A 210,190-nucleotide genomic window follows, 5' to 3' on the forward strand; every position below is an offset into this window, starting at 1 on the left:
ATGTATTTACTTTAATACCTTTACAGCGTTGATGACCAAATTTTATAATGCATTGAGGGCGAAGATAAAATAAGTTCCGCATTTGGGAGCCAAGAAAGATGCAATGTAAGAACATTCTAGAACTAATCAAAACATAAAAACAAAAATGATAAATAAACAATAGAACAACAAACATTGATTTTGGTAATAATTACGCATAGATATTTTTTTTTCAAGACAAGTCATACATTTTTAATTTTGACCACCATTTGCCCATCACTGCCGTAGATACAATAAGGATCATTGATCTGGAACGATGCACACCAATGGGGAAGGAGCTCTTCGGAAAATTTGGGTGTTAAAAGATACAGCATTATAAATATCCATGTAGATCTTTTGTCTGAGATACCTTTCCCAGATGAAAAACTCTGAAGTATGAGAAGTAGTCTTAAGACTTTAAAAGTCAATTTCGGCAACCTTACGCAGTCTGAAGTACATTATTAAAATTCGTGAGTTTTAATCACGCACTCTTTAGAAATGTTCTACAGAGAATATGATTTTTTTTTTTTTACATGTAAGCGTAGTTTGATCTTATCAAATTCCTCCGAAAGTGTTGGATTTGATTGTCATTCAGTATTGTATTTACTATTGAAGAACGGAGTTCGATTCGTGGCGGAAGCACATGTGGATCAGATCCCACTTTAAGCTGTAGGTCTAAGTTGCATGAAGCATCAGTGCTGAAAGGGACGTTAAAACCAAATCGAGTTAGACAAAAACATTATTTAAAACTCATCCCGCGGCAGCATCACTACTATAATCGGTAAGGCTGCCATGCAATATAGCTTTTGTCTTTATTAAAGACTAGGAGTAAAAGTATACCTGTTATCGTGAATGGAAGTCTTGGAAGATAGAGGCCTAAGAATTAATAGAAAACGGAATATCTTGAGTTTAGCGGAGAAGGAAATGGGGACGTAAGCCTACAAGTAGGAGGATTGAATGAAGAGAAAAAGTTAAATATTTAGGATCATCTGTTGCCAAGCGTAGTGAAATGGAGGTAGAAATAACACACAATGTAAGAGGATGGCGAAATTGATAGTGTGTAGCGTGCTGTTTGGCCACAGAATCACGGTAAAGAGTAAAAGGATGATTTACAAAATAGTGGTTAAGCCAGAAATAATTTACAGAGAAGGAACATGATCAGTGACGAAAGCACGGAAATAAGATTGAAAGTTTCCGAAGCGAAAACGCCACACTATATGTGGGACGGTAAGAAAAGACAGAGTGAGGAATAAGAGAGTAAGGGGTACAATCACGGTTGTAGATACCAAAGAAAGAAGACCGGTGGTCGTACGGTCATCTAATGAGAAGCAGCTACTATGTAGTCAGAACTGATTACAATGGAAATGGATAGGAAGAGAGAGAAAACAAACGAACGAAATGGATGGAGTTTGTTAAGAATGACCATCAGAAACGTCGACCACGTAAGTGAGGGAAGACGGAGAAAGATCGTGAATGGAAGGCCTTCAAAAGAAGTTGAGTAAACCGAGATGCTATTCAACTTTTTTCTATATAATGGTTGAATAATCCCTAACTAAAATCAGTGGCGGCCGGTGGATTGTGGTGTCGGGTATTGCAGTACGAACGATCGGAGACAGAAGATATAAACTGGACTCACTGATTGATCAGCATAACTTTAGATACAAATGCTATGTGACATGTGAAATTAAATAAAAATTATATTTAAAAAAATAATAATGCAGAACATTTTATCCGATTAGTCACCTTATTTAAATAGTAAGTCCATTTTCCTCTCTTTGGAGCAAATCTGCCTAATACATGCTGGTTGAACTCTGGTATTCTTATTGTCAGGTCTTTTTCGTTGGAAAGCATAACCAATGGTGGTAACCTTCTTCGGACATTAAAATCTTTGAAAGTGTCAATTCTTTTCGATGTGGAAAAACGCCTTTTTCCTTTTGCTGACGTCATAGATACAGTTAATATTAATTTCAGAAACTTTGTAGATTTACTAAATAATTTTCCTAGATTATTGAAAATAATTCATTCTAGCAAACCTAGTCCCTGACAGTGATCCAAATTCCACTGGAGAGTAGACTGAAGATAGTTTGTGTCAGAGATTAGAGTTATATATATATATATATATATATATATATATATATATAAAATTATATAAAGATAAATTGAACACGCTTTATTCATAATTTATCTAGGAAAGTTTAAAATAAAATATGAAAATATATCTGCCTTTGGTACTGATTAGAAAAATTAAGAAAAGAAATTTGAAATCGGTTAACATCCGTTCGCGCATCGCAGTTAAAGTTTACCAAAAGTGACGAAAATGTTGTGATTTTTAATTTCTTTTGTCTTATAAATAAATAATAGTTAATCGATTCCATTATTTATTTTCTGTAATATAAATTGTATTAAACTGTAAAAAAAATAGTTATTGTATTTTTTAAATTCACAACATAACTGAAAATTATTTTCCAAAAAATAACATTTTTCATTTGTATAATATAGTTTGGATTATTTCAGTTAAGTGACTGATTTAAAAAGAAAATGAACATTGTAAAACCGTTCATGCAACTTCTTTATTTTTTTAAACTGTATTTAAATTTTAAATTATTTCATCTGCAGCTCTTCGCCCATTCGTAAACAGGAATGACCCAGAACTCACCACGAGGAGGTGGCTGCAATTCGAGTTTCACCCACACCCTTCCCAACCAACCATCCAATGCAGGTGTGTTTTACATATTTTCAATTAATCCTTGATTTTTGTGGATTTTTTCACTTGTTTTAGCAATGAGGATTCACTTTGAAATGAGATTTTTGGCTGAAGTGTGCATAATAGCTCTGGATTGCAGAGTTGCCCTGATATATTCATCTCTTGACTGAGCACCACATAGTTTGCCAGCTGCTTCTGTTACCAGTTTTACATGTCTCTCGACAGCTTGTGTGTGGCAAGGGAATCCTCTTACAACTTCCCAATCGGGTACCATGGCACTCTGTATAAGCAGTCTGATTTCATCATCATTGATTCGACGCAACAATGGAGGAGAAGATACTTTGGAGGTCGACCAGTCAATCATTTCAGTATAATCTTTAGCACCAAAATTGAGGTTGGGTGGTATGAAGTTCCTGATTGTCTTCCCTTTAGTTTTTGCCTGTCTTTCCTTTATTATTCGTCTAAGAGCAAGTTCTCTAATATATTTCCTTTCGTCCGTTATCATAGCCAAGAGCAAGTTTTCTGGATGGGCAAAAATGCGTTTCTCTCAATTACAGGCTCTACCACTTGCCGAAGAGTTTCAGGAGGTATCTTCTAGTAGCAATTGCTTCAAAAAATTGTTTTGAACCATCTGAAAAAGAATGGCTTGTTTCGATTTTAAACCACAAAGGCACGTACGAACGCAATATAAAAAGTACCAATTGTTAAGACCTTCTGAGGTATTTTCAGTACTGATGTACAACCTAAGAATTCTGTTTGCGGTTGTCAGCCATCTTGAGTGCGACATAGGGCCAGGGTATCGATAGGACAAATCTTTTGGACATTCCCCTGCATTTACTGATCTTGAAATATCCAAAAGGTACTGCTGGTCTTTGCTGAGAATTTGACGGTCTACTTCAGGGATTATGCAGTCAACTCTTTCAAAGTCAACTACAGGTAATCTTTCACAGCCATAAGCAGTTGACCGATCGGCCCACTAAAGGTTTTAGGACCTTTTGTTTCCCCATCAACGTGTTGAAATAAGTGGCGGAGAGGCAACTCATTAAAATGGAGAAGACATACAACCCACTGCAACGGTCTACCTATATGAAGTTAAATTTGCCGAATTACACCATTCCTCCATCCTGTATTGGTAACAGTACCATCACAGCCAACATCTAATTCGTCCAAAGAAATGTCAACTTCAGTAAAGTAGGAAATTATGCTGGAAGCGATATCAGTAGAAGATCCCGATGATGGAGAAACGTGGCCAATATATGTCGATCCAGGTTCTTGAATGATAGTGTAGTGCTCCTCTTTTTGAAGTCTACGAAATAACTTAGAATCACGTTCTTCAACTACCAAGGTATCATTTTTGCGCCCATCAAAGCATACACCACGAAGCAAAGTATCAGGTTTACACTGCAAAGATCTCCTGATATGACTTTTCTCTCTCTGTATTTTATTTTTATCGACCACGTGAGAATAGTCCGTGTCTGTCACCATTCCAATATCTTGTGGAACGCTGGTAGCAATTTTAGCAGTAGCAGGTCAGATACACCAAACCTATCACTATGTAGTGAAGTTTTCTTCAGTTTTATTCTCATTTGCCATTCTGACGGAGTTTTGTTGGGGATATCTGGGACGAACTCATCATTTTCACTTTCACAGAACTCGGAAGAGCTCGAACAGTCTTGTTGAAGTCTTGAACTGAAAGAATCTGTAGGGTCGTTTTCAAAAATGGTTGATGAACTCGAAGGCGTATCATTAAAAACACGTTTATGTTTGTAGTTCCTTCTGCTCAGTCTTGAAGTTAGCCTTTTCGTTTCTTGAAGATCTATTGATCCAATTTCGCCCAAACCACACTTCCTTTGAAAATAGATGAATCGCAACTCAAGGGTAGGTATCTTCTTACTTTTCACACTTGCACTTGATAGAAATTAAACATTCACACAAATCTGTCTTATCACACGTACAGTTCAAAATGATAGGACATTTGCATGCTGCCACATCAAATAACGACAATGATCTTTGCTTGAAGTCTGCAATCTTCTTTGCAGATGTTGGCTTGTTCAAATCACGACCGTACGACTTTCTCAGTTTATAGTAACTGTCATGATACGCCACAACAAGCTGCACGATCCTGTACTCAGTAACGGTAGGGTTGAGTTGATTTTAGTTTAGCGTCCCGTTCAGCAGCGAGGCTATATGAGACGTGGACCTACTGATTAACGTGGAATCCGAACCACATGAGCTCCCGCCGGGAATCGAACCCGGATCTCCCACGCCAAAGACGCGTACGCTAACCGCTTAGCCACGAAGGAGCTCTCAGTAACGGTAGGAATGGACGCTCTATCATAAATGCTTTTTATTTTTCTTGCTACTATCCCAGCAACTTTTGAAAAGCTCACTTTTGCATTGTTTGTTTGTGGGTACAATTGTAGTCTTTCGTGAAAACAATACCGAAGTACATCTTCATATGTAGGGGCAAGGCAGTTTAGTTAGTGGCAAATCTCTGGGATGACCAAAAAGAGGACACTCAAACTTTTGCCTCGTAATCTTCTTCGAAGCTGCCATTGTAGCGCTACGAAAGATCACCGCACGGAATGCAATAAAAATACTAAGCACTATAATTCAAGATTATAATGAACAACTAATACAAATGTAATAACACAGCTATCACTGAAGAGGACTTCTGCACAACGCCACTCTTAATCACTAAGTGAGGAAATGACGAAGACGTGACGGACACGGAATAAGTGTCAAAACTTGCAGCGTTCAGCATTCAGCAACAATGCTCGAACACTCTCAAATTCAAGCTATCTTACAGAAGGAGAGGGGAAGTGGGATTAAATCCAGTGAATTGTCGGACTGCGGTGAAATATTTCCCTTTCAATCTGCTTGTTTTTTAAACCAATCATTTAACTCATATTTGCAAAATTACGCCAGACATAAAGTATGATAAAGTCTTTTTTGTAAAAAAAAAAAAAAAAAAAAAAAAAAAGTTTTCAGTAAAGTTGTGCAATTGGAAAACATAAAACAAAACAACACACTGTAACTATTTTTATACTTTATTACAATTTATATTAACGAAAATAAATAATGGAATCGATTAAATATTATTTATTTATAAGACAAAAGAAATTAAAATCACAAGATTTTCGTCATTTTTGCTAATCTTTAACTGCGATGCGCCAACGGAAGATTTCATTTTTTTTCTTAATTTTTCTAATCAGTACCAAAGGCAACTTTTCCGCGCTATAGCGACTTAAAAAAATAAAGTTTTTTTTCCGGCCCACCCTACTACACAAGGCAGTAATTGGGGCTTTTGGTTCTAGGTTCTTGAACACAGTAAACTATGTTTGGGTGGAAACATTAGATGTTTAGGTTGAAGCAGATCTCCGGGATGTTGTGACTGCAGATACAAATGTAACGATGAGCGTATTGGAATACTCTCTGATAACGTTTTACATCAATAGTAGACACATTTTCTACTACCATGAACTGTCGATTCCTTTTTTAAGCTGAACAGTTCCTAGACCAAGCAGAATGATCACTCTTACAATTAATCAATAAGGGGCTTGGTCGCTACATAGGGCGCCATGACTTTCCTGGCCACAATTCGTACCAGTGGCAGAAGTCGCACTGCACGACATTCTGGTATTCCCGAAATGCTGAATTTAAAGCAACGAAGAAAACTGGATATATATATATATTCCAAATTTGGTACAATTCTTTCTTTTATTTTACAATCACTTATGGAAAAAGAAGTTTGGAAAATGAGTTCTAAAAGAAGATAACATAATTGATCAATAAATTTATAGTTTAATCTTTTACACATCCGCGATCAGTTAGTTATTCATGTATGTCACTGATAAAGGAAAGAAGTGGGTTCAAAATTACCAACGTAACCATGCTCTTGGAGTGGGAGTGGAAGTGTGTACACTACTAAGGGTTGAAGAGAGCACGAACCACGTGGCCTCCCGTGATTTTGTGCAGACAAACACAAAGCCATAAATACTGTCACAAACTTTTGGCTTTGACTGTAGAACCTGTTGTGCAGGGGGCAAGGTGCAATTTAGCTCAAGGTCAGCCCTGGCCAGTGTGCGTCGAACAGGGAAAGAGAACGGGTGGATCTGTTTCGCTTAAGCATGGAGTGGTGCTATACAGCTGAAACTTATACTAGCTATACTGCTATTACTTTTACTATTAAAATAACTACTTCCAAACTAAGGTACTCTTTATTTACGGACACGGGTACATGCACACAAACTTCAAAAGTACTTTACTAATTTTTATCCCCATGCTACTAAATAATATTCTTCACAGTACTTCTAACAAGCCCACTTGCATACTCCAACTTCATTCTTGCTCCCACGAACTCTTTGACTCACGCCAAAGCCGGCCATCCTCATGCTCATCACAGAGTATTGACAGTAGTGTCACTCTTCACAGACTATTTGCTATACCACATTCTCCACAGACTACTCACTATTTAACTCTTCCACATTCTTCACAGATTATTTCCTATTACACTCTTCCACATTCTTCACAGACTACTATTCACTATTACACTCTTTCACATTCTTCACAGATTATTCACTATTACACTCTTCCCCCGTTTTTTTTTTTTTTTTTTTTTTTTTTTTTTTTTTTTTTTTTTTTACAATGACAATCTATTAGGTGGTCTCCTGATCCTTCCGGATCTTCTTGGTAGCTGCCAATCTTGCTGCTCTGCTGATGTTCTGCCATCTTCTGGGTGTTGTCTTGGTAGGTGTTGATCTTGCTCTCTGACTGATGTTCTGTCACTTTCTGAATTTATGTTTGGACTTCTAGGCAGTTGTACGTGTTGTATATCTTCCACTGCTGCGTTTGTGAGCGGGTTTTTCCGGCAAAGAAACCATATATCCTCCTGACATTTTCTTGGCATGTTATCTTCCTCCTGACATTTTCTTGGCATGTTATCTTCTTGGTTTCCCTTTGCTTGCGGAAAAATTATTTGATGACGATGGCACTTCCGTATTTTTCCTTGTATTCTTACCAAAAACACGACTGGGCTCATCTGCCTGACCAGTTCACCTTTGATAAACTTAGGAAAACGATCGCGATAGTTCTTCACCCAGACCACTTCATTCTTTGCTTGTTGCTCCACTTCTTTCCTGTCTTTCTTGCCGCGTTCAAACACTCCCTTCTGTACAACATTAAACATTGTGCGTGGTTGGAAATTTAACATCAATTCCGCTGGTGGTTTCCCTGTTGCCTTACTCGGTGTGAATCGAAGCATGTATAATATTTCTTTCAGCTTATGCTCTCCTAATCTACGGTTCCATGTATATTTATTCTCTAAAAACTGTTTTCTTAAAAGCTGCTTTACTGTCTGCACGGCTTTTTCAGCGATTCCATTGCTTTCTGGGTTGTATGGTGGGGTTAGCACTGCCTTGATATCTCTTTCCTTTAGGTATGTCGTGAACTCAAATGATGTGAAAGGAGGTCCGTTATCTGATACTAAAGTCTTTGGATACCCGAAAATTTGAAAAAACTCGTCTAACTTTTGTTTAGTTTCAGATGCTGTCGTTGAATTTACATTCCACACTTGGATCCATTTTGAATAACTGTCCACTAACAGCAAAAATTTAGATCCCACACAATCAAAGTGATCTACATGCACTGTTCCCATCGGTTGTGCTTCTGCTTTCCAACTACTATATTGATTTTTCGAGTTATTCCTATGCATGCTATTACACGTTTCACAAAATTCGCTCATTTTTTTGATATCACGGTCTAAACCTGGCCACCAAACTGCTTCCTTAGCTACAGCCAGCATTCTCCAAGCACCTAGGTGATTCCTGTGTAACTGTTCCAGATATTTCTTTCTTAGCTTATGTGGGAGTACAATTTTGCCTTCCATAATCACACATTTGTTCACAACTGAAAGTCTTTGCTTGTTGTTAAAGAATGTTCTTAACTCTGTAGTATTATGTTCTTCCTTCAACTTCCTGGGCCAGCCTTTTATTATCCATTCTCTCACCTGACATAATAGTCGGTCTTCTTCCGATGCCTCCATGACTTCTTGGAGCGTTAATGGTGCCAACATTATTTGGCTTATGAACTCTTTTTCGTCTATTTTTACATCCACTGGTGCCTCATTAATCGGTAGTCTGGATAGGAAATCTGCTACTTCCACTTGCTTACTATAAAGGATTTTGAAGTCGTACGAAGACAAGAACAGCATCCATCGTTGGAGTCTTGGTGAAGCTGCGTCTGGAATAGCCTTTTCTCCGAATATGATCTTGACTGGCATAGAATCTGTAATAATTGTAAAACGTCTACCGAACAAATATTTATGAAATTTCTTTACTCCGTGTATTATCGCTAATGCTTCTCTTTCGAACTGGGCATAGTTACGTTCTGCATTGCTCAATGTTGCTGACGTACACGCTACCGTCTTCAACTTGTTATTCTCTTTGTTACACAGCATAGCACCGATTCCATCCTGTGATGCATCCGTAACGAGTACCACCTCTTCCTTCTCATCAAATGGGTGTAGTATTTCCGCCTTCTTCAGCAGTTCTTTCGCTTGTGTAAATTCTTGTGCATGTCGTTTATCCCAACACCATATGGCTCCTTTTCTTAGTAATGCATACAACGACGGAATTTTTGACGCTAAGCCAGGTAGTTGTCTATGGTAAAATGAAAGCATGCCTAGGAAGGCCTTCAGTTGCGTTACATTCGTCGGTTCGGGACATTTCATGATCGCTTCCACCTTATCTTCCATTGGTTTAATTCCTTCTGGACTAATATGATGTCCCAAATACTGTATTTCCTGTTTGAAGAAAACACACTTGTCTCCCCGCAGTCTGATATTCAGATCCTTGAACTTTTGTAGGAGTATCCGTGTCTTTTCGTAACAATCATACGTATCTTTTCCCCATATTATCACATCATCCAAGAAACATGCAGCCCACGGTAAATCTTGCAACACTGACTCCATAAACTTTTGAAAAATTTGTGCTGCACAGCTCAACCCAAATGCTAGTCTTTTGTGTTGGTACAAGCCCCAAGGTGTGTTCAGCGTCATGTATTTTAATGAATTTTCATGGATCAACAATTGTTGGTACGCCTGCTTTAAATCACACAATACGAAACAATTGGCACCCTTCAACTTGTTCATTAAGTCTTCAATGCGTGGTAGTGGGTACGATACTTTTTCCAGAACTTTGTTTACCGTCACGCGAAAGTCCCAGCATAACCTGATGCTTCCATCTTTTTTTCTCGCTAATACCAGTGGTGTCGCCCAATCAGAATAATCCACTTGCGTCAAAATTCCTTGTTGCACTAACTTGTCTAACTCATCTTTCACTTGTGGTTTCAAACTTACCGGTATTTCGTATGCCTTCTTGAAAATTGGTACCGCTTCTTCTTTCACTGGTAATACCACTTTGTACCCTTTAACTGGTGTGTTTAAGTCTCCCTCAAACACTTCTTTGAACTCATCTTTGATTTTACTTGCTAAGTTATCAGCTACAGTTGCGTCATCTGTTCCTATCGAAGCAATATTACTACTAAACTGTTCTTTCCAACAAGGCCAAAGTATATTGATCCATGAACGTCCCACAATTGGTTGGTTTAGTTTAGCATCCAGTACATATAATGGTAACTGCCACTTACTACTTTTCCACTGCACTTCCACCATTATTTTACCTTTAGTGTCTAACGGTCGACCATCGGCATTGCATAATTTAATGGTATCCGATACTACTTGTTTGTTGGGGAAATGTTCGTTGCATGCATCTCTACTGATTACTGACACTGCGGCACCGGTATCTAGTTCAAAAAACACTGTCTTACCGTCACATTTTAGCGGTATGTTACATAAGTCCTTGCGTTTACCGTCTGGTACGTCCATTGCCAATAATTCAACGATCTTATCTAAGTTTTCTTCCTGCATTACTGACGTTTCTGGGGATGTCACTTTAATTTCTTTCACTTTTTCTGTTACTTCTTCTGCGTCAATAGTCCCTTGTACTTCATGTCTTTTGAAACACATTTTCTGAAAATGGCCTTGTACACCACAAAAATTACACTTCACATATTTCGCAGGACAGGAGTATTTGTTATGTTGTTTCCCGCACTTACCACACACAAATTTACCCTTGTACCGTTCAGCTTTATTACTATTTCCACTGTTACAGCTGTACCTTACCTGTGTTTGATTTTGCTTATTTGGCTTACCTTGAAAATGACTCAACACATTCACCTGACCGACCTCTTCGAATTCTTTCTTTCTCATGATTGCCATGTCGTTACCAATAGTTTCCGCTTGCACTGCCATTTGAACAGCTACTGTGAAGGTCATATTGTCTTCTGCTAACAATCTCTTACGCACATTATCGTCGTTGATACCATATATAAACTGATCCCGTAATGCTTCTTCTAAAAATGTGCCGAATTTACACAATGCTGCTTGCTGTCTCAACGTGGCTACAAATTCGGTAACGGACTGACCTTGTGACTGTTGAATAAATCTGAATTTGTACCGTTCTGAAATTGTGTTGAGTTTTGGTCGGAAGTGTAACACTAACTTGTCTTTGATTTTTGCGTAGGTCAGATCTTGTATCTTTTCCGGTTCACAAATGTCTCTCAATAGTTTGTATGTTTTTGCACCGATAGACGCGATCAATGTAGGCACTTTCTTTGCGGCCGGTAACTCCATGGCTATGCAGAATTGATCAAACCTGTCCAAATAATCACTTATTTCCTGGTCTTCCACCTCAAATGCTTCAAAAAGTTTGGAACCTGCCATATTGTAAATCCTTTTTCCTCGTCGCCACTGCTATACAGCTGAAACTTATACTAGCTATACTGCTATTACTTTTACTATTAAAATAACTACTTCCAAACTAAGGTACTCTTTATTTACGGACACGGGTACATGCACACAAACTTCAAAAGTACTTTACTAATTTTTATCCCCATGCTACTAAATAATATTCTTCACAGTACTTCTAACAAGCCCACTTGCATACTCCAACTTCATTCTTGCTCCCACGAACTCTTTGACTCACGCCAAAGCCGGCCATCCTCATGCTCATCACAGAGTATTGACAGTAGTGTCACTCTTCACAGACTATTTGCTATACCACAAGTGGGATGAGTACGAAAATAGAGTTGCAGTGATTGCCTTGCATAAGGGTGGAAATTCACCAAGTGAGATTTTCAAACTGCTGAAACATCTGAAAATCAGCAAAGGATTTGTTTACCGGACAATCCAGCGGTTTACTGTGGCCGGCCAAGGGATGGTCATCCTCGCAGTGTGAGAACAGTGGCAGCTGTTAAAGCAGTGGCTGCTCGTGTGCGGCGAAATCCACTCCGGAAGCAGAAGATCATGGCAAGGGAGCTCAACATGGCCCCAAGATCAATGTCCAGGTTACTTTCTGAAGACCTGAAGATCAGAGCTTATCGTCGGAGCACGAGGCATTTCTTGACACCACAGCTGAAGCAGCAGAGGAAACTGAAAGCAAGACAGCTCCTACAGCGGTATGCCAACAATGGACATCGGCAAATCATCTTTACCGACGACAAAATCTTTACCATTGAAGAGAGCTTTAACCGCCAAAATGATAGGATATATGCGGCAAGCTCTCGCGAAGCTCGTGGGACAGTTCCTAAGGTTCAGAGAGGTCACCACCCCTCCTCAGTCATGGTTTGGTGGGGTGAGCTATGAAGGCCACACCAGACTTCGCTTTTGTAAGCAAGGTGAAAAAACAAGTGCCAGGGTATATGTGGAAACTGTTCTGGAGCCTATTGTGAAGGACTTGAGTGACACGATGTTTAACAATGATCACTGGACCTTCCAGCAGGATTCTGCGCCAGCTCATAAAGCAAGGATGACACAACAGTGGTTGGAGGCCAATGTACCAGATTTCATCTCCAGTGCTGAGTGCCTTCTGGTAGCCCCGATTTAAACCCTCTGGACTACAAACTGTGGGCAGTGTTAGAAGACATGGTCTGCAAGAAAAAACACCCTTCACTTGAAAGTTTGAAGCGTTCCCTGGTGGCAGCAGTGGCGGATTTTCCGATTGATACTCTCAGTACTGCAATAGATGACTGGCCCAAGAGACTCAATGCCTGTGTGCGTGCCAATGGTGGACATTTTGAAGTTTGATAGGTGCCAATTGTAAAGAATGTATGTGATTATAACATATTAAAAGAAAATTGAAAAATCTCAATCCGTATTTCATATATTCACAAAAAGTGTGTGACAGAATTTATGGCTAGACTAGGTATTTAAAAATGTTACGAAGTTTGGGGAATCCGGGTCCGGTGGACCCCTGTGGGTGCTCCTCTATGTAGAAGTAGCTTGTCGTAGAAATGCACTTAAAATACCTTGACCGAGCGTGCCTTCTTCCTTCTTGGCTGTCTGGAATGATAACATGTTAGGCCATTGGTTTGACATCGCTTGCCGACCGCTGTCTTTACAATAAATTTATTTATATATATATATATTTGTAGGCATTACCGACATATATGGCCTTAAGCCATATGGGATGACATCCCTCGGCAAGCACATTATCCGAGGAAGGGAGAAGCGACCAGGACCTGTATGTTACGTACAATCCCGGCATTTGCGTGATATGAATGAGGAAAAACATCACTCAAGATAGCGGACCCAAAAAAGCTGTACATCTTTTCAATCGAGTGTCTCCGCCGGGAATCGAACCAAAGGCGAGTGGGTTAGCTACTATGTTGCTCTGTACAATAAAGAATGCAACCCGCTTCTTTTAACCTACAACAGTATGAGTTCGTTCTACTGCCGTATTTTTTAAATCATGTTTTTTTTTTTTTTTTTTTTTTTTTTTTTTACGACAATACGTGTAACAGTAAAGTAGTTGTGTAACAGTAAGGTACTTGGTTCAAATATGAATCCTTACCAATGCTGAACATCCTATATTTTAGTTAGGGATTAGGCCCTATGCAATCATTTAGTAATCGAACGGATTAAGAAGTATGTATATTATATAGGAAAAAATATTGAGTAGCATCTCAGTATGTGGATTTCTTTTGAAGATTTTCCATTCACGATCTTCTTCTCTCACTCTTTTCTCACTTACGTGGTTGACGTTTCTGATGAAGCCATTCTTAACTATCTCCATTCATTTCCTTCTTGGTATCCACTTCCATTGTAATCACTTTTCTGACCACACAGTAGTTTGTTCTTCTCATTAGATGACCATACCACTACAGTCTTTCTTGTGTATCTACAACCGTGGTTGTTTCCCTTACTCTCATTTCTCACTCTCTCCTTATCATCTGACCCATCCAGCGTACCATTTTCGTTTCGGTTACTTTCAAACTTCTTTCATGTGCTTTCTTTATTGGTCATGTTTCTGCTCCATAAATTATTGCTGGTTTAACCACTGTTTTGTAAATCATTCCTTTATTCTTTACCGAGATTCTGTGTTCACACAGCACGCTACACACTTTTTATCAATTTCGCCATTCTTCTTACATTCTGTGATATGTGCAGATCCAAATCACAACACTTGATAACAGATGAGCCTGAATATTTATTTTCTTCATTCAATCCCCCCTACTCGTAACCCTACTTCCCCAATTCCTTTTTCGCTGTACTCAAGATATTCTGTTTTCTATTAATTTGGCAGTGATGAGCAAATGGTGCAACGATCAAAAATGTGTGACTCGTTTCATTAAAAAAAAAAAAAACTTTATGCGTAATTGTTTTTAGCAAAATCAATGCTTGTTCTACTGTCCATGTATTTTTTTTTAATGTTTTGAGTGCTAATAGAACGTTCTTACATTGCATATTTTTGGATCCCCAAATATGGTATCTCTTATATAAATTTGGCCATTGCTGCTATAAGGCATTAACATGAACATTAAAGTAAATAAATACGTACTCGCGCTCACTTGGACTCGGTCTCACATCCTTCAACGAAGCTCTCGCTTAATCGGACTCGTACTCATTGTTTAATGATGCTCGTTTTTATTAACCTCCTTGGAGGGTGAGCCCATTAATTTATTTCGGACACGCACGTAATTAGGCTCGGCCGATCTGCATTCAGTGGAGCTCGGACTCACTAATCGCTATTGGACGCGTGCTCACTCGCGCTAGGTTTCGCTGTCTCAACTTAGTTCGTACTCATAACTATCAAGGAGCTTGAGCCCACTGATGTCAGTAAGGTTTGCACTAATTTAAGTTTGGGTTCATTATCTTCAGTGGGGCTCGCCCTAATCTTATTAAAGCGGGCTCATACCCTTCAATAAAGCTTAGTTCGCGCTCACTGATCGCTCAGGCACGTGCTCACTTGGACTCAGGCTTATTGCCCCTCAGCAGGGGCGGATCCAGGACCGACTTCTGGGGGGGCGGTGGGTTGTCATAATGCTACTTTTAAGGGCTCCAAACTCTGGGATGGATTTAATTTATATATAAAAAATAAAAATGTTTCCTCTTCTGGGGGGGGGCGATCGGGGCGATCGCCCCCCCCCTGGATCCGCCCCTGCCCCTCAGTGGGGTTCGCATTCACTAAACTACTGCATTTGCTCACGGGCTCGCTATATTAAGTGTGACTCAGGATCGCACTCACTAATTCATTTTACAATCAGGCCCGGTAACCCCAAATGGATTTGAGCTTTGGCTCACTTTCCTCAACTGGTCGGTCTCACTACTACAGATTAGCTCGCATGCAATAATTTCGTTCGAGCTTGAAGTCATTACCTTCAACGGATCTCGGACTCATTACTTTCAGTGGAACTCGCACTTGCTTTGGCTCGGGCTCACTGTATTTCCTTTGCGACAAGGCTCACTTCCGATTGTTAGCTTAATTTTCAACAAACAGTACATCAGATATTGCAATTTTTAACTTTTACCTATGGAACATTGATTATAAATTGAACCAACAGAGATGGCGGAGTAGGCGTGGCGGAAGCTATGACATATGTCTTCATTATTTGCAGTACGTGCAGATCCTCTATTTTATAACGTCCTTGTTTATAGAAGCATTCAGTACTTTATTAATTTACACATTATGTAAAGCTAGCAAGTTTTTATACAATGTGGGCCATTGACACTAAAATTACCATTGCACAGGAAATTAAAAAAAAAAAAGGCATATATCCAGGGACGTATTTAACACTTGCTGCTCTAGACAATTACACAACTGCCGTTCTCCCCATCCCCGAAATCAAGAAATACCAATGTAAAACCTTTGAGACACTGACTGATCATGGTACTAAACTGATAAGATCTGTGAAGCACATGATAAAACAAGTTACAACAAGTTACAACAGAAGTCACAAATTACTTGCGTTGATGGTTGCGTGATAAGCTTTGAAAACTGTAGTTAATTACGGAAGTTAATCAACAATGGAAAGATTTTGAAATTACAATCAAAGAATACGGTGTCAACAGTAGCGTAGCTAGGATGTATGTTTGGGGGGGGGGGGCAAGTGCTGTTATAGGTACATATAGAAAAATTACAAACAAAAAAATATAAACATAAAAATATATAAAAATTTACAAACATCAAAGTACCAAAGTACATTGTCGGACCTCTTTGGGGGGGGGACTCTGGGCCCCTCTTCCCTACGCCTTTGGGTGTCAACAATGGAAATAGAGAAATAATGATTGATTGATTGATTTTTGAGTTTTACGTCCCGTTCAGCAGCGAGGCTATATGAGACGTGGACCTACTGATTAACGTGGAATCCGAACCACATGAGCTCCCTCCGGGAATTGAACCCGGGTCTTCCGCTAGAGAAATAATGAATATTACTTCATAACTAAGATGATAATCACCTCTTTCTAACCAAACAGGTTCTCGTTAATTGGAGATTTCCACATGTTAAAATTCCGTGCATATTCACTTCTGAAATTTCCTGAACAGGACTATGAAAAACAGGTCCGGAAAAATTTGACCACTCCCGAAACTTGATGTCCCGGGAAATGATCAAAGTTGGCCAATGTGCAAATACGCCCATGTATATATCTTATAATAAACAAAACATAGATCACAAAGAAACTACAATAAAATCGGTAATAAAGCAAAATGACCCATTAAAATTGTTATTTCTACTCCATTAAATATTTGATTCAATTTAAATTTTTGGAATCTCAAATCAAATCTTCAACATTGACAAGATCATTCATTCATTCTTTATTTCGTCTTTTTAGTCATACGTATTGCACGATTACGTGCGTATGAAAAAACTCGTCAAAGGTACAAAGATATAAAATACGTTGTAATGACAAATACTTACCGATTGAATTAAACTACTACGCTATATCTACGATACAAAAGCAGTACAAAACAATATATATTTCCGAAACCGTCAATAGACAAATTCATTCAAATATCTAAAAATTCATTTACAGAATAAAAGCAGTGCTGCAACAGATATGTTTTCATTAACCTCTTGAATTCTCCCTTTTGTTCCGCCCATCGAATATGTTGAGGAAGTTTATTATACAATATGGTACCCATAAACACTGGATTCATTTCATATAACTTTGCGCAGTGCTGTTTGCTGGGGATTTTATCCTTACACCTGATATCGTATTTATGTTTTGATGATGTATTAAATAAGTCAATGTTGTTTTTAACAAAGAGCAGCATTCGAAATATGTAAAGTGAGGGTAAAGGCAAAATTTTAAATTCCTTAAATATTAGCCTACATGTGTCGTCTATTTTGGGCCCTGGTATAGTTCTAAAAACCCATATTTTTAATCACGAACAACATATTACTTTTTCGAGAATTTTCCCAGAAGTTTATGCCATATGTAAGTAAACACTGAAAGAGCCCGAAATATAAGTTACGAATCGTGTCTAGTTGTAAAACATGTTTGATTGATTTTAATGCATAGGGCATTTTATTGAGCTTTTGGGCCAGTGAAAACATGTGAGTTTCCCAAGAGCCAGAGTCCCAAGAACTTGGTTGAGTTTGAGTACATTATTTTGATTATTTAACATTATATCAATTTCTACGCACTGCTTATTTTGAATGTGACAGAAATTTAGAGCTGTAGATTTATCTGGGTTTAGTTTTAGTTTGTTTTGGGCAAACCAGTTTTCTAAACTACGAGTTGCTCGTCAATTTTATCGCAGACAATGTCATAGCTTGTACCCAGTGGTCGAAGTGAGACGGTATGCAGTTGTATGCCATACCGTCTCTGATTTATCAGTGATGAAGGCATACCACCTCTGGTGTTTCAGTGATCAAGATATACCACCTCTGGTTTTTCAGTAATCAAGACATACCGTTACTGGAGAACAGATGCTAAAATACCTTTAATAAATCCATTTTTATACAAAGTAATTCACAAATAGCTTTGCTCGTAAAAAGATTTTATTTCTTACGTAGAAGTAATTTCTAAGTTGACAACACAAACATTTTTGTTATCTTTTGCCTACCTTTTGCTTTTAAAATGAGGTGTCTTCAAAGAAGTTCATCTAGTTTTACATTTTGACTGGGCCACGTTTGCCCCAGATCCCCGCATTTGCTCGGCCGACTGCCTCGTACCTCCTAAGCCCACAATTCTTCGGAATTTCAAGTTTCTTTTCCTATTTCAACTATCTAAAGATTTTGTATCCCAAGAAAATGACCATTTAAATAACATGAAAACTTCTTCATATACCCTTTAGACCCCTTAAAAACTAAAATATTTACTTTTGGCAATTTTTCTGTGGGTTTGTCCCGGAAGGCTATGATCATGCCAAATTTCATAATTCTAATCCTGCCGGAAGTGCCTAATCATTTTGGGATGTAGAGGATGTCCCATAACACAGGAAGGATTTTTTTGGTTCCCATAAAACCGCAGTACAGCTGGAAATTTTTATTTTTGGTAATTTACTTGAGTAACTCTAAAAAAAAACGTACAAGTATAACGAATTTCAAGTGTTTATTCCAATTCCAAGTATTATATATATATATATATATATATATATATATATATATATATATATATATATATATATATATATATATATATATATATATATATATAGATATATATATATATATATACAGAAAAGATCCATTTAAATAACATGGAGAATTTCTTCATCCCACCCCTTTAGAACCCCTAAAAATTAAAAATATTCACACTTTGGCAATTTTTATGTGGATTATTTCCGAGAAGTAGAATCATACCAAATTTAATCATTGTAGCCGTACTGGAAGTGTCCAATAATTTTGGAGTGTTGATGTTCCATGCAAATAACATGGGAAAGAATGGGGTAAATTGTCCATAAAACCACTCCAAAGTTGGAAATTTTTTATTATATTTTTATTATTAGTGATTTACTTAGGTAATGATAACGAAAACGTAGAAGCATAAGTAGTAATGGCCTGACTTGATCGCACTTTTGATTATCCAATTTGAGGCCCCCATGGACCATAGCGAATGAATCAGGGATACTTTGGCCCGGGATTGCGTCAATTATTGAATTTTGCTTATGCTTATTCAGGGGCCATGCACACTGGTGCGAATGAGTCAGAGATACCTTGGCCCTGCTATGACGTCATTGAATTGAGAGTTTTGGATTAGAGGTTATGATGATTCTTTAAAATTACTAAAAATATGATCTTGATGATTCATTACGTTATGAAATAGTACAGGTTTATGAATGCTTTTTATTTTTCGTTCCCTTTTATGGCATAAAATTTGAAGATTGTTATCCCTTTGATGAGATGGACTAACACTGATGCAAATGAAATCTTTAGTCTTACGTCCCACGGTTATGCCGGTTAGGCTAAAGGAGACGATGACGATGAGAAATGAATGAAAGTATGGGCGAAAATTGGAGTATCCCGAGCATAATGTTGCCCACCACAAAACTACTTTCGCGGGGTTTGAACCAGGGACCCCATACAGCAGAGGTGAACGTTCTACCACTGAGCCACCGCACCCCTACTGGTATGATGAAGTAGAGGTATTTGATTCGAACTAATATGTTCGTTTGACTTCACTGAACTGGGATTTTTAGCTTGGAGCTTATGATGGCTTTTTTGTTCCCTTTTATGGGTATAAAATTACTAAAACAAGGTTTGATCTCTTTCTTGATGATCTATTACATTATGAATTAGTAGACCCCAATAATAGTATAAATTAGTATTAGTATTAATTTGAAACTCGAAAACTACGGAGTTCCTCCGTGGCTAACCGGTTAGCGTATGCGCCTTTAACGTGGGAGACCAGGGTTCGATTCCTGGAAGGAGCTCATGCGGTTTGGATTTCACGTTAATTAGCAGGTTCTATCCTCGCTGCTGAACGAGATGTTAAACTCAAATTCAACTTAACTTGAAAACTTTGGGAGGAATACTTGATTTTGGTTAAGGTTTAGTTTTCATTCATGGGACTTATGGGACACGAACTACGATATTCAATTGTCAAAAAGTGTGTGTGTCCAGGAAAGCATACATTTATTTGAGAAGCATAAAAGAGGTGGAGGGGTGATCTCGGACTTGGTTAACAATAATAATTTATATTGTATTCGTTTGTGGATTAAATAAAACTGTTGGAAAGATTTAAAAAGCTTCTTTCTGCATTGACTTATAATCATATGTTGAAAAGGAAACGTCAGCTATATCGTGTTACATATGCTTACGTATTCGTTGTCACAGTATCGTTGGCATTGTTTGTTCGAACAAGTACGGTATTTAATTGTCAAAATAGTGTGTAATGGTTTACTTTGAAAAAATATATTCATTTTTTGAGAAGGAGAAAAGGGATGAGATGAGGTTATTTTGGACTACCTCATATTTGGGACTAAGTTTTTGAGACGATGAACCGTTTGGTAAGCCATAGCCGAATCGAGACATTGATATTGCTTGAAATGAAGTTTAATCAAGCTTTATCTCATCAGACAGCCCTAACTTACGAACCATTTTAGTGCATTTTTGTTTCAGATCAACGTCGACGTGATGGCCAGCCATAATCGGACTTTTTTTTCGTATCATCTTGAAAGCACGCAGAGCTTCTTAGAACGGTTATAGGCGTTACGCTACGTAAAAACCCGAATCCCTACCACAGAACAAACATAAACCGTTTATTTGTTAATCGAATAGTTAAAACCGTTTATGTGCTAATCGAATAGTTAAAACCGTTTATGCGCTAATCGAATAGTTAAAACCGGATAAGGTTTGACGGTTAACCGTGAAACAATTCCCTCTTTGCACTCACTGAGAATTTTTGGCTAAAATATTTTGAGATGATTTTAACTAAACCGTCAATGTTATTTAAGATATAAATTACACGAACTAACACCAAGACCAAGAAGGTAACCTTAAAGTATCGTGGTTCTATCTTATCAAAAAGATTAAGAGGAGTGAATTAAGGTACGCATATCCTCATTATATATAAATAAAGTGACAGTAAACTCTACTTTAAAGAGCTCACACAACGTCTATGTAGAGCATAAACCCAAAACAGCACAAAAATTTGTTAATATCAGTCATACAAGCCATCATCGAGAATCAAACTCATGACCTTCGGAAACAAAATCTAGCCTGTGCATGCCTATAACGTAATAAAGAGAACACATGAGGTTAGAAACCTTTCCAAATTATATCTTTAGCAATTTTAGGTGCTCAAATACTAAAATTAGTTCTGGAGACCATGACTTTGGTTCTGCCAAATTAACCGCACCAATCATGAAATTTCATGTTCGTTCATGTACCCATGCCCTATAAAATCCTATACTCATGACGTCATTATTATTTATCCACGAACGGAAACGAAAGGTAGTAACTAGGTTCCTCTTATCACTTCCCTCTTTTACCTTCTCTAGGAATGAATGTATTCTTTCAAAGTAAACCATTACACATAAATGTTCTTCTTTGTCATAAGAAATAACTCCTCAATGTTATCTCGTTACAGAAGTATGATTAATCGTTATTACAATGAACCAATCAGTTTTAAGCAGAAAGTAAATGTGGCGTCACAGACGAAAACAAGAGGTACTAACTAGGTCCAAAATAACCTCATCTCATCCCTTTTCTCCTTCTCAAAAAATGGATATATTTTTTCAAAGTAAACCATTACACACTATTTGACAATTAAACACCGTACTTGTTCGAACAAACAATGCCAACGATACTGTGACAACGAAAACGTAAGCATATGTAACACGATATAGTTGACGTTTCCTTTTCAACATATGATTATAAGTCAATGCAGAAAGAAGCTTTCTAAATCTTTCCAACAGTTTTATTTAATCCACAAACGAATACAATATAAATTATTATTGTTAACCAAGTCCGAGATCGCCCCTCCCCCTCTTTTATGCGTCTCAAATAAATGTATGCTTTCCTGGACACACACACTTTTTGACAATTGAATATCGTAGTTCGTGTCCCATAAGTCCCATGAATGAAAACTAAACCTTAACCAAAATCAAGTATTCCTCCCAAAGTTTTCAAGTTAAGTTGATTTTGAGTTTAACATCTCGTTCAGCAGCGAGGATAGAACCTGCTAATTAACGTGAAATCCAAACCGCATGAGCTCCTTCCAGGAATCGAACCCTGGTCTCCCACGTTAAAGGCGCATACGCTAACCGGTTAGCCACGGAGGAACTCCGAAGTTTTCGAGTTTCAAATTAATACTAATACTAATTTATACTATTATTGGGGTCTACTAATTCATAATGTAATAGATCATCAAGAAAGAGATCAAACCTTGTTTTAGTAATTTTATACCCATAAAAGGGAACGAAAAAGCCATCATAAGCTCTAAGCTAAAAATCCCAGTTCAGTGAAGTCAAACGAACATATTAGTTCGAATCAAATACCTCTACTTCATCATACCAGTAGGGGTGCGGTGGCTCAGTGGTAGAACGTTCACCTCTGCTGTATGGGGTCCCTGGTTCAAACCCCGCGAAAGTAGTTTTGTGGTGGGCAACATTATGCTCGGGATACTCCAATTTTCGCCCATACTTTCATTCATTTCTCATCATCACCGTCTCCTTTAGCCCAACCGGCATAACCGTGGGACGTAAAACTAAAGATTTCATTTGCATCAGTGTTATTCCATCTCATCAAAGGGATAACAATCTTCAAATTTTATGCCATAAAAGGGAACGAAAAATAAAAAGCATTCATAAACCTGTACTATTTCATAACGTAATGAATCGTCAAGATCATATTTTTAGTAATTTTAAAGAATCATCATAACCTCTAATCCAAAACTCTCAATTCAATGACGTCATAGCAGGGCCAAGGTATCTCTGACTCATTCGCACCAGTGTGCATGGCCCCTGAATAAGCATACGCAAAATTTCAATAAGTGACGCAATCCCAATTTAGGGGTTGACTGCTGTGGGGGTAGATATTCCAGGTGTTTGGAATATCTCTCAGTCAAGTGGAAGGTCCAGGAGTTTTCCCCACAGGAAATTGTTAATATAAAAACTCGATTCTTGAGCATTTTCGTGTATAATTCTCTATAATACGCCATAAAGGGATATTTGTTTTTCAGAAAGTTGTTAACAGAGGATCAAAGTCTTTCCATGCCCCCCCTGTAACTACAGAGAAGCTGTTCAATGGTTTTCAGTCATTGTGTAAATAGAAATGCACTCTTTTAGGCAACATACCCTCACAGTATTTCATAATTTAGATAGCTGGTATGTCGATTCAAAATGGTAATAAAACATACCACCTCTGCCTGTTTTTCTCTTCGAACACTGCTTGTACCTGTTATTGTAGGCTTGTGTCATCTGCGTACATAGTTGTATTTACTGATGATACGTCATGTGGTAAATTATTTACGTATAACAAAAATAATATGGTTCCTAGTATCGAACCCTGTGGGACGCTGGTAGAGATGCTTCTAAAATGAGGTTTATAAGTTGCTAATTCAGCTGTGCCTGATGAAAAAGATATTTCAACAGCTTGGGTGCGATTTTGTAAATAAGATTTAATCCATGAGTTAACAACTCCTCTCAGACCGTAACAGTTAAGTTTATGGAAAAGAATGTTATTAGGGACAGAATCAAAATCTTTGGATAAATCTAGAAACATTTCCACGTTTTTTTTTTTTTTTTTTTTTTTTTTTGCCTTTGTCCAGGGCATCCGTAACCTAAATGATATAATTATAGATAGCAATTTCAGTTGATTTTTATTTTTGAAACCCGAACTGTGAAGGTGAAATTACATTATGCTTAGACAGGAATGGTATAATTTGGTTGAGAAAGGTTTTTTTACTGTAATTTTTGAAATAAGAGAACAACAAGGAAATTGGTCTATAATTTTCGAGTTTTGTATTGTCCCCCTTCTTATACCATATTAACTTTGGCGCATTTTAATTTCTCAGGAAAAATATCTGTCTGAAACGACATATTGATCAGGAAGAATAATGGTTCCGAGATGTGAATGCTGCATTTTTTCATTATGGCAATTGGTATTTCATCCAAACCAGAAGACCATTTGACTTAAATGACATTATTATATTATATACCTCTCCTGCTTAGGTGGGGCGTAAGAACATGGTACCAGGCCCGCAAGTAGAGGAAGGCTAGGGGCATTCCCCCCTAAAGTTTTCATGGCCCCCTTAGACTTCAATACAAAATGCCATCATTAATACAAAAAACACCATTTAGATATTTGTAAGAAAATTTTAATAACTTAGCCCCTCCTAACTTATTCATGGCACCCAAACCTCCGTGGCTGGTTGCAGGCCTTCATGGTACAGATAGTTATATTTATCTTGCAAATGTTTAGGTGCGATTTATCATTAGGAATGTTCTTGTTATGTAAACCTGTGTAATAATTGTTGAACACGTTTACAATGTGGTCTGAGCAGTGGCGGCCGGTGGATTGTGGTTTCGGGTGTTGCAGTACGAACGATCGGAGACAGAAGATATAAACTGGACTCATTGACTAATCAGCATTACTTTAGATGCAAATTGTTTGACGTATGAAATTAAACAAAATTCTGTTTTTTAAAAAAATAAAGAAATAATGCAAATAATTTTATCCGATTAGTCACCTTATTTAATTAGTGAGTCCATTCTCTTCTCTTTGGTTGGAGCAAATCTGTCTATTACATGCTGGTTGAACTTGGGTATTCTTATTATCAGGTCTTTTCGATGAAAAGCAAAACGAATGGTTGTAACCTTTCTTGGAACATTCAATTCCTTGAAAATCTTAATTCTTTTCGATGTGGAAAAACGCCTTTCTCCTTTTGCTGACGTCATAGGTACAGTTAATATTAATTTCAGAATCTTTGTAGATTATTGTGATTATTGTAGATTATTGTGAACAACTTATTCTAGCAAACCCAACATGATGAGGCGTAAAATAAAATATTCAGTCTACATCAATCATTTCTCTGTTAAACAAGTATAGTTCGTTAAGAAAGTTTATAAATGTTTGTCGAGTTTCGAAATTTTTGGGAGGTCCGAACCCTTAGGACCCCCCTCGTGGGTGCGCCCCTGAGCATTGCTAACTAGTCCCAAATTCAATGTGGTGATTCCCATCAGACACTTTTATGTGGAAAGTTGTCAAGAGTATAAAATACATTTATTTTATAAAAGAAATATGTACATACTAAAATACTATCCACGGAGGGGGGATTATATATATTGATTTATTAATATTTGGTTAACAAATTACTATACAAAAGAACCTTTCATTATCTAGTATACAAGCTAAGAATTAACTTGTAAATGAGTGTTTATTTTCATGTTTTCTACCCTATTACATATTTTCTTTCTTATTTTATAATTTTGCTATCACTTTTTTAAAATTTTCATTATATAGATTTGTTTGAGTATAGTCCCCTAATTTAAAAATATGAATGCATAAAAATAAATTCCATTTGTAATGGGTAGTGAAATAAAATTCAGAAATCTCGTTCACTGGTAACCGTGCCGCGTTGTTGCAGTAGCACTGGAACGACCAGGGCCTTTAACTTCTGAGATAGGGGAAAGGAGACTTAACATTCGCTCCAATTGCCGCGCTGAAGAAATCTGGTCGTTGAATGCTCGCTGCAACGCAATATAAATTAGAGACTCAATAACGGGTTGTGTTTCGCTTTTTAAAACGGATTAAAGGATTTTACAGTTACAGAAATAAAAAAAAATATGTTATTTAAAGCTCATACATACATAAAGCTGATACATACGCTCATTCAAGTCTCCCTTTGTCAGTATTGAATGCTGGAGCTGTTGCTAATCGAAGAGAAGCTGAAAATACAACAACCTTCTCGAAAAGTTTGTTTTCACTCCAATCGCTATTAAAACAAGTGGTGCCTGGGGTGCAAGAAGTCTTGAATTCATTAGGGAGGTAGGAAGACGCATTTCTTGTGTTTTCGGCGAAGTTCGCTCCACATCTTATCTAATACAGCGCATGTCCGTTTCTATCCAACGTGGTAACGTCTCGTCGGTCCTGGGCACTTTACCACCTGGCAAGGAACTGGATGAAGTGTTTATACTCTGAGGGACTATAGTTTTTCTTTTGACGTTATAATTATTTCTGATTTAATATTTCTTGTTTCCGACCATGAATCGACATTAATATGTTCTTTAACTTTCAAATACTATCGTAACAGTGTAATTTGTTTTTAATTTAACTTCTGATATCCAAATAAAATGTTATTTAAAATATATATTAGTAAATAAATAGTATTAGAAAGTATTTTTCTACTCTTTACTACTAATTACTGTTAATAATATTTTTTCTTGAAACACTTTGGTCATTGCGCAACGCTATCATTAGCCACCACTTGGTCGGAGTATGTAAATTTGCTCCCATTAACACCCAATTCATTAATTTCATCTTCGTAACATTTTCTATATATCAACGCAACTCTAAAAATAAGAAAAGACATTATAACTGCTCTGTTTATTTCGCAAAATAAATACCAAATTTTGGTTTTCGTCGACGCAAACCGTTTCCTATCAAAAGTAGCAAACAAACAATGCCTCGATTCTATAAAGTGTAGTAGACGAGGGGACGAAGCGAGACTGTAGATTTAGAAAATACTTCAATGTTAATCTACCAGTATCTCCAGTATTGCCAATTATAGCAACAAGTCGCTAAAACTAGCGGATTCGGCTAGGCAGATACCGACAAACGATATTTTAAAACCACTTCGGAATGGAGTAACTGATGGAGCTGAATTTAGTGACATTTTTCTAATCGGTATTGGCAACGAGAAGTATATCAGCTGTCGGACCTGTCGGTGATCTTTGTTTGCAGTAGAAGCAAAAATGTGATGAATATGAAATTTGAAATGAATGACAATATAGAATGAAAGTATTGAAGTTGATTGTTCATCAGAAAAATTTTAGTGGTACGTATTAAAAAATATAACTACTATTTTGGAGTTGGTGAATGAATGAAAAAAAGAAAATTGATAAATATAATGATACTAATCATAACAAGGACTTGCAAGTACAAGATTTGATGCAGGTCGAGTTTAGACACAACATATTTTGCAATATTAAAGTTCAGTACTCAAACATGTTTGTAAGGAACAAATTTCTACAGGCGACGGAATTAAATAGTTGGTAATACAGTTATATTTTATGTTTACAAGAGCAGGGTTACTTCATAAAATAATTACAATTGCTGTAAGATCGTTAAGATAAGGGGCTTTTTGCCGCAAAGGAGGTTCATCATGTTAACGCACTAAAAATTGTTAAAATTTCGCCATTTATGAAAAAATCACTGTTATTACTTTAGAAATTATGGGTGCACTTTTACTGTACGGGTCGACAAATTGTAAACTACGGAAAAAATTGGGGAATCTTTAATTTGCCCATTTTATGTCGAGAACAACTCAACAAGCCCCTGCGGGGCTTCTAAACCCGTTCCTACTACTGCTGCTACTACTACTCCTACGTGTACTCTTACCACTTATACCATAGATCCATATATTAAAACTGCATGAAAGTATATGGCACTTATTCCGAAGTTGGGCATCCGCCTACTTTTTTGGCTAAATACGTAATAATTTGTTCCTTTATGTACCAAAATTTAAGTCACAGTATTGCCGAGCGAGCGTGAGCGAGTGAATGCGGGTTAGAGCTCCGCAGGACACTTTTTTTTTTTTTTTTTTGTCAATACAGCTAAATGGGAAGGGGGACCTGTGTTCTAGAACCAGGGCTTACCCAAGTGGGTCCATCTGAAGAAACCCGCCTGGGTTTTTGAGCTTTTTGTTATTATATTATTGGTACACCTAAGGTAATCACATTGAAAGCGATTTTTACCAGATTTTCTCTTTCTTTGGACGAATTAGATGCTTTCACCTTAAGATGTACAATAATATTGAACATATAATGATTGAGTCTTTTCTAAGACCTTTATGAAGTTCTGAGTGCATTAACCTTAGCTTGAGATAATTATAGAACAAATTAATGTATGGGGATGGCAGTTAATAACTCCCCCAACTCGTTTCATGGCTCCAGAAGCGAATACCTTGTTTTTGTCTAAATTGTGATAAAGGTAGAAAAAAAAAAAAACGGGCCTGCAGGGCTTCTAAAATCCTTCGCTCGTTGTCGCTCGCTCAAGTGTATTTTGTGATGTAACACTGGAGATATTATATGTGCAAGATTGGGGGATATACTAAATATCAGACATGTATGGATTACGCTTATAGCCTATTTGAAGTAAAATATGCAATTTTATATTTAGAAAATACTATAAACCAAATTCCAATAATACATTTTGAGAACATAGTTACCTACAATGTACAAATTAGTAAGAAATATGGCTTGGTATTCCGTTCTACACAAATGTCATTAAAAATTAAAAAAAAAAAAAAAAAAACATTGAGAAATTAAAACTTAAAAGATATTTTCTAATTTAGTTTGAAATTATTTTGTAGTCTAGAGTCACTAAGTTCAATGTTCCAGAATGTGAAAGGATCACCACTCCGTAGAGTCTCCCTCACTTCCCTGATAGTAAATGATTTTCCAAAGTAATTAATTTTAGTGTTCGACGATATGAGAGAATTACTACTCCGTGTGTCCCTTACTTCCTGACCTTAAAAAACTATATACCTTAACCAATTTCACAGCTTTTTCTGCCCCAAGCCTGTTTCTAATCTTATTGCACATCAATCCGAAAGTCGAAAATATTCTTTCAATTGATGCTGATGTTGCAGGAGCAGAATGAAGATGAGAAGAGAAGTCACAAAATTCCTTAGGTAATTTAGAACCTTTCTCTGCTTTCGCCTCCATTATTTTCCACCATTTTGCAGTAGAAAACTGTTTGATAATTGTCTCCTGCATCACTGATGGGGCAAAGTATTCTCTGTCTTTTATTTTAAAGGCTAGCACTCCCGGAAGATATTCAGGATAGTTTTCTAACAGCCAATTTTCTGCTTCGCTCTCCTGCTCACTAGTAAGACGACAATCCATATATTTAGGATCCATTAAATTCGCCAGCAGATGAAACGGTTGTATGGCTTGATTAAATCTTTCTTTAAAAATGCTGTAATACGGCTTGCAAGATGTCATCATCAAGTAGATCCAACCACACTTCCACTGCACGAGATAATGACGTTGATTCCGGCTGCAAAATATCCACGGCGGAGGAAACTACCGACAACTGCCTTTCAAGATTTTGTGCTTCCGTATAAATGAGAACACTGTCCAATAGTTTACCAATTGACTTTGTCAATTTCGTTTTTATGCTCCAATGTTGTCTCTCTGTACTTGTGATAATTAGCCAAGAAAGTTTTGACGCAATCGAAATAGGAATTCTAACGTGTATCATTTGTAAGCTGAGGCATCTAACCATTTTTCTCCTTTAGCCATCCGTGTACCTGATGAATGTTGTGAAAATACTTCTGTTCTTCAACAATATGTTTCAATACCGTTTTAGGCGAAACTTCTTTCTCAACCAAGTTCTATAAATGCATAGAAGAGCAACCATGCATAATTACTTTCGGATACTTCTCCTTCAGAAGACGCCACATTTTTGACATTTTATTTTCATTGTCTGTTACAATAGCGAACACTTTAACACCAAACTTTTCTTCACATTCTTGATTTGCAGAATCAACTACACCAGCACATTTTTTAGCTGTTTTCTTCTCAGAACCGCAATTCATAGCATGCAGAAGGAAACTTGCAGACCCCGTGTGGATACTCACAGCCTGAATAGGATCATTTTTCACATTAGACCATCCATCTATTGTCAAAGTAACACTGTTCGATGCCAACTTTTTTTTCGCAACTCAGCGTCAGTCTCTTCTGCTGCAATATCTAAGAGTTTACCACTTATTTTTGAAGATGGAGGAGAATAACCGGGTCCTAACATTTTAATCATTCCCTTAAAGTGTTCGAGCTCAGCAACATTGAAAGGAATGTTTGCTGCAAAGAAGAATTGCGCTATAGCCTTATCAAGTAATTGTTTTTGGCGCTCAGTTGTTTTTATCGCGAAATCACTTATAGACGGTTGAAGATTAAAGGGTTTGAAATTGAACTTGCGCTGGGCACATGAGGCATCGACACTGGAACTAGCACTTGAAGAAGGTGATACTAACGTTGAACATTCCTCTCGATCATTATTTATTTGTAACGGCTTTTCTTCAGACTTCCTACTCCGAGCTTGACATTTTTTCAAATGGGCTCTTATTCTTTCTATTTTGCAACTGATTTCGCTGTTACAGTGTTTACATTTACATTTTGAGTCTCCGTCTATTTTTAGTACTTCACTCTTATCTTTATTAATTAGTTACCTACAGGGTCCCATGGCTGCGAGAAGTGATCGAATTGGATTGGATTGGAGTTCGGCGCCTCGTTCATCAGTAAGGTTGTATGAGACATGGACCTACGGGGTTAACTTGGGATCTGAACCCCATAAGATCCCACCAGGAACCGAACTTGGGTCTCCCACGCCACGCCACAGGCTCGTACACTATCCACATAACCACGAAGGAATTCACTCCGTTTTAAATATTGTACAAACTCCACACGGTTCGCCCGTCACCAGACTTAATAGTCAGAAGGACCTCGGAGTTACTTTTGACACAAATCTACCTTTTACAGAACTATAACTAAGCAGTCGATCCTCATTCTAGGACTTTTGTACACATTAACCAAAATAAGGAACCTCTCTTCTTTTACAGCGTTTTACAAGGCAATATTATCTTCTAAAATGGAATCTTGTCCATCTGTCTGGCAGCTCCTACAAACCTGTCCCGGCTAAACTTAATACTAAACTTCTTCCCTGCAATAGTACATTTGAGAGTACCTCGTACGCATACGATGACAAACACTAACAGTTACGAACATTATATACTCAACTATCTAGCATTTGTCATAAAATCAGTGATCTCAGATATTTTCATAAACTCACAGATGGCCAACTCAGGTCCGGAATGCCACTCTCAGAATTATATTTGAAAGTTCCATTCAGACAAACACGTAACATAAATCTTTTTCATGTAGTATGACCTAGAGTTTCAATAGTCCAACGATCATTGATCTAGAAGCTTCCTAAGTTACATAACAAAATGTCGTGCACACCTGTTGAGTTATTTCTGAAGCTGCATGTAATTCTGCACTACGACGTCGTTTTAGTGGATAAATTCTAGTCCCTTATTGTCTACGTTTCTTTTATTATTTTAAATATTGTTACTTGTTATTCTTATTGTGTTATGTTGTTATCCCATAAGTTTGTTAGATATTTCAGTGTAAACTGGCGTTCAACTGTATGTGGAATTATATTCGTAAATAAATTAAAAATATGTTGTTGTAAAATTGTAAATCAAAATGGAACTGTCATCTTTCAATACGGGGAACTAATAGCAGGGGTGGATCCAGGGGTTGTATATTATGGCTAATATTAATAATAATGTATATTGTTTTTGTTTAGGTGAAGACTTAATTATCAATCCAAAGGATTTTCCTTCTGTAAGGAAAGGTGATATTGTTGAAATATACCATCTTGAAGATGAATTCAGTAGATTACTTCTTCAGGTTACTTCATTCAAAGAGGACTTGCAAGGGAAAGGTAAGTTAAAATTTATCTCTCTCTCTCTTTTTTTATTCTATCTTTTTGTTTGATGTCCCACATTATTCTCCGAGGCTAAGGGTGAAGGAGATGATGATAATGACAATGAATGAACCGATGCAATACTGAAAGTGGGAGGAAACGGGACAACTCCGAGGAAACCCACGTGCATAGTGTTTATTCATCACAAAGTCCACTTGGCGCGAACTGGAATTGAACCAGGGACGCTGTAGATCAGAAGTGAGCTCTCTGCCAGTAGGGTTGCCTAATTACGTTGTTCTTATTTTTTTCTGGCACGTTATACGGTTTTATTTTTCTTGTAAAGCGATTTCTTCCGTTTATTTAGTAAATAAACAAGTGATAGACACTATTACAATGCTTTTGTAAGTTATTGCAAAAAGTTTCTTTTTATTTATTTCGAGAACTGATTTTTCACACATCGTTAATAACGAACCCAAAGACGTAACTTAGTATTCAGAGAGAAAGTACAAAATGCGTTTTTATCCCTTATTGAACCGGCATCTCAACCTTAAATTTAAGAATAGTTCGGCTTTAGCATATTAGCTTTCGTCTGTCAGTACCGTCTCGATTATATCGGTGTTTCGATCGATGTCAGGAATAGAAGTTACTGTGAACTACTAAAAGCAGAAATCCAAATGGTTATGAATTTCAGTATGTCAAAGCCTTCAAAAAGCCAAATGTACACATAAGAAGTTTGGGAGGATATTAGGTATACAGTTAGAATTTCAAAGCAGCCGTGGTAGACAAGAGAACTTGTTGAAACTGTGTAGATAATTCAAAATCAAGGCGGCAGCCAGAAGTAAGTTTTTCTATATGCGCAAGAGAGGCTTTTGCACTTAAACTACTCTTAAATATCAGTTAGCAAAGTGTAATAAAGCCTCCATAATGGTTTCTTTCATGACATAACATTAAAGTGAAGATGACAAAAGAAGAGCTTGTATAACGTAGAGTTGTTAGGTCAAATGATAATATCTCGAATCCATTAGACCAGCGTTTCTCAGACTGGAGCTCGAGGTTTGCCCTTGTGATTTTCTTAAATAGGGCACAAAATAGATAGAAAAAGTAAAATTCAAATGAATTGTGTATCTTATACTGTAAATTTCTGCTTGATTTAATAAGATGCGCATTCAGTATTTATTAAAAAAAAAAAGTTACTCCGAAAATACTCACAACGTTAGTTTTCTGAAAGAATTTGTGCTGCAGAAGACCATACATTTTTGTCGAAGCGCATACAATTGGATATTCTGGACACATTAGGGGTGAGTAATTTTTGTTAATATTACCAGGCTGTCCCAAAAGTTCTGCACCATACAAGGAGGAAAATGGAACACAAATATCAGAAAGAAAGACAAATCTTTATTCAACAAAGTACAGGCCATCATGTTGAATGACCTTCACCCTTTTTTGAGATAGCAGTTCAATCTGATGGCGGTACCAGATGGCAGGTTTAGAATTGAAAAAACTCGCGACAGGCAGCATGCACCTCATCATATGAATTGAATTGCCGACCACATAAGAAATGTGAGAGAGAGCGAAACAAACCATAATCTGAGGGTGCAACATCTGGACTATAGGCTGGATGAGTTAACAACTCAAACCCGTCAAGTTCAACCAGAGTGTCGTTCACACTTCTAGACCGATGACTCGGGGCAATGTCAATTTGCAGCAATAACCTCTTCCTCCTCGTTAATGTCAGATATTTCTTGTTCAGAATGGCATACACTCGGCAGAATTATTCAGAATACAGTTCATCTGTTACAGCACGACCCTCTGGAACAAACTCAAAATGAATTATCTCTTCAATATTCCACCAAACACACGGCTAGGGCTTCTTGTCCTTTTTTCACCCACATCCTTTATTATGTATGTCAGGGTTTTTCAAAAACACCCACTTCTCATCTCCTGCAACAATTCTCCTCCAGAAACGAAGATCATGCTTTTTTTTTTTTTTTTTTAAACAAAGTCGCAAATTGCCACTCTGCGCTGGGCCTGCTCGTCTGTCAGCTCATGGGGACTTTGTCGAGGCTGTTTATTCGCGTAATCCTTGGCGTGCAATCGACGGTTTACTGTCAATTTGGATGACCCAACCACTCTTGCTAACACACTCACATAATCTTTCAGAGGGCCATTAATGCCCATCAGAGGTCTCTCCTTGCGGGGCTTGTCCGCGAGGCTTAAATCATCCGAAGTAAATTTTTTGAACCAACGATAAGCTGTCGATCGATCCAGTACCGCTTTGTCCTCTACACAACAAATTTCTCCCGCTGCAGCTTTTGCAGTTTGTCCTTTTTTGTTCCATAAAAATCGTATCACAGCTCGAATTGCAATTTGGTCCTCACTCATGTTGTCCTTTTTAATTTCATGGGAACACTCACTACACACGTAGTACTTACTTTTACTTGATCCCACGAACTTGTTCTCTATGCTGCCAACAGTTTTCACTGGTGGTGCCATCTATCCTCCTAAATTTTTACCTCATGCATGTCAATGTGCTGATGGCGCAGGACTTCTGGAACAATCTGATAATATCACACAGTGTAGTCTCAAACAGGTATAGATTATACAATTTAATAAAATAAAGTGTATAAATTCTAATAGTTTATATAGATATATTATTAAGGCTTCAGTTATTTAAAGGAAGCGAATATGTATTTTCTTCTGTTAATTACAACATAATATTAAGGGGATATTTATATATAAGTAGTTTAAAAATATAAATATACTCGTACTAACTTGTTAAACATTGCGTGCTTTCGAAGAGGACAAGAAAAGGGTGGTGGGTTTTGACTAATAAAAGTGGTCCCCATTTGATAAAAGTTTGAGAAACGCTGCATTCGAGTATGATGGAAGTAGAAGATAGACGATATAATTTTACTCATAAGAACAATCATGTTAATAGCATCTCTGTATATTGTATATTTGTATGAAAGACTCGTGTTATTTATTTTTTCAGAAACTATTAGTGTGGAACAGAGTATTGCAAATACATTTCAGTTAAGAACTTACGCCGATGTTCATGTAAATATTGTAAGCCCTGAAGATGTTGCTTTGGATTCAGTCGAATTGACGTTTAAGGACCAGTATATGGGGCGTAGTGATATGTGGAGACTAAAGAATTCTTTGGTACGTATAGCCTGTTCGTGGTGAATGTAAAGAAATAGGATTAATATAAGTTCTGTCTGTATTTCTTGAATTAAATTGGGATTTTGATATTGAAAATTATTTGTACATACGGCGGCAGCGTCCGCTAATTTAAAAATCTTGTATAGCCAAACCTTCATCAGAATCCTCATATACCTGTTCACTTTTTTTTCTTTTTTGTTTTGCCTTATCATACATTCGTTTAACCCATTTTCTCAACTTAAACTTTCAGTTAACCCCTAGTAGAAGACTCATCTGCTGTTCGCAAATACTAACTAACTAACTCTATGGCCTATGGAACCCGGAGGTTCAATACCGCGTTCACAAAAGCTCTCCACTGACTTCTATCCTTAGCTAACTGCATCCAGTTTCTATTTGTATTCCAATCTCTGCGAGATCTATCTTAATATTGTCCTCCCATCTGCACCTAGGTCTTCCTTATGATCGTTTTCCGATTGGTCTTCCAGTCAAGACTTTGAAAGCGTTTTCACTTTCTTCCATTCTAACTACATGACCTGCCCACCTAAGCCTCCAAGACTTGACGACCCTAACAATGTTGGGTAAACCGTATAAATTATGTAGTTCCTCGTTATGAAATTTCCGCCATTCCCCATTCCCGTTCATCTTGGGTCCGAATATTCGTCTCAGGATCTTGTTCTCAAATACTTTCAGTCTATGTTCTTCTCTCAGAGAAGCGACCATGTTTCGCAACCATACAGAACAACAGGCATGATTATAGTTTTGTATATTTTAAGCTTCAAATTCCTCAACAGAATTCGCGATGACAAGAGATTTTGAACCGAATAGTAACACGAATTCCCTGCTTTTAGTCGACATTTAATTTCTTCGTGAATATGATTTTTCTCTGTTAATATTGATCCTAGATATTTGAAACTATCCACTTTACCAAAAGTATTATTTAATATTTTAACGCATCCATAGTTTGCTGTATTACGGCCCCGACGCACTTCCATGAATTTAGTTTTCTCTGCATTTACTTCTAAACCCATGTCCCTGCAAGCGTTTAATAAGATCTCTGCATTTCTTTCTATTGTTTTCCTATCATCCCCTATTAAATTTACATCATCAGCATATGCCATAACCTGGTGAATACCGTTCAACTCTAGGCCCTGGTTGCTATCTTTGATTTTCCTTATAGCGTATTCGAGAACAGAGTTAAATAATAATGGCGACAACGCATCTCCTTGTTTCAGGCCATTTTCGACGTGAAAGCTCGTGGACAAAAATTTTCCTACCCGGACTTTACTTTGGGATTCATTTAAATATATCTTAATTAATCTAATTAGCTTTCTCAGTATTCCAAGTTCTGTAAGAACGTTGTATAATTTTTCTCTCCTAACCGAGTCGTACGCATTTCTAAAATCAATAAATAGTTGATGTACCGGGGTATTGTATTTCCACTTCTTTTCGAGTATTTGGCGAATGGTAAATATTTGGTCGATAGTTGATCGATTTCGTCTAAATCCGCACTTATAATCTCCAATAATTTCATCTGCGTATGGGGTCAATCTTGCTAATATAATATTTGAAAGGATTTTATAGGATGTTGGCAGAAGAGAAATGCGTCGATAATTATTACAGTCAGTTTTGTCGCCTTTCTTGTGAATTGGAACAATGATTGATTCTTTCCACTCTTGTGGCAATTCTTCCTTGTTCCAGATAAGGAGAATGAGTTTGTGTATCTTATTCGACACTTTTTCGCCTCCAGCTAAAATTAACTCAGCCGGAATTTCAGCTACACCCGGAGATTTGTGTTTCTTTAATTTCTTTATAGCGGTTTCTACTTCTATTCGGTTCGGTTCTGGAATATACGGTTCTGCGATGTTCACGTATACTAGTTTTTTGTTGCGTGTTAAGCAAATCGTCAAAGAAATCTTTCCATCTATTTAAGATGCTATCTGTATCAGTGAGAACTGTACCGTCGGATTTCTTTAATATATACGCACGAGGTTGATAGCCTTTCTTAAATTCGCTAATCTCCTTATACATGTCCCGGATGTTTTTATTTTTACTATTATCTTCAAGTTCCTTAATTTTAGCTTTCAAAAAATAGCGTTTATTTGTTCTAAAAGATTTGGAAGTTTCCCGCCTGGTATCTGCGAAATTTTGTGTAGTTATTTCATTCGGATTTTGTAGCCAGCGTAATTTTGCCTGTTTTCTCTTCTCTGCTAGTTTAATGTATTCCTGGTCGAACCATGGTTTGTTCCTACGTATTTCCGCGTGTCCCAATTTTTCTTTTGCTGAAATTTTAATGCTATCTCTAATTTCAATCAGGTATCCTCAACACTAGTGCACTCCGAATCTTCTAAAGCCGTGAATCTGTTCGAAACTTCAATCTGGTATTCCTCTCTTACCTGGCTCTCTTCGAATTTCTTTAAATTGAATCTCTCCGTTTTCGGACAATGAATATTACATTTATTCAACGATAATGTCTCACTGTTGAGAACAGCGAGCGAGAGAGTATTTCCTGAAACTAACATTTTCCCTTATTTCACCTATCGTCATAGTGTAGGAGAGAAAAGAGAAAGGAATATGCCATAGCTAATTAGCATGTTGAAAGTACATATACAAAGTCTGATTCATTTATATTGAGCCGAAGTCAATGTACAACTGTAACGCGCATACGGAACCCATCGCTGTGATTTTGCCACGAGACAGGCAATAGTATCGCGTTAGTCACGCTGTAGAGCAAGGTAGTCGCGTGTACTCTGATGTCGCCGAAACTAGACAGATTCTGAGAAGGGTTCATTGTGGCTCCTTCCGACGCTAAGTTCACGGCATCGCGCATCGTAGAAACATGCGCCCGCGCATCGTAATGTACCTAATTTTATTGTAGAGCGTGCCAATGTGAATCGTATTATACGGAAATACGGAGCACAAGAGTCTTGGGTCCACCACACCGATGAGAGCAACTAAAAACCTGCCTCCTGTAAAAAGAACCCCGCTGCTATTGTGTTAGGTTCAGCGTGTGGCGATCTCCGAATTTCGCTGCACACAGCGTGCGATGACCAGCAAATGCCGCACATCGCAGGCGAGAATCAACCGTGTCATTCACAGGGATTTACGCCTCACGAAAAAACAACTACAGGAAGCTGTATGAACATCGTCTCGTATGTGATTGGTGGAAGTTTGTTGTTACTTTTGATGAAGCTTGGATTTACCTCAACAGTCTATAGTAAAGTTCGTGCCTATTGACGCCAAGGGCCGAAGCACGTTCTTTCGATACTGGGCAATGAGTTTGCCAAAAGAGTTCATGATTTTGACCATTTATCGTACAGGAGCAAACTGCGTTTCCGAAAAGTGGCGCGAAACGTCAAAATCAATACTGCGTATTACTAAACTCATGTCCTGTACGAACAATTCGTGAACCAGGGTGAACTGCACCAAGACAAGACATCCAGCCACACAGCTAAAACACTGCTGGAACTCTATTGCCGTATGGAACAGGAAACGAAATTGTAGCAATTCCCTTCTCTGATATCCCTCTCAAGTGTCTCAATGGGCTATTGTACTTTCGGAGTCCTCAAGCGGCGTCTGCCCCATCGTCGAATCGGCACCGTCTCCAGTCTTTGTAAAGCCTTTAGAGAGGAGTGCGATGTAATATCCTGGAATGGAAATTCCGATGCTTGGCAATATTTGGTAGAGGTGACCTGCAGAACGAACACAATCAGTGGTGGATACACGGCATTTCCTAGGTAAGTGACACATTTAAATTCGGCTCAATATAAATGAATCAACCTCTGTAAAACATAGTGTGCAAATGATAAACATGGGTAGATGCTTATTTCATAGGATATTTTTATCTTGCAGAAGTAAATTTTAACATATACTGTGCATAAAATACCAACCAGTACATGAGCAATAATTAGTAGCTACATTAGAAGTACTTATTACGATCTTAATAGTTTCGGTTTCAAAAATCATTTATTTTCTGTAAGTTGGCCACCTTTCTAAGTTAACACTTTACAGTGGAACCGATGGTGGTCAACATAAACATGTTTTACTTTCAATGTCGATGGATGTTTTCACACTTTAGCACAGTATCTTATTTTATTGTTTTCCGATGTGAAGTTACTCAGATTTTCGGCTGTAGCTTGAGAAACGTGAATACTATATAAGGTCAGATAAGGAAAGGAAGACGTGGGGGGAAAGAAAAAAAAATAATAACAAGAAACAGAAAATAACTATTAGCATCCAATTCGGTGGAGTCGTGATATACATTTCGGAATTTTTTTCACGTTACTAGAAGATGCAAGGAAAATTAATAATCAAACTTAAACATGATAGTACCTTATTGTAATAACTTCTTAACAGGCCATTAGACAGTATATTTAAGAGAGCAATTTATTCCCATCCACAAAACAGAAGGCAAAGTGGATGGAAAACAATACTACAGAACACTACTTAACAAATCAAAAAGTCTGGCTCAAGAAAGACAATTCTAAGTAAATCTAGTAAGAGGAATTTTTACTCTGCTGTAGATTTTGTCTTATTTGATTTGCGTAACAGGTTATTTAAAGACAACTATCTAAACCTACTAGGTAGAGTTACCTAAAATTGAAATTTAACACCAATTTGTTGGTTCTGTCTTAATTCAAGTATTCAATCCTATGTAAAAAAGAAAGTGATATTATGTAGAATAGCATCACGAGAAGACGGCTGAACCGTATGAAATAAATTTTTGGCGTATCCTAACTAAGGAGGGATTTACATTTTTGCGAAAAATTTAGTTTCTTAAGAGCACGCTAGCTTAAGAAGATGAACTAAGTATATAAACTCCTCACTAAAAATTAGCTGACAGATGTCCCAGCGTTTTTGAAACTTCCCGTTTTAAGGAGGAACAGAGCATTTTCAATATTTTTTTTCTTCACATTGAAAGCAAAGTTGCTCTGGTGTTTGTAATCGCATTACCCACAAACGGCTAAACAGCTTTAATTGTTTTGCAACATAATACCTACCTCAAGCTAGGTTTCTAGATTACTTTGATTAAAGCAGGGAATAGAGAGGTTTCTAAATTATGTAAAATACAGTATCTCACGAGTCCGTCAAATTAGAAAGATGAAATCCAGTATATAAACTCATTACAAATAAGTTTCCTGGGTTTTCGAAAATTCCACTTGTAAAGGAGGGAAAGTGGCAACTTCCGTAATTATTTTCACCACATTGAAATCGACGTTGTCTGTTGTTTGTGATTGAATCACAGGAAACTGACTGAACCGTTTGAAATGCACTTTGGAACATAGTATCTACGTCAATTGGGTTTCTACCCTGGCACTTTGATTAAAGGCCGCATCTCAAGGGAATAGAGGACTTAAAAATTTCTCCCAAAAGTAGAATATCTTATGGGTTTTTATCATTGCACTTTCATTGAAATGCGCGTTGAAGGAGAGGAAGAGATTTCAAATATTTTACATTAACCTTGTTTTTCCCTTGGGAAAAAATGATATTTTAGCTAGTAATAATAAAAACTAAAATATGCACTAGTATAGTAATCTTTCTTTAGTTCGGTGATATTTTTAATGTTCACTGTGGCATATTCTATAGCGAGTTTAAAATAACCGAAAGGTAATGAATGAGATGTATGTATATATAAAGAAAATATCAATATCTCTTACTGTTTTTGCACTATGGAATTCAGTATTGAAGCCTGAAGTAGTAGTAGATTTTAACAACTTCAGCTTTTGGTAGAGCGTTGTAGAATCTACTCATAGAAAGCTGTATCGATTGCAAAAACTACATCTCGATATCTCTTGTCATTTTTGCTCTACAGAAATTAGTATTCAAACCGAAAGTAGTTGTAAATTTGAACCATTTTTGGCTTTGATAGTGTTGCAGTTTGTGTTAGTTTGTTTTCTTGAGAACCTGAATCGTTTCCAGAAAACCACTGTCGTTATATAACACTATTTTTGTTCTATAGTGACAAGTGTCGGTTTAGATAGGGGGTGAATAGATAACTTAAAACCTATTCTTAAGACGTTGAAACAATTAAAAAAAATCCCGATATCTCTTACAGTTTTTGCTCTGTGGAAATCAGTATTGAAACCGGAAGTAATATTAAAGTTTAACCACTTCCGGTTTTGATAGTGTTGCATGTTGTGACGATATGCTCTTTTAAAACTCTTAATCGATTGCAGAAAACCACTTGCCGTTATCTGTTACCATTTTTGTTCCATTGCGAAGTATTTAAACCGGAAATGGCTAATTTAAACCACTTGCGGTTTAAATAGGTTGTTAATGGGACCTATTATTGGGACGTCCGACACTTGTGCATAGCATAGTTTGGAAGTCATATATATAGATATATATAAAATTTGCTCTATCTTTACTATCTTTACTGTTACTATTGCTCTCAAATGTGTAAGTGCCTTTCACAGGTATCCTGTATTTATATATTATAATATTACATATTCTTTGTGGCTGACAGAAACAAATGATTCTACTTTTATTTCTAATATTCTTGCCTGTGTACTTTTTTGTTTGTTTGTTTCTGGCATTTTTTAAATAACTTACTCTTTACTTCTTTCTATCTATTGATGGTCAGTGTCAGAAGGTAGTGCTTACATTGTGTTGTTTCAGTGTGTTTTCTTCATAACTAAAATATTAGTACACGTAAATTTTTGTATAAATATTATTGTGTATTTTAAATATTTATATTTTTCCCCTAGATAAACACGTGTGTATATCTCAACAAGAAAATCGAATTTTGTACAGGCAGCATTAGATGTCAAGTATATGAAATGTGGTCCCAAGGTGAAAGAGTTGCATGTGGAGTAATTACAGAAGATACAAAGGTAACTTTTTAGTCCTGGTGTAGAGTATTTTTGTACATACAAGTGCATTTGGGAATGAGCAGAAAAATATATTGGGTTTACCTGGTTAACAGGGTGAAATATTACAGCTGATTCTTCATATAAAAACAAGTGAGTTTCGTTTCACAGTTGAAACCACTATAGACTTATAAACTATCGGAACCAACACTCAAACTTGAAGTAGTACATCTATAACTACTGGTTGAAATAGATAAATAGGATCAAAGATAGAACCTGTTTCTCGATGCTGAATCCATAACAAAAAGCCATTACATGCTATGACTTACTGTTTTTGTTCTATGGAAATAAATATTGAAACCTTAAATCTTTAATTTGAACCACTTCTGGATTGAATAGATGGTTAAGGGAAGAGATAAAACCTACTATTGGGAAGCTGAATCGATTGCGAAAAAACTGCACCTCCATATCACTTACCGTCTTTGCTCTACAGAAACCCGAATTGAAATCGAAAGTAACAGTAAATCTCAACCACTTGTGGCTTGAGTAAAATGTTGCGGGTTGTGATAGTATGTACTCCTAAGACTGAATCGATTGCAAAAGATCGCTTCTCACTGCCTGTTACTCTTTTCGTTCTTTGGTGATAAATGTTTAAACCGAAAATGGTCAATTTGAACCGCATCCAGTTTGAATAAAGAGTTAACTGAAGAGATTGAAAGAAACTGCATCTCGATATCTTTTTTCAGTTTTGGCTCTGATACCTGTCGACAGACGAACATAGCCGTTCTGACTTCCGTCACTTGTGCGTAGCATAGTTTGGAAGAAAAAGAAAATCAACGTGAGCTCTCGAAACCTTTGTTTCCTAGGTAGGCTTATTTGAAAATTGGGTCGTATGATTTTAAGATCTGCCCATTAAAAATCTGAATTGTGTTTGACTTAACATAAGTAGTGGAGGAACATAGTATGTCGGAAAACAAAACCACGTCAATTGGCAGCGTTCCCTGTCATACACTCCCACTACACATGGAACTGATCTTGAGTTGAGTTGATTTTGAGTTTAACGCCCCTTTCAACAGCGAGGCTATATGAGACGGGACCTGCTGATTAACGTGGAATCCGAAACACATGACCTCCCACCGGGAATCGAACCCGAGTCTCCCACGTCAACTGATCTATCAAGCGAGGAGGAGTCAAATAACATCGAAAGCAGTACAGTTGAGAAACATGGTATGGAAATTTTATGAAGAAAACACCAACCATTGTAAATTATTTACTGTGGAACATTTTATGTGTCTGAAAATGCCTAAAACAGTTATCTACAGCATTGTTTAGTGGCTCCGCGTAGCGTAGTCGCTAATGCTCTCGCCTTTTGTGCGAGTAGTCCTGGATTCGATCCTCGGTGGGAACACTTGGTCGAAAAAAATGTAAAAGCTTTTTCTGCGTGAGGTTCTCGTGTGTTTTCTTGATTCACATCAGATAAATGTCAGAATGGTACTTAGCATAATGGTCCTTCCTACCTCCCTAATTCCCAGGTTAGTGCGGTCACCGAGGATCGTCATTCTCATAAGCGATGGACTATCACGGTCATAGCTGCCGAAAGCCCAGAAATATAATACCTACCCTTACAACATTCTGTAAAGTTTGAGAATAATGTGTCAGCAGAACGAAGAAAAGCGGTCAAATTAAACCAGGGGCGTTTGAATAGGTTAAAAGGACAATTTGAGAACAATGCTTCAGTTTCCATACGGCCAAGAAGTATGGTATATCCAAACGTTATGTTACATAAGACGATTCATGGGAAGACAAATATCAAATTTTGGGTGAAAGAAAAAAATCCAAAACGTACAAAATAGCATATGGCGGCTGCAAAAATATATATGTAGACCCTATCTATTTTATATCACTCGGAAAATACCGGAAACATACTTCGGCCTCACCCCCGCCATCCTCTGACGGATAAAAACCTCCCTTTGCTTAGGAAAAGGAAGTAAATGCCCTCAGCTGGGTTACCAATTTGTCATTCAGTCAAGGCTAACAAGACAGAGCACAGTGAATTCCGTAAAATAATTCATTGTGACAACGCTTCCACATACAACAATTGAAAGATCTCGGGCGCAGCAAGTTGTCCCTCCTTTTTCGAGAGAGGCACGGGAAAACACACATCGACAGCATCACCAGAAGGGGCACACTTGAAATAGGAAGGCCCTATCCATCTTTACAGGAAATTCTCCAAATATGTGTTTATACTGGAGGACGAACCTTATTTCACTGTCAGCAACTCGAAAACAGGGCATCGTTGGTTTTTATTCCAGTGATCCTAGCACAATTCTAAGCACTAAAAAGATTCATATCAAAGTGAAGTTTGAAGCAAAGATATTGATTTGGATTGCTATTATTTCAAAAGGAATATCCAGTGCACTGATTCGTGACTCTTGCTTTGCCATTGTTGCCCATACGTACTTAAAGAACTGCATTGAGGCTAGATTTATTCCTTATGTACAAAATATTTTGGCCGAATTTTGTTACCTCATATAATGCGGAGGAAACAAGGGAGTATCATGATGGCAGTAGAAAATAAGAATGGGAAGGTAGTCAGCGAGAGAAATGAGGTCATGGGAAGGTGGAAAGAATACGTTGAAGACTTATATGAGAGTAGGGATAGACCGTGTAGCCTAAATGTTGAAGTGGAAAATGAAGTAGGCGAGGATGATAAAGGATTTAGTATTCTTCGGGATGAGTTTGAAAAGGCTATATCTGAGATTAGGAATGGAAAGGCAACAGGAATAGATAACATACCAATTGAATTCATTAAAAATATAGGAGACAAGGGAAAGAAAGAATTGTGGCGACTATGCAATGAAATATATGAAACAGGAGAATGGCCAAGAGACTTTCTGAAAACGATCATGATACCGATGGCTAAGAAATCGAACCCAAAGAGATGTGAGGATTATAGAACTATTAGTCTCATATCTCATGCAGCTAAAATTCTGCTCCGAATACTGAACAGAAGGTTATATGGAAGAACAAATAAAGATGTTGAGGAAGAGCAGTTCGGGTTCAGAAGAGGCAAGGGCATAAGAGATGCTATTGGATTATTAAGGGTGATCGGTGAAAGATTTATAGAAAAAGGGAAAGAGGTGTATGTTGTATTTATTGATCTAGAAAAGGCTTTTGACCGCGTGAATTGAGAATTGTTGTTGAGAGTTCTAACAAAGATAGGGTTGGAATGGAAAGATAGAAGACTCATAAGAAACTTATACGTGAACCAACAAGTAAGTGTTAGGATAGGAGAAGAACTGACGGAAGAGAGTGCAATTGGAAGGGGAGTTCGACAAGGATGCTGCCTCTCGCCAACACTATTTAATGTCTATCTAGAAGAGATAGTGAAAAAGAGCCTACATGATGATGATGGCATTTCGGTAGGAGGTAGAATGATTAGATGCATAAGATTTGCAGATGACATGGCCCTTGTTGCAGAATCTGAAAAGAAAATCAATAAAATGTTAGAAAAAATGAGAAGGGGCTTTGAAGAATATGGGATGAAAATAAATGTTAGAAAGACAAAAGCCATGGTGATTGGAACGAAGGGGTCTGTGTCAAATATAAAAGTAGGAGGGGAGAAAATAGAACAAGTGAATAGTTTTCGATACCTGGGTAGTGTTCTTAGTAATGACATGAAATGCGAACGTGAAATAAAAGCAAGGATAGGAATGGCGAAAGAAGCCTTTAAAAAGAAAGAAAAGTCTGTTTTGTGGGACCTTGAACAAAGAGTTGAGAAAAAGACTCATAAAATGCTTCGTGTGGAGTGTTGTGCTGTATGGGGCGGAAACGTGGACATTGCGTAATGGGGCGTTTACACTTAGTCGACTTGCGTTCGATTCAGTTGAATTGTCGTCACTTTCAACTTAATCGACCGTGTAAACAGGACTTCAACTTAATCGCTTGTTGATCGAAAGCGACTAATCGACTAGCAACTGAATTGAAAGACGTTCTATTTTCTGTGGTCGATTCTATTTTCTTCTGCTATAACACCGCAAATTGTACCAATTACTTTTTGCTTGGACATCTTTAAAATTGCCAGTCGATTTCGAATCGACCAGAGGAGAGTGAGTCGACAAGCAGCATTCAATTTCGGTTGAAACAATTGAACACATCCATCGATCTGATTCGGCCTAGTTGCTTCGATTTAGTCGCAAACGCAGCGAGTCGATTTAGCCGTGCGACTAAATCGACCAAGTGTAAACGCCCCATAAGGGTGACGAAAATCGACTGGAAGCCTTCGAAATGTGGGCGTGGAGAAGAATGGAAAGAGTTAGTTGGGTCGAGCGGAAAACGAATGAGAGAGTGTTAGAAATGGTGGGTGAGAAAAGAACACTTTTAGATATTATTAGCAAGAGGAAGAGAAACTGGTTGGGACATTGCCTAAGAAGAGATTGTATCATGAGGGACGTCCTAGAGGGTATGGTGGCGGGAAAGAGAGGGAGGGGGCGAAAGAGACTACAATTAATGGATGATATTAAAACAGAAAGATCATACGCGAAGACGAAAAGGTTAGCGGAGGATCGTGGAGCATGGAAGCTTCTCAGCTGCGGCAAGTGACCTGCCAATAAAGGCAGAATACCTATGATGATGATGATGATATAATGCAAAGATTGTTAATGAACATTTGCGACATCAAAAAGATCAACTTCACCGTGCCATCCGCTCTGAAGTCAGGATGTTACCTTATACATGGTATAATGTAACATGGCCCGGAAGTTTTGGGCAACCAGTATATATATGAATTTTATATTTATTGAACTTTTATAAAATATATAATTAGTCGTTTACTCAATTTTAGGTAGATCGCAAAATTTGCGTTAAGTTCCTTGAAATGATTATTTTAGTATATTTAGAGGGAAATATATGGTAATATATCTGTATTGGACAATATTCGTATATTTAGCCAAAATCTAATGTTATTTTAGGAAATAAGGTCATATCTGGTAGTTTTGAATCCTTTCCAGTCTGTTTTCATGAATATTTTTGGCTTAGGGGATCCTCAAAAGAAATCAAAATTTTTTATTTCAAAAATCTTCTCTAAAATTTCACATTTGTAAGTCAGCCATACTAGCTTCTTGAAGCATCTCTTTGTTTAATCTAAATTATCTGTGATTGGATCTTCCGCAATCACAGTTGTGGTTGAGATTTTCGGCTTTCTTTGATCTCGAGAGATAAACCTATCATCATATAGTTACGTCACAATGACCCTCCAATTAGGGATCTTCTTCCCATTGTCATTGTCTTTCATCGGAAGCAACGTGAAGAGGTGGACGTAAAGTTATCTTCTCGCCATAAAAAACGTGGAAAAATAGAAATTTAAAGTAACTACACCCAATGATTTTTAGGCTTTCTATCTGTGAAACAGTGAAATTGTGCAGTGAAAAGTTGCTGTGCTCAATGGACATAGGATTTTCTGCAGTGAGAGCAAATCTTTCACGTCAGGACGAGAGTGGTTTGGGGTAAGCCATCTTCCCGGTTTAAAAGGTGTATGGCTGTTAAGTCCAGGAACTCTTTCTTTATATATATATATATATATACCGATGGAGGCTCTCAATCCTCGAGAGCTGGTGTAAAATAATTATTTTGTTCCTAACAACCACCGGATAGAAAAGGGAGGTATCTATTTTCCATGGAAGAGTCTATCAAGTAAGTGATACAAGGTAAAAATCCAAATTATTGTTGTTTTGGCCACGTTTGAACCTGCTGAATTTTAACCCTTTTCGGATTGAATATGTTTCATTCTGGTGTTGTGATGTTTAAACTAATGTGCTAACTTCGCGTCGTTTTCCCTAAGTTGCATGATATATTGACTCAAGAGGTGACAGGAACCGCTCGTTCAATAGGGAAATATATTCTTTCTTTGAGTTTCAGTGTGGACGATTGTCATAAACAGTCCAAGAAATGTGTTCACACATTCTTCCCAATATTTATATTTATTTCGGAAAAGTAAACCTCAAAATTTTTTCTCGTACTGCTAAATAAGCAAAGTAAATTCATTCACTGGTTTTGGCTCACCTTTACTTCAGATTGGGTACGATGAGACAAATGTTTACAAAAATTTCGGCTCACATTGATGATAAGGGTGCTACGTACGACTATTGATAATGGGAGATGTTCATCAACAGTGAAATATTCGCTCTGTATTTTGAATTCCCTTCACTAGTGAAACAAAAGCTCAGATTTTAAAACACATTCAGATTTTTTTTTTTTTTTTTTTTACTTTAAAAGAATTTGAAGCTGAATGATAAGTGTTCTGTACGTCCTTGGTAGCCGGCTGTGCATACTATACTACGAATATGTCTAGTAAAAGTGAATTTTATATGTGTTAGGTTAAGTTAGTTTAGATAGTTAGGTTAGGGATTTAGGATAAGTATATTTTTATTATTGAATATTTCCTCATGTGTATTTTCTCTGTGTCAAAAATTTGTTTTGGTTGTGAAAGGTAAATGTGGATAGGCCTGAGCTTATATAAAGAGGTCACCTTAGTGTGACCGGGGTTGGAATCACAGACCTGACAGGAAAATTCACTTTGTCAATAAAATCAACAAAATTCATTTTTGGCATTCAGTTTTACAAAATCCAATTCCGTTGCGCGATTCAGAATTCAGTTTGAGATTTTTTTTTATCTGGGTTAGTAAATACAAACATTCAGATTTTCGAAGCACTCATTGTCAGTTTCACTCTTGGGTCAGTGTCCTGTTTCTGTTAGATTGTGGTTTGCAGCCTTTCTCGTGATGGGATGCAGACGATGAACTGCAGATCGGGATACTGGACTGCGAGTGAGAATGAAGGAGGCTTAGAAATCTTCACAGTTTGGGTCAATTTGAGTTCTATTTTCCGGAGATGGATGGTTTGGTGGATGGGTCAGTGAGTGCTGACAGCTTACCCGTCTGGGCCCGGTGGGTTCGCGGTCACCAGTCAGTGACACATTCACGCAACCATAGTATTAAGGAAAGTGAACATCATACAAAACACATCAGTATCACTATCATCATCATATTATTTATTTTATTTATGTATTTTATTTTATTTGATATATTTTTATTTTGACTTTTTTTTTTTTTTTGTAAAAAGGACTATCGAAGATTTTTTGATTATGTTAAAACAAAGAGTCTACGCATACAACTGGAAAGCACATAACAAAGACCAACTTATCACATGTATCAAGTACTGCCTCAAGGGAGTTGAACCTAATGATGTGTAGCGCTTAACAGCAAAAACTATACAGAGACTACATCGTATTCGTCACCAGAGGTTATTGAGCCTATATAATATGTTATAAGTTCCTTATATATTAGGTGCTTTGTTCCTGATTTTTATTTTCGAATAAAGACTAATTAAGTAAACTAATTTTTGGTCAAATTTATAATGTAATGTCAATTTTTAGCGGGCACGCCTTAAGACTAGTATATGTCTGAAATGATTGCACATATTTTCTTTGGTACACGAGATCCCAGGTTTGTTTGTCGGAGGGGGGAGCGTTGAAGGTATTCCGGTGGTTCGGATTCCATCTTAAACTGTAGTAGGTCCGGTCGGTGTTGCAGCGGAACACAACAACGATTAACATATTAATATCAAACAAACGAGAAATAAGTCAAATCATATACAGTAAATTAATTGGAAGAAAAATCGCAGTTTGAAAACCACATCATGAAGAATGTGCTAGTTTGAATATAAACGTTCGGTGTAAAGTTCTAAAGCAGATTTTGTGTATAATTCTTATGGAGAATACTCTTATAAAAATTCGTCAATGATTTCCTTAGCTATTTGTTTGACATAGATACATCAATAGTATAAGATATACTAGTTTTAAAGTTAGGCGTCTTTCTTTTCAAATGGCCCTAGCTCATAAACAAACCACTTCCACATACATATTTATAGGCAATTTTTAGTGTATTTGTTTACATGTAAGACCATGTGAGACAATCATTTTGGCCCTATTAATCAGATTTCCTGCATAATCACTGTACAAAGCAACCGAATTAGTATATAAGAGTATCCTTTCTTTCAACTGAAGTTCCATTGTGCAATTATATCATAACTTAAAATAATAACTAATAGTAAGCAACAAGTTCAGTTTCGGGCGTTTGTGATAATTTGTGTATTCAATTGACTGCAGACAAGACTGCAGATAATTTCTTGATTGTATTGCAACATTAGAGAAATAATATGGAAATGTTGCAGATTCTAGGCGTTCTATTTACTAATGGACGTCATAGGATACGTATCACATAAATAAATGGTTAACTTACGTCTGTATCCTGTGAATATATTTTTAGTTATTTAGTTTCTGTTCACTCTGGAAATGTGTAAAACAGCTCAAGGCTTGACATTCATTTATTAAGAATAGAAGAAGAAATTAGTTACGGCGATTTCTACTGACATTAATCTTGGATTTCCTAATGAAGAGAAATACGAGTATTACCTACTCCATTATGCATGGTCCACTGTGCATGTGTCTATGTAGAATATTGCTTAAAGTTTGCATGTTACTTACCAAATAGAATTATTTTAATCTCAGAAATAAATTCTTGAAAAAATAAGGGGACACTATGTCGTGCCGATGTCAAAACAGGAAAGGGATAAGAAGAAGTTTGGCGTAAAAAGTTACAGTTTATGGCGTGGGTAATTTGGACAAAATATAACGTTTTTCTTAAAGTTGTTTCTTTACTGTTAATCCGAAATTCCAAAGAAACGGTAATGAATGTCTTACAATTACTTAAGCTATTTTTAACATATGCTTAATCGTATCAATAAAATCTCTATACAGTACTTTTATATTTTTTTTCTCTCATAATTGTTAACCTTGATTTCAGGTTGTCTTTAGGTCATCTACAAGCATGGTGTATCTGTTCTTACAAATGAGTTCTGAAATGTGGGACTTCGATATTCATGGTGACCTATATTTTGAGAAGGCTGTAAATGGGTTTTTGGCGGATCTTTTCCATAAGTGGAAGGTCAGTTTGTGTTTTTGGATTGAAACTAATGTTGGTTAAAAGTGTATATTGAATTGTTTCAAATGTTCTTTAACCATCAAAGGGCTTGCAGGTTGTAAAGATGTTCATATTAAGTACGTGCAAAAGTTTCGCCTGTTTATGACAAATTACTATTTAGTGGAGTACTGAATCCACATTATGGGCGAAGAGCTCTTAGAGGGCATAATACCGTTTGGGTGAAATGAAGACTCATATAGAACATATCAGATGACATTTATTTTTTGAATTCAATAAAGGGCAGTACTCAAGCTTCTTCCTGACGCGTGTTTTGTCACTGGTTTTGGAAATTTAGGAAGTAGATAGAAACTATCACGATCAACCAAAACCTGGACTCCAGCATTGTTTTCGAAGAGGATCTTGACTAAGCCATAAGAAACAACCCAAGGCTAACGCTAACGGAATTAGCGTACAATAACTTCCAGACAATCGAAATATAGATCAAAGCGCTGGGTTTCTGCACTAAGTTCGACCATTGGGTTTCACATCATCTGAGTACAAATCAACGAGAGGGGCTAATCACGACCTGCATTTCCTTGCTTTCATGCAACAAAAAGACCAGTTCTTGCCATGTATTGTCGCGGGCGATTAGAAGTAGGTTATGTACCGAAACGTAAAGCGTCGCAGGATGTGTGTCGTGTTTCTGAACAATTGCCTTCCAGGAGGATGTTGTTAAGTGTGTAGTGGGATGTTAAAGAAATAATTTACTAGTAGGTCTTGAATCCTAAACTTAATGCCATCTTCTTCTGTGAGAAGTTGGACAGATTGCAAGTAACATTGTGAACGAAGCGACCAGGCTTTGTCGATCGCCAAGAATGATCATCCACCATAATAACGCCAGGCCATATGCTGCTGTCGTCACACGTCAAAAGTTCGTACGTTGCAGAACTCTTCTGCTCGGAAAATCTTTGATACTGTGGAAGCTGTGAAAACTGACGAATAGTTCTTCGCTGTATAATTTCTTCGACTTCAAAACTCAGGACTTTTAACGGCGTCGGAATCATCTCCTATTAGAAAGATAGCAAAAGATCATCGAATCCGGTGGCAGTTACTCCAAATCCTAGGTGAGTTACAGTCTATGTGATCTCGCGTTTATCTGCATACCAAAATTGCACGTACCGAATATAGTTATATCATTAATAAATAAAAAACTTTATTACTTGCTTTTGCCTGAGAAAATATTTGTAGACAACTAGAAATAGTATATAAAATGAGTGTAAAAATGGTTACTCAAGAAATACTTGGTTACAACAAAGCACTACAAAATTTAGAAAGAACAATAACGATATATGCAACATTGTTAGAAAAGGTTCCTGGCAGCAGTGAACAACTGAGTAACAAAATGAGTAGTGTATTCCCATAAATTAAAATGTAAATTAGGTACATAAGGAAAAGAAGAGGTAATTTAGGCCAAAATTAAATATATTTGACAAGTCAATAATGATGCAGAAACAAGGCAACAAAGCATTGTTTTATTTTTTTAGTACAATTTGGTTAAAATTAAATCTATTATATTTATATCACACCTGACTGTTTGATGTGGTCTGATCGAAACCAATTTTCCCTATTTCGTAAAACGGATCGTAAAATTGACTTTTCATAGAGAATCTGGATCGGACCGAACAGAGCAGCTTTCAAGTGTAACATCAGCTAATTCTTAATATAGAATTTCAGTACTTACTTTGCTTTTATTCATGAGTATGACTGCCTCATGATACATATTAGACAAAAAGATACGAAGATAATCTAGTAATAAATTATTTCGGTGTAGTGATATCAACTGGCTATGATCAGCTCACTTGCAGTTACTTCATTAAATAGACACTTCAAGGAAACAAAACTTTAAATAACATGTCGTATATTTTGAGCATTTACTTGGTAATGAACAAGAAAAGATGGCAGGAAATGTCCGAAGGTACGAGAGTTATTTTTCGTAAAATAGTAACATATTATTGTTGTTATTTAAAAAAAAAAAAATTATAATCCTTGACTTATATACACGAGGAGTGTTCTGAAAGTTCGTGGACTAGCAACACTGGGCCAATTCTGTGCAAGCTCGTCTGTGTTTGTCGCACATGAAGATAGCTTGTGGCGTGCTTTGTTATTGCTAAGTAAAACCAAGCGCAGTTGTGGTTAATTTGCTCACTGTAAAAGTCAGACCCCAGTGTGTATTACAATGGTAGCTTGTGGCGTGCTTTGTTAGTGTTAAGTAAAACCATCGCGCAGTTGTTGTTTGTTTGCTCACTATAAAAGTCAGACCCCCAGTATGTATTACAATGATGGATGACAATGATACACCGTTAATTACCACACAAGGTATTGCCAAGTTGGCAAACGTGGCAGGAAACGTTTGAGATGATCAAACAAGCGTACAGTGAAGAAACAATGGGCAGATCAGCTATATTCAAGTGGTGGAAGCATTTACCACGTTTTAGTGGAGAAAAAGGGACGATATTTAGAAAAATTTATTTTTTTTTTATTTAAAAAAAATTTTAAAAGGGAAGCATTAAAAATTTTAGTGAACAATAGAAAAAATACAAAGCAATAACTGTTTTTAACATAAAAGAAAATTTTTTGCAAAACTATTAACAGCCACTGCACAAAAAATTTAACAGTTTTTAAGTGACGTTATAGTTAAAAAAAACAGAAAAAATAGGTTTTTTAACGGAAATATAACTAAGTGTTTTTATTATAAGATTGATGGAAAGCGGTGACTGAGTTTAGAAATATTAAAAATAATATTGTGGTTAAAGTGGAATAAGATACAGGGCTATGACGTAGTTGGGTTAAAGTTATGGTTTGTAATGTGAAAGAGAATTGAGATGCTTTATAATAATTTGTTTTAATTTATTTGGGGATTAGTACGATTTAGACCCATATGTGAGCTGGATTTTTTTGCACAGTTTATTGCGCTTTATAATTTGCGAAGACCCCAGCCACTGCACAAAAAATCTAACAGTTTTTAAGTGACGTCACAGTCAAAAAAAAAACAGAAAAAATAGGTTCTTCAACGGAAATATAACTAAGTGTCCTCATTACAAGATTGATGGAAAGCGGTGACCGAGTTTAGAAATATCAAAAATAATATTGTGGCCAAAGTGGAATAAGATACAGGGCTATGACGTAGTTGGGTCAAAGTTACGGTTTGTAATGTGAAAGAGAATTGAGATGCTTTATAACAACTTGTTTCAATTCATTCGGGGATCAGTACGATTCAGACCCATATGTGAGCTGGATCTCTCCGCACAGTATCGCGCTTCATAACCCGCGAAGACCCATCCGTGGTCTGTAGGGCAAGTAAATAATCAGCTCCGAGACTTATATCACCTAGCTGACTTAACTTTCGGCCAAAGTGTACTTGTGTTAAAGTCACTTTGTGTAATCGCAAATTTTACTCGTCGTTACATTTTATTTTATAGTGTAGAAATAGTTGTAATTATATAAGTACAATAAGTCATATATTACAAGTATGCATAACTAATTAATTAAAATATTGCAAGATAGAGTTAACTAGGTCTCATTATGACGTTGGCCAGGTGTATTCTGGAGTAGAGAAGGGAGCTTAATATCGCTTTCTCTCAAAATTCGTCTTCAAGGCGAATGACTCTTTGTATACACTTATAATTAAATTGTGTAATGTATATTATATATATTAATGCTGTCAATCTAGGTTAAAATGCTTTATGTTTTAGACAGCTCAATTCTAAAACCCAGGATCTTTGATACTCTGTACTACCGTTGTTATAATCCTTTATAATTATCTCTAAAAAAAACTATAATTCTCTACAATAAAAAATATCGAAAGTTCCAAGTTGATTTGCTTTCATTTAATGGCTAATTAGTAACTAAATACCTAGGTTATATCTTAACTATGTTCTAAATATACATAAATAAAATGACAGAAAGCAAATCTAAACATTTTTAAAAATAGTTAAAATATATAGAACATTTTAAGGAAGGAAAAAGTAATGTGCAGGATAAGGTGAGAAGTGAGCGCCTATCTATCAGCGTCAGTGAACGATGAGAATAGTGTGAAAGCAGGGACGTTGTTTATTGGTTTGTGAATTGACAGCTAAACTAAATGTTGATGAAGCAAGGTGTCACGAAATATTAAACACCTGAAAATGTCTCGTATTTATGCAAAGTACGTACCTCGTTCGCTGAGTGAAGAATGGAAACTCCGTCGTGTTCAATGTTCGGAGACATTCCTTCGATGAGTGGAACAATATCCTCAATTCTTGAACAGACTAATCACCACTGATGAGTCCTGGACTAAACATTATGATCACAAATCAAAACAGCAGTCTAATGTTTTTAAACAGCGACTCACTGCTCTCCAAAAATTTCGGGTTTCAGGTTCATCAAAAAAATTAATGCTTATTTATCAGTAACGTATACTGGTTTGACGGCATGGGCTACCACTAACCTTGTATATTATTATTAGTAATAATAATAATGATATACAAAATATGCTTAATGAACAAAAAGAGGTTCGTGTGTTTTGTTTCAACTTTTGCTTTCCCACCGCAAATGAAATTCTATCATACATTTTCACAGTTATCTTCTGTGGATTGCATTCGTAAAATGTTAATTTTTACCAATGTCACTTCCTTCAAGAATCTGTTACTGATGTTGGTTGTCATTCCGTACCAGTCTTTGCAAAATTTCTGAGTATAACAACGTAACGCAAAAATGCAGACAGCCATTATAATTATTATGTCGATTATCGCTACCCAAATCGCAATTTTTTTCCGTTGTGTTAACGCAAACGGTTACGGAAGTGCCCGGTTATCCCATACAATATTTTTCGTTTTTCAATTTGCATCACGAAATATGTGTAGTGCTTTTGCTATTGAGTCTTAAATCCATTATTGTATTGATTTTAGCCTTACAAAAAAATCGTTCTATAATGAATTTACTTTGTAACAAAAATAAAAACATAATTTTCTAGGAAGCATTTCATTTTCCCGCTAGACATTATTCACAATGCTCGCCAAGTTAACACATTCTCCAATCTACAATAGTGTCTGCGGGCCTCATTTCATAATGGTTGGCGCAAAATCAGTGGATTCATCTCAATGCAAATAACGCAATAAGTAATTATAACTACAATAATAAGAATCGCAAAGTGAAACACAAATTTTGCATTGCGTTGACGCAAAGCGCTATGAAATGATGCCCCGAAATTCTCAGATAGACCCAAAATGGCTTCTATGTCATTGTTCTTAACTTCGATTTACTCACTCTGCCTACGGAAACCGATCCACAGAGAGGGAAACCTGCTTGGCTGCCAGGCCGCCGCTAGTACACTGTTACGGAGGAACCTACGTGAGCGCGAAAACAGTTATATGTTTCTCTGCTTGCAGTAGACAGTGGTAACTCAGGCGTTGCCAAATCATCAGTTTCTACAAAAGCGAGAGGGATTGCATTCTAAGCTTTAACGGCTGCCTTAGTTCGTATTCACGTTTGAGAAAATGTAGAGAAACTAGTGCTATGAAAAGAAGATAATAAACTGTAAACGTATTATTTTAAATTAATTTATACGTGTTATTTTAACTTCCTTTATTAATGTTGAAGGGCTACCACCGGTAGGCTCGGTTGCCCATAAAATACGCCACTGTTATTTATTGTTTATATATATATATATATATATATATATATATATATGGGACATTCTATGTCAAATTAACAAGTCATCAGACTTGACCATCTCAGATTTTTGTAAAAATTGGTAGCACAGCTTTATTACAGTGGGAGATGAAAAAATCCCAAGTATTACCCCTCTCCTCTTGAAAGTGTCCCCATACAGGGTGTTCAAAAATTTCAAAAAGGGCATTTTTTTTTCAGTTACAGTGATTATTAAAAATTGTCATAAAATGGTTAATATGTGCACTAGAGACAGAACAAACACCATTGGAAAGCTTAAAGATTGCTCTACAAGTTATAGTATATTGAAAAAACCTGTACAACAAAAAATAACACTTCAAAAATTCAAATTCAAATTTGAATTTTGAACTTCGCACAGAAATGTCCCTCTGAATTTGTTCAAAACTGTCCACATTGTAGTTTCATATGTGTACTAAAATACTACGAAGTTGCATTTTTGACACTCGGGATCCGATTCAAAATTCAACATAAACCAAACTGCAAGATAATTGGCCATATAAATATCTATATAGCCAATTCGATCTATATGGGTTCAGATCGATAACCATTTGCCCGTAGCTATTTGCCTGCAGCATCAAATGAATTTATATTCAACTTCATTTGTTTCTTGATGTATTTATTTGAATTTACACAATTATCCACCTTTCGAGTTATTTAGAGAGGTATTACGTTTCCTAATATTACTCAATAGAGGTCATTATTCTTGTTAGTCAATATGGATGTTTCTAAATTTATATTGGCTACATTGATACGTGCTATTTTCATTCCGTTGTTTCAGGATTGCTGTTACAGACAAAGTGCATCATTGAAATAGGAAAAAGAATTTATTAACTAATTCTTTGTGCTGAAAGTGTGTGAAGTGATTGTGAACAGTGCCCCTGTGTTTCACAACACATTTGATACAAATATTGTCAAAGGGAAGGAAATATATCCCTTCCTTTCATATTAAGTTCTGTTACAGCAATCCTGAAACAGTATGTGAAAGACGGTATTTCGGAAAGGAAATTAACACCAACTCTCTTATTGACTCAAACTCCGAATATGATCTGTTCATGTACATATATATATATATATATATATATATATATATATATATATATATATAGAGAGAGAGAGAGAGAGAGAGAGAGAGAGAGAGAGAGAGAGAGAGAGAGAGTTAAATGTATCTTTATATATTCATAGGATATCATGCTACATTTATTGTGAACTTAACTAATACTGTACTGTTTTCATAAACAGAAAAATGGCAGCAATCACGAAGTGACGATTGTCCTCTTTTCTCGCACGTTTTACAAAGCTAGTAGCTTAGAAGAATTTCCTGGATATATGCGTGAATGTTTGCAGCAAGACTACAAAGGACGATTTTATGAAGACTTTTACAGGTGATTTTGTTTCCAGTTGTTTCTCTTAGTAATATCTAGCTTTATGATTTAAGGCCCATCGTCGCAGCAACATAAGCACGTCATTATTGGATCTTATTCTATACTAATGCAATCAAATTGAGATTATTTTATTACTTATCTCTAAGATTTTGCTCTCATCGTCATCTTGGCCTAATGAAATTTCTCTTTCTGAAAGGCCTCCAATTTAGAATTACGGTTAAACTCAGTTTGTGTTCTAAGTAAACTTTGTGGTGGACAAACACCGTGTGCGTGGGTTTTCTCGGGGTTCTCCCGTTTCCTCCCACTTTTTTCATTCCACCATTTCATTCATTTCTCATAATCACCATCTCCTTTAGCCTAGCCGGCATAAACGTGGGACGTAAAACTCAAAGATTTCATTTCATTTTTCGGTTTGTGTTCTTTGCGAATGCACATATTACTTCGCACATGAGATTTAATGAATTACTATGTACTAGTAATTGATTCTAAACCTTCACCAGATACCTTGGCTTTATTATAGTAGGTTACATATCACACATCCCTCAGTAATGATTTTGAGCGTGTTATCCAACACATATTCGGAAAAATACGATACATCCTTAATTAAAATGCAGTGCATCATTATTTGAAGAATGGAGTGTCGACCGCATGTAACCACATACCTAAGAACTAAAAGAAAATACTAGCCAGCACACCCTTTTTGGAAGTTGATTAATTCCAGAATTATATATTTACAATTGCATGTGTCAAACAAAACAATAGATCATCTGTTTAAATATGTCGGGAATTTGTACTTATTTTAGATAATGCATGGAAGAGAAAATTGTATTGGATTTAGTGAATGAAGCCATTGTCTGAGAGCTATCGAACTGTGCGTAAAACACACATCGTTTAGCTATTTTATGACATCATTCTTTATTATTGCAATCCAAGTGGAACTCAAAATTTACGTGAGTTGAAATAACTAAAATTGAACTTATTACTAAAAGTACTTACCGATTTCACGTGTAAGAATTGAACCAAAAATTAATTTCTACCCTTAGTTTAATTTTGCTCTCAAAAATTAATTTCTAAACTTAGTTTAATTTTGCTCATTTCAACTTTCTCGTACAATCTAATTATGTCTTAAAATAAAGTTAAAAAGAAACCATTTATATTTGAGAGTTTAACTTATCACAATTTTCTTAAATATATTACAGATGTTGCTAAATTTGTTTATAGGTTTTTCATGCTTCCGATTCAGTGATTTTATTAAACATTTCATTTATTTTCTTGAGCAGGGTGGCTGTACAAAATGAAAGATATGATGACTGGACCAACACTTTAGTGCAGTTAAGACGACTTTTCACTGACTACCAAACACAAGTTTTGGAACATCACAAGAGGCCTGGTGTGAAAATACCAAAAGCTGTTAATTCGACAGCAGCACAGGGCAACTTTCTTGAAATACTCAATATGTCACTGAATGGTAAGAATTGTTTCATTGTTTTGTTATCACTGTTCTAAAGTAATATTTTTACAATTGTCTGGGTGCGAATTTCTACAATTCCTTTTACTTAACATCATAAGAATTGTTCGGTTGAATCATATAGCAGATGTTTTCACATTCACTCTACAGTTTACGAAGAAATGTTGCTCAATGGGAAACTGAGCAAGAAACCACATACACGTAGATCATATGACATCTTTCTCAATGTATATATGTATTTACGTGTACACCTGTTCGTTTAATAAATCTAGTAATGTGCCTAAAAAGGAAAAAGAATCTTTTACGGGATGAGTAATTTCTATGTTCGTTGTATTATCTGCTTTTTTCCTACCTCAATCGTTAAAGGTTTTTAGGGCGTTCCAGCTCTGTTGCAAACGCGGCTTCTAACCGAGAGTTTACAATTAACGTGAAGTGTTTCACATAATGTAAAGTTTTCCGAAGCAGGGATTGAATTCTAGCTTTATATTTCTGAAGACGTCAACATTAAGATTTTCCTTTGTAATCAATCTTAGCTTTGCGAGTAGTCAAGAAACTAATAGGATAGGAGTCACCGTGACTTAATTTTACAGCCTTTATCTGTAGTACAAAAGGATTGTAGGTTCGATCTTTGGCCATGCGAACTTGGTGTAGGTAACATCGTATCTGTCAGTTTCTTTCGGTTTGTTATCTTGCTTTATATTCATTCTAACAATTCTTCTTGTTCTCAATGGTTGATGGGCAACATGGAAAGTTTAAAACTTTTCTCTCCCTTGGGAGAGCTGATTTATACTTTGATAAGATCTGTTCTTCGTAATTGCTTTTAAATATTCTATCCTTGATCTTTCTCTTCCTGGTTTTCCTTCTGTCTTTCCCTCTATCAGCACGGTGATCCAATTAGAGTAGCGAATAAGATGGCCGAAAGATGATGTTTCGTCTTTTTCCTATTATCTTCATGATCTGTCGTCCTTCATTAGCTTCCTTTAGTACGTCTTCATTCCTTTCCCTTTCGGTCCATGATATGCGCAGCACTCTGCGCAACACCACTTTCAAATGCTTCTAGCTTGGATATTTCAGCTTCTCTCAATGTCCACGTCTCTGATCCGTAAAGCGCCACTCTCCATACCAGGGTCTTAATAAATCGTTTACGAACGTCCAACGACACATTTCTTGATTTTATCAGTCCCGTTTTCCTATTGAATGCTTGTTTAGCCTGCGCTACTCTGGAACTTACGTCTTTTTCACTTCCTCCGTCCGAGGATATTAGACTTCCTAAATAGGGGAACTTGAAGATAACAGTAAAAATAAAAACATCCGGGACATGTATAAGGGAATCAACGAATTTAAGAAAGGCTATCAACCTCGTGCTTATATATTAAAGAAATCTGACGGTACAGTTCTCACTGACACGGATAGCATCTTAAATAGATGGAAAGATTTCTTTGACGATTTGCTTAACACGCAACAAAAAACTAGTGTTCGTGGAAAAAAGGAGATACACACCGCAGAACCGTATATTCCAGAACCCAACCGAATAGAAGTAGAAACCGCTATAAAGAAATTAAAGAAACACAAATCTCCGGGTGTAGATGAAGTTCCGGCTGAGTTAATTTTAGCTGGAGGCGAAAAATTGTGGTACAAGATACACAAACTCATTCTCCTTATCTGGAACAAGGAAGAATTGCCACAAGAGTGGAAAGAATCAATCATTGTTTCAATCCACAAGAAAGGCGACAAAACTGACTGTAATAATTATCGAGGCATTTCTCTTCTGTCAACATCCTATAAAATCCTTTCAAATATTCTGTTAGCAAGACTGACCCCATACGCAGATGAAATTATTGGAAATTATCAGTGCAGATTTAGACGAAATCGATCAACTATCGACCAAATATTTACCATTCGGCAAATACTCGAAAAAAAGTGGGAATACAATACCCCGGTACATCAACTATTTATTGATTTTAGAAAGGCGTACGACTCGGTTAGGAGAGGAACATTATACAACGTTCTTGCAGAACTTGGAATACCGAGAAAGCTAATTAGATTAATCAAGATATGTTTAAATGAATCCCAAAGTAAAGTCCGGGTAGGAAAATTTTTGTCCACGAGCTTTCACGTCGAAAATGGCCTGAAACAAGAAGATGCGTTGTCGCCATTATTATTTAACTTCGTTTTGGAATACACTATAAGGAAAATCAAAGATAGCAACCAGGGCTTACAGTTGAACGGTATTCACCATGTTATGGCATATGCTGATGATGTAAATTTAATAGGAGATGATAGGAGAACAATAGAAAGAAATGCAGAGATCTTATTAAACGCTTGCAGGGACATGGGTTTAGAAGTAAATGCAGAGAAAACTAAATACATGGAAGTGCGTCGGGACCGTAATACGGCAAATTATGGGTGCGTTAAAATACTAAACAATACTTTTGATAAAGTAGATACTTTCAAATATCTAGGATCAGTATTAACAGAGGAAAATCATATTCACAGAGAAATTAAATATCGACTAAAAGCAGGGAATTCGTGTTACTATTCGGTTCAAAATCTCTTGTCGTCGCGAATTCTGTCGAAAAATTTGAAGCTTAAAATATATAAAACGATAATCATGCCTGTAGTTCTGTATGGCTGCGAAACATAGTCACTTACTCTGAGGGAAGAACATAGACTGAAAGTATTTGAGAACAAGATCCTGAGACAAATATTCGGACCCAAGAGGAACGGGAATGGGGAATGACGGAAATTTCATAACGAGGAACTACATAATTTATATGGTTTACCCAACATTGTTAGGGTCGTCAAGTCTAGGAGGCTTAGATGGGCGGGTCATGTAGCTAGAATGGAAGAAAGTAGAGACGCTGTCAAAGTCTTGACTGGAAGACCAATCGGAAAACGACCATTAGGAAGACCTAGGCGCAGATGGCAGGACAATATTAAGATGGATCTCGCAGAGATTGGAATACAGAGTAGAAACTGGATACAGTTAGCTAAGGATAGAAGTCAGTGGAGAGCTTTTGTGAACGCGGCATTGAACCTCCGGGTTCCATAGGCCATAGAGTTAGTTAGTTAGTTAGTTAGTTAAATAGGGGAACGTCTTAACGTCTTCGATTTTCTCTCCATCTAGCCATACATTTGCCCCTTCCTGTCCTGTTCTTGTTCACTTTATCACTTTGGTTTTCTTCTTATTTATCTTTATTTTGCATGTTTATTTCAGGTGGTCGTTCAAGTTTGAAAGTGCTTCCTGCAAGTCCTTTTCGTTCTTCGCTATCAGTGCTATGTCGTCAGCAAACCTTATTGTGCTGAAAACCTGGCCATTTCTCGTTTTTACGCCTTTCTCGTTTTTATCAAAAAAATTTTTCATAGCCTCTTCTATATAAACGTTGAATAGGAGAGGTGAAAGTCCACACCCTTGCCTTACTCCTTTACTTATTCTTGCTTCTTTCTGATCTCTTTCCTATAACAGCTGTCTGGTTCCTGTAAAGTTGGTATATTTTTCTTCTGTCTGCAATCCACTTTCAGATTGTAACAATTACTGAGGTAATTTATTAGGAACTTGTACATGAAATGAATAACAATGCATCAGAAGATATATACAGCTGCGTGTCTGCTCTGTTGGTTTTTGTGTTTAAATATTCATATCACAACCTCGAAACCTTACTCTTCTTGACATGGTACTATTGTTTGTGGAAGTTATTCAGATTTGTCTCCTTCAAAATAGTCTCTCCACTATTAATACTACGTTCGCAGTGAATCTTTCACTGCTGGATCATATACTGGAGCGCACTTTGTGGAATAGCCTGGAGGTCTCATAGTGATTTATTTATTTATTGTTATTATCTCTTCTATGAATTGGAAATGAAACGACAATCTTTCAGAATGGATTTGAACTTGGGAATAGAAAGAAGTCTGCAGTTGTCAAATCTGGCGAGTAGAATGGTTGAGGTGCAACAGTTTTATTGTTCTTTGCCAAAAACTTCCTAATGAAGATCACCAAATTGCTAGGAGCATTTTTGTAATATTCATGTATCATTTTTCCAAGCTTCCCTTTTTTTATTTTTATTTTATTTTATTTTATTTTATTTTTTTATTTTTTTTAATTCTGTACACCCTTCCTTAAACGCCTCAGAAGTCCTAAATAATACTCTTTGTTGACGGTTTGATGGTATTTATAATAAACAACACCACAAAATTCAAAGAAAATAATAAGCATCACTTTAACTCTTAATCGAATTTGATATGCTTCTGTAGTCTCGGCAAGGAGTTTCCCATCCATTAGGATGACGGTGCTTTTGTTTCACTGTCATAAACATAGACTCAAATCTCGTTACCTGATATAATATTTTTCAAGAAGCTATCGTCTTCGTGTGCATTATTCAGAAGATCTCAGATTCCCGTATTTGTTTCTTTTTGTTTGTTGTTAGCAACCATGGAACGAATTTTGCAGCAACATGATGTATATTCAGTTTTTCAACTAAAAACACATGACAGAACGATTTACTGACTTCTTCTTCCTCGGCCGTTTCACAGACAGTCAAACGATGATTTTTCCGTACAACATCGCTCACTTTCTGAACTTGAACGTAATCGCATGATGATAGGCGTGAGGTTTTGCCTTGCCCTGGATGCATTTTCTTCCTGCTTTGAAACTCTGCAAGCACTCATAACACTGGGTTCGTCTTTTGCTGCTTTTCCAAAATCTTCAATTGAGGAGTTTGATGTAATAAGGGCGTAAGCGAGTGTACGACCTTTTTGCATCAAACGCATTTGTGGCTTTTGTCATGCTTGTTTAGCCTCCTGGTAACATTTCAATTCAATATCGGAATAAAATTAAATATAAACTAATTATTTGCTGAGCAAAACTATATATTTTCATTAAAATTAAAACACGTGTTGAATTTTAATGAAAATATATAGCTTTGCTCAGCAAATAATTAGTTTATATTTAATTATAACAAAGCAAAGCTTCTACTTATCGGAATAAAATGCTGCATATTACAATGTTTTATGTAAGAAAAAAACACTACTTAAATTTTCAACATCGTTTTTCTCCAACTGCATATTTCAGACTTACGCCCTTGTTGCATCAAACTCCTCAATGGGAGTACCACAAAATTGCCACAAATATGGTAACACAACTTCATTCCAACATTCGTAGTGTCACAATAAGGATGATGTACTTACCGTTAAAATGCTTGCAAAGAATCTCACTACACAGTGCTGGCAAGCAGAAAGTCAAGGACAGTTTTGTTGATTGTATTTTTTTAAAAGTTTAGTTTTTTGATAGACAGACCTCGTAAATAGTAGAGAGATATTGTGTTAAACTTGGTTCATAATAAGCATAATTTTTTTTTTAATTAGTTGTTTTTTAATTTGTCTTTTGTTTTCTTTGTGACAGTATTTGAAAAGCACTACCTAGATAGAAGTTTTGATAGAACGGGACAATTATCTGTTGTGATCACACCTGGAGTTGGAGTGTTTGAAGTAGATAGGGAGTTGACAAACGTTACCAAACAGAGGATAATTGATAACGGTGTGGGCAGTGATTTGGTATGCGTTGGAGAGCAACCACTTCATGCTGTACCTTTGCTCAAGGTAATGTAGATATTTCTCTTCTTTATAAATTGTGTGAAAATTAGTATATTGGCATAGAAGTATAATATAGTAATCCAATAGTCGAACTAAATTATAATCCGTCTCCTTACTTCTTAAAAGCTTCCATAATTGCTTTTGTATCGGCCAGCTAATTGTTGCGTCAGCGTTTCTTATCCGAAGGAACTGCTACATAAGTATTCTTATATTTTCGAATTACTTTGTATACTGGACAGCCTGTTTCTTGTATGCAAGAACAACTTGATTTTATCCTGGAGTTTCTTTTGAGTATTTAATAAAGTTGGTATGTGCAGAAAGAATGAATATTTATTTTGCTATTTAGCCTTAAGTTATTACATACATACGCAGCACACGTATTAATCTACAGCATTTTATGTTAATTGAGTAACGTAAAGTGAGCTAGCATTCATTATAAATAATAGATGTCTTCCTCAAACTAAGCGAATTAACGGACTAGTTAGAATGACCACATTGATCGTGAATCTACAGAAAATAATACTATATTTTCTATTTATCTGTGTATCCTTATCCGTTTCTACAAATTGAAAATGTTTAATGGTTATACTTTGTTTCTACAGTTCGTAAATTATAAGCGATTGAAATTGTTTCATGATACACTATAGAAGATATGAATTGTGTAGATAAATACGTTTTTAAAGAAAAGTGTCGTTTCAAAATATTTCGGCGTTGGGGCCGCGTTTGCGATTCTAAGCAATGACTTCCTCATCCACTGCAAGCCGGGTACAAGTACGAGGACAGTCACAGTGTGCTTCTTGTTGAGAGTGTGTGAAAGTGTTGAAGACTACCGAACTACCCGCCGACTGATCCTTTGAGGTGAGGTCCGTGATTCAATTCTTGAATGCAGCAAATGTCACATCAGCAAGCATTCATTGACAGCTGTGTGATATGTATAGGGCAAACATGATAAGTGTAGGAATGATAAGGAAATGGGTCAAGAAGTTCAATGATTTCGTGATAATATGCATGACTGAGCCACAGAGTGGCCGACTATCTGTGATCACAGATGATTGGGTGCGTGCAGTCGACGAAGAAAATTACCGAGGACAGACGGTTATCAATAACATTGTTTTCTCTCAATGTTCATGGTCAGGCCTTTACAAAGTTTGGTTTCGGAAATTATGCGCACGATGGGTGCCAAGAAGTCTATTTGCTGAACACAGCGATAAACGATTCGTCAGTGGCTTTGATTTCACACACGATATGCTGAAGAAGGTGAAAAGTTAATAGCACATATCGTTACAAATGACAAGACATATCACTTCTGAGTGAAAGCAGCAGTCTATAGAATAGAGGCGCTCAACACTCCCAATAATAATAATAATAATGAATAATCAGACAATATCCACTAACAAGGCCATGTGCATGATTTTCTGGAATAGACAAGAGATATTGTTCGTCTTGCCTAGAAAAGAAATAAAGGACACGTGCCGTGCGATGCTACACAAACTGTGTCGTGCGATACAGAACAAAAGGCAGGTGATGAAGTAATTTATTTGCAAACTAGGCAGTTCCATATTCCTTATGAGTGAGATATATCCATTAGAAATTGCAGCCTCATTGAATATAAGGAAATAGATTACTTTTATCATTTCTAGAGGATACACTGTACTTGAGTGCAGCTTCTGTAATTTTAACCAGAGAATTTTAGTTAGAAAGACTGAAATACATGCTGACATATAGAATGGACACACAAAAAGCAACTGATAATCTAATTTATTTATTAATAAATACTACTCACTAAATACTACGCAGTTTTAAAGTTCTAACTTTTGAGAATAGCATGATCGACGTCTCCTAAAAAGTCCTGGAAAAGTGAAGGAATTTTAAGTACGGATTTTTACTTAGGAAGATGAGGGGAGGCGTTTATGGGATGTAACCCTAGATTCCGTGCTGTCTCTCGTATTTCACGACGGATTGATGTCCTCAGCTCCTATTTTTTTTTCAATCATGTGCAGATAATAGGCAAAAATTATTTTCTTCAAATATCCTAAAGTAAGTGTTAAACCCGTAGATGGGATGGGTAAGTAAAATCACCGAAGTAGGAAATCACCGAATGCAAAACAATTCTTATTGCAAATCTAAACTTGTGCGTCTGTGTGTATCTTCCTCGTGGAATCAAATGGTATCCACTAAATTGTCGTGCCTGAAATTCTGGTACGAAGAAATTCTGTACTACTTTGGGAAGATTGAAGGCGATAGTCTTTGTTATCGTTTTCATATAAATGAATTGAAAATACCAATCCGTTGCGAAAAACACGTTATTTCACACGACATGATACTGTGCGGCAAAATGAACCTTTTCGCTCATCACCTTTCAATAGTACGTCCACGCTGACGGATGGCATCTTGTGGGCATTTTGTTTTTAATAAGCGGTGAAAGTTAACTATTGTATACTTTAGTAAATGCGAATATGAAAGCTTTCATTTTATCGTTCAATAACTTTTTCTTAAAGTTCGTAGATATGCGCGCCACCATGTATTTGAAACGTTACTTGTATAAATTATCAGTTGATTTTAAATACGGATGTTGGTTATTCAGACCAAAACTGGATGAATGTGAGATTGATTCACACAACGAAATTTCTGCCATTAAGTTTTAAGAGTAGTTTGGGAATTATCAAGGCCTTCCTTGACATACATGGCAAGAAGGAAAACTACTTTTTAAAACAACTTCCATAGGTGTGCTTATTTATAAACTTTGTTTTTCATGTTTGTGTCGTTCCTTATGTTTTCTTAATTACTATTAATTTTTTAGTCTTCCTCACTAGTCCAGAGGCTAGCGCGTGCGCATTTGGTGTACATGGTCTCGGGTTCGATTCTCAGCGAGAGAGCTCAAAAAATTTAATTTCACAGTTATTTACTTCCATTAACTCTTTTAAGTTCTGGCTTTTTTAGATAAATTACAAACTTTCAGTCAAGCAGCTACAGCATCATCCCTATTTATCGTAGGATCATGGTTTATACCTTTTTTTTTTTCTCACACAATAGAGCAACCTTTCAAATGGTACCAGGAATTTTCAGAGAAATCGGGATTTTTCTCTGATTTTTTTTTTTAAATTAATTTTGAGCCCCCTGGACCCTCTGTGTTAACACAGAGACCTTAAAATCAACTGAAAAATACAAAGGGATGTACTAAATATGTGTACCAAATTTGAAGCTTCTATCTTGAATAGTATCAATAATCCCCACAATGCCCGATTACCGCAAAAGACCTTGATCTCAGGTTAAAAAATTTCCCGAGATATCCATATTCACCCTAGGATCATGGTTCGCCAATCATTCTCTTCAGAATAGAACTGCACTTCAAATCGTACCATTCACATGTCTCCATCATGTATCTGATGCGGAAAAATCGCGAAGAAAGTTTTTTTTTTTTTTTTTGTTAAAATATCCATTTTTAAAACTTTTTGCACTTCTGGACCCCCCCCCTATCTAACGCAGAGGTCTGAAAAAAAAAATCTGATAAATACTACTCTGTACTGAATATTTGTGCAAAATTTCAATATTCTAGGTGCAAAAGTAAGCCCGCCAAAAAATAAAATACCCACAATACGCCAGATTACCGTATAAAACAGGATCTTGGGTAGAAATTTCCTGAGACATCCATATTTATCCTAGGATCATGGTTCGTACATCATTCTCTTCAGAATACTGTCTTTTAAACGGTACCATTCACGTGTCTCCATCATGTATCTAAGGCGGGAAAATCGCGAAAAAAGGGAATTTTTGGTAAATATTTTTTTGCCTTTTTGCCCCTCTGGACCCCCCTGTGCTAACGCAGAGATCTGAAAAAATCTGATAAATATTACTCGGAGGACTAAATGTTTGTGCAAAATTTCAATCTTCTAGGTGCAAAAGTAAGCCCGCCCAAAAAATAATGAAAATAGGCGTAACAAAACATATTTTTTTAAAGTTATGACGTCATCACGTCCTATGTCTCGACGTAGGAAGCCGTGAAATCATACGTAACATGTTCTACAATGCCTCTAGACATGAAAAAACAAAAAACAAATAATAATAATAATAATAATAATAATAATAATAATAATAAGGAAGTAAAAAGCTTTATTGGTTCCTTTTTAATCGAATAATTAAGACGCTACTTTAGTACCTTAAAAATAGGTACTAGAACTCCAAAGTGTTAATCATTCGACTTCCTTGGCCTAAAGGGCATAATCATGGAACGATAAACTTTTTTTTCAATTTTTTAAACTTTTTATTTCCAAAAATGTGCATCTGGTTTGAATATCAATGAGGTGTTTTTGTTTATATTGTATATTGATTCTCTATGCAACACGTGATTAATTTTTCTTTCCTTCTTTGTAGTTTCACAACAAGGATACGTCTGTGAGTGCTGTCGATGATTATAGTATGCCTCACTGGATAAATTTAAGGTAATTATAGTGTCTTCATTTGAGTTTTGATGTTGTTGGAGTATTGTAATGCAGCAGAAATTTCTCATGAATAATTAGAGATGAATATGAATTTTATGGACTTCGTGTTATTTTGTATTATGAGAATGTGTTGAGTGTGTTAATGTTAAACATATGTAGAATGTGGTAATATTTTTATTTTTTCTTTTAGAAGTAATGTCAGTTCAGAAGGAAATAAGCCCTAAGTAAATCGGGAAATAGTCCTTCCTCTTTCGCTTTATTTACGGGGAAAGTGAAATGTTCAAAATAAACTTTGAAAACATGAACTTGTGCCGGCAATGCGTCAGTAAAATGAAGACTGACGAGATCCTTTTAGGATCTCGCCAAATGTGCTTGCTTCCAACTTATGCTGTCTGTAGCTGCAGTCGAAAGCGTAAGAGCAAACTTTATAAGAGTTTACTTAGTGAATTATGCAGTCTTTTCATGTTATTTAGTCGGTGAAGTGAGGTTTGTACTTTAAAACCATTAAGAAACTCTCACATCTTTAAAGTTAGCATTATCTTTTTGCTAATTAGAATCTCTTCGTTGACTGTCTTGCTGAGGTGAAGTTCAAAAGCCGAAATGAGGAACGTGTTGTCATCCATTTTTTTTTTTCAGACCAACACGTAAAATTTTAACTGTTTTATTTATTATCTTCTGTTGTAAATCTTAAATATGCTTTATGATTATTGAAATCATCTTATATGAACTAAGTACCAGTAAGTGCAGAATAGCAAAGGAATGTCAAAAAAATCTGGCCAGTGGATTGGCTGGAGTTTATTAAAATCTTTAGAACTTAACTCTTTATACATGCAAAATTATTCTTATCGCCAATTGTTGGGGCCCTGAGTTTGATTCCGTAGTACCGACATCGACATTCAGATTTCAATCTCAAATCTTTAAAAGGTTCAAACAACAAAAGTGCAGGCTGGATATTCCCAAACAGTACTTCAGTGTCAATGAGGACTTTATCTATATTTGCATTTGACTATTTTACAACACGTGAGTGTAAAATTAAAATACAAAACGTATTGGGGATATGTTTCGAAGGAAATAAGATCTAATCAGAAAATAAGCCTGAACTTTTTTTTTTCAGATTGGTCGTATTTCAAGAATAGGCCGTACACCAAGAATAAGCTCTACCACCAAAATATGCCACAGTAATTGCAGGACTCGAAACGGGGTATATTACATATAATGAATATATGCAAATATTTGTATCTGTATAAATAAATAAACCCTAAAGTATCTTTTCGGAGAAAAATAAAATAAACTAGATAATTAAGACTCGGTTTATCTTCGGGGAAACACAGTATATCCAATAAAATGGCACATGATTTCATGAAGTATTTCATATCACATCCACATTTTATTTTGGTTTAAAGAAGAAAATTGCACCTTATATATTATATCGTTGGTATTGAAAATATGTAAAAGTGAAGGTTCGTTTTATTTTATTTTATTTCTTTCAAAGAGGGAACAATTGTTCTTCTGCTTCTGTCTATATTGGTTGGGTATTTCATTGAGTTGTCACTCCGTCACTGCATAGCCGATGGAGTAGCTACGTTGCTTAGTCTGCATTCTTGCCTCTTGTAATATATAACGTAAAATTCTAATGATATGATGACATAGTTCTCCATATAAAGTAATGTTTATGTTCATTGGCTGTTGCACGGTACATGGTAATTTTTCTATTTATGGTAATTACCTGTGATAATTCAGCCACATATAGAATTGATGTAATGATATCACTATGCAACTAGGTATTGTTAATCACTTTAATATTAAATATATGTACAGGCTTACTTCCAATAAACGTACTCAAAGAACAATTTCGTCAGTCAGATTTTGAGTCCCGCTATTTGGTCCCGCTTGAGACCAGATATTTTATGTTACTCTGTTATAATTATAATATTTTAAAAGGTAAGACGAAGTAAATTTGTAATTCTGTGATGTTAAGTAAATATCTTTTTTTTCTGTAGCTTTTATTCTACAAATAAGAAAGTAGGATATTCTACATTTATTCCACGAATAAAATTGCCTCCGAAAAGAACGAAACCGAACAAAAATACAGGTGGAGACATAATTGAACGCACTAAAGCTAAATTGATTAAAGAAGAAGAGAGACTACCAAATTCGCTCTTCGATTACGACGCTTATGACGATCAGGTGTTTCAGCTGCCCCCAGCGCATGCTGTGTGGTAAGTTTTAAATATGTACTATTAAAAAATGGTAGCTAGATTGAATATGAATTCGCGAAGCATTGTAACTACGTAGATAAATAAGGAAATAGGTATTAAGTTTGTAGTAGTAATTTTTTGAAGAATGGCGAAAATAAGTGTTATAGTTAATCTGCTGAAAGAGTGTAGCATGAAATGTATATAAATCAATTTTGTGAAAAACAATTGGTAAGAATAAAATAATGGTAATCTATGTGCCAATTTAACCAACCAGTAGATATTTGAATTACATAATTTTTATAGTACAAAAAATGAAATGAAATCTTTTAAGTCCGACGGTTATGCCGGTTAGGCTAAAGGAGACAGTGATGATGAGAAATGAATGAAATGGTGGAATGAAGAAAGTGGGAAGAAACGAGAGAACCCCGAGAAAACCCACGCACATGGTGTTTGTCCACCACAAAGTTCACTTGGCGCGAGCTGGAATCCAACCAAGGACTCCAGGCACCAGAGGTGAACGCTCTACCACTGTTTTATAGTACTGTTTTAAAATCTTTGTCCGCTTCTCTCCTCAAAACCTTTAAACCATCCTCATCTTATTTTTGTGATCAACGTTGACAATTTTCAGTCGAATCATCAATAAAATAAAAATTGCTTGTTATTGTTATTTTGAGCTATCTCATATTCCATGTGCCGAATTATTTTCTTTCTGTCTTTTGTTTTAAGTCTTTGGTAAGCTAGGCACTTTTTAACGAAAATTCGTGAACCAGAAACCGTTTCTGCATGTAAAAATTGGATGACGTACGCGCTTATCACCATAATTATAGGATTTGATTGCTTTATAGTAATTGTTATCAAATCTTACTATTTTCAGTTTGTCACATGCAATGCAACAACCGACATATCAAAAACGTAGCATTTCGTCGGACATATATCCTCAGAAACAAATGAAGAGAAAATTGTCTGATCCAGATATTCGTCACTTATCTAATGACTGTGGACGAAATTTAAGTTCATCAGCTAAGTCTTCTGCAATTGCTATTCCAAATAGAACAACTGATGAGTTACCACAATTATCATGCATAAAAGCATTAAATGGTGACGGTAAGATAGATTAATATATATGTAATATACCCGTAAACTAAAATACATAGATAGTTTTAAAAAAGAAAAAAGAGCAGAGGTCGGTAGAAGTAAGTGTCTTATTTTTATAACATAGAAGCAATACAGTTAACAGAAAATTCACTGCTTAAAAATATTGTAAAAATAGCTCGCGATTTCATTGCACAAATTAATCTCATATTGCAGAAGTAGATATGATCTATAGTATGGACATACATTGTTGTCAAGTATGAAAATCTATAGAAAGAAACTTTTAATAATTACGACTACTACATAAATTCAATTGATAAAGGATATATTGTCCTTATCTCATTATAAATAGAAAGACATTAATCATTTCCTGGAAGAGTTGGAAGATATGAATGTTCACCAAGTGCACTTGATTGAACGATAGCGCAAATACATAACATCTGGTGTATGTATAGTTCTATAATTCATTGATTGAGGAAGTAGTTTTTAAGTCTCAGTTGGAAACTGTAAATGAATGGGTGACACTTGAAAGAAATTATAAAAGTGAAGAAATTAATTTGAGAAGCCATATTGGAAATTCTGTATATCCTTTCATAAATAAAAATGACAAAACATACAAGGGAGAATCAAATGAAAACCACAATTAAATTCTTTTTCCACTGTTTTATTACAGGGAGAATGTTCGCTTTGATATTTTTTCTACATAGTTTCCTCCCAGTTCAGTGCACTTACGCCATCGGATAGGAAGTGCTTAGATACCGCATAAGAAAAATTCTTTTGGTTGACGCTATAGCCACTTCTGCACCTCCGATTGGACATCTTTATCAAACTTGAAATTCTGCCCTCCAAGGTGTTCCTTTAATGGATCAAAGATGTGGAAATCTGATGGTGCCAAATATGGCGAGTATAGTGGGTGTGGGATGCACTTGAAACGTAGGTCGTCGATGGTTTTCATGGTTCTACGAGCAGAATGAGGACGGGCGTTATGTGTTGAAGCAAAACACCTGTACTCAGCAATCCCTTCTCTGTACTCTAGAAGATCGGTATAGGTGACACTCATCAACGTGGTACGTCGGAACATGTAGTGTTCCAGAATTGGATTATTCTTATCCCAGAATAAAGTCAACATGAACTTCCCTGCAGAGGGCTTCTTTGGTTTCGGCAAAGAAAAATGTCGCTATTCTTTGCTTGCATGTTTCGTCTCCGGTTGAAAATGGTGGACCTAACGTTCGTCCCTGGTTAAAATGTAAGCTAGAAAATCCTCACCCTCCTCTTCATAACACCTCACAGCTCTTGACATGTGTCAACCAGACGATCTTTCAGTTCCCGCATCAACTGTCGAGGAACTCAGCTGGCAGACACGTTTCTGAAGTGGAGTTCGTCATGCACTATGCGTTGTACTGAACCGAAGCTCATATCCACAAGGAAGCCATTTCAGTCAGGATGACGCGCCTGTTTTCACGAATAAGCCGATCTGATGTTGCTATGGACTTCTCTGTCACAACTCGACGAGCCTATCCAGACAGGGAGCATCAGTCAACAAAGTCGTATCTTCTATGAATTTCTTGCACCATTCGTAGACTTGCCGTTGTGTCAGACAGGCGTCTCCATGCTTCGTCTTCATTCTCTGATGAGTATCAACAGGTTTCACACCTTCATTCCATAAAAATCGAATAAGTCCATGCTGTTCCTCCTTGGTACAACTGCTTAGTGGTGTCGCCATATTGAATCAACTGTTACTCAGCTCCAACCCCATCTACCGGTACTGCTTCGTGTCACCAGCTTGGAAAGACGTCAAGGACTGTATCTGCAAATTTCCAGACACCTAGAAAAAAGGGAGATTTTTAATGGGAGTTGTAGGTTTTCATTTAATTCTCTTCGTATATGTTTCTCAAAAATAAATGTGACATGAATGGATCTGTTTTACTGGAATAAGACGTTAGGTTTTAATGAAAATTTGAAGTGTGACAAATGGTAATCGAACCCTGGTCGTCTGGCTAACCCTGTCGATGTGCTATACTAAGCAGCTATACATCGTTTACTTTTCAGATCAGTACTCAGACATTCAAACCACATGAACTGTACAATTTCTGGTGTTTAGATAACTCAGCGCTGCATTATTAAGCATCTATGATGGTAGGATTCGATATTAAGGATTGTCCTAGCTCAATAGTGGTGGTACAGCTAATGTGATTTGTATGTCTGAGCACTAACTTCAAGAGCAAGGAGTGTGTGTTGTTGTTCAGGAATCAGACTAAGAAGCGTAAAGGTTAGTTCAGTTGCATGGTAAACTGAAGACCTGTTTGTTGTGCTATCCCAGATTCTGGCTCAGTCGTCCTTTTTCACTTTTAATTAACATTTAATTCCCACCTATAGAGGATATAGTTTAAGGTAAAATAGATGAGTTCCTCCTATTTCTTATATATTGTAAGGATTTATTTCATAAAATTAGTGTACTAGTTTTTCGGAATTTATAACTAATCAAATTTTGAAGTCAAATTACAAAATTAATGATCTGGAGATTGTGGTTGCTGGAGTCTGTTTTAATTAATAGTTATATTCATTGATAGTTTTTCTTAATTTATAGTTATTACATTAACGCAAGGATTTTACAGGAATTAAGGTTAAGAGCAGCTAGTAGAATGATTGCAGGAGTCTGTTACGGAAAGATTAAGTGACGTATAATTTAATCGAATGAGCAATTTAGCAAATAGTTTCTCAATCAAATATGAAAGAAAAGTTTTCTGTAATCTGACTAATGCAGTTATTGAAGTGACAAGTGTCGAGTGATGTTACCGCTCTTGAACAAGTTGTAGGTTTTTTGCTTAGTAAGCAGAGGTTGCTTATTCCTATTAGCATTTTTTATTATACTTATGTATTTTAAATCATTATATCCCATTTATTACTGAATAATTCCTTATTTTTAAATAGTCTGGACTGTTAAAGAAAATAATGTAATATGCGGGATGCTTAAACAAAAATGGAAGATAGTGTTAATAAAATACATAAAATACAAACACAAGATTTTCGTGACTTATATTTACCAAATAGGTGATCCGTAGTTACTCTACTTTGTTACTAGAGTAGCAGTATTATTTCAATTACTCGATTAAATAAATGGTTTAGCGTTATTAATTTTTGTCGTGATTTAACCACAGTTACCGAGGTTTCAGGAAAGAGCCGAGAGCTAGATAGTTCTAGAACTTTATAGGAATTAACTTTTAAAACACGTGGTATGATTAATAATATTCCTGCACGTTCCTTCGTATCAGTGCACTATTTTTAGTAGGATACTTGACATCAATAATACTTGTTGGTGTAAGTACAAGGAAAGATATAAGATTGAAATTAAAAATATAATCATGAAGAAACAAGTTCCTATCAGATTTTCAGAAATTTAGCTAATTTTAAATAAAAGTAGCACATACTTCGAAACTACTGCTTATATTATTCAAACAGCAATTTATATACGTAACTCAAAATTGTATAAATGGTTATTAATAGAAATTTGGGATAATTTACTTTCAACTGGGAGGTAAACTCTTATTATACTTTGTTTTGCTTACGTTGTTGTTATGACAAAGTGGCTTATATGTTTGTTATTACTATCTATAGCCAAGCAAAAGGCATTCCTTTCAAAAAATGAATCTATTGATTTGGAGAGATCACCGCCTCAGCGTTCAGTGGTTGGAAGCGCAGGATCCACATGTGATCCATCACAGATTCAACAAATGACAATGCGGCCAGGTCGCGCTCTCATCAATCCATTTGACCCTTCACATGTAACCATAAAACTGACATCCAACAGAAGAAGATGGACACATATTTTCCCAAAAGGTATGTGTATTGCATTCCATTTAGTCAAGTTAACAATAGTCTTTTTAGTATCGAAAAATGTATAACTATTTCCAAAAGTCATTTCCAGTTTCTATAGGAGTCAATTTTGCAAAGAATCAATTCAAATAAGATACTGTACTTAGACAAAATCAATAACGATTGAAATCTAAAAATGCTGCAGAAGATATAATTTGGAATTTAGCTATATTCCAAAGTAGAATAGAAATTATTTAAAAATTCGTCTGAGATCTTAAAATCTCGAGAACTGTTCACATTTCTGTCAGGACTGTAGTAGTAGCAATTAGCTGAAATTGCTGGCGATATGATTAAAATTAACTTCAACCCAGAAGTTTGTGTAGTTTAAATTATCGATTATTATATGAAATATAGAAACCACCCGACACGTTTTTCTTAACTAAATGATTAACCTAGAGCAACAATATGTTTATCCCAACGAAATAATAATAATAATAATAATAATAATAATAATAATAATAATAATAATAATAATAATAATAATAATAATAATAAAAATAATAATAATAATAATAATAATAATAATGAATAGGGTGGAGACTTGTTTGTTGGCCAGCGTATCATGATTTACATTTATTTAACGTGTACCCATAAATATGTTAGTTTAGTGTATTTTTGTATTTGAAGCTACTGAGAAATAGAGCAGCAATGGCTCTGAAAACTATTTCACTGGGGTTATAACATTGACACTGTAAGGTTAGTAATATACATTATATATATATCTAGAGACTGTTGAAAATCTGAAAAACTTATCTAGAGCCTTGAAATTCGTGAATAGTATTTCATATTTAAGATTGAGATTTGTTTTTATTTTCATTCAAACCAATATACTGTTTGAAGATATTAGTTACGTTTATTTTTCAGACCACTGTAATATTGAGGATTGTTTACTTTTATTACTTCCGCAAAATTGAGGTGTTCTGATTTTCTTTGAAACAAATATACTGTTTGAAGATTGATGGTTGCTTATTTTTGTTTTGATAAATGTAAAGTTAAATGCATATTTATGTGTTTGAAGCAGACTGTAATGCTTTGGAAGTTTGTATTATCAGCCTTGTTGTATTGCCAGTATTGTAGAACTAAATATTGCTTATCCTAATACATTGTCTAAATAAAGCATTTTTATAACGTTTTAAGGTCCTACTGGAGTTCTAATTCAGCAACATCACTATCAGGCTATTCCGACTCAATCTACTTCGGATCAAGGCTCAGAAAGCACATACAGCTCATCTCCTGGCCATGACACAATCCTACAAAATGTGGGTACCATCAGAACTGTATTGCAATCTGGATTTTCTGCTTTTAATTCTGGTACGTATGTAATAAATATAAATAAATTTAAAACATGGATTCATCATTTACTTGTTCATAATACTCAGTTCTTCTTCGGTGCTTTTTGCATTCACAGCAAATCGTTCCATTTTTTGGTGTGGGAGACGAGGAAAGAGTAAAGCTTTGTAAACAGTTAATAGTTTAAACAGATGCTTATTACTAATCATGGATTCATTTTTGTGAATCAGGTATTTATATATTTCTAATTCTTATATTTGACGCTCAGACTATACAAGATATGAGACGAGTCTACAGCCTAACATACGATCAAACCATGGGTCTCCTACCGGAAATCTCCAGGCTGTCAAGAGGAGTCTTCCGAAGCAACAAACACTAATAATTATTTAGCGCGAGGGAGACTTTCTTATTCTTATAGATGTAAATAGTTATTATAGTGGTTAAAAGTTTTATCTTTTATTCGGCTAGGTAAAACTGTGCAGTCAGAACATTCAGTTTTTGATTATTCTTTATATCAAATTTTACGTACATTGAAAAGTAGTCGTCCGTATAATATCGTAAGTGCTTCTTCATTATTTTACTCATAAAGTATCCTAGTTACTTTCGAGCAACATAAGGAGAGAAGACAGTTTGGTGATCGTTAAAAAAATCGAATATGAGATTTCAACGGATTTAATACATTTCATGCTCCATAAATACCGAAAAAGTTATTTTTCGACGTCTGTTCATCTTGATGTATATTCACCTAGAGGCCATACCGTTCAATGTATCGATACCAAGTTTTTATGTGATTGTGCAGAGGAAGGGAGTCGAATTTTCTTCCTACCTCTAAAAATATGGGTAGTTTACTTAAGGGTAAAAATTTAAAAAATATGCTATTTTCTCAAAAACGGCTGAGACGATTTTGCTTATTTCATAAATCAATTTTCCAAAAACAAACCCACCATGTAGTATAAATCATTTCTCTGCGAAAAATAGAGAAGTAGTAATTTATTCTTGAGGTGAGTTAGCTTTCGGTCCATTTTCTGTAAAACAATTCCAGTGATTTTGTTCATATTTCATAAATAAATATTTCATTAATAACATTACAATATGGCACAACTGATGTGTCCTGAAAAAATTTACGAGGAGTAGTTTATTCTTGGGGTGAGTTTTTTTCGGATATTTTTTAAAAATGTTTATGCTTCATAAATAAATATTTTATTAATAACATGACAATATGCCCTAATTCATTTGTCCTGGAAATATCTACAAGGGTAGTTTACTTCTGGGGATTTTTTTTTTCGGACGATTTTATCAATAACGAGTCGTGCTATTTTTCTCATATTTCATGAATAAATATTTGACTAATAACTGTAACTAAATATTGTGTAATTTATTTCTTACGAAAATAATCACAAGGGGCAGTTTACTCCTAAGGATAAGTTTCTTTTCGGACTACTCTCTCAAAAACGACACGAGCGACACGCGGTGGCTCAGTGGTAGAGCGTTCACCTCTGGTGCTTGGGGTCCCGGGTTCGATCCCAGCCCCCGCCAAGTGAATTTTGTGGTGGACAAACACCGTGCTCGTGGGTTTTCTCGGGGTTCTCCCGTTTCCTCCCACTTTCTTCATTCCACCATTTCACTCATCTCTCATCATCACCGTCTCCTTTAGCCTAACCGGCATAACCGTGGGACGTAAAACTTAAAGATTTCATTTTTTTTCACATTGTAACTCAAGCCAAATATTGCCATAGAGCTGCAACTTTAAATTTAAACCCTGTAAGGATTGAGAAGAAAAAAGAACGAGATCAATCCAATTGTTAAGAAATACTATATTAAAAATAACACAAGCAAACAACAAATGTAAGTTCAAGACGACATGAATTTATGGTCCGTGTCAAAAGAAGAAGGTACCGCGCAAGAGATTGAGATGAATGCATGAATGAATGTACTTAATGTCTGAAAATTTAGAAGCGTGTCTATGCAAAGACTAAAACAGTTTATAGGAAACATTTCTGAAGATTATACTTGTAGAGAGCCTTGTTTGAATTGATTTTTTATGTCAAACTTCTCAGTAAATTCATTATTTAATAAGTAGACAGAAAATGTTAAATGGTGTTAAAAATATTTAATGGTTAAAAAATTCAACAGTGTGATTTCTCCTTGTTGTTTATTGTATTTAAGTATAAACTTACAATTATTATTAGCTTGACAGGTACTTTCTTGTGGGTTGATAAGTCTAGGTTTAGTAATAATAATAATCGCGATCGTACTTCATGCTTATAAATAATCAATGCATTGTTTATTATTTTGATTGTTATTTTTTAGGTATGAGATATCATAATGCAGACTTTCAAGTCAATGGGAGACAATTACTGAATAAGCGGCACACATTACTCTGGGGTGCTACAGGAGAGCAAGAATGGACGCCTGCTTTGACAACAGGTAATTTACGTAAATATAAAAGAATCCCATGATCGAGAATACAACATCAATCAAATTATCCTCAAATTAAGTATTTTAAATTGTGATTTTTTTTTTCTAGTTTAGTAGAATATTAATTCATACTGTGCTTTGCTTTTTTGGCATATTTGTTTAACGGAATTGTGCTTCTCAGAATATTGTCTAACAATATGGTTTTATAGGGTATATTAACAGTTCACGGTGTTTTTTCGATATTAGGTGCTGTGCTGAAATTTAACTTTTGAAACAGCATTCCTATCGTCCTTTTGATATTTTTTATCATCAGCAATTTTTAATCTTGCTCTTATGCTGCTTTTTACTATCAGTTACCTGCAATGTGTGACGGAAGTTGGTTTCGAATTGTGTTTGGAGTTTCTAGAATTTTGTGCGCATTTCTGGAATAATATAGTGTGTTCTGAGTTGTTTACAAAGAATTCGATGTTGAAATTTCATTAATCTAGCAATGTAACATATGATTTTAGATATTCTGAAAAGTTTGTGAACGTCCTGCTTGTGCAGTGTATGCGTATATTGATTTTGTGATTCTATGGTTATCGTAAAGATTAATATTCCAACCGTGTTTGTCTGTATGTTTGTCCAGTCGTTGAGCAGGTTTTGATTTGCTGTTCTTGTTTCAAGGCGTTCTGTGTTCTGCTTTAATGTAATGTGTGTGCTATATTACATGTTTGTCGATGTTGAGACTGATAAAATATACAAATACAAGATTATGAATATTTCACGTTAATTGATGATTTTCGTTTCTGAAGTAGTAACCGTTGTAGTTCGTCGTGTTTTGTTCAGTTAAATGAAAATATTACACAATATGTGTGTGTCGAATCATATGAAGATTGTCTAGCAATCATAAAGATTATTAAGTACGATATCGTATTATAACCACTGACATGAATCTGGAAAGAAGCACATAGAAAATACGTGAGATGAGTAGAGAATAGTATATTCCTATAGAAACATTCTGATTTAAATTGTGTTACCAATATATACTAAAATGTCTTTTACAAACTTGAGAGTTAAAGAAATACGAATAGAAAGCAAATAACTATGCTTATCTAGATACGGGAATGTTTTTATGTTATACAGAAATAATTTTAATTAGTCTTTTAAAAAAAATTGCGAATTACACTAAGTTACGGAACAGATTCGAGTCCGAGAAATTCTATTCGTACAGAACCGCGTTAGTGAATTAGCTTGGAAATTAAATAAATTGAAATAGAATATATTATATTAAACATCATGAAGTTATAATTAATGGAGTTGTCATATTATTCATTTTCAACCGTTCACATACTCTGTTTTTACATGTATTATTTTGGATTCTTATTTTCGTAAGATATTTTTATGGGAAAAAAATTAGTATTTATCGCACGGAAGTTACAGAAGTTCTTTATATTGATATTTAGTAGACACAGTGGCATGAAGTAATCAAAGGAATTTTTCTGATGAATTGTTAACCTACATTTTTTTTAAAATCAAAATAACCAGTAGCATAGCCGGATTTTATTGAATTTTAGGTTTTGTTTCTCATCCTTATGCAATAGCAAGACTTTACTCTTAAAGTAGGCTTCGGACTAGACCGAAGCTTGAATCTGATGCTATTGACGGATTCATATACCATCATGCAACATCAGCCTTTGCAGTATAGGTCATTTCTCATCGTATTATCTCACCTTCAAGAGAGCTAGATTACAGGGTCATGCTATGATCCCGACTACCAGGTTATTATTATTATTATTATTATTATTATTATTATTATTATTATTATTATTATTATTATTATTATTATTATTATTTGAAGTTATTTCTTAGTAGTGATGAAATTTTACTAGTTTGTCAGACGTTAGAGGGTGCCTCTTCTTATGACCCACAAAGCAGAGAACAGGTGACGGTGCGACAATATCGCAAAAAGAAAATGCGGGCTGCAGAAAGATCGGCTAACCTCTAGGCGAAAATTACTGCCTCAGAAAGATTGTCTACTCTGTAAATAAAAATTACGGTTGAAAGATTTTCTTCTCCGTAAATAAATCACGATTCAGAACAATTCAACGTTTGATAGCCATGATAATATACTGATAAACTTGAGAGGCGCGAAAGCGAAGGGTAAGCGATACATACAGTCGCCAGTGCTACAGTGCATTCAGTCGAGTCGAGATTCTAGCAGACAGCCATCCGGTGGCACGATGCTTGCTGAGCCATTGCACATTGCTTGGTAGCGTTGTCGTCATGGTTAAACATGATTGTGATTCTTAAAAAATGGCTACCTCAGGATGATTTGTGAAAGCTGGCGATCTTATGACTTACCGCCCTGCAGCCAGTGATTTTTCGTTTGAAGAGATTGGCACAACTGGTACGTTGGCTTACATCCAGATAAATGGCCACCTGTATTTACTAGTGAAACAGGAAATTTTTGAAAGTGGCTTTATGTCAGAAATATGGTAGTCAACACCACAACCATTTCAAGCCTATTTCTGGAGACAAATTAATGTCTAAAGAGGTAACATTCAAACTTGTAAGAAGGATTCAAAGAGATTTATATGATTCATCGCAGTGTTTTAAGATTAAATAAGGAAGAAAGAAAAAAAAACTATTAAGTACCTACAATTCTTTTTGAGTAAATATATGTGGGATTTCTTGATTTGTTACTTATTCAGTTATTATACAGCTCTATAAGCTCCCTGTGTATTTCTCCATAAATAAGAAACCTCTGCACAGTGTACAGTTAATCTTGGGGAAACAGAACGGAAATCAAGCAACAATACGATAATTCGGTGTGAATGAAGCATGTTGAATATAGCGTAAGTAAAAGGAATACTAAAAGAACGATCCAAGAGCATTTCACTGTTCCAAGACTGGGTAATATCTATAACTTATCTTACAATGACATCTATCTATCTAAAATCTTAAAATGAATGTATATTTAAAATAGGATGACCAGAGTTAGAAAATGAAAAGAACGGTGCAATCGTCAAACTGGCATAATTTTGACAATCCACTGGGTATAGTCATTGTTATGTCTTCATTGATGACATTAAGGAAGAAGACTAGCTTTTAAAATAACCAGATTTCTATTTATTTAACCTTACTCCAATTTTAATGTTTACTATATCTTTCACCATTTAACTGAATCCAGGATTAGAGGCATCGATTGTCTCTTGAATGTCATATTTTTTGATGACTGTTTCTCGTGAAAAGGTTGATCATCTTCTTCTTTTTAACTATCAGTCCATATAAGAAATTAACGTAAACGTAATTTAACGTTAACGTAAACGTATTAAAACGTAACGCTTTTTAAAAAATGGGTCGAATCTCCTACGGTAGGGTAACCGTTTTAGACATGGGGTTGGTGGACGCGGGTGATGGAGTTGGAAAGTCCGGGTCCCCTGAGCATAGCGGTGATGTCAGAAATCGGGCTTGGGCCCCAAGGCCCCAGAAAGGGGTCCCGAAGTTGTGAGCTTGGATCCCTTCTATTCGCTTTTTAAACATGGAGTAGTTGAACGCGGGTGGTGGCGTTAGAAAGGTCTGGGTCTGTTGACCATAGCGGTGATGTCAGAAATCGGACCCGGATCAGCTATTAAAAAATAATTGAAAGAGATCCATCGGATGTTTGTCACAATATCGATTCATGTGCACAGATGAGGCCCCCTCCTTTTGCTGTGTAAGTTGATATACAATGTAATTTGCTGTTTGTGACAATTGTTGCGCATAACTTATACGAAACTTTTTTTTTTATTTTTTATCACAACACAATCAACGTTTGTCCCTCATTTTCCCTCGAGCGTTCTCTCTTGGTGTAAGCAGTCGAGTGTACATCGTTCCAAACAATTATTTCTATCTGATTTAGCGAGTTCTTTGTTCTTCTCGTATATGGGCACCATAGACTGGAGTCAACTGATTTTTGGCTCGAGTGCTGTTATGGGCGACCAACTCAGCCGGCAAAATCTCCTGGCTATAAACGAACTCTATCGCGATTACGTCTTATATTTGCAAGCCGATGGCAGCAAGTGTTTCCCCGATGTGATCACCTTAATCTCATGAACGATTAAACTTGAGATCTGATTTGGTTAGAATAGGCCCAGTTTCGCGATATCTTGCAAGATGTCGCCCCTCGCTGCCCTCGACAACAGAAACATCGGCTCTCTGGTTGACTTGAAGCGGCATGTTGTGAGTCGAGAATTTCGTGCGATAATCGCTGTGATGTGCAAAGTGATAATGCAACTATACAATATGCCTGATCGAGCCACATTGCTTGGACAAATCAGCACCACTGCCCAACGTCTGTTTGAAATCAGCGAATCGGCTGTTGGCCATTGCGAATAGTGGACATCGAGAATGCGAGAGCTCGAAAAATTATGCCTTTCAGCGCAAAATCTGGTCCGTGCAGGTCTCGTTGCTTAGCCTTTACCCTATAACTCAGAATGATGCCTCGATTATCAGTAATATTCTCCAGAATCTGTTAAATTTTGGGTATGAAATTCGCTGTATTTGCACTTCTCATTTAAAATAGATAAATGTTTCAGCATTTTATTCATATTTGATCTAGAAAAGAAGAAAAGAGTGTGAGAAGAAAAGGGGGAGGATAACAGTTATAATAATGAATCCGTAACTCGGAATCTCTTAAGGTTAGAGATATAAAATTTGGTTTCCAGACTTCCTGTTTAAAATAATAAGACTCATGTTTCAGCATTTTTTGATGTTTGACCACAGTGGAACAAAATAGGGTGGGATTACAGCTATTATAATAAGATGGCCATATTTTGGAATCTCTTAACGTTAAACAGTGAAATTTAGAATTTTGTCTTTTTATTTTAAATAATTTAACACGCTTTTAAGAGTTTATGTATATATTTGTCTTAGGAAGGAAGAAAAGATGCACAAGGAAAAGAGGTGGGAGTTACAATTATTATAAGATGTCCATATATCGAAATCCCTTAAGGTTAGAGACATAAATTTTGGAGTTTGAACTTTTCATCTAAAATAATTAAACACGTGTTTAAATGCGTTTAGATGTTTAACTTAGAATGGAAATAAAAGAGATGGCGGTGCTTCCCTAAGATGCCCATATGAGACGTTCGAATTTTGTGCAATACTTTGAGTTCCAACAAATTCTACTGTATCTGAAAGGTTCAGAAGAAAGAACGCAAAATATTGCGCCTAATAACACATGGGGGCATGTGCTAGTCTTCTATAGAAACTATATAAAATACAAAGAATGTTCCAGGAAGCCGTTACTTGTGAAAGCTGTAGGATGCATATTTACAATACATAGAGGGAAAAAAAAACTGTTCGTACTTTTTTTCCAGAATGCATGGTATGAATAGTTTTTTTTTTTTTTTTTTTTTTTTTTTGTTTTCCCTCTATATACTGAAACCCTCGCTGTTGGTGCAGCTGTTCGCGCACGAGGCCCTGGATACAATTCCCGAAAGAAGAGAATTACGGTGGTTCATACCGCATTTAGGCCCACGTCTTGTATATCCTTGCTGCAGAAAAGGGGCGCTAAACTTAAACAAACTACAACAGTCGAAGGCTAAGAAACCGTAGCCACCAATTTATCGCAGAGTAAGTAAGAAAGTTATCGCGTAATAACTAATCATGGCTGTATCTTGGTAGAGAAAGGATGGATATCAATTTTGATCTTTTTGTAACTATAGTGTGTAATCTTAGTGGGAAGATAATCGAAAATGGTTATTAAGTTCATTTTCGATCGTTTATCGAAAGCAAAATCCTATTGATTCAAGGTACTTAATGTTCAATTCCGCATGTAAAGTACAAGGTTAACGGAATATTCAGATTATCGCTTCAGTTATTCTTACGATATGAAACTTAGTCTAACAAATACGCTGCAAAGCAACAGGAAAGGGAGACAAATTGGTACGGAAGTTTCTTTTAAATAATGGCTTAATGGTTAGGAATCACGATTGTGGATCCGAGACTCAGCGTCAATTGCTGGTGGGAGCTCATGTAGTTTGGATCGTACAGTAATCTTTAGATTTGTATCCCATATAGATACGCTTCTGAAATGAGATATTATTCAACTTCAGACATTATTATAATTTAAAAATGAGCAATAACATTATGAGGCTCTTCTAATATGAAAAGTAAATAAATAAATAAATAAATAAAATAAAAATAAATCAGACTAGTAACGGATATTTCCTGATTTTAAACATATTTTGAGATGGATTTTTATTGTTACTTGTAATAGATATAGCATTTAATATTAACTTACTACTCATTTGATAGAAACTTGTGATTAACTATTTAAATGATTCTTTTTCATCAAATATGGACATGAAATAATGTTTACAAAAAACTTCCATACGATTATTGTATTACAAATTTTGAATTACTTTTCTTTTCTTTCTTTCTTTCTTTTTTTTTTTTTTCCTTTTTACTGTGTAACATCAATTACCCGTTCGCTGGGTTAAAATAAGAAAAAACTTGTAATATGTTCCGTTAGTCAGTCACTTTTTACTATTACTGAATCGCTCTCTGATATCGGTCATATTCGATCGTTTTATATATCTCCCCCTTCCCCCAAGTTGCGGGGCTGAAATTGAAATTAAACGACATTGGAAGTGTCACTGTTCATCTCAGCGATCCCGAAAACTATGGATTCGACACCAATATTGGTCATTTTCGATAACTTGTATATATATATATATCCGTCCTCCCTTTCCCCTAAGTTGCATTGTTAAAGAGAAATAAAACCCATCCCAGGCCCAACCTCATCTATGTTGAAAATTTGATCGAGATCGGTCGGGTGGTTTAAGAGTTATTAAATTACAAACATATTCATTTTCATTCGTATATACTGTATATAGATTAAAATTCATATTGAAGACTGGATTACTCTACGACGCATGGTATAGTCTGGAAACACCTTATTATGCTATCCTATTTACAGATCGTATATACTTACAAGGAATGCCGAGTTTCATTGTTTGTTGTAGGCGAAATTTTAAGAAACTTTAGAGTACTTTTGACAGTGTTAATTTTTGTTTCGAACCACATTTAAGAGTTACAGAAGATAACGAAGTTGTTTACATCAACACATTTTGATGTACAAAGATTTGACGTGTTAGTGAAGAAGCGCTTTAATTCTGGAATACGTATGTTGGTATCAATTATCTGGTACGTGAGAATGTTTATGAGGACGACAGTAATATTTTTGGTTATGCAATCATCAGTAGTAGCTATGATTTTATTTACGTCAGTAATACAAAGTAATTCTCCATAACGACCATTCCCTCGCTTGTGAAAATACAGAAGATAAATGGAACAACTGGTGACCTAAGGCAATAGGTATTTATTCTTGTTTATCAACATTAATTTGATAGCTAGTAACATCACTGGTGGATGATATCGAGAAATTGCCAGCCAAATTATGAGTATTTATTGTGTCGTGTATTTATATCAAATCAAAGAATGTATCTTTAATGTACTTGTGATTCTACTGTGGAAAAACGGAATTATTCTAAAATAAATCTCCTTGCACAGCTGTCAGCAATACATCAAAATGCTGATATTCGTTGATTTGTTGGTCTTCCAAATTTGTATCTTCGTTCAGTGTATTAAATCAGAATTTGGAATCTAATGATTGATATCTGAAGGCAACATACTTTTGGACAATAGTTGGACCATTGACCGTTGTTGTAGTTCAGTTAGAACTTTATGAATTAGGCTTTTTGAATCACTTATGTAGCTAGTGACGTTAGGAATTTTAAACCTTCTTCAGGAATGTGCAACTTCTACGAGTATCTGGATGTCGTCAGGATTGTTGTACTAAACTTGATAACGTAGTTGCATAGATCGTTCAGAAATTCAGGTTTATTCCTCGTAATATATTATGAAGATAGGTAGAATTTAATTTCGAATTCCTTATATGAGAATTCTAAAATTACCCAGCTAAATCACTATGTTACTCTTTCTTAAAGGTTTTGAATTCTCTGTGGTGAATTTGATTTCCTCTTGCAGTAGTTTCGAATTTATAGGACTGTTGTAAATAGTGTGAATAATCTGAAAGCTGGTCAGGTGGTTCTGTATTTATGTCCAAAGTAAACGGTTGAGTATTGTCATCTGTAATTTCCGATGATGAAGAAGTGAATGTACATAATTTGTTGTTACGCTTCCACCATTCCAAAGAGTGTATAATGAAAATCATCGTTTGTTTTCATATATGTTTTAAATACATAGATAATAGGGCTTTGAATTTGTTCTACGATTTAATCATGTAATAGTAATTATTCTAAATTACATTTTTTTCTTAATATTTAGAATATCCAACTTTTGTTGTAATATACTTCAGTCAATGTAAATAAAGCTTTGTAATATATTTTTTTTTCATAATAAACAGATATTTGTACAATCGCCTTCAAATGTTTTTACCTGTTAATGATTTCTTTAAAAAAAAATAATAAATACTGTCGTAAAATACAATACTGTAGTGAAATACAGTACCGTTACATTGTCTTAAATACAGTGTGTAGAACAATCGAAGGATTATCGAAAATCTTCGACAAGTAATGACAGAAACCTACTATGAACACACTTCCTTTGGTCCAATAGATGTTGTTGTCGATTGTACAGTATTTGTGCAAGAGAAAGGGGTTTTTTCTGTGTTAGAAAATTTAGAGATGTTTGGGAAAGGTTTTGTCCTACTTTATTCGTACATATTAATGTTTACTTTCAGAAATGCTGACATATTTCTAAATTGAATAGTTGAATAGTGCAATATGTTGGAAGAAAAGGAAACTTTTAATAGCTTATAAGAAGCTATGTACAGATCATTATATGATCCCATGGTGAATTCCGCTTATATAACTGCATCATCGTGAAGATTGAATGAACATTAAGTCTCGAACCCGATTGTTTTTTGTGGTCTCATTTTAGTAGTGACCCAGGCAATTTCTCTTTGTTCGCTCCCTCCACGTTGTATGCATTCTGTGTCAAGTCCATTTCAGAAGCTTTAGCTGAGATAAGATTTTTAAGTTTTAAATTATTTAAAAGTGGATATATATATATGAAATAGAAAAATAATGTTTAGGATAGTGTAACTTCAAAGAAATTTACGGTAAAGTCTTGGTTAAGATGTCGATTTTTATACTTTTATTTACTGTTGTTGAATCTTATGTATGTAGATTTCAGTGAAACTACAAACATTCTGAGTAACACTCGAAGTTGTTCCATACCGTACAGAATACAACTTACAGTACAACTGAACAACTGAAAGTTCGAATACCGTATGTTACTTTGAATTAAAAGAAAAGAGCTACATTCAGTTATTAAACCAATTTGAAACCTTAAAACGGCGAAAATATATCACACTTCTGAACTTGGTTCTCTTCACCAGCTTAAAGTAAAGTATCCTTGATATTAATTTAAGTATTTCATCAGACTATAGAATGAATGTTTGATTTCAAGCGTTTCATCCTTTGCTCATACTAACATTGTGCACTCCCTTATTTCTTCTGCTAGGTGCTGAAACGGCTATAAAATTAAGAATTATCTTTAAAGTAAAAGTATGGTAAAATATACTGTTACTGGTATAAGAAGAAAACCTACGTACAATGACTATAAAAGAAGATATCACATTAAGTTTCATTGCTGTACATACTAAAGTACTTTCTTTTATTAATCCAGTTAACTTATTTCTAGAATGAGCAATATTAGTTTTTCCAATTCGTAAATTCAACGGAGGTTCTGCATTATACTTTGGCTATAATCCAGTGTTGATAATATAGAAATTTTGCCCAAACAGATATTCAACTATCCCCTATACAAACTGTGGCATTTCGCCTTTTTTTTTTTTTTTTTTTTTTTTTTTTTTTTTTTTTTCATTTCTAGACTTCCAAATTATGCTACTCATAGTTGTCGGAAGTCTCATAGAGGAGCTGTGTCAGTCTGTTCGTCTTTCTGTCTGTCTGTGGACAAGTATGAGAACAAGAATGATAAGAGAGATCGATAAGCGGTTTTGCTTCAATCTATTCAGCGTCCCAAGAATAGGTTCCATCTCCTTCGGTAACCTCTTATTCAAACTAAAGGTGGTTGAAATTAGCCATTTCTGGTTTCAACATAGAACAAAAACAGTAACAGATAGCGACAAGCGGTTTTTTGCAATCGGTTCGGCGTCTCAAGAGAAAATATATTACCGCCTGTTACACTATACCGAAATCGGTAGTTGGAATTTACTAATTCTTCCAGTTTCAATAATGATTTCCGTAAAGCAAAAATAGTAAATTATACCAAGAAGCGTTTTTTGCAATTGATTCTGTTTCCCAAGAACAGGTTCCTTCTCCTCCGTTAACCGGAAGTGATAGAAATCAACTATCGGTACATCCGGATTTTTTTTTGTTACAACACTGATCGCGTAATGGTTAAAATGGAAATAACGACAAGCTGTTTTTTAATATGGATTCAGTACCAACAATATGTTTTAACTCTGATTTTATTCATTTTGATGAGACAGTAGTAGGGGGGCGCGGTGGCTCAATGGTAGAGCGTTCACCTCCGATGTTTGGGGTCCCTGGTACGATCCCAGCTCGCGCCGTGTGGATTTTGTGGTGGACAAACACCGTGGTCATGTGTTTTCTCGGGGTTCTTTCGTTTCCTTCCACTTTCTTCATTCCATCATTTTATCCATTTCTCATAATCACCGTTTCCTTTAGCCTAACCGGCATAAGCGTGGGATGTAAAACTTAAAGATTTCATTTCATTTTTTTGATGAGACATTAATCATCACTTCTGGTTTTAATGTTAATCTCCAGAGAGCAAAAACTGTAAGAGATAGCGAGTAATGGCCTTTTTATATGAATTCAACGTCCGAGGAACAAGTTGTATATATATATATATATATATATATATATATATATACTTCTACAAGTTTGAGTGTTGAATTCGCATAGTGTGGAAGTCTAACTTAGTTTCATAATGTGGAACGAGACTCACTTGTTGATGACATACATGCTTGACTTTTAAATTATGCAGCCCTTAGTGTTCTATATCACCACCGTTTTGAAGATGAAAAGGGGTAACTAAGTATTCTGGAAACAGAAAATGTGGAACAATGAACAGCTAACCTTGTACCGCGTGCTGTTGGCTCTTTCACTACATATTATTTCAGTCCGCTCTGGGACAGTGTTCACTCGCAGGTGTAACATAAACCGGAATTTCTTGCTAATTACATTAGATGTATAATTCCATGCCTGCAAAAGGAAAAATGACCGAAAGTATTCCGTAATGTATTCTTGTTAGTGGTACTCAACAAGAGCATACTACAATAATTAATGAACAGCTCTTTGAACAAAAGAGGAGTCAGTAGAAAATTATTGGCAAAAACGAGAAGACAGGAAGTGGAATTTAGGATACGTTCCATCACTATAAGGTATTACTCCATCTTTATGTTGTATTTTGATACTTTGGTTTAAGTAAGCGCATTATTAGAATGTGCTTCTATATATCCGAGCGGTTAGCATCTTTGCGTTTGATAGCATATAATTTTTGATACTGACCTAGATGTGCAAGACCCTTGGAAAGAGAGGAAAGAGTTGATTTACATTAATAGGTAGCGAATTCTGATTGAGGTGAGAGATAAAAACCTTTCGTGGAGTTATTGTTACAGTTGCTGTTCAACCTAAGAAAAGATTGAGGGAACAAAGACAATGTACTGCGTCTTGTAAACTAAGTAATTTTAATGTGATTTCTTTTATGAATGCGAATTTCAAATTATTTAAAATAAATCCTTTTCTTCCAACATCTTTCAGAAAAGAAAATGTTCAGACGTGCTTAATATTCATTAGTCGTTAATCTCTCTTTTTTTTATTATTTTTTTCATGTCTCTCTTGGATCCTGCATTCAGTCGGCAAAATTATAATAGGTTGGTTTGGAATAAATTCTTTGCTTAAAAATCTTACTGTAGTGTGTGCTTGATTAGTATTGGAGGGTAGAAATTATTTTTATTTTTCCTTTACTTTTTCCCTATGCCTTCAGTACTTAAAACGTGCATGTTCTGGTTTGTAGGTACACGTAAATTTATTTTGACGTAGTTGTTGCACAGTAGACAACTTACTTTGGTGATTGTAGAAATATATTAATTACATTTTTTTAAAAATTGATTTACTTCTTATTAACCTGATTTTTAAAAAATTTTTGTACAGGAGGTGGGACTCATTCTGTAGGTAGCTTTCCTGCATTGAATATTGTAAAGGTATTGCCTTAAAACGAGATACTGAAATCTTCATGTATATTTAAGGCTGGTGAGAAATTACAATAAAGTATTGGTTTAAGAAAATATGTTTTAGCTGCATCGTAATTTGAAATTTTAAGATACTGCTTGAAGTACTATTACTTGTGCACAAAATCAAGGAGGGTACTGCATACGATTTGTAAAATTATGATTAATATAGAGAATGTGAGTACAAGAAAGTAAAATTTTAGTTGCTCACATTGTACTATAAGATTTACGTACTTGTAATATATTTAGCTATAAATCTTGTAATATATTTAGCTATACATATATATGTTTCAATATGGCTATTTAGCTATACATATATATATATGCTATGACACTTCTTGTTATGTATCCTTTACGAGTAAGTGAATTTAATTATATGAAGAACCACAAACAACTTTAAATTGTCCCTCTGCATATAATTAAGAAATTAATACGATTCGTGATTGGGCCGCAGTGACTCAGTGGTAGTGTTCATCTTGGATGCATGGGCTCCTTGGTTCGATCCCAGTTCGCGCCAAGTGAGCTTTGTGATGGACAAACACCATGTGCGTGGGTTAACTCGGGGTTGTCTGATTTTGTCCCACTTTCTCCATTCTACTATTTCATTAATTTTTATGATCACCGTCTCCTTTAGCCTAGCCGGCATAAGCGTGGGACGTAAAACTTAAAAGATTTCCTTTCATTTCATTTACGATTCGTGATTGAAAAGAAATAATGCATTAAACAAATTCCTAAGACTAAAGGTTAGATTTTGAAAAATGTTCCTGGATTTTCGAATGCTAGAATGAATTTTTAGCATAATGGCATTAGTGCTCATTTTATTTTCAGTGAACAGAAATACAAATATTAAACATTAGTATTTTAGGACCTGTAAATGATACAGCAATTGACCGCCGGCGTAGTTTCGGTCTGTGAGTAGTGTAACTGAAAGTAAATAGCTTGTAGTGACACTATTTTCCTTAATCTAATAACGTTTTTAAATAATTCTTCTCTCCTTGGAACTGAAACTTGAATGCATAAATACTTGTAAAATAGTAATATTAATATGATTGAAATTGTTTATAATTAAAATTGAATGTAAGTAAAAATTGTTATTTTCTTCTCGGTATGGGACGTGAGAGCCACCGGTTAATATTGATAAGTACTGCATGTAATCCGTGTGAATACCACGAAGGCTCCATTCGCAGCCTCTGATCGAAGTATACAGCAACATACGGTTTTCAATGATTTAACGTCTTCGCTTTTCATTTGAATGCAATTGCGATGCGTCTATTAATTTCGAATATAATTTCAATTTGAGTATTGTACAGTGTGTGGATCAACTGCGCACACGATGGAGAAAATTAAAGGATATTAATTTTTATTGATTCGTTAGTTTTTAATTTTAGTTTTATATAATAAAGTTCTGATGTGAGCCTTTGCTGACCATAACCGGATTGCTCTGACGACTAATTTCTTCAGCAGTTGATGATAATGAGCCAGACTCTCGGCTACGAGCAGAAGATACACTGTGTGTATAGATATATAATGAATTACTTAGCAGAAAATGGTGAAAACATAATCACATACAATAAAACGTACACTGTAAGCGCTCTCGCTAAAACTTATCAGATAAAGAGGGAAGGAAGTAAATTAGAAAAAAAAGTTATTGATGTGAAGCATCTAGATGGGGCCATTTGGAATGTATAATCACGTAGTTATGTCATAGTAGGGCTATAAAGATGAAACTAATTAGATCGAATAGGTTTGTAAGAGTACAGGTGAAAATTTCGAAGAGTATGAAAAGTAAAAATAATGGAAGAAAAATTATTAAAATAATACATATATATAAAGCAGAAATAAATTAAAAGAGGATATAATGTAGAAAGAAGCATGTAGAAGAAATAATACTGATAAAAGAATCTGACAAAGAGTTTTAAAATATATAGTATGAGACATGTAGTGAGGTAAGGAATTGCAAATTGGTACAACCAGGGCAAAACTGTTCGCGGTGAGGATGATATTGTAGCTATTTTCCCAGCTCGTTCCGAAGTAAATGGAAGATTTTGGAGGGAAGGATTTTGAGTATACCTATGCGAAAGGTGTGGTTATGTACTATTGTAATGCTGTGTTTTTTGGGACACGAAGATGGGAAGTTCGAGCGCTGCAGGAGAATCTGTGATCACGATACGAATCAAAAGAAGGGTATAGTTTTGTCAGTGCAGAAGTCTGCACCGCTTGCAATTAAGAACATGTAACATTTTTTGGTGTATATTTTCAATATTTTGTGGTAACTAATTAATTTATAAAGGAATCGTGAAGCATGCAGAGAAGACACTCAGCCTAAAAATGTAAACTTTAAACTTTCGCTAAATGCTTTATTAGATAGGACGGAGTAGCGTAGGAAGAGAAGAAACTTTGAAAAACATGGAGATAGCTTTGAAGCATCAAGTTATACTGTACTGTACTGTACTGTATGGTTCACATTTAAACATTTCACAGCTACATTTCATTTTTTTTTCTTTTTTTTTTTAATTCTTTTTCTCCATAAATAATGATGGGTTTACAAAAAGTGTAATATAGTGCACTTTTTAAGTGGTACGTGATATTGTTTTCAGTATTTTCTAGTAAGTAATTCGCTGTAATACACACACAGATTATCAAAGCAATTGAAACACCTTGTGCTGCAACACGTAATTCACACTAAACACTCCTGCATTTCTACTGTCTTGTGTTAATGCTGTATTCAGCGATTGTGAATATTACACCTGTCGATGTAATAAGGATTTATATGTGTACTAGGTCAGGTGGTAGTGCAGACTGAGAGGCATCCACGAATTGTGGATGTGCGGTTAGTCAGTATGCAAGACTGCTAGTGTGTTAAGTGAATCAAGAGCAACAGTATCAAAGTGCTGATGGCATACAGAACTAGTGGGAAGACATTTATCTCCACTAGAGAAGAAGAATGGACGACATTCAAGTCTAGGTGAGGTGGTTCGCTGAACATTGAAGAGCACTGTCACAAAGAACTGTGCTGCTAATGCGATAAAATTACTATTTTTTGTTTAACTTTATACATTATGGGTATTAGATAGTCATGTGTAAGACGGTATCCAACCTTACGATAGTGGCAACGATATATTTTTTTTCTTTCATTTAACGGGGACATCTTTACATATTACAACATCAATAAATTCTAAGTAATTCGCTTAAAATGATTGAAAATGCTTTTAAGACAAAATATTGAACTCTTTTTTTTTTATTATTATTATTATTATTATTATTGGTTTAGTAAATTAAATAATATTCTGCAAAGTGTATATGACATGTGTATATGACATGTTTATAAATTCTTTTCCAATATCTTCAATCATCATGTCGTATTTGATTGCAGAAAAATAGATTCAAATAAATTTTTATGCATACAGAACTTCCAGTCTTAATCTTACAAAGTAATAAATTTCTCTCTTGGCGTGTAACCACATGAAATAGTTAAAAGGTATATCTTATTCTTCTTTTGTTTCAATCTATCGAGAAAGGATTTTTTTTTTTTTTTTTTTTTTTTTTTTTTTTTTAAAGCGAGTAGTGAAATACTAGAGATATAAACGTCAGCTGGAACTACAACTACAGAGTTCATAATCAAATTCGACAGATTTTAAGTACCCCCATTCCAAATGATTTTTGTCAAAGACAATTAAGGAGATTAAGTTCGCTGTCTTCTCCCTCTCGTTCCAGGGGGCGCGGTGGCTCAGTGGTAGAGCGTTCACCTCTGGTGCTTGGGGTCCCGGGTTCGATCCCAGCCCCCGCCAAGTGAACTTTGTGGTGGATAAACACCGTGCTCGTGGGTTTCCTCGGGGTTCTCCCGTTTCCTCCCACTTTCTTCATTCCACCATTTCACTCATCTCTCATAATCACCGTCTCCTTTAGCCTAACCGGCATAACCGTGGGACGTAAAACTCAAAGATTTCATTTCATTTCATTTTCCCTCTCGTTCCATTGCTGTAGGAGCTGTATGGTACAGTATTTGTTCAAAGCAAATCTAAATAAAGGATTAGTACGATTGGATTTTTTCTTCTCCAGTTAGCTAGCTAATATATATATATCCTGTTTCAAAAAGAATATACGTATAATATGAAATTTTACACACATATTTACGAACCTCTCAAGTTCAAATTACAGATGTTCAATATGCCCTCCATCAGCGACACGAACAATATCACATCGATATTCAAATTCCTCCCATACTCGGGCAAGCATGTCCTGCGTCACTGATGTTATGGCAGTACGGATCCGGTTCTTCAACTCTTCCAGGTTCTGTGGGAGTCGTGGTACATAAACGTTGTTTTTAACGAAACCCCACAGGAAGAAGTCACTGGTTGTCAAATTCGGTGACCGTGGAGGCTAGCTGAGACATGCTAAGTCGCCAGCTCCTTGACTACCAGTCCAACGGTTCAATACAGTTTCAGATATTCACGCACTTGGCGATTCCAATGAGGGGGTGCCCCGTCTTGTTGAAAAATGAAGTTGTCTTCGTGCAGCCTCGAAAACAACCAGTTTCGTAACAGCGAGATACTGCAGACTGTTAACCGTGTTTCCATTAAGGAAAAATGGGCCGTAAACAGCTGATCGGGATATCGCACAAAACACATTAACTTAGGGCGAATCTCGTACATGTTCAATGACTGCAAGTGGGTTCTGTAGGCCCCAAATTCGAAAATTTTGTTTGTTTACCTGACCTCTAACACGGAAAGTCGCTTCATTACTGAACACGACGCGTTGTGCAAAAGTGTTATAATTGTCAATAGCATCCAGAATCTCGTTACAAAATGCCAGACGTTTGCGTTTGTCATCAGGACGCAGAGCTTGTAACAGCTGTAACTTGTACGGCTTCATAACCAACTGACGTCTCAAAACACGCCAAATTGTTGTCAGCACTTGTAACTTCCGACTGGCACGACGAGTTGATTTTAAAGGACTACGTTGGAAAGCAGTTTGAATTCGTGCAACATTTCCTTTAGGAACATGAGGGCGGCCAGGACTCTTTCCTTTACATACACATCCTGTATCTACAAACTGTCTATACCATCAGCGAATGTTCCACCCATTGGGAGGATCAATTTGGTACCTCAACCTGAAACATCTTCGCATTGTAATCACGGAATTGCACTTCGCAAACTCGAGAACACAAAATGATTCCTGGTGCGGAGTAGCCATTTTAAACATATGACGGTTACCAAGCAAAACAGAAGACAACTGACATCTAGCGGCTATTAATATAAACTAGACTATGTATTCGTTTCTCCAATAGCCGAGCCGAGGCGCAGTGATCGATAGTTTGGACAAAATTCTTCGTAATACGTATATTCTTTTTGAAACAGGGTGTATATAGGAAATGAAATTTACATTGAGAGCGCTTGTATGTTATTCGCATTATTTATCATGAAATAGTTGCATATTTAATTAAATTTGACCAAAACCCTCATCAGAGATGAGACAAACTGTAGATCCTAATCTGGCACCAAATATACGAGATAAGGATAGTGGTAATGAGAAACGATGTCTTTAGTATGCACGGACTTCAAAGAATAAATCTACTAAAAACGTATTCCGAGAGAACATGCAATAACAGTAACCAACAAAAGGTTGATCGGTTTATATCCAACCACTTTGGCAATGCGGTAATTGCGCCAATCATGAAGCCGATGTCGTTATCAGTGTGCTATCTCAGCTTCCAGGTGCCAGGGTGTCGTGTTGGTGCTGGTGAAATGCTGCCTAAAGTGAACCTTTGATGTCATGACTCTTTTCCACGCACATTTCTCGTGCAACCGAATAGCGAAAGTGTTGGGAAAATCATCGGATTGATCAAAGCTGAAAATACCATAACCAGGTAAACACAAATGAGATCCTTTGTGAAAATCATCAACTGGCAGGAGAGAAGAATTCACCTCTCCAACGTGACATGGCCCAGAGATTAAATCCGGTGCAGTCCACTGGTAACTATATCATTCTTTGCCTTGGCCTGCGATGCATCTCATCAGGGCCGATTCCACAACTTCTTCATGCGCCACATTGCAGAATGTAAGACTAACTGGCCATAAATATACGAAATACAATTGAAAGGATGGAGAATACAAATGAAATGCGATTGTCGCATTGGAAGAAGCCTACATTTATCTTCCACGCATGATGGTAACGTTAGGGAGATTATTTTCCGTAACACTTCTTACAAGAGACGTAACTGAGTTTTATCGCCAATGCCGAGAAAGTTTTCTGCAGGAAATCGTGATTGTCACCGGATGCAGTTATTAAGGGAAATTGGATACGTAAAGATGTAAAGTGGAAACTTTCTACCGGGAAAAAATTCCTCGTTTCTACGGCGCCTATCCACATGGAGACAGAGTCCAGTCATACCGTTCCGGTTTTATCATGACAGGTAGCATAAAACGGGAATCCATGTTCCCTTTCATGACTTTTTGTCAACAGCTCTGTGTCCCCCCAATAATTTCTGCACATTTGGACTACTAAAACTTACACAGCTGCTCTCGCTGTTCTATGTAAAACCTACGTAGATGAAATTTCTGTGCTTATGCTCTAGCTTAGTTTGTTTCAGAATAAATTATGATGTCGGGCGATAGTCATAGTGCTGATGGTCCAATAGACTACAACTAGTGATGACGACATATCTTTTCACACTTCGAAAATGGTTGGATTTAATCCGATCAACTACATGTACAAAGAAAGTTACCTACTATATCGATGCAAATCTTAATGAGGATGAGCAGTCTCGATGTGACACGGTTTCTTCGTTATGACACGAGTAGCGTATTTAGTTCTAGCACAAAGATCGTTATGAATACCGTTATTAAAGTGTTCTTTCGTACAGCACCAATATAAAATGAACTTACAGAAAGAAAGACGTTGCTTTACGCCAAGATGGCCCTTTTTGTGAATTTTAGCAAACAAATCATTAACTAATTACTCAATACTACGACAACCTAATCTTCCTCGAAAAAAGTCCTAAAAGATCTTTAAATATCTGAATATGAACATAAGTATGTAAATCATTCGGAATAAGACAGCATAAATTTAGTGCTTGCACTACGTTGTGTGTATACAACTCGAAGAGAAGACCGTCGTTGTCAACAATAAAGTTTTTAAAAAATCTGCTAACAAGATTATTTCATTAGTTCATAAGGATAAATATTTAAATTGCATGCTACAGAGATTTTCGCGTCCAGCCAAATGTTCAAACTAAGATCATATGACTGGACCATCTGTAAAATACGAGTGGTTCTAAGATCTAAATTTTTAGCTGAGAAAGCATGTGTTACTGCAGACGTATCACAATGTATAATGACCGAGGTGTATATTGGTCTCCGAAAGTCACGAAATCAGAAAACGGTCAAGAAAGGCACGAAATTTAGTTTTTTTTCTTTCTTTTCTTTTCTTTTCTTTCTTTTTTTTCTTTTTTTTCTTTTTTCTTTTTCTTTTTTTTTTTTAATCTGGACAAACATAAGTAGAGACTTGAAAATGTTGTTATATAAAACGTCAGAATTCACCGCCAAAAATGTCTGTGGTTGGCTTGAGTCGCTACCAAATCGCAAGCAAAGCATGCTTCTATAGCATGCATGAAAATTTGACCTAATTCGCATCCCAATTCGCTCTTGAGATTGTCCTTCAGCTGGCATCATTGAGTAGTGCAAATCGCATTGCATCGCTGAAACCACCTACGCCTTTGTAAACATATGATAAAGACAAGTGCTAATGAATATAGGGACTGTTATTAGTTTTGAATGTTACGAAATTTTATGGTTTGGTAAAGAAAAGATCACGAAAATGTCACGAAATTTCATTTTGGAATTTTAGTAGACACCCTGGACCAAGACTGAAAATAGTGGAATATTACCGAAGAAATGAACAAATGATAGTTTTAATTAATAAATAGGAAGAGATAATTAATTTGATTTTATTCTTCTGGAATCATTCGCTATGACTACCTGCTCATGCGATTCAGGTGAATATTCAGCACAATTTTTCGGATGTAAGTCATCGAAGTTCAAATCTCAACCGAAGTTAAATTGACTTTATGCAGGAGGCTTGTAGCTGCTCAGCTGTTACAGAGCTGGAATCTAGCGTTCTCTTAATTATCTCTCTTTCTTGTTCTCGAATATAGATAAGTTTGTTTTCGAAAGAATATTTATTTCTTTTTTAACTTCAGAATAATAGATAATTTATTATTGTTCACTTGACTGCTTTAGATTGTAAATGTAATTAATTAGCTGTACTTGTTACGAATTGTATATTGGATTGCAAATGGTCAAAGATGTAGACATGGCGCAAGCTAACTTTGCACTTTAAAACCGCTACTTTTCGAGCAACTGAGAGGAAAACGAGAGAAAAATTGTTGATACTACGCATGAGCAAAAAATGCGTTGCCAACCGCGATTGATCAAACTTCCCAGTAGTAGATCCTAGTCGTATATATATATATATATATATATATATATATATATATATATATATATATGTATGTATATATAAACTAGTTTCTTTATTACTGAAATATTTGCCTATTTGCAAAGCATCCCATCCACTTATTGCAATTAATGCAATTGATAATAATGAACCATCGTTTGCTCTTTCTTTCTCAAAGTAAGCTCTGACATTGTATACCATTTCCCTACTTTGACTTCTGATTGTAGTATAGCTCCTGATTTTTTTTAAAAGATCTTTTCTCTTCCGTAGTTATAGCCTTAATTAACCATAGTACAAGAGAATTTGAAATCAATTATTAAAATTAAAGAATAACTGAATGTATCATACACCTGAACGTGGCGGCATAAAAATAAATAAATTAAAGAAAGAAAGAAGAACTTATACAAATACCTCCACATAATCCTAGATATTAACACACAAAAGAATAGATACACGTGATATTTTAAAATAGTTTTACAAAACACAAAAATTTAATTTTATATACACTACCAACACAATGCTAAGGAATACTGAGTGGAAAACATTCTTATTTCAGCCTTCTTATTTTTGACCTTTGAGTTACCAAAAAAAAAAAATCCTCCCACGCATCTGTTGATCAACAGAACACATGGTACATTTTGGCAATTGGAGCATTCCATTCGCTTTAAACAAGAGACATTGTTCTCTCACCCCTCGAAAGAAGATATTTCCGATGCTTGCCGAGGTTTGTTCTTTTTGCTGGGTTTCGTGTAGTGTGCTGGTAGATTGAAAATAAGGTGTTTGTTGTTACGAGGGTGTTACTATCGTATTCTGGTCCAGTGTAGTATGGATAGACTAGTGCAACGTCTACTAGTAATGCTGTAGATAAACATAGATGAAAAGGTACAACTTACGAATTATGAATAATACCTCACATTTTAGATTCATGGTGAATATTTATTTCAGTTGACAACGCTGATAAGTTGACTTCCCTGCCTCTCAAATCACGGTCAGATGCCAGCCAAATCGCAAAGAGCATTACGTCACTTAAGTGCAAAGTTGTTGTGCGCCGTGTCTAACACCATGGCGGACCCATCTTGATTCATATGTTGTCAGACTCTCTTTCTCTGTATGTTGCTATATTCTATATACAGAGTTACGACATCAGAATCGTCGTATCCTGTTTAAAAATAATTAATTTTCAATGTGTAAAGGAACGCTTTTAATATAAAGTGTGAGTCTGAAATAATTAATAATCCTGAAGATATAATAAGCCATAAATTACGTTATTTTATGAGTGACTGAATTAAATGGTTATGAGTCTGTAAATTGTTTATAGTCCCTTCATATCTTCTGTCTCCTACATACACATACTTGATGTCACGTATCTGCTATAGTAGAATTCGATGCTAACGTAATTGAAACGCATAATAAGATTTTCAACAATTTGTTTGTGAACGAACCTAAATGTTCAAGACTTACATTATGCCACAATGTAACTTTCACATTAAGAAGTACAAACAATTGGCTATGAGGTCGAAGTGTATACGTATTCGTCATATTATTAAAGAAGATAATTTATATAAAATCTGTGAGAAAAAGCATATACATATATAGTAATTTAGAATTAAAGTTAATTCCTTAGTGCTCAACCTTAATTTGTTCTAGACATAGAATCGTGCCAAACGTTCATCTGTAGAAGTATCTCTGTGTGCATTGCACTTGTTTCATTAGCATCTCAGATTTATGAATCTATAAAGTAACGCCAAACTCGTGTACGATGACAAAACAATAAAATACAAAATAAAGTTAATTAAAGCTTGTTGATAATCTAGTGGTTAGCCAATAATTCCCTATATCAATTCTCCGCTATAGCACCGCTACAGGGAACAGAAGAGTCACCGCATATCCCAACACAACGCCTATACTTCTAAAGACATCCTGTTTATTTATTTTCTACTCGGTATTTCTATCTCCATCTTAGACAATTAAAATTTTCGAACATTATCTGTGAATCAATGTTCTGACGCAATTCTACTATGCTAAACATAGTCTAGAAAGTTAGAACTTTTAATCAGTAGATACAACTTCTACCAACCGACCGAGCCTATAATGTATGGTGTTCGTTTCAGTTACGAAAAGAAAAGTTTCTTAAGTCTGTAATAATTCCGTGGTTAATTAAGATTTCTCGACTTTATATAAAATATCAAATATAGGAGCAATAAGAACAGAAATTCGGAACAAAACCTCTTGTCGATTAAATTAAGCCGAAAAAATACGTGTAGTACAGAAAAATAAATAATAGCTTCGTTTAATTGAAGATTAATGTTGACGAAAGAACTACTAATAATATACCCTAAGATGATAGTTTCAAGAATTAAAAATTTTACGAAAAGGGAAACTTACAGGTTTTATGATACACAGTTTGAAAAAATGCATGACTGGATCGAGGCTCGAACCCGGGATCTTCGTCGTACCTTGCCGATGTCGAACACCACAACGCTACGTAGTCCGCTTTCAGAACAGTCTCTCACTCTTGAAGTCGGTGTTCTTACACTCAGACGACATGATTTGTATCACAACTTCCTGTTGTGCATGAACAATCCAGTGACCATATTCAGAACACTTCTGACATTGTACTATCATTATATTAACGAAAGAAGGACACAACCAATTTTTAACTCAATGAATAAGAAGATCCCTTTTGTTGTGTAAATGTTAAATTTTGGTATTAAGTTTGTTTTTTTTTTTTTTTTCATTAGTTTTTACTATAACCCTTCTATTTACGTCTGTTACTACTTTCTTTAACGGTTATAATGAAAAATAAGATCATTAATGTAATAACAGAAGTAGGGAGTATTTTGGAAGTCATTTCTAGAGTTACATTTTGTTTAATAAAATAACTATGAATATCTACTTACGTGTAAAGTCACTGTGTTGGGACACTGTCATACTATTAATTGCAGAAAGAAGTCATGTACGTGATATATTCGATAGTGTTGTGTGCCTTGCCATTGTTTCATACAATTCGTAATTTTGTTGCTTTGGAAATTCTTCAGTTGTTTCCCGTAATATACGGCGTTAATTGTTAAAGTTTATTGTTACATTAAAAACATTGAAATGTAGTAGTTCAAAATTATTACTTCGTAAAATAAAACATCATCATGTGCAGGTCCGGTTGTTACGCGCGATTACAGCATTAAGGCATATCAAAATTACTGTAAAATTGTAAACGAATTAATTTCATTCCGAAAGTACCTATGCTGACACAAACTACAGTGAGAAACAAGTATGGCCAAATTTCACTGGCACTAAATAAAATGAAAAGTGAGTGAGGAAATTGGAAATAAAGGATAATATATTGAAGGCAGTTTTACTGAAGTGTAACAGTATTGATAATTAAGACACAAATTTTCCTGATCTCGTACAACTGTGAATCTACTGGTACTATTTATTATAAATAAATTCACTGCTGTTCGTGAAAATTCCAACTACGAGAGACGCTAATAAATGGAATGAAATCTATATCACTGATTCTTTAGTGACTGCACATCAGTGATTACGATTTCAGGACTGTTCAGCACCTCTAATCATAATACATCAGTTTATATCAACATCTCTGCTGGAGGACCATGACGAACAAGACCCTGAACGACCGTGCCCAACACATGTTCAATTTGTAACATGTCAGACGACCGTTCAAGTTAAGGAAGCAGCAGCAACCGTCATCCCTGGAAGATGGCTTTCACATTCAAGATACATGTGACAGGGTATTGCTTTACTTGAATACGGTGTCGAGTTGTTCCAAAGAAGAGGATGACCGTGGCTTCGAGAACTTTCCTTATGTAGCGGTTACTGCCAAAATTAGTCTATTATTGTAGACAAGATCGCGTGTTGTACCCAATAACTCTCCACACCATCAACCTACCGCTCACCCGCAATGATTCTTGACAATGCACTTTGGTAGATTGCGCTTGTGAGAGCTTCTAACGCATATATGACTACCACAGGTTGAAGTGGGATTCCTCCAAAAAAAAGATCATCTCTCACTCTGCACAGCACGAGATGGTGTTCACACAGCCATTGTAACCTGATGTGTTTATAATACTGAATCAATGAAATCCGACACAAATGCATATATATCGTCTATCCTGCGTTGAGCAGACACCATCAAACCTTCGATACAGACAGTCTATCGTTGAGCTAACCCTGTGAATGAAAAAGTACAGTCCGTCACGATCACACGGACAAAATGTGTCCCAATCGTTGTTGTGTCTGGTCTTCTGTCTGTTGCCTTCCACACACACATTGCTTGCCCTGTTAAAGTACCAAAGTAGCAGTACGAGAAGTAACTTTTCCGTAGTCCTATCTTGTACCCTCATTCGAACGCAGTCGTGTGTTTATATAGCACCCTTTGACATCGACATAGTAACATACTCTCATACGTTTCTTCTGTACTCGCTGCACTTCCCGAGTGCTACGTAAAACCGCCTCTCGCGATACTATCCCGTGCACTGAATCGTAGGTGCCAGTGAACCCATGCTATCTAGCTGAAATTGTAATCGCTCGTACTCGTACGTCAAACCCTGTAGTGCAGTTTTTTTTTGGGGGGGAGGGGGGGTCCGTCATACTTCCTTCGCGATGCTAGTTTCACAAACGGCTGTGTATATATATAGTCGAGAGATCATACATATGGTCAGTATTATAATGTAGCGAATTTTCATCTGTTAACTAAATAGTAATAAGAAGCAATCTTTGTGCTAATTTCGATCATTATTTTTTATAGATCCAAAAAGATCTGAAATTTAACAGCAATGAATCAAATGCTCAAATCATAATAAGGAAATCAAATTTGTACTTAATACTACAAATAAATTTACGCGTATTTATGCCAAGATCCTTTTGCCATTATCACCGTTCGTTTTACAATGTACTGTAATCTACTTCACATACAAATAAGTACACTACGACAAATGAAATATGCCTACTTCTATTACTGATTGTTTTCAAACTCAACTTGGTGAGTTGTCTTTGGATCTTGGTGAGTTGTTTAAATAGGAACACGAAACTTAATTGCTATTGAATTTAAATAATGGTAACATTACAGTGCATAAATTGTTGTGAGTTAAATAATATTTCGTTTGCTGTCATACATCAACTGGTCGCATCGACAGTAGAGACACCATGCAGCACGGGTGTAAAGCTTTTGCTTCCCCGAAGTCGACAACAACACACTCAGCGCTTAGTTGATTACGTAGGAAATAGGAGCTACAACGCATTATTCAAGTCACGGTGGCTTACTAGTAGAACACTTACCTCTGATCTCAGGGGTCCTTGATTCATCCCAGGCCATATGAGTTTGTGATGGACAACATCGTGTCTCGTGTGTTTTCTCGGGGTTCTTCCTATTTCCTCCCATATTCTCATTCTATTAATTATTACATAACCATTTACTATAATAAATCATTCGTTTCCTTTGGCCTAAAAGGCATAATCGTGGTACGTTAAATTAAAGATTACATTTAATTTCACTTGGCTTTATTACATTAAATTATGATATTTATGAATGAAGTTTTACTTATGAAAATTCAGATTATTTGAGGACAGTGAAAGGTTTGATGATATTCCACAAATATCTATCTAATATTAGATATTTATAGGGTCATTCAAGGTTGACCGGGATTTTCGTACGTAAATAATCGATGAATAGCCGGATCATGATGAAACTTGCGGGTGACGTAATGTATTTATTCTAGAGTAACTAGCGCCCGGCATGACTCCGCATACGCAGCAGTTGCAGCGAACATGACGGCAAGCAGCGTGTGTGTGGCTGTGGAGCAGCTGTGTGTAATCAAATTTCTTGTGAAGGAGAAAGTTGAACCAGCTGAGATTTATAGAAGATTGGAAGCACAGTATGGTGAACAAACGATGTTACGGACAAGAGTGTACGAATGGTGTGAACAGTTTCGCGAAGGACGGGAGCTGGTGACAAATGAAGCGCATGGACACATTCACCCGACTGCAGCCACAGCAGTGAATGTCGCACGTGTTGAACAAATGATTCTAGAGAACCAGCGAGTAATAGTGCGGGATATTGCTGCCGATGTGAATATCAGTGTCGGGAGTGTTGCGACAATCATTCACGGCCACTTACGCTTCCGCAAAATCTGTGCAAGGTAGGTTCCCCGCCAGCTGACATTTGATCAGAAGTGGACACGCATGACGCTCTGTGAACAGCTTCTAAATCGGTTTCGAGCCGACGGTGATGAATTGTTGCAATCCATCATCACGTGTGATGAAACATGGTTGCACAATTCAACCCCAGAGACCAAAAGAAGCAGCATGGAGTGGCGGCATAAAGGTTCCCCGCCGCCCAAGAAAAGCAAAACGCAGCCGTCCACAGGAAAGATCATGGCAAGTGTCTTCTGGGGCATGAAGGGTGTTATCCATATTGATTTTCTGGACAAAGGGAGCACAATTAATGCCCAGTATAATTCCATATTGTTGAGTGGTGCTGTACAAAAGTCCACTCGCAAGAAAAGATCTGGGATGTTGTCTGGAAATGTCATTCTTCTTCATGAAATGCCCGTCCTCACACGGCCAGTATAACAACAATAGCTCTGGCCCAAATGCGCCGGGAAGTTCTGCCCCATTCCCACTACAGTCGAGATTTAGCCCCCAGTGATTATCATTTGTTTGCACTCCTTAAAGACCATCTGGGAGGGAAGAAATTCACGATAGATGAAGCACTGCGGAACAATGTCCTCTAGTGGTTATGAAAACAACTAAGTTCTTTCTAAGCCAGAGGAATCAGGGAGCTGCCACAACGATGGCAACGGTGCCTCGACGCACACGGAGAATACTTTGAAAAGCTGACATAGTTAGGTACTTCTTGTGCTATCTGTTTCCTCTGAAAAAATAAAAGTCCCGGTCTACCTTGAACGACCCTTGTATTAGATGAAATTATAATCCACACCCTTAATCAAACCCAATATTATACAAATAACGACTAAGCAAAAAGTTTCTTACAATTCTACTGTTTCAGTTTGGTTTGCCTTTGTCGTAAAGGTCGATGAAAGATTATATTTTGATTTTGTATGTATTATGTAGATATTTCAATCGGTAGAAAATACAAAAGTCATTTCTCAATAAATATGATCGTGAAGCGATTGGTTCCAGTTTCATTGATTAATATTTCTGCCGTTCGTTGCATTTTATAACTAAAGTTTATTTTCTATTTTTCAAGTACGCGAATTTAATTAGAATAGATACCTATTCCCATCTAACGTCAAATAAGACACGTTAAAACATTTACTTTTTATAATGTTTAACTTCAAAAATGTAGACACAATTAAAAATTAGCAGAGATTGTGGTTTCATAATGGAAAAGATTTATATAATCTGTGGACTTTCTTGTAATGTTCTTTTAATGTTTTTCCAGTTGCCTCAATTTCGCTCTATTTCTAAACACGCTTAGTAAAGAAGAGAAAAGTATATTTATGGCTTTGAAACTAAACCAGACATCACTTTTTAAAGAAACCTATATTAGAGTCATTAAATTCATTTTAACCAGTCATTGTTTAGTTCTACGTACCTTCGTTGACAAGTTGCTCTAAGGTGGAGCTTCGGGTAGCGCTGCGATTTTCAGGTTTTTCTTTTCTCATATACACTACTATTCCAAACCATGTGAGATCATTACTTAATTCAGTTTATTGGTTTTGTTAATATTTCTTTTTTTAAATTTTGTGTTCACTGTGACAGTATGTTCTTTAATGTGAAAAAAATATAAGAGATTTTGTAACAAGAAATGCGAACGGAAGACATTTGTAAAGCAAAATATATTACTTATTCTTCTGACTGAACAAATTAGTCAGTTATTTCTTCGAATTATCACGATGGTGTTATGCGTTCGTCGTTATCGAGGATAAAAGCACCAAGAAATTGGGTTAAAAGAGCTAATTTAAGATTATATGAAGAATCAAAAACAATGTTAACAAAAACCGACCGTCTATTATAGTCTGAGGAATGGAATGTTGCATGTTTATCTTTGTCTAACAAGGACTCTTCTTTTTTTTTGGGGGGGGGACCTAGCTTTTTGCAATGTACAGTTACCTTTGAAGTAATAAAAAGGAAGTAATTTTTGAACCTTTCGTAATTAAAATGAAAACTACGTTGATCAGGGTTTTCTTAGCGTAATTTTATTGACATGTTTTCATAAAGGTGACAAATTGAATCTTCAAACATCTTACCTCATAAAGATCATATTTTCGTTAACTCCTCTGTGGCGGGGGGGCGCGGTGGCTCAGTGGTAGAGCGTTCACCTCTGGTGCTTGGGGTCCCGGGTTCGATCCCAGCTCCCGCCAAGTGAACTTTGTGGTGGACAAACACCGTGCTCGTGGGTTTTCTCGGGGTTCTCCCGTTTCCTCCCACTTTCTTCATTCCACCATTTCACTCATCTCTCATAATCACCGTCTCCTTTAGCCTAACCGGCATAACCGTGGGACGTAAAACTCAAAGATTTCATTTCCTCTGTGGCGATGCATTAGTATGAGGCATGAACTCTACAAGTAAAGGGAAAATGGAGAATGGGAGCTTTCGAAATGTACTACTATAAAAGGCTGTCGAAAGTTGGAGGGTAGATGAGATATCAAATGAATGTTGGAAATGTTGGGAGAAAAGAGGAGTATACTGAAGCATATTCGAAAAGAAAAGATAGGGTGATTGGACATGGAGGAATCGTGGTGTTGGCTGTGGGAGAAATGGCAGAAGGAAAAATAACTAGAGGTTGGCTGCGATTGAATTATACGGACCGAATAATACTAAAAGTAGAGATGAAAAAGTGCATGGAAATGAAAAGTCTGACTCAGGATACTGAAGACTTCAAAGCTGCGTCAAATCAATCAAAAAATTGCTGACCTGAGGTATAAGTACTTTCTAATTATCTTCAGGATTCTTCATGTAATTAAATTTGCCTTGTTTTAACCTAACCTCTTTGTCGTTTTATCTTTGTACATGATGCTGTCGAAATAATAGGGAGAAAAATTCCTTTATTCATTCAACGGAACCGTAATTACTAGGTTTGTTACTTACACATAATATATTGATATCACAAATTAATATCTAGGTTAAAGAATTAAATAATACAGAAATAGAATTTAAAGTACATTTTCATCCATTTTACGCTAGCTGTGTGTTTAGAAAAAGTTCAGATGGTAGGAAGTAATACATTACACGAATGCTTCAGAATACACGTTATTTGTGTGTGATGTGCTTATATTGCTTTCCAGCACATATATTCTGCTTCTTCACTAACTACCACTGCGATATTTATGTAGTGTCTGCTCGAGTGCTACCATATTTTGTAACTTTCCTTTTCTCTCTGCTTAGAATAACACACACTTTAAATCCTCCTTTTAAAATTCTTCTTCTGGCATGTGTTGTATGAAATTTCCTGAAACCATCTATTGTAGATCGGTTTATATAATGATTAAATAGCTTCTATATATGCCGTAGTACAGTCATTTTTAAAGCAAGATTTCAAATAGCTAATTGAAAAAAAAAATCCTTGAAGTGGAGAAAAATATGCAAGATCAGTTACTTTGGTGTCAAGAGATAAATGGTACATTTAGTGCTTTTATTTACTATTAATGAAACTAATAGAATCCATTATATTCGTGTCCTCTAACTACGTATGAAGTTATGCCTTCATTTTGTATTTTTGCTAGAGAATTATTTTCTCTTTTAACAATTTTCTGATTTCGTTTTTGTTCAAATCAATGCCTTATTTCGTATACACTGTTATTTCATTGAGGAGACATATATGACAGGACTCAGTTATAATAGGATTAAATATTTTTATGCCAATAAATATTTTGTATTATAATTACATGATCACTTGTGCGAATAAAACTATTCGTATAAGTGCATATATACTTTGAGATTGTTTACAGACTACTAAGTTCATAGAAATACATTATTTAAAGCTTCTCAGAGGTTCTTAAGAAGTAAATGTAACTTTTGTTTCTCTTAAGCAAGGTGTTTATCTTGCTTCATGGGTTTTGTCACTTACCCACCCAGGAAGATTATTTCCAATACTCAGACTGCATGGACTGATATTTTATTGCATGTTTGCTACTAAAATCACTAACAGTTCTAGTAATACTGTCATAAAATTAGAATTTTACTGATGTTTCACAAAAAATTGTCTTCCAGCCCCCGCCAAGTGAACTTTGTGGTGGACAAACACCGCGTGCGTGGGTTTTCTCGGGGTTCTCCCGTCTCCTCCCACTTTCTTCATTCCGCCATTTCATTCATTACTCATCATCATCGTCTCCTTTAGCCTAACCGGCATAACCGTGGGACGTAAAACTCAAAGATTTCATTTTCAAGAAATTGTCTTATTTTTCTAACTCCTTAGCTATCAGACATTTTTCTGTATTGAATCCTATTTCCTATCAGTTTCAGATTGAGTCTGCTTTAAATTTTTCTACATACTAGGTAAAGAGATTTTATGTGGTTCATGAATTGAATATATAATTCGATCGGCAGTATTCTTTTTACAAATATATGTTTGGCACATTGTATTATAATAGTATGTATAAGTAGATCTGCTTACAAACATGTATACACACACACACACACACAACAACAACAACAACAACATTCCCCAACTGAAGATAACCCCGATCCTTACTCTCCAACAGTTCAGTCATGCGCCAGGTGTCATAGTCAAGAGATCTAAGGCATTAGAGTGGCCATCGCAGGATGTCAGTCACTGGTTCGAAACCTGTTTAGAACATGGGTGTTATGTAACATGTATTATTCCCCCATTCATTTTTATCGTCTTCTTTAATCCAAAAAGCAAAAACGTGGTACATAAACCTCAAAAGTACAATAAATAAAAAAATAAAATTCAGTTATTCGAAAAAAGAAAAACTAAACAAAGAATAAGAAACTCCTCTGTTCTGTATTTTTTTACATTCCGACTTAACTTCTGTTCCCTATACAAACTCGTGTACTTTGCTTATTCCATGCTCACCACCTCATGAGAAATTAAAGGCCTTTCTCGACTCGCTTTAGAATTGTGTACTGAAGATCCCCAACCTTCATACACTTGCTACAAGAATTGGTTCTCTGCGCCGCGCCTCTGTTAAAAAATTCGAGAACGTCGTATGTGAAACGTGCCCTATTCAGCACCACTATGACTTAACCAAAATCTCATCACAAAAAAATGGCACCCACTGTCCAGCATTCTGTGTCGGAGTATTCTTAACACTTTTTTTAACTTCATCGACGATCACAGATACTCATGCAACGTTCAGATTCTCCACTGCGTATTTTGACTGGACCTTCCGTTCGAGTATTCTGAAGATTCTTAATCCGGACTTCCATGTCTCTCAGAAAGAGAAAGGTAGAGTACTTTGCCATTATGTCTGAACCCTCTTCCCTCGTCTTAACCATTCATAATGTCTTAACTTACTTTTTTCATTCCATTTCGTACATACCTTCTTTTATCTTAATCATTGTTTTGTTGTATTTTTTTATTTCCATATTTTTCCAACAAATTTTTAATTTTGTATTAGCTCCTATTGTTATTACTTTTTATTAATATATAATTATTTATATTTTTCAGATACCTTTTTCTTCTACTTTGTTATTTTACATTATTGTGCATATATGCTGTTAGTCTTTATTTATTTATTTATTTATTTATTCAGCTTGTATTTATTCCTTCTTCTCCCTCTGCGACTAATCAGTCGAATTAGTTGTATCTTACTCAATGACACACTCTTTCCACGTGGGAATGCTATCATATGATGAGCTTTCGAATGTGATATCTAATTAAATTCTACTTCCAAACTACTTTTCTGTGGTTCTCTTCTTATTTCTTCCTTCTTCTATGATTTCTATGTCGAAAGTGCCTATAGTTTAATTTTTAGTGGCTGTGTGGTAATGTTTTCACGACCGTTTGTTAAGTAATGTGTTTTCCATCCTCGTTTCTTTGAGATTCCTGTGTTCAAATCACGTGCTCAGCTCATATGTACACTCATGTCCAAAATTATTGTCGCATATCTATAACTGTCTTCTTGTAAGAATATAATTTGATAATGATTTTGCAGGGTAATTTTAATACTGACACTATGTGTATAATCGGGAAATGTATATTTGTGGTAAATTTCATAGGAAAAAAATTATAAATACGAAAATTAGAATGAGTAAAACAAAATGTTGCTAAATGGACAAGAAAGTTTTATTTTCGTTTTATTGTTCTTATTTACAGCTCTTTTGACAAGAAATTTGCTACATTCATGTCTTTGCCAGTTATACACACACTATCATTATAAGAAATACCGGGCGAATTTGTTATCAAATTATATTCCTACTACAACATATTTATAGATATGCGACAACAATTTTGGACATGAGTGTACGTGTATACAACCATTTGTGATGTTTCACATGTTTTAAGTGGCTGTATGTTCAGAGAGACATGGACATACACTTAAATGATTATAAAATTAAAGATGCTGTGAATTCTAATGTGAGGGTACTCGCTGACTCTCTGAAATATCAGAAAGTTCTAGCTTCTATTAATACAATTAGGTGATAACTGTTTTTATTAAGATGTATGTTGTTCATCTGTCTTTATAGATCCGCTGCTAGCCACAAACTGCTACACTTATACGTATGGAAAACTATGCTAACCACCTGGAAGAAATATTTTTACGTGCTTGAATTTGCTCGTTCTAATTCCACTGTAAATGTGGAAAAAACTTTCGTTTCAAGTGTCGAAAGAATCCACCCGTGTGCAATAGCGTACTGCAGTGGTTCAAGAAATTCGAAATGGAAGATTGCTTTCTGTAATGGTAAGCGTTCGGAACGGCCTGATTCATCACAAGTGAAAGTGAAACGATTGAGATAGATTTTCTGACAGTACTGCGAAGTTCACTCTTTAGAATACCCGGCGGGAGCTATGTGGTTCGGATTCCACGTTAATCAGTAGGTCCCGTTTCATATAGCCTCGCTGTTGAAAGGACGCTCAACTTAAAATCAACTCAACTCTTTAAAATACTCAGACGTAGGGATAGCCAAGAGCTGTACATTCCACAAACAATGATCTGGAAAAATCCTTCGTTAACGTTTGCAAGTGAAACCGCGTACACATTACCTCTTCTGGAAGCAATTATTCCTAATGATAAAGAATTGCGCTTGGCATTCTGTACTGAAATAGAACAGTGGATAGAATAGAAAGTTTTAGCACCAAGTTAATCTTCAGCGACAAGAGAACGTTTACCTTCGATACATAGAAACTGCTATAACTTTATCATATATGGATTTAAAACCCCATTCTACAGTTTAGTATCATCGGGACTCGACAGAAAACAAGATGTCCTGTGTCTTATCCCACAAGGAGGTAATATGGCCTCTTTTCCTTCATTGAAGAAACAGTTACTAGAATATCATTTTGTTATGTTATAGTTGTGACACAGCAGATGATAGACAGCTGGATTTCCGTATTGATATTTGTGTCTACCTAAATGAGAAATTGGTACATTGTTAGATTGACCGTGGCCATTTATATGGTGATCTCAAAGGTTACCTTACTTGTGGAATTATGTGAAAAATGTCCATGTTCCATTCCTATTGTAGAGCCTCCAGGATCTGTCAGACCACGATCAAGCTTTCTTCACCAATCACCCTTGATCTGTGGAGTTGGATATGGAGCTGGACTCTAGGATAAATGTGTGTTGACACCAACGATGGATACATTCTTCATTTAGAGCTCCCTCGTGGCAATATGTTTAGCGTACTTATCTTCAGATTGGGAGAGCCGGGTTCATTTCCCGGTGGGAGCTAATAATTCGGATAAGTTCTCGTCTCATATTATTTCGATGCTGAAAAGGGACGCTAAACTCCAATAAACCAACATTCTACATTTATAAGACGTGAAAACATAACTTGATAAATGCATATTTCATTTATAATTATTCAAGCACATGTCTTATATCCCTTTGTGAAAATATATCGGTTATAATATTTCACGGAGCATATTTTGTGATTCATGTATATTTAAGTTAGATAAATATCTGCTTCTTGTGCTTTATTTCATATTGTACATACTATATTTATTTTGTTACATATATAGTTATAAAATAATGGAAACCTCCTAACAAAATGGCTGATTAATAAGTCGCTGGACCCCCTTTAGCCTGTTGTACAGCTTGTATTCGTCGCGGAATTGAAGCACATAATTTGTGATTTTTTTCAGCAGAAGAGTGAACCATTCTTCACTATAGTGCCTCACTCAGTTGTGTCAGTCATGATGGAGGAGGAAATCTCCATTCCCGCGGCTCTAAAACTGATCATAAATCTTCAGTGACATTCAAACGAGAGGATTGGGCAAACGAGGAAAAGTGTTGAAATTCATTCTGACGTTCGTCAAATCACGATGTTGTATGTTAGCGCGTTGTTATCTTGGATGATTGTGTCGTTAGGGAACAACATGTGTACTCTAGGACACGTGGTTATTTAAAATGTTTACATAAACACTAGTACAATTTCGTCTTTTCACAGTAATAATTAAATCAACGGAATACTTTGAAATAACGACCCAGACCAGCACACAATTGTCGCCATGTTTGACAATAGGAAATAGATAGACCGCAATGTATGCCTCTTAGAGTGTCTGCAGTACCGGACTTAAATAGAAACTAAACAAGCTAAAGCTTAGGAGCTCATTCTCTTGGGAACCCCGAAAAAATTGAAGTAAAAAAATTGGATGTACATTTCCAAAATATAATATGAAAATAAATAAAATTAAACTAACTTACACCAACAGTACTTTGTAGGTTCCTGCTGCCTTGCTCCCTAAAATGTCACTAATTCAGGCAGCTGGACATATAAAAGGCCCCATTACTTTCAATAGCTTAGGGCTTCATCAAATCTAAATCCATCTCTGTCATCTACCTGCATAAACACGGCCTGTGGCTAATGTCACAAGGAGAAAGGTGACTTATCGGAGCATATTACTCTTCAATACCTGATTGAATTCTACAGTCAGTAATGATGCATTAGCTCTACGGTTGTTGATGATAATTCTTTTCCAATATTCGACGATCCTTTCATCCAGACTATGTTTCGGCCCACCATTCCTTTTCTTTGATGATGATGATGGGTGGTATTTTACCACATTGGTTGTCTTAGATATATTTGCATCCACGTTTGACCTTTTAATCAAAGTGGTCTCATTTTGGACCGCCCACATTTATCCATTCGTACCCACGAATCCATACTATACTGCCTCTTTTAACAGTACTAACATAAGACCGGGTGCACGAATATTCAATGTTAGTAGCTCACAAAGATTACTGTTGCAGTACATGGGTGTTTCCATTAATTATATATGTATACGACGTATATATATATCAGGTAGTTAAAATGTATTGAGTCTTTTGCGTACAGGATATGAGTCACAGCGTGTCAGGCCTAAAGTTATTCGACAACTGACAGTTGAAGCTAGTAGATGTGTAAAAACTGATTGAATTCTTATAATCAGACGTAAAACCCTGAAGATGAGTGAATTTCTGCAAAACTGCGGTACATTTTATAATTTTATTTCGATTAAAGCGCAAATGCTGCGCAGGCTCGTAAAGAAATTTGTGCTGTTTAAGGATAAGCAAACGAAAAAGCCAAAAGATGTTTCGGTCGCTTTCCGGCATGTAAGCAGTCATGACATCGCCAATGGCCTAAACATCGTTTACCAAACAGTGTTAAACTAGTTTGAGAAACGCGGCTACAAAAAGAAGCTTGACATTTGGATGCTACATGATCTGACTCAAAAACATTTACTCAGTGGATTTTCTATCTTTGAATTTCTACTGAAATGTTACGAACTCGAGGTATTTCTGAAGCCGTTGATCACGAGTGAATAAAAGTGAATAACCTACGACAACAATATTTCAAAAAGATCGTAGTCGAATCGAGAAGAAGCTCTACAGTCTATGGCAGAGCCCACACTGACGCCCAAAAAGATTATGCTGTGCGTTTGGTGGGATTGGAAGGGCATCCTGAATCACGAGTTGCTGCCGCTAGACAGAACAACAATGTACAGTCCGCAGCAAAAAACCTGCAACATCAGCATGTAAGTTTATTGTGAAACTACGCCTAGCAGCGCAGGAAATCAACATAACATCTAAGTGTCACGAATCACGTCAGGAGAAACTTCGGCGTCCTCCCCATTACACTTATTTTGGAGCAAAAGACTTTGTCGTTTCACAATAAACTTACATGCTCATGTTGCAGGTTTTTTGCTGCGGACTGTACAAGGCCGGGCCTCGTACATCGACAGTTAATGTCAGGACACTTAGCAATTTAAAACAAACAGCTGGAACTGGTCAGTCAACAGAAAGGTTGATGTATACCACGCTTCTAATGCATAATCGCATATATCTTTAACAACCCATTAGAATTTGAGAGAATTTGACTACGAGGGTTTGGTAGCCCGGAGCTGTCACCCTCAGACTCTCATTTGTTTCGGTCTCAGCAGTGCATGGTACTAAGCTAGTTTCAAAAGAGGCCTGTGAAAACCACTTGTCACAATTTTTACCAGAAACCACATCGACGTTATAGTGATGAGGTTATGGTTTTTCCGGAAAAGTGGCAGGTCATCGAACAGAATGATATGTACTATAAATAATTTCATAATGTTATTTTCAATCAAAATGAATGTATTCTCAATTTTGACCTCCAAAGACTCAATACTTTCAAGACTACGTGATATATAAGGGGTGATCAAATATAACCGGTTCTTCATCCCTGGTAGAATCAGTTGATGATATAGGTTTGTGTTGTAATGGTATAGTGTCATGTATACTTGTGGCATTGGTGTAGTAATCATTGTGAAGCTTTTTCTGTCTCTGCAGCAATAAGGTTTGAACCATGGCATTCACCACAGTCCTAAATCTGCGTAAGTCGGATCAGCGAAGAGTCATCAAATTTCTGAGTGTAAACTGGCTGAGCTGTTCCATCGGATGAAGTACTTCTATGGAGATGCATGTGTATCGAAATCGACGGTCGTGTCCTTGACATGAATGCTTCGCACAGGTCGAGCAATAACATGCGCTTAACCGGGACGGGAAAGATCGCTTGTTTTTCGACTTGTGCGAAACATCGTGCTAAATACACGACAGTCGTCTTCGGTACACATGTATCTCTATAGGTGTCCTTCATCCAACGCAACTCCTCAGCCATTTGACACTCCTCTGCACTCAAAACTGATGACTTCTCTCTGATTCGACTTGGTTTGATTTGAAATTGGAAATGCCGTGGCTCAGATCTTATTCCTGCAGAAACAGGAGACGTTTCACAGTGATTACTACACTAATGGTACAAGTATGCGTGCTACTTCATACGACTACAACAATACCTTGTAGTCGTATGAGAGTTTCGAACAATGAGAGTTTCGTCAACTTTTGCTACCATGGGTGCCGAACATGTTTCATTTGATCCCTTACATATATTCTCTATCTTCCTCTCTCTCATAATGTTAATGGAAACCATCATTCAGTTACACAAGTCAAAAAACTCGAGAGAGAGAGAGAGAGAGAGAGAGAGAGAGAGAGAGAAGTATGAATTTATTTTAATTATTCATGTTTTCTCTTAGTAATTTCGGTATTTAATACTTTTAGTGAAAATAATGCATTAGAGTCAATATTAGTAACTTATGTAGTTTTTCGTATACATACAATTTAAAGTATCTGCGTATAACTTCATGAACACGATGATGAACACAGACGAGTATCTTGAAAATTATAGATAAAATAATAATTTTACCAACCAAGGAATATCGTCCTCCACCATGTAAGAGTGGCTCCTCTCACGAGGTTTTGTGCCTAAAAATATGAATGCAGTTTTATTGCTCTGTAATCAGTCTGGTCTTGCCTTCCTGTATTACAGTAAGATATCATCAAGTGGAAATATATATATGAAATAATAAATAGATGCAATAAATAGTAATAGCAAGAACTTAAATGGAATGTATCAATCAAGAAATTCATAAGTATTCTTCGTGTAAAGGAGTAACATTTAGATAGAAAATGAAAACGAATGAGAGAAACAAATTGAACAATTCACGATATAAATAATAAAAAAAATATGTTATAATTATCAGATACTGTGTAATAAATGAAGTAATCAGAATTAGTGATCTATTTTTTGTGAAAAAAAGTCTATGAAACCGTACCGTGTAAGCTGTGAATGTTAGTGCAATATTAGTTAATTGCTTGTGAGTGGACTTCAAGAAATGGATGGTGCAGTGCTCAAATTCTAATTCTTATATTGAACCACTACTCACGGTACTTGGCAAGATTCATTTTCATTAACTTTTATCTCCGGCAACAACTTTGCATAATTTTCACAAAGTAAGATCGTTGGAAATATAATCTTTTCTTGTTATTTAATGTTATTCTTCTTACTTATTCTTCTCCACCTCCTCCAGAAACATATTATTAATCGGTGTTGAAAGAATTACCTTGCTTAGGAAACTAGGCCTTAATTACCCATATCCTTATTTATATAGAACTTTGTATTTGTTCTCTTCTGTTTAAAATTAATGCAATTATCCTATTACTATCGTTACGTACTTTACTAGAAAAATAGATAGTTGTTATTTTTTTTAACAAAAGACACATTTTTTATTTATTTCCTTTGTTGGAACATTGAACTTTTTTATTAAATAATAAATAATCGATATCGCGGTATACATTATTATTGGTAATAAAATTAAAAGTAAATAATGTAAGATAAAAGAGAATATTTAAAGTACTGTATGAACTTAAATCGGCAAGTGTGATAGTTCCTACAAGGTAAATAGCCGAAAGTTTTAATGATTTGTGGCGTAAAAGTCTTCTTTCATCACATAGACAGAAGCAATTAGAATATATTTTAGTATGAACATTAATGAATATGTGACTTAAAACAGCAAAATGAACGAAGATTTTTTTCTGGATTTTATTTTGCGATAATTTTTAATGATATTGTATTATTGCTGTAATGATCATTGTCTTCTGTATTTTATAGGAGTTGATTGGAAATCTTTGACGATACCAGCGTGTCTACCAATTACTACAGATTATTTTCCAGATAAAAGAAGTCTACAAAACGACTATGTTGTATCTGATTATAATCTTTTGCCTGATGATGTTAACGCAGATTATGCTCAACAAAGAGCTGTATACCGGAAGCCACTAACCACGGGTGAAGTTTTCAGAGAATTAGTATCACAGAGGTTGGCTCAGGTGAGTAGCTTTCTGGTAAGTAAAACTGAACTTTCGTTAACTTGTAACTGCAGAAAAATTATCTATAAAATGGCACGGTAAGAAGTCTATAATTTTAATTAACAGGATGGTTATAAAATATAGTACATGGAGTATATTACATTATAGTACACACAAATGTAAGGAAAAATATCTCTAATCAATGAAATTTAGTTAGGGTTTCATTTAGAAGCTAAAGCCTCCTTAAGTTAGCTTATTTCTGAAACTTCGTTATGTATATCGATGTCTATTCAACAACAAAAGGAGAAAGTAACGTTTTGAACCACCATTACAAAATCATAGCTGTGTGGGGTGTTGCGTAAGGAAGTTGAATATGACTTCTTTTTATGCTACTGAATGTGGCTTCGCATTTTCTGTTGAAAGAATTACCTTCCTCAAGAATCATTCAAAAAATTTCGTTTCGTCTTGATTGTGTAATATATATGTATATATATATATATATAATTATGTGATCAAGTTGTAAGGGATAGTACAGGGCACCAAGATATTTATTACCTCAGGATGTGACTCTGGAAATGCCATGTCCAAGGAAACAATTTATTCCGTCCTAAACAAGTGTCCATCAACAGAACCACCGGAAATGTCGCGTTTAAATGCTAGTAGATGATGCTGGGTAGGTTAGTGAATAACCACAGGCAGCGGCGTAAAGGTCAGTCTCCACCGGGAGCTTCAATAACATCCATTGGTGCACGAATGCGGAGCTTGCAGACATCCATCTGATGTATGTAGCAGCAAACGGCAACGGACAAGCTGCCCAGCAATTTTACGGGGAATGCTTCCCGAACAGACAACTGCCGGATTGGCTAACATTCGAGCATTTGCACCGGCAGCTTTGCAAAGGTGGATCCTTGCCGAGCTTGCAGATATCCATTTGATATATAGAATAGCGAACGGCAACAGATGAGTTGCTCAGCAATGGTACGGGGAATGCTTCCCGAGCGGAGAAATGCCAAATTGCCAAAAATTCGAACAGTACACCGGCAGTTTTGCAAAAGTGGATCCTTCAGTGCTAGCAGTTGTGATGTGGGATGGCACCTCTTCGAGAGCTCTTCTTTTGAGTGGAAGAAAATATTTTACGTGATGTTGAGGAACATTATACACAAGCATGAGTTATTACTCGTAGCTTGGGTGTAAACCATTTACTCGTATGGAAGGTTTTACATAATAACGGAATATACGCATTCTATTTACAGGAAGTGCAGGCGTTGAGAATGCAAGATTATCATCACCGTGAAGACTTCACCCATTGCTACCTGCAGCAGACTGCCTTACAGCCCGACTTTCCTTCACATGCGATATTCACAGATGAAGCCATATTTATACGGATGGCCAGTCACAATACTCATGTGTGGGTGCATGAGAAGCCGAGTGCGACACAACCACATACCTGTCAGTGAAGATTCTCAATCAATGTGCGATAGGAGAGTGCACGATTCTTTGATTGGACCGCGCATCCCTTCTCGTTGCTTGGACGGACACTATCTTTCCACAAAAGACCTTGCTAGTATTGGTTGCCGATTTTCCTGAGTCCATTCGACGATGGTTATGTTTCCAGCATGATGGTGCGCCACTCATTTTACCGCTGATGGCAGGTCTTTACGTGGATGCTACGTATCCTCATCGCTTGATTGGTCGAGAAGTATCTGTTCTTTGGCTACAGAGATCACCTGATGAGCAGTGTTTCGATTTCTTCTTACTAGATCACCTGAAGAACGCCATGTATTATACCTCCATTGACTACGAGCAAGATCTCGTCTCCAGACTCTGTCGTAGCTGGAGAAATTCGAGACATACCTGGAATTTTTGAACATGTACGGACATCCACGTGCCAACGGTGTAAGGCTTGTGTTCGTGTTAGTGGTCGTTTTAGGTCGTCTACTGTAAAAATAGGCCGTAATAAAAGCTTTATTAAATTGCATATTATATACTGTATATTTAACAGGCTATCAGAATCCCTCATTTATCTATGTGCAGCGATTGGGTTCTAAAACCATTGTAATCAATCCCGTTCCCGTTATTCTTTTATATGTTTACATTTTTCCACATTGACCCTAACATATCGTATACTTTCCTTCACCACTCTTTTCACAGGATCATAGATGTTTCCCAGTTTTCATCACCAACGCTAATATCAGTACCAACTTCATTTTTGTCATTGCCTGTTCCCTTCCGAACAGATGAAAAATAAACGGAAATTTTTTCTGCCCTTTCGGATTCTTTGGTTTTGCAACATCAAAGTTTCTTCCATTTACCTTTTTTTGTATCTTCACAATCTCCAGATCGTGATCTAAGTTAAATATCTTCAAGTATACTAGGTTCTTTTCGACGTCATGACCTATCTCTGCCGTCTGTGTGTCAGGAACACCCTGTATCTGAAGAACGAAAAGTGCTGTCGACGGAAAACTACAAAGATCGGCGTTTTGCATGTTGTTTTCCGGGATCAGTTGCCGTCCATCCTTGTAACGCTCTGTATTTTAAAATAATCTTCTAAGGAAGGGACTTCACATTCAAAATCGGGTATCGAGAAGTCTTCGCGCTTACTGGTTTATTGCTAGATTACAAACCACAAACGTAAAACAAGATATACAAAATACTCTACGCACCTTTGTCTGCTTTTACACATAATCACTACCACATCACGTAAAAATCAATCGTACCACAAGTTTTTCGATCTCTGGTGCGTAGGAGGCGGCCGGCTGATGACGGAACCAACGACGAACAACGTTCTCCGCTTCGGTGTCGTTGGTGAACCTGTGTCCTGCCAGGAACATTGGACCAAAAAGATGGTTATCACTGGAAGCAAAGTCTGGACTGTAAGAGAGATGCTCCATAATCCCCCACCTCAAGAATGAAGTTTGGCGATTGTTGTTTTCACCACGTGCGCTTTTGCGTTGTTATTGAAGGAAAGCACATCGTCAACACACTGAATATCCTGGCGGTCTTTTTTTCCTAATGGCTGCTCGCAGATTAGACAGTGTTCTGCGTTGGTTTCACCTCTTGGCAGAAAATCCAGTATGAGTAGTTCTCGACTGTCCTAAAACGCTGTGAGCATCAGGTTACCAGTCCATGTTGTTCGAAATTTCTTCGTTACTGGTGAGCCGGAATGTTTCCACACCGTGCTCTGCTGTTTAACTCGGGAGTATAATGCAGTATCCACTCCATCCCCATTTACAATGAGGTTCGGGAAACTGTCACCCTCTTTGACGTAACGTTGCAGATGGTTTAGTGACATGACCATTCACTTGCTCTTGTTGACATTATTAAGAATTCTAGGAACCCACCCACATGACATCTTGCGGTATCGCAACGGATCGTATACAATGCCATAGCACTACTATAGGAAATGTCAAACTTCCTTGCAATGTCCTTCAGATTAACATGTCGATCCACTTTCACCACTTCCTCAACACGTGTAATGTTTGGTGTCAGCGAGGAACGAGATCAACTCGATTGCTCTGTCATAAACTCATTTATCCATCATTTTGGCAATATGCAGCTCAAGCAGTTTAATTCTCTTTTTAATTTAAAAGGGCTAGCAGACGACGTTCTCTGTGTATGTATGTGTGTTCTCTCACGCAGCGAATGCATGTGGGCGGAGTGACCTTGATCAACACTTCTTCAGCCAATCACAGCTCTGTCCGCTCTTACGTCACTTAACGCGTGAAACCCACGCGAACAGCGAGAGCTGAAGAGATTTAGCGGGAGACACTTACTTGGCAAAAAACAGGATGGACAGCTCACAACACATTCTACACTGCTGCAACAAGACACTGTTTCATTATGTTCTGTGATTAATCAAATCCAGTTATAATTCATATTAAGGGACACATCCATTACTATTACCTTTTTTTTTTAATAGTTATTTCTCTATGTAAAGTGATGTAAGTATCAATATAATTAAAATTCTCAAATCGATTGACGAGTATTTTCTGCGATTGTGCATGTCGTCTCCCATGCCTCGTGGCTGTCTATTGAGTACATGGTGCAAAATTTACTTTTAATTTATTTGTGTAATTTGTTAATTTTCGAAATTATCATGCTGAATCTTTTGTGTCTTTAAAAGTTGTATGTAGAATTTTGCTTATGTGTGGCTGACGTTGAAAGGAGCTTTCTTCGGATAACTTGTTTCATCGTCAACGCTCGAGCAAACGTTCTATCTACGACTATCAAATATAATGCTTGCTCTATCTGGATCGCCATCCTATGGAGTAAACATTATAAAATGGTGCCGGGATAAATGTGTCGAAGCAGAAACCTTTCTTTTTGTATAAATGTTCAATTTTTGTGTTTACGAACATAGGCCTAGGTATTTCTGATGTTCAAAACTTGCTGCGTAATTTTGCCGCCATCTCAGAGAGTTAATAGTACATGAAATTCGTGTCATTGTATCCTTGTTCAGTGCATTCATCCTTGCATATTGAAGCCTAAATCCTGTCTGAATTAGAATATTTTTATTATTTGCATTCTTAGATTTTTGCAGAAATTAGTCAATTATTTGTGTTAGCGAGTTTGTTATATTTGCAACATCATGGCTGAGGGTGATCTTAGAACAGTTCTCTTATCTTTGCAAAGGGAACTGAGTGCGTCAATTAATGAAATTAAAGAAAATCAGAATAAGTTGAATGAAAGCCAAAACGAATTGAGTGATAATCAAAAGCGTGTGAGTGAAAGCGTTGAGGCGATAAATGTAAACCAACAGAAAATGCAAGACGATATCAAGGAACTACGTAGCGAGTGTCGTGAAAACATATCCCAATGTAAAGATGATTTGTCAGGTGAAATTAATAATGTGAATAAGTGTATTAGTGCAGTGCGGCAGGAATTGATAGAACGAATTGAAGCAGTGGAATTAAAGTGTTTTAATACGAGCGAAGATATACGTAGAAGCGTACGTGGATTAGCCGATGCAGTGCATGATATACGGGGCACAGTTGAAGAAAATACGCGCCAAGTAAACGACCAACAACGTCAATTAAATGAATGTCACAATAGAGTGGATGATTATGAAAAAAGGTTGCGTTTGGTCGAAAGTCTCGACAAGTACCGTGAAAGCAGAATTCAGAAGTGCGAGACTAAACAAGGTGAGTATAGTATAGCAGTGCAAGAGTATATTCAAGTGTGCCACGAGCAGGGTAAATTTAACCAGCAGTGTTTTGAAACGTGTCTCCGCACCAGTGAATTAAGTGAACGAACCAAGCAAGATGTAGAGCGATTATCAGAGCGTGTGCAGCGTATAGAATTAGCAAACGAGCACCATGATACTGGAAGTAATATGTCACAAAGAAACACAGGTTACGTGCACAGTGTGAAGCGCGAGAGAAAATCGAGCAGTGAGTCTCAAACGGCGTCCGATACAGAGGTAGAAAGCGACGTAATAAAGAGAACCGTGTCAAGAATCAAAACCGAAAGAGAAAGTCCGCGCATTAAGCGTGCAAGAAATAGTGAAGTGAATGTAAGGCGTTGTTCATTGCGATTAGCAGACATTAAACAACTCTCCACATTTTCAGGTGATATGATGAAGGAAAGTGCAAGTGCATTTTTGGAAAATTTCGGTAGAGAAATGTCGTTCGCCGGAGTGCCTCAAAGTGAATATTTGATGATCATGCCATTGATTCTTAAAGACAGTGCACTTAAATGGTACGATTTACACGGTAAGAAGTGTCAAACTTTTCAAGAATTTGTGATAGAGTTTCAGAATGCATTTGAGAGTCCTTTAGTGAAAGCCACACGTCTGCGTAACTTGCGTTCTATTCCGTTTGACCCAAAACGTTATAGTAGTGTTGTTGATTTTGTAACAGAGCGCTTTAGTCAAATTCAAGCTCTGGAAGAGTATGAAAATCCAACCATTACGTTGTCACACATCATCACTCTCTTGCCCAAGCGGTACCAGTTAGCTATGATGGGCTCTATGCCTGATAATATAAATCAGTTCCTTGCGAGTGTGCAGTCCATTGAAGGATTGTCAGGAATTACTAATATGTACGATAATCAGCGTAATAAGCAGAAACAGCAAGGTGGTACAGGTGTTAGCGTGAACAATGTGAAAGTAGAACACGGTAGTGAAGTGAGCAGTGATAATAGTGCGCGTCCGAATTTCAAACAGGGATGGAAAAGGAAATTTCATAGACGTGGACGGCGAGGTAATTTTAACAGAAATAATAATAACTCGAACGGTGGTAATCAGTCGCAAGGTAATGGCCGACAAAACACAAGTGCAAATGAAAATCGAAGCGAAACGCAAGGTGCAAGGGCAAACGAAAATCAAAGTAGTGCGACGACTTCTCAAGGTAGTCCAAATCAAAATAATAATTGGTTTCCAACATTTAATAGAGGTCCTGGTGTAAATAACGGTAGCAATCAGCAACGTCAATTTCCATACCAACAAAGTGGATTTTACCCGCAAAGTTCTGTGCCTTTAAACTAGTAGCGCCCTCCCACTTGATTGCTGAAAAGGGGAGGGATTTCAGTAGTGTAAACCGGATTACTTTTCCACATATGTGCAACGAAGAAGATTTACAAGCAGAAGATTATATAAGTAATGATAATGAAGAAGAAGTGATCAAATGTGAATTAGGTCATAACACAATGAGAGTAAAAATTTTGTTAAACGATCAACCCAAAATTTGTCTGTTAGATAGTGGATCAGAATTATGCCTATTACGGTACAATATTTTTCGAGAAGTAACAAAGTGTGTAGCAAACGTGCATTTGCAAAAAGGAGAGCATATCGTTTTGTGCGATTTTCTAGGAAGAAAGAAAAAGAACGTGAAAGGAAGGGTTATCTTACCGGTACGAATTGAAAATGTGGAAGTGCCAGTTGAGTTTCTTGTGTTACCAGAACTGCATGAAGATGTAATACTCGGTGCAAACTTTCTAGAGAAGCTAAACAGTGTCATTGATTTTAAGCGAAGTAACTTGCGTGTTGAATTTCAAGGAATTAGTGGTGAAGTGCCTTTAATACAGAGAAATAGTGAAAATGTCATTGTAGCTAATGTAAGTGAAATTAAGTGCAAGGTAGCCCCTATTGTTGTGTTGTCCGAGATAAGGGACCTTAATGATTTTTATGCGAGAACGGTGAATGTGTTCCGCAGTGGGTGCGCCGAGCCTTTAGAGAAAATTGAAGCTAGTGACTTAGTGGAGGACTTCCCACCGGATCTGTATTTCACAGTAGATGAAATAAGGGATGCAGTTACACGCGCTACGCTGTTTAGTGAAAACGAGAAAGAAGAATTATTTCAGTTGTTAATGAAACATAGGAAAGTGTTCGCCCGTTTTCCTGGCCTGTGTAATAAATTTCAGTACCGATTAGAAGTGGATACAAATGAACCCATTGTTGCTCGTCCTTACGATATTCCGCACAAATATAAGGAGGGAGTGCGTGAAGAGATCCGAAAACTGTTAAAGTGGGGTGTAATTAGACCTAGTTCATCATGTCATCTATTACCGTTGCACGTAGTATTGAAAAAGAGTGGAGCGTTGAGAATAGTAACAGATTGTAGGGCATTGAATGTGCACATTAAGAATCCAGCTCTGCGTGTAGAAAAGTTGTCCGACCTCTTTGCTAAATTTAGTGGAAAACGTGTGCTAGGTACTCTTGATTTTACTAGCTCGTATCAACAATGTGGAATTACAGAAGATTCTATGCCATATTTAGCCTTCTTGTTCGAAGGAACGTTATATGAGTACACACGCATGGTGTTTGGTGTGAAAAATGGATCGTCTGTACTGCAATTGTGCTTGAATAAAGTGTTCCCTTTACCGCTACAAGAGAAATTAGTCAGGTATATGGACGATGTAGCTCTTGGTTGTACAAGCGTACCAGAATTCTTACAGCAGTTAGATGAAGTGCTTAGTTTATTAAATGATGCGAACATGACACTAAATTTATCGAAGTGCATTTTTGGTGTAAGTGAAATTAACTATTTAGGTTATTACGTATCTTCAGAAGGCATACGAAAGGATCCGAAATCAGCTGAAGCAATCGAGAAGTTACCAGTGCCCAAAAATTTAAAAATGTTACGCTCATTTCTTGGTGCTGTGCAGTGGCATTCGCGAACAATCAAAGGTCATGCTGTTATTGCTAAACCCCTTTACGAACTTTTAGGGAAGAAAAAGAAATGGAAGTGGGAAGAAGAACACCAAAAGGCATTTGAATCATTAAAAGCTGAATTAGTGAAAGATGTGAAGTTACACCATCCACAGTTCAATAAGCCGTTTTATCTCGAAAGTGATGCAAGCAAACTCGGGTTGGCTTGTGTGTGTTATCAAATTATTGACGGTGAGAAGTGTGTATTAGAATATGCAAGCCGTACTCTTAATAAACACGAACAGAACTATGCCATAATTGAGCTTGAGTGTCTTGCATTTGTGTGGTGTATTCGTAAGTGGCATGTTTGGCTCAAAGGAGCGAAAATATACATACGAACAGATCATAAAAGCTTAGTGCAGTTAAAACGTATGCGTAATTGGAATGCAAGACTGATGAGGTGGTCTCTTGAACTTCAATCTTACGATTATGAAATAGAATTCATCAAAGGCAAGACTAACACACTAAGTGATTGTTTATCTCGTATGTTACCAACACAGGAAGATCTAATGGTGAATGTGAAGCCTATACAGGCTGTTCAATCAGAAGTGTTCGATTTAGATCCGTCTACAATTGCGAAATTACAATGGGAATGTGACGAGTACCGTCCTATTATTAGTTATTTACAAGGTAATATAAGTGAAAGTGAAAGCAGTGCAAATAAGAATTCTTTTCGTAGTAGTGCTCGAAATTGGAAACAAAATTACACTTTGGAAAATGGTATTTTGATGGTGAGAGATTTTCACTTCCCAGACAGATTAAAATTGTGTGTACCTCCATGTTTAGTGAAAAATATTTTGATTGGCTATCATGATCATTACGGTCATTTTGGATTTATGAAAGTGTTTAATATCATTTCCCGTATGTTTTACTGGAAAACCATGCGTAGTGACATTAAATCGTACATTCTTGATTGTGAGGTCTGCATGAGGACGAAGGTAGACCATCACCCAGTGAAATGTTTAATGCAATCAGTGCCAGCGAAAAACATACGTTATTTGGTCTCAGCAGATTTAGTTGGTCCTCTACCTCGAGGTAAACATGGCGAAACTTATCTGTTAACAGTGTGTGATGTATACTCACGTTATTTAGTAGCATATCCACTTCGTCGTGCAACAAGTGCAAGTGTAGCAAAATGTCTTACTGAGTCATACATGCTTCATCTTGGTATTTTTATGAACATCTTAGTAGATAATGGACCACAGTTTATTGGCAAGGAATTCGTACAAGCTATGGAAGCATATAACATCAAAATACATTATACTACGCCTTATCACGCACAAGGAAATGTCATCGAAAGATTCCATGCTGATTTAGAGAGAATTTTGCGTGTGTTGTGCCGCGATTCTCATTCCTCATGGCCAGAATATATTGTGCAAGCTTGTTTGTTGTTGAACTATACTATTAGCGCCAGTTTGGGAATAGCGCCTGCAGAATTACATCTTAACATCAAGCCAGAAGAATTTACATTGTCACATTTTGGAATTGTGAAAAACAACGAAACAGTAAATGAGCAAGAAGGTATAGATTGGAATGGAAAATTAATAATGGCTGACTTACGGCGAAAGAAAATCATTCAGCAACGAAATGAAAGGCTGAACGTTCATCAGAGAGCTCGAAGAACTTTGTGTGAAGGTGACTTAGTTTTCTTACGTCAGTATAATATTAGTAGCTTGGTAGACAAACGTATAGCCAAACTGTGTGAAGTGTACCGTGGACCTTACTTACTGTGGAAACAAGTTGGTGAAAATGTGTTTGAAGTATTAGATCCGCAAAGTGGCAGATATATAGGATTTCAGAATGTTTCTAGAATGAAGCTGTGGAGACCAACACCAGCTACTAGGAAAAAATGGCTAGAAATTCTGAAGAAGCATGTGGATGAAGAACAGTTCAGTGATATTTTAGAGAGAGCCGAAAAAGAAGCCAACGGAGATTACTTGAACGAAGAAGAAGAGGAAAGTAAAGAAGATCAATTGTGTAGCATCAATAATAAAGATCAAGAAGTGAGAGTACATTCTAGTTTTGTCGACGAAAATGTTTTGTGGTATATACAACATGGTTATTTAGATGAGCGAAAGTTGTTGAATTTATTAGAGAAATATTACCATTAGTACTTCGAAGAAGTCAGTTTGAATTTAGAGATATGTTAGGAGATATTAGAGTAATATACACGTTTATTACAGTATTCCTTTTGTTGTTATTGGAACAACATTGAAGTTTTACCTTAAGACCTACGACCACATTTCGCCATGAATTTCATGTGCATCGTTTTCTTTTTGTCTTCTATAAAACTCTATGGGGTTTCCTTAGTATAACTTGTTTTTGTAACCACATCTCTGTGTGTCTTCGTGGTCGTACTTACAGTGGGTAGGTTTATATGGTTTTTGTGGGTTGGCTCTTCTTCATTTAGTCGTCAGACCATCCCTAAGATGGATACAGGTTGGCATCTGTAGACATCTGACATTGCCCCAATATAATTCTCCATCATTCGAGCTTATATTGGTTTATTTCTCTCTTCATTATAGTATTCATGTAACAGTCATCGTTAAGGTTATATCTATAGGCTTATTATATTATCTATATATATATATATATTTTATTCAGCATCATGTCCTATATGGGTATATTTCAGTATTAATTTATCATGTACCATGTACTTATTTGATGAAGTTGCACGAAGGCGTTGTGGATTGGGGCGTGCTTGTCGTAGTTTGTACTCGTGGAGTGATTTGAAAAAAAAAAAAAAAAAAAAAGAAAAAAAAGGGAGAGAATGAAAGAAGAAATACTTACATTTCTTTTGTTAACCCATCCCAAGTCAACTTCCTTTTAACCATAATTATGTTATTTTAACCTTATTATAGTAATTACATGTAATACGTAAAAACATACACTTGATATCCATACACGAAGAATACAACACAAGGAAGAACACATGTAGGTCCAAACAATAAGAAGAACACACATTCTATTCACTTCCACTTAATACGATTGCAGCAGTAGCAAATGCAGCACATTTTAAGTCACAAAAAAAAAAAAAAAAAAAAAAAAAAAAAGGAAGATGCAAATTATACGTCAATAAGTTTATACACAATAAGTTATAGTATTCCATGCATCTTCATATTGGCGCCGAATTTTGAAAATAGTTCAGCACTATTAAAAGACTGTAGCATGCAGAGACCTTCTAGAACTTCCACCGATGGACCTAGCCCTATCCAATGGGAAGAGGATAGGAGCAGAAGATTTAATCGCCGAGTGTTCATTCAGTGGGAAGAGAATGAACGAAGAGGATGGCCTATGGACTGGACATTGTTCTGGAGCATGGTGTAGATTGTGAATGGTGAATAACTTGGACAGTGTGACGTGTGCAGATAGTAAAAGTATAAACAGTGTGTTATAAATGAACCGTGAAGTGTTGTTTTCCGAACTGGAAAATATATCTATATTTATTTCAATATTCATTTTTCTTTTATGTTCAATTAATTGCATAGGTGAAAGTGTTTCTAAAGGTTGAAATTAATTCATTGCTTGAAGTGTTTTCTCATTTTATTCACATTATTTACAATATTTTAGTGTATGTGATATATATTCAATTTCTTTAAGTATTAAGTGAATTTACATTTGAACTAATAGGACTATAATAAATATATTTCTATACATTTATTGATATATTACATATTTATGGACTGAATAAACATTTTATATGGTCGTGATTGCAGCAGTAAGTGAAGTGAAGTGTTTATGTGAACTGTAACTTAACCCATATGAACTATGGCCCAAGTGAAGAGTGCTTCAACAACTTACAGTGTGTCCTCGTCATACGCAGACACAAACTATAAGTGTTGCCAGGGTCCTTAGGATAAACGTATCTCACCAGAACTTTACCTATCAGCTGTTCGGGTGCCATTTGTCATAAACTCATTTATCCATCATTTTGGCAATATGCAGCTCAAGCAGTTTAATTCTCTTTTTAATTTAAAAGAGCTAGCAGACGACGTTCTCTGTGTATGTATGTGTGTTCTCTCACGCAGCGAATGCATGTGGGCGGAGTGACCTTGATCAACACTTCTTCAGCCAATCACAGCTCTGTCCGCTCTTACGTCACTTAACGCGTGAAACCCACGCGAACAGCGAGAGCTGAAGAGATTTAGCGGGAGACACTTACTTGGCAAAAAACAGGATGGACAGCTCACAACACATTCTACACTGCTGCAACAAGACACTGTTTCATTATGTTCTGTGATTAATCAAATCCAGTTATAATTCATATTAAGGGACACATCCATTACTATTACCTTTTTTTTTTAATAGTTATTTCTCTATGTAAAGTGATGTAAGTATCAATATAATTAAAATTCTCAAATCGATTGACGAGTATTTTCTGCGATTGTGCATGTCGTCTCCCATGCCTCGTGGCTGTCTATTGAGTACATGGTGCAAAATTTACTTTTAATTTATTTGTGTAATTTGTTAATTTTCGAAATTATCATGCTGAATCTTTTGTGTCTTTAAAAGTTGTATGTAGAATTTTGCTTATGTGTGGCTGACGTTGAAAGGAGCTTTCTTCGGATAACTTGTTTCATCGTCAACGCTCGAGCAAACGTTCTATCTACGACTATCAAATATAATGCTTGCTCTATCTGGATCGCCATCCTATGGAGTAAACATTATAGCTCCTGTCTGGGACATTTTCTCCTCCTTGCACCAACACTGAACACTCTGAGGTGCTAAACCCTTGTCCCCACACACTAGCTCCATTTCCCTGTTGATATCTGTTTCTTGTGTCCCTTGCACCATAGGAAACGAATAATACTTAACTTATCATATGGTGCGGACATCCTGAGCACTCCAATCATTTTTCGCAACTGACAAGAACCCCGTGAGGTGGAAGAATCGGAAGTTACACTAAGGCTTCGAAAAACACTTTCTCTCGTAGTTTTGATACTGAAATTTTGTTGAGTTGATATGCAACATATTATACAGTATTTGTAGATGTGACAATATTATTTTTATGAGATATGTAGAGTTTTAACTATTTTATAATATATTTACTTAGGAGCCGCAAATCGAAGTTCAGCTCTTATTTATTTCTCGCACTGCCGGCCATGTTAAAAATTGTTAAATGTAAAATTACATTATTGATACTTCACGAAAAGCCAGTATATTTGACAAGCAGAAAACAAAATTTTTGAAACATCTTAAATCATTTAACAATTAAAATCGTGCATAAAACTATATAATTTAGAAAAGGAACAAGTCTGTACTTAGGATAGAGTACTAGAGGTCACAAATATTGAGGAAGTTTAAGAAAAGTATGACCTTTCGGAGAAGCGTACGTCAAGAAATTTAAGGAAGATATCATGAGCCGTAACGAATTCTTACCTATTCAGTTCTTTTATTAGTAGCCTACAAACACAAATGTGCTTTCTGATTATTTTAGATCAGTGGCTTTGTATGTTTGTGAAAATGAGATAAAAATAAAGTACATAAAAGCTCATGAGAAAAATTATCAACTTGATGAAGTAAAGTCGGCTGTAGGGGAGGAAGAAGACGATTTTACAAGGAATTTCCAGTGGTCATTGAATTTCTTTCGAGAGTCAAGAGAAGTAAGGGAAAATTTTTGGTCAAAACAAGCAGAAACCTTATATTAAACCTTAGTATAACATTCATAAGTCAGAGGAAATAACTCCAGAAATGTTAGACAATGACTGTCAATATCACAGAAAGAAAAAAGAAAAATGACGTCTGATTAGTCTATCATGCATGAGTTTTTTTTTTTTTAATAACTTTTTGTCAGCTTTCTGCTAACCGTATAGAAAGTTTCAGTAATTTTTTTTTTTTTTTTTTAATCATATCTCTTAGTTGAATGTATACTGTGTCTTAAGAATATGATATTCCTCAATAATTTAATGTAATATTATTTGAAGAGTCGCTTTTGCTCTCTTCGTCAGTCACTCCATGAGCAATAAACAGAGAAATCCACGAGCTCGAAAAAATAGTTGTACAACTAGTACAAGTAAGTTCTTACCATTTAAATTCACACACAACCACCCAACTGAAGATTCCTGTCGTGGGAAGCTCTTCCTAGCTTTTAGTCTTCAAAACGGCCTGACTCAGTTTCTGACGGGGGTTGAAGGTGAGGATATTAACCATACATGACAGTAGTCTTACATTCTGTGTATTAATAGTCTGGATTGGTATCATCCAACTTTGTTGACAGCTTAAGAGAAAAAAGCGTGCATTAACACCACCCAGCAAACAACGACTATTTATTAAGTCTAGTGGCAAATATCTTCTCACGTTGTCGGTCACAATATTTTGTTGCTCCTTCTCCCTGCTTGCACCACAGTTAAATTCACGATTTTTTTCTTTTAACTTTATTAAACATTGTGATTCATTTCTAAAGAATTCCAAGATAAGGAAAATCCAGGAAAACTTCAGGCTGTGTGATTAACTTGGACAGTAATCGAACACATTAAAAGTATATTAAGATTAGATAGATATTCGAGGTCCTAGATCTCGTTACTTTCGAATTTCTTTAAAACTCGTTTACTACTTTCATAGATATAAAATATTTGTATAAATACTGCAAAGCATCAGTATTATGTTAATTATGAATAACTCTTAAATGATATTTATGTGTTGGCCTTTGGATGTATTTGAGCAATTCTTTTGTCATAAGTTGCAGTCAGAACAAATTTTGCTTGTTTTAATTGCAGGGATTTCAGTGGATTGTATTGTCACAACCAAAAAAGCAAGAATCACAAGCATCGGACACATCAACGATGCAGTCTCAGGGAGGAGTAAGTGCATTAGTGAGATCAAGGCCTAAGGATACAGAGCCTAATGAACAATATTTACTTAGCATTGGAAGAATTTTTCACAGAATCACGCTAAATGGCTCAGCAATCACAGTTACCAGATATAGACCAAGGTATGTAGTTTCCATGATGACTCAAACCATTACTTTTTTCTTTTTTAAACTTTTATTTATATGCAGTACTTTAAGAATATAGAGTTCATGACTGCGTGAAATATAGAACATAAATAGAAATTGAGAGAGTATGTGTCAGCCACTTTATAAAATTTAAGGCATGATATATATATATGAGCAAACGCAAAAACACGTACGTCATTATTGTGAGGGGCTTGAATTTTGAGCTATAAAAGGTTCATCCCAGACACCCCCATATAGGGGTATGTGGGGTCAACCTAAAAGTTTCAAATGGCAAAGGGGGTCGTATAATATATCGTTGGAAAGGTCTCAACAAGAGAAAAAATTTAGAGTTTTGAGTTCAGAGAAGTGGTAATCACTACAAGATGAACTTGGTTTGAGATATGTAGGACTGCGTAGTGTCACTGATTGAAAACTAAACAACTCGCATATACAGTCCCAAATTACCTTAAAATTAGTTACATTGACGTGAATCAACCTTTTCATAAACATTTAAATTACATAATAAAGCAAATATTGTAGCAATACGTAAGCAAATACTACTTACTTTAGTGTAGAAGATGTTTGAAATGAGCTTCATTCACTTCTTGACAGTAAAATAGACGGTTACGAAATTTCATTCGTACTTGCCTAAATGTTTCCTCGGAAATGTCATTACAGGATGCTGTTATTTGATATTTCAGGTCCTCGATAGCAGTGAGACGTGTTTTGTAAACAATAGATTTTACATGCCCCTATAGGTTTGTAAAATTTGATAACCAGTATCAGAATATTTGATAAAAAATATCAGAATATTAAATAAAATTAACAATAAGAAATTTAAGAATATACAAATATATAGAAGAAAATTACAAAAACAAAGAAAACCCAAATATATAATAGAGAAATGGGAGAATGAGAAACAAAGCAAATATAAGCAGAAACTCGACGTGTGAAAATGTAAAACACTATAGTGCATTGTTTTCCCCCATAGTGTATCTTTGATTGTTTTAGATAAAAAGCTAAATAAGTTCCTATTGAAGTATCAGCAGTGAAGTTAAGTTTGATATATGCTATGTAATTTAGTTGTATGATATCGCATCATTAAGTTGTAATCAAGAAGCTTCAAGAAACAGGAACAATTATTGATAAAAATTGATAACAGATGAAATCAATTAACTAGGTTTCTTTTCTATTATTCTCCTTTAATGTGGTTATGGAATTCTCTTCGTACAATTATGTACAATAATGAAGTTGAATATTTGGATAGAGATACACGGATAATAATACTGAAGGTTGGTAAGTGACTGCACTGGAGCTAGCTCTAATACATCTGAAAGCAGTATTTTTATGACAATGAAGATATTATATAACTTCGTTTTTTTTAACACAGGTGCTAATGGGATTTTCGTATAAAATTCGTGTCTTCTACTCGCTGTCTCATTAAAAGACAGTTTATTCTTCTGTTTCTGTCATTAATGCTGCTAGGATCATATACCAGGTGTATCAAAAGTCCGGAGTTATAGATCAACTCCGTTATAAGTGAAGATACGAGAAAATAGAAAGAGAGAAAATTTGTTGGAAATGGGTAGTTTTCAGTTTAAAATGGTGGATTTCCCCCAATTGTACCAGCAGTTTGGACACCAGACTGATAAAGCGCACTGTGTTAAATGAGAAACCAATGTTTCCAATTCAGCAGACTGTTCGAACGGAACGTAAGGACATGCAAAAATGGCACAGGGAACATCCACATTGTTATGTGAGGGGAACCTTGAACGCCTCAAATTCTTTTCTCAACAACGCTCTATTATTGGTATGATGAGATCTCAAGAGAACAGCTTACTGAACTGGCAGTCGTGCTGTTTCATTTAACATAGGGTACTTTACCATTGTGAAGCCGTAACAGCTAATGTGAGTGCAAAAATTCCAACATTTTAAATTAAAAACTATCTATTTCCAACAACTTTCCTCTTTTTCTATTTTTTCGTATCTTTACTCATAACGGAGTTGGCCAATGGCCCCAATTTTATATATATATATATATATATATATATATATATACAACCAGTACTAGTGTCATACTTTCATAGGAATGATTAATAATACTATTTCGGGAAACGGAAGTATCCAAACTATGACAGTTGTATTAACGAAGTTATTATACTAAGTTCAACTTACGGAGACGTTATATTATTAAGTTTTGTATGTCTGCATAATTATTTTTAGATCACTATAATAAGTTTAGCTCTTAATCTTCGGGAGACAGTTCCGGAAAAGGGAAAATCCTTTTATTGAAATGTTTCTGATTTCTTAATTGAAATTGTTAAGTCATTCACATGTGCTAAAGTATATTTATGCAATAACTTGTAAATTTATACTATTTTGAGAAAATGTTTTCTATTTTTAGACATCCATATCCACCATTCAACATTCACTACAGGTACAAATTTCAAGCACCCGATCATGACACATATGAAGTTTCTTGGGTGTCCTTCACTACAGAAAAACTTGAAAACTATAATTGGAACTATTTAGATCATTACATATGTACAAGAGGTGATAGTGATTTCGCTCTAGTTTCGGTGAGTAGTGTGATTTTGTTAAATTATTTTGAGGAGTAACTATCTCATTTTTACTCTGTTGTATGTCAACATAATACAATGCGAATACCTCCATACATTAAAAACTAAGAAACTTCAATAAAATGAGATTACAATAAGGATGTTGTATACATAATACACTAAATTCCGTAAACTTCTGGCAGGACCAGGGCCTACCAGCCGACTTGTAGCATGTATGTCTTTGGGGTGATGTGTAGTCAGGACATTAGCTTCTCTGGTAGTTAATGTTGACTTTCTAGACCAGAATTCGCTACTTCTAGCTTTCAAGTAACTCCCCAATTGTACTCACAACCCTGGGAAGACGCCGCAAGGTCAACACCATTTAGTGAGTACGGACAGTCACTCATCTTCCTTCGGACCGAACCTGCTTAGCTTCCCTGATCTCACGAGTAGCGGTGTTCCAGTGTGGCTATCGCGTTGATTTATATGTCACAATATAAACAACTCTTACGGTCTCATTATTAAAGCGGCCACTATCGGTCTGCGTACTTACATATTCAGACTTTGTATGCTGGATGTGTAACACTACGGGTACTACCCGACGTAGTGGTTTGAATTTTACTTACGATACATCCTGTCAAGTTTTACATAGGAACGTAAACAAACCGGCCACAATTAATTTGGGTATACAGTCTTTCGTGTACCATTATCAACTTGAGTCCTCCAGTATATTCAACTGGATTACTATATTTTAATGTAAACCAGTTGAAGAATAATCTTTTCATATTGTGTTGCAGGAAATAGTTTTTAATCCCTAGTGTAAATATCTTCAAATCGTTTATTGCATATATAAATAATTCCAATACGTGCTATCCCTGCTAAAACCTTTTTTCACCTGTGTCTTGATAATATTGGCATCTGTAAGCAAAAATCGATATTTAACATGATTTTTGTAAAATGTGCAATAAGTGCAGAAGAGCAAATGAGTGAGTATCTTTTGAGTGAGTTGATTGCTTTACTGAAATCTATGTCTTTCTTATTTTTTGTTTACAATTCTACCTGACGAAGTTACATTCTGAGCAGATGTGTGTATGGAAATGCAAATGATGAACATAAACCTAAAATATTAATATTGGAATAATAATATAAAATTGTATATATTTCTTTGATAGAACATGATTATTGAAATTTCATTTACTGTCTGGTAATGTAAAGCTTTTTCTCCCTGCTCCCCGCGCTCTGTTTTCAGTGGTGTTCGAAATTACATTTAAATAAGTCGTAATAGTAGTGGTGTCATTGGTACTTTTGACCTCGGGTAACCTCTAATTTTGACGGGATATACACCTTTGTATTCCTCGTAGTCCATCTTGTGTACCTTTCAGAAATTTTGCAGTGTATTTAGCACTCCTAGCTCACTTGTTCCCCTCCCAAATATTTTGCCTGACCTCCTTCAGATTTGATTTTACCCGTTCCCTTTTATGATTTGTATTGGATCATTATTTTGACAATATTAAACTTCATTTCATTTTACCTGTTCCATTTTATAACTTGTATTTTTTGGCAATAAATTTGTAAGTCTTGATAGTGACTTACTCCATTTAAATGTTAATACTCTTTCCTCTTATTTTTGCAATAGGTGTTCACCCTGTGGTCTATAAAGTATTTTGACACCAAAGATGTTGGTTGGGTGAATTAGTAAAAATAGAAGTTTTCTTAAACAGTAATTGACTACGTAGAAATTTAGCTTTAAAGAAGAGGTGTATTGGACAAGTGAAACTTATTGGAAAAGATTAGATGCACGGCCAGCCGAAATTTTCTTGCCTCTGAAATATTTCCAAATAATGATTCAGAAGGTTAAGTGAACCTCCGCTCTCTAATCTATATATTGCCTTCTCTTAACATTTGCTTCTGCTTTAAAGCCTGAAAACATAGAGTGCAAAAACACATAAATTTTCTGTTTTCGTTTTATTTCAGTCATTAAAATATTGGAGGTTTCGTATGTACTTTCTACCTCTAAATCATCAAGGAACGAGGAAAATTTTAGAAGGTTCTAGGTATTGTGATCTGTATACTCCACTTTCAACGGAGGAAAAGTGTTTGTTAGTGGAAGGATTTTTAAAATTTATAGAAACTTGGGTTAACAGAATTAGAAGACCATCAAATCAAAAGAAACCCCGTGTAAGTATTGCTAGTTTCCTTTATAGTTGTAAATAAATTAATTGTATAAGTTTTTACCTCGAAGGTCTCATATAACATACTATTTTGAAAATAGCTTATATTTTTAGCTTTACACAATGTAAAACAGTTTAAATCCCAATGAAAGTAACATTGTATTTGTTCAAAGCATAATTATTGTTAGTGAACAATTCTGTACGAATATATTTGTAAGCAAGGGCATTCCGAAGGATCATAAGAAAAGGGGGTTGTATTGGGTTAATGTGCCAATTGGATAAATACGATGTGCCGAATAACGAGATGCAATATTGGAAGTTCGTCTTACAATCTCGATTTTTATTCCCAGTTCAGCCTTTCTGAAATATTCTCTGCTTGCCAGTGATTACGTCAATATTCTTGTATCTTATTCGTTTAATAATACACAGTTTTAGATTGTAGAATGCGTTTTAAATTTTTATTAGATAGATTTATGTACATATACAAGGGAAGAAAATATTTTAAGTATACTAATATAAAGAGATCTTAGAAAATATTTTAAGTATACTAATATAAAGAGACCTTTATAAAAAGTGCATATCAAAATTCATATTTCTTATTGGATAAAGAGCTTAGGAAAAAAGTATTGTAAATTTAAAGTTTGTATCTAAGCTTCACACCATTATTCTTGTGGCTTGTAATTAATTTCTACGAGATATTGCTAATGTAAAAATATTAATACATACATCAAGATGGGGTAAAACTTCAAGAATGACAACTCTATTTTCAATTTATCATAAACTTTCGTAAAATACCCTCCTCTTTCAGAAGACTCTGCATTTACTGACGACAAAAATGAACATTCTGAGTCTTATATTTGAATACCTCGAGTAAAAACAAAAATTGTTACTCAGTTTTCACGCGTATTAAAGTTAGAACAAAAAGACAATAATAACAAGGTGTCTTTTGTGTGTGGAATTATGTGTACTTCTAATTCGTAACTCATATATTTTGTAAGTTAATAATAACAACAATAACATACTTGTAGTCACAAAAATGAACTTCGCATTATACAGTTGTACGAAAGAAGTGTTCTTAGTTAAATACACATTAATTCAAACTCTTGATCCAAACAAGGATTTATATACTGTACGAAATTTTATATCTTATATTTAAGTCTGGTAATCACTATAAATTGGTGCTGAAACTAACTGGGCACGCGTTGTTTAAGGAGTCTCCATCTGTAAACAGCAGTCTAATTTAAAATATCAAGACTGCTTACAATATCCTTCTCGGTACACAGCATCATAAGAGAATCTAGTCGATTGTCCGTCATTGTCATTATATGTAATTTTTAATTTGGATTTAATTTGCTGACTAGATGCAATGTCACCAGGGTTGTTAGAATAAGGCGACAAATACTATTTGCCAATGGTAATACCTGTCTCATATTTTGAGATCTACTCATTTGATATAAAGGAACTTCTTCTGCAACACAATACAGTTAATACTAATATTTTCTTTCTTCATTTGTGCACTGAAAATTGAGAAAAGAAGTTTGACTATTTCTATGCACTTCTTCAGATTTTCCTTGGATAGGGTAAGTAACGTATAACACTGCTATAAACTCCTTTGAATAAAAAGACTCCAGCGTATAAATTTGCGACTCAGTATTGTCATCCAGAAATTTAGGCGCAACACGACGACAACGATGACGAATTGTCATGTTGTTTTCAGTACCTTTATATTACGATAAAGATATTCTACGGCACAAATTAATAAGTGTTTATTCTTTGATTAATACTAACTTGATTCTAATTAAATGTAAAACCACAGTGTTCGTTTGTATTTTATTTTCGAAAGTTTCAGTGTAGAGTTCCTCAGAAACTCGAAATTAATTTTTAAATAGTGAGGATTTTTAAGAAGAAAATGGTCATTTTCTGAATTGACTTTTAAAATAACGATTCCTCACCCTACTTTTCAGTGCTATGCTAGAGATATATCGTACATATTTGACGAATGCAAACAAAAGTTTGTGATTCGTGTTTAACTATCGAGTATAGTTTATTTTATTGTCTTCTGTTTTAGTATTACAGAAGTAATCTTAAATGGTCTTGATAAATCCCGACAAATATGTGAATTTGCCGAACTGTTTCACAGTGTATAAACGTTTAATAAAATATAATATGTATTTGCTGAATTTCAATAAATTTGACGAATAACACTTCTGTACAGCTGCACCAAAACGGTAACTTTAATTATTTATTATTATTATTAAAATCAGCTTGATTCTGATTAAACGTAATGATTAGTTGCATCACAGTTACCAAAGTTTCAATATGAAATCATCAGAAGTTTGAATTTGCTGAATGAATTTTGAGTGGGGACTGGTTACTCCCACACTCCTTTAGGTTCGCCCCTATTTCGAAGCACATCTTCAAAAAGTAATAAATCACATAAGGTCATACAATAAGATTTTTAAATAATTATTTATTTATGGTAATGTGTGTGTGAAATACGTTGACATGACAAAGACTTCCTGTTTAAATCATATATTCTTGTATATGAATCATATATTTTATTGTGAACAATGCTTATAGTTTTAATGTTTTCAACCTAATGTTACGAGTATTGGATATGTTAGTCTAGATTAAAATATGTACATATTTTCTAATTTATATAATGTTAAATCATTGCAGTGGATTGTGAGAATTAATGAATGTAGTACACAATAATGAACGTAGATAGTATTCAGCAAATAGAAACTACTAGTATAGACAAAAGTCTGAAAGAACTTTACGTGCAGATATCAATGATAATGTGCAGTTGTAATATACATAATAATGTGTTAAAAAACATAGTGTAGACTAAATCTTCCATCTGTATTTTACTCTTGCGCATAAAACTAAGTCAATTTAAACGTGGTTCGGGAACAGGTGCCTCAAAACGTGTATACATATATATAAGACGAATGGTTGGCTTGTAACACTGGTCGCGATTAACTTTGATTATGCTCTATGGCAGCGTTTCCCAATCTTTTTCAACTTGCGGCATACTATAGGTGTAACTTGAATTCTTGCGGCACACCCATATTATATATATATATATATATATATTATTTGAAATATAAAATACCGTGGTATTTTTATGTGATCACTGATCTCCTTACAGAGAGGAAAGCTCGTTCACTGATTTTCCCCCGTGGTAAATCATTATGCTTATTTTTCATTCTAATTTTAAAATACAAAACAACTGCAATGAAATATCGGACTCGGGTTTTTAAAAATCCACTTTCTCTTTCGAAAACTGTATCTAACCTTTAACTAAAAGGAAAGGTCACTAAATAACGAACAAATAAACAAATCTCCTATACTTTTAAAACACAAATGTAGGTAATTTGTATGCATATTTGCTTTGTTGAATTTATTGAATGATATGTTAAAATTTGAAGTTACGAAATAGTCTGCAACAATAAAGAAGCAATAATGGTGATAACGTCATAACAATGATAACAAATACCTTTTTCAATATTAAAAATGTACAGAAAAGTAACACAGTATGAAACTTAAAATTGTAGATTTATAGTAGAGGTTCATAGTTATGTGAAATACAAATATACATTTTCCCCTATGTCTTGCAATTTGATTTCTATAGAATTAATAATTTGTTTCGATTTCCTCGCGGCACACCAGTGTGCCGCGGCACACCGGTTGGGAAACGCTGCTCTATGGTCTAAATCGAAGACTATAAGCCAAATCTTAACATTGCTCCTCGATGCACGCTGACTCCAAAGTAAGAAGTGGCCACAGCGCTTACCAGCTTGTGCCACTGCACAAGGTGCCCTGTATGAAGTATGCTGATCTTAATATATGTGTTAATGCTTTGTGCATTATCTTTCCTTCCGTTGCGTCAGAGTCCCGTGATAATTTGTATCAGGACTTTTGTCTCTATTAGTCTTGTCTGTCTTGTTTAATTAGTACCTATTCTTAGAATGTACGAAGTAAATCCGACTTGGTTTCTGTAATATACATTCGATACAAGTTGTTACTTAATACTATAGCTATTGCGAATCGTAACAAAATGGTGTGAAATAGTTTTGTTAGAAGTGCAAAGTATGTTAACCTTTGATTTAGCAGCTCTTTTATTTCAGAGAAGCATTGCTGGAAATTCACCGTTCAGAGAGCGACTTGGCAGTAATCGAATGAGTGACAAACCTCGATCGAGGTTGGTTGTACCATGTTTATATTATGTTTAATGGCTTCTTGTTTCACAGCAAAGCAAATTAACCACTGAGCATGTCATAGGTGGCGGCATGACACAACTTGTTACTTTCAGGATACGATGGCTAAGCATTCTTCAGATTTATTCTTCTGCTTGTAAATATTACAATACGTCAAATAAATCGACAGTGCTTTTACACACACATACAGGGCCAGCAACTAAGCCTGATGGTTTATAAGAAAAAAATAGAAACGATCCTTTTGTGTAACAAACTGAGTTTTAGTTGCACTACATCTCAAAGCATTTCAGAAGAGTACAAATTTGAAAATTATGCCTGTAAAGTCTCCGTCATCGTTGTGATCATATTCCTACAAACGTTCTCAAAAATTTGTCCATTCTAAGAAAACGTGTGCAGCAATGATCCATTTTATTCTTCAACATGTATTAGGGAGGCGCGGTGGCTCAGTGGTAGAGCGTTCACCTACGGTGCTTGGGGTTCCTGGTTCGATCCCAGCTTGTGCCGTGTGGACTTTGTGGGGGACAAACACCGTGCTCATGGGTTTTCTTGGGGTTCTCCCGTTTCCTCCCACTCTTCATTCCACCATTTCCTTCATTACTAATCATCACCGTCTCCTTTAGCCTAACTGGCATAACCGTGGGACGTAAAACCGAAAAATGTCATGTCTTCAACATGTAGATATCCCTTGGTATTTATGTACAATTTTCTTTTGCTTCACAGAAAAAAAAAGAAAGACACACAGTCTGATCGGATGAGGCGTAGCCAATCAGGGGAGTTCTGCATAACTATGTTCTGCAGGTGGCAGATTCTGAAATTATTCTAAGGATGTTGTTTGTTGTTGTCTGGAATAAACTATTTCAAACCATTTTCGCCGAAATTTGAAATTACACCAGCAGATTCTGACTCTTTGATTCACTGTTGTTTTGTTTTTCTTCCCTTACACATACACACAAATATTAGGTTGGTGCAAATGAAATGTCCGTTCAGATGCGTCATTTCCGGAGTTAAACATATGAAAACTAATACTTGGTTATCGAAATACTCGTCGTCTGCAACCACACACTTTTAGCAGCACTCAGCCAACAATTGGATTCCTTGGCGAAAGAAGTCTAGTCTGTAATGCGAGGAAGTCGTTACCGCATGTTGCACCGCCCGATCACAGGGAAGGTCTTCCTTCCCAAAAAGGGATCGAGATACAGGAAGATGTGGTAGTGAGTGTGAGAGATACCAGGAGAATACGGTGAATAAGAAAGGATTTCAAACTGTAACTCACCGTCCTTTGTGTGACAGGATTTTTGCCCTTCATGAGTACATCATATCTGTTGTTCATTGATGGATGTTTACGGACAGGTTAGGGCTGCATTTCTTGGAATTCAGAACTCCGCAGTGATGTTTCGCCTCGACGGAGAAAGACATGATGGATCACCCCACCAAAACAGTACCAATATCTTTTGCAGGTAAAGGAGTCGTTTGGGACATTGTTCTGAATATTGGTCACCATCCAACTCCTGTCCTAACCATTTATGTAAGAGATCCATATTTCATCGGAAGTGACAATCCGATACAGGAAACCTTTCAAGTTATTTTTCCACTCAAAGAACTGCCACCTCCACACGGTGATTCTTATTGGGAGATATCACGGGGCAACTCATATGGCACCCATGAGTCTAACTTTTACATCTTACCGATTTCACGGAGCCGCCAAACGCAGTGATATGTGATGCCAAACTTGTCTGTAATGACACGAACAGTTTTTTGAGGGTCTGCTTTTCACGGTGTTCTCTAGGAGCTTATCCCAGCATAATGTGAGTCGGTGACAAAGGGGCTTATTTTGCAATGCTGTGTCACCTAAATTTGACTCATCAATGGCGAATGGTGTGTTTATTCGCCATTCCTGGCTCACATTATTTTTTGTGACTTGCTATGCAAAATGTCTCACTTTGAATTCCTTAACAAAAATCATTCGCAGTTGTCTGTTCTCCATAGTGTTCAACAACGCACTGCTTCCCAACTGTCTAGTATCCCAGCCTGTTTGCTGGGCGTGTACTGAGTTCGTGACATTAGATACGTGATTCATCCTTGTGTTATATTGCTGGTGTGAGTTTCCCACCAGACGTCGTTTCATTGGCACCAATCTAATATACCTTTGTTGCTAGTAGCGTATCATGCAATTTACAAATATACTCGTTTGCCTGATAGTGGTGGTTTTATATATTTATATTTCCAGCTAGAAGAAATTTTTGTCTGACGTTAGGAGATTACTTATCATACTGTAATGTGTGTAGTGAGGTTCAACATAGACACAAAATTGTTGCCGATATCTTGTCGGTTTCATTCCTCATAATTTACCGTTTTGTGTGGAGAAAGTTCAGATTCTTCTGCAATATTCAATGACATATTGGTTAATCAGATTATGCCTATTCTGTGAGAGCTACAGAAAACAAAGCATCGAACTCATTCAATGTTCTTGATAGTCGTAAAAGAACTATACAATCCTCACCTGAGTTTGTTTCAAATCTGAAGTTAAAGTTCTCTAACACGGTAAAAATTAAACTCTACTGGAAACACTACAATGGATTACGATTGATGTTGGAATGTAGCTGGAAAATTCTTCTTTGCCTTGACAACTTTTTGCTTAATTTGTGAATTTCGTTTTACGCTCTTTTACAATACGGAGATTCTGAATGACGTGACCTATTGGAATCAGAGTCAGTCCTTCCATTAGAGGTTGTATGATACTTCCAACAGGTTTAGAACTTGCAAAGAATCTCACTAAAAGCAAGCGTACTAACAAGAGACTACGGAAGAATCAAACTACTTTTTGTTGTTTGAAGTATGCTCCCGTCACGAAGAAACATCGTTGTTAAGCTCCTTATTTATTATTCACTGAAGTGCAGAGCTGAACAACACGCGTGTGGCGTAACATCATATCTACTTCCGCTTAGTATTGCATATTTTCTGGTAAGTTTGTCAGAATTATTAGCCAGATTAAAGGTGAGCATCCTCGAATAGTTTTTGGAAAGCACTATCATTATAACAAAACCTTTTAATACGAATTCGTGTGAATGCTACGAGATGCAGTACAACCTAGTTTTGAATACAGTTAGTCACATAAAATGACATACTATATTCGTATTTACAAACCATCGTTTAGTTGCGGAACCTTCTTTTATACTATATATAATCGCTTCGGTGATGGTCATGTTTACATCTTTTCTGTTCACATTTTTTAAATGTCTTGAATAATTACGATGAAGATATATGTATTTATCAGACCTTCTTCTTAGTCACATGTTAATATTGTATGTATTTTGTCTCACTTTGTTGAAAAATTATAACTTTATTTATGAATAAAATTACCAGCTTTGTATAGTACACTAATAAAAAGCAACTCCAAACCAAGGAAACTCATACAATATTGCACATTACTTTCCACAGTAATCTCACGTTTTTTCTTGTTATGCTTATAAGAACGACTAACCGATATTTTAATATGTCCTTGATTTGTTTCAGTTCAGTACTACACTTTATCGGGTTTCATGTAACTTAAGCAAAATACTATGTTCGGCCAAGTGGGTAAAACGTGTGCTTTTCTATGTTCAAGATCTTGAATTCGATCCGCAGTGGTAATATGTTGGGTAGATTTGTTCGGAATCTTTTGCGTAGGAGATCTGCCCTAGTAATGTACCGGTAGAAATTGAAAAGTGAATGTTAATATTTAAAAAAAAAAAATAAATAAACTTCCCTGAGTAAATTTGGGGAGGATTTTTTTTTTTTTTTTTTTTTTTTAATTTCCAAATTTGCTCAGTTTTCTTTTTTAAGCATAAATTCTTAAATTCATCTTATATTATTAAACATCGTTTTAATAATATAATTTCGCCAGGTAGTAAAAGTGAAAAGAGCTTAAGAACAAATCGACAAGATTAACTCTAGAATTTATTTTTCTCATCTCGTTATCTCTTCATCTTTAAATGGTTTTTCCTTAAGATAATATTCAATGTTACCTTGAATGTCTTGTGTTTTTCACAGGAATACATGCATATTTGTTTCTCTAGCAGCTGGCCAAACTTCATCTTCATAAAGAGAACCCTACAACAAAGAAATTTACGTCGGATTAAAAAAATATTAATTTCTTTATCATTAATAATTGATATTTGCTTCTCAAGGTTTTTTTTTTTTTTTTTTTTTTTTAAACTCCTTGTGAACCTCGTGTATGTCAAAATGTGAACTTTACTATGTAAGTAACTAAAACTGTTATACACCTGTATTTTACTTACAGCTAACTATATCGTGATCGAGTCACAATATAAGATGATTGATACTCACCATCCTTGCTGAAGCGCCTTCCCGCTGGTCTAGTGGCTAGCGGATATGCCTTTGGTACACATGATCCCCGTTCCATTCCCGGTGGAAGAGCATTAAAATTTGAACTCATTACGGTAATCCGAATTCCATCTTAAACTGTAGACCCACGTTTCATAAAACCTTGGTGCTGGAGAGTGACGCTAAACAAACAGACCATTTTTATTGAGACTGTTGTTTTGAGTCAACAAGCAGTATACTGAATTTATCATTTTTCCGTTATGTTTTCATTAAACTAATTTAGAATCTTAAGTGTATATTTCGAGAACATCTCTTATATTCATTTCGGCAGTAAGGACCCGGTTCTTTAAAATACATTAGAGAAGTTGTAGTCATCACCATAAATAGTCTGTTATCATTAGTAAATCATTTTCCGAAGTCCATACTTCAGCTTCATGTTATCTGCTTCCATACTTTATTGGGACCACAGTGGCTCAGTGGTAGAGCGTTCACCTCTGGTACGTGAAGACCGTGGTTCGAACCCAGTTCGCGCCAAGTGGGGTTTGTGGTGGACAAACACCATGTGCGTGAATTGTCTATGAGTTCTGTTTCCTCTCACTTTCTTCATTTCACCATTTCATTCTTTTCTCATCACCATTGTCTCCTTTAGCCTACCCAGCTTAACCATTGGAACGTAAAACTAAAAGATTTACTTTAATTTTTCCTTTTCCTTTAGCCATACCTTTTGTCATATCTGTCAGGTACAGTTTGCTCTCAAACAATGTCCAGACAGTTTCTTTTCCTCTCTTTGATTACATCCAATGTTTTTCTTTTCTTTTCTACTATTTCTTCTTTGATTAGTTTCCGACCGACTCAGCTAATTTTTCTACATTCTCTACACTCATATTTCGGAAAACAATCGTTTTTTCATAGTTTTTGCGTAGTGTCCATCTTTCTGTCCTGTAAAGTCCAATACATCACATTTAAGTTTTTTTTTTTTTTTTCTCCAACTTTAAACTAACAAAATATAATTTTCTTAATGTCTTCGTAGCTGTTGTTAACTCCATTTCAATTCTGATAGAAGACTCCTGTCAAACTTCCTGTCCAAGTACACTACCCTTCATTATTCCTCTGTTCCAACTCTTACTTTTGTTGTTTCATATACAATTTTCGTACTGATCTTTGATTCTTCCATTACAACCACGGCTTTAGAACTACAACCATTACTTTCCCGTTCACTCTGTCAAAAAACATTTCTAGATTAATGAATACTACATATATTTTCTTTCCTTTCTCTACAAATGTTCCACCAGTTAAGCCTGTCACAGACGGGCATGAAGTAAGGATGCGATTCACGATCTTTAACTCACGACATTACTTATCGATCGTGTGAGAAGTGACTTGTCCTTGCTCCAGGTTGAAATTTTCTGCTGCCCTTATTTGGATTCTGACTTGGAAGAAATAGAAGCAGTTTCTATTTTCTCCTGGATTTGCATACAACTACCAATCAGAAAAGAGTAGCGCCTGACGACATTCAACTTTATTCTTCGCTGTCATTTCAAAACATGGCTACCTGGACAAGCGAAATATCAATCGAATTAATAGTGTCGTACGAAAAATATTAATTTTTAAATAATGGAAAGCACGATTTATATTGCAAGAATCGAGGCCTTAGAGGAGGTATGCAGTGAAGTAAGGAGTGTGCGTCAGAGCACTGCAGGCATGAAATGTCTTTTAATGTCTTTTAAAAGTTTCAAAAAAGGTGATTTAAGTATATTGTGCAATTTGTTTATCAAACTATAATGTAATATGTTAAAAAGAAGAAACAATGAGAGTTATTCATCATCAGTGTTGTGTGTCCTTCGTGCAGTTTTAGAGAGAACAGTTCTAGGATGTTGGCACAATACAAAATGTCCGGGTGTAGTGCATAAGAGGACCCCCCGGCACGCTATAATATTACTGTATGGGTATCTTTTGTGGGTAGAGACCTGAGCGAATACCCTGAGTACCTAAAGTAGAAAATTGCTCTTCCTCATTTATTTCAGCTTTCCACGTCTGATAACTGCCCTGATACTACATATTTGGCCAAGTCATTTGATTTTCAGTTCTACAATCTGATTGATGCAAGGATCTACAAACCTTTTTTCAGCTAGTACAGACTCCCTCATGTTCATGGCTTGCTTCAGAATTTTCGGAGTTACTACTACAAATTCCAGTAGCGTATGGAAGTCTGAATAGTCCATTCTGTAGATTTTTTTTGTAAGAACGAGGATCTTCTAGAAGTAGTGCATTATCCACCATTGAAAATACGGTGCTTCCCTGTGCGTATTGCGGTGAAGAATCCACTCCCTCATCCAGCAGCTCCTCATTTTTCTCTTTTGTGGTGGTGTGGCTTTTGTGCCAACAACAGAGTAGATATCACTGCTATGGCTATTTCATCCACTTCGGATGAACTCATATTGCGAAATAGAAAAACAATAATATTTACGATTACGACAGCTGATTGCCCTCTACGTAACACATTCTTCAAATGTTTTTCGTCTGCTTAATACAACATCCACGAGAGGCTCTACTGGTAAAACCTACCTAGTTTTAAGGAACGTCTGAGACCCTTACATCATCTCAGGATAAAAGAAATTGTATGGAAGTTTGAGTCAAACAGCACTGTCAAGTTGTTAGCTGGGTTAAGGTCTTAGTTCAGATCCATGTGAGACGGGCTTTACTCTTAATAAACCAATATAGCATCTCCTATTACGCCTTTCCTCCTCATTATATTGGAGCTTATCAATTTCTCCTTGCCAAATTGTTGGACTCCAATAAACTGTGGTAGTTGTCTAGCTTCTAACCACTAAACTACCAACAGAGATGGATCTGGTAACCAATAATTAAGATTGAAATAATCTTAAATTATTTTTATTTTTATGACGTATTAGCTTCACACTGCTACTATTATTGCATAATCATCCTGTATCGAGGGTTTTCTTCTGAGACCACGTCAGTAGTTGTGATCTTTTTGAAGTAACTTCACAACATTATTTAATTAACTGAATCATAAAAACCAACAACTGTTTCTAACTTAATTCAGCATTCCTTTTCTTTAGCATCTTCTCTACAGTATATGTACTTTTCTTGAAGGGAGCTCAGGTGGTTCGGATTCCACGTTAATCAGTAGGTCCCGTCTCATATAGTACCGCTGCTGAAAGGGACGGTAAACTCAGAATCAACTCAGTTCAGCTTTTCTTGAACTCTTTATTTTGCACATCGTTTCACATACATTCCTCGCTCTTTTCTTTTTTTCTTTTCTTTTCTCTCTCTCTCTCTCTGTCTCTCTCTGTATTTCTCTCTCTGCTTTCTCTCTTCCCTCGAGCTGTCTTTCACATTATTACTCTTCCATCCATTCTATCACATTTTGTACACTCTGTTCTACTACAGTCGATCATTCCGGTCATTGTACATTCTGTCATTCTTAAAGTAGCCGTGTGAGTCAATCACTGATAGGCTGTATGTTCATTATCGTGGCAAACTTCCGGTAATTTTCAAAAGTAGTTTGAACCACCTAAAAAAAGAAAGGCAATATTTCCGTAAACTAGTCTGAACAGGTCGTCAGTTCTGGTGAGTTATACGTTTTTTCGCTGTCCCTCCTTATATATATCAACATCACCATCCCGCGTATTGTTGCTTCTGCTTGTAACTTTTTATGCGAACGTTATACCATTTTTTTTAAATTGACTTGCGCGTCTCATACATCTTACATGATAGTAATGTATTTACAAATAATGCAATTTGATCTTGAGCTACAACGGAACTCTGAAAATTTTAGGATGAACTTAACATGTGTAATAGCGACTCCTAATGTTAAGCAATGTTCTTCTTTGCATATTATAACCATTTTACACTCTTGATACGAATCCTTTTCCTGTGAATGTGTGTTTGAATGTTTTGTGTTTATTATTGTTAACCGTGACTGCAAAGATCTCCAGAGCTTACATTTTTATTTACTTTATTTATACTTAATTATTGTATAAATTTCTTTTCATGTTTAATATCGTGTGTAATTTGGTGGAGGAAAACATACAGAAAACGATTCTTTGCTTCCTTATATCTTTAATGCATGAACGGTGAACAGGTCCTTTGTGGTACATCATACGTATTTATTATTCATAGGAGAAGCTTGCCCCTAATCGCATGGCTGATTGGCACGCACCAAGGTAAGTTTCAGTTTTCTCGAAAGTTTTCCGATCTTTCATGTCAATGTGTGCCTTACGAAGTGTGTTAATGTGTTTTCATGTATTAAAATAATTTCACACACTAAAAGTTAGATTCTAACTTCTCTATGTGTGTACCCAGAACAAAATAGCTTGTATATTCATTCAAATTTATTTGAAAAAGATCGACATATAGACTTGGTAGATTGATTAAAACACTAATTTTAATTCCTTTATTTAATCGTGTTTTAAGAATAGCAGAAATAATTATATATGTTATATTGTTCTCTTTAAAGAACTTTGTTTCGGCATTAATTTCATTGGTCCCTGATACATGTTTAGAACTCGCTGAATTCGTGTAATTTATTCAATATCTATGTAAAAGGAAATGGTTTTATTATTAAAGATACCATTCCAATTACTGTGTACATCTTAAGTGAAGCTTAATAAGAAGATCGCTGCACATACTTCTTCTGTTGTCCATTCATGAGCTGTAATGCGAAAAGATGCAATGAGATTTTTTACCTATAGTATTTAGTATATGTCTAATATAAGTTTCAAGCTATTTTGTATTTGGATATGAACAATATTGCAAAACAAAAGTTGTTTTAGTGTACAAATGCTTGAATGTTGAGTAATGCACAAATTATTACACGTTGCAATGCACCAGACCACTATTACTTCACTGTAGTGTGAAATGAAGGGTACAATGCAAGCGGATATTTTATTTTTTGAAATTTATTTATTTTAAGTTAATTTAATTTACTTTTATTTCAAAATTAGAATGTTAATTATCTTACACTGATTACTGAGAATTCCTTCTTACGTGTGGAAATAGTTTTGTCGGTGTCGTGCCTTTCATTACATTCACGGATTACTAATAGGAAGAACACATGACTATTGAATTCATATTTGTTTGTAATTAGAAAGTTATTTACAAGAGTAGTAGTTTCCGCAATGATATATTACCACAACTAACAATCCTAGTTGTGTTTGTGCTGCTGAAGTGTTCGTATTTGTAGGGTACTTTCTAACGTTTTCTGATGCTTTTTACAAATTGGTGTATGATAATTCTAATATATCATATAAAGTTGGCAATAATTAGAATATTCGACATTCTAATATATCATATTAAATTGATGATATTCAGAATGTTCCACTGATATTAAGCTGGATCTACATTTCCCTCCGTAATTACTGAATAACATACCAAAGAAATGACATACGAAACTATATTTCTATATGAGCCATCATTTTGATATCTGTGAGTGAATTGTTCTTTTAAAATGTAAGCATGCATTCATGTTGGAAGAAAAGTTTAATAGAAAACTGCTGATTCACAAGCTAGAGTGAGACCCAAATATTTTGATAAGATTTAATATTGTATCAGTAATTTTTTTAATACTTATAAACACGATTTTATCCCGAGAAGCTACCAAAACATAGATTGAAAAATACATGAAAGTAGCATATAAAAGGTATTATCAATTAGATTTTTATCATCAAATCACAAATGTATTTATTGAATTTAATCGATAATTGGTGTCCATCCATAGCGGCCCGTAATTATTTTATTTTATTATTTTTTTCCAGTGCAAGAAAATCGAAATGTTTAAGTAATTGTAAAATTTTAAGAGCCATTTACAGTTAGCAGTTTGATTATTACAAGAATTCGGATATTGCAATACGCGACTACAAGACAATTATTATATCGCTACAAATTGTAAGTTTGCAAGGAAATATCTCAATATCCTCATTTTTCTTTTTTAATTCAGTTAGTGCTTTTAAAATGTTGCGTCTTTGAGTCCGTGCGTTGCAGGTACGCTTTTAAATAGAGTAATTTTAAAAATATAAATTCGGAACAGATATCTTCAAAGTTACACGAAGTATCAAGAATTAATTCGCCTTCCGAAGATATTAGCTTATGTTTCTGCTACTTTTCAGGTCCGGATCGAAAGTGATGGAACGAGTGAAGATTGATGGTAGCGGAAGCGGTAGAGGATCTCCAGCAATTGAAGCAATGGCTGACAGCAAGGTTGCACCATCGTCACATGAGATTCCAACTGACAGTGGACATCAAGATGCTGCAGAAGATAGGTATAGATATTGCTTCTCTCTCATATACCCGTCAATAATATATACCCGATGACATATGTAGAATCTTGGAACAAATATATGATATATGAAATTGCATAAGTCAGACTTAATGGTGGTATTTTGAACGTTCAAACATGCCCAGAAGTGTCCTATATAAACAGATGGCCAAATTTTTAAAGTGAAAAATTGTAATTTTTAAAACCTCAGAATCTATGCAAAGAAACTTTCAAGTTCTTGCTTCTCCCCCCTCCCCTTTAGGAGCCGCATTTCGCAAAAGTCCATCTTACCTACGGCCTAATGTGGCAGAATAATATTTATGCGCCTAATATTTTCGGAGATCTGGTGATGAGCCAGTAGTTATATGTATATACACTAGGGTGTTAGAGCTACTATGGTAGTTGCTGGTGCAAGATAACAACAGTAAATATCAGACTCAAAACGAAATATGCTGGAAATATAGAAAAGTGACATAAAGATGGCAACAATGAAAAAAAAATCACTCAGAAAAGCCACCGTCACTATCCATAACTGTCTCGAGGCTGTTCCGGAATATACCACATGCGGCACGCGCGATTTCCCTAGGAAGAACTCAAACATCTGCCAAATCCTGTTGAGCAACTAAGTGGGTTAAAGGCAATGCGGTTTCTCAACTACACCCTACATGTAATAATCCAGGATACCACTCAAACGAGTAATATGTGTAGCCCCGCGTGGCGTATTCGCTACCGCTCTCGCCTTTGGTGCGAGTGGTCCCGGGTTCGATTGCCAGTGGGGACACCCGGTCGAAAATGTGTAACAGCTATTTCAGGCCAGTCATCTTGAGTAAGGTTTTTCCTGGTTTCCTTCATTCACACCAGGCAAATGCCGGGATGGTACCTAAGATGATGCCAGGATGGTACCTTCCTTCCACAATCTTTTTTCTTTTTTTTTTTTTTCCTTTCTTCCCTTTCATTGGGTAGTGTGCTCGCCCAGGGACGTCAGCCCTCATATACGTGACGGGCTAAATGGCCTTAGATGCCGACAACTCAGAAATTTAATTCTCAATTCGAAACGAATAAGTTTTCTTTCCAGGCGTTGAAATGTAATTTTGTACTTCATTCCTAACATAGAATACAATCTGTTCTGTAAAATTTATACGTATAACGGATCAGTGCGCTAAGGTTAAAGATAATCACATCTGATAACATCTTTTTTACTAAGCATGTTTACTAAAAAATATTTTAATCTAATTATCTGATTCAATGTTCTACTCTGTGCAGTGTAAACAATGTTACTTAAAGATAGATTAAAATCTGATACTTTCCATTTTAAAAATCAGAATTAATCTTGCATGACTTTAAAAACATTAAATCGAGAGTTGCATCTTGTAACTTTATCTTTGCACTTTAAAGTGAGCGTCAATCCACCATTTTTGGTGGAAAAACATTAAAATTATGTTGACGCATCTACTAAAGACAAATGTGGTTGTCTTTAACTTTCGTACTGGTCCATTATACGTACTAATTTATCAAAACATATTGAACTCTACGTTATGAATGAAGTTCAAAATTAAACTTGCATGACTGGAAAGAAAAATTAATGATTTAGGTGATATTCTTGTTACTAATAAACTCAAACCAACAAAAACATTCAGACTCTCCCGTAGAATTTCTTGTTAATCTTACTGATATTGATGTCCTAAGAAACTTTATCAGATTTTTAGATTAAACTTAAAATTCAATTATCTTTCACTTTCCGTTCCATTAAAAGAGGTAATCTGTTCTGTTGAAAAAGCTATTGATCTTACACCCGATATTAATTCCGCGCAGTCTATCAGGAATGAATGTTTGACGAATATCAGTACATTCTTATATTCACACAGAAAAATAGGCCCAAATCAAATTATGTACAAGAGTTCATTACACAATTTAGAAAATTTCTTAACAAACATGAAAGTTGGTGTTTAAAGGCTGTCAAAGGAAATCAATATGTAATTATGTCAAAACAGAGATATGCTTCCGGCATTTAAAAAATAGCTGAAAAATGGAATTTTGTTTTGACATCCGCGCAACCTATTGCCACAGGTCATTAAAAAAAAAAAAAAATGGTACAATCGATAGTTGATCCTTCTCCACTGTTGACTGACTCTGAAAAAGATAAGATAAAAACACATGCATTTTGCCTCCCCATTATTTATGAACTTCCAAAAGTGAACAAGCTCGACATTCCTCTTCGCCCGATTATATGAGGTTTCAACCATGCTTACTTACTATCCAAATGGCTATACAAAAAATTTAATGATTACAACATTGGTTTCAAATATGTTGTTAAACAGCAGTTACCATCACTTGTAAATGCTAATGCTATTTTGCTTACATCCATCGATGTTGTTCATATGTACCCGTTCATACCGTTGAAACTTATTATCAATAGCATTCGATCTCGATTATTATAAAATGGTGCATCTACCTATGAAACTCATTTTTTATTACTACTGCTTGAAGTCGGTTTAACAACCAATGTATCTCAATTTGCAAATCATTACTTTTTCCCAGAATGACGGTCTAGCCATGTGGAACACACTATCTCTGATACTGTCAAACATCCTTTTAAATCAGATAGAAACGTCGATTTTACAACAGGATACTAGACATTACCGTTATGCTAATGACGTTTTACTACTTGTGTGATGAAAATGCAGTACTCTTTCACAAATATTTGAACAGTTCAATAAGCAGCATCCTAGATTTAAGCTCACTTTTGAACATGAATCTGATAAGTGTCTTCCCTTTTTAGGTTTACTGATTACTGGATTACACAATAAATCTATAAAAAAAAAAAAAGTATATCGAAAATCCAGTGCAGGCATTGCTTACATACATTAACAGTCAGCCCATCCACCAGTATGCAAGGCCAATATTTGGAAGAACTTCTTTCGTAGGGCATTACTGATTTATTGTCGTTCAAGTGATCTCAATGAAGAAATATAGTTTTTATATCAAATAGGACCAAAGAACAATTATAAGATATGTATCTTACAAGAATAGTTTAATCAAACACGTAGATCAATGCAAGTTCCGAAAAAAGCTGTTCCCAAAGAAGCAAAAACTTAGATAAGAATTCCTTCCTTTCCACAACTATTGACAAAAATTCAATGTTTTCTTTCAAAGCATAACATATCTGCTTGTAGTATCCCCCCAAAAAGTTTAGAAAAGCATCTCATCCGCTTTAAAAGTTATCTTGTTGATCCACTAAATAAGTCAGGTATTTATCGTGCTCAGTGTGAGTGTGACTCTTCATATATAGGTCAAACCAAGCGCAATATTAACACCCGAATTAAAGAATACATTAAACAATCAAAAGAGTCGCAAGAAGAGGGTATATCGGGATTGTCACTTCACCTAAAGCAACGTACACATTATATAAAACAGGTTAATGTAATAGGTTCAAGAAAAACAAGAAAACAATGAGAGATTAAATAGTTATTCTCTATTCACAAATATAAACCGTTCTTAAATCTGGATTCTGGCAACATTGATAAAATTTGGCCACTATCTTTGATGTGTATTTTGGTTCATGCAACAGTGACGTATCATAAATACCACGCGTTTTTGAAACTCAAGTCTGTCTCTCTTCCACTGTGTTCTGCTCGTGCTTTTTTATTAATTAATTAATTTATTTATTTTTATACGTTACGTTACGTTCATTTGGTTGTATGTATTCCTGTTCCTATACCATTTTTCTCGTATCCGTTTTTATCTTTGTTACTTTACCACTGAAGATGGAACTAGCTCGCTGTTCCGATACGCCTGGAGAATATTTAGTTTTCACACGGGACGACATATTGATAAATAAGAATTTTTTGTTAATTCGATTTCTTACTTCTTCGTTTTTGAAGTTCTCATTGTCAGTATCCAATTTCTTGTTCCCTTCTTCCTCACTCCCATACGGCCTCACTTTTCAGCTCGTTATCCACTTCAGCCAGCACATGGTTATAAAAGATGTCGGTCCCGGGAAGCTATTCCAGTATCTTTCCCGAATCATAATATATTTGGTATCTCCGACTATTGAGGATTGCAATATGTCTTCCCTTGTACTGGTTAACCATTTATTCCGAATTATTAATGAATTTTGTGTGCAGAAGTTGATGAATCCCTCTCCTCTTTCATTCCTTTCCCCTAACTCATACTTGCCTACGACACTATCTTTCTCTTCTTATTCCACAATTGCATTACAGTTTCCTATTACAATTACTCATGAACCTCTTCTCTTATCCTATGATTTCTTTCTATTTTCACATAATTTTCGTTACTACGTCAGTTCTTTGCGTAATGGACCGTGCATATATCTATATCATTACTAGGTCCTCCTCCTTCCATGAAGTTTAAACATAACCCTGTCATCTTCACTTTACTTTTTCTTTCAGGCACTCACCGAGAATTACTCCAATGCTATTATAATTGCCTTTTTTATTACGTTTCTGAATTCGTGAATACTTTTCTGTCTACCTTTATAAACTGCTAAATCTTAGAGTATTTTATTTTATTTCTTCTGCAAGATTTTTGAATTTTTCTTCGTGTAACATAGTACGGCGTTCCTATCTTGTTTTCCACTCCATAGGACCCCGGACTACTCCTGGAACTAATGTTAAAGTTGTCGTACTAATCAATATAATATCCTTCGACCGTCACTATTGAAAGTCTTCTGATAGTGGACTACTGCTGACATACACTATGTGATCAAAAGTATCCGGACACCTGGCTGAAAATGACTTAAAAGTTCGTGCGCCCTCCATCGGTACTGCTGGAATTCAATATAATGGTGGCCCAACCTTAGCCTTGATGACAGCTTCCATTCTCGCAAGCATACTTTCAATCAGGTGCTAGAAGGTTTCTTGGGGAATGGCAGCCCATTCTTCACAGAGTGCTGAACTAAGGAGAAGTATCGATGTAGGTCGGTGAGGCCTGGCACGAAGTCGGCGTTCCAAAGCATCCCAAAGGTGTTCTATAGGATTCAAGTCAGGACTCTGTGCAGGTCAGTCCATTACCACTCCGCCACAGGCCGTGCAGTATGAACAGGTGCTCGATCGTGTTGAAAGATGCAATCGCCATCCCCTAATTGCTCTTCAACAGTGGGAAGCAAGAAGGTGCATAAAACATCATTGTAGGCCTGCGCTGTGAGAGTGCCACACAAAGCAACAAAGGGTGCAAGCCCCCTCCACAAAAAACACGATCACACTATAACACCACCACCTCCGAATTTTACTGTTGGCACTACACACGTTGACAAATGACGTTCACCGGGCATTCGCCATACCCAATCGGATCGCCACATTGTGTACCATGATTCGTCATTCCACACAACGTTTTTCCACTGTTCAATCGTCCAATGTTTACGCTCCTCACACCAAGCAAGGCGTCGTTTGGCATTTACCTGCTTGATATGTGGCTTATGAGTAGCTTGATATGTGGCTTATGACCATGAAATCCAAGTTTTCTTACCTCACGTCTAACTGTCATAGTACTTGGAGTGGATCCTGATGCAGTTTGGAATTCCTGTGTGATAGTTTGGATAGATGTCTGCCTATTACACTTTATGACCCTCTTCAGCTGTCGGCGGTCTCTGTCAGTCAACAGACGAGGTCGGCCTGTACGCTTTTGTGCTGTACGTGTCCCTTCACGTTTCCACTTCACTATCACATCAGACACAGTGGACCTAGGGATGTTTAGGAGTGTGGAAATCTCGCATACAGACTCCTGACACAAGTGACACCCAATCACATGACCACGTTCGAAGTCCGTGAGTTCCGCGGAGCGCCCCATTCTGCATTCTCACGATGTCTAATGACTGCTGAGGTCGCTGATAATGAGTACCTGGCAATAGTTGGCAGCACAATAAACCTAATAAGAAAAACGTATGTTTTGGGGGTGTCCGGATACTTTTGATCACATAGTGTAGGTTTAAATTTCAATGTAGTTCAACTCTCCTCACCCGACATTTACGTATCCTCGTAAAGATAATACCTACTGGGGAGGTATCATATAAACAATCATTACTTCAGTGTTCCTGGGTTTTTGGCTTTAGCTTCTTCGAAATTGAAGCCAGCTGGCATTGTAGACCAGTCTGCAGCATTAGGCTGCCGATCGCAAAACCTGTCTGTCGTGGTTTCGAATCCGTTCAGCTATGAGTTACGTATTGTCATTTCATCATTAATTTCATAATTATAATTCGTTTTTCATCATCTCCTTTAACCCAAGAGTAATCATAGGACGGAACACACACACATACACACACCAAAAAAAAAGAAAAACAGTTCTGTGAACTTGAAGGCAATAATTAGGGTTGCAGCGTAAATTTATTCTTATTTGCAAACATAAATGTGTAGCCATGTTTGTCTAATTACGCATGAAGTAAGTTTTTTTTTTTCTAATTTCTTTTTAAAGCCAAAACACCAGCGATCTCTATATTTTGAAAAGTAATGCAACTCTTAGTGAAATTTTGGAAGGAATGAGAAATCCAAATACTGGTGTGGATTTCCTGATGCAGCATCCTAGTCTACCGAGCTTTACATTTGTGAGTGCTGATGCAGTTATGTGGTTGATTGCCCACGTGGAAGGAGTTACAACAGAAAATCAAGCTGTGACTATCATGCAGGTAAAGTTTCAGAAAAGAAAAAAATATATATTTTTACATTTTTGCATTTGAAGTAAAAGAATCTTTTTATTACCGTACTAACCAGAATATTGTACGTTATTTTTAGTATAATAATAGTTTCGTGAAAACCATATTTGTACTGTAATCGGAACCTAACTGCTTACACTGAAAAAAAGCGTATTTCATACCATGGAGAACTGTACCATCTCTGTTATTCTCCCATTTCCATGCTGTGCCTTTGTGTGACTTAAAGGTCCGACGTCAATATAAATGGTAATGCGTTATATTATAGTTCGATTTGATTGATACCTAAAATCACTACGTTTTCACGGGGTATTCAATTCAATCTGAGTACACCAGTAGAGTATTGAATACAAAGTGATAACGACCAGAAGAAGGAGGTAGAATGAAGACTAGGATTTAGATCTTAAAACGTAGTGGTGTACATTTTCTTTAAGTTGCCTTTAAGTTGGCAAGTTTTCTGTTACGTAATATTTTCAGTGTATGTAAGATTTTGTGCTGGATATTTTTATTTTTCCATTAAAATCATCTCAAAAACTTGAGGTCGTATTGTATGCGAGGCCTTACTATATTCGGGCTAATACTGTATTTAAATAAGTGCATCTTGAGCAGTGGAGCACTATCAAAGAGCAAAAATAGGTAAATTGCTTTTATGTATTACTTTGAACTGATTTTGTTAAATGTGTATCTGCACATTACATATTTAAACTGTCAACAATAACATAAAATTCTTAACCTTTGTTAAAATACTGTTAGTAGGAGTGTAATTGTGTAATACTAATGACACTTCATAATTGTATTAAATAATTTCAGAACATGTTAGAACAGAAATTGATATGCCATGCCTCTGGAGAATTTAGCCATCCCTTTGTTCTTGGTTTTTATCTGTATCATATTGTTTTACAAGAAAAAGAAATTAAAGGTAAGAAAAATATTTTCTCTTGCATTATTTGTTCTGACTGCATTTATGATATAATGGTATGAATTATTCATTTATAATAGTGCTGGTATTCTTTTTGTCTAATTGGTAATCTGACCTGACTGAAATAAAGATCCCATCTTTCGGGAAGTGTACCCACATGCGAAAAAAAAAAGCGCGTATACTGTAACTCACGATTTTTCGCATTTATTCCATTTTCCTTACGTTTATGAGTAAAATTCAGTTATTAGTATGTGGGGATAATAGAAAGCTATCAATCTAAGGAGATATTTCCAAAAAATATAATAAAATAATAAAAATATGAGCAAAAAACAAAATTACTCTTGGTTTTGTGTATACTAGCAATCATGCTTTCGAGGGATTTTTCAGTAGCAGAGCACGATTGCGAAGAGAAATTGACAATAGGCAGCGAACGAGCTGGCGGATGGAACTGGAAAGTGGAGTAAAATATTGAATTTATTGGTTTAAACCTAGTGTCTAGACGGTTTGCCAAATATAAATTAGCTTCTGTAACTAAGATGTCGTACGAAAATATAGAATTAAACAGAAAAACTCAAATCTTAAGGTTCGAAGCGATGCGCACCATGGTTATGAGCATTATTTGTTAAGAAAAAAGAGCAAACAAAACGTAGTCTCCGTGGTTAGGTGGATAGAGTGGCGGACTAGTAATTGTTTTGTTATTTTGACACCAGATCGAATCTTTATATATATATATATATATATATATATATATATATACAAAACATTATAGGAAGTGTATAATTTTGATGTTAATAAGAACCGAAACAATATAATAAGGAAATAAATTATTGATAGTATGCTTTAATCGTCGTATTTATTCAGTATTAGAATACGTGTACTATTTGAAGCAGCGATTGTTTTCAGTTTATGGTATTGTATGTTACACCTCTCCTGCCCGTTCTTGAACAGCAGACAACTCACTTCGGATTTGTGTGTCAGGAACAGGAAAAAGAACATACGCCACCTTGATAGTTTTTCCAGTCTTACCCCTTGTTACATCGACACGTCGAATGAAGCTTGTTGTCATGAAAAAAGAAAGAAAGGAAAAAGCTGATGTCAAATTATCGTTTGTGTGTGTGTGCTTGTGTTTTTTTTCTTTTTAGAGTATTGACTTTCTCCCTCTCTCTCTTTTTTTTTTTTTTTTATATCCACAAGTACAAGAAATGCAATCATAAATCTATGTAAGGAATAAAGAATGCTTTCGTTGAACGAAACTGAATTATACAGATCTATGTATGCGGAACACGAATATTTCCGAAAGATAGCATGAATATGAACGATAATCATACCATATTTCTACATTATATAGTAGCGTGAAAAACTGATATTAAAATGATATAACAAACAGGCATAAGCTTTTTTTTTCTAGCATGGCAACACATTAAACGTAACTCATTAAATATTAAGGATTACAAGTTATTTTACGTGTCGTTGTATTCCTATTCGTTTTCACGTTTGAGTGGCGAAAGAAGAAATTGTAGTGATAGTGATAAAAATCGAATTCGAGATTTGAATGAATTCAAGTTTCACGCCCCCTCATATCGAAAAATAATTTTGATGTCTGTCCATCTGTTCGTCTATCGGTTCGTCACGCTTTTACATGCATTCAAATAGAGGCCATACTGTTCGACGTATCTGGACCGAATTCTAGACATGAAGTTTTTATAACACTTGATCGTTTCGAATTCTATATCCTCCGACACCTAAAAATAAGGGTAGTTTACTGAAGGATGAAAATTTAAAATAATTAAATTGTCTCAAAAACAGCTGTAAAGATTTTGCTTATTTTTTACAAATATATATTTTATTAATAACCCTTCACCGTAGTATGAATCATTGCTGTAAAAATACATAAGGTGTAATTTACAGTATGGGATGCGTTTTTTCGAACAATTTTCTCAATCACATTTCATAAATATATCATTAATCTAACAATATGACACAACTCGTTCGTCCTGTAAACATTCAGAAGGGGTAGTTTACTCTTAATTTACTCTTCTTCGACGATTTTCCCATTAACGCCTAACGCAATTTTGTTCATATTTCACAAATAAATGTTACATAAATAACCTAACGATATGGTATAATTCCATCATCCTAAAAAGCTAGAAATGGCATATTACTTTTCGGAGTAAGTTTTACCCTACGATTTTGTCGAGAACGACTCAGGCAATTTTCTACGTATTTCATAAATAGCATAACTCGTTTGTCCTGAAATGATACACAAGGGATATTTTATTCTTGGGGATGACTTTTTTGACGATTTTCTCAGAAAGTATTCAGACGCTTTTGCTCATAGTTCACCTACAATTATTTCCTTAATAATTCTAATATATGCATAAGTTATTTCTAACAGAAATATGACCAATGGGTACTTTACTTTTGGACGTAAGTTGCTTCGAACAAAGTTTACCCAAACACATTATTTTATTCGCATTTCCCAAATAAATGTTTCAGTAATAGCTGCAGCCTAACACGAGTCAGTTTAAGAAATTCGAGTGAGAAAATTCAGTGCGTTTCATCCGTATCCATTCTTAAATATATTTTTAAATGTTACACCTAATCACAATTTTCCTAACAAAATCGAAACTTCTTTTTAAATGTGCCTTTTTGTGGCCAAATGGTTCAAGTGCATTGGTTCTGGATTTGATTCCCGGTGAGAGCTAGTGTATTTTTATCCAACGTTAAGGCATAGGTAATAAGTAGGTGCAAAGAGATAAGTGTTTAAACAAGCCTAACCAAGCTAATGAGTAATACAAAGAAATAATACAATATTACGAAATTATAGAAGAAACGTTGTTAATATTAGATATTTGCGTGTGAAATGTCCAACCGATGACTGTCAACTTCAAAGGTACGAAAGTGAAACATCCAATACCAGGTTAATCAGTGGTCTCTAGGTAAAACTATCCTACTAGGAAGTGATTGAGATACCAAAAAATGTTGTAATCGCTGGGAGACAGGAGAATACATTGGGTGAGAGAGTTTAATACTGCAACTCATGAATAGTCTGCACCTTCGTTGAGTATTGAAGTGCGTAGGCGTATATAGGTTTGCATTGAAATGAGCATTAATACGCAATATCTGTTGAACATTACGAGGGGCTTGCGGACAGGTTTGCAGTGCATTTCACGGGGTTCGATACTGTAACGATCCTAGCAAACCTTCCCCACTGTACACTATAAGTTAAATTTGTGCTTAATTAAAACTCTATTTGTTTAAATTTAACACTGTTAACCGTTATCATTTGTGCACTACGGGCAACAATCCGCCAGTAATTCTTTATTTTTTCCCTTTGTTTTTGTGCCATAAATGTCTGTTCATAAATATCTTTATCTGTGGTTTTGTATATACGTAGCGTGGACATTAAATTTTGACTTCTACGCCATATGCATCTAATTACAAACACGCCTATAGAACGAACACAACAAACTTGGAATATATAGTTTGTGTATGGAAAATCATTCACGAGGCGCTGCACGGGAGAGCCGTGTGCATACATATGGCTGTCAACCTGCTAAGAAATTTATAATAATAATAATAAACAGAAAACGAAACAGTTATTTACATAATTTATTTAAGCAAGTAAGTGCAATGGACTTAAGTTATTTCTCTCTCTCTCTCTCTCTCTCTCTCTCTCTTTGAAGGCAACAACCCTTCGGGTGCCAAGACGTAGAAATGGACTTGTGACACCCACGACTTTGGGGCGGTGTATGTTTGGCACATCGGGTTCCTTTGTTGTTAGTCCCAGCTTTCTAGACCGGATGCAGTTATTCCCGGTAGAAAATACAAGAAAATATACCTTTCTATTACTATTAAAGTAAATAATTACACTCATTTCCTCAATGTGATACTTGTTTGTTTAACTGTATACAGACAGCTGATCTGTGGAAGAATAGTTGGTAATAATAAATAAAATAAACTCGACAAATATTCTTGTAAATAATAGGAAAACTTTGCGTCACACTGTTCATTTTGCTGGGCACGCCAGTGTGCCGTGTTATCCGGTTGTGGCACACTGGAATATAGGGTATGGCTTTCTAATTTTTCCCAACTATTTTAACTGCTTCAATTGAAATGAATCTATAATAATAAGAGAGTAAATTTAGTCTTCTTACCCTTCGATTTAGAAATAAGGTCCGCTAGAATTGTATATATAAAAAGTAATAATACTCAGAATTTTATAGAGTAGTTTGTTTTATTCGAAATGACATACTTCCTGCAACTGTTTGGGTTGGAATTATTTGAAATCAAATCTTCAAGTTTTACGACCCACGGTTATACCGGCTAGGATAAAGGAGGCGGTGATGAGAAATGTATGAAATGGTGGAATGAAGGAACTGGGAGAAAACGGGAGAATCCCGAGAAAACCCATGCACATGGTGTTTGTCCACCATAAAATTCACTTGATGCGAGCTGGGGTCGAACCAAGGATCCCATGCACCAAAGGTGAACGCCTTATTACTGAGCCACCGCGGTCCCTCTGAAATTATTTATAGGAGAGAGTGACTACTTTATGAAAACTTGATATCGAACACATTTATATAAAAATATCAGCTTTTTGCGAAATATTGCTTAATATTCAGGAAAGTCAATAAAATAATAATAATAATAATAATAATAATAATAATAATAATCTTAAATTAAAAACTCTCTGGACCTAGTGCATTGGCACAATTCCACGAATTAAAAAGAATTTGTTTACTTCTCATGTAAGTGTAGAAGGACTTAATCCCTGTTGCTTTCAATATACGAAGAAAGTGTCCAACTGTCAAATGATATGCTACATAAAATGCCCTATGCAACATAATGTAGTATAGAGTCATCATTTGTAGGTTGTCTAAAGAACACTTTTGTTTTAGCAAGAAAGAAAGAAAGTAGAAAATGCTCAGTTTTAACCTAGTAGAAAGTTTGCAGATTTAAGGGAAAATGCACAGAGTTGTTGGGTATTAAATGTAGTTCGGATTAATGCAGTAAGACACCGTAAATAGTTTATTGTTTGAAATATACTGGGAGTGACCAAGCCATTACCTATGGAAATATCGAAAGAGATACGTTAATGGTGTTAGTTGCAAACTATTGTAGAAATGAAAAATTTAAGGAAATCTCTAAAACTCTGAAATCACAGATCCAAATTGACTGACTGTTAAGTAAAACTGCTAAATCTGACTAAAGCCAAAAAAAAAAAAAAAAAAAGTATTAATGACCTGTGTTACAGTTTCAGACATATCATTCCCCCATATCAAAACTACGATAGAAGTAAACTATGAATAAAGGTGAATTTACAGTTCTGGAATACCAACAAATGATTTTGTTAGATGTAAATTTTGGGAAAACTTTTTTTTATAAGGATTTAGATTTATTTATTGGTTCCTTTGTTTATTAACTTCCCCATGCCGTAAACGTCGCCAACACCTAGTGGCCCACTTGCCGGTAAATGGCGATCGTCGATATAGCGACGCGTCGAAGGATTGCCGCTAGTGTGCCACTAGTGGCAGGGACTCGTCGAGTCGAAGCAGATATCTAGAATCGGGGGTATTGAAGTTACCACCGCGTAACAGCGAGGACTTCATTTTGATCCGCGCTCCTTTGATTTGTCACGGAGAATCGCAAAGGGGCCAACACGAACTATCGCCAGTCATATGCATGCAGTTATTATTATATATTATTTTTCCCTGACAAATTGTTATTATAAGGACAATACTTAGCTCCGGGTGTCAAGAGTAACTCCTGCATTTACATCATGAAGTGAAAAATCTTGAGATGGGTGCGTATAATTGTATGAATTTAGATGGCAACTGTCGCCGATCACTAGTAAGTGAATATGGGAGAACTATGAAAAAAGTAAATAGATTGCCATTTTGTTGTAAAATTACATGACACGTGTATTTGATCTGATTCCAAACAGTTATCGTCAAATATACACGGTTAAAGGAGCACTCTTATTAGAAATATTAAAAAGACTTCAACGATTTATCACTCTACAAGCTGTGTCTTCATAATCGCTTCCGTGGTGAATTCGGAAGAACACGCAACTAGTAACCCTAAGGTTGGTGGTTCGCGCCCAGCTCAGGACACTTTTTTTAAAACTTTTTTAAAAATGTTTTTAGACTCACCTTAATTCAAACAAATTATGCATATAGCCGATTTAACATATTTTAGGGGAATAATTTTGTTTCGTTGGCGTTCCGTCGCTTCTCTGCCACTGGTGGTATAATTTTCAAAACGGAAGTGGGACCACCGCCGATTGTCGCTGCGGGACCGCCATTTTTTGGGGACATGTCGCTAGTTGCCTATCGGTGGTCCACCGACGCTTACGGCATGGGGTTATCCCCTCACAAGTGAGGCAGATTGTAATCGAGCAAGAGTGTTTTGGAAAAATGGGGAACATCTTCCGACTTCGACTTCTGAATAATTCGTTTAGGATTAAGTCGAATCAAGGCTGCCCCACGGGAAGGTAGAACAAGTGAGGCAATCGTTCCAAGCACTACGCTCGAGAGCCTCCGTCTCATTCAAGACTTAGACTCTTCAGGAAAAGTAACAAGTTTATTACTTGTAATTTATTCTGAGTCAAAGTATTTTGCAATAAACCATCGTTTTGTAAGATATTTTTACGATTGTATACTATTAATTTCGAAAATTGTACTCATAATATAATTTCCCATCATGGATTCAAAAAAATCAAAGTTCGAACAAAGAAAGATTTCCGATCCACATCTCTCTTCATGTTTGATATGGAAGTCTCATCTTCATTATTGACCCTTCACGAAACACAACAGATCTCGAGGGAAAAAAAAGCAATTTTGCCTACCAGGGGGAGGGAGTAAATCGTTTGCTTAACTAGGCAAGAAGGCAAGAGCGCCGATCCTGGGAGGCCGTGGGGGCCAGCCCCCCCCCCCCCAAAGCTCATGTGGGCCTCCTTTGTATTTATGAATATACAATATTTGGCATAATTTGAGTGCAATTTGTCTTAAAATACTTATATATATATATATATATATATATATATATATATATATATATATATATATATATATATATATATATATATATTCTGCATTTTAATACCCACCCACCCAAATTTACAGATAAATCGGCGTCCTTGGAAGATCTAGTGAAATGAATAAAAATGTGATAACGTAATACTTGAACAACTCTATCTAATGGAGGAAAGTAAATTAGTATTCAACACTTCTTTCAATTTTAAGCATTTCAAAGATTCTCGTAATTTGGTAGCGTCCCGGATTTGCATTTTTGAAATATGGGAACTCTATCTATACCTTAACGTGGGAACCTGTTTCGGACCATGCACTTAAGCCGCTTTGCCACAAGAGGCACATAGGAGTTTTTCTTTGGATTTCCTTAGGAAATTGAGAATGGTATGACTTTTAAAACTATGTTTAAAAAAGAATACACATCGACACAATAAGATGATAATCTGATACGTAGGAAATATATTGAATTGTTTTTAATGTGTTCTCACACATTCTAGTTCTTGTATATGCTAACTTTGGAAATACAGTAGAGTTTCGCTTATCCGACATAAACAGGCAGGCAAGATGTGCGATCATACCCACAAATTTAGCTAGTGAATGAAAGATGTTTTCTGCACAAATATTTTACAGGTTTAGGTGCATGAAACACCAATACGCCATGGTCTCGCTTATCTGACCTTCGTTTATTCCACATACCGTATTATCCGACATAATGTAGGTAAAAAGTAGGATCAATCGGCAAGAAGAACTGCAAGTTGTGGTCTTAGTCTGTTTTTGATGCTCTGGACTCTATTGCCTAGCACGCCTGTCTACACCATGACTCATACGTCTATCGTTCACTGCAGGCACGTATCCAGGTTTTCTTTTCGGAGGGGGGCCAATACGAATCCTCGTAAGCACGTAATTCTAATGTTTCAAAAATATCAATAATAATAATAATAATAATAATAATAATAATAATAATAATAATAATAATAATAATAATGCAACAGTTCTGTATTTCTCTTAAACTTTTTCTTACTTTTCATTTATGAACCGGTTTGCTTTAAACAAACTGCATTGTAGCACAAACGAAATCAAAAAATATTTTTGAGACACATGTGAGGAAAACTGTGTGCTACGTATATCAAACAACAGAAATAACAAATGGTAATGAGTGTATCGTTCTAATACATTAACGTTATAAACAGAACGGAATCGAAATTGTAATTCCATTTAAAAATGTTCTGTAATTCCACCTGGTATCAATGGCATTACGGTATGTTCTTAGAATTAGAACAACAACGTATTACCCACAGTTTGGACACTGCCTCAAAGTAATCTGATATAAAAGAACCTCAAAAGGGAAAAAGGTTTGTTAAAAAGAGCTTGAGTTTTGGAAGGGGACAGCTTCCAGGACCTCACTCTCGATACGTTCCTGATTCAATGCATTATATTTATTTCTTACAAAACATGATTATTAGATGCGTAATATGTAAAATTATATCATAGTTTGACTTTTAATACGTCTTTTCTTAACACATCCATAGATTCCGGCGTTCTGCCTGCCTGTTTTATGTCGGATAAGCGAAACTCATTGTATTTCCAAAGATAGCATATACACAGGAGCTAGAGGTCTGCACGGGCCGGAATTTTTAGCCCGGACCCTTGAATCTGTAAGCATTAGCGGATTAAGGGCGGAACCAAGGAGCCCAGGCTCCGGGACCACAAGCTCAGGGGACCCCTTAAAATCCTTCTTTTTAATACTAAAATATAGCAATCAACTTATTATATTATAGGCTTCAGACCTATGCTAAATTTCTTTCGGCTCGTTACGCTCGCGGTATCGCTAGATTTAAGCCTTTTCATCAGCAATATTTAACTGTTAATAATGAATATAATAAAGTTTCTTCAATTTTATTTCACATGAAAATATATATTTTTATTACAATTCAAAATTATTCGACATTCAAATAAAATAACAATAGGCATAAATGAGGAATGGAACAATAATTGCTAACAGAATAACAGAAAAATATAATAATTTGAATAAAATTGTAACAATTGGATTAAATAAATTTATGAAATAATTACGAAAAAATAATTAAGTCAACAGGAAATATATTTCAATAGTCGAACCAAAGGAAGGGGTAGAAAACCACCTATCAGCGGCATCATATCTAGTGTTACTGTCTGCTTTTCTACGCCATCCGATGATATTACACCTTATTTGTATAGTATGTCGTCCAGTTGTATAAATGTTCAGTGTTGTCCTTTGTGTTAGAGAAGAAACACCTCATCTAGTTCTTTTCGATGTGGTAAGGTGCCAAGAACCGACGACACGTTGCCACGTTGGATAACAATAGATATGCGTTGAATTAGGAAAGATGTTGAACGAATATCTCCAGTAACGACAGAAATGCGGCTACCTACTTCTCTAATAAAATCAAGGCTTGCAGATCCCCAAGCACTACTGGTCTTGATGGCAATTGGAGCAAAAATAAATTTATCAAGGAGGTTGTTATATTTCCTTTGCTTTTCTACTTCTCAACGACTAGCAACAGCTTCAGCATTAATAACAGCTAAAGAGAGACTTAAATGGGCAAATGTATCTGAACACGTAAAGTCCCATACTAATGATTTGCCTTTCAACCAAGGAACTAATGTCATGCCATCAGGTCGTTTACCATCTGAACGACAACATCCTGGTTCACGTATGGAAGGAATTCCAGCTGTGGTAAGGGCTCGTAAAATGATATCATTCACAGAGGAGTGTCTAGCGTGTCTACCCATGCTGTTCATGCATGAACGGCCATGCATGCCACGTTGGTTAACTGTTAGTAATGAATGTAACTAAACTAATTATTGTAAACTTGTAGCACATTAAAATATTACAGCATAGTTCTCGGTGATTCGATAAGCCTATGAGGCTGTGGAAGGCAGCAAAGAAAATTTATGCGCTGGAACTATTCGTAACATAGGGCCACCTTAAAATAGTCGGCTCCAGGTCCCCAAAAGCCTTAATCCGTCCCTGTCTATAAGCAATATCTCACGAAAAGCTGGTATTTTTTAACAAATGTGTTCGTCATCCAGTTTTTATAAAGTAGTCCCTTTCTCCTTTAAATAATTTCAGAGGATGCGGTGTTTCAGTGAAAGATCTATCACCTCTGGTGCATGGAGTCCTTGGTTCGATCCCTGCTTGCGCCAAGTGAACCTTGTGCTGACAAACACCGTGTGCGCGGGTTTTCTCGGGTTTCTCCCGTTTTATCCCACTTTCTTCATTCGACCATTTCATTCATTTCTCATCCTCACTATCTGCTTTAGCCTAGCCGGTATAAACGTGGGACGTAAAATTTAAAGATTTCATTTCAAATAATTTCAATCAAAAAACAGTTGCAGGAAGTATATAATTTCGAATAAAACAAACTACTATATAAAATTCTGAGTATATTATTTTTTAATGAAATTGTCGCGAACCTTATTTCTAAATCGAAGGGTAAGAAGACTAAATTCATTCTCTTATTATTATAGATCCATTTCAATTGAAGTAGTGGAAATAGTTGGGAAAAATTAAAAGGCCATACCGTATATTCCAGTGTGCCACAATCGGTATAACGCGGCAAACTGGTGTGTGTCCAGCAAAGTGAAGAGTGTGACGCAAACTTTTTCCTATTATTTGCAATAATTTTTTGTCGAGTTTCTGTTGTTTATTATTATTATTATCATCAACGATTCTTCCATGGATCAGCTGTCTGTATACAGTTAAGCAACCACAAGTATCACATTGAGGGAATGAATATAATTATTCACTTTAATAGTAATAGAAAAGTCTATTTGTTTGTATATTCTACCGGGAATAACTGCATCCGTCTAGAAAGTTAGGACTAACAATAAAGGGATCCCATGTTCTGACCACACACCGCCCCAAAGTCGTGAGTGCCACAAGTTCTCTTCTACACCTTGGCATAATAAGGGCTGTTGCGTTCATGGAGAGAAAGAAACAACATAATTCCATTGCAGTTATATGCTTTAATAAATGTTAACTTATGTTCATAAGTTATGTAAGTGATCATATCGTTTTCTGTTTATTATTATTATTATTATTTCTTATTATTATACATTTCTTAACACGTTGATTGCCATGCGTATGGAATTCCATACACACGGCTTTCCCGTGCAGCGCCGCATGATGATTTTCCATACACAAACAATATAGATATTCCCAAGTTTGTTGTGTTCGTTCTATAGATGTGTATGTAATTAGATACATATGGCGTAGAAATCAAAATTTAATATCCACGCCACGTATATGCAAAACCACACACAAAGAAATTTATGAACAAAGACATTGAGTTTGAGTTTAACATCTCGTTCAGCAACGAAACTATATGAGACGTCGACCTACTGATTAACGTGGACTCCGAACCACGTGAGCTCTCACCGAGTCTCCCACACCAAAGGCGCGTACGCTAGCCGCTTAGCCACGAAGGAGCTCATGAACAAAGACACTTATGGGCTAAAACAATGATGTGTGATGTGATTTTGAGTTTATCGTCCCTTTCAGCAGCGAGGCTATATGAGACGTGGACCTACTGATTAACGTGGAATCCGAACCACATGAGCTCCCGCCGGACGGAAACAAAGAATTACTTGCGGATTGCTGTCCGTGATGCACCGGTGATAACGGTCAACATTTTTAAATTTAAACAATTAAGCACGAATTTAACTTACAGTGTACAGTGGGGAAGGCTCAGTAGTTCGCAAGGATCGTTACGATATCAGACCCCGTCAAATACACTGCAAACTTGTCAGCAAGCTCCTATCAATATTAAACAGGTATTGTGTTATATTGTTCATTCCAATGTTAACCTATGTAGGCCTACGGACTTCAATACTCGCCCTCAAACGAAGGTGCAGACTATCCATGATTTGCAGTATTAAACTCTCTCTCACCCTCTGTATTCTCCTAACATGTCTCCCAGAGATTACAACATTTTTTGGTATCTCAATCACTTCTTAGTAGGATAGCTTTAGTTAGAGGTCACTGATTAACCTGGCATTGTATTTCTCACTTTTTTACCTTTAGAATTGACAATCATCGTTTGGACATTTCAGTCGCACCTACCTAATATTAACAACGTTTCTTCGATAATTTCGTAACATTGTATTATTTCTTTGTATTCTTGATTAGCTTGGTTAGGCTTATTTAAACACTTTTTTCTTGGCACCGATGTGTCACATCTCTTAGACGAAAATACACTAGCTCTCACTGGAAATCAAATCCAGAACCAATGCACTTGAACCATTTGACTACAACAGGGCACATTTAAAAAGAAGTTTCGATTTTGTTCGGAAAATTGTGATTAGGTGTAACATTTAAAAATATATTTAAGAAAGGGTACGGAGCAAACACACTGTATTTTCTCGCTCGAATTTCTTGCACTGACTCATGTTAGGCTGCAGCTATTATTGAAACATTTATTTGGGAAATTGCGAATAAAATAATGTGTTTTGGGAAACTTTGCTAGAAGAATCTTTAGGCCCAAAAGTAAAGTACCCATTGGTCATATTTCCGTTAGAAATAACTTATGCCATATATTAGAATTATTAAGGATATAATTGTATGTGAACTTTAAGCAAAAGCGTATGAGTAACTTCTGACAAAATCATGAAAAAAGTCACCCCAAGAATAAATTATCCCTTGAGGATCTTTTCAGTACAAACGAGCTATGCTATATTGTTAGTGTTTTCATAAAACATTTATTTATGAAATGCGAACACAATCGCCTGAGTCGTTCTTGAGAAAATCGCAGGGCAAAACTTACTGTCCAAAGTAATATTCCACTTCTAGATTTTCAGGATGAGGGAATTATACCATGTAGCTAGGTTATTTATGTAACATTTATTTATGAAATATGAACAACGAACATCTCCTGAGTTGTTTTTGGGAAAATCATCGGGAAAAACTTACCCCCAAAGGTAATCTATTCTATCTGTAATTTTGCGGATAAACGATTTATGCCATATTGTAAATTATTTATAATCTGGACCAAGTATATCTAGTAATTTTTAAGCAAATCGTCGGGAAAAAATTCACTGTCAAAGTAAACTATCTCTTTTGGATTTTTCTTTTCGGAACAAGCGAGTTGTACCATATTGTAAGATTACTACAGAAAATATTTTTACTGAAATTACAACAAATTTGTCTCAGTTATTACTGAGAAAATTGTTAAAAAAATCAACCCTTGAGAAAACGTCTCCTTCTGTATGTTATCGGGATAAACGATTTATGCTGTATGTTAGTTTATTAATGAAACATTTTTTACGAAATATGAGCAAAATTGGCTGAGGCGTTAATGGTAAAATCATCGATGGAAAGCTCACCCTAAGAGTAAACTGATCCTTCTGAATGTTTACATGACGAACGAGTTGTCATATTGTTAGGTTATTAATGATACGTTTATTTATGAAATGTGGTTGAGAAAATTGTGCAAAAAGAACGGATACCGTACAGTAAATTACACCATATGCATTTTTTCAGAAAAATGATTGATATTATGGTGAAGAGTTGTTAATAAAATATATATATATATTTTTAAGAAAATTGAATTATTTTAAATTTTCATCCTTCAGTAAATTACCCTTACTTTTAGGCGTCGAAAGATATAAAATTCGAAACGATAGTATGTTATTAAAACGTTATGTCTAGAATTCGATCCAGATACGTTGAACAGTATCGCCTCTATTTGAGTGCATGTAAAAGCGTGACGAACCGACAAACGAATAAATGGGCAGACATCGAAAAATCATTTTTTCGATATGTAGGAGCCATGTAACTTGAATTCATTGAAATCTCGTATTCGATTTTTATTACTATCACCACACTTTCTTTCGTCGCTCGAATGTGAAAACGAATGGGGCTACACCGACACGTAAAGTGATAATTTGTAATCCTAAAAATTTAATTTGATATGTTTAATGTGTTGTTACGCTAGAAAAAAAATATGCCTGTTACATCATTTTATTATCAGTTTTTCACGCTACTGTATAATTCGGAAGAACGGTATGATTATAGTTAATATCCATGGCATATTTTGGAAGCATTCGTATTCTTCATAAATAGAGCTGTATAATTTAGTTTTGTTTAAAGAAAGCATTCTTTATTCCTTACACAGACTTATGATTGTATTTCTTGCACTTCTGGATATGAAAAAAAGGAGAGACAGAGGGAGTCAATACTCTAAAAAGAAACACACACACAAACACTAGAACAATAATTTAACATCACCTTCTTTTTTTTTATGACAACGAGCTATTCTACTTCATTCGCTGTGACTGTAAGGCTGCAGTTCACGCATATTTTTTCTGTTCCTGACTAGCAGACACACTCGAAGTGAGTTGAAGTTTCTTCTGCTGTGCAAAAACGGTGAGGGGAGGAACAGACATACCATACCACAAACTAAAAACTCGCTATTACTAATAGTAGACTAATTCTGAATAAATATGTCATTAGAGGAAACAAAAAGTTATTTCCTTATTATAGTGTTTTGGTTCTTATTAACATAAAAATTATACACTTTCTATGGTGTTCTGTAAAAAAAATGGATGGGATGGGATGGGATTCGGTCTGGTGTCAAAACAGTATAAGAACTACCAGTCCGCCACTCTACCCACTTGACCACAGAGGCTACGTTTTGTTGCCTGTCTTTTTCTTAACAAATAAATGCTCATGGCTATAGAGCATATCACTTCCAAACTTAAGAAAACAGTTTTCCTCTTTGTTTCTTTATTTCCGTACAACATCTTGGTTACAGAAGCTAATTTATATTTGGCAGACAATTTACACCCTATTAAAATGCAATATTTTACTCCACTTTCTAGTTCCTTGATTCAACTTCTGGATACTACGATACTACCAATCGTGAAATTCCCTCTGCAATCGTGCTGTGCTGCTGCAAAATTCCCTCGAAAGCATTATCATCAGTATACACTAGGGTGCAGCGTTTTACCACTTTTTTCTCGGAATGAAATGTAATACCTGGCAAAAGTGGCCAATCCACATGGACATTTCAGGTATAGATTTTTTTTTAAATCAGATAATATCTTCTGTGAGAACTATTGCCTCAAAGTTTCAAAATTTCACTGAAAATTACAAAAAATACCAAAGGTTTTCATTAATTTTAGTTATGTTAAAGTAAACATATTTTTGGTTAAATACTTGTCAGTTGCTATGAAAACTGACATTCAAGTATAAAAATGCCAGTTATATGCCCTTGGGGGGAATAGGGGTGCCTCCTCTGGGGCCAGAAAAGGGGGCAAATTCAGTACAGTTAAGCGGTTGTGCAGCTCCTCGCTCACCTGGCAATATAGCCTGGCCAAGTGACCCAGAGCCTACCATGTAGAGGTGGCTGCACCTAGGGCTCCTCTGCTAGGCCTATCCAATCAACCAACCATATGTTGGGCCAGATGAACTGATCCGATTAGTCACTGTCAGGAAAAAATGTCACAAATTGGGACTTTGATTGAAATTTAGAAGCAGCTTGCCTAGAAAGAAAGGTTGACCTGATTATTCCGCCTCTAGCATCACTGGCACATACTCGGAAGGCTTCTTCAGTGACTAATTTCACTATCCGTTCTACTGCCACCATGTGGCACGGATGGACGGTGAAGGACTATTCTGGCACAGTGTTGTCAGGAAGTGAAAGTTTGACCATGAGCTGTTTGTTTGGTACCGTCCATAGAACTCACTGGTAGTACAGTTATTGAAACATCAGTGCTTTCCCAAAAGATAATTGCAGTGTAATCGTTTGCCTCAAAATTCAGTCTGGGAATGATTTTATATCTAATGGAGTTACCGAGATTCCCTGCTTCGTATTCTCGAGCGCTAAGAATCTTATGTAATGCATCTTGTCGGACAGCAAGTCGACCATCAGTCATCATGGCGAGAAGATTTTTTCTGGGAGTGCAAAGAATGCATTCGTTTGAATGGATGAACGGATTACAGCCTGGTATTCCCTTGGTAAGTATTTAGACCTTGAATGGCCTCTAAGACGTGAGAGGACCATCAGCAATGGAAGACTATGTTCTGATACGGCGTTGATAACCACACAGACTCTAAGTATGAATGTCGCAATTTCTATTAATTTCTTGGTAGGGTTTTTGTTGCAATATACAGTGTTAAAATTCTCTTTGCACTAGTCAACCAGCTAGCTTCGTTTAGTTTGCCAGGGAACATAGAAACAAGCTCTTCTGGGCATGCACTGAAATCAATGGCTTGAGATATCTGGAACAAGCATCTCAGGTCCTTACTGAGTTTTTTGTGCTCTTCTGGACTATGATGAGGTAAGTCACATTTTATTGGTTTGAATAGCAACACTGAAATCTTTTTCACAGTTAGATAGTTTTGAAACTATGGGACGTGTGTAATAATAGGGGCTTGAATAAGCGCCTTGAATATCCGTGAAGAGAGCTCGCAACAGCAGTTCATTAAAATGCAAGAGACAAATAACCCATTGCATTTGTTTTCCTGTTAGTTCCTCTAATTTTCGAAGAACAACTCCATTCCAAGCATGTTCGTGTATGTTCCATCATACCCAAGAACCTCAACTTTATCAAAGCCAACTCTGAGTTGGCTCATGATATATTCGAAAATAGCTCTGGTCTCGTCATGTGCAGAGCCAGAGGATGGTGTCACCTGACCAACGTATTGAGAGTTACGTTCAGCCACAAGTGATAAGTGCTCTTCTCTAACAATGCCTGTGTGAGTTTTAGTGTCATCCCTTCTATCATCAAAGTATAGGATTTTAATGGGATCATCATTTCCAGGACTTTCTTTTAAATTCCAAGCAAGTTTAAGTTTCGCACACCTTATTTTGTTCCTGTCTACAGTTAAAGCAGATGTTATGTCGCTAGATTTTTGAGAAGTTATAATTCCAGCCTTTGAAGCTGCCTGAAGCACAGCTGTTATATGTGCCGCAGCCCTCTCGCTTACATTGTATCTCTGAGCAATCATAACAGTTTCAGTCAAATACCAAAGTCGTTCACAAAGTAATGCATATTTTTTTATGGAAACTAATGGAGCTAACTAATACTAATACTGTAGCTGGTTCATATTTTTTTATAACTAAACAGAGCAATATTTCAGCTACATACTCATTTTTCCACATAGTTCTCACCATTTATGCACTTTTGCCAACGATGAACCAGAGCCTGCATGTCGCGCTTGTAAAAATCGGCATTCCATGGACTGTTTTCTGGATTCTAGCTCGTAGTGATAACACCACGTATCATCTCCAGTGACGATGCTATCCAAAAAATTGTCACGTTCATCTTCATATTGGTCAAGCAGGTCCCAAAGGAAAAGGCAAGGACGAAAAAAGCTGTAGAAACGCTTAATTGTACTGAATTTGCCCCCTTTTCTGGCCACAGAAGAGGCACCCGTATTCCCCCCAAGGGCATATAACTGGCATTTTTATACTTGAATGTCAGTTTTCATAGCAACTGACAAGTATTTAACCAAAAAAATGTTTACTTTAACATAACTAAAATTAATGAACAAATTTGGTATTTTTTTGCAATTTTCAGTGGAATTTTGAAACTTTGATGCAATAGTTCTCACAGAAGATATTATCTGATTTGAAAAAAAAAAATCTATACCTGAAATGTCCATGTATGCCACTTTTGCCAGGTATTACATTTCGTTCCGAAGAAAAAGTGGCAAAACGATCCACCCTAGTATACACAAAACCGAGCATAATTTTGTTTTTCTTATATTTTTATTATTTTATTATCTTTTTTTGGAAATATCTTCTTAGATGGATTGCTTTCTATTATCTCCACTTACTAATTACTGAATTTTACCCATAAACGTAAGGAAAACGGAATAATTGGAATAATCGTGGGTTACAGTATACGCGCTTTTTTTTTTTTTTTTTTTCGCATGAGGGTACATAGTGAACATTTATAATAGAATTATTGGTCTTGTTTATTTTCTTTTTTAATTTTTGTTAAATATATTTGGATTTTTTTTTATATGTCGTTGGATGTAGACTGTTTTGTATGCAAATTGTAACTTTCACTGAACGCTACATATTGGCAATATTTCAATGTCTTCAAATATTTCAAAAACAGTTATTCATTTACTGAACAACTTGGACAAAATCGTCAACGTTTTCTTCACATTGAAGATTCCTGAAGTACGCATGGTAGTCTTTGGGTATCCTGTATTGCACAAATTTTCGAAGTCTCTCTTTTTTTTCGCTGTGAAATGAGTCGAAGAGAGGAATAGCGGAGTAAGAGTTTGTACTGGGACAGTGTACAACTTCTCGGGGAGCTTGTACATACCGCAAATGTTTTTAAATTCATGATTCATACTTGTTTTGAACACGATTGTTCTCAAGTCTTTGTGACAAAATCTCAGGGGTCGCAACTTTTGGCATCAAATGTCGTTGCTCCTTTCATCTTTGCCAACATTAGGGAGAAAAGGTTTTCGTGCTTACTCGAAGTCGTAAAAGTCTTCTATTGTCATTGAATGTAACTTGTATGCAAATGGTTTCTGTCTCGACATTCAACCAACAGGTAACTACTCTGTTGGGACATCTATAATACGTTTCGCATTCTCAGTCACAATGTACATTGAATCAACTTCCATTTCAGTGTGTTCCGGTTCAAGAAGTTTATAGTCAATTCTTTGTATATGAGTGATACAGCATGGAGACAAGATTGAAAAGATTTTTTTTGTTTAAATTTTGTCCTCCGCAGTAGTCAGAATACATAGTTACATGTTTAACATTGTTGGTGATTGGCTTCAATATTTCAGGACACACGACGCAATTTTTATCTTGTCCTCCTTTTTTCTTTTGTTTCACGCTAGAGGTAATAGTAGTCTTCATGAGTAGCAACATCATAATTCGTAAGACTATTAACGTTTATTTTCTTCACGAAATATATTCCTTACCCAGTAACTCCGATGAGAGGCGAACAGAAATTGTGCCCGAAATATTGGTGTTGCTAAAAGAGAGATACAAAAATCAAGCAAGTCGTAACAATATTTAAATTCTCAGATTTATTTCCCCGTCATAAGGCTTCGATTTTATGGAATTTGTATCTGAATTGCAAAGTTGCATTTGTTTGCCTACCTGAGGAATCTTCATATAGTTAATTTACACTACTCAACTTCAACAAACGACATCCTAGTAAAGATGAGTTTTAGTTTTAAGAAGTAAGTTGTAAATTAAGATACTAAAGCGCCAATTAGCGTAGTATATACTGAACAATGTACAACTGCGTATTTGGAAAAAGAGAAGGAAAAATTAAATTTTGTACAAATTAAATAGTGTGTGTGTGTGTGTAGTAGTAGTAGTAGTAGTATTTAACAATATAGTAAATAATCACACTGGCATAATGTATGCGATCCTATTCGGTAAAGAAGTTAATACTAAATTTATCATGCATTAATTAGTTATCTATTATTTAACTTTATTTTACCTATTCTTTATTTATTTGTGTATTTATTTTTTTATTTTAAAGATGGTGATTATACGTTACCATTGGGTGACGCTGCAAGCTTTGAGAATGAATGGATTGAAGTTGAAGTAAAGCATCCAACAGGCTGGAAGAACGGGCCAGATGCTGCAGTACAAACAAATATTACACCCGAATACTTGCGAGAGGAACTTACGCTGTGCAAAGAAGAAGAAAAGGAACAAAATAGACGAGGTTATTATATATTACAAATGATCTTCACATTAGAAGCTCTCATAATTCATGTTTAACGACTCTCAGTTACGTAAATATGGTTAAATTAGACAGTTTGTTTCACATCAAAATTGTTTTCTACATTAGAGGTGTTCAAGATGAGCCCTCTTTGTTACTCGACACACATCAAGGCTGTAGGCCACTGGTTCCCGACTGTGTCTCGACATGTAAGTGTGTAGCACAGTCCCATAGAGGTATTGCGAAATCTCATAATTTAAAATAATTTAACATTTAATAATTATCAAAAATCAATTTTGAGAAAGTGACCCATCAACGCCTCCAGCGACAGCAGCAATGACCAATACTATATAGTCACTAATTTATAGAAATTCATAGACTTATACTGTTAACATTTATAATTATTTTTAAATAAAATATCAAATAAGTGTGTCACGATGCTGTGGGCGTTCAGTAAAGTGTGTCATCAGTCAAAAAAGGTTGGAAACCATTGTTATAGATTATGTTACACACCTGTGATACCGCAGCCGATATGATACTTCTTCACCATATTGAATGGTAAAAGTAACTTGTAGATTCTTTAAATCACTTTCAAAAGAAAGGGGAAAAGCCACAGAGCGTGTTGTTCGAGACACGTGGAGGTCAAGGAACAAGTCACTATCGGTGCGGCCAGTTCAAAAATTTATTATTTCGCGAAGGCATTATCCCTATAGTGATAATGGTTAATGAATTAATCGAACTTCTGTTTGTCGAAGTTCTGCTTGTGACAAATAACTTACTATATCATAGTATGTTCCACTCGAGAGCCTATCATAAGCCATCATCTTGCATCGTACTCCAAAAGCACCAAAACCTGTTAGTTGCATCTTTTCACAAATCGGCAACACAGAGAGATCCATTGCTTCAAGAATTGGTAAGCCCATCAAACGCATATCTGCTTTCCTCGACTACCACCTCTAACTCTACTTCCAGGCTTTCCTATCATACCCAAGTTATAAATACCTCAGTCTCAATTACCGCTCCATCACCGAATCGGGGGGAAAGGGGTTGCACTTTGTCTCAGTAGTAGAACATTTACCTCTGGTATAAGAGGGCTCCGATTCGATCCTCGGTCCAGTAAGCTTGTAGTAAACAATATTTTGCCTGTGGGTTTTCTCGAGATACTTCCACAATTTCATTCCGTCATCATCCACTTGCCTTAGCCGTGGGTCATCCGTCTCCCTTAGCCTAAAGGGCATAATCGTGGAACGTTAAAACTGAAAGATTTCATTTATTTATTTATTTCATCACCGAATCAGCACCTCCCAATACTATCCTAGCTTCCGTCAGGGTTTGAAAAAAAAAAACACGGTAAAAAAAACGTGGACCCATATAGGTTTTTCGTTTTTTTTTTTTTTTTTCGAAATATTTCAATATCTTTAGGGTAAAAGAGTTAAAATGTAATTTATATTTCATGATTGTCATTGTCACAATTTGCAACAATTTTCTATTCACTGCTGTTTTGAAAAAATGACCGCCATTTTTAAATTTGACGTTGGATCACCGAGAAAAGCTATACCGCAAATTTAGAACGTCTCGTGCTTTTACCTTCAAAATTTCAACTTTAAAGTTTGAAAATCGCACTCTGTAGCGTGGATACCCGCTATTTTGAAAAATGATCACCTTTTTGAAATTTTACGTTGGATCGGCGCCAAAATATATACAGCAAATTTAGAATGTCTCGTGCTTCTACTCTAAAAATTTCAACTTAAAAGACTGAAACTTGCACCCTGTAGTGTGTGTGGTACAGGCAGAGAAAGAACAAATGTAGATCGAGTCATCCCAAGAGCCTCACCTCAGTGAGTGACGTTCGCCAAATATGAATACCAAATAAATTAATTTAAAACAACGATATAATTCATATTTTATATGATAAATGTTTCAGAATGTCTTATATGAAATAAATGTCTTCCAGCGTAAAATAAATGGTTTTATTGTTGAAGTTCACTTCCGATAGTTTGTGCGTTCAAATACGGGTTGATATGGATTCACCGTCAAATTCGAGCACTTTCGGATTGATATGGAATAAGGCTGTGAAATTGGTACAGATTTTTAGGATCAGGAAGTGAGGGAGACAGAGTGGTGATTCTCTCACATCGTGCAACACTGAACTTAGTTACTATGGAAAATCATTTGCTATCAGGAAGTAAGGGAGATTCTACGGAATAGTGATCTTTTCACATTGTGCATGATTTCCGTAGACTAGAAAATCATTTCAAACTAAATTAGAAAATACCTTTCACGTTTTAGTTTATCAATGTTTCGCAATCTTTTGATCTCCAATGTCATTGGTATGGACTGGAAGACCTAGCTATATTTCATACTAATTTCTACATTTTAGATCACTATGTTCTCAAATTTTATTATTGCATTTTATTTACATTATTTTCTAAAATATAAGATTGTACATTTTACTTCTAATAGACTATAAGCATAATCCATAGATTAATCTGTTTTATAATTATCTCAAGCTAAGGTATTTTTTAAAATTCATTAGAACTTTATAAAGGCCTTAGAAAAGATTTATTCCAACTCGATTTTTTTTTTTTGGGGGGGGGGGACTTGGGCAAACGCTGGTTTCCGTAGATGTAACTTTAGTATACACTAATATTCCACTTACCCATGGTGTTAGCTCCCTTGAAGAGTTCCTAAACACGCGCCCCGAACCTCAGAAAGCCCTTATACATTTTCTGGTCCAACTATTTCAATCTGTCCTAACCATAAACAGTTTAATATTTGAAAATAACTATTAATATAAAATCAACACTAATGCCATGCACTCTCACAGTACCCTCATACGCCAACGTATTCATGCGACGTCTGGAACAACATACTCCACTCTTGACCACTTCAGTTTTCTCGGACTTCGATTCATAGAGATATCTTCCCAATATAAACTCGCGGTCAACCAGCACTAAATCTCTAAATAACAAATGATTAGTCAAATTCACTCCTCCAACCATGCTGTCACTTTCCTGGATGTGAAACTAAGGCTTGAGAATAGACGTCTTAAGACTGACATGCATCTACCAACAGTATGCAATAACTCCACTTGATGAATTCCTATCCTCACCGCATCAAAGCTTCCTATCTTATGCCGTGGGCATTCAGAGAACCAGTATCTGTTCCTCCACATCGCCCTTCAACAACTAGCTCGAAGATACTCTCATCTGCACTCTTCAACTCTGGATACCGCATCAACCTTATTGTGAAGGAAAAATATCGAAAACAAACAAACAAAAGACACTCGAAGACAAAAGTCGTGAAACTAAGAATTCTGTAAAATCCTCCACATCAGACTTCCTTATCCAATACTATTTCAGCGTGCGTTCTCTACAGAAACAAGATTTATTTGTTATCGTATACCCAAAATCAAAAAGGCTTGTTCGATCCAACCTTAATTCGTTTACCGAAGGTCCTAACCTCCATACCACCAAAGAACTACCAGGAAATTCAGATGTAACACGTGTTCTGTATTTGATACCGTATAGAACTTCCAACATTCAATCACGAGAATAACACTCACTTCTTACCATTTCAGTATTTCTGATTCTTCCACCTAAAGGCACCCGTTGTCCAGCCCTTTATACTGCGAAACCTTGATATGTAACACTCAATTTCCCCGTCTGCCTGTCCTAGAACACAACCGATCACAACAGTAAACTTGACCACATCTTCCGCATAGATATATTTAAAACCTTTCCTCTTGACCCTTCTATGTCCTTCAAAAAGAAATTGGAGAAAGACACATTTTTCATCCTGTCCACAAACCACTTCCCTGGTCTTAATTTTCTGTAATATCCTACCTCACTATACACACTCAGTTTCCTATACGTTTTCTTTATTTTTGCCAACTTTTTATCATTATTATTATTATTATTATTTCAGTACCTCGCTATAAGCATACACACCTAGAAATAGATATCAATGCCAAAAGCGATCGAATAGAATGGGGCCATACAAGATATCAATCTGTTTTTGAGCCCGACCAAGCTTATGAGTTTGCCGTACAGTGGGTTGCAGCTACAGGTGTTATCATGGCTGAATTGGTAAGTTTGAAAATTCTAGTGTCCTGCAACTTTAAATTCGCGTTAGGTATTGTAATCAACACATATTATTATATATAAATATAATAATACAGTACAATTTAATGTAATATAATTTAATCACTAAAAATGAGTAAATTTTTGCTTAAACATATTTTTGTTGGCTTGGAAGCCAAACATGCTTTGTGTGTTATAAAATAGCTGATTTGTTCGGCCCATTTCCTTCATATAGTAATTCGTAATTTTACTGATATACACTGTGAAGACATATGAAGGGTAAGGGGAAAAAAGAAGGAATGTCACAAAATTGCATTTTCGAGAAAACGGCGTTTTAATATTGAAAACAGCGTAAAAAGAATAGGGTTAGTCAACTTTTTTGCCCCTTTTTACATGGATATTTCTACATCTACGCATGCATGGCATATACAGTCAAATAGTACCAAGAGTCACCAACAGATAGGACCAAGCACCCGAAAAAGCACGCACATGGACATTCCTTGTTTTTTCCCCTTACCCTTCATATGGTATATTTCTCACGGAAGAACTAGACATTCTGGTGAAAGTTTATTTCTGAATTATTTTTGTGACTGTCTAACATCTGTCTAAGAGGAAGAACACTTGTGTCTCAGATTTTTGTACAGCTCACACATGGAAGTAATTAAAGATAGATTCATATCAGGATATCAAAACAGTAAAGTTCTAGATATCAAAACGTATGTGTTACATTTTGCTTCTCAAATGTGTGAGATTTATTTTTTAGTGGTCAATTTCTTTTTAATAAAATTCCGAGTGACAATTTAGAAATGTAATTTATTGAAGAGTTTGTACTTTTAATAGAGTTCATGTTAATTCCTAATATACAGGGTACAGCAGCTATTTGAGAACAAATAACATCCGTGGAGAAAGGAGCAGAGACGGAAGATAGAGCATTTAATGACCATTGAACAATATGTACACGTGAAGACAGACCCAATACAGGATATCATTCTATGAAACCGCCATCTACCGCAATATCAACCTCTAAACGGTGTCGAAATCGTCGGCAGGCATGATTGAGGTGGGTCCTGGGAATGTTTGTCATGACATCCAAATTGGCTGCCCTGAGAGCCGCAACGTTATTGTATGGATGCTTATTAGAGGCCCTCTTAACCATGCCCTAGAGGTAAAAGTCCAAAGGGTTGATATCAGGGGAGCTGGGGGCCACATGTTTGGGGTGACGTGGTCGTGAACATTCGTGGCCAACCATTCTTGGTTGAATGGGCCGTATGGACGGGAGCAAAGTCCTGCTGAAAAACATATGGCCTGCCACGTGTTATAGCAATAATCCAGGGCTGCACAACCATCTTCAACACATCGGTGTAAGCGACGGCGTTGACTCTGGTACCTTGACTAAAGAAATGTGGAGGCATCATGTTACCCTCACTGCTCACGACCCCCAGAACCATCACGGAGACGGGGAACTTGGTGTGCATGACGGTCGGAACCTCCTCGGGTATTTTACACAGCCACCGATCATTTCTACAGTTCGCCTTTTGGTCCTGGACGAAGATTTTCTCATCCGAGAAGAACCAGAGCATTTCTGACTGCTCGGGATGTTTCAGCTCGTTCAAAAGGCACTTGGCGCGGGTCACTCTATTCACCTTGGTTCTCGTGGACATGAACTGGTCTCTCCGCATCACGTACGACTTGTAACGGAGGTCTTCATACACCACACGTCAAATGGTGGCCTCGTCAACCTGCTTCTCTCTTGCGAGTGCCCTCGATCTTGGAATCGGCATGTCCTGCAGCCAAGGAGACGATGACTGCATGCCTCTTCATTTCCTGGGTTAGTGTAGGGTTTGCCGTGTTTACCTGCAACAAAAAGGGATGTGTTACAGTGACACAGGATGCTGTGTCACTTATACTATGTATTCTCAAATATTTGCCGCATCCTGTATGTATATATCAGTATAAATAAAATAACATTATTTCCTTGATTTGCATGGGAACTCACTTTTACCAGATTTCCAACGACTATCCTTCTCTTTCCGCCGTCAGAGGGTAAACTTCTATTCCAAGAGAGTGCGAGTTCTGTTAGATCTTCATATTTGCCTCTTCTTTTTCTTGTGAAACTATTAAACACCTTCCTTTATTGTGCTGGTACTTTTAGTTAACTGTAATTAGATACAGGTTCTCGCCTGTTGCTATAAAGCTATCCAACAAAATCGCCAAACATCTTTTACATTTAATTTCTCAGAATTAATATTTTGACTGCTGTCTCTCTATCTTGTCATTTCTATTGTGATTCTTGTAGTAAGATTACGACTGAAGTCTGTCATTGACAGTCCATCACACACAATACTAAGCTGGCAATGCAGAAGGACAATTATATCTTGCTGCTACAGCATAATCCCTAGTTGCACTTTACCATTTTCAACATAAATGGCAAGAAATCAGTGAGGTGGTCGTGTCAGCGTGATTTCACTTAGGAAAAGTGTGACAAATCAGATGTACCACTTTCTGGGGTTAGTGTACTGTGTGATGATGTCCAGGTAAATCCTGATGCGAAGTGCAGTAATCGGAAAACCATCTTTAAATTATATTATTAAAACATACAAAGCATTAGAAACAAACTTACACACTGTGCTGTTAATACCAATGAGTTACTGGAATATGACTGTTTAGTGATGAGTGAATCGTGGTAGAACAAATCGGTAAGTGGCAGTGAAGTGCAATGTTCTAATCAGTTATCTATACACAGAAATTACCGTAAGACTCACGGGGAAGGAGTGTTAGTGTGTATCAATAATAAATGGGCCAGCAGAGCATGGAATGACCTCGTACGTGAGTGTAAAATTGTTTGGAACGAGGTACGTCTGGCCAAAAATACAAATTTGTTTTTTGTGTATTTCTACAGACCACATAGAAACAGCCCTCAATATTTACTTGAAGCGTGCCATGAATCACTTCCATCAGCCCTGCCACAACTCTTTCGTTTCTTTTACTATAACGTGGGCCTGAAATGGATCGACAATGAACATGGGATAGCATCAGGAGCAAATGTCGCTTTCTTTATGGACTATTTTATTCATAGACTCGATTTGAGACAATTTAATATGCATAATACGCGTAAAAGCAACAACTTAGATTATGTCATTTCAACTTTCTCCCCAGAGAATGTTGTCCCGTCTAAAAATTTGCTTTTTCAGACCACGAGTATCAGGAAGTGACCTTCTGCGTTCCCCGTCCCTCTTCCTCCCCCAATAGTCAACGACTCAACTCAAGAAGAAAGTTTCTGTGTGCCTAGGGAAGGTTTCCGTGGGGTAAAATTTGTAAAACATTACAGGTATTGCAGTGGGTTATCTACATTGTATAGACCAAAATACAAAAAAAAATAAATAAATAAATAAATAAAAAATAAAAAAATATCCAAGATACGACGAAAAGACTCGCCACACATTGCGAATAAAAAGAGTGTAAGAAGTATGGTGTGGATTTTTAAATAACATAATATGTTTTCTGGCATCACACACACACACACACACACACACAAAAAAAAAAAAAAAAAAAAAAAAACTAAGGTGCAGATATTTATATTATGTTTTAAAAATTTCAGACACCAGCATCAACAACCCTAAACACTTCTGATTTCTTAACAGATCTAGATCTTAAAGTTCTCCTCTACCTTTTGTGAGTACAATGGCGGATCAAGTGCAGAAGATGATGAAAGAACAAATTTTTAATGAATTCTTTTGTAACTAAAATGCAAATACACCTTCTGCTTTCTCCCCTATTCAGTCTATTTGTCCATTCATTCTCATATATCTACCATTTTCCCAGAGGTTGAATCACTTATTGTGTTTCCCATCGTAGAGAGTCTCAGGCCCTAACAATATAAGCACGATCTTTCTGCCTGCATTCCACAACATCTATTTATTTATTTTTTCACTTACGCTTATTTTAACATGTGTTTCATAGAAGGCTATTTTTCCTTCTCTTGGCAAACAGCTCGTCCCTTCCTCTTCTATAAATCCGAACCGAAAAATCACGTGTCATCCTATAGGCCTATTTCGGTTCTCTCAAACATATCCATCACCTGCGAGAAAATGAACAAAGCCAGACTTTTCAAATTTACCTCTTCCATATTAACATAGTCCAACATGGCTTCGTGTCCAATAGCTCTTGTCTTATCAACATAAGTAACATGCTTAATCATGGTATAAACAGAATTTTCAACAATCCACCACTAGACACCATCTGTTTCGTATTATCTAAAGCCTCCGATTCCATTAACCATCCATATCTACTTTACAAAATCTGTAATAGATTCGTATTCATGGGTCACTCTTATCTTTATTGATTAGCTACCTACAAAGTCTCACCCAGAGAGTTGTATTGGCGGGATCGATTTCTAACTCTCTACCTGTAACACTACCTGTAAAATCCGGAGTAGCACAGTGGAGTGTACTTGGATTACTTTTATTCATATTGTTCATGGATGACCTATCTAGTCACTTAAACTCAGCTTCCAGCAGCTGAGCGGTTAGCGTACGCGCCTGTGGCGTGGGAGGCCCGGCTCGATTCCCGGCGGGAGCTCATGTTATTCAAATTCCACGTTAATCAGTAGGGCCACGTCTCATATAGCCTCGCTGCTGAACGGGACGTCAAACTCAAAATCAACTCAACTCAACTCAGCTTCCAGCGGAATCTTATTATTTGCAGACGACTGCAAATTCTTCAGAAAAGTTAACAGTGCAGAAGATTCCGAGCTATTTCAAAACGACATAGATAATTTTTTCTCTTGGTGTAACAAATGGCTCATAAAGTGAATCCCGAAACGAGTAGTTCGATAACATTTTTCTTAAAGAAAAATATTTTTCACATCTCATGCAGCATAAACGGTTTGCTAGTCAGTAGTCAAGGATCTCGGGAGTTACTTTTGACACAAAACTAATTTCTACAGAACATATAAACACAGTAACGAAATAATCAATGCGCATTGTAGGACTCCTGTACAGATTAATAGAAATATGGATTCTCGTTTCTTTAGCAGTGTTTTACAGGGCAACAATTTCTCCTAAAATGGAATATTGTTCATTTATCCGGACATTGGCCGCTTCTATAAACCTGCCTCTGTTAAACTCAGTCCTAAACTTTTTCTTCGCAATAGTACGTTTCAGAGCACCTCCCACATGTGCGATGACAAACCACGAACTGTTGCGAACACTGAATATTCAACTACCCAACACTTGTCATAAAATCAATGATCTCAAATATCTGCATAAACGTACAGATGGTCAACTCATGTCCGAAACACTACTCTCAAAATTGTATTTCCTAGTTCCATTCAGGTAAACATGTAACACACATCTCTTCCATATAGTACGACCTAGATTTTCAGTACTTCAACATTCTGTGTTCCACAAGCTTCTGCAGTTATAAAACGAAATATCACACACACCGATTTCTATAATGCTGAAGCTGCATAGGACTCTGTACAACTACATCGTTTTAGTGGATAAATTATAGTCTGCTATTGTCAGCCTTTCTTGTTATTATTACTTCTTTTTTAATTTGATTTGATGTTTAGTTTAGCGTCCCTTTCAGCACGGAGGCTATATGAGACGTGGACCTACAGCTTAACGTGGAATCCGAATAACATGAGCTCGCGTTATTACTTTAGATGTTATTGTTTATATTATTAGATTTGTTAAATATACCAATGTAAATTAGTGTTAAGCTGTATCTGAAATTACGTTCGTAAATAAATAAATAAATTTTCTAAACATTATTTTTTTTAAATAAATTTAAGTCAAATACACACGACGAACATTTGTAATTCCGACTCATTAACTGTAATTAGGAATTAAAGCTATAGTCCCATTATTTGTCAAGACAATCCTAACTTTAAACCTGGTTGTTTAGTCAATGTAAAAGGGCTCCAAGTGAATTTCCACGCAAATCAAGGTATTAATTTTCATTTTATTTATACAGAATAATTTGCGTAAAATGAAATCTTACACATTATATATCTTTCTAGTTAAAATCTTTCTTCGGCTCTGTTAATTAGAAATTTTTTCCATTGTGATCTCATATATTTATTCTCAGTTGATAGTGTAATTCGTTGTACTACATGTATAGTAAAGTGTAAAAATACAAAACGTTAGACATGAGAAAACCAATGATATAATTTAAGGTCTGAGTTGTACTGACTTTTTTCTTTCTTTCTTTCTTTTCTCGTCCTTCATATGCATCAGTATAGCATGATTCTTACAATAATATCCAATGGTTCATACTACTCTGCTAGCATTCTGTAGTTCGTGATAATGTGAAACTAACATGATTGATGAAGCAGTTGAGTAAATTACTGTGTTGCTGTTTCCTCGTTGTCAATTTTCATTAAAACCAAACAAATGGTAACTTTTATTACATTTACCATAGTGTTATTCCACGGTTTATCAAAGAACACTAAATCACTTTGGTAATACATGGTCATTAGAATTTTAAAATAAATGCTAAGTTACTAATAATGGTTGTTTTTAAATAACATGTAATTAATAGTTTATTTAAATTTGTTTCCTATTTCTATTCATTAGTTAATTAATGTAGCCTCATATATAAGAGTCATTGTCAGTGTATTTAAAGTAGTGTATTGAGTTACCCCCTTTTGTGTTCTAGATAATGGGTTGGGCAAGAAAAAGTCAAACATGTGGCATTCAGTTGATACCTATTCCTAGTGATCCGTTTGCCTTACCATTTACATTAAAGTCAGATCCGTTGCGTGGACCAGTTTTCGTTCCATTGGACATAGAGTGCCTTAGAGAAAATAAAGTGCATCTATTTGAAGGTAAGCGAGCACACTTTATGTTATTAACCTAAAAACAACCGTAAATAAATAATGTCCTAATATTTGGATATAGTTGCTTATACGTATAATGGCATCATCTAGACACAAAAGGTGTTTATGCATTCTAAATATATTTGCCCCACTGCTTGTTTTCTTCAAGCTAAATCCCGGTTAGGCATGGAATCAGTGAGATTCTCTTTCATAATCTATATAATGTTAATCCACTCGGCACACAAATGCTTTAATACCGAATCCCAATTTAAACAGTAGGCCCTGTTTCATATATTCTCAGTGTAGAAAAGAGATTAAATAAATCAAACTAATACAATCTCTCCACAGAAAGCATCTTTACAGAAATGTTGTCTCATTAAACGTGTGGTTCATGTCAAATGACAAACTGGTTTAAATAAACTTTCGGATATCTTGTTTTGCCAGTCTCTTTTTGAGTTTTCGTAGCTGTGTGACGCAGCATCAGCTTTCATGAGCAGAAAAGATGCTTTGTTTAGCAATGCATTAAACAATCTTGAATAACCTTTCCTTAGTATTGTGATGTGTTTTTGTAGGTAAGAGTGTCCACATATTCATCATCCTCTACATGAAATGGTATCCTGCAACTTGGTTGATTAAATCAGATTCATGCTGTTGTTGGCAAGAATTTATCCAAAACCATGTCCAATTGTCACGTAAACACTGAGCAAAAGACGACTGATCTATGAAGTTAATAGGTGCTTAAGTTCTAAGGACGTCCCACTCTTTCCATTGTCCATTTTCGTTTCGCAATATAAATTGCGGTAATGATTGACTTTCTTGTGGCACCCGTCCGATGGTAGTTTAACTGGTGGATGATCCATAGCTGTTTATGACACATGAGCGAACTTCTGCGTAGAATAGGGAGGAGACTGTCTTGCCATACCAGTTTAGCTACTTTCCGAAGACCCTGCAAGGTACAGAGACGTTGAAATGAAAAGTAAAATGTAAGATCATAGTGTATTCGGATCTACTCCTAAAATTTATTATCCAGTAAACTTCATTGCAGTCTTACTTTTTATTTTACAAAACAGGACACTAATATAATTTAGATGATGTAGAGGAAAGTAAACTCCAGCAAACAGTTGGATGGGATGTCGAAAAACGTCACAGAGTTGAGTGAAATGATCCTTTGATAAGAAGGTAACGACATGGTACAAAGCTAAATCCATTGTATTTATAATCGTATCTTCTTAAATGTTATGTAAATAAAGTCCACTTTTTCTTCAGAACGCATTTCCGGATGACAAAAATATACCAAAGAAAAAGCCGGAATAAATGAAGGTACAATTAATTACGTGTAGTGAACAACAAAGGTCCTACCCCTTTATTGAAAGTTTCATTTTAATGTCTCCACCCATTGAACAATTTAATAGTTTTGTCACGTTTTAAGTCTTAATTTCTTCATAAAACCAAAACAGGTATATTGAATTATATAAGGCATCAAGATTTATTTCGGAAAAGTTTTCCGAGAAACAAGCAATTTTTGTAGCGCGTATTACTATGTGTTTGAGAGTTTCGAGAAAGTCTATTGGAAGGTATAATATGAACTAATCATTCATGAACATAAAATTTAATTTGTAATTTAAGCTTTTTTTTAACTTTCCAGAATTTCCTGAAGATAGTTGGAGTCAGCGACTTTTTCTTTTTCAAGAAGCCATTGTTGCGAAATTTGGCTTTCTCCCGTGCCTTATAGAATCATCCTCAACGTACGATTCTTTTGGATCGACGTCAGGGACTAGGACTTCGACGTCACATCATCATCAGTATGTGCATCTCACAGGCAATGCATTTATCATGATACCCTCGGAGCCCTGTCCTCATCACACGGTCACTCCTACAAATACAATGGCTCGAACAAGTCGATTCGGAGAAGGCAAGAGGTATTCTATTCATCCGGAAGTAGTATCAAGTCCTCATGAGGAATATATAACACGCCATGTGAGCGGTAAATATAGGGACGATTACAGAGAAGAAAAAAGGGTATGTATTTTCTAGTCACGTAAAAGAGAACTTCCTAAATTTAAAGCGCATCTTACGTCTACTACCTAGTAGTATAATAGGCCATATTGTCGTTTCATCATAGCCGAGAGATACCAGATCTGATTCTCTGTTGCTCAAAGTTCTCCACATGTCTCCTGTAGCAGGTTACTGCTAGAATGGTACGCCTGTGTCCAATAATTTTTTGTATATACTGTAACTGACATTTTGTTAAAATAATGACTTTCCTGTGCATATTTGATCTCCTTTGACAAGTTAGTACTAGGAGATTGTGTTAATTAATTCTATTAGAATTTTGTAATAACAAAATCAGCTTTCAATTAACGCATGTACTGTTAGTCCGGAACGTTCAATATGAATAACCAACACAATTCTGTTGTACAGAAATCAATGATGACACCCGTAATCAGTGACGTAGCATGGTTTTCCCTTGGAGGAAGCTATAAACTTCCAATTTCCAAATACTTTTGCTAGTATTACGAATAGTTTTATTATATTACTTGAAAAATTATGGATACAATGAAATAGTAAATTAGTGCATTAAAATGTAAACCTCTTGAAGAGCAATCTTGCCAATAAGCTCAAAACGTATTCGTAGTTCTTCTAAATTATTAGATTGTTGAGTTTTTGAGGTTATTGAGTAAATTAATATCTTTTTCATTGTAGACTAAAATATTTTGTAGCCAATTGTCGATGATATCGTCCTAGAATATTGCTGTACATCGCACTTTCTGAAGAAACAAAAGTTTTAATATTTCAGTGTTCAGTGAGTTTTCCGAGAATCGCTCCTAAATTAAAGAGTCGAAATCTTGCTAAATTGCTTTCTTTCATCCGAAAACGGTAGATCCATTGAATTTTATGAAAATCATAGGGCTGTTTCCAAGTTAAAATTTTCAACCAAACATTAAAATATTCAGTGAAGAATTACTCCATTTTAAAATATAGGATCCATGTATTATTTATTTTAGTTTCTTGCACCTCTGCTCTTTCTAATTTTGGGTAAGGAATGTCATTATTACAATTTAATTGTAAATCAGTTCAGCATCATAACGAATATACAGTACAATGCAAAATTCATTGTAATCCGTTCCCTTTCATTATCGACAATTGTTGGCTAAATTTTTTTTATTCCACAGAGCTTACTGTCAACAAATCTGTACATAGCAACTGTAACATCATTGCTCCTACTATTACCTTATGCAGTGTGAAGTACTTAGTTTAGATTCGCAGTACAACTTAGTAAAAATATTGGAAGAGCAAGGTGAACTTGTGCTGATATATTAAAGATCTTGGATTTGAGTAGCCGTAGAGCGCTGGTTCGTTCATTAGCGTGTATTTTGTGTAAAGAAGTTTATTGAAACCAATTGTATTGTACCAATTAGCGTGCATTAAGAGTAAATTTTTACACGAACATAATTTCGAATCAAATCCTACGCAGAAGATGGTGAATGTATGAAACAATGCATGCCAAACCATGCAAGTTCAAGCATATCTCCAGAGAACAACGATGAAAATTCTGGAGAAAATGTAGCAGATGTAAGACCTGCACAGTATCCGAACAACGATTTGTATTTCATCAGTACAAAACGCAACATTTTACAAATTTAATGTGTGTGGAAGGCTATTACTTATGCAGGCATGTAATTCACCAGTGAAGTGACAGGTGCGTATCATGGAGTCTTCGCTTATAAACTCCCTCATACAATTGTATACTGCCCACATACAATTAATTTGGTTCCAAGTTAACCTCTTTGTACACTTCTGTTAACAAAAACCGAGACTGCTTTCCAGAGTCTAAGTCCGAAGAGTTGAACCTATATTCTTACGTCCCTCAGATCTGCTATTTTCCCCATTCTATTACGAAGCAACATGCGTATTGCCTAATAGAAATAGACCATCTGGATATTGTCTCCAAGTACATATTCAGGTGGTATGTAGAAAACAGTTATAAAATATGGTGGAAAAGATTATTAAAATCAAATTTAGCATACTACATGGTAACAGATTAAATTCTTGGAAGGTACACGTAAATAGAAGAGTAACAGAAATAAAGAAGGCTAATAGCTATCTGCTCTTGACCTAGTGGATAACGTAAAGGATTCGCGTACCAATATTCATTTTATATTCATTTTAATGAGTTCGAATCCTATCAACGAAAACATATATATATATAAAGAGTCTGCATTTTACTGAGAAAGATCATTCATATTTGAATGTAAAAAATGTATACAGCTGTGTAGTATAGCACATTAGAACATATATATTTAACAAAATGACAGCTCTTTTTCTCTTCTCTCTAACGTTTATTTCGGAGCAGGAAACCATGATCTATTCATGATGTAATTCAGATTGGACTTAAACAATAGGTCCACGTTTCATATAACCTCGATGTTGAAAGGGACGCTAAACTCCAATACACCACAGTCTAATGTTTATTCTTAAACGAAAAGCAATATGAAAAGGTGTTCATTCTAAAAACTAATTCTTTAATAATTTGCGTAAGCAAGGGCGTCATTTGGGGAGGGAAGACGAAGTAGTTACTCCCCCTATGAGTTTGGGATGTATATACGTTTTAATCGATAGTAAAAATGTGAAACTCTGTGTATATCAGAGTCTTGCTCCCCCATCCTCCTAAGCAAAACCTGAGATGATACACAAAGGGGATTCATTGTGTAAGAAAATAAATGGTCGCTAAATTATATCAGTACTTACAGAAGTGTCCGTTGTGCATACAAGAATAAGGTGTGATAAATATAAAACCGGAATTTGACTATTATAGAAATTGTCCTCCTTTTTCCCCTTCAGATTTGGAATTTTCGAAAATGCTGTCATATTTGTAATGAACAGATTATGTACTAAAAAGCATACACCCAACTTGAGCATTCTTAGAGTGGTCATTTTCTGAATAAAGAAAGGACATTTTGATATTATAGAAATTATTTTCTTTCCATCCTTAGAGATGAAAATTTTAAAAACACTGAAGCACGTATTACCTTATTTTAATTAAGAATGTATTTACCAAGTTAAGAATTTATTCACATTTCCATTTTAAATGAATCCTTACATTGAACACTTTCAAAATAAAAGAATAGAAAATTTGTATATAAAAATTATGATGAATAGTTATTGTTTTGTACTCGTACTGTCCACAGATGTAGTTTCTTAATCTTAAGAATACTTCTTCCTTAACAGCTGTGAGTTCCATTTTATTATAACACATTTTATTATAAAATGTTTAGACCTCGCGGACCCCCTGGCTAGGTCCCACGGACCCCACTTTGAGAACTACTGGTCTAATATATAGTGCTACGATTTTGATATAAAAATAGTATTGAAATTGGTACAAAATTCCAGTGAAACATATTGTAGCAAATATCTTTAACAGCACACAGTTGTTTTGAAGATTATCCACTATTCACTTCAGATAGTCGTATAAAGACTATAATTACGAATAAAACCTTCGCCAAAGAGATGAAGAAATTTTTATGTACATAATTCCGAATACACAAAAGGGCTTTTATTTTTACTCATTTTATATGTTTTATTATTTTCCATAAATATAGAACTTCCATTTATGAGAAAAGATAGAAGTCTACCGTACATTGTTATTCATTTCTAATTTCCATATTTTTTTTTTCTGGTGTTTCCTTAGATATGGTATTCATTAAGCATGCTAACAATAAGTGCATTCTATATCCTTCATATGTATTGTTGTTTTGCAGACTGGATTTTTGTGGTCGTGGAATCATATGCTAAGCAGAAGGTGGAAAACTTCATCTACCACAGCTACTGGAGACGAGAATTTTCAAAATAAACTCCTCAAAGACTTTAAAGAATTTTGTGCTAATTCTGAAAATCGTTTAAAAATTTTCTGGGATTCATCTCACATTGTAGGCAGTTAAAATCATGTATCTTTTATGTGTTGTAAATATCAAGTAATGTATTTACTGTACACTATGTAAATATACATGTATATATACGTATGTATGTATGTGAGTTTTGTAAAGGATTATTGTTGATTTTTTAAACTTGGAAATAAATAAAATTATTAAAATGTTATGTTTCTGCTCTTAAGTTATTCATTATACTCTTTTAGTAAATTCGTAAAGAATGTAACAAAAGTATATCAAAAACCCAATGTAGGCACTACTTACATACATCAATAGTCAGCTCATCCGCCACTGTACAAGATCAATATTTGGAAGAAATCTTTCGCAGAGCATTATTAATTTGTGATCGTCCAAAGATGTTAATGACAAAATATAGGTTTTATACAAAATAGAAAAAAAAAAAAAAAAAAAAGGTTACAAGTTATATACTTTACAAAAGTGGTTTAATCAAACACGTAGATCGGTGCAAGCCTCAAACACAGTTACTTCCAAAGATGCAAAAACTTGAATAGGAATTCCTTATTTTCCACAATTATCGACAAAAAATTAAACGTATTCTTGCAAAGCATAACATGCCTGCTTCAAGTATCCCCTCTAAAAGCCTACAAAAACATCTCACCGGATTTAAGTTATTTTGTTGATCCACTAAATAAGTCAGGCATTTACCGCGTTCAATTCGAATGTAACTCCTCATATATAGGCCAAACGAAACGCAAGGAATAAACACTCGAATTAAGGAACATATTAGACATTCAAAAAAGTCACAAGAAGAGGGCATGTCGGGATTGGCGCTTCATTTAAAACAACATAAGCTTACACATAGTATAAAACAGGTTAATGTAATAGGATCAGCAAAAACAAAGAAACAACGAGAGATTAAAAATCTTTCTTTATTCATAAATACAAGCCTGCTTTGGATCTGGATACTGGCAACATTGATAGAATTTGGGTACCTACCTTTGACGCATATTTTGAGTCTGGCAATAGTGACGTAACAAACACCGCGCTATCTTTGATTCATCATTCCTTTTGCACTTCGCTCAGCTCGTCACATTTCAGAATCTATTTAGTAGTATTTATTCCTTGTTTTACACTTTTTATCTCCTATCCGTTTTAATCCTTTTCACCTTGTTACTGAGGACGAAACCATTTTGAGTTCCGAAACGTCTGAAAAATATTTAGGCTTTCCAAGGGAGGATTCATTGGTAAGCAGCCAATTTTTTGTTAATCGTAAAGAATAGTTTCGAAAATTCATTTCAAATTTGAACAATTTTAGTGTTAAACAGATAACAGTAAAATAAAAAAAAAAGGATAAATGAAAATAAAATAAATCATTTCATTGTAAGAGAAAAGTAATGGAAAGATATATTAGTAAAAAATGCTGTTGCTGTTGTGTGTTGTTCACGAGGTTTTAACGCATTACAGAGATAGTTCTCCGACGAAGATGACTTCCAGGAAGTTGTACATATCAAGCTCCGATCACTTAGTGAAAATCAGACTTCCCACAAGAGCAGGTGATCTGTTTGAGATGACCCCCAAGAGGAACGGAATATATTATGCCATTAAATAAAAGCAACAAAATTGAAAGAAAATACCAATGGTTCCAAAACATCACTAATTTATTCATTATTTCATCCTTCAAGAATTCTGATTTTCTCCCAATAAATGAAATAGTTTAATGATAGAATAAATTCACATAGTGAACAGAAAATCATACAACCAATCAACACCAGATGCGAATAGTTAGTACAACGTAATACATGAATAACCATAGGTATTAGTAAGAGCATAAGTTGTACTACAAGCAAGAAATCGTGTAATTAATAATCATGCGATGCAAAACGTTCTAATCCATATTGAATAGAATAATACATATTTTAGAATCCTATTTTCATTTCATGATAAAGTAGATAATACACATCGTAGATTCATATATTTAATTACCATTTCTTTTCAGTATTAAAACCATAAAAAAATATCTCGTTATAGCAACTGTATTGATTAACTGATTACTCTTGAGAAAAGTTCATATTATATATATAAGGTAACCAAGAAAGTTCTGCCGCTTTTTCGCCCACCACCTTCGAACATCGATATGTCACCTAAGACCAGTGGCGGCGATTGGACGTTAAAAGTGGGGGGGGGGGGCAAGACATGATCTGAATGTTTGTATATCAATGTTAATATACAATTTTCCCTACTTGAAACTATATACATTAATAGGCCATTTCAGAAAAGTGGCGGCCCTAATCGCCGCCCATGCCTAAGACTACCTGGAAGATAAAAAATAGTCCCCATCAGTATCGACGATCTTCTGCCAACGTTCTAGAAGGCCCTGGATTCCATTGCGGTAAAATTTCGTGGATCGTAAAGCGAAGATATCAAGTGCATTTTGCACCTCTACTAGAGATTTGAACTAGCGTCCTCTAAGGTGATTGTCCAAGGAATGGAACAGGTGGTAATCTGTGCAATGTCCGGGGAGTATGGCGGATGCAGTAGTGTTTTCCATCCAAGACGTAGAATGGTGTCCCGAGTCATCTGTCGCGGGGGGCTTAGCGTTGTCCTGAAACAGGAGGACTATTTTGCAATTCAAAAGTGCTGACTCCAGAGTTTTGAGTTTCTCTTGAACACAGCTCAACTGCTGACAGTACCCAGTTCCATTGATGCTCTGACCAGCTTTTAGCAGTTCCCGATGCACGATGCTGCGAGCTGTCCACCAAACACAAGAGGGCCTTCTTCTGGAGCAGTGCGAATAGCTGTTTCGGCTGTTTTGAAACCGGTTCATGGGATGCTAACCAATGATGATGGCACCGTGGAGCTTCGTACAGGACCCACATCTCGTCACATGTCAACACTCTGTCCACAAATTGATCCTTCCTCAGACGAGACAGAAAAGAAACAGGTGTCTCCTCGCGTTGCCTTCTGGCCCGGAGTCAAATCATGTGGGACCCATCGACCCAGCTTGTAGTGCTTCGCAAGTTGATGGAGGTGCTACCGAATGGTTTCTCCATTCATATTGAATTGTAGTCCCAGTTCCTCACATGTCTGGTTACTGTTCGCTTCAATTTCTGCCTGAAGATCTTCATTTTGGACGTGTTGGTCTTCCGGCGTGGCGCGTCTTCGAGTGTTTCGTCACCGTCCTTAAACTTGTTAAACTACCGCTGCATATATATATATATATGAAAATGAAATGAAATTTTGAGTTTTACGTCCCATGGTTATGTCGGTTAGGCTAAAGGAGACAGTGATAATGAGTAATGAATGAAATGGTGGAAAGAACAACGTGGGAGGAAACGGGAGAACCCCGAGAAAACCCACGCACACGGTGTTTGTCCACCACAAAGTTCACTTGGCGGGAGCAGGGTTTGAACCCGAGACCCCTAGCACCAGAGGTGAACGCTCTACCAGTGAGCCACCGCGGCCCCTCTCTCTCTCTCTCTCTCTCTCTCTCTATATATATATATATATATATATATATATATATATATGTGTGTGTGTGTGTGTTGCATATATTTATAATGAACAGATGTGATATGCATCATACTGACCTGGCGACTATAGGCGAAAGTCTACAAGTCGTGCGATAACTAGTTAGTTTAATTGTTCGTTCCATTAGTTAGTTCTTAGAACGGGGCGGAGGGTTCTTCTTAAAGCCGACATCGGCCCCACGGTCCGAGCCGCACAGTTTCTCAGATAGGGCTTTGTTGCTACTCACTAACTTTGGTTGTTCAGTCCGCTCATAACCTGTACGGGGCACTGCACTTTTAGTGTTTGCGAAACGCCAGGCACCTTACTAATCCTAGCCGGGTACGCACAACACTCCGCTGTTTGCGATACACCGAATTCTTTACTTTCTCTGAATATCTGACTTCCCTCTTCGACTTCATCCGGCCACTCAAATATCCACTGGCACCCAAACTTCTCTCTTACCGCCCCCAACAGTAGAGAACATACTTCAGTTTGTTACACTAGTACTCCAAAACACCTTCCCATACCAGCGAGAAGCCATACTCACCCACGCCACTAAAGCAGCCATGGATATTTTTCACCTTCACATGGCTGCTACTTACTCTGGCTTATCAACCTACTTCCACTTTCATTCAGATCTGCCATCATGAATCACAGAACGAAAGACAGACGACCGATCCGCTTGCTTTATTGCAACATCCGCTCCCTACCAAAGAATCGGGTTTTACTGGAGACACTTGCAACAGCTTACCAAGCGGACTGTATTCTACTAAACGAAACCTTTCTCAAACGCACAGAACCTTACTATTTCCTCCACTTTCGCCTGTTACGTTCAGATTTTCCGCAACCTGTTGCTCGGGGTGGCGCTGCGCTGGCCGTCAGATCCTTCTTACCGTACCGACATGTCACACCTATTCATCCTACCTTATACCCGGAGAGCGTCATTACCACCGTCTACTTTTCCAACAAAGTTATCACTGTTGCCACCATTTACATCCGCTCCACTCAACCGCTACCCTACCGTTTTCTTACATACCTGGATACTCATTTTAATACATACGTACTCCTAGCAGATCTTAATTATTCATCACGCACCGCAGAACAAAAGCAACGTTTTGAAGATTTTCTCTTGACAACTAAAGCATCCTTCATGCCCATACCTCAAGCCACTCGACTGCTTGCCGACACTACGCCCGATGTCGTACTTATCTCTCACAATCTGGTCACACTGTCAACTGTCGACGTCCTGGGGACCATCGGGAGCTACCATCTGCCGGTCCTCCTTACCATTACTCACCCTAGCCGTGATGCCGTTCCCAGTATACCGTCTCCTAAATACAATTTCCATAGGGCCGACTGGCAAAAATATAAAACATTTATAACGGAGAAACTTGCAGGTACATCCACAGATCTTACTACCTCCGTCGACATCACCCAACTCACCGAAACGCTCACCGACGCTATTATTCAGGGCACAGACTATTCAGTTCCTAAAAACACAACCCATCAGTCCCGGACTCCTCTACCTCCTTATGCCCGTACGCTCCCAGGGTTACCTTACAGAATACAGACGCACCAGGGACCAACATTCTTTCCATCTACATAAACAATTTCAACGCATGGTCCACTCTTATGTAATAGCCAAAAAACGTCTCATGTGGCGCGCTTCTTGCAATCGCCTTCGCAACGAATAAAACCCAACGAAATTCTGGACACTATTCAAACGCCTCACCTTTCAATCCAATAGACCGGAATACCCACTTCTCATCAATAATACAGCTCCAGCGTCTGATGCAGATATTGCCCAAGCCTTCGCCGACCATTTCCAAACAGTATTTACACCACATATGGATCCGGTTTTCGCTCATCCTAGTCAGCAACGCATCACCGCAGCAAGTACTCCACATCAGCCTCTCTTGAAACCGAACTTCGCACCTCAGCCTCCAGTCTGCACTAATCTCCTACAACCCATTCCTGCTGCAGACATTCATTCCGTTCTCTCTAACAGGCGCAACACTCACCGGGGGTGGACTCAATAACCTATCGCCAGCTGTCACACGCGCCGCCTCTTTTTCATAGATTGCTAGCGCTCCTCTACACCGTCATTCTCATCACGGGCTTTTTTCCCTTCTGCCTGGAAATTAGCTAAAATAATTGTATTTCTTAAAACAGGGAAGAATCTCACGGAGATCACTGCATACAGACCCATCAGCCTCACTACAGTACTCAGTAAGACATTCGAGCGGATCATAGTGAAAGGGCTTCATATATATATATATATATATATATATATATATAGAACAACACAACATCCTTCCAGTCACGCAGGCCGGCTTCAGACCATTTTTTGCCACATCAGACCAGCTCCTGAAACTCTCTTCTCTGATCGCCAATCACTATAATAAACATCTTCCTGCGGTCCTGATATCCTTTGACATTGAACGGGCTTTTGATACGGTATGGCATGAGGGATCGCTTTATAAACTTCAAAAACTTCTATCTCTTCCATATGTCCGCCTCATTTCCAACTTTTTATCTCAAAGGCGTGCTTTCATCCAGATCATTGACGCACAATCAACTGCCTTCCCCTTAAAGGCTGGAGAACCACAGGGGTCGGTTTTATCCCTCCTCTTATATATCCTATATGTTTCAGACATACCTCTCCCACCTTCACCGATGCATGCCTTTCAATATGCTGATGACACGGCCTATCTTGCCCTGGGATCGTCCGTGGATCGCATATCAACACAGCTACAAACTGCAATAGATGATCTGCTCGCCTGGTGCCTAAAATGGAAACTCAAGATAAATCCAACTAAAATGCAAATGACGCTCTTCGAACCTTAAAAACATAAATGCTGTCATTATCGGAATCCGAACCGTTTACACATCCCCGTCATGGGCTCCATCATACCTCTTAGCAATAGTCTTAAATACCTCGGCGTGAATTTCGATAGCCATTTGACCTGGCGCTGTGAATTACGAACTTGGGAGCAAAACATCCGTAAACGATTGTATTTACTGAGCCGTTTAAAGGGCACTACATGGGGCTTAAATTCCAACCTTCTACTTTATACGTATAAAGTATTTGTTCGCCCCGCAATCACGTACGGACATCTCGCCTGGCTCTCACGTCAGCCAATAAATATTACTATGACCGTCTCCAGATATCGGAACGCCAAGCCATTCGAATAGCCTTTTCACTGCCACCCCGAACACCAACCACACTTGTCTATCAACAAACGTCAATGCAGTTTCTCCTTAATCACATTTATCGTCTCCGAACCCGTTATATCGTACACCACATTACGAATTCTCATCCGATCGTTGCAGACCTTGTCGATCAGACTCCTACCTTTCCTCGTCGCACCTACCCACCTGTGGATCATCTGCTGGCAATCTATGAAAGAGAGGCTCAAACAGCGGACTATAATCCAGATCGCCGCATATGCCAAGACCATCCGCACATATACCCTCCTTAACCTTCCATTTCTTGGCAGCTTACTCGTCCAATACACTTTTTCGCCCTTCGCTAGACCACAATAATTAACAACCATACAGCCAATTAAGGCTGAATCTTATACTCCTCCAAACTCATAAATGTCCTGATTTCCATCTATCTTTTCTTGAATCTACAATCTTTTAGACCTCTGGCCAGAGAGAAGGCGTCATCTTCTGCGGCTCGCCATCTACGGATGGGAATGAAATGCTTTGTATGTATGTATGTATATGTGATATGCATCTTCTTACTTTCTTGTTTAAATGTTATTTCAAACTTTATTCTTTGTTCAAACATACATATACAGTGGCATACATATACATTCTTACAATCGAGGATAATAAACATTTCTAATGCCAGAACTAGGAGAGCCAATCAGAGATTGGTGAAGTAGGAGGTTTGAGCTTCTAGAAAGCTGGCATATACCTGACTGTTGTTTTCCGTTGTTTGGAACGAATAACCAATATTGCCTGTTGTTGTTATTCTTCACAACATTTCCATTTCCTTATTATTTACCAAGTTGAAAATAACTTTTTTTAATTTCAACTTGCTCCGTTTCTGAAAATGTTGCGATGCTTTCGGCAATGTCTTCAAAAAATAGCATTAGTTTCTTCATTGCTGATGATGATGTCTCTTGGTCTCACCTGGTCCTTTGTTGAATAAAATTCATCACGCCTCAGCCAGATCTGGGAACTGGTTCTTTCTTTTCATGGAGAACGACGAAGCAGCAATGGATGCAACTGGTGAAACAACAGAACATGATTGTTCCCTTTCTTCGTCATCATCATCATTTAAATGATCTACTGGAGCCAAAGTACTATGCGTCACCCTGGTCTGCAAGAATCTTCTCAGGAATTGAATTTGGTCCTCGTATTGGCACTTCTTTGTTTTCTTCGCACCCTGGCCACTTGTTTTCCTGCGTTGCCAGGCTTTCTGATAGTATACTGGTAACAATGATCGCTTTGCTATACATTCATGTCCTATTTAATTTTTTTGGCTATATCAACCCAAATATTATCTTTAACAATATTATTATGGTAGTCTTTGTCTTGCAAACTATACAGGCATTCGTGCTCTTCCAACAATATCAATTGCTCTTTATGCATTTTTATTATAACAACACGTAATGCACACTCAGCCACTGAGAACATTTGATTCCTGGTCAATTTCGTGTCGCTTCGTGTACTTCGAAGAATGCCGAAGGATCGTGACCGACGAGCCACGACCAGGATGATTTCTCTTCAAAGCGGCTTGTTGGGGTAAGGAATGGGAACGGCACGTCATGTGTGAATTAAAAAAAAAAAACTCAATGAATTTTCAATATCATTCAGTAAAGAAACTTTGTGAACCACGGCAGGGACATGACACGGCGTGGGAACGGCACCCTATGCGTAAATTATCCTTTAGGGTATTATTTTAAGAAAGGAAAATGAATTAAAACGTCATAAAGTAGATGACAATTCCTAAAAGTGAACATGATGCTTAAACAAGAATAATACTCTCCTGTTATTCATGAAACTGTAAAAGATCAATACAAATTGAAAATTTAATGTCAGTGTACTACTCTTCAATCACGTTATTCTTCCACAAGAAGCACGCCACAACAGATGTCACCTCTTGTCTTAGTGATAGTGAGACTTCCCTGCGAAAAATTCTCTTATGCGGTGACATTCATATATTTCAACTCCTTCAGAACTGTAGTTAGTATATGAATGCTTCAAATGCAGCTGAGGGTATATGGTAAACCTGTATAGTCCTACCTCTTGCGTACGTACCTGTGTTCAATAATTTATCGCATATATCCATAGACCTATGTTTATATAGATACATGCGACAAATTTATTGAACATGGGAGTACATTATCGTGCACCGATTCTGCTAATAAACTATAATTATTACAACTTACATAAATAACGAAATTACTTTTTTCAGCCTGTAATTAAGGCTCAGGCTCCATATGTGAGAGATCACGGCTCTTCACTACTCCACGAAAACTTCGCTTGTGAAAACACCTCTTCTCTAGGCCCAGTCAATTTAATATACAGTAAACTGGGTATACTTTGGCCCTTTAAAGGCAACTTTGGCCCAAAGGAAAAGAAAGATTTGATTTCTTTCTACATAGTTATTATGGTTTCTATCAGTGAGAAAGGTTGTGGATCGAAGTATTACAATATTGAGAACACATGAATATTGACGCTAGTGATTTATTTCCGGAACATGGGGAGCAAAATGCTAGCAATTGTTAACAAGTAAACATTTATTATACTGTATTTCAAGTTCCACAACTTTTGTTCGTTGCATTAAAGTGACATATCTTCAATGCACAAGTAAGTAGAATATAAAAACATCTTCATTAGCGAATATTAATAAGCTAACACCTTAAATGTTCGTTCAATTACGCACACATTATTAAGCGTTCAATTTCATGGGGTAACATTGGCCCAACTCTTGGGGCAACATTGGCCCATACTTTATAAGTGTTGGAAATGGTCCAATATTAAAGATGAAATGCTGTATAAGTGGTACGACGTAAGAAGGAAGATTACTCTCCCCATTAGCTTCTAAAGGAGAGGATATTATACAGTGCCTGAATTGCAAGAATATTCTTCCTAAAACTGAGCAGTATGATACCGGTAAATTACTCTACCGCAATGAAGAATATGGTGCGCTTGTTTTTGAATGTTAAGTATTCATCCACTTAAGATAGATTTTCATTGAACGATATTTTTGTTTGCCTTTAAATTGAGATAAGTGATTTCACGCCTATGTTTGTAATACAGGCATTTTAAGTTACGTATTCACAAATTTGTAGCGTTCTTTTATAGATGTTTCGTATTCACTCAAGTAGAATACAAATATTTTCATTGAACGATATTTCTCGTTCGATTGAAATTGAGTAAAAACATTGATAATTTCCCCAATATGTTTACAATATCCTGTTCATCTCTTATGTTTCTGAAATGCAGTGTTATAATAATACTTTCGTGTATTATTTTTTTGACACGGGCTAAAGTTACCCCAACCATGAAAAATCTAGCATGGCATCAAAAAATTGGAACTAAAATCATCATTCTTGGCCACCCTGATTATTTACTGCTTTCAAAAGAAAGTCAAAGGATTGCATTTTAAGGGGATGTCTACCCACTTGCAAGTGTTTCAGGATCCCTATAAGATAACACGTAGATATTTCTATGTGAATATTTAACAAGATATTGCACTTACCGTCTCAAAATTTTCCATGATATTTTCCAACAGCAATACCTATATGTTCATGGTTTCTGTTTTTGATTTAATGCCCCAGATCAATTTAGATTAATTATAATGTATACTTCCGTTTACACTTGGCAACGTAGAGGATAGAATTTCTCCAGGAATTGAGAGCTCTCTGCTGAACCTCTAGCCCTAATAGTCTTCGCGTCACGTGGTAGTGATTTATGAGCGCTTCTGGCTAAAAACAAATGTTGTCTCTGTTTCTTCCCTTTTTTTTTTTTTTTTTTTTTTTTGTCAAAAACTTGTTTTGGGCAGCTTTGTCCTCAGTTTTGTCCACTGCCTCTATCGAGATAGCAGTTATACAATGGAGATCGTTTGCAGATCTCATAGCAGATAATGTAACATTCTTTGAAGAAACTCGAAGACTGACATACGAACCGCGTGACAATTTGGGTAGGGAATCTGGAGCGTTGCAATTTTGTGTTCTGAAGTCCGCCTTATCACACAAGACGAAATGACCATAAACAAGAGACTTGTGAAGGAAGAAGGAAAATGTTCTTAGTAATTGTATCCAATGGTTTCCACATTTTTCACCTTTCCCCCCGAAAGATCCCTTCGAAAAGGGAAAGAGGGGAGGGTGATTTTGTGACCCTTGAGTTTTAGAATAGTCTTGAAACGAACTGCAAAGTGCACTTACTGGAAATTCTACTGTCGTTGTGCTATAATATCTGTGTTGCAAGAAGTGTGACAAAATGAAGGAATCAAAGACGAAAAGAATTTGGTACTCTCTCCTTCCAAAAAAGAAGTCTCGGCAAGCTAATTCATATGTGTGGTCGATCTCAGAGTATGGAGTTCAGAGACTGGATAGTTAATATTTACCATTCAGGATTACCTTACAACCAATTAAATTCCATTTTCACCTAGCTTGGGCTGGGTTTGGGCAACTCCCTCTTGTGCAGTCGCCTGGACCCAGATCAGGCTCGTATTTATGGACATGTGTCTATTTCCGGATCACTTCGGAATTGATCCTTCGTTAATAACCATTCAAGTTCATTACTATATTTCCTGAATTATCCAGTAAACCTTTCTCCTCCAATCCTTTATCTTTCTTCATTCTTTCTCTTTTTCTTTTCTTCTCTGCCTCCCTCTGCTACTCTTCTTTCTCACTCTTCTTTTTCCTAACACTAA

The 210,190-nt window shown here is 36.1% G+C and overlaps 1 protein-coding gene across 5 annotated transcripts; it reads left to right on the plus strand.

Annotated features, from left to right (window-relative positions):
• Positions 1-26,775: 26,775 nt before the first annotated feature.
• Positions 26,776-198,994, plus strand: Iml1 (GATOR complex protein Iml1). Of its 5 annotated transcripts, none has more exons than XM_081771495.1 (28): positions 26,776-27,005; positions 31,541-31,678; positions 34,653-34,822; positions 41,527-41,652; positions 50,490-50,630; positions 57,573-57,715; positions 58,996-59,183; positions 64,582-64,778; positions 69,144-69,211; positions 71,212-71,430; positions 72,284-72,513; positions 76,117-76,338; positions 77,512-77,685; positions 79,975-80,091; positions 91,979-91,996; positions 119,864-120,096; positions 134,923-135,137; positions 137,545-137,719; positions 139,673-139,876; positions 144,000-144,073; positions 154,541-154,693; positions 161,116-161,326; positions 162,161-162,269; positions 181,811-181,999; positions 185,924-186,084; positions 192,739-192,907; positions 194,544-194,917; positions 198,658-198,994. In XM_081771495.1, the coding sequence occupies exons 1-28, from the start codon at positions 26,963-26,965 to the stop codon at positions 198,835-198,837; spliced, it is 4,641 nt and encodes a 1,546-aa protein (XP_081627621.1). In that variant the 5' UTR covers positions 26,776-26,962; the 3' UTR covers positions 198,838-198,994. The 5 variants fall into 5 exon arrangements, with proteins under 5 accessions (XP_081627621.1, XP_081627623.1, XP_081627625.1 ...); XM_081771498.1 differs by lacking the exon at positions 144,000-144,073 and adding an exon at positions 152,556-152,599 and having other exon boundaries at positions 26,778-27,005; XM_081771496.1 differs by having other exon boundaries at positions 26,778-27,005; positions 119,864-120,081.
• Positions 198,995-210,190: the final 11,196 nt, after the last annotated feature.

Source organism: Thermobia domestica, chromosome 9 (assembly GCF_964235325.1).
Source record: "Thermobia domestica chromosome 9, izTheDome1.hap1.1, whole genome shotgun sequence".
NCBI lineage: Eukaryota > Metazoa > Arthropoda > Insecta > Zygentoma > Lepismatidae > Thermobia > Thermobia domestica.

Coding starts and splice junctions, on each gene's coding strand:
- Iml1 (XM_081771495.1), top strand. CDS start 26,963: ATGAAAGTATTGAAGTTGATTGTTCATCAGAAAAATTTTAGTG. Junction 137,720..139,672: donor GTGATTTCGCTCTAGTTTCG/GTGAGTAGTGTG, acceptor GTTTTATTTCAG/TCATTAAAATATTGGAGGTT. Junction 192,908..194,543: donor TAAAGTGCATCTATTTGAAG/GTAAGCGAGCAC, acceptor TTAACTTTCCAG/AATTTCCTGAAGATAGTTGG.